Source organism: Podarcis erhardii, assembly GCF_964252035.2.
Source record: "Podarcis erhardii genome assembly, chromosome: 3".
NCBI classification, from domain to species: Eukaryota; Metazoa; Chordata; class Lepidosauria; order Squamata; family Lacertidae; genus Podarcis; species Podarcis erhardii.
In genome coordinates, this window is record NC_138507.1 from 63,888,092 (window position 1) to 64,176,449 (window position 288,358).

Genomic DNA, 288,358 nt, shown 5'->3' on the forward strand with positions numbered 1-288,358 from the left:
TCCACGCCAGGGAGGTCGAGTTCCTGGGGTACAGGTTGTCAGACAAAGGACTAGCTATGGACCCAGGCAAAGTGAAGGCAGTGCTGAAATGGAAAGCCCCCCAAAACAGAAAGGATGTGCAGAGGTTCCTAGGCTTCAGCAACTTCTACAGGAAGTTTATAAAGAACTTCGCTCACTTGACAGCGCCCATAACGGATTGTCTTAGTAGCAAAAAGAAGTTCGCGTGGACAGAGGGTGCGCAGCAATCCTTTGAAAGACTAAAGAAGGCGTTCGCCTCGGAAGAGCAGCTCCTGCATGTGGATCCGGAGAAGCCCATGAGACTGGAGACGGACGCGTCTGACCGCGCTATTGGAGTGGTCCTTTTGCAGCCTGGGGCCAAGCAGAACTGGAGGCCGTGTGCCATTTTCTCAAGGAAGCTGAGCAAGTCAGAGCAAAACTACACAGTGTATGACCGAGAACTGCTTGCTGACTGGGAAAGGTTGTGGACCACCGGTATGAAATTTACGGCATGTAATGCCTTAAGAGAGAATATTATGAAAATGATCTATAGGTGGTACATGACCCCAGTCAAGCTTGCAAAAATTTATCACTTGCCCGATAATAAATGTTGGAAATGTAAAGAAGTTGAAGGAACATTCTTTCACCTTTGGTGGACGTGCCCAAGGATTAAGGTTTTCTGGGAAATGATCTACAATGAATTGAAAAAGGTACTTAAGTACACTTTCCCTAAGAAACCAGAGGCCTTTCTTCTAGGCATAGTTGGCCAATTGGTGTCAAAGAAGGATAGAACTTTCTTTATGTATGCCACAACAGCAGCAAGAATACTCATCGCAAAGTACTGGAAGACGCAAGATCTACCCACCGTGGAAGAATGGCAGATGAAGGTGATCGACTATATGGGACTGGCGGAAATGACGTGCAGAATCCGGGACCAGAGAAGGGATACGGCGGAAGAGGATTGGGGAAAATTTAAAGAATACTTAAAGAAATACTGCAAAATTAATGAATGTTAGAGAGACGCTGGACTATAAATTAAGGGGTTAATTGCGGTAAGGGTAAATTTAAAGAAACTAAATAATACTAAAATTAAATCAAAAGTACGGGAAGAATTTGCTGACAATTTAATCAGAAACTAGAATACAGAAAGGGGAGGTATGAGGAAGTCGGGAAAATAAGTTACAAGAAAGAAAAATCAGAATTTATACGTGTTTTATGTTTTGTACTTTTTCTATATTGTCTTTTTATTGTGTTTTTTTTTCTTTTTTCTTTTCTTTTTTTATTTGTGTTGTGCATGAATTTGTGAAAATCTGAATAAAAATTATAAAAAAAAAGGAAGCTGAGCAAGTCAGAGCAAAACTACACAGTGTATGACCGAGAACTGCTTGCGATCTATGTGGCATTTCGGCAATGGAGACATCTATTGATAGGGGCACGGCACAAGATCCAGGTCCGAACTGACCACAAAAACTTGGAATACTGGAGGACCACGCGAGTGCTCAACCAGAGACAGATCAGATGGTCCCAGGAGTTCGCCAAGTTTTCCTTTGAGATCCGATACGTGCCGGGAGAGGAAAACGTAAGGGCAGATGCTCTCTCCCAGAAACCGGAGTACATGGAAGGAGAGGGACCGCCAGAGACCAGGCACGTGTTCCCCGAGGACCGGTGTGGGGGGGGGGGGAGCGTTGGTTGGGAAACTGTGCTGGTCCGGGGGGGGAGGTTACCGTGGGGCGAGGTCCAGGACCTGAGTTGAGGGTCGGCAGACAGTCCTCCTTGGGCGAAGCGGGGTCCACAGAGGGAAGCCGGGCAAGGACAGGAACTCTGGGGGAAACAGGACTGGATGCTGGCCAAAACAGCTCATCAACGACGTTGCTCCCACAACCTGGGTCCGGGCTGACTGGCCTTTATCTTCTCTGAGGCCAGGGGCGGTCCTGGCCCCCAGGAGTCCCGCCTCTCCTGGCCTTAAGTCGAGCACTCCTCCTGGGAGAAACCAGTTCCCTTCACCTCTCTGCCCTGAGCCTCTGCAGTTCAGGAGAGGCTGAAGGGTTACTGGGCCCAGGGGGAGACTCACCTGTAGGCACTGAGTCCTCAACCACCTCTGGAGCCAGAGTGGATTCACCTGGTTCCTGCTCCTGAGGATCTGGCACAGGTGCAGGCGCTTCAGAATCAAGGCCCTGCCCCAGTTCAGCCGGCCCTGGAGGTGGGGACTCCTGTGCAGGCTGGGATTCCTCCGGTTCAGCCTCTGAATTGGATTCCCAGGCCATCACAGAAACGAGAACTGGCAGGGCTCACCAGAGACGATGAGTTCACTCAGACAAAAATCAGGGAGCTCAGGGACGGTAAGGAAGACAATGGAGGGTTTGAGGAAAAGGAAGGGCTACTGTACTATAAGGGGGAGCTGTATGTACCGGGGGAGACTTTGAGGGGGAAGGTACTTAGACAACTCCACGACAACCCAACAGCTGGGCACTTTGGACAGCACAAGACCATGCTACTTGTCACCAGACAGTTCTGGTGGCCAAAGGTGAGGGAAGACGTACGAGAATATGTACGAGGGTGCGACCGATGCCAGAGGGCTAAGGGGGAAAGGGCTGCCCCCGCAGGGTTACTGGAACCCTTACCTACACCGGGAAAGCCCTGGGAGGTGGTGTCCATTGATTTTATGACAGATCTGCCCAAGTCAAGGGGAAAGACAGCGGTCATGGTAGTAGTCGATCTACTGACTAAAATGTGCCATTTCGTAGCTTGCTCACATGCAGCAACGGCAGAGGAGACAGCCAGGCTGTTTATGGATCACATTTTTAGACTGCATGGGGCTCCTTTGAGGGCAATCTCAGATCATAGAATCATAGAATCATAGAGTTGGAAGAGACCACAAGGGCCATCGAGTCCAACCCCCTGCCAAGCAGGAAACACCATCAGAGCACTCCTGACATATGGTTGTCAAGCCTCTGCTTAAAGACCTCCAAAGAAGGAGACTCCACCACACACCTTGGCAGCAAATTCCACTGTCGAACAGCTCTTACTGTCAGGAAGTTCTTCCTAATATTTAGGTGGAATCTTTTTTCTTGTAGTTTGGAACCATTGCTCCGTGTCCGCTTCTCTGGAGCAGCAGAAAACAACCTTTCTCCCTCCTCTATGTGACATCCTTTTATATATTTGAACATGGCTATCATATCACCCCTTAACCTCCTCTTCTCCAGGCTAAACATGCCCAGCTCCCTTAGCCGTTCCTCATAAGGCATCGTTTCCATCGCGGGAAACAATTTACTTCCCGGTTCTGGAGGAAGCTCATGGGCTTGCTACAGGTCGAGGTGAGCTTCTTGATGGCGAGGCACCCAGAAACCAACAGACAAGCCAAAAGAGTGAACAGTATACTCCAACAATACCTATGCTGCTATGTCAGCGAGAGACAGAACGACTGGGTAGAGAAATTAGCTTTGGCTGAATTTGCGTACAATAACGCTGAACACGTGTCCACGGGAATGAGCCCTTTCATGGCCAATTACGGGTGTAACCCCAGAACCTTCCCGGGGCGGGGGGAGGAAGGATGGAGTGTACCTGCGGCTGAGCAATTTGTGGAGGAAATGGAGGTCTTACACCAGTAACTCAGGTTGAACTTGGAGCGGGCCAAGGAAGTTTACAAGAGGCAGGCGGACAGGCACCGTCGGGAGGGGGAGGCCATACGGGTGGGAGACCGGGTGTGGTTGTCATCCCAAGGGTTGCCCCTAAAGGGAGGGTGCAAGAAGTTGCAGCCGAGGCGGCTGGGGCCTTTTGAGGTAATACAGCAGGTTAACTCAGTGGCATTTAAACTCAAGTTGCCTGACAGCATGAAGATACACCCGGTGTTCCATAGGTCCCTACTTTCACCTTACAGGGAGGGGCGGGAATTCCCGGGACGGGAGGGAGGGGTTACCACCCACCCGCGGGTAGAGGAGAGGGAACACTGTAACGAAGCCACGGAAATACTCGATTCAAAGTGGCGAGGTCGCCAGGCAGAGTACTTGGTAGCCTGGGAGGGGGAACCTAGGTCAGAAAACACATGGGTCCCTGCTGAATCAATCACTGACAGGTATCTGGTGGAAGAATTCCACAGTTTGTTCCCAGATAAGCCCAAACCATTAGCTAGATTCTGGGAGGAAGAATTTGGACCCACAGACGACGAAGGGAGAGGAGGTGTCCGAGGGAGAAGAATCAGGGAGGGAGAAGAAGATTGGGAGGTTCAACCAGAGGGAAGAGATCCGAGCGGATGGGAGGCTGGTTTTGAATCCTCAGAAGATGATGACAGCTCCTTCAGGGGATTCCCCGCATCGTCGGCCGAGGAGAGAGAGGAGGGTGTATCGGAAAATCGCGCCAGGGGTGGGGGTCCTGAGGAGGAGGTGGGAACTGCCATCAGTGCCGGAGGGAGAGAGCAAGCTCCAGAGGGATTCCAGAGAGCGTCCCGGGATGGGGAGAGGCAGCCCAGTTTCTGGGGAAGAGAATCAGCGTAAGCACCAGTGGGGAAGGGGGGCAGATGGGGGAATTGGCGAGGCGGTCCCATGACTCCTTGCCGGGGACCAGTGGGGAGAGCAAGGGTCCTCCGCTGCCTAAGCCCTCCTTGCGCAGAAGGCTTCCGTGCAGGGAGAGTAGGAGGAGACTAGGCATCAAAGAGCTTCTTTGCTGGAAGAAGTTTAAGAAACGCCCACTGACAGATTCTGCCAGCGATTGAGACAGAAAAGGTTCACTCAGGCAACCCAGCCAGGTGTTGGCACCGGCTTACGCACGAGCAACCCCTAGGGCTATAGTCTTTCCTTTATTGTGTTGAGTAGGCTCTCTCACACAGAAAAATCCTAGTTATTCCTATGAGAGAGTTGATAATAGTTGTGGCATGCAGAGGTTTTAACAAAGCCACATGGGGTAATTCTAAGCAAATCTGTTTCCATTTTTTATCCTCTTTTTGATGGTGTATGAATAGCCACCCTTTTCAAAAACCGTGTGTCTCAAGTACAGGACATGTAAACAGGACTGGTGAGGAATGGCCCATGTATTCACAAATGGCATTTCTTAATGGATATAAACTCAAGAGTAATTACTGAATTTCCAAAAAGAAAAAGAAGTGATGTCTGAATTGGAACTCAGCTTTGTTTTCTTGTACATGTTTATCGCTTGATCTCTGCAATATCAAAAGATTACTTACATGTGTGAAAGGGAAAATAAGTAAAAACAGATAGAACTATCGTATAGCCCAATGCTTTTCACAGGAGTCAGTTTTTATATTAAACTATTAGCCATCAAGTGTACACTGCCATAATTAAGCATAACGACTTCAAGTGTTATTTGTGTGTGTGTGGTTGGGAGAGAGAGAGAAACAGTCCCAAAAATGATTATGACAGATTAGTACATTTCTGTTGAACAGACACACAAGAAATAGAGCAATGTTTGGCTCAATATATCTACTGCAGAAATCTGAAATGTCATTATTTATCTTCTATTATTTTCCACTAATCTTATTCAAAACCAGCACTTCATTTTTTGTTTTGTTTTTTAAAAAAATCCTTAAGTGTACACCGTTTTACTCATAAGGGGAGGTTAAAAGATTTACAGTAAATAATCCTGTTTCTGCACCAAATCCAGTTTTGCTTAAGGGCCAGATTTCCATAACATCTGCTTTTATAATAGAATTCTCTTTCCCCACCCCCCCATCATAAAGTAAATGAACCAGCTGAAAAAAGTTCCTTTGTTGTCCTTCTGCTAGGAATCTGAGAACAGCCTCGGCAGCGCCTGCTGACATGTTCCATGTGCTAAAGCTTATAAGGGAAAGAGAATGCAAAGCAGCACCTATCCCAGCACTTGCATTTCACTGCTAATATTTCACTCTTCAAAGAGTTCATTGAGGAACCAGCTCCCGCTTTATACATATACAGTATATACAATTTCAGATCTTATCAGCTTGGGCTGTTCTGTAACATAAAAATAGTAGGTTGTGTTTGCGGTAGCCTTGCCTTCACACGTGTTTGGCCCTGAGGCCATATTAGGCACCCCAGTTTGGCCTATGAGACTGTTATTCCAGGATTTGGAAGGGGAATGCAGGAATAATAGAAGAATGCCTGTGCTAGGGACATGCGTAGGTGCCAGCTCTATAGGACTGAGGACAGCTCAGTGCCCGCCCCCCCCCACAAGTATATGGGGATGGGGCTGAGCCCCTCCCCCATTCTTCAGGTCCAGGGCCCCACCCGGCCTCCCCGCAGTGGCAGAGGGCCTCCCCGGGCTTCATGCCCTCCTCCTGTCACATATGTGTGTTGCACTTGTGACATCACACACATGCAACAAGCCCCACCCCACCCTGCAATGTCGTGTGGAACTTGGCGCCTCTGGTTACATGTGAACTGCACCAGTCAAATGAGAGGGAAACCAAGGAGTTTTCTGGCTGTGAATTTGTGGCCCCAGGTGAAAACTTGGTAGTGTGGCCTTGTCACAAGCACTAAAGTTTTTGACTTTCTAGTCCTTTTAACAAACCTATTTAAACCCTCGTGTTACTTGCATGTACATATAAAGCCAGTTCAGCTATTTCCCATTCCCCAAACAGGTCTTCCTTGGCTAAGGTTAAATCACAGTTTCTATTAAAAGGAGTATTTCTAGGGCTGAATCGGGGAGTCTTGCTCTGCCACTGTCCATGCTACACCTGTTTTGTGGATAAATGGGAGATTTGTTTCCAGTGTTGTCCCTTTGGCATTTCTCCCCACCAATAAACATGCCTTCTAATAAAATTTAAAAAGTCACTTCGTTGCAGGATTTCATCATTAATCTTGTTCCGCTAGACCATTAGGATGCCAAGATTAACACCAACCTCAGAAAAAGCAATTGAACTGTAAAGGTATGTTGGCATCCTGTCTGGCACACAACAGGCATTCATTCTGGCCAGCCCAGTGCTCCCCGAGCTTCTCATAAAGGGGGGCTTTAAGAAGGCTATGTACAAGATCCAGATATAGAAATGCGAGACCAGATGGCGAGGTAGTGCTTGCTGCATTGACATCAATGAAGCAGCGCCAGTTTGCACTAGCTCAAGCCAGAGCTAGCATGGCTTGCTAAGAGCAGTTTGTTGTATAGAAGCGACATGAGCTGAATGATCACATTATGCTCCCTTCCAGTTGACATAGGCAGCCATTGCCGTGTGATTGTTTACATGATCCAACTCCAGATGGCCTCATGGGCCGCAGTACGATCTTAAAAAGACCATAAATGTGCCTGAGATGTATATTTTTAGGACCAACCCTATTTTTTGTGTGACTACATACTTTGTAATTGCAAGTTTTTAATTTTTTTTGCTAATGTTGCATCTTAAATTGTTGTGATCTGTCTGGGGGGATCTTAAGGTGAATATCAGGAAATAAATTACAATATAGCAACAACAGTAACAGTAACAATAATAATAGTAATACAGCCATACCTTGGATCTCAAACACCTTGGCTCCTGAACAAATCGGCTCCCGAACGATTGAAACCCGGAACTGAGTGTTCCAGTTTTTGAATGTTCTTTGGGAAGCCAGATGCCCAACAGGGCTTCCGCAGCTTTTGATTGGCTGCAGGAGTGCTTTGGTTTACGAACATTTTGGAAGTCGAACAGACTTTCGGAACGGATTCATTCAACTTCCAAGGTATGACTGTAGAAGAAAACACCATTGCTATGTACCAAAAAGCAACTATGAATCAAATGTTCCTATCATTTTCAGCTGTAGGACTGCTAAAAGTGACTAAATTACTGGTATGGTGAGTCATGAGACTAAGCTGGATCAACCAGATCAAACTTCTTCATAAGTCGAGCTTCTCGGGTAGACTGGGGGCTTGACTACCTAGTTCCTTACAAAGTGAGGGGAAGTGGACATAGATAAGCCGGGCATGACAGCTTACTCTATGGTATTAACCCCTACATGTGTTAATTAGACTTGGTTATATGAGACTGGTTATCCCACAGCCTTGCCTTAGGATAACAGGCTGTTTTTGTGCTCTGCTTTCTCCGCAATTCCATGCACAGCCACTAGGATCTACCTCTCCTCCCTGACTCAGAGGTCTCTAGTCCCAAGATCCACATTAATGCTGCAGTGTTTAGCAGCCCTGTCATGTCCAGCTTTCCTGGGACCTAGAATCAGATTTGACCTAGAACTTGCTTCCACTGGGAATTCAGACTGTCTCTTTTCCCAAATGGATGTTCCTTTGTGCTATATCTCAATGGGACTATAATATCATCCCGATCATTTTCACTGTGAGAGTTAGTTCAGTGTTTTGCTCCACTTTGGGGGACACCTCTTAGGCTGTGTAAATAATGGCATGGGGTAAGGATACTCTTAAAATAAATTGAAACATTATGATAGTTGAACACTTAATCCTTAAAAAATGCCAAAAAAAAGGTCCTCTGTTGTTTCTTGGGATGCTGCTTAATGAGTTGACCAGAATCCAAGGAGACTGAAGTGCAGCAGATGTTTAGCACTTCCTTTTGTTGGATGCGAACGCAGTTCCCATTATTTCCCAATCATGAGGAGCCTCGCCTCTTTCTGGGAAAGGAACCCTTTGCTTTTGCTGTCTAGCAAGTTCCTTTGTTTATCAGTGACATACTCAGGCTTTGGCAACCAGCAGTGTAATAGAGACATGTCAATGGAAACTGAACAACAAAATGGGAATTCTGAGAGGAGTCCTGGCTGCATCATTTTGTCTCTAATTTGGGTGATTTACAGCTTTACTGGAAACAGTAGACATCTGGGATTATCACATTTCATTCCATGGATACACAGAAGGCTGATAATGCACCTAATAACAGGCCTTGGGAAACTTTGGGCTTGGTCTGATACAAACAGAAAAATGTTCAGTTATGACAGCAACTGACATCATTTGGTCGTGTCTCTGAGCAGAATATGCTGGGAGAATCTCAAGGTGGTGCAATTGGCTATGCCACTTTGGACTACAAGTCTATGATGCTGCTTTTGAAGCCACTAAGCACCTCCTTGCACCTAAAAAGCTAGTGTATCAGGGAAAAAGGAGTTGATTGTATCTGGGAACATTCCTAAGTGTGACCCCCCCTCCCCGCAGTGTCTATGAAAAGCAAAGTCATGTTTTCACCACATCAGAGCTCAACACCACATTCTACTGCATGTGCAGAACCAGGACTGAATCTACACTGACCTTTTTAACGTTATTAGAACAATAATAGCTACAGTGGTACCTCGGGTTACATTTGCTTCAGGTTACAGACTCCGCTAACCCAGAAATAGTGCTTCAGGTTAAGAACTTTGCTTCAGGATGAGAACAGAAATTGTGCTCCGGCGGCGCAGCAGCAGCAGGAGGCCCCATTAGCTAAAGTGGTGCTTTGACCTCCGGAACAAATTAAGTACTTAACCCGAGGTACCACTGTATATCGTTTTAAATCATCACGGGGAATACTGCTTTAAAAAGTTAATTACTTTAATGTTAGTTCTTAACATTATAAACCATGAATGCAGATCTGCCCCAGGTCCACTTTCTCTGCTGAATCACACGCATTGGCCCATTTTGCAATTGTATGCAAGAACAATAATGAACCTTGGGCTCACATGCTCTCCCACGCAGTCTCCGCTCCTACACAGCTGTGAGGAGACTGGAAACATCAGTTTCCACTTTTAAGCTAACAAGAGTTCCCCATTAGATCCAAACGTAGGTTAAACTATGGGTTTGCTAACAAGCAAGGAACATAACTGTGGTTGATCCTGGCTCGTCAAAGAAAGTAGAGTTTTAATAATAATAATAATAATAATAATAATAATAATAATAATAATAATAATAATAATAATAATAATTTATTATTATTTCTACCATATCCAATCCATCTGGCTGATTAAAAATACATTAAATCATCAGTCATTAAAAACTTCCCTAAACAGGGCTAAACTAACCAGAGTGACCTATTAGCAATTGGTGACCATGAAGAATGGCAATAGTTCTGCATTCACAAAGGTGTCAAGCAAATAAATTTTATAAATAATATTGTGTCATCTATGCAAGTGTTCCTAATATAATTTTCTATCTAGCTATTCCATTATTCGGGGGGGGGGGGGAGATCTTAGTTTTGTACCAGCCATTGCCAATTCACTCAAGAGAAGACCCACTGCTTGCTTTAGAGTAAGTAGGATGTCATTTGCATTAATAATTGGCAGGATAAAAGTGATGAACAAGGGGAAAGCATCTGGGCTTGCTGTTCGTCCAGATGGCCTCATCCAAGAATTAGTATACAAAGGGGTCTTCAACATTATTTATTCAAATTTTAGGGTTCCTTTGCAGTACAAGGACATGAAAGATAGCCATAGGATCAGCAAAAGAAGCTAGGAGTTCCAACTTAGCTTTCATAGTTTGTAGTTTGTATTGGATCCCATACCTGGAACTGAAGCAAAACAGGTAGAAGAAGCTTTTTGTGTTCTTACTGCTTTTAGAGAACATTCCCAAAACCTGGTGTTGATGGTGAGGGCCAGGATGACACAAAGTGCCTCCTCATCAGTACTCCCCGCTATTTAATTTTAAAATAAATAAACAAAGTATGGATTAATTTAAACTGATGGGATCAATCAACTAACAGTGAAATCCTATCTGTGACTACTCAGAAGTAATCCCCATTCAGTTCAGTGAGACTTAGTCAAAGGAAAGTGAGCATAGTATCACACCCTAAGGTTTCTTTCATTAGGGAACTGGCCTAACTTTGAAGGAAGAATATAGCTTTCAGACTATGGCTTTTCTTCTGTTGTGTTTTGTACTTTTCCATGCAGAAATTACAAGATGCACCATAAAATGGTGTATGAAGAATAGGGCAGGTGTGGTACCTATTGTCTCCTCTACTTTTTATTCATTCTGCATAGCTAATCTAGATTAAATTTGCTATTTTGATAGACTGATGAAGAGACCTATGAAATGTTGAATGAAAGGGAACTGAAAAGTTTTCACAAAACACTGAGTAGCATTTATAATCAGGCAAATTTGCTTATAACACACAATAACGTTGCACAGTACCAGAAGCATTTTATCTAAGGCATGCATAAAGCATTGTATTCAGCACATCACATCTGGGAAATCCAATGCGAAGGTGCCATTTTATAAACTATTTTCATTGCACGGTAAAGCAAGTTTTCTTTGTGAAACACAGAACATGTGGAGATGTATTTTTCCCTGGTGAGAGTTCAGCTAATCTCAATATCAGATGCCTGGTGTCAAGTGATTAGGACAACACATGAGGAATTTGTTATAGACAAATGTGGATGGCAGGAGGGAAGTGTGGAGGAGAAACCTGCACATTTTTTTCAGCCTTGGGCTCCTAACTACAAATGGAATTCATTATCTAAAGACGTGGAATAGCTCTGTGTAGAAAATTATCTGCAGTTGCTACCAGACAGCCAACGGTAGCAACAGAACTTCCCTATGATTGGTGGCGGGTGAGCAGAGCTAAGGGGTTGTCCAACAAAACACAACCACTAACTTCAGTAGAATTGTTCAGATGACTAATATTTATTCCTGACAACTTTATTCAGTGATTTTTATTTGCATGGGAAGTTCTATAGGCACAACCTGTTGATTAATCTTTGTTCTGAAGCCAGAACATTTTCCCATAGCATCTACGCAATGTCGCTGGCATCAAAATGGAAGCTTAGGATACTAAATCTAGAGGTCTAATTTCAAAACAAGATGCATTTCTCCTAGAAGATGAATTTAGCAATTTAAATGGTGCTAAGCTGATGTGGAAGAAAGACCTACATTGTTCCATCAATGAAGATGATTTGAATAGTCTGTGATGACAGCCACCATACAAATCCATCTCCATGAGAAAAAGAGAATTAACTCTGGAATTAATCCATAGGTGATATTTAATCCCTTGCAGACTAGCATATATAGCTCCTACATCCTTGCCAAGATGTTGAAAAGTAACATATACATATGTGATGGTCCTGTTCCAACATACAACCCTCCTGGAACTCAATTTTTCAAGAAATAGGTAAAATCATTAACCATATAATTGCTGTCTCCCACCAGATGACACTTATAAACTTATTTGAAACTGGACAGTTACTTACACACTGCAGAAAGGTGGTGTTCAATTTATTATTGGCCACCAGGGCTATTATTGTCAGACACTGGAAAGATTTACCGTAAATGGGAGTGCCTGGCGTGCTCTGGTCCATGGGGTCACGAAGGTCAGATACAACTAAAATGACCAACAACAACAACCGATTCACACAGTACAATAAAGTGTGGGAGATAGTCCTATTGGTTAAAAATCTACTTGCAAATTACAAGTAGCAAAAAGGATGACTCACACAGTTTAAACCCACATCCAACATTTGGAAGTCTATGGTTGCTTTAAGAAAATACAGATGACAATCTGTCCCCTCTCTACATGCACCAATGTATAAGTGCAAAACAGACTCTGTTTTTTGTTTACTGTTAAGAAATGTATAAATAAGCTTCTGATTGGTATCCTTCCCCGGCACCCTGACCTTTTCATTGTTTATTGCATAATTCTTCATTATTATTTTTAGTTGCCATTAAAAATTTGTAAACTTTATTCCACAATTATTTTGAATCTCTGTATTTTAAAAAAATAAATAAAGATTACTTTTAAAAAACACCAAAAAACCACGCCAAAATGGATGCTCATATTTTGTCCCCATTTAATCTGGAATTATCCTTTCTGGGGGAAATCTGCTAAATTAAAAAAGAGAACTTGGAGCCAACAACTCATTTGCAATGTCTCAACAACCCTTTTACAATATGCCTCTTGATTTGCAGCCAAACTCCTTATTACTAAGCTATTCCTCCTCACGTGTACATGAGATTATGGACTTCTCCAGGAAAACACCACAAACGTCCTGCCCTCAATAGTCTCTCCTCTTTGTCTAGGCAAATGTGCCAGTTTTAAGAACTGCAACTGAACCCTGAGAGGAATAAGGGCAGAAAGTTATAAGCTGCCTTCAGAGGCCAGGAGGTCTGTCTGTAATGCTTTTGAAAGAAGTTTACTAAACTAGAAGCTGTGAATTGCCACCCAAAATTTGGACTGTGTACCACTGGGACTCACCCTCCAAACCCTCTCCCACAAGCAAGGTCCTCCGCCTTGCTGTTGCTACAACTAGAACCTTCTTTCTGAGAAAAGAACACAAACATCTCATACACAGAGAGATCTCTGGTGCTATTCTTTGGGCCAACACTTCAGATTTCTAGGAGCACCAGGACTCCCGCCAGCAAGGCTGGAAGAAAGCTGCTTCTGTTCACCAGCACACACAGCATCTGTCTGCTTGAGGTTTGCCGGCAAGTGGAAAATGCAGGGCTGTCTTCAGTCATTTTTGTAAGAAACGTACTGAAGAGAAGGCATGGAAGGAGGAGACGCCCAGACTTAAAATGGTGGCTACTCTACCTTGTTTAGGGTGTTCAGTGCTGCACAAGATTACAACTGCATGAAGGGGAGAGTACTTGTTGGTCCCCCTACCCTGTCACACCTCAGACAGACCACCCCGACCACCATCTGTTCATTGGGACTTTTCTGGGTACATAGGTTTCCCTCACAAATGAGAACCCTGACTAGGCATGGGGTCAAATCATTTGGGGAGTCTAGGTATGTAGGGTGGACTCCCTCTTTCATACCTTCAGCCCCAACTCATGGCCATGGATGGAACCAAAGGATATGTCTAAACGCAAGGCCAAAAAGCACGACCCCATTCTCCTCCTTTACATTATGGTAATCACATGGCCCATAATGCCTGAATAAGTCTTCTAGCTCTGAGCCATGCCTTCATACACTTGGGACGCAAAGTCTCTCCGAAAAAAGGGAAGTAAGGGCAAGGCAGAATTTTTTGTTGCTGTTCCTTTGACAAACCTTTGGGGTTTCTATAAGATTCCCCAGGGACCCAAGAAAATACAGAGAAATGCTGTAAGCAGAATACAGTTTTTTTTTGGTTTTTTTATAATATTTTATTAAGTTTTCTCAAGAATAAAGACCACAAAGATAACAAAAAAGTAAACATCAAAGACAGAAAAAGAAAAATTACAACAATCAAAAATCAAAAATTCCACACAAAAAACAAAAAGATAAGAAAAATAAAAAATAAAAATCTCTCCTTTCAAATTCTCAGCATTCTTTAACTTATTTTCCTGACTGCCTCTCACCTCCCTCCTTGTATTCCATTTTAAATTTAATTCAGCAAATTCATAACCACTTGTCTTACCCTTAATTATATGTCCCCATGTAATATTTACCTCATATTTTCATTTATAATCAACCCATTCTTACAAATTCTTATTTCCCCAATTTTATCTTGTCCTCAAATCTTTAAAATTCTTAGATTTAAACCATTACTAAAGCCAATTACTTCCTTTCCAGCATCTCTTAGTATTTCATTAGAATTACACTAATTCCATAAATATGAATTTATTACAAAAGCATTTCTCAATTTAAGTTTCTCCAACGTCCCTTTTCCTGGTTCCAGATAATGTCAGTCCTTAAGTCTTTAACCCTTGTCAGTCCGGTGTTCTAATATCTGAGGCACTCAAGTCACCTCCAGGCCCCCTCTGCGAGTTTTCTTGTTTCTGTTTGTAGTTACATAGATCCTTGTTCCCTGTTGTATTCTTTCGCATTTTCTTCTCTTTCTCTTTGGGGAGCCAATCTCTGGAGGACTCTATGTAGTAAAATTTTTCATCTCCTTTTATCCAAATGTCCCATTCCCCAGTGTTGCGCTCCCCAATATCTAGTTTGTAATCCAAAGGGTAGTCATTCCAAAGATAATCTTCCCCTTGTTTCACAATCCCACCAAAGATAATGACTCTCTTAAGTCCACAATTTAACCTGTGTCCTGCGAATCCCATCTCCCAATGTTGCGGCTTCTGATCCTGTAAAACTTGAAGACTATGTGTCTTATGAGATACATTCATAACTTCATGCACTTGCCCTAAGTCAATATCCTGGGTAGATTGTTGTGCAGTTTCTGTAACTGTACGTTCCATTGGCACCTCCTTGTTAACTGCAGCTAAAATGTAGGCCGTCTCTTGATTCATAAGAGACACTTTCTCATCCATCTGTTGCAGCACATCATATATTTTGTCCAGGGCAGATAAAACTTCCTCTCTCATCATTCTGTCAAGATTAGAAAGCTGGTCCCACGGTCTGATTTTCCCAGCTGCTATGTTCTCTTTATAGAATAAAACAAAAGCACTGGCAGACCTCCTCTAGGGGGTGTAGTTACTTTTTAGCACCCATTTTTACAGTGTATCCAACAAGGGAAAATAAAAGTTACTTTCGATTTTCAGATATTTTGTTTCCTTTCAATATAAAACAATCAGGCAGAAGGCAGCATTGGACTTTTTTTTCCTTCCAACTCTATCTGTCAGATTTCTTATATTCCTGTTATAGGCACCACCGACAGTTTCTTTCCTTTCATTCCGTCCCCAGGTAAGGAACAGTGAAGACTTATTTTCTTAAATTACTCTCTGCAGGATTTGCAAAGTCACGATTTATTTTCCCCCTATCCTCCTGCTGTCAGGGGGATTTGGTAGTTAAAAGAGCAGGAAATTCCAGGCTGTCAATTTACGGCTTTTAGCTTGTAAAGTCTTCGCTTTGATCTTTCTACAAAGAGCAGGAGGCGGACTTCCTATTTACACTTCCCGTCTCGGCTCTAATTCAAAGGTATACTTTTGATCCACAAGTTTCAATTGTCCTACTCACGGGTTGTTGTTTGAAATCCGAATTGGCATAGGAAAAAGGACAGCGCTCTCCGACTTTGGCTGTGCAGCTTCACTCCACAGAAGTAGCGATTGACTCTCAGCACCACGCCAACCCCCGTCTCACTCCGGAGCCCTTTGTAGAGCTCCTTTGCCAAACAGAGGGGCGCAAACGGTGCCCGCCGAGTCCCACGGTCGCAGGCTTCTTCCGCTTGCGATTTTCGAAAGGGTCCCCGCTTCGCTGCAGCGGTAAGACCCGGTTTCTGTGGAGCTGTCTCCCTCTAAATCAGGGAGAATCCGCCATTGTCGGAGGCGCCGCCTCCGGAAGTCTGTAAGCAGAATACAGTTTTGTTACCACAGTTTTCATATCAAATATGTTCTTACATTAAGATCTACCAAGATCATTCATAGGTGTCTGCCTGATCGAGGGAGAGAGAGAGAGAGAGAGAGAGAGAGAATGAAAATTTGAGTCCTAAATAAAACCTGGGTCAGAACCACTCCAGATTTTTGTATGCCCGGACATACCGTCCAACTTTTTCAGACCCAAAACTGGGATGTGCTCCCAGGCGAGTCACATGACCTGTGCCTTGCTCTTGTCTGGAAAAGTGTTTTTTTGGGTTGAGAGTACAGCGTGAGAGTGAGAGACAGGCAGCCAAAATGGCCACCGCAATCTTGTGCAAAGAAACGGCATGTCTCTTTTTTCAGGGCACTTGGCAGGTATGCTTAGACTGCGAAGGTAACCTCCGGACTTGTCAGTATTTTGAGGGGAAAGATTAAAGTGCATACTGGAAATTTAGGTTTGCACAACTAACATGGGTAACACTCTGTTTGCACAACTAATGTGGGTATCCCTAGTGCAATAAATCCACTTTTTAAAAATCAGATTATTTATTTACTTATTGTGTTTAGGAAAGTGACTATGTACTGAAAAGTGTGAGAAGAATGATTAATGAGAAGATGTATAAGCACCGCAGAGAAATGCTTGTTGCTGTCTAACAAACCAGAACAAATGCTCAATAAAAACAGGGCATAGTCTGACTTCTGCATAAGCATTGTGCAAGCAAAGAAACAGATCATGGGGAGGAACTCAAGAAAACTTCTAACCATTCCTAGATCAGCCATACTCCTCTCATGAATGCTGGAATAAAGTTACTATTATGAGCCACACCCAGAGCCTCACTCACCAGGATACACTGGCAAGAGGTGTTAAGTTGTGGGTGAACATAGCAGACCACACAGCGATTCTTCAGACATCTCTTGTTTATTCACAGGCCAGAACAGAAGTGAGCTGAAGGGTTCAGCCAACCTGCTTATATAGAGCTCAACTACAAAGCAACAGTAACAACTTTCTGTAACTATCCAATCACTGAACGTCACTTTCAATTCCTTATTTGCATATGCGGACCTGAGTGAAAACTATCTACAGTATCCCCCTGCTGGCCCAGGGTGAGAACTTCAGTACATAACAAGAGGAAAGGAGTAGTCTATTGGTCCTCTTGGCTTGCTTCACCTGGAACTGCACGAGTCAGTTCTCACATGCTGTTCTTTTATTTTCAGTTCTGCATTACAAGCCACAGTCTGCCTGTAGGTGTGCTGGCAGGGGCAAAATATCGGGAGGGCTAGAGGTTCACGAAAGCTGCTTGGACTAATGGTCCAGTTTTCTAAGACTTTAAGAACTCCAGATCAGAACAGTGGGAAGAAACTAATTTTTAAAGCTCCATCTACCCAAGATACAAAAACAGATTTTACCTTATTTTGCTCTAGGGACCTGGGAATCAATCCACATGCCCTCTCTCTGTCCAAGATGTGCTCACAAGAGGAACAGAGAGCACTGTCTTTGCTGGTTTTGCAAGAGGTTTACTAAAGAGAAGGCACTTGAGAACTTGTGGCTGCTTGATCTAATACATTCCTTGGAATTGATATATCTTTGCTTTTCAGCTGTTGTTGAGAAACTGCAGAAACCCCATGTACCCAAGAGGCCACCAACTGCACTCATTTCTAGAAAAACATTTAAAGAAAAGAAGTCTTATGGTTACATTTCTAGTTTTCTAGTTCCACACTTTTCTGATAAATAGTCTCAAAAAGCTTATTTTCTAAGGTTTCATGCACACAGTATTGTATCATTGCAGCAGAGCAAGACCCAAAGTCACAGCAGGATCATTCATAGCTGACTAGCAGCCTTGAAAATGTTCCATGAATTAAGCTAAGTGTTGTAAGAAAATGAAGACTCCCTCATTTCTGCTACAGAAGGTTCCATATATTACAGAATATGGCTGTCACTTCCCTGTTCTAATCTAACTCATGTCACCTTTGGGACATTCATATTATTTCTTTCTCTCCCTCTCTCTTTAATCCAGAGTTTTTCCACACGTCTTTACTAGGCAGGTCTAACTAGCTCAACATCTTCTTCTAAGGGCCTATTCAAGTGGCTTGTCATTGTGGTTGTGGCAAGGTCTCACGGGATTACATATAAAGGTGATTTGTTGCTGTGGCCGCTGTTCCTGCTTGCCTGAGTACTTGTACAAAGTGCTGAATAGTCCATTCATAAAGGAGGCCTCCCTGCCACCAACACAGCAGCCGTTCGTACTCCTGACAATCTGCAAGAATCAGAAAGCTCTGCAGTGTGGCTGAGCTGGAGCTTGGTTCCTTCCCCTGTCCTTACATCTGGTTTCAATATTTCTTGCCTTAATCTTCAACACTGACTCTTCTTGTTTGGCCCTGGACCTGGGCTAATCATTGGAAATCATCATGAAGACATTTGGAAGAAGTGCTAGGGAAAATGCTTACTTTTTATGAAGGATGTGTCCCAAACTGGTTACATAATGTTTAATTTCAGCTTCAATATAGTGGGTTTTTCTTTTAATCTCATTATCCTACTGCATTCAAATCCTTTGCTTCTGTCTGATAAATGAACAAAACTCTGTACCCCAAATCCTCAGCCCCAACTCAAAGCCCTTAAACTTAATGGTAATGGTAAAAATTGAAAAAAACACACAATACAATTAAGTTGTTTGAGGGTCCCTTCAGACTGGTTTTTATTGTGGATGTATTCTGCATTGTGTTCTTAATGCAGTAATAATCCATTAGTGGCGGATTGATTCTGCTTTAGTTTGTTTTGCAATGTTTCCTGAGTTTTTGCTGTCTGGAGAGGCTGTAGCAGGACAAAAGCAGGACACAGTAACTTTTTTGGTATAAGAAGTTGTGGAATTGCAGTAGGAAGTTATGGGGCAAGCACTGGCTAGAAGTGAAGCAGTGTGACCACCCCAAAACTTTTGCAGTGACAAAGTGGAATTGTAGGGTTGCCATATTTTGAAGAGCAAAAAAGTGGGCACACTTGCCGACTTCTACTTTTAACTATGGATCGCTATAACGACTCATTTTACATGCCCATGAAACAGAGGATGTGTCCTGGAAAAGGAGGACATATGGCAACCCTGCACAACCCCTTCAATAGCATCAGGAACACAAAGCATCCTGAATGTGCAAGAACAAAGATGTCAGAGGGTTCCTTGATCTTTCCCACTGGAAATTACAATAACTAACAGAGCACTGGTTTTGCATGGTTTGTTCTTCAAGTTTAGTCAACTAGTTTTGTTTTGCTTGACCTTCCTGGTTTTTTTATTATTCTTAATTTCTTGAATAATTCTCTTAGCAACCCTTCTATTATATATAGGATTTATTTATAATATTTTGTTTCTACTAGAAATGTGGCCTTTGACCAAAAATTTAGGACATGATCCAGTCAAATTAAGCACTAATAAGTCCATTGGTTTCAACTGGAAAGAATTAACAGTGCAATCCTGTGCACATCTACTCAGAGGTAAGTCACATTGACTTCAATGGGGCTTATCCCCAAGTAAATGGTTATAGGGCTGCAGCTTTAAGAACATCCAAATGCTTCCACATAAATTAATGGGATAAAAAAGTCATTCTCTTTGGTTGGATTGTGGTTTTACTTGTGCATACTGCAGGCTTCTTGTTGTTTCATGTTTTTTTCAAGATTTGTACATTCTGTAGCTTATAGAATGGGGCACCTGGGGATTTCCAGTTCTATTCCACATTGCTACAAATGAACCCTTTGGGGCCTACGAACCATTTCTTGTGGGACAAGAGTCAGACCATTGGCCAACCTACTTCAGTCTTGTCTACACTGACTGGCAGTGGTTTCAAGCAGGGGGCATTCCCAGGCCTACCTAGAGATATTGCGGGTTGAACCTGAGGCCTTCTGTATCAAAGCAGATCTCACTGATACACCCTTGATCTGAGCTACGGCCTACCCATGTTGTTTTGTATGAATATATAGTAGTAGAAATATCATAGTTCAATAGTATAAATATGCTGAATTTCAAACACTTAACCTTAAACCTGTGTGATACATAAATCCCACTGGCATCTCTTACCATAACTTCTCACAGTAATGCATTCTTAAGGTACATTTTAAAATTATTATGAAAGAAAGGAAAGGAAAGGAAAGGAAAGGAAAGGAAAGGAAAGGAAAGGAAAGGAAAGGAAAGGAAAGGAAAGGAAAGGAAAGGAAAGGAAAGGAAAGGAAAGGAAAGAATTGAATTGAATTATTGGACATTTAATAAGGCACATTGGTTTTTTAAAAAACATTTTTATTAAAGATTTCTTGGTTTACAAAACTATGTGCAATGTCTCTTTTTTCAAGTTACATTTTCTACATATCAGTTTCATTTGTTGAGACATTAGTGTTACTTTAGGAAGAAAAGGGGGAAAGAGGTGGAGGGGGGGCATGGTGAGTGGGAGTGGGGAATTGTTTAAGTCACAATGGGCTTCCATTTTCTTGCCAAAGTAAAGGATAAGCAAAGAAGAAGTGAAAAGTCAATATAGTCTGTAGACGTTAGATTGGAACCAAGACAGACCTGGGTTCAAAGCCATAAGGCTCACTGCATTGTTGGGTGAGTCACTCTTTTTCCTTCTTACCTCCTTTCTCAAGGTTATTATGGAGATGAAAGAGGATAAAATACCCAGCCATGAGTGGGAGATGAAAATTCAAACGTGATGTGTCAACTTTCCTGAAACATGTGGGCTCCAGCCCAAGATATTTTGTTTCCTCTTCAGCTGCTGGGGAACCATGGAGCAAAATTCATTTAATACAAACCTGGTTATCCTTCCTGAAGTGAACTCTGTTATGCATCTGAAACTGATTTGCAATTCAAAGTCAAGATGCTTTATAGCATTCCCATTTCCTTGTGCATATAATGGGAGTGAGTGTTCTATTGGCTTCAATTCCAATAACTCTGGCAGGTCTGGCTTGGGAACAACTATATTCATGATGATATTCTAGTTAGGTGATTATGTCTTCTCCATTTGGATTATGACTTCTAAAAGTATCTGACAAAGATGGAGATAAAGATTCTTCTATTGTTGTGGAACAAGCTCCTCACATCAACGGATCCCACAGATCTGTGATTAGCATTTTTGTCCACACTTTTCACTTCTGTGACTCTTTCTGTTTAGTCACCTAAAATAGGCAAACATAATAAGATCTCTGCCCTGATCAAAATTTCCATAGGGAGGGAAAAAACAAAAGATGAAGATAAGGAAATGCATTTATATCTGCTTCAGGTTCATCTGAGTGGAGTGAGGAACAAGTATAATGGCCATTATTATGGGAGCACATGTTGCTTTCTTAAAACCTCTGCAAGCCACAGCTATTATCGTAGAACAGGTACTTCATGTACCACATCTATTTTCCATACCAGATGCAAGCAAAGGTTTTGCAGAGGTAGATTTAAAAATATATAAATAAATCCCAGTTTGCATGGAGGCAACAAAAATTTAATGTGTCCCAAACACAATAGACCTATTTCTTCTCACCCTCATAGTGGCAACTCAAGTAGCTATGCAGAATTTGTTGAGCCATTAATCCTGGGCTGAACTTAACATCTGATAGGTGCTTCCTTTCTCCAAGACAGTAGAGCCAAAAATGTCTTGCACTGCCTCTAAACCCCAGAAATGGTTTGTATAGGTGGATGTAGGGCCAGCGTGGCACAGAAAATCTGAAGGCGAATCTCTGCTTCATCTGATCAGCCTGTTGGGCTCACCTCTGTAAGACAGAACATTGTAAAGTGAAGAAGCTTGGGCTGGGCAGCAGAATGAGTCAAGGAGAAGATGGTGGTCCTTCTCTAGAGGGAAAACTTGGTATAGTCTGAATATATATTTTGCGGCCCCAAGAAGAACTCATTTGCCTGTATGTCGTACTCTGAGACAGGACACCAAAGTTGACTCATAGGATCAAGAATCTGCTGATTTGGCAGCAAGGCAACACTGGTAACCCTGGTCACCATACATCATGGAAAGCCATGCAGATGTCAATGATATTATTCTTCAAGTGAATTTACAGAAACTTTCTTTCCCAGATGTCATGCCTATGCTCCAGTGTTCATTTATGTATCCCCTATCCATTCCACAGAGAAATGAAATATCCTTTGGTGAGTGAATTTCAGTGGGAAATGCAACAATGAGGATTCCCTGAAGACAAAAGTGAAGGATGGCTTGTTTTGAAGTGGTTTTTGGTTCCAGGACTTTGGTTTCTTCTGTTCATTTTGGATTCGTTTAGGCTTCTTTGTGTCTCAAGGCTTATTTAATTTTCAATATTTAACATATATTCCCTACTTTTAATGAAATTTCCAAAACTGTTAGTTCCAACCTGGGGTCTTCTTCCATGGGAACTTTAAATTGCTTTCTCTCTCCTCCCTTAAAAAAAATCCTTAAACTTTAAATTGCTTCCTAGTTACTATTTTTTTGGTAGATACTAATTTTGTATCTAGATAATTTTCCCCCTAAATATCCCCAAAAAGGGCTAGGGAGAAAGTTTAAATATTCGAAAGAAGTTTCAATAATTCAAAAAGAACCTTTGTGAGCTGCCTATTTGTGGGATTATCATGTCATCGATAACAACAAAGGCTTGGGAAACCATTCCCCCACCCCACCCCACTTCCTCTAAAAGCGCCATCAATTACTGCTTTCTGATTAAATGAGATCATTTTAATAGTGAGAACTATTCGAAATAATGGTGTTAAAGTCTATTACACCCCACTGAAATGAAGGACTAAGTGCCTTCAACCAGCCATACAGTGTCAGGAGAATATTACTGCCCAATGGCAAAGATTGCTTTGAAAATGAACATCAAAGCGAAGATTGCTTTGAAAAATGAACATCATTCTAAATAAATGAATCCAGCCTGCCACTTGCTATCAAACTGATTCTTGTTCTAGGGTCAGGACAACTCTTCTGTTTTTTCCAGTTTGACTTTTGGTCGAAGCATGTAAATATTATGTTTCCTACAGTAGGTGGCAGAGAAGGGCTGGTTCACACCCCCCCCCTCCAATTTCTGAGTGACAGAAAGCTAGAGCATTCCACTCAGCCTGTCTACGGGCAGAATTCCCACTTGTTCATCTCATGTCCATCAGGAGAAAATCTGAAACCCTGCAGGGATTCCCCCATTGCTTTAACATTTTGTGCATTCTGCTCTCAGCTTTCCACTCTGGCTCTATGCCTGATTTGGGTCTCTTCAGTTGCCACCCACGCATTTCCATTATTGAAATGGATCCGGTAGCAGCACCACAACCCCCCACTCATTTCTTTTAGGTTTGCAGGGACCCATGCAGAAAACAAAGGGCATCTAGGGTCCATTCCTCACCAGATTTAGTACTGATGCATTTCTAATGCTGCTCATTTATGGTGCTTCTCATGTTGCCTCCTTAAATTATTTACACTATAAAATAATTACCTGCTATAAAATAATCATGAAAGGGAAATGAACTCCTAAAACCTGACAAGGCAATTTGCACACTGGGTGTGGTGTCACATTATTGTAACATTGATGTTATTGTAGCATCCTGTGATGGCCTGTTTGAAAAAGGAAGCGCTCTTGATTATTTGTCTCCTATCCTTCCTCCAAGGAGCTCAGGCTGGCGTCTATGGTCTATCTCAGGGGTTCCCAGACTGTAGTCCACAGACAACTAATGCTCCATGTCTCTTATACTGTGTTTTATATGGCATTCTACGTAATTAAAATAGTAATATATGGAATAAAAGGAGCAATGCAAATAAAGTTTAAAAATATACAGCATCTAGCACAGCAGATTCCAATGCTGGAACAGGCAGAAAAACCATTAAGTGGCCTGCCAAAACTCTCTGCAATTTTCAAGTGGTCCAGGTTGGGGGTGGGGGCATTTGGGAATGACTGGTCTAATTCAAAGGCTTATTCAAATGTTTATCCTAGGCACATGAATGACAACTCCCATCATGCCTGGCCATTGGCAATTTCTTCTGGGGAGAAGCAGGGTTGCAGCTCAATTCTCATGATCCCAAGTGGGCTTTTATTCGAGCACATCATGCCTTCTTTTTGTATTATCAACACACTGATCCTTGTTTCCCTTTTTTAGCATACATCATAATATTTTCAGGTTGGACCCTTTTACAGTATTACAAATTCAACTGTCTGCTTCTGGGGCAAAGATATTTGTCTCCTCCCAGTTTGTTTATTTTTCACATTTGTCCTGAAGATGCCTGTTGGCATGAAATGTTGGGCGAAGTCATGTTTTCTTTCTATTCAAGCAGCCCAGTACACTTGCCACTGAATCTGAGACCACTTCCATTCCAGATGCTTTGAAAATCAGTCACCAGATCGGTGTCCCTTTCCACACTCACCTGCTTCACTCATCTCACCACCTCATGGAGGCTCCACCAAGAGATCCATATGTTTACCAAAAGGAAAACGTTCTGAGTAGCTTCACAACCACATTGACAAGGTCAAGCATGGACTCTTAATTCATGAATGTATATATCTGGTTCTTGATCAGATCCAATGACCTCTAAAGCAGTAAAGTGCTTTTTTTCCATAGCTGTGATTTAAGGCAAGTCCTTAAGAAAACACCATCTGTAGTAGTGCTATGGAAAAATAAGTGTTTCACACTCCATTATATAACTTAGTTTCATATTGCATAAAGCTCAGTTCATAATAATGGTTGGAAAGACATACCCCGAAGGGCAGAAAGGCAAGGCACTTTAGAAAGGATTCTTACCAAATCAGATAAATATATCTAATAAAACTAAAAGTACAGAGCTCATTTTGTTCTCTGCAATACCAGCTGATGTTGGTCTAAATATAGCCCATCTGGCATAAATGGGTTACATGATGTTGTGTGGTGCTATAAAGTTTTAATAGATGCTTATTTGATTAGACCAGGATCATTCATTCGTAACTCAACTACTTGTGAGTCTTGAGCAATGTGGTTGGTTTGTATTTGGGGCCATTAAAAGTTTTTTATTACACCCCATGCTATTATATAGCCTTACTAATAGTTCCTCCTGCTGCCGCCCATTGGCCACCTGCACTCTCATAAGGATTAAATGAATGACACGTATAAAAACGGCAGCCTCCATTTTATATTATATTCAAGGCAACGCAGTAGACACTATCAAAAAGCTTAATATTTTCTCATATGCTCCAGAGAGCAAGATAAATGTAACGTCAACAAGACACGCCACCTGTGCCCCAGTTCACGCTTTAAAATGTGTGTGTGCAACTAAACTGACAAGTAAAATAAAACCACCCAGTATGTGGGACTTTCCAAACAACCCACAAGATAGTTCTGTTTTTGCAGGCTGTGGGTGATTCTGCCAGTCTGATATTTTGCATCAGGCTAATTGCATATAAAACAATGTCACATGCTATTGTTTTCCTTTGTTAACAGTGTTTTATAGATTGTAATTGTTGCACTGATGATTTGTTAATTATTCTGTATGATTTATGCTGCATTTGTGATGTTCTATTGTTTTATGGCCTGTTCTGGATGGGGTTGCATTCCCCTGAAAGAAGATATGTTGCTGGGGCTACTTCTGGATCCAGGAGTGCCTATCTCCACCTCTGACTGGTTTGATAGCTCCGGCCCCTTTTGGTGGGGCCAGATGGGCTATATTGTTTTTTATTGAAGACAGAAGTGCCTGGCGTGCTCTGGTCCATGGGGTCACGAAGAGTCGGACACGACTAAACGACTAAACAACAACAAATTGTTTTATCATGTTATTATTTATTGCTTGTAAGGTGCTTTGAGATTCATTTGAATGAGAAGTGGCATAGAAATATAACCAATCAATCAATCTCTCATACAAGCACACACACACCTCACATGATTCAGGTTTCATAAAAGACTAATTTCCTTCATGGATAATATGCCTGGGTAGAAGACTGCACATGTACATATAGTCATATGTGATGAGCACATGCATGCCTGCTTTGTCATGCCTACATGTATCATGAAGTCCCTAATGGCAGGCACTTCTCATGCTGTGTGCATGTAATCAATGAGAAACTCATGCTCTTAACACTCCTTATGCATTTTCTGCTTGAAAAGCAGTTTTCTGCTTTGAAGCAGAATCCATTTGGTACAGTCATATTGTAGGCTGTATTCCTAAGTCCTGGAATGGCTTCTGTCATCCCAACAGAATTTCCCCACCCACAAGGAGAAACCACAAGAGGAAGCTGGCACAGGCCAGCACTAAGTGCTGCCTGGAAGTTCAAGTGGCAACAGTTTACTGATTCATTTGACAATTACCAATAGGGGCCAGAGCTATCAAACCAGTCAGAGGTGGAGATAGGCACTCCTGGATCCAGAAGTAGCCCCAGCCTCAAATCTTCTTTCAGGGGAATGCAACCCCACCCAGAACAGGCCATCTTCCCACTCCCTGCTATCAAGAACTTGGAACAACTTAAACAGCTCTGTCCTTTCAGGATTCAGTTTTGATTTGTTGGCCCACATCCAGCCCATCACTGCCTCCAAACACCTGTCTTCCACCATAGCCATCCCTCCTGATTCAGATGGAACAGAGAAATAGATATGGATGTTTTCCACATATTGATGACACTTCACTTCAAAGATGACTATTTTTTCTAGTGTAAGTACTGTGTTCTGCTAAGGTAAGGAAATCTTTGAACACTCCTACCATATCCAGCAAACATAACAAGGATAGGATTGCTTTGCTCGTGCTCTGAAAAGTATCACATTTTAATGTGTGTTTAACTAAGTTGCTTTGGGCTGACAAGCAGCATACAAATACAGTGGTACCTCGGGTTACATACGCTTCAGGTTACATACGCTTCAGGTTACAGACTCCACTAACCCAGAAATATTACCTTGGGTTAAGAACTGCTTCAGGATGAGAACAGAAATCGTCCTCCGGCCGCGTGGCGGCAGCAGGAGGCCCCCATTAGCTAAAGTGGTGCTTCAGGTTAAGAACAGTTTCAGGTTAAGAACAGACCTCTGGAACAAATTAAGTACTTAACCTGAGGTACCACTGTAACATAAAGAAAGGTGTTCTCTGTCGACCATTCTGTGTATTGTTAATGGCACAAAAACCCAGCCATGCCAGTTTGCTGTGGTCAGCTGGTAACCATAGACCACATTCCGATATAATGCTGGGTTGAAAGCCTCACTTGTTTAAAATAAGATGCATAGTTGTGAGAAGAGTCATTGCTTTCATATATAACACTGACAGAGAGTTTTATCTTCTTTGTTCTCACTACAACAGCTCCTGGTCTATTAATATGCCACATGCGCAAAACATATAGTCTAGCACCATGAAGTGGGAAAAAGTGGTAATGAGCAGCATCTCAAACCTCAGGTTCTTCTGTAAGGCACCAAACTAACTCTGAATAATCAGTAGCGCAGTTGGGACTGCAAATTCTAAGAGGGTGGGTGGGGAAATCAGCCTAAATTAAGTAACACACACACACGGTGGCCCATAAGAAAACATGGCATGTCTGCTACCTTCTCCCACATTCCATCATTAGGACTGGGATTAGATGCAGACTCCAGGGCTCCAGCAACTCTCTCTCCCCACCCCACTATCTTGCCTGAAGTAGCATTCTAGAGAACTCAAAAGCTTGCACACTTGTTTGTAACATTTTGGTTGGCCTAATAAAGGTATTGCCCAAATATAGATTCTGAAAATTAAGGGATACCATGTTCTGAGTTAGTTCAAGCCAGCTAACTCAACTGAGAACAGTTTAGGGCCATTTCAGCATGTTGGTGTGACCATTTTTTTGCAATCATCCACACATGGCTTTCATGTTAGCCAGTTTTTTTTGTGTGTAGATCACTGCAAGTAACAATTACAAATGTCTGTATATAAATATGCACCTTGAGTAGCTACGTCTGGAGTGGGTGAAGGTTTTTGAGATTATACTGGACCTCAGCAGATCATACCAGCAAATTACACGTGTTCACTGGCACCATAGGTGCCAGCTCCTGGGGGGCTGAGGCACTTTCACCCCAATGTTGTTGTTTTTAGGGGGACGGGGCCCCTCAATATTCAGAAGGCATTTGGCTCTGCCCCCTGTCTCCTCACAACGTCATGTGTGTGACGTCAGTATATTACAACCCTGGTCCCCCTCAATCATCTTGAGAAGATGACGCCCCTGACTGACACAGCATAGCTTCCTGAGCCATCATAAGCTCTAAACCATAATATATGCATTTGTCATCTTACGTTATACTCACTTTCACCATGTCAGGAGAAGTATTGCAACAGTCACCCCTGGAACCCTGGAAATTAGCACCCTTCTTACTTGTGCATAAGCAGAATCAGACACAATCCGTGAATTCTGGTTTTGTATGCAAAGAGTGTAAGAAATATCTGAGCAGAAGAAAAAAGAGAGGCTGACTTGTTTCTCTTCTTCATCTCTCTTATCCCAGAGAGGTTTCACATTATATTAGTGTTACCGAGGGTCCCCTCTGTACTCTCCGCAGCCAGTGCCTAGAAGCAAACCTGATGATAGTCAGTCTCTAAAAATGAGAATGGGAATCTTGTCACAAAGTGACAGTGCTAAGAGCCTTGGGCAGAGAGTCTGAAGTCTGCCAGCTGACAGCAGCAGTGACACCGGACGGCAGCTCTTTTCAACAAGACCCACCATTTCCAGCTGCCCTGAGGTTGGTGCTTCTCAAGGCAGCTCTCTGATCTGACTTTGACAGCATGTCTGGCTCAGCGTCCTTCATTGTACATCTTTCCCCATATGCAGAAGACAGAGAGAGAAAAGGAGAGAAGGCTAGATGGTCATTCTCACATAAGCCGGAGAGCTTATCTTCTGACATTACTGAATCTGAACAAGATGATAATGTTTCTGCGTCAGGGCACCATTCCACCGTGCATTTCTCACTCCTTCCTTTAACCCTGGGCATGAACACAACATGGGCTTTGTTGAGAGCTGCAATCACGTAATCTTCCTTACTGGTGGGGGTTGGAACTAGTTCTGTTATGAACAGATGGTCTACACAAAGATCTATGCTTGTGCTATAAGGGACTGCCTTTCAAAAACAGACCCAAAACTTGCATGGGTTCAAAATGCAGAGGCTAAAGTTTGGTTCTCATTGCTCAGAACACATAACTGTCAATTTCACTGTCTATGGGTTTCTGAGCTCAGCAGAAAGTACTGGTCTTGGCCTTTAAAGCCCTAAATAGTCCAAGACCCAGTTACCTTGAGGACCATTTTCTCTTATATAGTCCTCCCATAGAGGCCTTGCTCTCCATGCCATTGTCTCAGGCCCTTTGATGAGTGAACATGAGTCATGAGTCCTTCCTATTAGCAGCTTTGTAGATGTAGAAAGAGTGAGGATTTATTTATTTATTTTGAACAGCAATTAAAAACTTCTTTAGCAACAGGAATTTGATGTTTAATTGTATTCCTTCTCAGCTCCTGCATTTTAGACTGCTGCTTTAGTTTAATATAATAGTTTGTTATTGCACTGGATTTGGCTTTTGGGGGGTACCGACAGATGGTCAGTATTTTGCACATACCAGAACTTTAGGTCTGCACAATTAAAAGTGGATTAAAGCACTCTGTCACATCGAAAAGTGTGGGATCAATAGACGGTTAATGGGAAGATGTATAAACACGAGCAAATCAGAATGAATGTAGACTAAATTCTCATTATCATATACTGGTCCAATAAACAAAACAGAACAAATAATCTGTAAAGCCCAGGCACAGTTTAACCACTGCATAAGTTTTGTGTGAGCAAATCAGGATGAGAGCTGAAGAAACAGGTCATCTGGGGGAGCCCTTGATATGTATCTCTGCTTTGTTTGAATTACTTATTTCATGTAGTTTCTCTGAGTACCATGTTATTGCAATCAGGTACATGTAGGGCTGCCTTCAATGGTCCAAACATTTGAGTTGGGCAGCATGGATGTTAACTAGGACCAGCCAATTACAATCATATTATGCCAGGCCTCCGTCATCTGCACTGGCTTCCTTTATTTATTTATTTATTTATTTGCTTGCTTGCTTGCTTGCTTGCCCCAGTCCATTAGGCTCCATCAACATCTGGAAAGCCACAGATGTTGGATCCCTGATATAAGCACATAGTACCCCACCTGGTTCAGAGGCATTTTTCTTTCTTGGAGTATACATGAAAAACAGGTAGCAGCATTTAGTCACAATTACATGCTTTAAGATTTTCCAAGTTAAATCAATGCAAGTTAATTGCATGCTTAATTATCCTGTGATAATCAACATAACTTACTTTTTATTGCATAGGATTGCAAACAGGATTTCTTTTCTCTGTTTTTGTTCGTTTGTTACAGCACTTTAATCCTACCTCTCCCACCATTTAAAAAAATAATAAAAACATAGCCCTGCCTAGCATGGCCAATCATTAAGGATGCTGAGAACTGTAGTCCAGCAACATTGCTGTTTTTGTAAGCTATTTTTAATCTGTATTTTATTAAAATATTCTTTTTATTATGTTCTATAAATGGCCTTAATAAAGTTTTTGTAGGGTAGGATGTAAGGGTAGGGTAGGATGTAAATCCTGAAATAAAGAAAAACTACAACAGCATAATCCCAAAAGTGCTTAGTAGTTTGAGCTGATGCTTCCTAACAATACTACTGAGTAGACCGGGATTCCTTCCTTTTCCCAAAATGACTGTACAATATCATTATCCTCTTCTTGTTTTCTTACAGAATGTAACTGTGTCTTACCAGTTCAATGAACATTAAGTGACTGGAAATTAGAATGTCACGTACATAATGGAATACATTAAAGAAAAACAGTGAAATGGGTTGAGAGATGTGAAAGCAGCAGGCCACACACTCTCAAACAAAATTGTCTAGCAACAGGGATATTAATAACTGCTCTCAGCCATTCTAGAATATTCTTCCATGGCTCTTGCTATCACCTACTCAGTTTCATTTTATAAGAGAGACACCATCCTTTTCTTGGGTCAGAATATTTTGGTCTCTTCTAATTCTTATTTAAAACCCCACCACCACCTTACAAACAACGAGGTCATGTCACAAAGTATCAGTCATGCCACAATGTCCAAACCAGAATGCCAGGTACCTCTTTACACACCCCATAAGAAATCAGTGACTTCCTTCCTGCTTTGCTACAGAAATGAAGATCCAAAACGTACACACAAAATAATAGCTTCAAACCAGCCTCCCACTATGTAATGCTTTCCATATGCTTTGGATCACAGTTCCCATCAGCTGTGCTAGTTGGAGCTGATGAGGAGTCACTCATGGGCACATGAAACAGCCTACCAGAAAATGAAATGTATATACACCATAGGCACATCAGTGCTTAGTCAATAAGTAGTGCAATGCAAGTGGTTCCGATCAGGGCAATGCCTGCAAATCTGGCAGCAAAGTGGTGAAACAAGCTAGAAAAGCAATAAAGGGCAAAGTAAGCATACTTTGCAGAAGGGGAGAGCACCTTTGGGTGTAGGACCACATTGTGTAAATCAGGATCAAAAACATGGAATTGACTGAGAGATCATGGGGAGATAAAACACAAAAAAAGTTTGGGGTGATTTTAGTACTCCTTGGTGCCAGAGAACTCAAATTCTCAACCCACATTCTTTGATCTAACAAAAAAAGACAATGGAATTTCTTAGGCAGTTTGTGGGCTATAAAAAGACCTCTGTGCATCGCAAGTTGCCAGGCATATGTTGCCCACCTGAGAGAGCGAGTGCTTAAGGTTACAGTGGGTTTATATACTTCAGAGTTAAGCTATGCAAGGAGATTCATAATACCTGGAAAAAGAAGTCCTTTGGCTGAATGCAGGACTGTAACAAAATGAAAATGGGTATTTCTATAGCTCCTTTTATCCACAGATATCCCTCTAGTGCTCTTGAAACCATTAAGATAAATGTAAAAAAGAGAAAGAAACCCTGAAGCACATGATGCTGACAAAATGGAAAGCTATGTAGTTTTCTATTTAGCCAGAAATAACCTCCTTTTTAAAATGACTCCTTTTCAAAACCAATGTCAGATTCTCTGTTGACGTGCGTACACAGGAATTGAGCCATTAAAATGCATGAGCCTGCCCCAGTTTCGAAGAGGAGAGATTTGGGATCTTGATGGCTGTGCAATACTAGATATAGGAATGAACCCACATGATGGAAAAGCTACCAATGAATTTCAAACAGATCTTAGAAAATATTAAATGCTCGACCCTGGCTGTCAAATCAAGCAGTAAAACTCAAATATGAGGAATTAGACATCAAATATTATTGCACATCAAATAACAAATATCAGGTGTGAAATAACAGATACTGACAGCATGGTCAAATGTTAAATTGTCACCACAGTCTATTCCTCCTGCTAGCATGTCACAGTATGGAAAATTGAAGAGAAGCAAAAGTGAGGAAATACTAGGCTGAGAAGAAGAGGCAGTAAGAGAAAAAATGAAGAATTGAATACTCGTCTGAAGGGGAAAGATGTTATGTATATATCATCCCTGCCCTGCAATGAGGCACATCCTTATTTCATGTGATCCCCATTTTTACTCCTTACTTGGTTTTGTCTTTCACAGGAACACAGAAACCAAGGAAGTTCCCTTCTATTGGTCCATCTAACTCAGTATTGTCTACACTGACTGGCAGCAGCTGTCAGGGGTTAAGGCAGGATTGTATCCCAGGCCTACTTAAAGATTGAGCCTGGGACCTTCCAAGTGCAAGGCAGATGCTATGGCCCTCTCCCCCCCAACACTTTACATCAGCCTTCCCCAACTTGGTGCCCTGCTGATGTCGCAGGACTAGAACTCCCATAATCGCCGACCGCAGGCTGTATACTATGGAATGGGGGTTGATGGGACGTGTAGTCCAAAGATGCCTAGGAAGGGCCGAGTTGTAGAAGGCTGCCTTAAGTGAATCCCATTCAGAGCACCCTAAGTAAGAGTGACTTTCTTCTGCCGTCTGTTATTTTCTGCTGTGTTTGTGACAGACAGTAAGTGAGGGAATAACAACAGACAGACAAAAACATAGATGGAATTCTCTAACCAAGGAAGAAAAGGGTTGGCCTTAGGTACATCTTGCAGCCGTTTCACTCTGTCCTTTCACATGAGGATTGAAGATTTCCTGGAAATCTGGCTGATATGGAAGGCTCAGGAAGCACATGGTTGCTTTTTCTTGTTGCCATGCCTCTTGGAACAGAGCATTTCGGAAATTGCTCTCAAGCTTAATTTTCATTTGTTAGTGTGCAGACCACCTTTCTGTATAGAAATATTCAAGGCAGTGGACAGAGCATAAAATCAAGCTGTTCTCTGTACAGCCCAGTGTTCCTTTGTAGGCTTTATTCTGCTGTGCTTGTCACAGTGTGTCCAGAAGGGATGACTCTGCCACAGTGAGATCGGGGAAAACTCTTGCTTTGTTTATGAAAGAAACTTTCTGACAATATTGCCAGCAAAGAAAGCACTACTGGGATGGGTAAAATGCAGAGACATCTGTGTTTTTCTGGCTTTAACATTGGAATATAATATTTTATTATATCTTCATCCCATCCTTAGGAAGTCCTGCTTAAATCTTCTCCAGTCTGACCTTGGCATAATTTGCTTCAGTTTATGAGTCTGGAAAGGTGGGAATGTTCTTGGGGTTTGCTCTCCTGTTCAGTGTCTGAAAGTCATGTGTATAGGGTTTATGAAAGGACCTTTGTCCTCCTAGGAATGCTTTCAGAAAGCCTCTTTCATAAGTTGCATGTACATTGCATTCTCTCAGTGGCTACAGTACCAGAAACATGTAGCTGGTGTTTACTTTGGGGGCAAATCCCCCCATTGACACCAGTGGGGTTTTTCCTCTCAATGCAAAACCACCTTCTAGATGAGGGATTTCCTTCAGCACTTCAGCAGGGGAAGAAAGGGTTAAATTTCCCTTACACAGCTGACAGTGCTCCTGCTACCCGTCAGCCACTGCCATCTTCAGCCGGTGCTAACTGCACCTTTCAAAACCTGCACCTTAACATGCAAGTAGCATCACATCAAATTTGACCTGAAGACTTTGCACATGTGGAAATGCAACCTGACCTTTACTTTTTAATTATAGTTTTGCTGTTTCTTTACAATGGACTAGTGGGCACATTTTGAATTCTGAGGGAATGCTAGGGGGTTCCAGTCACAAAATGGCTGCCATGGAGGGGGCGTGACACAACACAAAATGGCTGCCACAGGGCGCATAGCATAACACAAAATCACAGAGAGACAACAACAACTAAGAGCCCTAGGCTTTCCATAGGAAATCACCTATGTCCTGCTGGTCCTGACTATGGAGATCACTCTCTCTCACACACAAATATATCAATGTTTTTGCTATCTAATAACAACAGGGAGAATTCCTTGGTACCAGGAAAAATATGCAAGGTAGCTGCACCAATCTCATTTCACAGAGATCACTCAGAGTGTATCTGCATTTTTTTGCTCATAACTTTCTTTCTAGGAGGGCTGGAGACTTGCTTTTTAAGAAAATGAAAGCTTACAATTTGGGGCACCCACCCAGGGGCCTTCAGAGGTGCCATAGCACCTATGGACCCCAGGTTGGTGACTTCCATGTGATATCAGGAGGGAAAGGACTCTAAGTGCATGAAGAAATATTCATTTGAGGTCCAATTGATTTTAAGAATAATAGCAATTGTGAGGGGCACAATAGATATGAGAAATAAATGGGAAATGCACTAGTCATGTACAATGCATTATCAACGTCTTATAGTAAGTAAATATGAAAGTAATTATAAAATTGTTTATAAGAGCTCTTGTTAAACCAAACCTAAAAATATAAAACAATATACACTCAGGACAAAAGCAAATTAAAAACAGAACAAAGATCTAAAGATAAAACAACCCCTAGACTGAAACAAAGAAACCCCCTAATTAATAAGGATTGAGATGTAAGCTAGAAAACCTTTCTCAAAAAATCTAAATAATGATGTCCAGATTTTAATGATACAACCAAATATCTGTAAACCAGTGGTTATGAATAATGCTTACCAAGTGGAGAACTCCTGCAGGAAGCACCCAAAGGCCAGAACCAGTTGCCTCAGGAAGAAACCTTTAACAGGTGCAATGATTAAAGTTAATGTGGGGTAATGCTGAGAGTATTTTAACCCTTTAATGACTTAAAGGTACCTGAAGAGCTAAATGTATTTAAATGCCTGAACATAGGTGGCAAAAAAATGGGTTTTCTCTAATTTGACATTTGCTCTTAGTTACAGCTAAAGACCAGGTAAAAGAGCAGGCGCAGGTGATTGGGGGGGACAGGACGCAAAATTGGCTTTAAAAAAGTCCATAAATATAAATATTATTGCCTCATAAGAAATGGTTTCAAATAGAGGGTGAATTGAATGGGAGGAAGGGGGTGGGTCGGAGGACAGGCAGAAAGAAGAGCTAATTTGTCCGTGGCTAGGGGGCACAATCTGGGCTTTTTCTGCCAGAGGCACAAGATCACCTAGCTACTGCTCTGCCCCACAATAGTGGGCTTAGCATCAGAAGTAATAATACTTCTATTAGCTATTTAAGGACAGTTGCAGCCATCTATCTTTCTTTCATAACTTGCTTTATTTTTCTTTGCATCTGGTTCCATTTATGACTCATCCTTCCCAAACATCCATATGTTGCTGCAGAAGGACTTCAGCTTTACTTGCTTCATAGTGAGTTGTAGCATTGGCTGCCAGCCAACTAAATGTAATAAAACCACTCCCCCTCCCCCAATCCAAAATAAAAATGAAATCTCATTTGCAGTGAGAGTTAATTAGCAGTCTGTAAGCCATTTCAGCAACTTGTGTTGTGTTGTTGCCTGATATGCACCTTCCAACTCTTGTTGTGGCATTTCATTAGCTACAATATGGAAAAGGTTGGCTGCACATTCCAAACCTCGGCTGCTAGAGTAAATTTTGGACAGTCACCCTGTGGGTTCTCTGGGTGTCACTTTTTGCATCACCTGTTCAGAGCACAGTGACGCTGATGAATCTTAACACTTTCAATATGGAGCTGACAACAGTGATTTTGCGGAAATAGGCAGCTTGTCAAGAAGCTTGCGTACAAAGGACTTGGCATGACATTAAAAACAGTCAGAACACAAGTGACTAAAAACGTCATCACTACTGAAGTTTTAGAATCTGAAAGACCAGTGGCGGGGGGGAGTGGGGGAACATCATTTTCAAATTACTTTTTAAATGTGATGTTTTTCATTCCTATAATTTAGCAAGACCTTGCTAGATATTGTGCATGGTATGTCTATAGTCAAAATCACTCCTAGCATCATTTAAATAAAAAAATATATTATTTGGAGCATATATTTTTTAAATGAGCTTGGGTGCCTTAAGAGTTTTCCTTCCCCTAGGAAAATGTATGCAAATTTCACTTTCCATGAGGGAAGACTCTCAGGATCCCAAACTCTGCTACAAATTGATGTTCGAAGGGGAGAAGGGAAGATGGACTTCATCTCACCTCTGACACCCTACATGGTTTCAGATCAGGATACCGAAAGAATATCTTGTCTGGCATAATCCTGCCCATTCGTTATGATTTGCTGGGGAGTCACTATTTTGTATCTCATCCAGATCTGAGACTTGTTTGGTAGAGACAGGTGGCTGGTAGAGAGGAGGCTCCCTGGAGATCCCTCTCCTTGACATATTTCTATCACCTCCTTCAGAGGTGGTTTCATTTCTTATTTATTCGTTAAATTTGAATGCCGCCCTTCATCCGTAGATATCAGCAGGGTTTGCAACATAATACAGCATGAAAACACAAAATACATGATAAAAACAAGAACAAAAAACACAAACCAATAAACCTCCCTCCCCCTACCGTATCAAGATATCTTAAATGCATATCTTGATATGCATTTAATTTTTATCTCTTTTTTAGCAGGCACATCACATAGTGAAACTATGGAATTTGTAGCGATGGCCACCAACTTGGATGGCTTTAAAAGAGGGTTAGTCAAATTCACGGAGGAGTAGGCTACTGGTGGCTTCTAATCCTGATGCTTATGTTCTGCCTTCACTGCTGGAGCCAGTAATGCTTCTGAACACCAGTTGCTGAAAACCACAGGAGGGGAGAGCGCTCTTGTGCTCGAATCCTGACTGTGGGTTTCTCACAGGCATCTAGTCGGCCACTAGATGGACCGCTGAACTAGATGGACCGCTGGCCTTAACCAGCACACTCTTCTTAGGTTCTGAATTTTATTTTATCTCTTAGTCACTTGAATCCTATTTAACTATTACTTTTATTTTTAGCTGCTTGGGCCTTTTCCTGAATGAAAAGGTGTGTTGAGAATGTACTAAAATAAACAAGACTTCTGCTGATGGGTGTTTTCTGAGAGATGTTTTCCTAGTTTGAGCAAGAGCCATTGAAACATCTTCCACAGGAATGTGTGGGACACTTGTGGGTGGTGGAAAACGGAGGCATGGAAAATCTCCTTCTCCCACCTCTCTGTGAATTACTCAGGGTCATAAATTCTCGGCAATTATTGATCCAGTTGCTGGAATTTACCAGGTTACTCTTTCCAAGCTGAGATCACGACATGTCTTGTTAGTTGCATGTCCTGCTAGTTGTGACTAGAAATGAAGGGATCTGCACATACATACCTGCCCCATCACACCTGTTCCATGCCAGCCTCTGGGATTACAGGAAACCTCTCCAAACAGGCAGCAGCAGAGTCTGGAGTTAAGTGGGGGTGGCAGAAAGAGCTGTTCTAACCGTGAATGCAAAGTAAAGGGACCCTGGAGACTGAGTAAAGGATTGCAAACGGCAAGAGTCTGGAAGCTTGAACCAGAAGAGTTTGGTAGATACAGCAGGATTTATGGGAAATGGAAATTATGTTCAGCAGAAAAATGAGAAATTCCAGGACCTACAATACGATTTTCTGGACCTTTTTGTCGATTCCTGGCCAGAAGTCTGTTTCTGACCATCTGCAGTGCTCCCAGCTATCACCCACCATTTTATATGTACTTGTTAAAAATTTGGTGCATATAAATAAAAACAACAAAAAGAGACAGCAATGAGAGAAATGCACAGAGATATTTGTGCTGTGTTAGAATTTAGTATGCAAATCTTCAGTTTGGAAGAGATTTGGGACAATGTTTCTGCAACCCTCCACTTGTGAAAACTTAACTGAACCCTTCGGGACAGTACTAGAAAAGCAAGAGTGTGTTTAGAAGTGTAATCCACTTGCTTAGGGTAGGTATTCAGGGATATTTTATCTGGACACAGCATAACAGCTTATTCTACAGATATTTTCACTTAGTGAGATGCTGGATGGATGATATCATAAAGACTGCACCAGATGTTTCTCTGGGAATGCAGAAAAAATATCAGAAAGGGCTAGAAATGTGTAGGCCTATTTTTCCTTCATGAGCGTTTGGAAGCCTGAATAGGTATTTTATTTATGAACCACTTTGAGAAAACACAATAGCAGGAAATCAGGATTATACCTCCCCTATAGACATGATGCACTAAGGCAAGCAGGAAAACTTTTCACTGAAACTTTTTACACATATTTACTTTTTTTAAAGCATAAGGTCTTATTTTTTTGTGTTACAGAATTGGAACATCCTTTTTGTTCATGTTTTATTTCTAGTTCAATGATGGGTACTAAAGGCAAACACTTAAAAGTATCTGCATAGAGATGGATAGCTTGCTGGGATGTCTGAATTGGGCCCCTATTTCCTCTCTCCCACAGCTCCAGTTTACATTTTTATGCGCAGATCTCAAATCCCTTGGAAATGGATGGCCCTGTTCTAGGACTTGTCTGAAAGACAGGGAAGAATTCACTTTGACAGTACAATATGCAAACTAGCGTTTGCAAGATGCAAAGCTGCTGCTTACACAGAAGGCTGCCTTGCTGAGGCAGACCACTGGTCCATGTTTAGCCTTGTGTTCATCAACTGGTAGCAGCTCTGTAAAGTTCTGGATACTCTTACTTGAAAACAAGCTCTTCTGGAATATTCAACTCTACATAAATGAGTTCAAATTGCTACCATATAATAAAGCCTGGAGTGAGAGAGAAATACAAAGATTATGGCGCCTACCATTTCTAGGAATGATCCCAGATAACTATTGGGTCATGCCAAAGGGGTTGTCCCTGGAAAGTGATATGGATAAACCAATCCAAATTAGCCTTTTTGTGTATATGTCTGTCCAGAAATGTGTTCTATATATTACTGAGCAAAAATGACCGGGGAGCTGCAACTATGTTGGAATTATTATTATTATTTATTAAATTTGTATACAGTCCTTCACCCGTAGATCTCAGGGCAGTTCACAGCAATCAGCTCAAACACATAGCAAACACAATTAGGAAGAATACCACATTCCTGTGCCTTAATTTAACCAAAGATATCCACATTTCATTGACATTTTAGCAACAAATTAAAAGAAAATGAGCCTAGGGTAACAATGACACCCTGTGTCTCTTGTTAAAAGCTGATTTAGCCAAAGAGAGGTAGGTCGTCTTTTACCACCATAGAACACGGTATCTGCAGAGACTTAGCACTGCTAATTCCCACCCCCCCTACAATGGAATATAGAGGTAAGTGCATTGCTTATTTAACTCATTGCTGGGTTGTAACCCTGAAATATGTGCAGATTAATAATTACAGATTTGTCAGGTTGTTTACAGACAACAAGCTGTTGCAGACTCATCTCTTTGGAAGATACTCAGGTCAAGAGGTTTAAATGTTTGAGTATGGGCAGTGCTCAGATGATGATTTATGATGATTTTTTCCTTACTCAGAAGTGTGCAATGGATATAAAATATTTGGCAGAAACGTAGCAATAGGCAAGACAGCCAAAGCGCCAACGGCTTTTACTGTTATTTCATGCAAAACCAGGCCAGTTACATGCGTGCTCATGCCCAACAAAATGTCACATTATGCAACATGCCATCCAATCCTATAAGTCTTTATTTGGAAGTAGACTCATTTCTATGGGGCTTATTCATACATATAGAAGGCATAGGATTGCAGCCTAAAAGAGCGACATTGCTAGCCTGGAAAAAAAAAATTAAAACACATGAAAACTAGACGCTAGGTATGTAATGTAACTGTATATTTATTTCCTTTTTAAAGAACACTCCTTAAATGTATTGCAATTCAATATACAAACTTTTTTCACAGAATTATAATCCACTAAATAGCACAGAAAAGACCCCAGAATTTTCTTGACTTGGGTGTATGCATGGATATTGGGGAGGGGCAGGGTGAAGGGAGCGGCCTCCATCATGCCTTCCAAACAAATAAGCAATGGTTCTTTCCCGTCTCCTCCTGAAACCACTGCATGCTATAAATGCCCTAAATCTCGAAGGAGAGAATTCATTTTCTCCGCTGACCTTTTCCCTTAGATAAGACATATGGGGATGGTAATTTTTATCCTGGTGAGAAAATGCCTACCGGTTGTCTTGGTTGTCCAGAAATGGCTGTAAAGCCTTCGTCTAATATTCCCTCCCCTAACCCACCCTAAAGTCCCCACATACGAGTGAGATAACTTGGCAATATGACTAGGCTCCTTGGCTATCAACTAGTATGGAGGCTCCCCAGGTCATTTCCATGGCTCTACCCGCTGCATGCAGTGCCCAGCACTGACGACCACAACTACCGGCCCCGCCGATAACAGAGATCTATACAGTCAAACATGCTTTCTCACCTGAGCTGGAAGCCTGATTCCGCTATAGTCAAAGCCAAGGGAGCCAGAGTTCCATTCTTCTTCTTCTTTTCTTTTTTAAAGACACTTTAATAAAGATATGTGGTGCCCTATCACCTGATCCTGCGTCCGTTCAAGTCAAATTCACAACTTCCACTGACTTCACTTGGAGCAGGGTGAGGCCTCTAAGTGTCCAAACAATCTACATGAAATTGCACCGCTTTTTTCTTCTTTTGTTTTTTTTAATTCGCACATATTTACATGGGGTGGAATGTTTTCCCATTTTCTTTTAAAGGAGCATATAGAGCAACATGTTCACATAAGACCAAATACTTTTAATATATTTATAACTGTTTTATAAAGCTTTGAAAAAACTCACAATAGCACATGGTTTTACTTTAATGCTTTACGGTACTATCTTTTTAAAACCACAATCAGCACTTTTAAGTTATAGTCGATCCAGCAAACAAGAGACAAAAAATTACAAGAGTTAAGAATGGACTGATACATCCTTTTATCTTATTTTTGTTTTAAACTAATGCATAAGTGCAGAATAAGATACTCTAGTTTAAATATCTTGTTTACAATATACATTTTTTTTTGTTCTAATAATGCAACAGTAAATCCCATGCTTCACATAGAAAAGCAATCCGCAACATTAAGAAAAAATGTACAATTTATGAAACAAAGTAAATAAATATTAGTATTACAGAATCAGAGCTGTACATAAAAGCTGTTCAGTTTTAATCATATAAAAATATTTTAGTGCAACCTCACATATATATTGATGCTTTTTTTGTTTTTTGCTTTACATCGTTTAGGTCAAAGTGTCCAAAAAAGGAAAGAAATTACATTTATTACAAAGCAGATACACAAATTCTAAAATATGTACAAATTACTGCTAAAAAAATGCTTATAAGAATATAAGCAAAAGTAAAGAAAAGGCACAAACATCTGTACAGGTTAAAAGTACCAGACCCAATAAGAACTTTGAAATTTCATTTTGGTCAGGCTCATGATGACTCGTAGTTTTACTCAATTCTTTTGATATAACAAAAGTATATATAATAGCAAACTACTGTAACTTAGAACCAGCATGCTATAAAGATGAATACTTCCTTCTATCACTAGGGGCGGGGAGTCGGGGGTCGGAGTAAACACATGTATTAAAGTCTTCACACATTTTCGGATCGCTGTGGGTTGCTTTTTTCGGAGGGTGGTTCTCTTCTTTCTGGTGTGCTTGATGGGGAATCTTGCTTACTAAGATAGCCTAACTGTCTGACATCCGCACTGCTTTTGCTGTAAAAGGTGGAATGAGATAACGCAGTCTGTGATGTACCAAAAAGGTCCTTTTCGCCACTGTGCAAGTCAGGGGAGGTGGCTGAGGCACAGATCTGGCCTGGCTCGGAGCCACTAAAGTGTTTAATGCTAAAATGTGCACTTTCCGAGGGTTTCTGCGGAGGCTCAGAATCCCTCTGCGACTGCTCTGTCCCATGTAGGCCTTCCTCGGCTGCGATTCGGAGAGAAGCTATGGCTTTTGTACAAGTCTGTATGTTTTCCTCCTGCTCCCTCTCGACGACGCCATCTTCCGAAGTGCTTTGTTGCAGCAGCAGCAGCTGAGAAGGTGATGCAGCGCCTTGAGTGGCGGTGTGCAGAGCGTGAGGGCAGGTGCGCTTCTCATGGTGCTTCAAAACAATGCATGATTCTTGAGCGATGGTTTCCGAAGCTGCCCTCTTCTTTTCACCAGAGCCCTCTTTGGGGAGGGACAAGATGGACGGAGGGTGTAAACCTGAAAGGGCTGCCGGTACCGAGTGGACCATTTGGATGCCGCCAATGGGCATCATTGGGATGGGGGCGCGAAGCTGCTGCTGAGAGTGTAGTGGGAGGTGGCTGAAGACATAGTCAGTAGGACCCTCAGGGAACAGGCTAGATCCATGATGCTCCAGAAGTCCCTTTTCCCCAGAAATATTGAAATAAGGTCCCTGGAACAATCCTGGTCTTGAACTCTGCAAGCAGAGAAAGATATTCACAATTAGCAGCAGCTATCGCAAGACTAGCAAATCTATTCTACAATGCTACCTCTGGTTCAGCAAAATGTGTCATTCAAGAATAAGAGGTAACGTGGGACATTGTGGCTACAAAACCTTGCCACTCTGCCATCTAGAGCAAATTGCCACGAGTATAAGATGCTCTGCAGAGCAAATACTATCATTCATGCCCTCTTTATACATTTTCAATTCACCTTCCGAAATATCACACACAAAGGCTTGGCTTATAAGCAAATGTCAATAGCTCAGACACATGTGAAAGCAATGTTGATAGATCTGCAGGAACACAGACATCTCCCCTATTCTTTGTTTTCCTCTATTTGTCAGTTCTTGTAATGTAATATTGAGAAGGAGGAGGAAAACAGCTGAGGCCAAAATAGTCGACTGGTTAATTAGAGGCAATGCGCCCCTTTCCTTTATGTGACAGTAACAATGGTGATTGGTTTTCAGTGGTTGCCTTCTTCTTCCCCCCTAAGATAACTGAAGGCAATAATATTTAGGTCTGTGGGAGTGCTCAAATGCATCAGGAAGCCCATTCAACGGTTCAAAAATTGCTAGTCTTGTGCGTCCAAATTCAATTCTCTGCATCCACAGGGAATAATCCTAATTGTGGAGAACAAAACAGACAGATGATAGAAGGGCAGCTGTACTAGCTTGTTCTAGGAAGGATCTTGAGAGTTTATCTCCCGGTTTGCCCTTCCTGGGACCCTTTCCTGAGAAGCAGCGGGTGAGGAAGTTAATCTCAATCAGCCATTGCCAACCTGCTGTCCTCCAGGTTGCAGGTTTGATCTCCGTAAAGGAAAGCTACATATTCCTGCATTACAGGGGGTTGGAGATGATCCTAAGGGCCCCTTCCAACTCTATGACTCTAGAGTTCAGATCCAATTATGTTTTGGACTACAACTCATCTTCAATGTTCTTTCCAGACAAAAGCCAGCAAGTCAAGGCACACTGAACCTTCACTTGCCTATGTACATGGATGTTTTTTCTGGTATTTGCCAATGGAAAGAATGATAAGATCTAGAGTCATTTTAACACAGTACGATAACTGAAGGGACATGGGAGAAGGATTTTTTGGGGGGGAACTATTCAGCTCCCAACAATTGCAACAGGACTACCAGAATGCTGTTGAGGGGACCCCTGTTGATCCTTCCATTAGTTGTCTGTACCACATAGTTTTCGGCACTCACTGTGGCCTGCCAGTGACTCTTCCATAAGGTTCTGTTGTACAAATCACTGCCCCTTTCATCCATTGTACCTCTGACTAGAATAAATAACACAACTCTGCTTTATGCTTTGCTTATGCCAACCACTCATAGTTACAGAAGAACACTATCAGATAAATGAAGTTCACATTTTGGATTACCATGTTCTTTTCAACTCACCGACTGTCCCAATGGAACTGACTCCGACTGCAAATACTGGCCCATGGGCAACGTTGGGTTATGGTACAACCCTCTTCGGGGTGATGCTGCTCTAACTGAGGCCATATACCTTCTCTCTCTTCGTGGAGACAGATCTCTTCGGGAGGATACATCTTTCCCAGGTGACATGGGTCTCCTTGGTGATAGATGGCGTCTTGGTGACACATCTCTCCGTGGTGATAACTCTCTCCTCAGTACAGCTTCCTTCCTCGGTGATACGTGTCTGATGGGCGAAATCTCTCTCCTTGGTGATAAATGCCTTCTAGGTGACAAATCTCCTTTGGGCATCAAATACCTCTTTGGCGAATTATCTCTGTACGGTGAAGAATCATACCCAGGTGAGGACTGTCGGCTGGAAGATGAAAAGTCTCTAGGAGAGTTGGACTCCAAAGAAATAATGTAGTCTTCATCCATGCAACAAGGTATGTCAAGTCTATCCTTGTCTGGTTCTGAATCTGTACTTTTGTTCTGGAAAAACCTCTGATATTCTGTCATCTGTGAATCATCACAAGTGTCACTTTGTGTGAGGAGCTGAGTAACCTGAATGCTTGGTAAAGTGACCAGATAACTTATCAAGGATGAATGTCCCATTGAACTGTCAGGAGAACCCCCATAGGATGCTGTAGCAGCATTCACAGATGAGGAGAACCTTGGGGGTTGGGGGCTAGTGCTTCGGGATCTTGTTTTGGGTGTCAAATCTCCAAGGGTGTCATCAAAATCATCCTCATCTTCATCATCGTCATCATTGTCCTCTCCATCATCTCCATCCGATTCCTCAGCATCAGAGAACTGGTGCTCTGTTGACGAACCAGCCATGCTGCTCTTCTTGACTTCGTGTTGTGTGTCATCCATATTTTCTGAAACAATTGTGACAAGTCAAAAGAGCATAAGTCAGAGACATACTTCCAGACTTGACCATACAGCTTTCCCACACACAAAGCAGCTGTCACAATCAAGCACTAAAATACCATTGTTTTCTATGGCTCTCTAAAACTTCTGCAGGGTAGGATGAGAACCCAAGTCACATGGTGACTGGTTGGGGTTTGACAAAATAGCACTTACAGGGTCTTGAAAGGCTACAAACCTAGGAGTAGCTCTCAGTGAACTCAATGGGACTTACTTCCAAGTAGACATGTTTAGGATTACACAGTTAGACAATCTGAGCTTGGCATCTCAAGTCTTTACCTATTGAAGATTTACTCTGTAAGCATGAGGCCTAAATTAAGATTTTCCCTCCCAACAGAATTAGGAACTAGGATTCTCAAGTGCTCAAGGATGTATCAAACTGACAGGAGTATAATCTGGATTCCTCAATTTGCAGAAAAATTCTGCCCATTATCACCTTGTACATACAGCTTGGACAGGTCTCATACAGCTTGCGAGGTACAGAATGTTTTCACACTAATTGGGAATGTGTTTGCATGTCAACCTTTAAGAATAGTCTACGTGCTACGACCAACATTTATACTCCATTCGGGATGGGGAGGGGGCAGGGAAGCCATTTTCGGAATCAATGAAACCCTACACTCTGTAAGCCTCAGACAAAAATGTCAAAATTGTTTCAACGCTTTGTGTTGACATGAGAAAATCGGGGGGGGGGGGATTCTTAACACATCCTCTCTTGTCAGCAAGTGATAAAATGTGATGCGTCATTTGCATATTGCAAAGGCCACAGCAAGTCACTGAACTCATTGTGACATACCTGCTTCTTCTGTTTCAGCATCATCCACCGATGTCATAGATACCCCCAGCTCCAGGCATTTTTTCATGTGTGCTTTAGATTTCATATGTTTTGTCAGATTTCCTGTGGAAAAATGACACTAATTAGATGGCACTGGGGATGGGGAAACTTGTTGGCATTATGCAGTCTCTCCCCCCCCAACTAGATAGAGAACAAATAAACTGGACAGACAGATGGAACATATCCACTCAATTTGAACGCCATTGTAGCAAGAGTAATTGCATATACAGTATTTGCATGTATATTCTTACGTGCTGGTATTCTTAGTCCTGGTGCTCCGGAATGTTTAGCCTATCTTCTTTTTACTGTGCTGCTCAGACAACCCTATTATTATTATTATTATTATTATTATTATTATTAATATTAATATTAATATTTCGATCGTGTTTAGCATCATCCTTACAATCCGTTGGTGATTGGCCAATGCAAATATGCTGGGAAAGGTTTGCCACTCAGTTGTTTGCATCGGATACTAATACAAGGCCCCAAAACAGGGCCTTTAAAAGACAAAGCACCAAGGGACAATCTAGGAATGATTTAAGACCAGACTGGGGTGAATTCTGATGCTGCCTTTCCACGTGCAGAATGGCTTTTAATTCTGCAAAGGTAATATAAGAGAAGGGAAGGCGATTTTTGTCCCTCTTTCCCCTGCAGATCCCGCTCAACCTCTGAAAATTAGTTTCCAGATGGTTGTGTGACTTTCCAGAATAATGCGGCAGAAGGTGATACAGTGGGCTGCAGAAGTTTCTAAGATGGTTACTTCCCTTTCAGTTGTGTTAGGGGATACCTCTGCTGAATCAAAGCCACTCTGCAAGCAGAACAGCAGCACTGATTTTCAGCCCCTATCTTCTAGCTACGGTGGCTGAAATACAAAAGAAAAGACTTGGGGAGTCTCTTATGATCACACAAGCTTTTGTGGACAAAAGTGGGCTTCATCACACACTTCACTTCTACAGACTCACAAAACCTTACACAATAATGACTCAATACGCTTGGAGGTGCCACAAGAGCCTGTCGCCGTTTCTACCGCAACAGACTAGCTCAGCCACCTCTTTGCAATTTGTCACTGAAATATAATCCATAACCATATTTGCCTGAGAATTTGAGTGCACAAAGAATTATATTAGGTTTTTTTCAGCTTCCCCTTGGTTCTTCGTTGTCATGGGTAATGCCTCAAAAATGTACAGCCAGAATTTAGGTAGCATTTAGAGTTTTAGTGCGCTATTCATTTTTGTTTATTTATTTTGCAATCTACCCAGAGTAGATGCAAGATAGAGAGCATTTATTTATTTGGAGCTGTGAGGCCTATATTGGAAAGTTAGGGCATAAGTACAATTAATTTAATAAAATGAATGATGGAAGCCAGGTCTTGGTCAGCCCCCGCTGTGGCAGTGTTAAAGAAATTATTGGCTGCTGCAGATACTGCCTCCATCAAGAAACACAGCAGCCTCCCAAACACACGTGTACTTCTGAAAGGCAATGTTCCTGACTGTAAACCATCCACCATCTTTGAATTGCAAGGTGCTTATGAGAGCTGGAGCCCAGAGACATCTACCAGGGCCACCAAAGCAGCTTCTGTCATATTACAGCTGCAAAACCGGCAAGGACCTGCATCTTTCATGAAATACGTGCACACACACTAGAACATCGCCATGGCCAAGAGGTACATCAGAAGCAGGGTTTGGCCAAGATTTAGGGAATGTAAACAATAAAAGAAAATGCCAATGAAATATCCCTTTAGCATCTGGTTCCATGGGAAATTCTGCGCCTATGAGTGCTGCTATATGTAATACCTCAGGCTGACAAATGGAAGTTTCTCTACCACCACCCCCTCTCTTGAGCTGGTAAGTACATGTGAACACAAGCTATCAGATCTCAATCCATAATTAATACCACTGTGGATGGAGTGGCCCACCTGGAGTCTGTGGATTTCTGCATTATTTATCAATGTGAAACTGACCCACCATAAACGCAGATCAGGAATTCTCTGCCCTGCAGCTAATGTTCTGCTTCTGCAATGTGCCACTGCAAATGTACAATCCCCTAATGTAATTAATACTTGCACCATAACATTTGGAGCACAAAAGTAACCTTTGCCAAGGCAGTTTTTTTTAATTTTATGCCACTACATTTCCTTTGCAGACAGATGGGCTGGGCAGAAGCCCATATTTCTTAATTAAGTTATACAGAGTGGCTCTCCGTCTCACATAAATCCTTGAATCACTTAGATAAAGAGGGGAAAGTTGCATTTCAAGAGGTCTCGTTTTCATAAATAAAACCACCTTGCTTTAAGAAAACCACCTTTGCATTTGGAAAGATGGTTGGCAGAGAGCCAAGAACAGACCACCCCACCCCCACCGCCCCAGCATAAGAACGACTAAGTACCTTTTGTTTTGAAGGCAAAATTGCACAACTTGCATATATAAGGCCGTACATCTGTATGAGTTCGGATATGTTTTTTGAGCATGCTTGGCTTCTTGCAGCGAATCCCACATTCTTCACAAATGTACTTTCCACGCCCTCGTCCTCTGACATATACATAATCCTCGTTGGATTTATACCTGTTGGAAGAAAGGCAATATCAAAATGGTGCTTTTAAGCATCCAGGTACACAGCCAGTACCTTACAGCAGCATCTTTAGTTTTAGGTCACATTCTGTGGCTACTACACATGGCTCCACTAAGAAAATCAACAAGGTTTCTAAGCACTGAGCGTTTGCAAGATTGGGAACCAAACTTAGACTTGGAAAAAAATGCTACTCTCATGAAGCCTGGCACCCAAGCCCTCTGAAGAATGCACACTCTGTAGGGCTATCCTTCGGCTTGGCCTGGAAGCTCCAGCTAGTGTAGTACATGGTGGCTGGGCTGCTGATGGGAGCACGTGGCATATGACACCTCTGCTAAAACCTTTGCACAGGCTACCTATAACCTATGAGACCAGAGTCAAGGTTTTTGTGTTGCTATAAAAAGCCCTGAAAAACATGGGTCTAGGGTCCATTAAGGACACCTGAGCCCTTGTATCTCAGTTTGATCACTGAGATCATCAGGGTGAGTTCTGTTATGAAGGCCTGAGTGGCATTCACTAGAAGTGGGGCATTTAGCGCCCCCAGGCCCATGCAGTGGAACACTCTTCCAGCATCCTTACTTTTGACTTTTAGGCATCTCTTGAAGACCTTTTTATGCTGCTGGGCTGTGCAGTTGTATAAACTGATTTAGCCCATCACTTTTATTATCACGTGCATTTTTATGGTGTTTTACAGTTGTGCCTTACCCGGGTATTTTATGAGGGGGCAGTACAGAAATACTTAAATAAATAACCAAGAGCCTTTAGTTTCAAGACATTCACCAAAAGGGAGAATCTGATCTGACTCCTAAGTCAGGTGCTAGAATCTTAACTATTATTTTTTTTAATCTTCATGATACATATGTTATTTTTATTGTTGTACTAGCTAAGACCCCATCAGTATGATACTCTGAATTTTCCTTCTCCCATAAAATGTCACAGACTAACCTCCTTACTCTTAAAAAAACAACTCTACATCTCTCCTATTTGCCTGAGCTGATTCTTTTGGATGACACCGGATGATCTGCAGAATTCAGAACAGTGTCAAGGGGTAGCCTATGAGTCCAAGGTCACCTGCTGCTTGTTCTTAACATGCTAAGCCATGTGAATCCTTCCATTTTAGTAAACCACAGTTAAGACTAACTACAGTTTCCTGGGTTTGGATGGTACAGCAAGCTGTAGCTAGTTTTTTAAAAATAGGAGAGATATATGGATGCTTCAAAACTCCTCCTCATGGTTGTTTTGGATGGAAAGGACAGAGCTGAGAACTGTTCTCATACATCTGAACTAGTTCTATATGCTTAATTTTTTTAAAAAAAATTGAAGAACAAGGGGGGGGTTAGTATTAAAATTTACTTGGGCAATAATGGAGCAAAGACTTTTGTCTACAAGTTATCCTTTGAAATTGTATAAGGAAGTGTTTAAATAAGACACAGGAGGAGCTGGTGGGAAATGTGTTGACTGCAGTTAAAATAGTAGCAGCAGGAACTGGAGAAATAATAGGAAGTTGTCTGTTGAGGAATGTCTTGGAAAATACCAAATACCAAAAAGCAAGCTGACTGCTAGTGTACATATATGACTGGGAAGGGCAAATGTTGATGCTTAATTTAAAGCAAAGCATTGTTTAATGTTTACTGGAATCGGAGTCAATCTATAGAGGAAATACATTAATGGATCTTGTCAACAGTTTAATGAATAGTACATATCAAGGGAAATGATAGGATTTATTTGTTTATTAGCATGTGACCCTGCTCTTTTACCTAAAGGGCATTCAGAATGCATTTAGTTCCATCTTCTTTGTTATATTCTGTATGGTTGCTTTAACTCACTGGTAGCATGCATTTTTGCATTGTTTTGCCATACAAATGTTTTATTGTAAGACCACTGTCTACCTAAATCTTTATTTATAAAGGCAAAAAGTAACTTACAAATGGCATATTTCAAAATTACAAAAGAATAGCTGGGATACAAACAACCTCTAGATTTTTTCCCATAAGTCCAATCTAAAGAATTTTAGATTCCTTTTCATGACAGGGCAATTTCTCCCATCCTGTCAATGCCTGATAGTAGTTTCAAAAGTCAAAGGTGGTTGATGGATCAACTATTTAAAGAAGAAGAAGAAGGAAAAAACAAGAATTCCAGTGGATTTTTTAATTTCTCGCCTTTACTCCCTTAATTGATGGTGCAATATCCCAGATTTTCAGCAGTTGTCCATCCAGGTAATGATGAGATCCAGACCTGTTTCACCTCAGTTCACTTGCCCCATCACATGGACTCAAGACCATGATATTGGACCTAGCACAAGCTGCTTGCATGAACCCTAAAAATCTGTTCTAAAAAATGACAGAACACACATGATATTTCCAAATGTATGTTCTTACCCTCCTTCAAAAATCTTAATTCGCATTGGCTCAGTTTGTTTGGATACAATATCTTTATCACCATGGCTGTCTCCTTTAATTCTTTCCTTGATAACATTCCCCGCTACTTTCTTTTCAAACTTGCTGCCATATAGGAAGAATGGCTCCTGTTTCATCTGTGAAATGGAAAAACAACAACAACACAGAGTCACTAATTGTTGTTAATGCTTGAAACTCGGAATCAATGCCACAAACGTAAACAGAGTAACTGCATTGTGTCATATTACTGTAAATGCTTTAGGACATACTTAGACCTTACATCATGCTCAGACTCAGAAAAGCCAATTAATCTGGCCCTTTGACTTTGTCAAGGAATAAACAAGATAGGCAAGAGGCAGCAGAGGAAAGTTTTTGAAGTGCCCAGGGATGCTGTAAGCACAACACCGCATCATGCCGCCATATAAACACAAAAAAGGAAAGATAAAGAAGACTTACTAGGCGATCAAAATCTGTCCACTGCTAGCACTGGGATTTCAAGGCACAGTCTGCTCAAAGCCATCTGGCCCATCGGGGTTGGTGTGGTTAAGACACACTAGTTTCTCTGCCTACAGTTCAAAAGGCAGTGATGTGGCAACAACCCATGTCCAACTGCCTTTGATCTCCCCAACCCAAAGCATTAGGTACTCATTCATAGCTGAGACATCAATCCACAACTTCATGGGAACCAACCATGTGCTCTAACTAGGAGGAATAGTATAGTCATGTCAGGGCTGGAAATATCCTGGGCCATTCCACATTTGATGCTGTTGCCTCATTATCTAATTTATTTGGGCTTTTAAAGGATTGTCACCTACAATGTTTTGGTTTGTTTTTTTAAAAAGGCTGGTGCCTCGAGCTGGACATGTTTTTCCAGCCATAGTCGATAGCTTCAAAGTTTCTAAAGCCCATGACTAGGACATGCAGATTTATCTTTCATACAGCATTAACTTTTGGCAACAATCTAGAAGCTCCTGTCTAATTTTCATTTATTCATATTTTAACCAAGAGGTATTAAAAACACTGGAGAAATTGAACACGGAAACTTGGGCCTCCAAAGTTGTTGTCTAGATTTACCAGTTTTTCAAAGCCATGAATTTTATCCGAAGGCACCATGATATACAAAGAGACAACAGGGTTTTAAAAACAACAAGAGAGGCCACATCTATTTCTTAGAGTATGAGGCACTTATATAGGATCATTGCATTCTGGTTAGAAGATGATCTATAATAAGTACATCTTCTGACACATTCTGAAATACCAGATGTACTCATTTTTTTCTGGTTTTTATGCTTTATAACAAGCCAGTTTTAATGGCTCTTTCCCTCTCTCCAAGGGAGCGGCTTTGGAACAATTTCTGAATATACTTGGAAAGTGTTGAAATCATTCAGGGGTGAGATCCATGTCCAGGATGCCACATCCGTGTTTACTCCTGCTTCCTGAGAAATCCCCTCAGAATTTGCATTCCAAAGAAAGGTATTCATTACCTTAGAGGAACTATTCCAAAAGCATTACACTGAAAAGACTTGAAAGCATCTCGGTTTGCTGTGTACTGTTAGGTCAAAATAAAAACGGGCGAATCTTTAAGAATTGGTTAGTTACCTGAGCAAACTGTTTCCATGCACTTGATGATGTCAGTTTCCCTGTTCCGGGCCTATACATTGGAGCCAGTGTATAGATTTCTGTGCTGTTTTTCTGTTTGGACCGTAGGAGTGCAAGGGTAATCTTCGTACTCAATCCTGATGGGTTTGGGTTACAAGAACTAATGCACCATGAAGCATAAACAGACGATTTCAGGGTTGTTTGCTGAACAAAACTAGGCTTTGTGTAGTTTAAGAAGCACCAGCTCACAGTTGTGGTAGTGCGCAAACTAGGGAACTGTAGGATTTGCTGGAAGTCTGCGAGATCTGTCAGGAGAATTGCCGAAGTCACCGCTTTCCCACTTGGCTGCGATGCCATTTGTACCAACATACCAAACGGCAATTTCTGTTGCTTGGGTTCATCTTCTATCTGGCTTTCTGCTGATGGCAACCTGGTGGGGCTGAGACTCATGTCAGATGATGCTTCATCTACGTCCAGTTCTTCTGGAGATTCTCGGCCTTCCGGGGTACCACTAGACTTTTGCCCTGGAGAAGCAGAGTCAAAGCTAGGGAGCTTCTCCCTGCTTACTGGGGAAAGCTCAGTGGGAGGCATGTTGGTAGCTGGCGAATCTTGAGATGACGAGGACGGCAACGGAGAGGAGGACGGCACACTTTCTTTTGGCTCAGTAGTACAGCTCTGCCTAATCAGCTGAGGCTTTTGAGGTCTGGGGAAGCTTTTCTTTATGTCCGAACTGGTGAGTTCTACAGCACTTAGCTCCTCGACAATCTGCCCATACATCTTTTCATCTTTTACTCTCTTTTGTTGCTTGGTTTCCATGAAGAGCTCCAGGCTGCTTGCCGGTGAAAGCATTCGCTTGTTTCCACCTAGGGTAGAGGCACTATCTGAGCTGGAGGTTAAGCACAATGGGATGGAAGGATCTAAGTTCAGGGACAAGGTCTGTGGTACTTTCCACAACCCTCCATGCTGGCCTAACATCTGCGCTATGTTGAATCCTATGCCGTGCATGGTTGCACTGGTGGCTAATGTCCTTTGAGAAAGAGTCTCGTCGACTTTGCAAATGACAATGGCAGGGCTGCTGCTCTGAGAAAGAATCTGGGAAATGCTTGTGTACATAACACTACCATAGGATGGCACGTGGGTCTGGATCCTGACGGGAACAACTGTGCCCGGTAATGATTGGGCAGGCCCAATATTCTGGGTTTCAAAATCCACCTGTAGCTGTTGTTCAGAAGAGGTATCGGTTGATTTAATGCTACAATCGGGCTGGTATGTTGCAAGTGCATTTTTAGAATACTGTCCTGATGTTCCTGAGTAACGCTGGTAGGTTTGCTCTTTAGCATGCACATAATCAGCAGTTTTCTTTCTGATATGCTCCTGAGCATATTCCAGGTGGTAACCAGGGGTGCTTTCAGTTGAGAAAGGTTGCTTGGAGTAAGTTTTCTGAAGCTGCTGTACAAAATGATGCGGAAAGGGGGACTGAGAGAGTTCCGAAGGCCACAGGGGCTGAGAGGGCAAGTGAACCATGCAGACTGACGGATATGGAAACTGCAACAATGTGTTCTGGAAGGGGAGAAAGGGAACCTTTTCTTGCAGTGCAAATAGATGTTGCTGTTCTGTTGAGTATTTGCTTGGAATATAAGGTGCTTGCGGGATTGAGGAATGGGAAAGTGGAGATAAACTAGTGCTGCGTGGGGGACAAGAACCAGCAGACTGCTTCCCGGAGTCATCCGACTGGACAGAAGAGGGGGAAAGAGGCCAAGCCATGTGGGAAGACCGAAGGCCGGCATGCCCGTGCTCCATTTGCTCTTGCTTTATATTTTGTTCCATGCTTGGATCAGCTTGGGAAATCTCCGGAGAACCACTGAAAGAAGCCTGGCGAACCAAAAAGCATTTTTTCCTTTCTCTTGCTGGAGATAAAGAGGTAGGAGGCGGACCTGCTGCAGAAGCATGAGTCAGATTCCCGTAGTCAAAGGATTTGCTTCGGATCTCAGGGATTTCGGCAGGGTAGGGACAGGGCATCTGTTCGGATGAGCAGCGCCTCATTTCCTTCTGTTGGTGATGCCCAGGGACAGAGAGTGAGTAACCGCCAGCCGGGACGGTTAAAAACTCAGACTGTTTGCCAAACTCATCCTGCCTTGTTGACGTTACGAACTTTATACTGTCCTCCCTCTCGAAGGACATGGACAAACTGGAACTATGGGACAAATTGCTCTCTTGGCTAGGGCTCCGAGAAAGGCTCGTGCCCGTGGACTCAAAGCTGGACTCTCCAGAGGAGTGCTCCAAGTCAGCCAACCGCAAGCGTTTCTTCTTCGGAGGTAGCTTCTCGGCCGGCAGCTGAGAAAGGGTTTCGCTCCTCTGTGGCCACTGGAACTCTTCTGCAGGCTTCTCCGGCTCTTTGGCTGGGGCTTCCCTCTCTCTCTCGGGTTTATCAGGCTCCTCCGTCACGCGGATTTCAGGTACCTGTATATTATGCTGGCGAACAAGCCTGGGCTGCATGTGATATGACTGAGAATGTTGGGACGAAGAAGGCTGCTTGCAAACAATGCTGTCAGCGTTTTCCGTTTGCGGGACCCTATCCGGGCTCATTGGGGAATCTGCAATCTCACTTTCACAAGTCTCAGACGACGAATACATCTTATCTTGCTGGCAAACAGCAAGCTCTGTAGATTCAGACCTTTCAAACGAGTTGGGCCGGCTTAATGAATTTGTGTGTTGAATGACGGAGATTACGTTGCCTTTTCTGCTCAGGGACTCCGAAGCCTTTTCTTGATCGCTTGCCAAGGAGCATTCTTCTAAGCTTGTGGCTGGGCTTCCAGACGTCAGGTGGGGTCTGCAAATTTCAAAGCGGTCCGGGTGAGAGTGCACAGAACTGTCATGGCTTTGGACGGCATATCTGGTCCTTGGCCCTTCCTGGATTTGCAATTTAGGATCAAAATCGCCACTCATGGGGCTGCCAGAAGCACCGCTGCACAGGGATGGGGTGTCCTCCTCATCTCCAACACTCTTTTGTATTCTGCGCTTTCTAGTTTCAAAGGTAATGCTATATGTAGAAGACACTGCCTGCAACTGTGCAGATGATTCAGGATAAAATTCTCCCCCTTGCTTTGACCCGCTCAGAGATGGTGTGTCTCTATAGCTTTGCTTCAAAGGCCCATAATCTTCCCATTTCCTGTAGTGCTTCCCAGAGGCGTCCCCCTCGTAAAAGGGCCTCTCCCCTGTTAGCAACTTCTTCATGCCCGACCCTTTTTCTCCTACAGTTGACCTGCTGGAAGCAACCATAATGTTCTTTGCTATTCTCCCATGGTACTCTGAATCTGAGTGTCCTTCCTGCAGCGATGGCAGCTCAAAGGCCGCTTGTCGTATTAGCATGCGCTGGTGGGGTGTTCCTATTGTCCCAGGGTAAAACACATCATCGGAACCAGTCATCCTCTCGTCAAATGAATGGCTTCCTCTTAAAGCTGAAGGGACATTCAAGTTGGTTGCAGACGACGTCGGCATGGAGTTGCTTCTAATAAGCGGGTTTGTATCTGCTGGAGGCTCTAGGAGAGACGAATCACTTGGGTGGCTTCCTGGATAAAGGCTTGATTCACTTTTGATGGATGATGTGACATTCTGAGACTGTTTGGATTCCATACTGCTGTCGTTAAAGACTTGGCTACTTTTTATAGTGCTCATTTTGCTAGGATCAATTAGTGCTTCTTTATTTGGAGACATTTGCTCTTCAAGCATCTTCATTTCTAATCTAGGGTTTGTGAGAGGTAGGGGCTCTGCCTTGCCTTTTCTACCCATCGAGCTACGATCCTGATTGGCTGTCGCTAAAGGTTGTGCCATCCTTTGATTAATCCTATAGAATTTTCCAAAGATTATTTCTTCGTAAGACTTTGCATTTGTATTTGGTGGGCTTATTTGCTGCTCGGCACTCTCTGAGCGCGAAAAATAACCAGAGTCAGTACTTCCTTTGCTGTGGGGGCTCAAGAGATTTAATGACTGCTCAGAATCCTGCCCTTTTTTCTCAGATAGTCTTAGTGCAAGTCGCTGCTTAACTGTGTGAGAGTCATCAGACTTACTAATTAATGTGTTCTGCAGATTGTCAGATCCAATGTGTGGGGAGCTTTCACATGGTAACTGCACGCCACTTTTGGGAATAATCAAAATGGGGACTTTCATTGGGCCTCCCAGGGATTCTTCTAGGGATGAGTGAAAGCCACTTCTGCTACCGATGTCCAATGGAATCTGCGGAACGGGGCTCAGTTTGTCAGAACCTTCGACAAATAACGAAGTCTCTTCATCAGTATCTGTACTCTGCTCGCCATCTGAATGTATCTCTGCCTCCACGTCGATAAAACTGGCGTCTAGGTCCAATTTAGATACAGCCGACTCTGTGAAAGGTACTAATCCCGCTTTGATCGCATGGGCATGCGATTTCCTGTGCTTGTATAAATTGCTCTTTGTCTTAAAGGAGAAGCCGCAAGGGACACAAGGGTATGGACGTTCCCCAGTGTGAGACCGAATATGTTTCTTAAGTACACTAGGTTTGGCACAAGCCCGGCTACAGTACGGGCAAATGTATTTGCCAGGCTTTTTGGGTTTGTGTTCTTTCTTATGACCATCTTCCGACTGTTGCTCTATACACTTCGGAGAATACTGGCTATAAGCAGGGTTCAGACTCGAAATCTTCTTCCTGGAGAAGCTTCCGCTATGGCCATGCACGTGAAATGGAAACAAGTCCTCGGAGGCAACCGGCTGCAGGTGGCCAGGAAACTGCCATTTGTGGCCTTCTAGGCTCTGATGCGGCTTCAGGTTGTGCAGGAATCCTTGTGGCAATGAATGCTGGGGGAAAGAAAGCGAATGTTGACATGAGTAAGGACTCGGAAGGTGCTGCGGGTATTGCTTGTCTGTGGCTTGCAGGGCAACGTCGCTAGATGACACTCCTTTCCCAGAACTGAAAAGCTGTGCAGATGCCGGTTCCCCCATGTGTTCGGGGTCCCTTTGTGTCTGTCCTTCCAGGCTGCCAAGTGCGCTCATCTTAACATTAGCCGAATGTTCCTGCCTCCATCTACTTGGTACTTTAGCTGTTTCTCCAGACCTTGAGGTAGCATTTTGCCCTACAGCTGTATCTCCGGAGTCCATTTTGTCGCGCAAGGTCTTAAGTGCTAGTTCACTCGAAAGCTGTTCAGGCACATGAAGTTTCTCCAGTGCTGTGCTTTTTTAAAGTTAAGTTGCTCCCATTTCTCCAGAGCTGTTCCAAGTTCACAGACTTCTCTTTCTCTGTGGAACGGTCCACGCAGTAGTCTTATAGGCATTAGATCTTTCGTAGCTCTATGCTAAAAAAAGGTTAATTGTCACACAGTTCTGTTCATTGCAGGAAGTGTCTCTGAACAGTTTTATTATACATCCATCAAGACTTGCTGTGGCATTTGAACATTATCCATGGTTTTTAAGTGTTCAGAAGAAGAATGATCCAGGGGGATATATTTGCTCGTCAACTAAAGCAGTGTTCTAGACGTTCCTCCCAAAAAGATGCAGTGGTCTGTAAGAGAGAAAGTTAAAAGAGAGAGATCAATGCAACAAAATACTTAAGAAACATTCAATTGAGTGAATAAGGCTGGAACTAGATGTTCTCTGAGTCACTTGGTTGTTTCTGAAAGCAGCTGTCTCCCATCTCTTCCTCCTTTTTTCCTCATGATATTCAACAAACCAATGTGGTGTGCAGTGGTTAGAGTGCTGGACTAGGATCTGGGGGATCAGGGTTCAACTCCCCACTCAGCCATGAAGTCTCTTGGGTGTCCTTGGGCCAGTCACCAACTCTCAGCCTAACCTACCTCACAGGGATATTGTGAGGATAATATGGAGGGGGGGGGGACCATGAAAACAACCTTGAACTCTTTGGAAAAAAGGTGGGATATAAATATAATAAGGATTTTCTTTAAAATGAAAATAAAATGGAAAGTCTGTGATGTGGCGTTACTGAGCTCTGATTTTCCCAAACCTTGCTTCCACTTGATAACAGCTGCTTGGAGGTGCCAAAAAGCTCACAACATCATGCTGCTAGATATTACAGAGGAAGGAGAGACCAAGGACCACTGTTTACAGCAATAACAATGCAGCTTCCACAATGTCTAGTTCTGGCCTGATACCACCAAATATATCTATTAAGAAACAGTGCTTCCACTCAACCTATCTGTGCAGACAATATATGGAGAAAATCCTAAAAACAAACAAGCAGTGGCTCAAATGGAAGTTTGTGAAGTTGCACACAAAAAAATGTTTGTTTGGGTTTTTGTTTTAAAAATGAAATGACATGGATTTGAATAATTTATTATTATTATTATTATTATTATTATTATTATTATTATTATTATTATTTATACTCTCTGGGCAGCTTCCAACAAAAGATTAAAAATACATTAAAACATCAGTCATTAAAAACTTCCCTAAACAGGGCTGTCTTCAGATGTCTTCCAAATGTCAGATAGTTGTTTATTTCTTTGACATCTGATGGGAGGGTGTTCCACATGGAGGGCGCCACTACCGAGAAGGCCCTCTGCCTGGTTCCCTGTAACTTGGCTTCTCTCAGTGAGGGAACTGCCAGAAAGCCCTTGGCGCTGGACCTCAGTGTCTGGGTTGAACGTTGGGGGTGGAGACGCTCCTTCAGGTATACTGGGCCGAGGCCGTTTAGGGCTTTAAAGGTCAGCACCAACACTTTGAATTGTGCTCAAGAGCAGTATTATGTGGTCTTGGCGGCTGCTCCCAGTCACCAGTCTAGCTGCCACATTCTGGATTAGTTGTAGTTTCTGGGTCACCTTCAAAGGTAGCCCCAGGTAGAGTGTGTTTCAGTAGTCCAAGCAGGAGATAACCAGAGCATGCACCACTCTGGCGAGACAGTCCGAGGGCAGGTAGGGTCTCACCCTGCATGCCAGATGGAGCTGGTAGACAGCTGCCCTGGACACAGAATTGGAAACCACACCAGTAAGCATATATTATCTGTGGAACAATAGCAGTAATTGTAATGGGCAGCAGGACTACCTCATGTCAGAAGCAACTAAAAGATACTCTGAATAGACCTGCTGAAAGTAGTCAGCTTAAGTCCATTGATTCTAGAGGGTCTACCTACCTGGCTCACAAAGTAGGAAGGAGAAGCTTTGTGTCCTGCCAGACATTGGCTTTTAAGGGAAGGTGATTACAAGATATGCATATGCAAATCTTGTTCTTGTGGCTCCCTACTCATATCCACACAGATTAGGTCATGCTAGGTCCAACCTACACGTGACATACAGATCCATGCAGTGATCTTTTGATGTTTTGAAATTTTACTGAAAAGCAGCAGCAGGGGGCACCAAACTAGACCCTTTCCACTGTGGATTCTATTTCCAGTCTAAATCCCCTACAAACTGCAGTTCGCCCACAGCCACTCTGTTCCAATTCAGAGACCCTAATATATGATTTAACATGTAAAAAATTAATATACCAGGAATTCAGCCCATACATCAGCCTAGTTTGGTCCTTACAACTTATGCAGCAGCATCCAGGGCCAGCCTGTTTGTGGAAGATCTGCAGCTAGCAAGATTCTTTGCAAGTCTTTGAATGCAGAATATGCAAAACTATCAAACAAGTAAGGCAATTACTAGATCAGGCTATTGGCATCTAACCCCAAAAAGCTGCATATGTCTAAGTTTTACACAAACAGTTTCTGCCTGTTTTCCACATAAATAGAAGAGCCATGATACATCCTACCAAGGATAGGATATCTTCATTTTGTTTTGAAATATTTCCTGTTCTGGTGCCAGAGCACCAGATATCTTTAATTTGATATCTTTAATTTGAGTATTGTTGTTTTTAAAGTTACCTGCATCTTCTTGGCATCTACTGTACATGACTATCTTGAAGCTTCCTAGAGGGAAAGAAAGAAACAAAACAAAAATAATTAGGAAAATGTTAAAAATCTATATGGACCTTATACAAAGAGAGAGAGAGAGAGAGAGAGAGCGCACGTGCTATTTTAAAATTGTTCCAGAGCTTATCCAGCTTCAATGAACAGAAACTGTTTGGGGGGGGGGGTTGGGGGGGTAGGAAACGGACACATTACTTTCTGTTCTGAAGAATATGGTTTTTTTAAAAAAAGTCCTAGCCAATATAGCTTTTTATGTTACACCTTTGAGTATACGGTCAACAAACTCCAATATCTCTGCCACTGGCCTCCCCAGCAGTGCTAAATAAGGAAATGAAGCTGCTGTATAGTGAGTCCAGGATGGGGGATGAGAGACAAAAATGACAGAATAAACAAGGGATGGAGGAGGGGAAAGACCTCTGCAGGAGATCAGTTCTTACCTGTGTCGGTAAGCGGTGGGGAGAGAGAATTGGGGAAGGCTAAAGAGATTGAGAGATGGAAGGGGAGAAAGAGGAAGAGGGAGGGAGAGAGGGAACAGGTAGAAAGGAGAGCGCGATGCAATTCTGCAACATTGGGTCTTTGGCTCCACATACTTTTGGATCTAGATCAGCCCCCCCGAATTGGTTGAAACTCTGTTTTCCCAGTAGTCAAAATGTCCTCAATGGGAAAAAGGCCCCACACCCCTGTCATAAAAGGAATGTCTGTTCAAAAGGATGGGAGAAATCAATAAATTATTTTTGCACCATACTTATTATGTTTCTGAATACATGGCTTCATATAAAGAACAGATGTTGGCTTACAAATAATTTTCAAATTGCAATGTACAAAATACTGGCTTCATTAATAAGCTAATTAATTATCTCACTAGCCAAGCACCAAATAAATAAAAAGGCACAGTTGCTTGGGGGAGGGAACTGACTCTGAAGAAAGCCAGATGGTTACGAGCAAAATAACGATGCTATTACATAAATAAAGGAAATAACATCTTTCCTTCTTACAAAATATCTCTGTCAGCCACAGTGATGAAAATGTCAAAAGCAGCAAGAATCCTGCCAATTCTATAGCTGCCCTGGTAAACAAACTGACCGCAGTCTAACAAGAGGGACCCACATGAGGCAGGTCAAATACAAAAGGCAGGGTAGAGAATCGCCCCACGTGCAACAGTGTGCCTCGCTCAGGCAGTTCTCATTTCAAAGATCTGCAAATGCAGCAGCAGGATGGGTACCCGTCTTCCCTCTTCAGACGTCCCACTTTCTCCATCCCTCTAACCATTTATTCAGTACAGGGGGAGGAGAAACTTCTGAGATTCTTTCTGCACACTTTGCAGCAATGAAACCAGGTTACCCATCTGAAGCTGTGTACACACTCCCATTTACTCTGCAGCCACTGGTATGGGAAGTGGAGCATGCAAGATGTTAGTCACAATCCACATTCACCCTGTATCTGTCCTGCATTTGGGTGAGTTCCCCACCACCACCACCACCACCACCACCAAAACCAGCTTCAATCCCCACCTGGTTAAGAGAGCAACCTAGGTGTGTTTAAAATAGTAGTAGTAGTAGTAATCATCATCATCATCATCATCATCATCATCATCATCATCATACCCCGCCCATCTGTCTGGGTTTCCCCCTGCCACTCTGGGCGGCTTACAGCATATATAAAAACATAGTAAAACACCAAGCATTAAAAACTTCCCGATACAGGGCTGCCTTCAGATGTCTTCTAAAAGTTGTGTAGTTTTTTTATGTCCTTGACATCTGAAGGAAGGGCGTTCCACAGGGGGGGCACCACTACACAGCCTAAGTTCCAAGAAGGCCTCAGTCAAGCTGATTCATCCACAGCCATCATTGGTACCACTAATAAGCTTCATTTCACCCATTTTTATCATGGCTGGTTAACTCAACATTAACTCAGGTGGGGTCAAATGCACCCTGACAGCACTTGAAGAAATTCCGAAAACTTTTATGTCTGCCTTTCACAACCATTAGCACAGCTGGGTGGTTGTTTTTTTGGGGGGGGGGCTTATGGGACTGAGGTCTCTTTGCTTGTCTTGATGGATGGGTTTTACCCATAATTTTATTATCAGCTGAATTGCTTTAACAGAAAAAAGTGTCGCTTTAGTAGTGGTTCCTATACCTTTGAACAGCATGCTTATAGAGGTTCATCTGCCTCCATGCAGCAGGTCTCCATAAGTCAAGGGCTGCATGCTGTGCCTATAGCATCCACTAGAAGTTACCTGTGCACACTGTCACGATCTGATGGAGAGTCTCTCTGCTTCTGCCACTTGTGCCTGGCAGCAGTGTGTGTGTGACGGAGGGGGGGGGGCGGTTATCATAGCTCAGTGACAGGAAAGGTATCCAGTTCAAATAGTCTGACCTGGTATGAGGCATCTAACATTCTGACTAACTCACAAGGTTCTCCAAGTGACAGGCAACCCCAAGCAGTATAACATTTGGACTTCAAACTGCAAACCTGTAATAAGAGGAGGGTCTGGTATTCTACTCTTTTCATCAAGCATTATTAAGAAACAAAGTGAAAACTTTCTTTGGATCTCCCAGTGATGGAGTAGTATTTATTTTACCAGATCATATACATTTTATTTCAGATCTTCAATATTTGCTAATAAAGCAGGGTAGAGAGAGGTTATAAGTCTCTTGTGGTTGTGGCTTTGTAGCTGGCAGTCTACACTGTTTCCCAAGTTTTTCCGTGTAGGAATGTAATTTCCAGGACTTTTCACTGGCTCTTCATGAAAGATTGAATGGTTGTGTGTCACACACACACACACACACACACACACACACGGATAGTTATACCAGCTCATTAGCTCATATAGAATCCTTTTCCACATGCAGAATGAATTCAACCAGGAGAAACTTTTTAAATGTAGAAAAGGGTACATTCTACTTCCAAAACTTACTGAGTTTCCATTCCTTGAATATTTTTAAGTTCTTCCATGCTAGAAAAACCAAACACAATTCATTAAGCTTAGAGAAAGTGATTTCCCCAAAGATGCAAAGCATGTTCCAAGACCAAGTGGGGATTTGAACTTCAGCGTCCCAAAATGCCTGGCTATCATACTAGCAGCTGCACTACACTGGCTCTATCACAGGCTTGTCCGTAAATATTTACATACAGGCAGCAACCGTTTTGGGCGCGTCCAATATGTGAGCAACCACACGCATCACACTGAACCTGGAAGTGACCCCAAAATTTCACCAAAAGGGGGCGGAACGGGGTGGCCTTACACAGGCCTTGCTGATGCATTCAAAGGCCTGGAATGTAGCAAATCGGTCACTACCTGTATATGTTTGCTCATCTGTGTTATATATGCTGCTCCATCTAACTAGATGCTGGTTTTCTGAAGCCAATCGTATATTAAAAACTACACTAGATATATTTGATTTGGGACTCTTTTGCATGTTATTTGTTGACAAAGGCACATCTGCCAAAATGCGCACATGGGAAAGGGCAATCTGATGCAATTACACCCATGCTCCATGGCTATGTGACATGTTCACATGCAATGTGTGAAGCAGCCCTTGTGCCTTGCTGCTGAGCCGAGCTCTGCCACTCAGAAACATTTAAGAGAAATCAGCATGCATATGTCTATTCTCTTCTCCCTTCCACATTTTAGGGCGCCCTGAGATGGTGAATCACTACAAGCCAGTCTTCTTGCTTGTTTCCTCAAAAGACACACAATAGTTGCAAAAATAGTTCATGCAAATGAAGCTCCTACAGCGTCAGCAGCCAGATGAGCGTGGGTGATCAGAGAAGACTCTGCAGTTGCAAAGAGCAAACTGTTTAAGGAGAGCAGTTGTCTTTTTTGCCGGGTAGTGGTGGGGGGAGAGAGTTTGCCCTTGCTGTTCACTGTTATATTAAGCTTTGTTCTTCCTACTCCAAAAACCACCCATTTGCAATGCAATGATAAATGACACCTGACAAGATCTGATCCTCCTTTCCTACTAACACAGGAAACAGTGCTTTGCTGAGAACTGAAGGTACACTGGAGGTGTCATTAAAAAATAAAGGCAAGCATAAAATCTAAATATAACCAGGACTACCCACTGGGTATGACTGTATTCATATTTTTAGCAAGTCTAACACTTGATGTTTTAGGTGGGTTTTTTTTTAACCTCACCTAAATGCAAAGCAGCATCCTGGTTTTCAATGTACTTGTCTGCTTGCTCAGTTACATGGCAGTTTCTCTGTGGTACTGCTAAGTACAGTGACACTGGTGTATCTAACAAGCATCGTTGAGATCTATGCTAACTAAAGCTCCTGCAATTGTCACTTTTCACTCTCTCTCTCTCTCTTTTGCAGGAGAAAAAGATAAACATCCACGTTACTTCTAGATATCTCTAAAGAACCAGGGAACAGCTACTTATTACAAAATTCAGATAAGAAAGCTAACTGACCTAAGGGACAAAGGCTAACAAACATAAAAATCTAGTGCCTTTTCAAAAATGAACACCTAACAAGTCCAACTGCAAATCATAAAGGTATTATATACTAGACGACAGCAGGCTACAAACCAAGAGAAGTATCGAGAAAATTCTACCTGAGTGGGCTGAAGCAGTCTGATGTATTTCCAACTCTGAAGCTAATGTGGTCTAGGCCCCGGGCAGTAAAAGGGTGAGGAACCTCTTTGGGACACCCTCTCATCACCCCACCCTGGCCTCCTCATAGAGAAGACCGAGTTGCAAATGCATCAGTCAAATAAGGAACAAATGTTAAGTTCAGGTGGTTCAAGGCATGCCCCCACGCGACTGAGGGAGAGGAAGGAAGAATGTCACCAACCCATATGACTAGGTCTTTCCACTTCCACCTATGGCCTATAATTAGAACAGAGGTAGTCAACTTAGTTCAGTGAAGGGCCAGACTGCAGAGGAAGGAACTGTGAAGAGAGGCACAGATTTGTCATACGGCACATGTAGTAAGGTCACAGAAATTCACATAAAGACTTATTCTGAATGTGGGCACACTCATCTCCAAAGAAACTGTATTTAGTTTCCTTCTGCTGGCTCCAGCCATCCAGAAGCGATATTACTATATATGTCTCAAGAGAAGACCCCCTGGAAAATCCAGAGTGGTTCACAAATCTGAATCCCTTCCTCCCATGGCAGCAGGCAACTTTTTCCCAGTACCAAACATGTGGTTCTCCTTTTTCCCTGGATGTAACATTTTTAGCACATGGTCTGTTTTCTGGGAGTGGAAGCTGCTTACCAACAGGTTTCCAATTGCCCTCATTCATTTCCTTCTCCCACATCCACCAGCACCGTCTTCTTGGACTGTCCTCTTCCTGCATCCTCTCCCTCCTCTCCCAGACCAGATGATGCTACTTTCTACCTGCTGCTTCCTGTACCTGGCAAGCCTCATGCTCTCTCCTGTCCTCAAATCCATAACATGTAGAGCCAAACACTAATCCATTCATGGCATTGTTACCATCCTCCGGCTCTCTCTGTTCCTCTGACAGGTCAGGCAATGTTTAGAGAGGGTATCCAGACTGTCAGATAAGGGCCGCAACTACTTGCTCTGTAATAAGGTCTTATTGCTGAGGACTTGTTCAGATGGAACCCTGTACATGGCTGAAGACTATGTGAGATCTAGCTTTGCTCTGAGCAATGAGGGTGTCGTGGTGGTCATGAGAGAGAGCCTCTGTTGTGTGAGTAAGTGCTGATCCCAGCCCATGCCAATCAGAAGTAGCATTGTGTGTAAATGGTTCCCAGCCCCCAAGCACAATTTTCACCATAATTTCTCCATTTCCTTAGAATTCCCAAGTTTTTAGCAAAAGCAGGAGCACTAGTAGGGCAGAGCTGCCCCATGACTTGGCTTTCATCTTGTGGCACGACACTCAATCAACTTGACACAGGATGCCTCCAGAATTTCCTCCACTTAAGCTTAACTTGGCACATATCTTTCCGCAACCCTCCCCGTGACCCTAGTTACTTTGGGACTACTTAGGACTCTGCTATGGATCAATACCTCACCAGTGTTTTTGTAAAGGAATAATCTTTATATTTTAAAGCCATATTTTTGTGGGTTCATGAGGAACCCAGAGACCATCAGTGGTTGAAAGGGAGGAGTCACGCTGCAGTTGCACAACTAACCATATCAGGTAAACAATCATTTTACCAACGTTTTGACAGGTGGAAAGAATATTTTAACAAGCTCCCCCTCTCTCGCCTTCATCTGCCCCTGCTGCAACAAAACATGTCTCTCCTACATTGATCTCTACAGCCACAGCAGGTGCTGCAACTTTCCAACAGTCTGACTTCACCCCAAAAGGCGCACCCTTTTATTGTCTCTTGGGAAAGACAGATGCCAACAACTGCAATAATGGTGTGGTTCCTGCTAGCTCTCCAAAGTAAGCAACTGATGCTGGTTTCCTTATTGGCCAGTGCCAAGTTCTCCCAAAACAAGCAAGGTCTTAAAAGCCAATGCAATTCAGTCTAGGTGTACACAAATGTCTCTAGTCAAGATCAAAAGAAATGTACTGCTCATTGCTAATTCTGCAGTGAATACATGGCCAGAACAGTTGTTCACATTCATGTGTGTACAGGCACACTAGCAGATCTTGTAACACCTACTAAACTTCTATAATTGCCCACGAGTTTAAAAAGCAAGCAGGATGGGCATGTATATGCAAAAGGAAGATATACACCGCTACTAGATACATATGCATGTATGGCATTGCAGGCAGGCAAGATTATCGTGGTAGCAATTAATTATTTACAGCAGACGAAGCAGTTCCTGTTGAAGTGATGAGCTACGCACAGTGGGCTGAAGTTCTTTAAGTTCCTGATTGGTTAATATAATGCATAATGTATAACACAATGCAATGAAGTAATGTGGTATGTAATTAGAGATGCCATAAAACTCTTGTGTCTTGGCTGGCCATAACTGTTTGCATCCTGCAAGCCAGGCACATAAATATTTTGCCCAGACTAGGACAGATATTTCATGGGATATGGTTTTTTATTCAGGGGTGCTCTAACCCTTTCACTGATGTGTACTCAAAGTATCCTTCCAGTCTTCTTTCGGCATATCTCATGACTAGCTGTCAGGAAGTGCCACAGCAATTTCGGCAACATAAAAGTTGTATAATTCCTCCTCTGCTTTTTTATGCCCCCCCCCTACACACACCAAAAAAGAAAGTTTTATTGATAATGTACCCATTTACAAAGTGAGCACTTACAGTTTTCCAGATATCGCCTACACATTCCAGACACCACCAGAATCAAGGCCGGGTTTGAAAAAAAGCTGTAAGCCATGATACAGAACACTGGAGCCTGCGGAGATCTGCACTACCCCCCTCATTTGGCCTTCCTTAGAAGGAAAACCAAAAAGAAAAGACCAAATTTGCCAAAGACTGAAGAGTTATTTCCTCTTCCAGCCCTCCTCTCTTCCCATGTTGGGGCGGCAGCACTTACTTGACCACCTGTCACGTACTCACTGGGGAGTACCAGGAAGGAGAGGCGGCAGGAAGGTCATCATGGTGCAAACGCACTGGCAGAGCCAATCCAGGGCTCCTACTCGTGTTTGCACCACCAAGTCCTAGCCCCTCCCACTGTCACTCCCAGTGCACCACGGCATCATGGGTGGCTAAAGGTCAGGTAAACGCTGTCAACCACTGTTGCACCTATCTCTTCTCAATACCACAAAATGCCTCTTACGTTTCAACAGAGAAGACAGTGGCAAGATATTCCGACTAATTATTGGACAATGGTGAAAGGTTCCGAAGACCCATAAATGGAGGAAATTGCATCATCATCATAGTGATTGCTACTGGTTTTTCAGGGATTAAATTATAGCGGCTTGGCACCCATACAAAGCTGCTAGCTAGACGGTGGAGATCAGGTGCCTGTGATCCCACTTTTCCCAGTTTTTTTCCAGGGCCATCTCTAAAGACGCACATCCTCCTTGTGGTCAAATAGCAAGAATGTCACTCTTCTCCCCAGAACTTGCTGATCTCCTGATGATCCCTCACAATTTCAAGCTCGGGAAGTCACTAAGGGCTGATCCTTGTTTGCCCAGATAAGACACCAGCCAACACAGTGGCATCCAGGTCTCTAGCGCCATCATGTGGCAACTCCCCAAAGACCACACTACATTTATTTAAACGTAGAATTTCTTAACCTGCCCTTCACCACAAGGTACTGGGGCAGGTTACAATGCAATATGCAAGTTATAAAAACAAGGAAAAGAATTTTTAAAAAATACAACAGTAAAAGCAAACAAACCATAACAACATAGATTCAACAAAAGCAGTGGGTCCCACAAAGCAAAATAAAATAAGTGTCAATGGCCAGGCTAAAGTTATGGTGTGGAAGAGCCAAATTAGATTGAAGAAAAAGTTCAGTCCTTCAATTGGCATCAGTTCCCTAGTTAAAAACCAACCCCCTTCCAAAGCTTGCCAACCATTTCCAAAGTATCTGAAAGCACCAGATTTTATGGTTTGACAACTGGACCATATTTTACGTATTTATTCACATCTATAATTTTGTGGAATAAACCAGGTGTGGGTTTTTGCTTTGTTTTTTTGAAGTACAGTAGAAGGTTTAATTTAGCCTCCTAATGAACTGGTGCCCAGACCTGCCAGGCTTCAACCTATAACCTGCCAGACACGGCTATGTTCTCTACCTCCTGACCCACCCAGACCCACCTAGTGCCCACTCAAAACCCACCCCTGCATTTACCCACCGACCAGGTATTTTTAAAATCCCTGATCTGGCTAATTATCCAAGGTGAGTGCTGGTTGTTGTGTGGCGAGTTCCCGCCCCCCCCCCAAGTGGAAATAAAGACACATGACACAATTATTTAAGGTTAATGGGCTACATATGGTCACAACTTTATTGGTTACAGGTGTTGAGCGGTATTGCCTTAGGCATTGGTCCTAACAGACTATCTGGCTTCAGCCTGTCCGCTTGAAGTCCGGGAAGGGTTTACCACCAGTAGGGGGAGTCCTGCTGATGCACATCAACTAGGAACTCCCCCGGGGTCACCGCTCGGGGGGGGGTGTGCCTTAGGCCCTCACCTCCATAGGCTTCGGACAGGGCCATGCACCACGGAATCCTTTATCGGACTACCCTTCAATATCCGGGGGAGGTGATGGCGCTTCCTCCCTCCCTTCCATCTACATAACAATACGAATACCAATGCCTAACCGCCAATACCAAGGAAGTTGTGACAATTTGTTACGAGGTAGGCAAAAAACCAAGTGGCTGGTGCCAATCTGCCAAGTGGAAAGAATTCCTACCAGGCCCCTTAACGGCGACCAACCGAGGTCCATAGCAAGGTCAAAGACGAAAACCTTAAAAGGCGGGAGGGTGGGAAACCGGAGTAGCTGCAGGTGGCAAAAGAGGGAGATCCCCGGCCACACCTGCACTAACTAGGGCAGGCCCTGCCCCCTGAGCCAGCCGATTGGCTGTCCAGGGGATGACGCGGCCAGGGATTCCCTCAATCACGCGGAGGCTGAGAGCCAGCCACCACGCGCGTGGTGGGGGCATGCAGCCCGCAACACCACCTGCTCTTAAGGCGGAAGTGGCTCTATCGATATATCGTCCAAAACCAGTTTGAAGTCTATATTGTGATATCAGTTTCATAATTTTTGGCCTGGCAATATATCGTGAATTGTGGGGTGTGGGTGTGTTTGTTATGCAAAAAATCATGACACAGGGAAAACCATGAAGCCAGCCAGTGCCTCTACACAACTCCATCCTTATTACAGACATCATGATATATTGGTATATCACAATGTTTAGATGGTGATATATCGCAATGTTGAAAACCAGATATTGTTCAGCCCCAGACCTGAGACAGAGAAAGGACTGTCCCATTCCTTGGATGCCTGCCCTTTATAACTAGAAATGCCCAATGTTGAACCTGGGATCTTCATCATCCAAAGATTGTGCTCCATCGCACCTCCCTCCCCAAAAGAGAGGACAGCCCTGCTCTCCACCTAGGTAGCATTTAAATGTTTATGTGTTTGACTGACACATTGGATAAGAAGCTTTATCCGTAATGCACAGAAATATATGTGGATGATTTCACCCAGGAAAGCAGTTCAAACATGGGAAGCACGGTGCCACAGGCACTGTTTGTCCCGGAGAATGACGTACATCTCTATTGTTTGAGGAAAGGGCAGGGCCAATCAGGTGCCTTGTATTATTAAAATTGTGTTCCCTCATTTGCTCATTACGTAGGCTATTCTCTGCCTACGTATTTCACCAGGCTAAACAGATGCACTTACATTGCAAAGGCACGCTGACCTTGAAAAAGGCTCCCCAGTCACAAAAACAAAACAAAATAAAAAGGGGTATAGAAAAGAACCATATCAAACCAAGTCAGTTTAACTGGGATTCTCTGGCTAAAACAGAAGAAATATGAGATACGTGCCTGACAGAAGCAATAATTATAATGCATTATTAACAAAGCTCTGGTTTCATCATTAACAGTGCTCATGTTTCCACAAAAGATCACACTTTAACCATGCCCAAACCTGCACTGAAGGCAGTCCTCACTGAACATTCAAATTATATATATTTCAAGAGCTGGAAGCACCAAGCTGATGACTAGCAGGACAAAGGTTCTCAGTAAAACGGCCATTATTTATTTATTTGGGAAGCTTTCTGCACTCCACATCCAGTTTTTGTTTTTGTAGCAAATATTTATTCTTTTTTTTTATTAATATTTTTATTACATTTTCAATTTACAGAAAAAAGAAAAAAGAAAAAGAAAAAATGATCCAACTTTCAAAATGCATTTTTACATTGTTAACTGGATGTAGCAAATATTTATTCAAACATGGTTAAAATAATACATATATTATATATTAAAATTTTGTTTTCTATCCCACCTTCCCTCCAAGGAGTTGAGGGTGGCATACATGGTTTCCCTCCCCTCCCCATTTTATCCTCACAACAACCCTGTGAGGGAGGTCAGGGCTAAGAGACAGTGGCTGGCCCAAGGGCCCCCAGTGAGATTCATAGCAGAGCGGGGATAAGAACCCTGGTCTTCCAGGCCCTAGTCTGACACTCTAACCACTACACCACCACTGGATCTTAAATGAATAGAATAATAAATAAATGGTAGCACTTAACAGTACACACACTGAACTTAATGAAAATGACTAAGTTAGGCACCTTAATTCCCGTAGTTCTACTCTGAGTACAACATAGTTGAATACCACTCAGCTCTTTGGAGCAGAAACCTATATTCTCTCTCTCTCTCTCTCTCTCTCTCTCTCTCTGGATGGATGGATGGGTGGGTGGGTGGATGTAGTGTCACACATACCAAAGATACTGAATAAAGAACCTCCCCATTTAAACAAAAAACACAAATATTTAAGCTCTTCTTCTGCCCTCTGAAAAACCTATTTGCTCTCCCGCATTCAACATTTGTCGTCGCATACTCCTTTGCCCATTCCTGCATGCAATCAGTTAGCCCTTTGCCTATCGAACATGTGAAATAAGTGGCAAATGGGAGCAGCAGTGGTATTCTATAACCCTACTTGTGGCGTGTGTCAGAAACTTCAGTTAAGATGATCAACTCCAGCAGGGGAAATTTATAATCCCATTTAGAGATGAAAAACTAAGGCGGAGTGTCACCTGCTTCGGACTTTACAAAAGCTTGCCATTCAGCAGAGAACTGAATGCAGCCCCTTCACGTTTGATTTCTACACGCTCTTTAGCAGATTGCCCTGATTCAAATTGCACACTGATGAGGTCTCATTAATTTGGCTCTTTGTGAGCAACAAAAGGACGCATAAAGACTTCAAGACCATCTCAGACCACAGTCTAAATACAACACAAGGTGCAGCTGGCTCTCTGCGGAGCCGTTAGCAGACTTCTCCAAGCCACAGGCGAGAGCAATTTTTCATGCGTGTCTAGATGGGTGGGTGGAAATCATGACCTTAACCGCACATGAATTGCTCTGGTCACACAACGTGACCAGAGGTAAATTCTCAACATCCGTCTAGCTGTAGCCTGCCTCAGATTTGCATGTGATCAGGACTCATGCACATAAGTAGCATTGCTGACATCACATCACAGTGGAAAGGGGCGGGGGCTACTTCCTAGCACTGAGTTCATTTTATGCAATCCTCTGTTGGGTCTGGCAGGTGAGTGACTCAAACTATAACCCTCTTACTCAAATATCCCTCCAACTCATTCCACAGTTTCTCGTGGACAAAGCTCTGTGCCCTCCCTCATCTGCCAAGTGGCCTGGTTTGGGCATGAGGTGGGGACAAGGTTGGAAGGCAGGATAAATGTAAAAGGAAACAAGAGCTGAATTCAGAGAGTCTGAGAAACGCTATCTAGACAAGCACCTTATATCTTTTGGCTAAACAAGGACAAAGCTTTCTATTCCTTGATTTAAATATTGCTATTAGCTTTCTACAAATGATTTGCTATGGCCTATCTAAAATGAAACATAATATACATGCTGTTGCATCCATACATATGTCAGTGGAAACAGAAGGAACATCTGAAACCAGCAACAAAACAAAAAAAAAAGCCACTAAAACTTTCCATTTTGCAACCATATTATCAGCTATAGCAGAAGACTGACCCTTTATATAATGATTGTGCTTTCTCTCTTTTTGGGATGATGGAGGTGTGTGTGTGAAATTAGAATTCATCCATAGCTAACTCAATTGGCAGAATAAACAGATTATGTTGCAATCCATGCACAAGTGACTTACGCTTGACTGCTTTTGGGACCGCAACAGAAAATGCTTCAGAAACTACAACAGGTGCAAAATGTGACTGCCCACCTACTGGCTGGAGTGGGGCAGCCAAAACCGGTGAGTGGATACAGCTGGGGTGTGGTCCACAGCCTGCCTGAGTATATAAGAACAGGCACCAATGTGGATGGCAGGGTCAACCTGTGGCAGCGTTGTCCCCAAATGGAGAGACACCAAATGGGATTTCCCTCCCCCCTTTGGGTCTACACTTCAGTAAGTTTCCGGTGTGCCCACCCTGCCTGTCAGGATATGAAATTGTAGGCTTTGCACTGTGGGCAATAAGCCTGTGGACCTTTACCCAGGGTGAGAGCCTGAGAGATGGGACGTTTGGGTTGGTGATGTTCCTCCTGAGTGAGAGGCAGAGAGAAGTGTTGCAATGGCACTATTGTCTTCTGCCTGGCAATGTGAGGTACATAATACAGCTTATTATCTGTGACCCTATTTGCCCAGCTGCATATAGTCACGGTGGTGCTAGGATTTGTCTTGGTGGGCAGGTAGCAGGAAGCTGCAAAGGTGCTGCCCCCGTTTCAGTGGTGGTGGGCAAGAAAGGTAAAGTCTGAATGGAGGGGCTGACCACCATCTGAGGCCCGGGGCGGGAGGCTTGTTAGAATAAAGTTATAAGCTCCAACGACAGAGCCGCTGGTCCCTGGAAGGGCCCCTGGGGTGAATTAGCTCTCTGAGGTCCTGGGGAAGTGTACCCAACTGTGCCCATTGCACATGTCTGCCTAAATGTCCCTTCAACTCTCCCGTGTCCCCAGAAGTTGCAGGTAGTTTATCTATTGCGTGTGAATGTGCACAGATTATATAATTTCAAGTATGCCACGTATTTGGGTCTCCGTTCCATGAGAACTTTCTGCACTAGCTTAGATCAGCAACATTTTATACATCCTCATTTATATTTGGTCTTAACTTGAAAAAGCTAAAGCCATCAGTAAATATCAGGACAGGAAAGCTTTGAACTCTTCCCTCCTACATGCAGTCATCGCACAGCTGCTTGCAGGTTACCGTTGACAATTTCCTGTGTAGGGCAAACTGCATGCCACCTCCCCTGCAGAAATAAAAGACCCAACTTGTTCTTAACTGCTGATGGAAACACTGTCATATTTTCCACGAGTCGAGCTTGGAACCATTACTGAACTAACATTCTCACATTTTTCCATATTTTGCAAAAAAAAAAAAAAAAAACAAAACTTCAGTAAACAGCTGCAACCAGAAACAACCAAGGGTTCCTGTCACTGTTCTTTCACTGCACAATGTGGGTATTTTTTTTTCCATGTTGGAAGCCCAGTTCTGATGAATATATAAATCTGAACAGGACCCAACTGTCCAGGTTTAGCTATGCAGACACTTTTACGAGCTGCACAATAACTTGTACAGTTTGGAACGGCATACTTCTAGGAAAAGATTGCTTCCTGTAGATTGCTCAGCTGTGTCTTTTTTGGATGAAATTCAATGAAGTTCATGACTTGCAGTCAAGTTATGTTTGCCCATCAAACTGCTAAAACTGAATGCACACAGAAAAACAAACACACATACACACCAGTGTTTGCTGCCTTATTGCCTCCCTCGAAATACCCTCTCCCTCTCTCATTCAGCTATACCATGTGGCCAAGATGGCCACTCAGTGTATTGCATGGTTTTTTGGCAAAAACAAGTGGAATAGTATACCTCATCAGCCCATGTATGCTTGTTCCACTGATGCTTAGTTCAAAACAGCACACCACCATCTGGCGAAAGCTGCTAACATGGATCCGAGTTTGCTTGCCAGCTCAGAACATATTCAGCCTCTGAACTAGATGGCAAAGTACCAATGGATCAAAACGAAGACACGATACAGGACACAGGATTGTCACCGTGCAATGAACTCTGAGACTGCAAATGTTAGCGAGGCAAGCATGCACCTAAAAGTATAAAGTGAGTTAGCTCCCAGTAGAGAGCGTTCGGTAATTATATCATTTGAAATGTGACTTACAGGGTAGCAACAATCATCATATGCTGCTGCTGCACTCGTGATTCAGAGCAGGAGGACAGAAGGGCTCTCACTCTGGAATTTGTCCCAAGAACAGTCACTCCTGTTACGTGACTTAAATCTTGAGGTTTGTAATTCAAAGTATTGTATTGCCAAGACGTTTAGCAGTGGGAACGCTGCGGCAGCAGGGGTTCCACAGAACAATAATAATTCAGTCCCCACCCAGGGAGCTTGCAATCTACATTAGACAGATATGACTAGGGCAAAGGCCGGGGAATCAACAATGAGGAGTGAGAAAAGGAGTGTCAAATAGCAAGGGAAGGGCAGGTGAGGTGAGGCCATTACAGTTCAGGAAAGGCCTTTGGCATGCTTGGACCAGCTGTTCTCTCCCTGGGCTGCGTTCCAGGGACAGCCGCTGCAGTCAACACTGCATTCTAGAAGAAATTGCTGGTTGGGGCTCCACTTCTAGGTTCAGATGTTGACTCTGTAGCTCTGTTAAAGAGATACTGGATAAGCTGACAGAGTTGGCTCTCACAACATTGAACAGCAGGCTCAAGGTGCGCACGTTTAGCAAGATACCCTCTTCGGAAGTCTGTCACCCAAGCCTCCTGGTTCAAACAGCAAACTGAGCGATGCTCCCCTGCAAGTGAATCTGCTGGCTGGGGCAGAGTGGGTCTACTCTTACGTTGTAAAGATGAAACCCTTACTCACATCCCTGGCACCCTCATATGCAGGTCAGCCTCTGACTGGCTTCAAGGGCATTGCATCTCAAAATCTTGCCAAGAATAAGATTCAAACACTTATGGTTCTTACAGGAGAGAATGTTAGCTATTTCTAGAGATAGAAGTGCTTCTAGATATTGGGATCAGAAGCTCACTTAGTGATCACACTGTGCCTAGTGACCACAGTGACTTTTCTCAGTAGGTCTTGCCCCAATGAGGCAGTTGTCAGGACTGAAGTTCCCTGCTTTCCACCACTTTCTAAGGCTCCTACTCCCTCAGGTCCTTCCCAAGCAACCTGAGACTGCGTTGTCTAGTGTCTCTTTGCTCCACCCTCTTCATACCTCTTTGGGTTCTGGGAGACCAGGAAGGAGGAGAGCTAGTCATTGCAGGAGGTGGAGACTCCCTGGATTCTTCAGCAGCCTGCATCCACTCTGCTTCTGCCTCAGAGTCTGAATTGCTCTCTGCCACAGCCTCTTCCTGTTCATTATACCATTACCTCTTCAGCTTCTGACATCTCCTCCTACCAGTCGGTACCCTCTTCTCCCTCTGATCACTCATCACCGTCCCACTACCAACCCCCCAGCTCTGAGCTTTCTTCCGTTGGGGGTTTGCTTGGGGGTTCCCCAGCTGATGCCTCCCACCACTCCTCTGCATCCAGCCAGTCCATGACAAACAATCATTCAACATAAACCAAAGGAGCCAGGACCCTTCTGATACATCAGTGGTGGCCAAACTTGGCCCTCCAGCTATTTTTGGACTACAACTCCCATCATCCCTAGCTAACAGGGCTAGTCGTCAGGGATGATGGGAACTGTAGTCCCAAAACAGCTGGGGGGCCAAGTTTGGCCACCACTGCGATACATATTATTTAATACTTATTATTAAAGACTAAAAATAAAGCTGTGACGGGAACCATCACAACCAATCAAAACAAACAAGCCGGAACGAACACACACACACTTTCCACACATATTGTTTAATTGCAATTTAAGCCTGTCAAGAAAACTGGAAGTTCACTGCTTGAAGCTGGAGAGACAATTGGAAAAATTATCCTGCAGTGGTAGGCAGAGATATAATGAAAGGAGGTGGGAGTGGACCGCCCAAAACACAGCTTGAATAAACAAATACCGTTCAGGAGTGTTTTAAGACCAGTTCAGAAGAGAGACATATTTCTCTTCAGGTTTTCCATGGATTGACGTTTGTTCCAATTCAGCAGTAAAAGGTGGGTTTCCTCAAGGAAAACAGCAGGTCAAAAGAAAACACCTCTCAGCTGCATGATGAGAGATCAATACAAAATATTAGAACTCACAGGACAAATGAAACCGTGAATGGGCCCTAAATGGGAGAGTGGGGATCTTAAGCTCATTTACATGGAAATAAGTTCCGCTGAGATCAACAGGACATGCTTCCAAACTAATGTGGTTACAAACAGGGTGTCAGGCAATTTATACACACAGCAGAATCTTGGATTGCTCTATTTACTATTGTACGAGGAAAGAGGACTGAGTAAACATAGTACTCTTAATGGTTTAGTGTCAAGACAGAATTTCTCCTTCAGACTATCCTTGTCTGTCTGTATTTTACTTTCAAAACCAGAAGTCACAGTGCCAAAAGGATTTCAAGGACTGTCTCCAAATACAGAATATTAATGCCCTGCAAGCATTCAGAATGCTTCCACACATTGAAAGCTGAAATATATGCAACAGAAACACAGATGACTTATTATTTCCCCCTAAAATTTGTTTAAACATTTTTTTATCACGGCCTCATCCTAAGAAACCCTGGGAAAATAAACCATTTGCAGCACAAGTCCCCAGCACTTCAAAGCTGAATGGAGAAAGGCTGACATCGTCAGATGTCTAAGCAGCAAACAGTAGTGCTCATAGGTTTGGGAAAAGGTATGGTTACAGACATATTTGGAATGTATATCCCAGGTCTGGGAAACCTATGGCCATCCAGATGTTGCTGGGTTGGGTTAGTGGGAGTTGCAGCCACACAGCATCTGTAGGGCCACAGCTTCTCTACCCTCTTGCTCTCCATTCTGGAAAGCAGCAAATACTATAGACAGAAGACAAGCAAGATTTCTAGTCTATGAATCACTGGAGGATCACCAGAAAGATGCTTGTAAGCATTAGGCAAGGCTAGTCAAGCAAAGCAGAAATGTATCTGCAGAGTGAGCTCCAGAATGTTCTGGATCACAGGCTGTTCTGACCTACTGAGTTATGCAAACCAGAATGATCAGATACCAAGAACTACAGTGGTACCTCGGGTTAAGTATTTAATGCGTTCCGGAGGTCTGTTCTTAACCTGAAACTGTTCTTAACCTGAAGCACCACTTTAGCTAATGGGGCCTCCTGCTGCTGCCACGCCGCCGGAGCACAATTTCTGTTCTCAACCTGAAGCAAAGTTCTTAACCCGAGGTAATATTTCTGGGCTAGCGGAGTCTGTAACCTGAAGTGTATGTAACCTGAAGCATAAGTAACCCGAGGTACCACTGTAATACCAAGGCCTACATACTACCTTGATGGTGTCTGTGTGTCTATGGCTTCTTTGCACTGCAAGCTTCTTTGCACTGCAAGCAACATTGTTAAGGATTCTACCCACATGCCTGCATAGTCAACAGCTTCATCCCAAACAGATGTCAGGCACTTGTCTGCAAAGACACCACATTCAAAATGCAGGTCTCGTGAGAATCAAGTGACATTTCCCCCCTTCCCCCATAGACTGTGTATGAGTCAACGTTCTCTAATACAAGCCAATCCCTATATATACAAAAAATAACACAGCAGGGACAAGGGTTCTCCTCCAATCTGAAGTAGCATAAAAACTTTACCTCTGACAAATATATGAAATGACTTAGTTTACTTGCCTGAAATGAAAACTAGAATCTGTTTTAGGTTGGGGGGTTGGGAGGACAATCACTACCACTATCTCAATAATAGAAGATCTTTTGCTCACAGGTTCAAGGCAGCAGGAGGTTTGCCTGCACTTTCTGAACCTACTAAAGGAAATGAGCTTCTCTTCTTCACATACAGCACTGAAATTAGGCCAAGGCCTTTGAAGACACTCATTTTCCCCTCCCCGCCTGCCCACTGAAAAAAATGTTACATAGATCTATAAACTACCCTGCAAATTGCTCTATAGATCTATAAACTACCCCGCAAACATTAAACATTTGCTTTCCATAGCAGCAGCACCGGCGTAACCTAAGTTAAGACCACCAATAATGTGCACCTAAAAATCCAACCACATGCATGTCTCTTATATTGGGAATAGATAGATAGATAGATAGATAGATGATAGATAGATGATAGATAGATGATAGATAGATAGATAGATAGATAGATAGATAGATAGATAGATAGATAGATAGATATAGATAGACAGATAGATCAAGCACACTCATTATCACTGATAGTCTTCTAAAGATACAAAAGCTCTATCTACATGAGCCTCAATTCACAGAAGACCATAAACTCCAATGCTAATGAAAGCTAAAAGCCCTATTTTAAAACACCACTTAAAAGGAACCGCTGAAACTCTTTAACAGGCTGCATCATAGGAAAGGGCATGTTTTCCCTAAGGACCGCTTGTCCCAATGCTGAGAGGTAGCCATTCATTCTGATGGCTTCCTATTTAAGTCCCTGCTGACCCCTCTCTCTGCGCTGTTTCAGTAAGTTAGAATTGGCTGGGACTGGACTACATTCCTCAACAGACAAACGAAAAGCGCCCCATGCCGTTGTTTACATTTTTAAATGGCAAGTGCTCACTCAGTGATATTGTGTGCATATGGCATGTGCATTCTCTTAGAACACGGAGCACTCTCTGAAGTTCTGGGAGAAGGGGACTGATGCTGCCTCTTGTTATCTTTTTCAGACAATCGCTACAGAAGCACAGGACAGGATGTTATGCCTAGATAGGATGTTATCTTGCTTCCTCCCCAGGCACTCCATTCTTTCCCCTCAGCATGCTTGGTCCTGCCTCTTCCCCACTTGATGCCGAACAAAAACTATTTGGCCAGACTCCAAGATTTGCCGGTGGGGGGGAGCAGGCTGAGTATTGTATTAGACCATCTTAAGCAGTGAGAGTAAGAGAGGGAGAGAAAGTGCAAGCTTTGGGGCTTTACAAAGAACTTTGGCAAACATGTTTCTACTTAGGAGAAGAAAAACTTTCCATTGTGGTTGCTTTAGACTGTGGTCTACAGGTTTTATTCTCTAAGGTCTTGTAAGGTAACACACCCCACAAACTTTGGAAGCAATATTTTGATGTTTTTACTGGTTATCCACCAGAAGCGAACAGCACACTGGAGATAACTTTGGTCCCTTTCTGCAAAGAAGTGAGTGGAGTGAGATGCAAATGGGCGTGAATGCAGAGCCAGTTTCCCCCCAAATCACAGCAGTGTGTTAAAAATCAGTCTAGTGCATGCTGCATTTGTGCTGGAGAAATTCAGACACACACACAACATTCAGGGGGAAATAAAATATTTTCTTAAAGGCTTTAATGTTATTCTACATGATACAGTTCAAATAATTTTAAAGAAGTTTTTATATGTAGCTAACTTTTAAAAAATCATTTCTAGCAGCTGTAATTCTAATTCAAATGTTACACTCGCTACATTTTCTAAATGACCTTTGCTGGGAACTGGATGGAAGGAGTACATTCCTGCTGATTCGCTCAGCAGCATTCGATACCTTTGACCACAATATGCTTCTGGACTGACTGGTATGGGATTAGCAGGAATTGCTCTGCGATAGCTCCAGTCCTTCCTTGAGGGATGGTTCCAGGAAGTGATACTGGGAACTCCTGCTCAGTGCCTTAGCCATTGGCTGATGGTCACCTGCAAGGTTAATCATCCCTCGCCTTATTTAGCAGAGACTGTCCAAAGGTTTAGGGCATGGGTTGGCAAACTAAGGTCCGCAGGCTAGATCAGGCCCAATTGCCTTCTGGATCCGGCCTGCGGATGGTCTGGGAATCACCGTGTGGATCGCCAGCGTGTGTATTCTTTCCCTCTCCCTCCTAGCGCCACCTCCTCCCTCCCTCCTCCTGGCTTCTCCCCACCCTGCCTAGAGGAGGAAGGGGGCTGGGCTTTGTTGGTGCCCGCAGCAGCAGTGCTCGAGCGGTCGCCATTTTAAGCAGCCCTTCTCTGGACGTGCGCCACTCATCGTCCAGCCCCTGCCACTCTCAAGACACAGGTAAGCAGCCACCAGGGCTCGTGGTACTCTTGCATCATTCCCCCCCAAAATATAGTCCGGCCCCCCCACAAGGTCTGAGGGACAGTGGACTGGCCCCCTGCTGAAAAAGTTTGCTGACCCCGGGTTTAGGGTGTGTTATGCATAATCAATATGCAGATGACATGCAACTCTATTTCTTCATTTCACCTAATACCAAGCAGATGACATGCAACTCTATTTCTTCATTTCACCTAATACCAAGGAAGATGCTGACGTTCTGTATCAGTAGCTGGCTGGATGAGGGCTAACATATTAATGCTTAATCCACACATGACAGACACCCTCCAGATGTTACAGGCATACCAGATCATGCCGCACAACAACAAATACTATAATACAACAACAACAACAAATAAGAGCTGTCAATGTATACCTCACATTATATCATGTCAGTCCCCAGCAAAGGCTAAATGAATAGAAAAGTTTGCAAATAACTCAAAAACTAAGCAATGACAGCATCAATGGTACTTTAGATTTTAGATGAGGCTAGCTGCCTTGAGCAATGCCTTTGCACCAGAAGGGTGCAATGCAATGCTTTAATGTGTTTTATATATTTAAAAGTACTCTTTCATTTTCAGTACCTAATCTCTGAAGGTTTGACCTGAACGTTATCGTGTGTCTTTGGAAAGTTCTTCCTACAGAGGAGAATGAATGAATCAGATGAATCAGATATTACTAGCAGGATCAAGACACTTGCACTATAGTCTCTGCCTTGCCCCACCAAGTCTGGGTTAGATTCCACCAGTACTAAGCACCAGTACTAAGCTGCTTCTAAAGACCACGTTGCTATTCGGAGCAGAAGGTGCGGTGCTTGGACTGCTTTCCAGACACTCCCCCTTTAAGGGAACCCTAGCAATATATTCTAATAAATCCATGCATAATAGGTCATGTTGATCAACCTGTACACTTAAGTATAAAAGCAGTTAAGTAGGCAGTTGCTGTTACAACAACTTTCAGGGACCCTGCCTGCTCCCCGATAGCCAAACCATTCTAAGCATCATTCTCAACCTCATTCTCCTGGTGCCATGATATTCTACAAAGGTGTAACCTTTTGATTCGTCCCAATGATATACTGCTATTGGTGCCCCCTGAACCCAGCTCCAGCGTAAGGCCAAGATACTGCATTAACAGCATTCAGAAGTGATGTGTTCTAGACAATAAGTTGTCTTAGTGTGACATGTACAAACAAAAACAGCAATTAGTGTATATACAGTCTCAATCTTGCACATGAATGAGTGTACCAAAGAAATGCATAACTGAAACATTGACGCATAAAAGCAATGCCCTCTCATCATAGCTATGTTAGCATGCTGGAAATAACATACGGCAACTGTTAGTTTCTTACCTCTCTGTTGATGTCAGAGATGAAAGTGAATAATGGTTCGATGACTACTTGGTTCATTAATCCAGTTTAGAAATGGCTCTCCAGGATATTTTGCACCTATTTAAAACAACAATAATAAAAAAGGTTCAGAGGAGGTTGAGCAATATCATCCATTTTTTATCACAGTCTAATGTACACAATAGGGACGCGGGTGGCGCTGTGGGTTAAACCACAGAGCCTAGGACTTGCCGATCAGAAGGTTGGAGGTTCGAATCCCCACAACGGGGTGAGCTCCCGTTGCTCGGTCCCTGCTCCTGCCAACCTAGCAGTTTGAAAGCACGTCAAAGTGCAAGTAGATAAATAGGTACCGCTCTGGCGGGAAGGTAAACGGAGTTTCCATGTGCTGCTCTGGTTCACCAGAAGCGGCTTAGTCATGCTGGCCGCATGACCCGGAAGCTGTACGCCGGCTCCCTCGGCCAATAAAGCGAGATGAGCGCCGCAACCCCAGAGTCGGTCACGACTGGACCTAATGGTCAGGGGTCCCTTTACCTTTACCTTAATGTACACAATACTGTTGAGAACTGTACAGAGTTTGCTTTAGAGTTCCTGAGTAAATTGTTTTTAAGTTGATAAATAGAAACCACCACTTCTTAAGCAAATTCCACTTCTTAGCTTACTTTCTGTACTCATGTACACTTATCTGAATACAAAATATACACAAATCAGGTCTGTTTGAAGGAGCACATGTGTAGACACAGATACTTCTCCCTTTATGAGGCAGGAGTAGGGGGGAAATTCCTTTTTTGGTTTTTATTTTAAATAGGGTGGGGAGAGCAATTTATATGTGTGTGCAGGTCAAAGCTGGCAGGCTCTTTTGGCTACACAATGCAATAAGTGTCCCTAAGTTAACAATACATATCCAAAACATGCTGCAGGAAAGGTACCAAAATGTGGTGTTAGCACCAGTAAAGGATGCAATCTCAGTCACCAGCCATGGTACCATGAGCCGCCACAAGACTGTGGCCTTTCCAAAGCAGTAACTGCACAACCAGCTATTATCAGTTGTCCAAGGGCACTGGCTGTTTTAGAGTTATTTATAGAATGTTTTGGTAAAGGATTTTCTCTCCCCCCCCCCTTCTTTCCTTCCATTTAAAAAAGTGCAGTTGCTGAAAGAAACATACCCCTCACACACCCCTCAGAGACTAAGGGAGATGGCTACACATAAAGCTAAATAAATAATTAAGTGACACATATCAAATAAACTTGTTCATTCCCCCGCCACCCACAAAGCATATAATTTTAACAATGTGCATGTGCAGATTTCAAATTGTGATATAAACATTTTCCCTAGGCTTGGGCTCTTACACCATTCTAACTATTGTTTTAATAACAATTTCTTTTTTAAAAAAATAAAAATAAAAATTAACTGTTGCCAACTGGAAAATGTGCTTTCAAAAATCTGGGATCCCTCATTTTGTATGCGTATCTCACAGTCATTTGTTCTTAAAATGGCTCCTTTTGCACTGCATTAATTGCCTTCCAAGAAGTTGTGGCAGCATCTTGCAAATTTACATTCCTGGTGCTTTAAGCTCACAAAAAACTCCAAATGCACTTTCAGGGCGGTTATTCCAAATTGTTTTGCAACAAATGGCACCTTCATGTTTTATGGATGTACCAGATATGCACTGAGGTTTTAATATCTATGAAATACTTCTAACCTTCTTTTCCACTCATATTTCTCATGCATGTTGAATTCAGTAAGTAGGTAATAATCAACAAAACAACACCAGATGAGCAAACTTGAACCCAGGGTATGCTGCCCAGGAGCCTAAAAGCTGCTTGCAATTTACATACAGTACATCCAATTAATGTGCTTTTAAATTTCAGATAGAATTACCTTCTCTTTAGGAACAACACTTGCAAGAAATTTAGTGTCTTGGGTTAAAAATTTCATGTCAGCCCTCACCAAACTAATTGGCCACATCTCAGCTCAACTATGTGTCCTAGGAAATAGATTATGGGGAAGCGATGCAAGAGGGTAGAAAATATAGCATCTATTGCTGTTTCTAAATTAAGGCAATTTAATCTCCTCCCTCCATGCTTTCCATTAAATCTGAGAAAAAGAATGGTTTTTTAGGTATATTGCTAAGTTAGAATCCTCAAAGGTAGGCAGGAACAAGATATATTGAATTCTGCTGTGCAGATGCAATGGAACAGAAAGAATCCTGTATTATACACACAGACTTAAGAAACCCACATTATATTTTAAGGAAACAAAGCTTCTAGACCTCATAAAGCTTATGTGATACATCCTCTAATGGTCCCTTTGAGCATCTCATTGTATTATTTGTTTACACATTCAGAGGTAGAATTTGAAAGCAGGTTCAGGAAGGAAAACGGACCCCAAACACACATTGACTGTTGATACATTTCTGGTACAATGACAGCGAAATAATGGAACGGTCAGATGGGTTTCAGAATTTACAGTGAGTTTCTTGGAAATGGCCAGAGATATTGAACAAAGGCGTGTTACAAACTTTGGGATTCCTAGTACAAATATAGAATTGTTACTAAATCAGGATAATAATTTCAGGTGCTGAAGTAAAGAAACAGAAGGGAATTTGGAAATATGCCAGCTGTTCCTTTAGAACAGAGGTAAGTCAGGAGTCTTTATCCCTCCACATGTTGCTGGACCACAACTCCCATCATCCCGACTACTGGCTATGGTGCTAGGGCTGCTGGGAGGGTAACAACATTCAGAGACCACAGGTTTGGCTGAAGCTCAAATTTTCAAAAGGTCTGGGTCATGTTTCCAGGGGCAAGAGGGAATTTTCTATTCTCTGCCTCGGGTTTGCCAAAGCAGGGTACGGCTGTGCAAACTCTGAGCTTGAGTATGTATAAATAAATAAATAAATAAATAAATAAAAGGAACACTCTAACCCTTGCAGAATGAAAATTATGTGAGATGTGCAGGTGCTATTCAAAGCAATTGTTTTGCGAGATATGAGCCTGCTCCTGCCTTTCAGTGTTTTTAACCAATTCATAGCTATTGAAAAAAATTAAATGTGCATCAGGGAAGACCAACCAAGAGATAATGGAGAAGGAGCTTGTTGATTTTGAAGCTATTTTTTTGGGGGGGGGGGTCTTCCTGGATACATATACATTTTTTTCTGGAATCAATAAAGAAGAGGCTACATGTGCAATTTTAAAGGGACATCTTGCTTCATTCTGAAGCTGTTTTTTTCTTTTCATTGTCCCTGGTAGACAAGTGAGGATTATTATTATTTTTGTCAATTTGAAATCATTGTAGCTGTGACTGAACTGTGATGTGTCCTTCCAACGGCAAAACGTGGCAGAAAACTCATGTGCTTTCTATAACTCGGGTTTCATTTTATGCAAAAATGATACTGTTGTTTTCTTAGTATGTAAACATTTTTTAGAAATTACCCTGTTAATGTGAATGTAAATAAACTCCATACTTAGTTGATCCATATTGCTGGGGATGGACCCTTATGGTTCAGAGAGTGTGGCCTACATAAACCCCTGCATGAACTGATGGAAGACCTACACTGACGTAACAGGTTTACAGCTCATGAAACTTGAGGTCACTGCCTGGTTTAGGGTTGGCACTGAAGAAGAACAGGGCTCTTGTGAGAGGCAGAAATTAAACTAGTGAAGCCTTTTCTGACACAGAAATGTGATTCTGGAGAAAGTTTCAGCTGGTCACCTTGAGCTTAGGGCGAGCGTGTGGGCTCTTGGAGAGATCACAGCTGCTGTGCTCCTTCTTAAGTCCTCTTCCTGCTGCACTGCTGTGAGCTAAGTCATGACTGGACTTGCCATGTCATTCAAATCTAGGCTCACGGTTTGCCCCACCCCAGACAAAACCACGAGCTGTGACCAAGTTTTGTTCTTCGGTTTACGTTTTGTGGCTTGGCTGGAGCGAATCAAACCACAAGCCCCAGTTTGTACAGCAGGCTAAGCCAAACCATTGCTTAGCTCACAGCAGCACAGTCATAGGAGGAGCGGGGAAGAATTGCAACGATTGTGATCTCTTCTCCAGGAAGCCTTGCATTAAGGCTGAGCTGCGGTTTGGCTTAGTGTTAACATACTGTTATGGGCTACCCCAATCTCTGCTGAGAGTGCAGGATTCCAGGCCTCTTGGTACTTAACCAGGGTTTGTGTTTCCTTTGGATAAATGAGGCATAGCAGAGACTGTAGTGTCTTAAGCGATATGGTTTTATTTACACATATATGCACCTGAGCCTTGATGGAGGGAGTATGGAGCATTACACACCAAGACTGTCTCTTGTCACTTCTTCCATAGCTTCAGCAAGCTTGAGTCCAGAGTAGAAGCCAGCCATGCCCCCTGGTCTCTGGGCACAACCTCTCCCAGCCAGTCCGCATGGAGTCCTGTCCTCCCTCCCTTTCTTCTTGTTCTTTTCAAAAACCTCCTGCAAAAGGATACTTTCTTCCTGTGGGGACATCATGCCCACTGTAACCCTGGCAACCTCCCCTTCCCAATTTTCCTGTCTCTGTCCATTACTCAGAGCCAGGGGGAATGACAGTATTTGTATTTTCAATTGCTCTCAATGGCCCAGGTATCTGATCTGTTTCTTAATGGCACCTCTATTAGCTGATCTCCTGAAAAGGAATACAGGTATGGCCTTTATTTGTTTCTTACACTGTGCCTGGCATCTTCCCATAAAATATTAGCTAAATTATAACATTGACTAAATTAAGAATTTAGGGGGATCTGCCCCTCCAAACCCATAACAATGCAAACTGCGTCACCATGTATGACCCCCAAATTATTTTGGGGGCCCTCCACCACCTCTGCAAAAGCGGATACAAAGCTGCATATGCAATGTTGTGTAAGTCTGTGCACACTTCTGTCTCCCCATATAGTGTCCTGGAGCAGAAAATCCTGTTGTTGACATCCCTGCCTCCAGTTTCTTTGCCCCCACTCCCAGTGTTGATGAGATGGAAGTTAGGTGGACAGTCTGTCAGAAGACCTCTCATGTTTATGCAAACTGGCTGCCCGTACTGTACATGCATTTACATTTGCAGTAGTGCTGCTCCTTCCACATGAATACCTGCCACAAGCCACGGGAAAGACTGTGGGCCCATTGCTCTGCTTTCATCAAAAGAGTTAAATGCATAAAAGTATGTAGACAAGAGATCAGATTAGAAAAGGGATTCCCACCATCATGCAGAATGCAGATGTGGTTTTGAAGGAATACAGTGTCAAAATGTAAAGGATAAAACAGGTCTGGAACCCATTTGCAACTGGAGGATTCTGAGTATTATTCCCCCTCTCTCCCTTCAGTGTTTGCTATCTGCAGCAAGAACAAACCGACAAATGCGTTACTAATCAGTAATGTAAACAGTGGTCTCTACAAGCATTCGGGCATATAAGAAAACATATGTTTTGGCTTCAGAACCCTTGCATTTTATCACTTCATTATGTAATTTTCTAAGAACATGTATTTTGTAACGGAGGCAAAGAAACAACAACCAGCACATAACTGGATCCCCCAGACTATTATTGGCTAGACTTAGTGCATGCTAGTCCCACCTCAGGAAGTTGTGGTGCAGGCAAAGGGCGGCATTACTAAAAATACAGTGGTGCCCCGCAAGACGAATGCCTCGCAAGACGAAAAACTCGCTAGACGAAAGAGTTTTCTGTTTTTTGAGGTGCTTCGCAAGACGAATTTCCCTATGGGCTTGCTTCGCAAGACGAAACGTCTTGCGAATTCTTGCAAGTTTGTTTCCGTTTTCTTAAAGCCTCTAAGCCGCTAAGCCGTTAATAGCCGCTAAGCCACTAAGCCGCTAATAGCCATGCTTCGCAAGACGAAAAAACCGCAAGACGAAGAGACTCGTGGAGCGAATTAATTTTGTCTTGCGAGGCACCACTGTAAAAGGATAAAGGACTGGTAAGCACACGGTGGGTCTAAGGTCCCGAATTCTAATTGGGCCCACTGTGATGAATATTCATATAACATTCATTTTTTTATTCATATGTCTGGGAGGCTTTGGAATTAAGGTAAAGTACTAGTGCAAAGAGAAAATGCCATAAAAAATGACAGTGGGGGTTATTAAGACAGTCTCCTGTCTAGTTGTGTCACTAAATAATAATCTCCTATACAATTTCATTTTCTTTTTTATGTTAAATTTGAGGGATTGTCAAATACACCTCATTGTTTTGCTTTGTTTTAAATAAATGAGGCCTATTTTATCCCAGTCTCAGATAAGGCAAATGTTTTTTTAATTAAAAAAGGTTAATTTTTGCTTTCTTTTGAGTCTCTTTGCTCCTTTTTCTGTAAAGCTAGTGATAAAAATGTACGGTATATATTTTCTTTTTCTTTTATGTTTTTCTTGTTTGGAATAATAAATAAAAAAATTTAAAAAATAAAAAAAAAATTATATAAAACTACCTCAAGGCATTGAAATATGGCAAGCAATAAATTCTAAGTTCCATTATGTGAAAATTTAAAAAGTACTCCAAAACCTCCAATTACAATATAATCTTCGAATAGTTTTACAAGGTGGAACAAGTTGTGGGTGTGAACCACAGAAAGCCTGTATAAACATAAATCCAAACGATTGGGGTCCCATTGATTTTAGTGGCAGTTAAGTGTACAGTAGTGCCCCGCAAGACGAATGCCTCGCAAGACAAAAAACTCGCTAGACGAAAGGTTTTTTCGTCCGCGATTTGCCTCGCAAGACGAATTCCCCTATGGGCTTGCTTCGCAAAACGAAAACGTCTCGTGACTTTGTTTCCTTTGTGTAAAAACCGTTAAAACCAAGGGTGCTTAGCTTGAGCAGCTGCAGTTGCGACTTGACTTCGAGGAGCAACTGTTAGCGCGTGGTTTGGTAGCCTTTTCTCAGACTTTGCTCACTTTTGAAGATTTTCCAAAACTTTTCCAGAACTTTTCCAGAACTTCTCTTTCATCCATTTGGTAAGTTAAACTTTTAAAACTTTTTTGGGGGGTTTTGGATTTTGGGTTGGGGTGTTTGGGATTCAAGGACTTGGTGTTGGGAAGGGGTTTGCGATAATCTGGGGGCTTGTGGGCCTTTTTTGGGAATTTTTATGATTTTCTGTGACCACTGGGCCAGGTTGGGTTTTTTTTGAAAATTTTTCTGAGTTTGAATTTCTGAGTGCTGGCTGGCTAGGGGAACAGTTGGGGAGGTTTCTGCAGAAATCTGGGACCATGTGGGGTTTTTTGGGGAATTTTTATGATTTTCTGTGACCACTAGGCATGGTTGTTTATTTTCAATTTTTTTTTTTTCTGAGTTTGAATTTCTGAGTGCTGGCTGGCTAGGGGAACAGTTGGGGAGGTTTCTGCAGAAATCTGGGACCATGTGGGGTTTTTTGGGGAATTTTTATGATTTTCTGTGACCACTGGGCCAGGTTGTTTTTTTTTGAAAAATTTTCTGAGTTTGAATTTCTGAGTGCTGGCCATGTTGTTATTTTTTGAAATTTTTTTTTGTCTGGGTGGGGAAGCAGTTGGGGAGGGGTTTGCAGCAGTTGGGGAGGGGCTGGGGGAGCAGTTGGGGAGGGGTTTGCAATTTCTGTGTTGTGGGTGGGTTGGTGCGTGTCTGTGGGAGCAGTTGAGGTTTTTGAAGACATTGGTGATTTTTGAAGCTTTTCCTAAACTTATTTTGCAGCCATTTGAGGTTTCTGAGGACTTCGGTGGTTGATTGTTGAAGCTTTTCCAGAACTTCTCTTTCATCCATTTGGTAAGCTAAACTTTTAAAACTTTTTTGGGGATTTTTGGATTTTGGATTTGGGGTTGGGGTGCTTGGGATTCAAGGCCTTGGTTCTGGGTTTTAATTTCTGTGTGGTGGGTGGCTGGCTGCTTTTGTATTTTTTGGGTTTGAAGCACATCACTGATTTTTTTTTTTTCTGAGTTTACGAAGGTAGGAGCTGTGCTGCCATGGGACCCAAGAAGACTGCTGCTGCGGTGGCCGGCGAGAGGAAGAAGGAGAAGGTGACGCTGGAAATGAAGAAGGAGATCATCTGGAAGCACGACGGCGGAATGCGTGTGACGGACATCGCCAGGGAGTACGGCAGGAACCCATCGACCATCGGGACCATCCTGAAGATGAGGGAGAAGATCCTGGCGACTGATGCAGCCAAGGGAGTCACCAGGATCGTGAAGAACCGCCCAGCTGTCCTGGAGGAGGTCGAGAAGTTGCTGCTCATCTGGATAGAAGAGAAGCAGCGTGCAGGGGACACAGTGTCTGAGGCCGTCATTTGTGAGAAGGCCAAGGCCTTGCACGCTGACCTCATCCGGGAACAGCCAGGAACCTCAGCCGAGCCAGAAGTCTTCAAGGCTAGCAGAGGTTGGTTTGACCGGTTCAAGACAAGATCTGGCATCCACAGCGTGGTCAGGCATGGAGAGGCTGCCAGTTCTGATGTTCCTGCGGCTGAAGACTTTGCAGCGGAGTTCCTGGAGGTTGTGACGACGGAGGGCTACGTTCCGCAGCAGGTCTTCAACTGCGACGAGACCGGGCTGTTTTGGAAGAGGATGCCCAAAAGGACTTTCATCACTCAGGAGGAGTCCAGGCTGCCTGGCCACAAGCCCATGAAGGACCGCCTGACCCTGCTCTTCTGTGCCAACGCAAGCGGCGACCTGAAGATCAAGCCCCTGCTGGTGTACCACTCGGAGAACCCACGGGCCTTCAAGAGACACAAGATCGACAAGGAGCGGCTGAGTGTCATGTGGCGATCCAACAGCAAGGCTTGGGTCACACGTGTGCTGTTTGTGGACTGGGTCAATCTTGCTTTTGGCCCTGCTGTCAAGCAGTACCTGCTGGACAACGACCTGCCGCTGAAGGCTTTGCTTCTGATGGACAATGCTCCTGCCCATCCTAAAGGCCTTGAGGTGGACTTGTTGGAGGAGTTCAGCTTCATCAACATCATGTTCCTGCCGCCTAACACCACGCCACTGCTCCAGCCGATGGAGCAGCAGGTCATCGCCAATTTCAAAAAACTCTACACCAAGGAGCTTTTCAGGCGATGCTTCGAGGTGACTGACTGCACCACCATCACCCTGCGGGAATTCTGGAAGGACCACTTCGACATCGTCACCTGCTTGAAGATGGTCAACACGGCCTGGAAAGGGATTAGCCAGAGAAATTTGAATTGCGCTTGGCGCAGCCTGTGGCCGGACTGTGTGGCACCAAGTGACTCTGATGCACCAGAGTCAACAGTGGTGCAGGACATTGTTGCCTTGGGGAGGACCATGGGCCTGGAGGTCACGGAGGAGGACGTCTGCGAGCTGGTGGAGGGGCACGACGACGAGCTGACCACCGTGGAGCTGGTCGAACTGCAGGCAGAGGCTGCGCAGGAGCAGGCCTCACTGGAAGAGGAGGAAGCAACTGAGGAACGGCTGTCCTCTGAAAGACTGAGGGACATTTGCCAGAAGTGGAAGGAGGTGCAGACTTTTGCAGATCTACACCACCATGAGAAGCACGTGGCACATGACGCTGGGAACTTTTATGATACGAGGGTCATGTCGTCTTTCAGGGAGCTACTGAAAAGGCGGATAAAGCAGCAGACTATGGACAGGTTCTTGACCAAGAAGCAAAGAGTGGAAGAGGAGCCTTCTTCGAGTGGTCCCCCAGAGTCTTAGAAAATGTACTGTACACTTTGTTGATTTTTAAATGTTTTTCTGTCATGTTTATAAAGTTAATTTATTTTCCCTTCAATTTTTGAACTGCTCTTTACAGTATGTGTGACTTTAAAGAGCAGTTAATAAACTGTTGTTGTACCAAATTTGGCTTTGTTTGGACTTTTTTTGACCATAGGAACGCATTAATTGATTTTCAATGCATTCCTATGGGATTTCATGCTTCGCAAGACGAAAAATTCGCTAGACGACAAAAATTGCGGAACGAATTAATTTCGTCTTGCGGGGCACCACTGTACTACATATCCTTTGGGTTACCCTCCTGTGGGAAGCCAGGGCCTGAGGGAATAGCCCTGAACACAGAGGTGGAAACATTACCATGGTGACAGAGAAGCAAAATATTCCATGGCTCGAGAGAGGGGAGTCTCATGGGGATTTGTGGGAGAGAAAAGATGGTGCAGGTTAGCATTAGTGGAGGCAGGCCAAGGTGGAATCCCAGAAAGATACCCTCAGTCACCTTCTGCCTCAGTTCAAGCTCTTGGGCCTCACCTGTGAGGGTACCCACCCCCTGCTGTGTCATTACCTAGATGAGTAGATATCTGAGCATTCTCATCAATCAATTGCTTTTAAGAAATGAGTTTCAGTCCTGCAAACTAAGGATCAGAATGCTGCGAACACTCAAAAGTGGTGTCACAGTGCATAATGTGTCAGCTTTTGTTTTATACAATGGGAAGTTATTTCTCTCCCTAACACCCCTCCTTAAAAACAACAACAACAACAACACCACTTCAGATGGACCAAAATGAAGCAGCCAGGTTACTGACTTGGGCTCACTTTTAGAACTCAAACAGCCACTGTTTTAAAGCAGCTGAATTGTCAAGACAGTTTGTTCCCAGGCCTAACTCAAGACGCTCACATTAGTGTTTAAAGCCCTAAAAAAATAGGTCCCAAATACCTGGAAGACTGCTTGCTTCCCTACAAGACTTCTCAGATGCCAAGATCAGCAGAGGGGGCCCTCAGATGCTTGGTGTGGTTGGGTGGGTGGCCTGGGAATTCTTCAAGGTTGTGGAATTCACTACCCACAAGGTGCGCCTGACGTTGTCATTTTATAGTTTCCACTATATCATGGCACTTGAGAGATATGTTTCACTCTATTTCTGTGACTAATTTGCTTTAACTGTTTTTCATATTGAATGTTTAATTGTTGCAACCCACCCTGGGATCTGATGATGAAGGGTGAGAAATACATTAAAATAATAATAACAATAACATAATGGGAAGTTTATCACTTTACCAACCATGGAGATACTAATTAGGAGGGCCACAGAGATGCTTAAAAAAAATGTGGTACCACCATGCCATTGTTCTCTTCCTCTCTCATAACATATAGTAATTATTGATCTGTGCAATGAGCTCACTGTGTACATTGCCCCGCCCTCACCAATGGCAGCCACTGATGTGGAAAGGGAAAATGTGTAACACTGATATCATGTCACAACTAAGTATTCTTATATTTTAACAACTAAGTATTCTTATATTTTACAATGGCATCCCTGTGTCAACTGTAACATGCAATTCTAGAGATACACCTCTTTTGTGTGCTGGTTCCTTCAGCTACTTGCAAATAACAGGGATGTGACCCAGGAATGCCAGCAGTAAAGAAAGAACTAGATGTAATGCTTCTGAAAATGCCTTCTCAGGAGAAACTGGTCATTGTAGAAGAACCAGGTGATTCCTGTTAAACCATGTTTATAAAACTGATTGGCATGGTATATTACATGACTGGACACTGTCTATTTCACAGGAGGAGAACCTCAGGGCCTGTAGACTGGATGCGGCCCTTCAGACCTCACCACCTGGCCCTTGGACCACTCCCCTGGCCATGCCTCCTTTTCAGGACACATTCTTGCTTCCTATGCCACACCCACCAATACTCCTCAAGTGCTTTTGTCTAGCTAGAATGTGTTCTTGGACTTTGACATGCCTCTTGGTTGACTGGATGGAGAAAGATGTATGTTTAGAAACCATGATTTTTGCTGAAGCATAGACACCTTCCTTGCTCCACCTACTTTTTGCCTCTGGCCCTGCCTACCACTAGCATGCAGCCCTGGGAAGACCGTTCGGGAAGAAATGCAGCTTTTGGCCTGAAACAAGCTTCCCACCCCTGCGCTACTTCCACAAAGAATTTGCATTGCCATTTATAAAGTAACCCATCCGTCTGCAGAAAATAACAAATCAGTCATACTGCTTTCCATTCTATGTCAGAAAATCCATTACAGCTCAAAACAGGAATGCACTCTTTTCACTAAACAAGTTCGTTTAACCTAAGGTACCACCTTAACTATTCTGGATTTTATTTAGATCAACAGGCAGCACAATCATAGCACTACACTGTCGGGTTCAGCAATGCAAACAGCGCCAGTTGCTCCTGTAAGGATAAGGGTAAAGCACCAGCAAAGCAGCACCAATGGTGGTGCTGGGGCCAGTTTCAACCACCAGAGTGTCCCTGGGGCTAATACTTTGAACCATCCACTCCATCCTGTTTACTGCTTTGCTTCTGCAGTCTCTCCTGGCATCATACTGTGAGATCCTTGCTAATCACAGGGCTCAGTACAGAAGATGCTGCTTACATTCAATTGCCTGTACGTTCATCCATAATCTTTTATTGACGTATTTGTTTTGAAATAAAATAGCTCATTGAAAACAAACTTCCAAACAGCTGGTTCGAACTGCATTAAATGCAAATCTCCTACAAACTCCCTATAAATAAAACCATTTTTCTGTCTGTCCAGAAGACCATTTTTATGCTGCTCTTCCTAAAGCCAGTTCTTTTATTCTAGCCAGGGGCTAAATTAGAAAGTGCACATCCTCCTAACCACAAACTTCAGTGCAAATAGTAATTTAGACACCACCAGCTGGGATTCATGCCCTAGCTAGCCAGGCTTGATGTGCAAAAACAGCAGGATGGCTGGTGCTGTATCCACATGTAGAAAGGAAGGTGGAGCAACACCAAAGAGCAAAACACATAGGGGCAGAGGCAAAGCTTCAAACTGGTAGCCCCCAAATAATGATTTCCCCCCTACATGCAAATTGTTCATTCTGTTTGGATACAAAAAAAAGTATTCAGAAACACTGTAAATTGAAAACATACATAAAACAATCATTAAAGTGAATATAAAATGCTAAAGCAAATCAATGAATAATGTCTGGCCCCAGACAATGTTCCCCATGCAACTCAAAACGCCAATAAATAATCCTGTATCATCATATGTGGAACGGGAAAAACATGTAATATGGTGACATCATAGGATGGGCAAAGTATTTCTGTAACTTGCAGGAGGAGAAAGAAGAACAACACATAGCAGCAGCTGCCACAAGACCTGGGCTAGAGTAAGGAGCAGTTGCCATCTCAACCCTGCAGTTCTTTCTGCCACTATGACACGACAGGAGTCAAGTCACTATGACAAGTAAAAGATAACACTTTGATGCCACAGATGTGGGTTAACATGCCATCTCTGCCACAGTGACCTCAGGCTCAAACTCATTTTTCCACACTGCTGAACAGGAATAACAACCTACCAGGGCTATTAAAGAGTAAAAACAATGAAAGGTGAGCACAATAAAGACCATTAAGTACTTTGCAAATTCAAAGCACTGCAAGAACTTGCCACCGAAAAACTTCCAGCTTGCCTTCTGACGACAGGGAAGCTAGAAATGTGCCATACAACTGAGAGACAAAATTGGAAATAAATATAGAGAGGCCTTCGGAGCTGTCAACAGGAAAAGCTGTGGAGCACCAGGTGCCTTAGATGTTCCTAACAACCACTTAGAATGGCAAAAAGTATCTCCCAGGAAAGGCACTCTGTGGGAGCCTGAGCCCACTGCAAAATAGCTGGCAGAAGCACTAGATCTCCACAGTCAGAACAAATGCTAACCTGCCCTGAGAAGCTGGCAATTAGCCAGGGATGGAGAGCACCAGCCAGAAAGAGAGATGCCCAGGAACAAGAGAAATCTGTCACCATGGAAAACCTGCAAATTCCTCCAAGCTGGCCTTCTCTCCCTACCCCCCAGATGTTTGCATTGCTAGGTACAGAAATTGTTATCTGAAAATAAAATAGAGACTTTCTATCTTTGCATATCACTGCCTACCCTTTGTTCCCTATGCAGCTAAAATATGTTTGTATCAAACTTCTAAAAGCTGTCTTATGTGCAGAATTCAGCCTGGGCACAATCAAAACACACTTGGTGCCAAATCCATCAGACAAGGCTCCTGTGTACAGACACATTACTGCACTGAGGTTTCATTAACAGATGGGAAACGAACCCTGTGACCTGTATTTTTGCAGAAGGGTGAATAGGCATGCCTGCCACACCTGGCCATTTAAGCCCAGCTAAGTGGAGGAAGGATGACCATATTTTTTTTGGAAATTTTTTTGGAAACAACAGTATGCAAGTCATGAACAAATACATAAAAATCTAGAAGCAGCCTTCACTACTCTCTTTGCATAAAGATGCACTATTATTATTATCATTGTTGTTGTTTATTAAGTTTATATCCTGCCCTTTCTTCCTAAGGAGCCAAGGAGGTATGTATAAAGATTAGCTACCAGGTCACATTCTGGTTTTTCTGATTGACTTATAAACCCCCAGGTTTATATTGCGAACAGGTTACCGTACCTAAAAGTCTGCTTCCCCATTCACAGAGCTGTTCATCCACTTAGGTAATTGCGGCAATCCTTTTAGTGTTGCAGGAAAGTGACCCAGAAGCAAGCGTTTCCATGGTGGTCCCTGAAGTCTGAATCTACAGAGTTCCCTCTGTGATTCACAAGGCACCATCAATCATCTGTTACAGGCTGCTCCTGAAAACTCCCCTCCCCCCACCCTCAAACCTTTCCCGGCCTCTAATGTTGGACTTTTCAAATGTCTTTATCTTTGTACTTCTGCCAAAGGTGGCTCACAACACAAACCTGAAAAAAAACCCTCAAAGGATTTTGCAAAGTGGTATTGAAACATTTATCCCTATTTTCACATCTCAGGTGTAATTATCATGGAACCCAGCCACTCACTGCCTTTTGGCAATTTTTCACCTGCCATTTTTATCTTTCTCTGTACTTGTAGTCCTGAAATGAAAACCAAAGATGTGGATAATAGCTTTGCATTATATGAGACAGTCCAGCAGAGAAAGATAGGACAGACTCACAATATTGTTAGAAAAAATGTTTATAAAATAGGAATGGTGTGCTGTACAGTGGTACCTCGGGTTAAGTACTTAATTCCTTCCAGAGGTCCGTTCTTGACCTGAAACTGTTCTTAACCTGAGGTACCACTTTAGCTAATGGGGCCTCCGGGTGCTGCTGCTGCACCGCTGCCACACGATTTCTGTTCTCATCCTGAAGCAAAATTCTTAACTCGAGGTACTATCTCTGGGTTAGCGAAGTCTGTAACCTGAAGCGTCTGTAACCTGAAGCGTATGTAACCCGAGGTACCACTGTATCATTCACATTTCAGTTTTATTTTCATTTAACAAAAGAGGTGACATTAAGGCAAATGCCTCCATAGCTCTATATTCTTCAATAGCAGTGCCTTTATTCCAGTGTATTACCAAATATCATCACTGGTCCCTAGCTGTTTTTCTGCAGAGGCCACCTATAATTTATGAGGTTATTCCCTATTGCATCTAAGCAGACAAAACAGCTTTAAGTCCAAGCCACTCTCTCCTATGGAAGTCATAAATCTCTTCTGCACAGTGGATACAATCCAACAATATGTGCCTGCCATGTTGTCATATGTGCATTTTTGCTTGTCAAGTCAGAAGCACACCAGCTGCTTTTACATTCCTTTGAGTTTAAAAAAGCAACTTGTAGTTTAGCAGAGAGCTGCTGGAGAAAAGGAAAGATGAACTTGTCTATTACTTGTCTATGAGTACACCTCTGTTGATTGGGGGCAGAGTTTAAAACTGAGGTGTACAGCATTAATTTAAGGTATACAGGGTGAAGCACAAAGTGTTAATATGTGTTGTGCATGTGAACACACACACACATTCAAATATAATTTCTAATAAAATCATAAATTTTTATTTAAAATGTTCATCCCATATTTCTTCCAACAATGAATACCAAAGTGTCTAGCAGCATATTTTTAGCTGCACACATCATTAAAAGTAATAATGCAACAAGTAAAAGTAAGGGGTGAACAATATTAGGAAATATTGTCTTTTTGTTGTTATAAGCAACAATATGACGCTAAAATCTCAGCAACAGCTAAAAACCAAAGAACAATGAAACTAGTTCTTCATGCTTATAGGCACTTTGGGCTTATATGCTTCAAGCCTATAACTAGAGGGACTTTTAAAATAGGTTTCTGATATGGCTTTTAAATTGGCTGTTCTAAGGGGAGGAGTAAATAATTCCCACATGGTATGATTTAGGAGTTCTTTGGATTTTGGACAACATGGCTAGGCTGTGTTTTACAAAGAATGCCACTGGTCCAAGCGCCAAAAAGTTATTTGGCTACGGATTAAAGGACATTGTGGCATGTCTTGATTAATTATCCTTTTAGTTTATGCTCATTCTACTCACCAATTTAAACTTGTCATGTGTGGGTCTTTGTCCATACATGTCACCCTGGAGGAGGGAATGACTTCAGACTTTTGGTTTCTATCCAAGTTGGGATTGCCAAAACTTGGAACTTCTGAATCTTGGAAGTCCCAGTGCTTGAATTACAACATCTTGGCTAAGCAATCAGCTATAACGTCTGACTCTTAAAACTTTTGTGGCTAACGCTGAGGGTGGAAGGGAGTTTCAGGTAAAAAAATTAAAAGTTTTAAATGATCCTATTTTAAAGTATATCAGTATGATGGATATCTATGCAAGGTTGGAGCAAGCAGGGCAGGGGAGTAGCTTTCTTTTCGTCCAGTAACCCAGGGATTGCTGCTGCCGTGAGGGCTGGAAGAAAGAGCAGCTCCTTGCTGCAAGCCCCATTTCCACCTGGCCTAAAGGGTGGGGCCCAGACTCACCTTGAACAGCTAAAAGGTTCCTGGGAGGCCAGAGGGACATTGCTGGAACAACTCTAGGGTTGGGGCAACTAGCTAAAATGTTTTACAGTTCTAATTTTGGTTCCTCTGTTTTGGTTTCGTTGGGTTGGTGTTGGTTAAAAGTTTAGTTAGGTTAGACAGTTATTTAATTTGGGTATAACTGTAAGCTGTTTATTGTTGTTGTTGTTATTGTTGTTGTTGGTTTCTATTGATTTATTCATTGCTTGTATAGGATATTTTGTTTTTTAATGTTTGATGTTTTGTTGTGTTTTTATATACAGTGGTACCTCAGGTTAAGTAATTAATTCGTTCCGGAGGTCCATACTTAGCCTGAAACTGTTCTTAACCTGAAGCACCACTTTAGCTAATGGGGCCTCTTGCTGCTGCTGCGCCGCCGGAGCACAATTTCTGTTCTCATCCTGAAGCAAAGTTCTTAACCTGAAGCACTATTTCTGGGTTAGCGGAGTCTGTAACCTGAAGCGTATGTAACCCGAGGTACCACTATATGTTGTAAGCCGCCCAGAGTGGCTGGGAAAACCCAGCAAATGGGTGGGATATAAATTTTTAAAATATTGTTGTTGTTGTTATATAATTTTTAAAAATGTTGTTTATCCATTCAGATATGAAAAGGCAAATAAAAGTAGAATGCAGCTAAATTCTCCTCTATGTAGAATGAAATTTCTCCTGAGAAAGAGCACTTCCTTGAAATGCAGGAGGTCTTTTCTAAAGAAAAGAAATATACCTTGTGCCTTCAGTCTTGGGCTTTTGGGTCAGAAACATTTTCGTGGTGGCGCATGGTTTGAAGAGCTGCCAAACCACCCCTTCAACACAAGCATCACTGCTGCTTGCCTGCATGGGGTTGGGATGAGGCAGGTAGGGAGCGAGGTCGGGACTGATCAGGTACATTGCCTGTGAACCTACAAACCTCACCGACACCCAGCCCCAGCTCTTTCCAAGTTAGAAGCAGAAATACAGGCATTGGGAGGGGATCTCCACTCCACCATACATGGCAATGCAAAAAGCTAGTCTGAAACAAAGTAGCTGCCAGCTTGTAAGCTTTTGAAAGGCAAGCTCTGTGCTGCAGTGGCCAAACAAAACACCCATAGGGATTAGAAGACCCCTCTGCCACCTCATACATTCAGTAGGATAAATGCAAAGAACCCACTCCACTGAATATTCTCCAAAATTCTTCTGCACACTGCAAAAATGGCAGGAAAAAAATTTCACAGGAAGCAAAGACTTTTGCAAAAGTAGGTACAGCATTCAGCACAACAATAGCATTATGCACAATTTGTGGTTCAGAAAAAGTGGTGAACTGTTGTAACTAAAAGCGCAAAGTCCAGATCCACTCAGCTGTGTCAGGGGAGGAGAGGGGAGGAGCGTGCTGATTCAGGAGAAGGCTAGTCTCATCCAGGTAGAACTAAACCGTGGTCTAGTGTTATTCTAAACAAAGACTATGTCTTCATGGATTAGAAACCAGTAACATTTTTACACGTTCTATTACTATCATTTTTTTAAGGTTGAGCATGGGTGGATTCTATTTCTTTTTATATCATTTTCATCTTGTTTTTCTTTTATCTCCAGCACATAAACAGCACTGTGAAGAAACATGGTTTAAAAGTGACATTTTCTAAGCTGAACAAATCATTTGGTTCTTGGCCCATGGGATGACTCAACAATGTATATCTTAATATTCAAACCTCATATGTTCATCATTCTAAGCAGGATATTTATTAATTGAAGGTTTCAAATTGGAACATGCCATGACAAAGAGACACACATACCAATCAGTAAATTCAGATTGATAGTTTTAGCTCACTTCTCCAAACCATTAAGGTCATATTGAATCCTGATTCTATCTTCTGAGGTATTATTAGCTACCCATGAAACCATGTGATGGAAGCACAAACAAAAAAATGCATGCAGAAAACAAAACTGCCTACACAACTTTAGAGGGAAAGGTAAATTTAATGATAAGTCAAAAGGAATTGAATTAGAGAGCACCACAGGGAGAACGTGAGATGATCAACTGACATGATGACCCCTCTACATGCTGCTCCTGAGTACTTAATAGTGTAAAGTCATCCTTTCTTGAGAAGCCCTTGACTAAGCAATTGATTTCCCTTCTTGATTTGGGAGAGACCAAATTTATTTTCTGTGTAAATTGATTACAACACAGCCCTTTCATATGAACTACTTCATAAGAAAATAACTCTGACTCCTGCACGTCGTCACTGGCTGCGTTCTACCAATATGATTTTATAATTAGTCTGCTGCAAAAGCTCTGGACTATTGTTCTCTGAAATAATCAAAGGTGCTGCTGCGGCCTAAATTGACACACCACACCAAAGATGAGTATCTAAGGGGCGTGGCGGAAATCAGATGAGATGTGGACAAAGGAAGTCAAAGCTTGGACTAGAGGCAACTATTTCAGATTGACTTTAATCCTACAGAACTGTATGGAATGCAGGGCTATGTATTATGAGGGACACCTATGCAGACTCAAGTCCTGAGAATGTAGCTTCAGATAGCTGGAATGGGTTCATAACTGAAACAGAGCACTGTAGGAAGGACCTACCACACTGCTACCTTCAATATGTCGCTGAAGCTATGTCAATCCGTGTCTGTTACACCTTAATTTATCAGGGAAAAGAAACTAAAAAGCTCGCAGCAGAAAAGGCTCATTAGCATATGTGTGTGTGTGTGTGTGTGTGTGTGTGTGTGAAGTGTATTTATCTCTTAAATAAAACAACATTACATTTATATATTAAGTAACTGAGATCTGCTTATCTAGCAATTAAGCACGAAGCTTGCCAACTACTAACTAGGGAAGAATCAAAAAGTACAAAGTTACGAGCTATTGTTTAGGGATTGGTATGTTACAGATAATTATGTTTAATTAATACAGAATTCTGGGAAGATGACAAATATAGATTAACAAACCAATATTCATTTGATGGAGGAAGCCCTAATCCCACCCCACCTCCTACAGGAAGGAAGAACTTGACTGTGCCAAGATAAGGTTATTTGTTTTACGAGTCAATTATCCAACCTTTTTTGAACCCTACAGAAAGAGGAATGTACCCAGCCACTCTATAGCATATAGGAGGGGTGTGTGCCTGCACTGAGTTTACTCCAAACTATGAAGCAAATTAGGGTGATTTGAGAAATGTTTCTGAATTGGACTATGCAGTTACAAAAGTGTATTGAGGTGGATTAGGAACTCCCTAACCTTTCACCCAGCTCCGTGGCCTTGGTTGCCCAAAAAACCCACAACAGTTTCTTCTGTGTCTTCAGAGAAATGAAGCCAATCTGACTTGGGAAACACCCACATCTTGAGAGGGGAAGGGGAGGAGAGCTTTCCTTTTTAACAGACAGGTCTAGCTTTAAATCACAGTGAATTATTGAATTATTTTCTGAAATCACTCCATTCACATTGATTTGAGCTGTATCTTTTCACATGAATCTATGTGTTTCCCTATACAACCCAATGGAAAGATCACGACTGTATCCCTAAAAACCCATCAGGGCAGATGCCAGTTCCTATCAATAACCTTTGGGGGTAACAGAGTCTGAACTGGGAGGGTGATGTTTTCCCTTCCCCAGCCATTCTTGAAGTACAAGTCAATGGAGAAGTCTCTCACTGAGAAAATGGGATGTATTCCCCAAAATCGGGGGGGGGGGGGGTATGCGAGCGCACGCAGAAGCCTACCCCACAACTAAGGACCCTTGGAGCAACCAGATCCCCAAATCTTCCTGGGAATTGTGCTCTCCTCAGCTCCATGGTTATCTATTCTTCTCATGAAAGAAGAGCAACATTTGCCCTTGTGGAGAAACCACTGCAAATTTCATTCTGAAAATGGGCAAGCTTCATTTCCTCAGAAGGTGCATCCCACCTCCAAACTACCCAATCCAAATTCTGGCATTTTTTATTTTTTTTTAAATCCATGTTAAAAAACCAAACAAACTGGAAAGGTACCCTGCACAAAATTCACTGGGTAAATGTGCCTATGATTACAGGTGCCACTATTGAGGGACTGTGGCATCTGTAAATTCCATCTACTTCTGTGAAAAGGGGGGGGGAGTTATAGCTGTTGTAGGTTTCACATTATAATGAATAGGAAGAAAACAGTACTGCTTCATTTTTAACAAATCTAATGTGGTCCCAGATAACAAGTTGACATGAAAAGACACAGAATGGCTCAGAGCTGGCTGATTCCCCAAAACTACAGATATAAGTTGGATCTTGTGGCTGGTGTACACCCCTATTATATATCTATTTTCCCATCACTTCTTCCATCTTTAGATGGAATTTCTGAAGATGCTGAATGGAGGACCACTTCAAAGAGTCACCCTCCTCTCCGTCCTGCAGCACAGAATGTGCATCTGGCAAGAACTCCAAAGAGCCTTTTCATTGGTTGTGCCCAGACACTGGAACTCTACACTAAGGGAGGTTTTGGGTCAAGTGCACTATATCTCTGAATACCACTTGCTTAGAATCACAGGTGGGGAGGGTGCTGCTGCACTCATGTCCTGTTTGTGGGCTTCCCAGAAACATCTGGCTGGCCATTATGAGAACAGGATGCTAAGTTAGACCAGATGGGTGTTTGTTCTGATCCAGCAGGGCTCTTCTTAAGCTCTTACATCTTCCACCAATAGGTATAACTTTTTAGTTAAACAGATACAAGAACTAGTGTTTGCTGGTGCTCCTATGTTTTGATCTATTTTATTTCATTATGTTTTTAACTGACTGTCATTTAAAGCGAATCTTTTGGCAGAATTTTTTTAATGGAAAGGCATATGCATACAGGCATATAATCAGGGGTTGCAAACCTATGCCAACCAGACCAACTTTTGTGGCTGCCACATATTTGCACTGCATCCAAGCACCTAGCACACAAGCTATTATATTGGCTGGAATAGAATGCTTCTGTTAAGCCTGATTTCAGGGGGTGGGGTGGCTCTGAGGAGAGGATCCTTTGGTTGCCAAGTAAGGCCATGGGTGCATGTTAGATTAAACAGCAGGAGGCTTGGAAGAAAACAAAAAACCTGGAAAGAAACAACTGATGGGAGTGGCACAATTATAATTAACACAGTCTGCATAGCCTACACAACATCAATCTGTCACCCAGAGATTACTTCAAGTGGAGGATTAGATCTTCTGTTTAGATCTTGGAAAGGCACTGGCCAAAGATATTCACAATGCTTCCTACGTGCCACAAAATGCCAACTTTCTCCAAGAACTAGTAAATATTGCATGAACACCTAATCCCATTTACACTAATTTTTTACTGAAGGCATTGGAAGGATTTCTCACCTATATATGTTATTGCACACAATAGCATTCATTAGTATTGGTTGCCTTGATATGCCAAAGCCTCAGCTAATGTCCACGTTCCCTACTCAGAGCAAGCACTGCTGCATTTGAAAACAATTCTCCAGTTAGCTCTGCTTCTGTCATCATCCCTTCCTCTTCCTCTGTTTGTCTCCCCATCTGTCAAATTGCAAGTTCTGTGGGGCAGCAGTGTGTACACTGTTCTCATCCTGAGGTAAAGTTCTTAACCCGAGGTACTACTTCCAGGTTAGCGGAGTTTGTAACCCGAAGTGTTTGTAACCCAAGGTGTTTGTAACCCGAGGTACCACTGTACAGTGGTACCTCAGGTTACGAACTTAAGTCCGTTCTTAACCTGAAACCGTTCTTATCCTGAGGCGCGCTTTCACTAATGGGGCCTCCCACCGCTGCCGCGCAATTTCCGTTCTCATCCTGGGGCAAAGTTCTCAACCCGAGGTACTACTTCCGGGTTAGCGGAATTTGCAACCCAAAGTGTTTGTAACCCGAAGTCTTTGTAACCCGAGGTACCACTGTATTGGAATGTTGTGCTTTTTACATTTAAGATTTCCCTCCTCAGCTGGGCCAGTCCTAACACTAGGGAGAATGAGATAGGCACCTCAGGCAGCTGATTTCAGGTGTAATGAAGGTAGCAAATTGTTAAGTACTTAATTCATTATGTATTTTTACCACTGGGTAGGGAGAGAGGTTCATCTGTAAAAATGACTGCCTTTGGTACTCATCAGCTAGGACACAGTTTGCTTTAAAATGATTACTGGATTAAATTGCTTGCCATCCCTGAGCACTATGCACTTTGACGGGGGTGGGGGGTAGGCCTCGTTTCATGCTACACCTCATGCAGCAAAGTGTCTTGGGCTAGCACTATGTCCTGCCATATGTCAACAGCTCAGGGAAATCCATGATCTGTTCTCATTAACTATAATTTGGAATGCCACACATTTTAATTGGGGCATGTGGCACGTTCTAACACTTTGATTTGGTATCACAAAAGGGCATCAATAATTTCCACACAAAGAAAATGTGTCTGAATCTTACACCAGCTATTTTTGCAATGTGAGGGAGAGTCTTTTCCCATCTTACAGGTGAACATTTTCTCAAGGTAATTTATGCCATGTCCTTTAAAGAGGAACACTTTTAAAAGATGAAATTAGAAATTGTAGTATATGGCCTTGTTAAAAACAAAGAATATGGTACTAATTGGGCATCATGTCATTGGAAAGTATTTACCAACGATAGTAGGAATGATTTTAGAAAATTGACTTTTAAGTATTTATAAATGCAAAAGTCAATAGCTGCATTCTAGTTCTTCATGGGAAACAGCTATGTAGTTTTGAAGTTCTACAGAACCCCAATATTTGGAGTCAGAATGAGAGGGGTGGACTTGCATTTGGCCTTTCCTTTACCTGCATCCTATGAAAAGTAATTAATTATATTACATGGCACTTTTTACATCTACCCTTCTCTAAGAACAACCTGAAAATAGCTCTCTACATGAAGTTAAAATAGCTAAGGGGTACAAATATGAGAGATAGACAACAACTTGCTTGGTTTGAAGGATGAAACAGAGGAAATCTAAGTGTTCAACTCACTTATTAATAGGAATTTCCTGTGACTAAACACATAAGCGCTTGTTTTCAAAGTCCATAAAAATAAGTGAGACTTTATCTATATTTACTACCCCAAAACTAGTGTATATGCCTGAATAATCAATGTGAAAATAGAATATCTGTGTGATGCTAGCTCAAGAAGCTGAAAACATGCTTAGCGGTACCATGGCATGAACAATTTATTTGTGAAAGAGATAACTGCAGAGTATGACACAAACAGACAGGCGTTAAGCTGCCAAAATATAGCTTAGCCGAAAGGCTTATTGACCATTAAAATGCATTATATAACCCAACTTGCTTTATGTCATCTCTGAACTTCCACTAGTCTGATTGGCTTTACTCATCTTTTCCCCATGCTATTCTGAGTAAAAGGGGAAGTCGCCTTCCTTACACATCACATTGCTTTGGAGCATCTCTGAATGTAACAGAAATTTTATGTGCACAAGAGTGTGAAGATGTCAGGGAGAAAGAACAAAATTACCATAATTATAGAGCTCAACAGCTGGCAATAAGGCTATAAGCTGCACATATGCCATGAAGTCATGATTCCAGTGAAATTAGCAGGATGTCCAACATCTGTTTCGATGGAAACACAATTTTAGCACGTGCACACACAGAGATACACACACACACACACACACATACACCCACCCACCTACAGTCCTTATTTGTTTTAACAAAAAAAGTCCTTACTTATGGCTTGGAACTGCATGTGTACATATCTACTGCTGCTACATTGAAGTTGCTGCATGATTAACAAAAGTTTAAAGGGCTTTCATGAAATGTGTATTATTTCATTACCAGCAACGTGTATATCAGTTTAACTATGCAAAGTGCTTCACAGTCCCAAACTTGGGCTCAACTGAAATCAACATGACTTAGTGGCTGCGGGCTTCAAATTAACCATATGTGCAACGGCTTCAATTTGCCGTGGGATGTGTGTGTTGAATCATAAGTAATAAACACTGTATATGGAATAGTGACTCTTGCTTCCATGGTGCTGCATTAATTGTGAATCCAACTCAGGCTGTCTCTGCAAATCCGGGATAACTGATTAAGCTACTGTAAATGGTAAACCTAATGGGGGAAACTATGCCATGTCGTTTTGATGAGGACGATGTTGTGTGGAAGTTGCAAAAAATGTTCATGCATGAACAGAACCAAGTCCACAACAAACTGGCACAAGGAAGCACACAAACATATTCCATGCTGATTTGTGGAAAGGAAAAATGCAAATGTCAAATTCCATTCCATGGGTAACGTTTGTCACTCATAATATTGGGCTTCACACACACACACACACACACACACACACACACACTCTTCAATCCTTTCTTCCAGGAGGTCTCCCACCAGACACTGATCATCAGCCCAGGCCCACGTACCTTCAGCAAGGTTGCTTCTTCATGTGTGTTCAGACCATGCCCTGGGACTTTGAGTAACAATAACGTTTTGCTGTGGTTATACACTTTATGCATTTATCATGAGCAATACCAATAAATTTGTGCAGCTGTGATGGTCAAATAGAAGACAAAGCAGCTTTCCTCAGGCCCTTCAAAGAGATATTACACTGGAGTCTCAAGCTTCATGTTTTACTTGAATAAACAGCCACATCCGGCTTACAGTTCATGAAGCAATTCTCACCTTGTTATTTCAACTTTCAGTTTTATAGCATCATGCAATGGTGCTGCCGACACAACGGCAACATTCAAAAACCTGCTAAAGCTTGTACAGTCAGAAGGCATTGCCTTTCAGAATGATTGCTATCGTTGAAGAAAATGTTAACCTTAAGTCCTTCCTTCTTGAAACCATTAGCTAAGATTAAGTCAGAGACATACATTATGGTTCTCTGCAGAACAATACATCATAACAGTCATGACCCTAAAGGCCCTTTCAGGACCACACAGCACAACTGGTCTTGTTGCTGCTCTACTTCCAGGAGCAGAGGCTGCTTCACGGCATCTCAACTGGGAGACAGTTCCAGAAAAGAGAAGCTCAGAACAGAAATCATGATGCACACAAAGTTTAGCCAGAGGGTTGGGATTTGCAACTAATTCTATACCCATAGGAATCAGAAAAAAACCTTAACATTTTTATACTGCAGTTGTATTAAGATGCAATCCTAACATTAACCTATTGGTTATGGGAGTAAACCTCAATAAACTCAATAGGACTAACTTCTGAATAGACATGGGGTGGTATTCAGAGTACAGTGGTACCTCTGGTTACATACTTAATTCGTTCCAGAGGTCCGTTCTTAACCTGACACTGTTCTTAACCTGAAGTGCCACTTTAGCTAATGGGGCCTCCCGCTGTTGCCGTGCCACCACCGCACAATTTCTGTTCTCATCCTGAAGCAAAGTTCTTAACCCGAGGTACTATTTCTGGGTTAGCGGAGTCTGTAACCTGAAGCGTATGTAACCTGAAGCATATGTAACCCGAGGTACCACTGTAGTCCCATCAAAATTAATGGACCTAACTTAGTCATGTTCATTAATTTCAGCAGGTTTATTCTGAGTAAAACTTAGCGTAACACTATCCACTGTTAGGATGGTACTGTTAATCAAACATCATCCCAGTAAGAAATTCCATTCTGAGGAATTTCTAGCAAGCAGAATTGGAAGACAAAGCCCTACTCCTGATTTAACTTTAATGCTGTTGTGGGGAACTCCCTTTCACTAGAGTTTATGAGCTCACACTTAACAGTGTTTTTAAAATTATAAAGAAAGTTCCACTGAACTCGATGGCACGAATATCTGAGCATATAGTGCCGTTAGACTGTAACTTTCCCACAATTTTTGCTCCTTCTTGTCTTTTTATATGTATTCTGCATTTCATGCCAAACACACTACCATAATAATTTCTCACAAATTTCATTTCATTAATTGTATCAGTAATATATTTTTAAGTCATATTTTTAGGTATCTGAAGAAGTGTGCATGCACATGAAAGCTTATACCCAGAACAAACTTAGTTGGTCTCTAAGGTGCTACTGGACAATTTTTTTTTATTTTTTATTTTTAAGTCATGTTATTAAGAAGGAGGGCTCAGCTTATTAAACCAAGAAGGGCAGTGACAGAAAGACCTTTTGTAATGGCAGTATCATTCCCTTCCGATTTTACTTCATTTGAACGTTCTGCATAATTAATGTTGCGCTATTTAATAAATACTTATGAAACTACTACTTCTCTGCTCTTTCAGTTTAATTAGGTGATTGACTTCAGGAATGGCATAAATTAGAATGACAATTTAATTACCTTTTTAATGTGCTCAGTTAAAAGATTTATAAACACAAGCAACACTGAAAATTAAAAAGTATGGCAAAATTAACCAGAGTTAAAACTTATTTAATACAATGCATTTTAGAAACATCAATGACACCTATGTCAATTAAGGCATAGACCATTCATGATCAAAGTGTTAAAAAAGAATCCTGCATTATCTACCAGAATCTATATTGTACTTTTGAAATCATGCATTCACATGCGCAAGCTTATTGTGCTTTGACGGTCATTCGCCATCAAACTATCCCAAAGCTAGAGGAAGGCACTTCGCATCACTCAATGCCATCTCAAACACAATACCTTTCAGTAACTTGGATCCAGAGATGACTCACTTGTGCATGTATGGAAAGGAACTTCCACTTCTGCAATAGTGGCCTAGTCCCCCCCCCCATCCCATTGCAGACCCCTGTGCCCCTTCACACATCATTCCAGAGGGCCCCTTAACCTCAAGAGTAGGGTATGGGGAGCTGTAGTGCAGGGCAGGGGGAGACAGAAAAGAATTAAGTTTGCACGCTAGAGCCCAGCTCACATACACAAATATACTGTTCGCTTACACACATATGTGGAACCTGTGGCTCTATTATGCCCATTGCTCCCACTCCTATCCTCCATGAAATCAGCAGAACTGATGAGCCATCACACAGATATGCTTAATACCTTGGCCATATGATTCTGAGCGTGGCATCACTACGGCCAAGTTTGCATGTCATGGTAAGCCACAGTCTATACCAACCTTGTCGTACCAAACACTCAGGCTCTCCTCCTGGTTGGTTTGGGAAGAAAGCAACCGCGAGCTATGCTAGCATTCTCGTTTCTTTCTTCCTGGCTTGGAAACGGCAGGAGTGGGGTGGGTGCAATATGAGCAGAATGCAACAGCATGCTGCCTGTTCATGGTAAACCATCATTTGCTCAGACTAGGACTTACTCTAACATGTGAACCAGGTGGTCATGTAGTCAGTGTCCTGGTTCACTTTCTTCAAGCATCTGCTCTGCATGCAGGTTATTTCCTCCATTTGGATTGTGGCACAGTGGTAGTCTACGTTGCGTTGATCTGTTGGGGCTTGATATCATATGCGTATTCTATGGCTTGGTGAAGGATGACTTGCAAAGGCATCTGCAGCAAAGGGGCAGAGGGAGATGCCTCAAAGTGTGCATTAGCAAGTGAAAGCAGGCTTCGGCTCTACTGTTCATCAGCTGATTGGGAGGTAAAGCTTTGGCAGCCTACCTGTCAAATTTGCCTCACAGAACCAAAGTTTCCCCAGCCTTGCTGTACACCTTAGGCGGGTTTCAGTCTAAAGGGCATGGCAAGGTGGGTGGGTCCTATAACACCTCCACTATTTTGAAGCACACAACACTTTCCCGCCAATTCTCCCACACAGTCCACTGCATTCTCACATTGAGTGCTTTGACTTTTAAACACCCCACTGTAACTATTCAATAATGTGTATCTCCACTCATTGTTATGCAATTCATATATGCCCTAAGCCCAACAGCACAGAGGAAAAAAGTACAACAGAAGGAGCCCTGACTGGGATAGTGAACGGCTGCCACAAATATTTATAACCCATTTATAAATATGTGCTCTGCACAATGAGCTACTTCAATTTTAAACTTCGGTAGGGTAAATATACTGCAAAAAGTCTGTCCACACGACTGCAATACTTCTCAAGAGTCCTTTGTTTTGAGCAACACTCCTCACTTAACAAAGTTCAATTGGCTCTCTAAGTGCTCCAGAATGAGCAAGATGAGCTTTCAGATTTATGTATTTTTAAATTCTAAGAATATGGTACAGTATTCAACTGAAGAACCACTCTCCTTGTCAAAGACCCCTCACACATTCCAGAAATACCAGGGACATACCTTTAGTGGCAGTCGTTCCTGAAACACGAGAGATAGCCATATCACATGAAAATATGTTTGGCCTTAAGTTGCTTTGCTATTATATATGCTGAAAAAAATATGTTTGATATGTTAGAAGGAATACCACAGGCATCTGCAATGAAGTAGTCTCCTGAAACATGCAGTTGAGACTGAGGGTTGTATCAAACGCTGCTGTTCCACTCACACAACAGATTTCTGCCTCCACAACGTAACTTTCAAAGACACTTTCAAAATCTGCTTGAGGGAGCTGGGGACTCCACAAAGCAGATTTTAGGGATGTGCAGGGAGAAGAAGGGGGAGTCCCCTTGTTCAGCATTAGATACAACTCTGAAACTTTTACTGGATCTACTCTTATTTGTAAACTATTTCTGTCAAGCATCAGAAATGAAGAAATGGAGTTCTGTTTATTTTGCATTCGAAAATATATCTAGAATTCTCCTCCTGTACACAGATAACTGGGAGTAAGACCCACTGAACGCAACAAATCTGATTTATAGAAGATTATATTCATTCTTTTCTTTATTAAAAAAATGTGCAAGTTTTTAAAACAAAAGAAATAAACTCATGGAAGTTTGCAACAATAAAATATCTATTTATAAAGAAGAAACAGGGTATAAAAGCAACAAGAAGACAGCATTTTACATAATCAAACCAACAATTCCAATAAATAGTCAGAACAAGAATTCATACAACTGTAATCAAGGACTGCACTATGGAAAAAGAAGCCTTTTTAATAGAAACTCTGTATGATAGCATAGGCGATTTATTGAAGGCCCATTCATTTTCTTGAATTTACATTCATTTGGTATGGTAACTGCAGAATACTTCTTGGTATCTTCTTTTTATTACTGTTGTTTTAAGAATTCAAGTAAAGGTCTCTTCCCATACACAATTTACATAGCAGAACAAATTTCAGCCTCCCAGTTACTAACTTGTTTGCCTCTCTGCAATGCAATAGATCAGCGTTAGGTTAACACAGGGCAAAACTGAGTGATCTAGGGTGCTTTGTCTGGAGTTTCCGTTTCCAGAAAAGTTGTGCAATGCTAAAACAATGGCTCTCCTATTGGGCTACTGTTTCATGTAACCTCACTGTACAGCTGATGATTGATGATGGGTCAAGAGGGCAGTAGACTTTGGGTGCATGACGCTTAAATGCTTTATCAAAAATGGCAAGGGGCCATGTGCTACAATAACACAGCAAATACTTCCTTTTACTGTACAGCAGACAAATTCCTTCCTCTCAGTCGGCTAAATCTACAGCTGTAATTCATGACTTGCAGTTCAGAGAAGGCAAGAATTAACAAGCCACACACTGTCCGCAGGTAAAAAATGATAACACAAACCCCCAGAAAACCTGAGACTGAGCGCCTATGAGAACTCTTACTGCCCTGATACCTCCAGCAAAGAGAAAACTCAAGCTCATCACCAACATCCGCTTAGAGCATATCACTATTTTCTCATAAAGCCAAGTCTCTTGGGAGATGCTGGATCATCAGATGTGCACAAGGAAATACAACATAAAATAAATACACCAATATATATGCACTTACTCCATCGGAAACACCCTTTGTATATAAGACAACCAAGACTAAACAAACCTATTTAGACTAGGTTACTCAAGAACAAACAGATAAAAGGAAGTTAATATCAAGACGTGGGGGGGGGGGGGACGACACTTTCTAAAAAGGCTAATATTTAAAGCATAAAATCTTAGAGAAGCAAGCAGCTCTGCAGCCTTGTGGTAGCCTCCAACTCAACCTAGAAAACCCCAGGAAGTGGTTTGAATGAGAAGCTGGACCAGGTTTCTGTACATAATCAGCTGGTGTCATAATACACACATAGGTATGTGGGAGAAATTCAGGTCCATTCGCATGAACCTACCTCATCTGTTCTTCCCAAATGTAAACAAGTACTCAGACATGCTTTGAAATGCACACGTCTCTGAATTTTTCAGTGCAGTTATCCATCAAAAAGCGTACAAAAATGCACGGACTGGAATAGGACACCAAAATGCACTGAGGTGGTACCTCAGGTTAAGTACTTAATTCATTCCGGAGGTCCGTTCTTAAGCTGAAACTGTTCTTAACCTGAAGCACCACTTTAGCTAATGGGGCCTCCTGCTGCTGCCGGGCCGCCGGAGCACAATTTCTGTACTCATCCTGAAGCAAAGTTCTTAACCTGAGGTACTATTTCTGAGTTAGCAGAGTATGTGACCTGAAGCATATGTAACCTGAAGCATATGTAACCCGAGATACCACTGTATTTGAGGAAACTGCATGTAAACTGTGTGCATTGGGCAAAATGGCATACAAAACTGAATATATTAGAAAGAAGAATGCACTAAAACGTTGAAGAATTTATGTGGGGACTTAAAAAAAAATCACAGAGTAACGCTAAAATGTGGCTAACTGATCTTAAGATTAAATTAAAACACACAATGCACACACATTAACACGTGTCTTAAATATTCAGTTCTTCCTTTAAAGCAATTTTAACACACACCCCAAAAGAAAAATTATGCTCAGAAATTATTTTGTTAATATCTTGCAGGAAGAGGGTAAAAATAGTTTTCAGGATTTGGAAGGGGTTGGGTTTTTTGTGTTTTTTAAAGTCCAGAGGAACATTTCTCTAACTTTCAAAACAGTTCTGTTGCTTGATGTCTGCAGCCAGAGGTCCATTCTTTGCCTCAATACTTTAGTTCAAAATTTCACTCTCAGTAGCTTTTACACATTAAATGACAACCTCTCCTTAGTTCCTTGCATGTCCATTCACATTGTGCAGCACTCACAGTATGCAGGCACACATTCAAGTAGCAGGACCCCAAATTGTTAAAAATACAGTTTTCATTTTTATTCTACAGTGCAGCCAGTTCCGGGATGGGAAACAAGCTTCTGCTACTCAAAACAAAAGAACTTTCCCAGAGGAAAAACAGCTGTTTGCTTCTGCTGGCTGTGAAAGCCAAGAAAGCAAGGTTAAATCTAGTATGGGGCCAATGCAATTTTGAAATTGATCAAGTTCACCATGAGTGGTAATACATTCCTATCACATTATTATACTCCCACTTTAATAGATCATACATACAGAAAATTGTAAACAGTTTTTGAATTGTAGGGTACTACCTTGGGGGCGGGGAGCCTATGATCCTCCACGTTGCTGAACTGCAACTCTCATAATCCCAGACCACTTGCCATACTGGCTGGGGCAGATGGGAATTGTAGTTCACCAACATCTGGAGGTTCATAAGCTGCCCACCCATGCATTACCAGGTCATTTCTTAGAACGGCTGGATCCCTGCTGCTACCGCCTCCCAACACCAATGGGAACTACCTGGGAGGCAGAGATGATCCAAAGTTTTCTCAGCAACTTCACTTGTGAACCATTATTCACACGTATTCTAATAATTGCTTCCTTCCCACAAAGGAACATAGGAGATGCCTTGTGTCCAGTACTGTCTTCTATGACCCAGCAATAGCTCTCCCAGATTTCTAGCCTTTCCCATCACCAGCTACCTGATCCTTTTTGAACTGAAGATGCTTAAGCCTGAACCTGGGACAATCTTCATCCAATGCATGTACACTGTTTGTGTGTGGCAGCCTTTCCTTCTCACCTTATTCATGCACCTGAACAGGTGTGGCACAGCATTGGCTTAGTGTCCAGCAAAAGCATCTTAACCCAGCTTGTGTTCCTTGAGTTAATTAAATGAGGGAAGGAGGTAATGAATGATTGGGAGCACAAGTGTAACGTAACAGGACATTGCAGGTGGCCTGTCAATGACAGGCCCTTCGAACGGTCATGAGCTGAATGGGGAGGTTAGAATAGAGAGCTGAGGCACAAAATTTCTGTCAGTCATTTTAAGTTGTAAGGGGGGAGAGGTCCTTGCAATCTCCTCCTAATAAATCATTATCATAATTTATTATTTATACCCCGCCCATCTGGCTGGGCTTCCCCAGCCACTCTGGGCAGCTTCCAAAAAAATATTAAAATACTGTAATACATCAAACATTAAAAGCTTCCCTAAACAGGGCTGCCTTCAGATGTCTTCTAAAAGTCTGGTAGTTGTTGTTCTCTTTGACATCTGGTGGGAGGGTGTTCCACAGGGTGGGTGCCACTATCAACAAGGCCCTCTGCCTGGTTCCCTGTAACTTGGCTTCTCGCAGTGAGGGAACCGCCAGAAGGCCCTCAGTGCTGGACCTCAGTGTCCGGGTAGAACAATGGGGGTGGAGACACTCCCCCAAAACGTTCTCTCAGTAAGCAAGCACAGATGAAAAGAAGGAGGAGGAATACCGGTACTTTGCAAGGGCTCAACACTTAACACAGTGTTGACCCTCAAACTGGTAACTCTCAGAAGATGTACTGAACATAACATTTAAATTATATTCACACAGTGTGATCCTAAGCACACTTATTCGGAAGTTAATTCCAGGGGATTCAATGGGATTTATTCCCCGAGACACGTTTAGGACTTTAGTTTGTTTTGATTTATAAAATGAATTACCTTCAAGTGAAACTTCCAGTAGATGGGGAAGGGAATATACAAAATAAGCAAGGGGGGAAAGCTCTGAAAATCTAAAATAGAAGTTTAAGCATAGTATGCTTCCTTTCCGTAATTTTCTATTCATGCTCTAAAACATTCTCTACCTAGAGCAAGTAAAGCACATACAATTCAGCCCAAATTCAGTATGTCTCACGGCTCTTCAACATTTGTGCTTGCCCTGTGCCTAGAAATCATGGGTCAGATCGGTTTTACTTTGCCCCACTGCTTTCCCCCAGAAAACTTACTCTTTAGTGCTAAATCAGAGTAAGCATCAACGCGGAGTAAAACTCAAGTGACATTTTCTCCGATTCAACAGTAAACAGCAGGTTTCCCCAGGGGGAAACAACAGGGCAAGCAGAAGTGTGGATGGTCCCTCAGTTCTGTCAATTTCCTTAGAACAGCTATAAACATGTGGATTATTCATGCATTTTAACTGAGAGGGCAAAAAACAAGTGTTTAGCTCTGGATTCCTTGGGGCACTGAGAGTATTGTATGCTTAAAATCCTCTCTCTGAAACTGACTGAGCTAAAATAAAGTGTCTAATTTCACTTGGATCCTGCCCATAATGTAATGTCCCTACGTTCCTATTTATCCAAACAAAGGAAATTCAGTTTGATTGTGACCTTAATTGTTAATATATTGTCTACCACTTACTTGATTTATGCAAACAAAATAACTTCCCTTTCTTATCAAGACCAGGAAACATTAGCAAATATCATTTTGAATTCCTATTGAGTTAGTTGTTAATATTTCAGTGTGGTTCTTAAAATATTACCATTCCTTATTTGATATTCAGATCTTTGATTTTTTAAAAAATAAATCATTTGAAAATTTGCATGACAATACTTAATCTAAATTCATAGAAGTATGGGATGGGGAGGCTGAAATAAATAAAAATAAAAATATCCTCTGGTTTAGGGCCAGATTCTGCCTGTGTTATAGTCAATGGCATCTTTCCAGCTGGGCCTGGAATGAATTCAAGAGTGTCAAAGCATGCCAAATTTCACACTTCAAAAGAGAGGTTATGTTTAAATCAGAAATACAGCAGCTGCACTACTCAACCATAACCATGTTATGGCAGGGTGGCTACAAGGTCATGATTTGGGTTGAGAATATGACAGAACATCCAATTAAAACATTGAGGGCAGCTTTGATAAACTGACTTATCAATGTTTTGCAGTATTTACACTGAAGGACTTCTAAAATTTCAGAAGCAGGCTGTGCTTCTGAAACCCTTTGGGGATGATTTTGCTTTCATTTTAAAGGTGATGTCCCTGATCCCATGCATGCCTACCTGGATGCTGAGTTCATACACTACATTCCCAAGTAGGTGTGCATAGGATTGCAACCTAAGTGAAACTACTGCTCAAAGATCTTTGATTACAGCAGGCAAACTCGGCCCTCCAGATGTTTTTGGGACTACAACTCCCATTATCCCTGACCACTGGTCCTGTTATAGTTACAGATAGGTAGCCGTGTTGGTCTGCCATAGTCAAAACAAAACAAATTCCTTCCAGTAGCACCTAAAAGACCAACTAAGTCAGTTCTTGGTATGAGCTTTCGTGTGCATGCACACTTCTTCAGATACACACTGGTCCTGTTAGCTAGGGATGATGGGAATTGTAGTTCCAAAACATATGGAGGGCCGAGTTTGCCTATTACAGTGATTTTAAGAATTCATGCCCAAAGCGCTTGGTGAAATATGAACACATCTTCCAATTATTGGACAATATGCTATCTACTTGGTGGGATCAAATGTCGCTGAGAGGTCCAGCAAAATCAGGGTCACCTCTTACAATGTGCACTAAGGCAGTGGTTTCCAAACTATTTCCCCCAACAGTTCTCTTAAAAATTGCTGAGGGCCTTGGTAGATCACTTAATGGTTTTTCTGCCTGTTGTAGCAACTGTAATGTGCTGTGCTAGAATCTGCATGATTTTTAATTGCAATTTTACAGAAATACTGCAGGCCGCCTGAATGAAGCTTCTGGATGCTACCCTAAAGCAACCCAACTTTAAGAAATCTAGATAATTAACATCATCAAGGAAAACGTGGAGCTCAGCCTCACACCTCCACAAATATTTTGTCCAGTAATGGAATGCTGTATACTGGACAATCGTGATTTCTATCAGAGGGTTCAAATGATGGATTCTTCAGTAAGGACCATCTCTTTTAATGCAGAAATGGAACAAGCATTTGTTACTTCTGTTGTCTAGCCCCAGCATAGTTATCCTTATTAGGCAAGGCAAAGACCAATCATGCATATGATGAGCCATATTTCTCCTGGGGTTACTCCCACCATCCCCAATGTCATGCACCCCACAAAGATGCCTTGGGGAGGGTGGTCAGAGGAATGGGAGATCGGGGAACTGGAGCTGAATGGCCCCAAGGTAGATCCTGGTGAGATGGGGGAAGAAAGATCAGGTCCTCAAGAGAAGAGGAGGGGCCCAGTGAGCTGGGAGGTAAAGGTTCGGGTCCCAGGGAGGGGCCAAGCAGGCAGCCAGAAAAGTGTTCCACCCCAAGACACTGGGTATCCCTAGCCTAAAATCAGCTGCATGCAGTGGAGCTGCCACTAGCAATGAAGCAAAATGTGCCAGAAATGGAAATAGTAAAAAAATAAAAAACTTTTAAGTCATCTTTTTTTTAAAGCATGAGTCTAACCCAAAGGATCATTCTAACTTGTTTACTGATTCATTTGCTTCCAGGATAGCTCTGACTTCAAATTATCTTGTCACTCCCAGTGCCGTTCTGATGGATGCTGCCAATGCAGCTGGTACTGCGGACAGCCTAAACGAAAGCTTTGAGAACAAAAAAGGGACACAGAACAACCATCTGACATTGCATTGTTTATATCTATATCTATATCTATCTACCTATCTATCATCTATCTATCTATCTATCTATCTATCTATCTATCTATCGAGAAGCTGAGGCTCCAATACTTTGGCCACCTCATGGGAAGAGAAGACTCCCTGGAAAAGACCCTAATGTTGGGAAAGATTGAGGACACAAGGAGAAGGGGACAACAGAGGACGAGATGGTTGGATAGTGTTCTCGAAGCTACCAGCATGAGTTTGACCAAACTGAGGGAGACAGTGGAAGACAAGAGTGCCTGGCATGCTCTGATCCATGGGGTCACAAAGAGTCGGACACGACTAAACGACTAAACAACAACATCTATCTATCTGCTGAACCCTGACAATTTTTGTAATTATTGGGCATAGTCACTTGAAACACTGCATAAACAGCACGTGTTATGGGGGAATTAAGCGATATAATGGTAAAATAAAAGGCAACTCACTCTCATTCTGGAAAATGGATCCCCTTAACTAGACAGCCTGCTGACTAGTTGAGAAAATAAACATTTGGAGTGTTGAAGAATCTGCTCAGTACAGACTGGACTTCATAATTAATTGCATCATTTGCCAATATGGAACAGTACTCACTTTCTCAGTTTTCTCCAACCATGTACATACATTTCATACATATTTGGCAAGCCAAGAATTCACATCCGAAGCCAAGAAGCAGTTCCATTTGGGTACCATGTATGACAGTATAGGTGGCGTTAAACTGTTCACTTTCGGCGTGATTCATGACGATGCCTCATTAAGAGTTTCCCCGAAAGTGGACAGCATGATACCATACAACATAGGATTTGTGTTAATCCAAGTTCAGAACTGATATATAGAAACTGAAAGGGTGGCTAAAGGGGAAAAGAGTGCAGGGTCCTGCACCTTTGATAGTTATCTACAGAAGGGTTATTGTCACAAAAGGGTTATACTGATACTTTGATTTAGGACTTGGTTGAATTGTGGATTGCTTTAGATTTTATAACTTCTGTTTTGGACAGTTAGCTGCCTTGAATTTCTTCTGACAAACAGGTGTAATATATAGTTTAAAATAAATAAACATACATATTTATGAAAGGGGCAGAAGCCCAGTTCTCTTTTGCATCAGGCCACTGATGGGACATACAAACATGATATATTATTTTATTTGTATGCTGACTTTCCATAGTTCAAACCATGCTCAAGGCAGCTTACAACACGAAAAAAATACACAATTACAAACATAACCCAAAGTAGTCATAAACAATAAATAAAATATCAAAAGGTACACCATCCAATTTAAAAATGTGCATCTAAATGATAACAACGAAAATAAAGATACAAAAGATTGATATCAATAACAACAACAACAACAAAAACACACTAAATAATACCCCAGCCCAACAGTTTGTACAGCAGCCTCGGCTGCTGTAGCTGGAGTCAGTCAGGGCCCTACCCTCCCAGGCCAGGTGGAAAAGGCAAGCAAGGCAGGGAGCATGTCTTCCAGGACTCACAGCCAAGGGGGTCTGAAAAGGTTCTGAAAACATTTACCTTTGAAGTACAGCAGCCAGGAATGGAATTAAGCCCCACAGCAACTCCTATTGTCTGATTTTTACCAGATATTAATTATGAAACAAGTCCAGGGATTCTTGGAATGCTGCAGCCAGTATAGTGGAAGGAACCAGTTCTGTCCACCCACTAGCAATGCTTTCCTTACCAAATCATCTCCTTGCAAAGTCATTCCACTCACCCACTTAGTACTGCTCTCAAATCGATCTACAGTATAAGAGGTCTGCACAACATGTGCCCCACCTAGCCAAATTCAGCCCACAAATCACTTGAGGCAGCCCATCGTGGGCTTCACACACACACACACACACACACACACTTTGCTTACCTGGGTCTCCCAAAACGAGGTAATTATTGACTGTTTTGCATTTGGTTTTCAGGTCAAAACAACACATATAGAAGGAAAAGAAGAACACAGACCAGGAACACTAATCAATCCGGTCCCAGGACAATTCTGTTAAATCCTAAATGCAGCTGACTATGAACAAGCCTGTCCACTGAATTCTCCACATAAACTCTGATAGAAAATCAACAGTAATACCCACATCCTATTTCTAGATGAGCCTTTGACACCACCTGCTAAGGGACCCATAATACACAGAAGCGCACACATAAACATTACATTTCCTAAACACAGAATCCCAGAAGAGTTCAGTGATTGGTTTTCCCAGCAAATGACTCACAGTCCCATCAAGATTTTGAGTTTAACCTTTTACTGTGAATTATATAACCAGCTTGGCATTAGTCATCAAAGGTTCTTGAGATAAAAAAGCAATACATAAATATATACCTGGCACAGTCAAACCATGGTACTTATTTGCATTTTCTAAGGCTTCAGCTTGTTTGCTCTTACCTGGGGTCACTACTCCTAAGTAGACATGTTATAGGACTGCATTATCAAATTGTTTTAACTTAAGCTCAAAAGTTTGCTAATGATAAATGAATGGGGAAAGTGAATCTGGAGTTGTACCATTTCAGAATTATACTTGGGGTGTTATTTGGGTCACTCAAAACCAAGCGTTATAAATTACAGCCTTATACTTTGGGTATAACTTGGGATATTTAAATCCAGCATGAGCTTTGCATGCTAGTCTCAGAGTGAAGCTATCTAAGTGTCAACACTGTATCTGTATTCTGTCTTTGTCTAATAGCAGATACTGTATATGAATGAATGACAAGAAGGGAGTTGTTGGTATAATAGCTACAGGGTAAAATAACATCTATTGGCTTGAGAAGGAATTTCTTCGTATGATTAAAGAACCTCTAACACCTCTGATCTTATTGCAGGCATAATAGATGGAAGGGTTGCATCCTTAATACCACAGAAATAATAAAAAGAAAAGAAGTATAAGACTGGTTTGTTGTTGTTGCCTGTTTTGCAACGACCCCTGCAAGATACAATGCAGGGCTATGAGGAATCCCACTCTTAATGAGAGAGGCATCAAGGAACAAGGAAAAGCCCATTACTGTGACCCTCCAATTATACAGCTTCACAAACAAATGAATAATATTCTCCTCCATGCAGAGGCAGAGTTAGCTGCTTAATTGTTTTCAGATCCACACAGAGCACCTCATCCACTCAGTATTTCGTGCACCTTATTGCCATTTTCTTGACAGTCTGAATGCCAGCGAAAGAGCTTGACAGTCCTGAGGTCAGAGGTCACCGAGAGTTGAACGTGGCATCCGCTGCCATCATGTTTGTGTCAAACGGAGTAAACATGAGGGAGAAGGGAAGGCGAAAGTGCCTCAAGCTGGCTCCAGCACTCAGCTGTCCTCACAGAGTGTGCTTCAACAGAGATGGAGAAGAAGAAGAAAATTTCACAAGCCTACCGCAGTCTCATTTACACATGTCATAGAGGGAAGGAGGCGAGGTGGCAAGGGGGGAGGAAAAGGAACAGAAGGGGTCATTTACTAATATGCCTTTTATAATCGCTATTCATTTCCCTACCAGAAATAACTTAAAAGAGAGCAGGAAATTAATTGCTACCAAAAGCTCAGCAGGTCACGGAGGCAGGTGTAACCTATCAATTTAAGAACAGCCTTGCTTGCTGCATGTTATGATTTCACCTGGAGAACATCTGGACTGAACGTCCTGCATCAAATGCTCACCATTCCGTATTCCTATATTTTAAAAAAAAACAGACGCAGAAACACAACAACAAGCTGAAAGAGCACACAAACATTCCACAGCATCACTCTCAGCAGAGCTGCAGGGAAAAAGCAAGCATTCCTCGGATAAAAGATCAGCTAACTGAACCATACACATTGCTCCTGCTACACTCCAGTACACAGATCACTAGGAAACAATGCAGCCAACACATCACGTCCTGAAATCCAACTGCAGTTTCTTCCGTAGCTTCGGGAAACATACCTTTCCCAGGGAAAACTGAACAACAGAGATAGGATTTACTGCCGTTCAGACAAGGAACACCTCCCTTTCTCCCCCTTCCCGATTTCCCAGTGAATGCCATCCCCGGCACTACCTGCATTTATCAGCAATGCAATCGCCTCATCTCTCCAGTCACTCCAAAGAACCGAACAGCCTGGAAATTCCGGTTGTCCATTATTCGAGGTCACAGATAAAAGCTAAACAGCAGCAGTGACTCCCATCAATCATAAGTCTCTCAGTTATAGAATGTATGGTAGGAGACCTACTGATGTAAGCTAGTCACCAGAGAAAATACCCACTGATGACGCATATCCAGGCATAAAAATAGTTACAGGGCCCCCAAAGGGATTATTCAACAGCCTACATTTAGATATTCTTACAAGAGACCCAAAGTCAATTTGCTGCTCCTAGGTGGCTGTGAAAGGCTGGAGTTTAAGCATCTTCAGTGGACAGAACCACAAGTGGCTGGTTTAAATAAACAACTGCAATTACAAGCTGTTTCTGCATTTTTTGACACTGCAGTATAAGGACAAAGTATAAAGGGAGAGATGCAGACTACAAAATTCTACCTATAAGAGGTATCTTTACAATGCTGGTTTTCGTTTACTAAAAAAAAAATTATGCCATGCACAGCTTAACATTTGTCTATACATTTCTAAACGTGCTTTCTATCCTCCTCCCCTTGGCCCCTGCAGAGTCGCCTGGCTTAACACTTGTATAAAAGCAACATCACAAAAAACGGGTTTCGGTTCCCTAAATCGCTTTACAACAAAAGTGGCTTCCTTTAAAGAAATTTGACAGCAAAAACGTAGTCCCAGATTGAAGGATCTGCAATGGTGTTGGGTGAAATGAAGGTTCTGAATCACAAGTCTTCCCAGAGACTCTTGGGGATGAATTGCAGCTGTGCGTGTTTTGTGCACAAACATATACACTGCACCTCAGAGAAACCTGGACAGTTCAGGATTGCAGCTCATAACATGCCAGTCCTCCAAACCCGCTGCAGTGCTATACTTCCCCCATAGGACTAAACTTAACCAGTCCCACATTTATACCAAAGAAAGTAAAGGAAACAATTTAGGGTTGCTACTAGGGTTTGGAGCTAAACCTATTCCCTGACACTGGTGACCCTAGTCATGAAGAACCCAGCTTGCTCTGTCATCTACCTAACTCCACCTTGGCTTATGACTCTTAGTTGCACTCGACTGAAGACCAGAACACTGGGGACTGGCTTTCTGACGTAGCAGGTGAGATCCAATGGTGGCTTGCACAACAGAAATCCACTTACACATGGATTTTTTCTTTTCCCCCCTCTGCCCCCCTCCAGTATGCATTCAAAATTTGTTCCAGAGGGTCCCCAGTCCTCTGGAGCAGATTTTAAGGGTGCAGGGAGCCTGCAGGGAGAGGAAATGAAGGAGAAGGCCTTTTACAACAACAGAGACCTGCTCAAGCTTTGTTGGAGTTCACCCAGTGATAGCTTTTCAGTAGTACTGAATCTTATGATACAAAAAACCACCTTAAAAGGAAAATGACATTTTTTTCAACTAGGGCTCATAGGACAATGGGAGGCAGGATCCATTCCTGATTCAATTATTATAAACAAGCAGGACATTGGACCGCGCCCTGAACTTTGTCATAGGATAAGACCCATGGGAGCAATGAACATGTTGCCCAAAAGTGGCATGTTAAAAGGAATGGGCTCGGATACTGGATCCTATTAGAAAACTGTTAGGCTGTTCTCTCCGTTGAAAACCAGCCTAACAGTTTTATAAATTGCCTTAATAAAGTAGAAGAAATTCTGTAAATCATATCAGATGGTATGAAATTATTAGTCACCCTAACGGAACTTCGGATTTCTCAGTAGTGAAAAAACATTTTTCACTTCAAGGTTAGTATATTTAAACAGGGGTACATCCCAATAATGGACAAGATTTTCCTTCAACTAAAAATACATTAATTCCTAGGCACCCTGATAGTTTTATGTTTTCTTTTCTTGTATACATGCGCAAAGTTGATGGAACTTTTTCCTTTTTCCAAAAGGCCACCAAGGCTGTAATCATATACCCACTTACCTGGGACTAAGTCTCAATGAACTCAAACAGAACCTATTTCCAAGTAGACATGTAGAGAATTGTGTGGTAAAATACTGTATCATTAATAATGAAGAAGCAAACTTGCTCTTGGACTCTACCCCCAGGTAAGCGTTACAATATTGTAGCCATAGAAAATTAAGTAGGGAATATCAAACTCTTGACTGAAACTTATGGAGATAACTAGTGTTGCCATATATTTAAACTTACTTTTTTTGTATATGGTAAACCAACAAAAATTATAAACTAAAAAGTGTTTCAAAATGTGAGTTACAGCAGCTGGAACATTATACCCACAAACCCATGTTTTTTGTTAGAGCATGAAGCTGATAGTGCCAAGGTATTTGAACCCCATATAGGACAGCTGCATATTCCTCCATTTCAGGGGGTTGGACTAGATGATCCTCAGGGCCCCAACTCAACAATTCTATCATTCTATTGTTTAAAGATGGCTACAATCATTCATGTTCTGCTTCTCAATATGAAGCTATATTCAATACGAAGCCATGTTGTTTTTTTAAATGCAAGACTTAAAAGAATTTTGGAGTGTACTTGGCACCAAATTCCATAGGAATAGTCATATAGCCAATTCTTAATCAGAGTAGCCTTATTTGAATTCTTCTATGTAATGAAAATTATATGGCTTTATGAAGCAGCCAACAGCAACTACTGACCCTCACTTATAGCAGAATGGAAGTCACTGTTATTTAGAACAGTGAAAAGATGTGTGTCTCTATCCCTGCACTGCAATAATCAGTGGGGAGAGTCTTCTTTGCCCTGCCATGCACAATTCTGCCTAACTTTCCTCGACGATGATAACATTGTTATAAATAAAAGTGCAAATTATTTTTAGCACCGAGATTTCGCTAAGCACTCACGTTTCTCTCCTGTGTGTAAACGCCGGCAGTTCTGCTTGCCCTAGTTTAACAGCCCTCTTTAGAAATATTCATTGGTGGCTTCTAGCTGATTTATCCAAAGCAAGTTCCCGGGAGAAGTCTGATGCTTAGTCTCTCCTCCAGTCTCCTATCAACATCTCGCCTCTGTTGCCCCCTGTAATTGTCACCAGCATCCAAGAAAGCAGCAATTCATTTCCTACAGAACATGGGAGATAAAAACAATCAAATTTTAGAGCAGGGCAGGGCAGGGGGGAGGCCCACCAAAACAAAGTTTAACATAAAAATATTAGAGGGGTTCAAAACGTACACAATACGTCATCAAGAAACTGGGAAGCTTTATGTGTTCTTTCAACAGAGTGAAGTCAACCCTACAACATTATCACAAAAAAATCTCTCGCCAGCAAGGAGATTGAACATTTTCCTCCTCCCACCTATGAGGATCTTGAAATACATGAGAGGAGCTAATGAACTCTAATCAGATGTCTTTAAAAGAGAATAATATTCAGTTCTGAAATATATATTTTTAATGAAATAATCCATAACATTTAGATTTGGTTATCTTTTTCTACAGCTTTATATTTTTCCTATTCTAACTCCCCCGCCCCCCAGTCTCTTATGTAACTTGTATCATACAAGCAAGGATGTCCAAGGTTGGAAAATTCCCAGCTGACCAAAAACAGGATTGAACTTGATGCATAAAGACCATGGAAGGAAGATGATCCATGCTGTAATCTGCTCTTCGGCAAGGCTCCTTATACCATTTTTTGTCAAGCTTCCCTAGATAGAAATCCTGCTACCCAACAGACAGTGGTGGGGAAAGCCACCACAACTTGCAATGCACTCTGCCAATGCAACAACAGCCCTGGGTCACCTAGCTCCAGTCTCTGCTATTAGCTTCTTCTGCATTTTCGAGCCAAGATTCCTAATGTAGAAAGTAACTAGAGGCAGCAGCAACAGCAGTTTTTGCCAACCTTTTCTCTCATCTGCCTGAAAATTGGACACACCGCAGCAGAATAGTCTGAGCAGGATATAGTTGGGTTGCGATTCCCATTGAGAATTACTAATTTGTTCTCTTTTGTAAAATAGAAGCCCCGCTCAGGAAGGAAATTCCGTAACTCAGTGGAATTGTTTTCCTTTATATTCACCAGGTTATAAAGCACAAAACAGAGTCAAAATTGGCTAAGCCAGCTGGCAGGGGATTCCCTATGCCCAGGGAAAGCCATAGCTCAACCAGCATAGGCATGACATCAGCAGCTCCCTCAGTCATCTGCCAGTCAAGCTCAGTTCAACCATCACTCGAATGGTGGGGTTGCTACATACCTACGGTTGTTCCTACAGAATAGTTTGAAGCATGCCTGTCACCTGCCTAAAGCAATCTTAGCGACTTTGTCACATAAATCTGCATAATTCTACATAGGAACAAAACAGCAGTTTTGAAGAGTATAGCAATGCTTCAGACTGCAAAAGAGATAAAAGTGGAAATGGACACTATGTCCAAAACACTGCCATACTAGTGGCATCTAAGAAGGCGTAGTATTTTGGAGCTGCAAAAGTCACCCTGTCTGGGACCCTTCATAGAGCTCACCATGCTCCTAAAATAAAGCTAGGAACCTTCTCTCAAGGACATCCCCAATGAGCTTTTCACAGTCCCCTGTCCCCTAGCTCCTTTCTTGCCCTTCTAATACCTTCACCTGAATTAAGAGCTTTGCACCTAGAAAGAGACTAGCCCCAACTGCAGGAATGGAAAAACATTACTAGGACCCCATAGTCAAGCCCAAGTTCATTTTCTCTATCACGTCATTGGTTTCCCTTTCATTAATATAACTATGAAAACAATTTGACTGATTAGTCGCCCAAGCCTAAATTCAATTCCTATGTGAGGGTTTTTTTTAAAAAAGGGTAGAAAATAATCACAGCTATGTTGTACAGAGTGACTGAGTTCTCAGTGTTCAACCTTGAAAGTTAGCTCTTAGACTGAGCTGAACTTTGAACCTCCCATTTTCACTTAATTCTGAAATAGCACCCCTACAGAGAAAATGAATCTGGAATGCCATAAGCCAGAGAAGAGAGATGCAGAAGCAGCTAAATATTTATTAAGTATCAACATTGGTCAATTCTGCTTTTCCACTCTTCCTCAGAAACAGAAAAGCTAATACTTTTGAGTTCCAGAGTTCCAAAGACATGCCACTCCCAGATAGAGGAAAAACTGGTAGAAATAAAAGCTACATTAGAAGACTAACTTGCTTCCTTGAGATATGATGGGCACAACATGTCCACAAAGGAAGGGATACAGAGTACTCTCTCTCTCTCTCTCTCTCTCTCTCTCTGTGCGTGTGTGTGTGTCTTGGTGCCATCCTCAGTCTCTAACATTGACTGTGATGGAATAGGACTTGAGGCCATTTTGTACTCAAGTTTTGGCAGAGAGTATACAAGACCTTGGACAGCACCAAGGGGTCCTGCTATGGCAATTAACAAGCAACGTTGTCTCTGCTGGGAGCAAGAGCCAGCTGAAGCCTTATCTAGGCTGCATAGGCTGCACAGGCTTGAAGCCACAGGAGCTGGCTAACTGACTAAACAGCCCTCACCTTATTTTGTAACCTTTGGGGCTTCTGTGAGGCTGCGAGCTCTGGCCAGCAAGGCCCTGAATAAGTTGTAGGAGGTTCTGCCCCTGGGGAAGTATCCAAACATCTGAGTTCTCTACAGTGCCATGAAAAGCCCCCAGCTTGCAGATCACGATCCAGTCCTCTTTGGGATCAATAAGGAGCTGGCCCTTGCTCTGTTTATCCTAGGGCCATCTATTCATACTAGTGCCATCTCTCCAAAGGTCTTGCCTATTCCTGTTACTGGAGATCCTGGAGACGACAATGAACCAGGGACATCCAGCATGCTGCACATGTTTTGCACTGAGCTATGACCCACCACATAAGAAGCAGAGAATTCTAAAATTAAAAGTAGTAAACTCCACATAGGAGCAGGAGAGGCGGGAAGCATTTCGTGCTTTCCTGAAGAATGACACCCAGGGGAACAAAGGGAGCAGAGAGTAAGAAAAGCCAGAGGGGGACATTTATTTTTGGAAGAGGAGCGGGACCGTATTTGATGTCACTGTTTCACAACTGCTCTGCGCTCTGCTTACAAGCAGGAAGCTTTCAACAACAGGAAGCCTGAGGACTTGGAGCCCCATGAGTGGGCGTATCAGCAGGCAAGTAATAATATGCAGAGAGCAGCACTGGCAGCGACTTCATCCCATCTCCTTCCAGCCACTACAAAGGCTCATGCTGGCAGGGCAAAGCTTGCCAGGCATCTCTCAACTCCCACAGGTTGAGACTTTAGCGTTTGCTGCTCCGCAGGCAGTCACACGTTTCATGTTTCCAGTACCAGAAGGTGCTTGACATTTCCACTTTAAAAGCCAAGGTGCCCTAAGCCCCAAAGTGAAAAAGTTTGCCGTAATGATAGAGACACAAACCGAAAGAGGAGGCACTTGAGAGCCCAGAGAAATGGCTTCACCGCCACATTACAGGAACCTCTTGAAAACTGATACTTAGGGAAGTAAGTGAGTAATACAAATTAACATGTGCTGTGTTGGGGGGCTTGGCGGGGGGAGGGGGGAGGCGTTACACAGCAACCTGCCCCATAACAATAGTGGAAAATACTTCCTTCATTGTAAAAAATAGAAAAGAAAAAAGAATCTGATCTGAATTATAGGAATAGTTCTCATAGATCCTGATGTGTCTAGTGGGTAACTAATTCTTTGTTTTTCCTTGGAAGTCTATGACTATATATACAGAAAGCATCTCACCACCCTCCAAGTCAAGCACAACCCCCTGATCCTTTATTCTGGCCTTCCAGGTGTTTTGACACACACACACAAACAAACACCTATTCCTCTCATGGGTTGCTAGCGCACTGCCACACATGGCTGTGGTCTACCTTCAACTTCAGTGGAGTGGGATGGCATAGGTACGTAAGCCTGGTGCGTTGAGACATCATATTTACTAGTTTCCAACCCCAAGGTATACCATGTCAGCCAGGTAAAACATAAGAAGTACAAGGCGCAAACTGAGTATTAGCATGCAAATGCATGTGTAACTTTCAGAGAAAGAAGTTTCAGGGTCCTAGCCCCTTCCTTTCATATGTATTATTACCTACAGATTCAATGTAATTGGGAAGGGGTGGTGCAAAATGGAGGCGCACCAAGAGGGAGGGCACATTTATCTCTTCTTCCATCTGCCATTTATCTAAACCCTTCCCCAGGTTACTCCTTCACTATCAACTCCAGTGGGGCTCCAAATGTGAGGATAAACCTTATTGAGAATCTTGTAAGAGGAGAGAAAGCAGTTTGGATCTATTTCAAAAAGAGAAGCAGGAAGTGAGGAAGGGATTAAGCATTCTTCCCTCTCTACTGTTCATGCTGCCTCTTCCCAAAGCTCCTTTTGGGGTTGCCCATCATGTATCTGGCACATGCAACAGCACATGATCTGATCCAGCAGGCTCTTCTTATGTTCTCATATAAGAGACACACGACACACGCTATACCTAGTCTAAGAAAAAAGACAGCCCATATGAAAGACACATTCCAGCTAAATATATTACCATAACAGAAGTGCATCAAAATATGCTATATATTTTTTCTGAAAACTATCTTGTATAATTTATTCAACCTAACACATTAAAATTCCAAAATGCAGAACCCCAGGCATTCTGACCCACTACATCCGAGTACTGTATTGCTACATCCGAGTATATATAGCTATTTATTTGGTACATGTAGAGTGTTTTCACAAAGCTCAAGAATTATGCATAGATACATTTTGAACACTCAGCTGAAACCACAAAACTGATTTTTCCTGCTTGAGGTGGCTTGATCTCAGCTGATCCAATGTAATAATTTTACTCTATTACAATTCACCTGATCTACATGGAGCTTTGATTTCAGTTCTCCTCGTGGGATAGAAGGAATAATATATTTGCCATCAGATAACGTAATATATGGGGATTCCCTCCTGCCACTCAGCCTACACAGAATTCTAAGTGTTCTCCTTTAATCCCATTTCCCAATACAAAGCCATTTGGCTGGCTCTCTTGAGACGCCCTGCCTTGCTAACATCACCTCACTGACCTTGAACCCATAGTTGAATGTCCCTTTATTCTGGGTCCCCACCATTCCTCGATGTTCAGCTTTAAAAATGATATATTAGCATTTCTACATCCTGTTTGCTTCTCAACTCATAACTCCTTTCCCTCATCTTTTCCTTCATTCGGTCTTGCTGTAGCTTAAAGCCAGACATACCTCTCGCCCACAACCCCAGCATTTTTCAGCTTGCTTTCTCCAAGTTCATGGTAGATGGGAAGCTAAAACAAAAATAAACAAATCACAAGCTACAACAGCATCCCACTTTTGTTTTGCATTCTCTCCATTTCTTCGTATTTTATCATTGCTGGTCATCTCCATATTTGCATCAGTTACATATGTTTAGCTGTCATGGTGTCCCCCACCCTGCAAGCATTCTGTGGGCTGCAGGTTGCTGCAGTTCCGATTATTACCTGCTAGAAATCATTAGCTTCTTCCCATCATACAAACTCAGATCTATAGCTCCAAAGATACCCAGGGAAGAGGAATGTAGAAAGAAACTAGAGTGGTACCTCGGGTTAAGTACTTAATTTGTTCTGGAGGTCCGTTCTTAACCTGAAACGGTTCTTAACCTGAAGCACCACTTTAGCTACTGGGGCCTCCTGCTGCCGCCACGCGGCTGGAGCACGATTTCTGTTCTCATCCTGAAGCAAAGTTCTTAACCTGAGGTACTACTTCTGGGTTAGCAGAGTCTGTAACCTGAAGCGTATGTAACCCGAGGTACCACTGTAGTTTTAAGTCTAATGTAGGCACGCCATGTATTTTCCATTCTTTTTCCCCACTCGTGTCTCTTAGTTTCCCCCCCTTTCCTTCTAAAGCAATTCTCATTGGTTCATCATCTTCATTTAACCCTGAGAAATGGATCTGTGAGCAGGTTCAGAAAACCTGCTCTACTCAGATTACAATCGCAGCTCCCCTGAAGGAAATGCTGAACCTGATTTTACAATGTACAACTCACAAGGCCCCACAACCAATTCATATCGGATGTATGTTCACTATAAGCAAAGAAGTGAGGAGGAAGATGCCAAAGGAGCCACACTGTTAATTTTACGACAAATATTTTTAATCACACTATTTGTCAATTCGTTTATTCTGAACAGAAACCACAAAGTGCAGTATACAGAAATTATTATTAATGGGGGGGGGGGTTCAGTTCTAAAGGTACTCAGTTCTTCAAAATGACTAAAATCCCATATTATTATTGTTATTTTTGTTAAATCTCCCTTGGGACTTCTTAAATGCTGTGTTCCTGCATGTGCACAGACTGCTTAAATCCAACAGACTTTGATGACATCTGGTCCACCAAACTATGCCCAGGTCCACAGCTTTGACATGACAAATATATTATTATTATTATTATTATTATTATTATTATTATTATCATTATCATTATTATTATTATTATCATTAAGATCTATATACCGCCCTTCATAAAAAGATCCCAGAGCTGTTCACAAGATAAAATAGTCATGATGATGGTCTTCCACATGCAGCTATGGATTTTCCATCATTATGTTATATTTTATTTATTTATTTATTTATACATACATACATACATACCTAGGCCATTTGGGTGGCTTTCAACAAAATATTAAAATACAATAGTCCGCCAAACATTAAAAACTTCTCTAAACAAGGCTGCCTTCAGATGTCTTCTAAAAGTTCTTCAAGAGAAGCTAGGCCAAGTCAAACATGACATATTTGCACCCACACTGTTGCTTTTTCCAAAATGATCTTGCAGTCCCATACACAGTTACAAACAATTCCACAAAAGCTACTAGACCACAAAATATTTTATATGCTTGGCTGCGTGCGTACACTTAAGTTAGCAATTTGTGGTCTTTAAAAAAGCAATGTACTGTAGTAAGCTTTGCCTGTTGCCTAGCAGCAATTCTTACTCGCCACAGGTGACCAGGCAAGTGGTTTTTACAAGCCTGCACATGTTACGCAGGAATCAGAACACTTGCTGGAGTGGGATATGCAAGCAGAATCTGTAATCTCTACAGAGTGGCAGTTGCACATTCATTCCACTGCAGAAATCTTACGTTGCTGTATGCCTATGTAACATCTTCATACTCCCTTAAAAAGCACACAAAACATTATGTCAGAATGAATCCATTATAGCTCCTGATATTATTCTTCCTACCAAAGAGTGAACACAAATAGAAAGTTTAGTGACTGATTTTAGCGTTTGGGACGTATATAGCAACAGATTCTTTTCAAAGAACACAAAAGAACAGAGATTCCTATTCATCTCGCAGTTAACACTTGTGTTACCCTAATGAAAACAAAATGACATATTCTACTTTATTGCACATTCTGGTGCAAAAAACAGCTGCAAATACATCTTCATTTACTCAACAAAGCCAGATTTATGTCTGCCTGGTTAACTTACTAGCACTGGCACTCCATATGCTGCTACTGCAAAAAGCAGAGATTCTCCATCTGGCTGCTTTGAAACCCTGACATTCTCAACGAGTCCCACCTCTGCACTGCACACAATAGACCAGTGTCAGAATCAGAAACAGAAATACTGTAGAGTGTCAGGGCACTATTTACTTGCTTATAGCTTCTGTAACAAAAAGAAAGAAACAGACCACTGGGAAGATCTCCGCTTCTCAGTCAGGGATGGCAAGAGGAAGCCTGCAGGAGGCAGAGGGAAAACAGCAAGGAGGATACGATCAGCAGGAAAGCATTGTGTCTCCGGGAAAAATACATTCCTCTTCTTCTGTGTACCCTTGCCTAAACCTGCATATCTTGGGCAACACCCCATAATCTCAGGGGCTATTTTTATTATCTTGGGCTCATATTTCAGTGCTACAGCCAAATAAAATGTGCAACGTTGTTGGTTTTTAAATCCCTTTATCGTGTCAGTATCTGCAGTTTGTTCTAAATGATGCGGGGAGGGAATATGTCTACAGTACTATGAAGACCAAGGGGAATGTGTAGGTCGCATCACATTTTGCCAAAGTACACAAACTTTTATTCTAGATTAAAAGGATTAAATAGAAGTAAAGATTCTGAATGCTTACTTCCTGTTCTTCCCCCTCCCCTCCAATACACACACACACACACACACAACCCTAACCTCTCCTTTGGAATGTATTAATAATACCTACACCTTGAACACAATTGGTCCTTCCGTGTTGCCATGGAACTGAAACCTTTGCAGCTTAGATGGCGATGTATTCCAGGGAGCAGGCTGTTCCTACACTTCCTATCACAGAGGTAAAATCACTGCATACCATTAACTCCTTTCGTATCACAAGCTTCTTGTCTGCACATCGCTTCGCATGCTCCCTGCCCCTCCCTTCTCTTCCACCTCAATAAGCAACATATATCATGCTTAGCTTGTCTTATCTCATCAAACGTTTTGGAAATACAGTGCAGATAGCATCATGCTGAAGAGCACAATTCTCTCTCTCCCGGTTCAGGTAATCACTTCAAGTTCGACTGCAGTTTAATTAGTCACTTGTGTCAGTCATCTATTAGATGGCTAGAGAATCGCTCGTGTGCTGCTGAGGAGACTGTGACCTGTCTGGTCCTGCTCTACTGGAGGAATGGCAGTTATTGAGGTCCAAGTATATGGGCTGGGTTCTTGCACATGTGTGACCTACCGACTGTAGCGTTGGCCCTTTTGGATCATAACACTGGACAGGCAGGGATAGGTTGGTTTGGTCAGAGGCTGCGTAGATGCCTCCTTGAGAAAAGGTCCATTCCAGCCACTCTGAAAGAGAGGGTTGTGCAGCCTCTCTTGAAACTCCGTCCATAGATGCTGACTGAAATAACTATTTGGATGCTTGAAAACAATGCCTTTCTTGACAAAGTGCTCAAGTGGGTGGTTGCTCTACAACTTCAGGATATCCTTGTTAAAACAGGTCGATCTAGATCCATTTCCACTGGGTTTCAGCCGTTTTGGCAACACCGCTGTTGGGGGGCTATTGCTATGGCTCTGCCCCCTTGAGCAAGCCTCTGCAATTCAGCGGTCTTATTGAAAAAAGGAGTTTTATGGATCCTAGTCTCACAGTCAGAATGTTAGATTTTCCTATGTACAGATGTTCTGAGCAAGTCGTAATTTTACAATTAAAACCAAATGTTGGAGATTCCTTCTTTCATTTTCCAAGAAGTCTGTGACGCAAGTGTTGCGGGTTTGAAGGCAGTAATCCTCCAAATCTTGTTTTATATTATGTGTTATGAAGAACATACTGTATTAACAGTCCTGCCCAGGTTTTCGGCTTCACTGTTTGCCCAGCATTCTCACTTTGGTTATTGTCCAAAACCGATTAACAAAACACTTCATGCTATGAAGGCATGCAGAATATTTGCCATGCAAATGTGGGCTTCTGTCTTTCTTATAGTTCTCAACGATGGATTCTGTCTTTCAGAAGTTTGAAATTTACTGAACAGAGTTGCCTTTACATGAACCAAGTATCTGTCTTCCCATAACTGCTGATTTGGGTCACTTCCAGAAGGTGGACAAAAGCACAAAAGATTCACAAAATGTTTACGGGTATGCGTACCCCTGCATACCCCCAGGAAAAAAAGCACTGCTTTAGGTATTAAGATTTCATTACACAATATTTAAAGACTCTAATTTCTGTCTTGAAAGCAGGGAAGGGGGAGTAATTTGCTTTTATTTGAATTTTAATGAGACTAGCCAATGTGCACTTATCAAACCAATGTGTAAACCAAAGCATAACTCTCCTTCAGTATTCACACATCTCCGGATTTTGCAATGCAGTTCTCTAATCAACCAATGTGTACAAAAATGTGTATATCAGGGTCAAGCATATATAAACACTTGTGTGTGTGTATTTCTGAAAATAGCATACAAAAATGGGGGAAATTGCTTACAAAAATGTGTCTGTTACCTGAAACGGCATACACAACATTTTCATGATTTGTTGTTGTTGTTGTTGTTGTTGTTGTTGTTGTTGTTGTTGTTGTTGTTATTAACTGCTGTGGAAATACGGAGAACAAAATTTAAGACTGGATAAATGAGCAACTGAAAGAAATCAAGATTGGCGGTGCTGTCTATCTCTACTTGTACGCCTATGAAGGGGAGGGGTTAGAACTGTTCTTTCACACATGGCATAATTTGTAATTTACTAAAGAGACTTTCTCGAAGTGAAACTATTCCAAACACCTTTTGGTAACAGGAGGAGACAAGTTCTTCTGAGGGCATGATTTTTTTAACAACTGCACTTGTGCAGATTGGTTTCCTGTAATCTTGTGCAATGCAATATAGATAGGCTGCCAAAAGAAAACCCATTCCTGCCTTTCCCTTCTGCAGGCTTTAGCAGGCAAAGAAGAATTCAGGAGTATGAGCTTCGTAGAGAGTGCCAAATATGCAAGAATACAAAGCTTTTGTCTTTTATATAACTTCTTATCTCTGAGACCTCAAACAAACCCTAACCAAAAGTAAAACTGCAGCAGGTACGATATTCTGTATACCATCTGCTTAACAACACAGATGGCTTAGAAGCAAATAACACAGAATTATGCTCTCTGCAGCTGGCTGCCTCTTAAATACAAATTTCTGTTCAAGACTTCTTTCCTGCTACATTGTGAACTCTTGCGTGCAACATACAACAGTCAAGACATATTTCAGTACTTCCATTTCATACTACTTTTTAATTTTTTTCAAGTCATAAAACAGAGGGTGACATCCATTGTTAATCATTCTCAGAGCAGACTCAGATTCCATCCATTTCAATGGGTCTACTCCAAGTATGACAGACATGGACTATTTAATCTCAGAGGCATATTTCCACAATGAAATAAAGTGTGACTGCTGAACCCAAGCTCAGAAAAGACAGGAATGGCTACAGATCCGACTCATCTCTTTCAACACATATAAAAAGTATTTATTCGAATATCCGCATACCTAGTCTAAATAAGTACATTTTTAGCCAGGCAGGCATACACATGTTCAGGATTGCTGATATGGGGAGGAAGTCTGAGTTGTTACAGAGACATAATGTTTAATCACAATTAGTCCTAGCAACAGTTCATTACCTTAACTTTGGTTAAGATCCCAAAACATACAGTGAAATTCTGATATATATATGTTTTATGGATTGCTAAATTAAGCCCTGACCTAGAAAAATATAAGGAGGCATGAGAGGTCCTTGCAGCTAGAGAAGCTGAAGAGGTGAAACAATGGGTTCACCGACTGCCATTGTGTCGAAACTCAGCAAAGTACAATTTGCCAAAAGAACACTTTGTCTTCAAACCAGGATCCCAAACCATATCTTGATATTGGTTTATATTGCCCATAACTGCCAACTATGGTCTTCTGATAACTTGAAAACACATGCAGGGGGGGGGGGGAGATGGCGAGATCAAGTGGAAGTATGCTAATCCAAGGTTTGCTGCATACTCCATGCTGTAAGCTCATGCCGTCCAACTGAATGAACTCTTTGTCTTAACAACTTCAAGCTATGGTTTTACATTATTCTTTTCTTAACTAATCTTTACATACCATTTAGATATTCAGATGGCATTATTAATAAAATTTTAAGTAGTACAAACCAAGGTTAAGAATTATATCTGCATCCTAAACTAATATTACAGACTCTTAGGCTGGGGTATTGTTTAGGGGATTTTGTTGGAGGGGGGTTGCCGCTGTTATCAATTTTAATTTTTGTATCTTTATTTTAGATCTTATTATGGGGAAATTGCTTTATTTGGTTGTGAGCTTTTGATGTTTTATTTATTGTTTGTGACTACTTTTGTTACATTTGTAATTATGCAATTTTTTCACGATGTAAGTCACCTTGAGCGTGGTTTGAACTATGGAAAAGTGGCATACAAATAAAATTATGTAAGTAGGGAGGTAGGCATGAAACTATATCAGCCATATGAATTACAATAGCTGAGGAGAGTTAAAAACAGTGCCAAAATGTTTGCCTGCAAGGCGACTCTACATAGGAAATTTAGTGTGCATGTGTGGCACAGTTCACATCCAGGATAGAAATGAACTTTCTTCACTATTTAAGACAATATACCAGTCCAGTGGTGCTGAAAGTTTAAAAATGGTGGGGACAGAAAATGACTGCCTCCTTCCCTCACCCAAAAAGGAAACTGCTACAGGTGAGGGATTCTGAGGCCTCCTGGCTCTGCTCTCAAAAAGCCCCTTGGTACTACCTTACCTACAGTGCATACATAATCAAATTACTTTACTGTGGCTGTGTTGTCCTTGGGTAACCCCTACCTTGCTGAGAATTCTACAGTGGGTAACTCTCATTCTGGAGGATATATTTCAAATACATAGGAAAGAACTGATATAATATCCCAAAAAATGCAAACAATTTCTTTGAGGGGGCGGAGCCGAATCAACTAAATTAGAGAAGATTTATCCTTTAAATTGCTTGTTTCAGTTTGTTTGCTTTTATACTTTTCCCAGAGTTTAAGATGAAGAGGACAGAAATATAGTCAAACTCTCAACGAAGAGTCTGCTTTAATTATAAATTCAGAACTTTCTAGAGTTTAATTCTGCTTTTCAACTAAGCATTCCTTGTTCTCTTCTTCCTTTTTTGTTTTTAATTAGAAAAATGTGTTCACTAATGTGTCCCACTCTGCTTGTTTTAGAGCTCCATTCCTTTAACTGTTAGCTTCTTACTGCAATTTTTCAAGAAACATGATCACAAACTGGCCAAACACGAGAACAGTCTCAGTCCTCAGATAGCCTCAAATTCAGAGATAAAACCAATATTAAACTGCACAGGCATCTGTGACAAGAAACCCAAAGAAGAATCAACATCTCTGAGAACAGCAGAGATCCACCAATTTGTCCCCTATCTTCACCAGAGCAACTGCCAATTTTTATTAAGGAGAGTGACAATTCATTTATTTATTTTTATTCTGACGTCACTAAGATACAAGACTGCTATTTAAAGATCCAAAGAAAGGGGCATGTGAAACATCACAGCATGACCTGAAAGAAAAAGATGCTACCAAAGTGACGTAATATTTTTGTTTTTGAGGTTATGCCATTTGATAGTATAGCAACTAGAACAGCAACAGAATCACAACAGTAACATATAGAAATGTAAGTGCCTGTCTCATTGTTCCGTCTGCAGACTGTTCACAATATTGTCCTCAAATGCTGATTAAACTTCTAATTACTGCAAATGCTCAGAAAAAGCATAGTGACTACCACTGATCTTAACTGGGGGCATGAAAACTAACCATAGGGCAATTCCATCTCATGCTGCAACTTAAACTTATCAATATGGCTACATTTGCATAGCAGAATGCAGCATACATACAGTGGTACCTCTGGTTACATACTAAATTCGTTCCGGGGGTCCGTTCCTAACCTGAAACTGTTCTTAACCTGAGGTACCACTTTAGCTAATGGGGCTTTCTGCTGCTGCTGCGCTGCTGGCATGCAATTTCTGTTCTCATCCTGAGATAAAGTTCTTAACCTGAGGTACTACTTCCGGCTTAGCAGAGTCTGTAACCCGAGGCATTTGTAACCTGTACCAGTTTTCACTCTGTCAGCCTTGAGCTGCTTCTGAATTCATTGTTGCATGTAGATGTGGTAGGGTGATTAGCAGTCCACTTCGCAAACTTCTTCAAAGAAGAAATGCTGTCTTTGCATCAATATATTCAACCATCCATGCCAATATTTATTTATTTATTTATTTATTTATTTGTTTGTTTGTTTGTTTGTTTGTTTATTTATTATTATTATTATTATTATTATTATTATTATTATTTTGCAACACATCACACACACGTCTGCATTTGTCAGCTATGTGCAAGCCCTTCTGTCAGGGGTATGTTAGGTTTCTGTGTCGACGGAAAACTTTCCTTTTAAAAAGTCAACAACTAAAGCAGAGAATGATTTAGCCCTCCAACGGTCACTGTAGTACATCTTTGCAAAGCAAGATTTCCTTTTAATTTGTAAAAAAAAAACCTCACTCTCATCCATTAAGTACAGTATATCACAGGAAACATATGGAGCTATCGCATATGGTAACATTGCTTGAAATGTCTGCTAAATTAATTAAAAGTATACTTTAAAAACTAGTTCACACACACATAAATTCGACATTGCAGATTTTCACATACACAGAAAGTCATGTTTCTGTTCTCCCCTGAAGCCCCTCAACACACACCAAATCTGTTCCATATGGTTCCCCCAAACCAGGTTTGGGGGTGCATGTGTGAGCTGCAGAGGAAGAATTCTGTTGAGGGACTGTAAGTCTGCTCTCTTCACCTACAAACACTGTGGGGTGCAACAACCTTGTGTGTGTGTGTGTGTGTGTGTGTGTGTGTGTGTGTACACACACACACACACACACACCACTTTCCTTCACCCTTTATTAAAATACTACAAAGATGTATTTCAGGTATTAATTTGAGAGTCAACACCTCTTTTACAACTCTTGTGGGCTTTCAAATTATGTACACAACTGCATCTTAAAGCAGCACATACAGATCACAAGCTTGTGTTTTACAAACAAATAGCATAATCCACTTTTATCATTCGCCGTGTTCTACAAATGTTAACGTAATGTTGAAGTAAAATTGAACACCATTAAGTAGCCAGCTGGGGTAGTAAGACTCACTCGTTCCGCACAGGAAACATAAATGGGGCGAGTTTTGTTTGTGTATATGGTTGCATTAAAAAAAATAATATTCTTTTCTGTCAGATATTTAAATGACGTTTTCTGGTGATTGCTCCTCCCAAAGCGATTCCTTTCTTTCCACCCCTTGACATCCCTTCCTTCAGATTTTTGTTTGTTTGGTCAGCTGAGTTCTGCAGAATTTTATTCCAGACATGTTTCAAGGTAAACTTTTCCTCAAGAAACTATTAAGCAAGTCTATTGAATCTGCTCAGCCTCTCAATAATGCTGCTTAGACCAAAATAGTCCTTTTCTCTCAGTCAGCATTTCTGGCTGAGTAGGTCTACTGCCTCAGTTTCAGAGACTGAAATAAATGAAGGCTTTTTGGCACTAAAGTTGAGAGGGTGAGAATATTATTGTGCCTTAATTCACTGTGTTACTTTGCGACATGTCGGGAGTAAAAGACCTCCTTCCCGACCCCGGAATATATTTTAACTTACTTGATGAACTTATATCACATTTTCCAATCAGAGCAGCTGACGGGGGGAGGGGGATGTACAACATACAAAATTGAAAACATAGGGTTTTTTATTATATACATGCTTATAAAGCATTTTTTAACAGACAAAAATACAAAGAACAAACCAAACATAAAATACAGAGGAAACAACATTGACAAAACAATAACACAGTACACCAATACCCGACAAATCCAAAGAGCAAAGAAATACACATAAAGAAGTTGGTAAATATGACAGAATGACATTATTGGAAAATACCTTACTATTATCTTGTTCCCTAGCTAGAGTGATTGCAAAACTATTTTTGTGAAAGCAGCAAATCACCATCATTGAGCCCGTAGATAATAAAACACATAGATTAAAACATCAGACTATTAAAAAATTAGAACAAAATTCAAAGGCCTCCTGTAATAAAACCAATTTAACCTGGCATCTGAAACTGAACAGGGACAATGCTCGCCTGATTTTTAATGGGAGGGAGTTGATTAATCGCTCTTGTTGTTTCAATATACCATAAATTTCCCTTTTTAATTTATAATAATGTAAATTATAAACATAGTGTACAATCAAGGTTAAAAACAGATTTTCAGAAATAAAAAGGGAAAGGGAAAAATGCAAAATAATTGAGGTCTTATGTAGCACATAGCAGTATTCAAACTTCTGCACAAGCATTGTTTCAAACTCCTTTTTTTAAGGAATTGTTGTCAGACCTTGGAACTCAAGCTTACAGCCCAGTGCCTTGGATGCCTACTCAGAAATAAGTTCTATTTGTGTGTGTGTGTGTGTGTGTGTGTGTGTGTGTGTTCAATTCGTTAATTTTATAATGCTATAGAGTTTCAACCTTAACTTTTAACTTTTGAATAATCTGGCAAAACCATAAAACTATTCAGCAGAGGAAGGAGTGTTGATAATTACCCCAACAACCCCATGAAACATCTGATGACAGCATACATTTTACCACATAATTATATACTATTGCACAACATATGCCCATCTGTACTCATTAGTTTCATTTCTCCAACAAATTTCTGTAGAAAGACAGTTGCCAGTGCCAGTTCATACATATGTAAACTCTTTGACTTGTATCCTCAATTTTCTTCTGTGAACTGGTGCATCCGTTCACAAAGCAAAAAGTTAGGATCCACACCTTTCTCTAAAAGTTAAAGAAGGGAAGCCCTTTTTCATAGCACATACAACTTTGAACATAACACAGCTATCTCTTGGGCGTGGGAAATATGGCACCCATTGCTAAAAAAAAAAAGTACTCATCATTTATACCATATACTTTCCTAAATCCGTATTAGGGCAATACCTCTATTAGGACAACCAACGTATCACAAAATAAATGTACAAACATTTGGGTCCTCCCATTTTGATTGTGCTAATAAAGGCACTGCCCTGGTATTACTTTATTTCCTTTGGGGCCAACAACTTTAAAAATTTCCTAGCAAGCAGTGCATATCTTCAACATTATTCTTTGTATCCTTGGGGGTTTTCTTAAGCAGCTTCCAACCTTTTTTCCTTCATACACCCTTTGGTGCCAGAGATCACAGAAGAGAATGTGATAAAGAACAAACTGGAAGCTTTGTGTGTATTGTAGAAGACCACTCAGATTCTGCCATGCTAGTTCAGTGACACAAGGTCACTCAAAGACTGGGATCACCATTGCAGTGGAAGTGAAAACTGTCCATGACATAAAATGTAAAGGTAAGCAGTTTTCATAAGATTTCTGCTCCCGGCTCCAATTTGTCAGAAATAGTAATCAAATCTGAGTTTCCAGAAGCACACAGCTTTAAGTGGAGCATCTCATGAAATGTAACTAAATGCACTGGGGCTATGAGATTGCAGGAAAAATAATTCTTAAGATTGCAAGAGTAGGTGTGAGACATGGAATAAGGGTGGGCTGGGGAAGAGAGAAGAGAAAAACGGAACCTGTCTGAAGCATAAGGAAGCTATGGGATCATTACTAAGAGCCAAACCGTAGGGATGGATAGGACTGGCTCAGCAGAGACAAAAATCAAATTAGTTTAGTACTATATTAAAAAAGAAATACAATTTGCCAAGACAATGCAAGACCAATTGTGTTACTATTTTTACCCACCAGATGCCTCTATAAAGACGCATGATAGCTGAATTCCTATTTTTCAGTGTTCAGATTATAGGACTTTTTACTGCATAGAATCCCACAGCCTTCACTAGCAATCCAGAAATTCAACTTGCAACATATAATGTATGGTACACAACCCATTAGACTTGATGGCCTGGCATTACTGCTCTCAATTTTTTCTTTAAATCGCATGGCAGTTCTCATTCCTTTGTGACACTGGAAAATGAAAGCCAGTTTGAACTCAGTTTAAATTTCAAAGCAATGTGGCATAAAAGGAGAAGGAAACCCAAATGCAGTCAGGTCCAAAGACTGCATGTGAAAAGAAATTCCTGCCGATAAGATCCTGAATATGGAAACTGCCAATGATACTTTTCAGCAATTCATACTAAGTACAGAGATGTGAGCCTGCGTGTGGTTGCATCACACTCCTCAGCCTGCTGCCCTTCAGATGTTTTAGAATACCGCTGGCTGGCACATTGCTGGGGCTGATGAAAGTTGCATTATAAAACACCAGGAGGGCGCCAAGTTGGAGAACACTGCTTTACGGCAATGCTGAATTACACTCAGAAATCACCTGTCCTTGCTTAAATACATGCATTGATCACGCTTTTGCCAATATACATATTGGTTAAAGAATGGCAACAGAATGATTCTACAGCCATCTTCTGAAAATTAAGTCTGATTGCCTGTAATATAAGCTAGTTGTATGATGAACAATTTCTGTCCCATTCCTAGATCCACCTTACGTTACCCATTAAAAAGATGTGTGAAATCATGTTGTTTTCTCAACAAGCACAGCAATAAACTTTCTATCCCATACAACCACTCCCATTTCCATGTTCAGCATGCAAAATGTCATAAATGAAATTATGGTGTTTTCTCCTGTAGCTTGTAAACATAATTACCTTTCACTGCATCCATGTCTGTAGGTACAACACTAGACAGTCTTCAACTACAAAAGAGAGACTCTACCTAATGTCACAAAGAATACTGCAGAGTTCAGTAGCTTATATGATGCTTCAACCAAAAAGTTGATAAAGTAATGCTTTTTAAAAGGTTTACAGTGCTTTTCTTCTCTTCATTTCTAACAAAGATAGAAGGCAGATATTGAGTTCAATTGGAATATAAACTATCTGGTATATGGATTTTGGTTTCACTAACATGGAATTATTACCTCCACAGAATGCTTCACCTGCCATGTATAACACTGCCAAGGTGGATAATGGGTGGGTTTTTTCCTCTCTCTGGCCTCCTCTATGTAAGGCAGTGTGTGGCACAGTATTCTCCATCTTTGCTCTCCAGGCCAAGCACTCATGCATAGGAATGTAAGGGGGGGCACCTAGCTTGCCAGTAGTACATGTGAAAAGGATCTAGGGGTCTTAGTAGACCACAAGCTTAACACGAGTCAATAGTGTGATACAGCAGCAAAAAAAAAAAAAAAAAAAAAAAGCTAGTGTCCACATCAAGGGAAGCCATAGTACTGCTCTAATCTGTCTTGGTCAGACTACACCTGGAATACTGTGTCCAATTCTGAGCACCACAGTTTAAGAAGGATGTTGACAAGCTGAAACCTGTGCAAAGGAGGGCAACCAAGATGATCAAGGGTCTGGAAACCAAGCCTTATGAGGAATGGCTGAAGAAAGTGGATATGTATAGCCTGGAAAAGAGGAGACTGAGAGAAAATGTGATAGCCATCTTCAAATATCTGAAGGGCTGTCACATGGAAGATGGAGCATGCTTGTTTTCTCCAGGGTAGGACTTGAACCAATGGTTTGAAGTTACAAGAAAGGAGATTCCGACTAAACATCAAGAAGGATTTTCTGACATTAAGGGCTGTTTGACATTGGAACAGTCTCCCTCGGGAGGCTGTCGATTCTCCTTCATTGGGGGGTTTTTAAGCAGGTGTTGAATGGGCCATCTGTCGTGGATGCTTTAGCTGAGATTCCTGCATTACAGGGGGTTGGACTAGATGATCCTTCGGGTCCCTTCCAACTCTATAATTCTATGATTCTATGCAACAACAGCTGCCACTATTAAATATTTTTGCCCTCTGTCAAATACGCCAAACCTATGGATGAAAAGAAGAAAAGATGCAAAGAATTGGAAGGTTAAAGGTGCAAGTGGAGGGAGTGACATGACTTAAATGCAGCACAAGATGCTGTGTCTAAACAAAGAGCTTTGCTGAATTCAAAACTTCCTTAAATACAGACAGATACTAAGTAGAATCAACAACCCTACAATATTATCATAAAATACATGTTACAAGCAGAGTTTCAAGGGCTTTGAACAAAAGATTTAAACCAGAACCTAATTGAAACCAATCTTTAACATATCCTAACAAATAAATCAGAACCAAAACTAAAAAGTAATTCACCTGTTTTAAAATCAAACCTAGCTGATGACTTGATTAGAAAAAAGCACGTCTGTCTATGTGTTCATACAGCCCTCTTAGCTGTCTCCCATTTTGTCGTTTACATGCAAAACTATGCTTCCTATCTTTAACGCTATATGCAAACATCATAGTCCGTTGGAGTGCATTTAGCTCTCTCTCAAAGCCTTTGTGAGTACAGGCAATGGCAGATATAAACAGTCCTTGCTATATGGATTTATACAGGGCCTAACCAACCATAAATTTTAGATAATTAATATTTATAATATTTATATTATAAATGAACTAATAAAGCTTAGATTTTCTATAGCATTTGGGGCTGCAAGCTTGAGAGTAAGTGAACTCAATGAGACTTGTGTCTGTGTTTATATCCATATATTACTACATTTATATCCTGCTTTTCCCTACCAGGGTCTCAAGGTGACACACATGGCTCGCCTCCTCCCCATTTTATCATGACAACAACCTTGTAAGGTAGACTAAGCTGAGAGAAGATGGCTGGCCTAAGGTCACCCAATGAGTTTCATGGCCGAGTGGGGATTTGAATAGTCCAACGCCCTAACCACTATACTACACATCATCTACACATGTAGGACTGTGCTGTTAGTGTTGCCAATGCACTTCACATTATCTCTGTAGTTATTAAGCAACCCTATAAAGATAACACGATCACAAGTTGCGTGGGCTGTGGTCGAGAGAACAGTGGTGTGCGTTCATCTTTCATTCATCTTCACCCTCCTCCATAAACAAGTTTTTATTTTTATTTTTTAAAAAAAACCCTCTGAAAAGCATCTCCAGTACGGATCCTCCCATAATCTAATTGCCCCTCTCTATTTTTGCTGCTAAATTCATGCAGAATTTAAATGGCAAGCACACATGGGACTTTTTGCAGATGCAGAACACGAATTGTTGACTGTCAGCCATGTCCCACTGTGCCTGCATCCTGCTGTTGTTCACAGCTCTCGCTCATCAGCTCTTTAAAATGTAACTGCACTAACACAGCTCAGGCTAAACCACATGCTATCTCAGAAGGGCCTGACAGGGCCACCCCATATACATATTATGCTGCCACAGTGCCAGCAGTACAACTGCCGTATCAAATGCATGCTCAGACAGGGATGGGAAGAGGAGGGGAAGTATGTGCACACACAAAGGTAGAAAATATTTTTAAAATGGGGAAATGAATACACTGCTGCAGTCCAGCTGTCAGGGACTACACCAGTCACAATGCCCACATGCCAACGGACCTGAAGTCAGGTTGAACAGGCCAATTCCCAGACATCACCATGCCCCACCCCAAGATGCAAAATAAAACAGGGCTTATTTTTATGTTTTTCAGGTTGAAGCTGCAACAGCAGGACTGTCTGGCCTAAAATACAAAACAAAAACCAATAACTTTTGCCTGTTCCTCAGCTCCTCCTTGTGTTTCCTGTCCTTGCTATGGTTGCCAGTAGTTGCCGTATTCTATGCCAGGAATGAATTTGCCTGTAGACAATTTGCTCCATCTAGAGAATTTGCCTTCCCTGCAACAAAACTTCACAACTTTGGGCATTTAAGGTATCGGGTGGAATCCTAGGCATCAAGCTTTCGGGTGAAGTGGTGCATCACCCTATCCAGAACCAGCAGCGTATTCAGGGTACCCCATTAGAGGGGTCTCAGTGGAAATCTCTGTCCAAAAGCCAAGCATGTTGCAGACGGGCTGTAGAGCTTCCAGCAGCAGCTTTTGGATGGCCACTTCAGTAGATGGGCAACTTGGGGAGGTCATAACCCTTGGCATGACGCTGAAAAAGTTTCAGCCCTTTGGCAGGAGGCTCAAACAGATATACACCCAACGCCTGAGCCAAAATTCCACCTGCAATCAATAAAGCCACGGCCGTTTTTAATCCAGACTGTTGTCTGCTTCACTGCCTCAGAGGAGGGTGGCACTGCGACTGGGACCACAATGACCGATTTATGCACATCCAATTTATACACAGCCGCTCATGCATGCACCGCAGCGACCTGCAAGTGGCTGGAAAAGGGGGTGGATCAGGGTCCAGACAGGGTGGGGTGGGGGCGTAACAGGGCGGAGCAGGTTTATGTGTGCTCCGCCCTTGCACACAATGACCTGGTACGCAGCCACCACACAAATAAGGGGTTGCCTTTATTTTACACTAGTGCAATGTATCTTTCAGTAGAATGAGGGACATCCATTACCAACAAGTACACTGACATTTATCAACAGAAGGGTACACACCAAAATTAATTGTGGCCATACATTTTCTTAAAAAGGAACATCAGAGAAAAACGGGTACGATTTCTTTTACTGAACTTATTTATTTACAGACTATATTTTTTCTCACCATTTCACAGAATTATCTATTGGACAGAATGGGAAGAGGATTAATTTCCACCTATTATCCTTGTCATTCCGAATTATTTAGTCCTCAGGCATGCCGCAAATTGGCTACCACTCCATTCTGCTCAGCTTAATTCAAAAGCTCACAACCTCTTTTGTCACTATTAAGGCAGATAACATGCTTTGAGAGGAGGACTGCTAAAAGCGACCCTCCCACTGGGCATTTTCCTATAGCCCCGTGTTCCAAGATTTATAGTTTCAGGACACTGGGTACAATACTGTCTTGCTCTTTTGACCAGAAGCAGCACACAACCCTTTGCAAAGCATTCAAGGGTCCAAGCAAACTGACTGGAAACAGTTCCTTAGACAGACTGGTTTCACCAAGCTTTCATTGAGGATACTTTGAGGACCTATGCATGATCCAGCTCTCTGGGAATGTCTCCTACCATTCATACAGACAAGTGGTTGCCACATCGTAGCATTGTTGTATAATGCAAACATATGTTTGTCAATATTGTCATATTTAAAGATAAACAACTATCTTCTCTTTGGGTAACCTTCCTATGCATGCAGAAGATGAGGAATTTGCGGGGAGGTGGGTGATAAAAGTAGTGACGGTCTCTAGTCAGGTCAGAGAGCCCGCATAACTGTAAAAACCAATGCCCAAGAGGAAATTCCTAGTAGCAGGGAGGGTCAAGTAGATGCAACCCTTGCCTGGTCAGGATTCATTGGCAGATTTGGGTCTGGAGTGCTCAAGGGATGAAATATGTTCCCTGTGTTTAAGAATGTGAGAAGAGCTGTGCTAGGTAAGACCAGTGGCCCATCTAAGACAGCATCCTGTTCTCACAGTGGCCAGCCAGGTAAGTGTCTAGAGGAAGCCTTGAGCTCAGCAGCACTCTCCTCTCCTGCAGTTTCCAGAAAATGGTACTCAGAAGCAAAATGCTCTGACTGTAGAGGTTGAACACAGCCATGTTGGTTCTTTAAAGCAAACCCCTGCAGCAGAACAAGGGAATAGGGGAAGGGAGTACAAGCTCAGCCCTGAACTCAGATGGGGGGCACTGAGAACCAGCATTACATCTCTCAAGAATACTGGGAATGTGGCACCAACCTCTCAAGGCTCATCTCACCCACCAAATAAGGAACTCATGGCAGAAGAGAGAAGGAAGGAAATCTTGCCAACACCTTGGCTAACCTTCCCACCCCACAAGTTGCTTGAAGGTTCTTAATTATGCTATCATGAAGCTTATCTGCCTTAATTTGCAACACACACAAAAATCTGTACTCCAGTTGCTTGACTAACCAAAAGTTGGGTTAGCTTTCACTTTCCTAAACCCCTTCTCTAGAGAACAGCTAATAAATGCATTCACAAGCAAAAACTTAGCAATATCTTCTTTTCTGCAAAATATGACTTTCCACTCCTCCTCCCCTCGTTAATTTGAACTTCATTTGCACCTGCTAATTTCCATGCAGCACATCCTGTGCAACTAAGTAGTTAGTGAAAATTATATTTTTACAGTTTTTAAGCTAGCAAATGATAAGGTATAATTGAGAGGAATTATTTCAGCTTCCACAGTGGAAAATTCCTAGCATTAGATGCCAAATGAGGATTTAAAAAATAAAAAGAGGTTTCAATACAGAACCAAGGTAGCTTGCAATACGAGCCACAAACTGTCAAAAGCACCTTGAAAATACTATTCAGCCCCTTGGCAATACCTTTACAGGCAACAACCAATTTTAAAAGGTAAAGTGACCCCTGACCATTAGGTCCAGTTGTGACTGACTCTGGGGTTGCGGCGCTCATCTCGCTTTATTGGCCGAGGGAGCCAGCGTACAGCTTCCGGGTCATGTGGCCAGCATGACTAAGCGAACCAGAGCAGCGCACGGAAACGCCGTTTACCTTTCCGCCGGAGCGGTACCTATTTATCTACTTGCACTTTGACGTGCTTTCGAACTGCTAGGTTGGCAGGAGCTGGGACCGACCAACAGGAGCTCACCCTGTCACGGGGATTTGAACCGCCAACCTTCTGATCGGCAAGCCCTAGGCTCTGTGGTTTAACCCACAGTGCCACCCAAGTTATACGCATCCAATTAATGCACAACCATTCACATGTGCATCGCAGCAACCTGGAAGTGGCCAGAAAAGGGAGCAGAACAGGGCAAAGCGGGCTTAAGCATGCTGCACCATCGCCCGTGATGACATGGAACACAACCCCCATGAAAATCGGGGGTCACTTGTATCCAGCAGGAGAGAGGTGAGGTTATTCTCAGAAGAACCTGCAATAGGGGCCAAGGGTTATCCATTCCCTTGGTGTTTTTCTTTCCTCCTCCACTCAAAGGCCTTTGTGCAGCAGTTCTGCAATGCACTGAGAGTTTCCCTGGCAAAGAAGTATAAATGGCTACTACAGCCATCCTGTAAAGTGTGAAACCATCTCCCAACACTAGAATTAGGGGCACAAACCATTCTGGAATACCAGCACAATGTATGGCAATACTGTGATGAAATGCATACTGAATTATTTGTCAGATCTCAGGATAAGCATGGGGGATCTGTACCTTGCTTTCATAATCCAATTAAAGTTATATTAAGAGATTCTTGCTGCTGCTCCGGCAAAGAACTTGAGCACTTAATTTTTTTTATTAATGCTACTAAGTTGATAATTGGCTTTTGAGTTAATAGACTTGGCGTCACAGGTAACCAGCTGTAATATATAGCAGGGCCAAACAGTGGGGCAAAAGTTTAAAATATTGTCTCCTAGGTCCAAAGCAGGGTTTTCATCCAATGTGGACAACTGCTTCACAAGGTGGAAAAGAAAAATGCAAGAAACATACTCTGGAAAGTTTGATAATTTGGATAAATGTGAGAGGAAGCCTGCCTCTCTGGGTTGTTTTTTAACCGTTCATGCAAATTGTAAAAAGGAAATGTCACTCGCACAAATAGTGCAGTAAAACAGAACAGAACAGAACAAAGCCACAAAACAAAAAGGCACAGCGGCCAGGGTGTCACCCACAATGAACGACTGTTATGCTGCTTCTGCTCATTTCCATTTTTGTGCTGCTTATACAACAGCGGTGCTTGGGAGATGCATCTCTACAAGACAGCCTCAAATGTCCTGAAGAAGGGGTAGCCAATGTGATGATCTCCACTTGTTGTTGGGTGGACTACAATTTCCATCTGCCCTAGTCATCACTGCCAATGATCAGGGATGATGGGAGTTGGGCTCCAAAACATCTGAAGAGCACCATGTTGGCTAACCCTGACCTAAAGATTACTTTCAAGCCTTACATGGAATAAAGCCCAAGTATCGTTCCGTGTGCTGCGCTGGCTCGCCAGATGCAGCTTGTCACGCTGGCCACGTGACCCGGAAGTGTCTGCGGACAGCGCTGGCTCCCGGCCTATAGAGTAAGATGAGCGCACAACCCTAGAGTCTGTCAAGACTGGCCTGTACGGGCAGGGGTACCTCTACCTTTACCTTTATCTCAGTCCATGTGAGTTCAGCTCTAGGTCTCAATGCTAAATTCTTCATGCTACCAAGTGATTTTAAAAAAAGGCCAAATTTTACATTGTAGCCACCATGTTAAAGCCACAAACAAATGCTTCCACAGTGCACTGGCTCTGCAGCTGTAACAAGAAAGACGTCCTCCTGAAAATACTATCTCCCTGTGATCCGCCATCACATAGGTGGCTTCCATAGAACCACCAAGTATCAACACGTACAAGTAGGCACTGGTATGAAAACTGCATGCAGCGGTGGGTGCAAGGAGACAATAACACCTGAAATGCTCAATTCCAGCCGTGTGCAGTTGTTGTAGGGTGAAAGTGACCTCCACCTATTGAGGTAAATTTGCAGGTTAGTGAAGAAGTACAGTAAAAACGGATCAGAACAGCCAAGTGCTCAGTTGCCGGGGAACTGCCAAATTATGAAATGGAGCAACCTTTGGGTTTGCTGTTTTCATTTCTTGAACCCCCAGGAGACTTTACAATAAAAAATATTAGTTCGCTTATGAAAGAACGCTATGGCAACCTCTTTCCCCTCACGTTAAAATATTATACACACCCATGTATCCCCCAGTGACCAAAGTGTCTTTGGAATGGAACTCAAAACTGCACTCATAGATGCCTTATACAATTTCTGTGTGACAAAATGAGGGAGAAGCATCTCTAGGAAGAAATTGGGGTGGAGAAAGGAGGAACAGGGTCTTCTTGTAGTTCAGGTCACACAGTGAGGGACTTGGTTGTTTGGCTACATACATTATCAGTTGCCACAGAGCTTAACTAGACTGTGTACACACCACACATTTAAAGCACAAATACCCCTCCCCCAAAAAATGATCATGGGAACTGCAGCTTACAGAGCTACAATTCCCAGCACACTTAACAAACTATAGTTCCCAAGATTCTTGGAGGTGATGTGTGTGCTTTAAATATATGGTGTGCACACAACCTTAGTGTCTATCCATGTTCTGTGCTTAAAATCATCTATTGCCTGGCTCCATAGTTGTAAATAATTTTAGCATGTTGTTATTAATAATTATTATAAATATTATTATAAATAGGGTTGTAATTGGGATAATGGGAGAGTGATACTCTAAAATAAGCTCTGTGTGTGTGTGTGTGTGTGTGTGAGAGAGAGAGAGAGAGAGAGAGAGAGAGAGAATACCATACTGAAGAAAGACTGATTCCGAAAGCAATTATTCTTATTGAGAGTGCACTCACATAACCCTCCCTTTCCCTCTTACATAAACCAGCTATAAACTCTCCCAAGGGGTATGTTTGTCGTAATACGTTCATGTCTAATGACCCTACAGGGAGTTCTGTTTTAAAAATTATAGAGCAAGTGTTAAGAGCAACAAATGACTTTATTTCTTCTCTTTAGCCATAACTAAAGAGACTTTAGACACATTATCCTGTGATGGGTTTTTTTGTCTGGAAATAAAAACAGCCCTCCCCCCTCAAACCCCATTTGTCTCTTGAATCTCAACACAAGCAATCAAATGTTCATCCATTCAAATCATTCCTGCTTCCAATCTCAAAAGTAGTTATAATATTCAGCCGTAAAACCTAATGATATAGTTCTATGAAAGAACAGCTGTACCATTTCCTTTTCGCTCTGCTCATACATAGCCAGTGAAACTAGTACAAAATTCTGAAGTGTAAGAGCTCCAGTTGTACATCCCCCTACTTTAGGGATGGCACAAAACTCCCATGGAACTTCCCAAGAGAAGCACCAGAGACCCGTTCCTGCCATACTACACTTCTGCCCACAACCACCTTGTTATAGAAGAATGTGAATATGTAACTCTAGGCCAGTGGTGGGGAACCTGTGGCTCTCATACACAAACCACAGCTATCCCCCTACCATTATCCAACGTGCCAGAACAAAATGAACAAGCAAATAAGGGTTTAGCAGAACTTCAAGGGCGGCCACTCAAGGCTTCCTGTAAACTTCACAGCGCGGAAGGTTAGTGGGTTGTGGGTCCCTTGGCAAAGAACACACCTCATAATTCTGACGTCTTCACAGACTGGTATCAAATGCAGCTTCTTCTTTTTATTCAACAACGTGTTTGTTGAACTTAGTATCCAGAAAATACAATCGATGCAGAAACTAATTAACCCCATGCAATGGTAATAACTCTACCATCTAACCAATATTTATGCAAACATACAGCTATTCAAACCAAATTGTCTGCCGATGGAAAGAGCAAGAATGTTAATAACAATAGGAGCACAGATAAATGCAATTATAGTAATACATCCTTAATTTTGCTTTCATTAAGTTAAGAGCTAACATAGCATTCCTTTAACTACCGTAATTACACCTGCTATCTTCAAGCAGTTAGAGCTGGCATTATCCATATATACTGGACATGTCCTAAAATAAAGGAATTTTAGATAATTTTAGAATTTTAGATACAAGAACAAGATTGTATGAGCAGTCACAAACTCCCATCAGACATGTTGGGCATTCTTTTTTTGTTATATAAACATTGGCAATCCCTAAAGAAGACTGGGAAATGATCATTTGTCTCTTCACAGCCACTGGACAAGTTGACAAGGCTATCAACAATCCAGCATATCTTCTGCATAAGAACTTATGAAGAGCACTATATATCACTAAAATTCATTTTTCAAACTGGCTGAAATGTATTTTCACCACTGCTGACCCAATGCATCCTCTAGGAACACAAGTAGGACCTGCTGGATCAGGCCAGTGGCCCACCTAGTTCAGCATCCTCTTCGCACAGTGGTTAACCAGATGCCTAAAGGAAGACCACAAGCAGGATTTGAACACAACAGCACTCTCTGCACTTGTGGTTTCCAGCAACTGCTATTCAGAAGCATGTTTAACCAATATTGCTAGACTAAGGTAAGGAAGAAAAGGGTCGATGGGCATTCTACAGCAACACACCATGCTCAGCTCAGCTTCCAGACCTAGTCCCCCAAACCAGATCTACTTGAAAAGAAGCCACACAAGCTCATCAAAAGTACAGTGTGTGCACAATGCTATTGTTTGCATATGTCCAGCCTACAAACCATTTTGCAGAACTTCACAGATCCCCAATGGTCACTATTAATATCAGTCGTTTTTCTAGGGGAAATGCTGAATACACTCATTGGCACCAAGCGTTGACAGTCAAACTTAGTTAAATTAAGACATTCAAACTTGGGAGTTAAATAATGTAACAAATAGTTATCACATCACAACAGAAAAATTCATTACAGCTGCAGTCTTTAAAGGGAACAGGGAGGAAGGTTAAACTGGTTCTCACATACAAAAACTCTGCTCAGATTTAATACTTTTAGAGAACATATTAAAACAGGGTTCTTTTTCAACCATTAGCTTAGAATGTACCTATTATCCTTTTATTTTTTAAGTGCTGTTTCTGCTACATTGCATCACCAGCAAAGAGCTAATCGGGAGATTTCCAGTTGCTGGATTTCTTTTACAGTATTTTATTAAATATTTCATGGGGAATTCTATCAAAGAAAACAGTAGTTTTCTCCCCTGACACTTTCTCAAAGAAATGGGGTAGGGCTGGTGGGTTATCTTATTTCTGACCCTCACTAAAGCACAGTAGCCGCAAGCTGACTGGTTTGTTGTGCTGGATGGAGACATCAATCACAGCAGTGTGCTAGGACTAGCTCAATGCAGAGTGCAGACCTGAAACTAGGTCTCAGCCAGCTCTAAGGCAAGGGAGGGAGGGGACACACTACTTTCTCACAGCAGGAAGAAGGGGAGGCCACTAGCGTTTCCTGTTGTGCAGATGAAACAAGTAAAGACGTCATTGCCTTTACACTCCCTTAGGGTGTCAGCAAATTAAGGGCCAAAGTTCAACCATTTCCAATGTATTGGGAAAGGAGAGGGTGTTCTCTCATGTCTTTGTTATATAGAAGCATCTGCCAAAAGAGACAGAGAGACTTTCTGTGCTCGCATGCCAAACAAAGAAGATGCATTTTGCCAGGCTCAATGGCAAAACCCTGTCTCTCTTGATAGAAACTATTTTTGCTCAGAATAGAGCAGGGCGTTTGTGTGGTGTGTTCATGACTTCCAGAGAAACCCAAAGCCAAGTTGCAGCTTGCCGTACCTGTGCTGAAGAACAGAAAATCCTATTTTTGGATGCTCAGGGCAATCCAAGTTCCATGCTCATGTAAGTCTTATCTAGACATTTAAAGGGGAAAGGAAGGGAGAAAAAGAGACATTATGAGGCAATGTTATGATCAAAAGTGATGCCAATTTTTAATATCATCTCCTGTGTTTTTGAGGTATGAAGCAGGAAATGGAGGAACACACTTCTGTGTTTTCTGATGTAGAGAGACCTCCTCACAAGCATTCAGACAATCACTGCCAACTGCTGCGAGTAGGAGCCAAAAAAATACTCTCCTGCCTTTGTATATAGCACTACCTTCTGTTGTACCCAAGAACATTTAGAAGATGGCAAGAGGCAAGAATAGAGACAATTCTGAGTACTAACAAATTCCAACCTTATTAAATGCCTCAAATCGAGTCATAGAATCATAGAGGTGGAAGGGACCCTGAGGATCATCTAACCCAACCCCTGCAATGCAGGAATACGCAACTGTCCCTTACGGGGATTGAGCCTGCAACCTTAGCATTATCAGCATCACACTCTAGCCAGCTATATGAGACAATTGGTTCATTTAGTCCAGCCTATTTTAACCTGGTGCCCTGCACATGATTTTAACTACAACTCCCATCAGTCTCAATCAACATGGCCAATAGTTCGACAATCAAGGATAACATTGTCAACACTGATGGGCATCAGTTCTCCAGAGTTTCAGCTATGGGACTGTCCCAGTCGCACCTGGAAATGCCAGAGAGTGAAGCTTGAAAGAGAGTTATTGGTTTGCTTTTGTTTTATTGTGTATTTTGTGTTATTAGTTTGTATTTTTATGTTGTGAACTGCCCCGTGATCTTTGGATGAAGGGCAGTACAGCTGTACCTCAGATCCCAAACGCCTTGCGAGTCGAATGTTTTTGTTCCTGAACGCCACAAACTTGAAAGGGAGTGTTTCGGTTTGCGAACGTTCTTTGGAACCCAAACATCCGACATGGCTTCTGTGGCTTCCAGTTGGTTGCAGGAGTTTCCCTCAGCCAACTGGAAGCCACACCTTGGTTTCTGAATGCTTTGGAAGTCAAACAGACTTACGGAAAGGATTCCGTTCGACTTCTGAGGTACGAATGTATACAAATCTAAGAAATAACATACTAAATAAATTTCGGGTGCAAAACATGTACTCTGACACTGAGCTATGGTCCTTCCTCATGAATTTTGAACCTGAAACATTTGCTTGCTTTCTCCATACTCAGCATGAAAACAACTAGTAGCTTAGATTTTCAAAAATGTGATAAGGGAATTTACTATAAAGCCGAAGGTAAAATGAAATTCCCAGCACAGCAATTAAGAAAAAAAAAACATGGGAGCCATTCACACACATGACAGATAGTGAAAAAGTTCATTTAAGGACACTGATGGATTGAGGTCAACATAAAGGGTGTCCTTCACAGACCCAAGGGCAGATATATCTTAAACCAGGACAGCTGAAATACAAGTAATCTCACAGAGCAAAGACAAAAAATCATGCAACGGCAAGGAAGGAAGAAAAACAGGAAAGAATATTATGTCTTTGCTGTTTTAAGGTCAACAGCAATGGAAGCACTAGGGATGGGCATGTTAAAACCCATTGCTGAAATGCTACACGTGTTAACAGAAAACGTAATAAGAAGCTGTAGTACAAGTATCCACGTGCTGAAAGTTAATCTTTTGGTTAATTATCTCATGTTGATCTATGTCACTGGGAGAACTGTATTAAACCATCCCTGGCAAAGATCTGGTGTAGGAAAACACCATCTGCTTGTCACAGTAAAATACAAATCTTGAACCTTATAAAATAGTATTCAAACAACCAATACTAATATCATGGTGGTTTATGACCCACTGAAACCACAGTTCATACAATCCAGACTGAACAAATTAATTACCTTGGCTTATCCAGTGTTATATTTGAAGTCTAGGTTTGGAAGGGGACTCATCTAATCTAACCCACTTACCTGAAGCAGAAGACTCTATCTAAAGATAGGTACAAAGAGCAGTAATTGACTCTTTGCAGAGGGGAGAAGTGCTTTTAAATAAATATGCCCTGCCTGGATCCAGAAGAGTGTGACATCTAGCACTCAGTCACTAATATCCCCTTATTTAGCAGTTCAAGGATGTTGGGACGAAATATATTTTCTTTACACATTTCAATCTGGCATCAAGCCCAGACTCAGCACTGATCTGAGACCTGATGGAGCATCTTTGTTGGGAAAACCCCCCGAAAGAATGACCCTGTTGCTTCTCTTTGACCTCTCAGTAACTTTTGATACTGTTGACCACGGCATGCACCTAAAGCATCAGGCACAGTGAATCTGCTCCAGCACTTTCAGTAGTAATAACATAAAAGTCATAAGACCGCTCAACCCTGTACAAATTATCCAGTGGGATTCTGCAGGGTTCAACCTGGTCGCCCATGGTTTTCAACATCTATACAAAGATCTCTCCACTGGGAGAGATCCCTGGGGGTTTGGAACTAGGTGTCACAAATACAAAAATACACTCAGCTCTATTTCTCTGTATCCCATGAAACAGGTGAGGGAGAACAGGATCCGTACCACTGCCTGAAAGCAGTTATGTAGGCCAACAAACTGAAAATAGAGAGAGAAGCTGTCAGGTCCAGGAACTAGAGAGAAAGCCTATTCTATATGGAATTGCATGCCTCTTGAAGAAACAGGTATGTAACTTGGTAGTACAGCTCAGTCTTGCCTTGTCGTGTAAAGCCCAGATGTCAAGTGGCAAGGAACACCTATTTCAAGCAACAGCCATGGCTGCTCCAGCCTAGCCATAGCAGCCTCCACAATGGATTGCTTTAATGTGTTCTACATAAAGCTGCTCTTGAAGATGGGATTTTAACTGGTAGAGCTAGCCAGAAACACATAACACCCATCCTGAAGGAGCCACACTGGTTGATGATACGTTTCTGAGCCTAATGAAGTTGATATATGAAGCCCTAAGTGACTTGGCACCTAAATATCTGAAGGAATGCTTCCTCCCATATCAACCTGCCTGTATGTTACAATCAGCAGGGAAGGCTCTTCTCGTGATTCTACCACAAGGGAATGTTAGGACATTGTTGGTGTTAGCCCCTTTTCTTCCATGGTGCATCTGGCACAGAGACTGTTGACTTTTCATTGGTGGCTAAAGATGTGCCTTGGTGCCCAGGCCTTTGGGGGGAGATAATAATATACCAGCCAGTTAGAGTTACTTTTCATTGCCTGCTTTTAACTATATTGTTATGGGGTTTTGCTGATGACTATTTGTAATGCTGAGTGTTTATGTTGTTGATGTCTTTCTGTTGATATTTTATTCTATTTCAATGCTATATGTACCCCACCCTGGGGACACCTACTGAAGGACAGGTATAATAAAATGAAATGAAATGAAATGAAATGAAATGAAATGATGAAATAAAATAAAATAAAATAAAATAAAATAAAATAAAATAAAATAAAATAAAATAAAATAAGTAAGTTTGTATCAGTTCTCCTCAGTGTAGTGGAAGGTGATTCCATAACCTCTGCAGGACACTGTTTTCCACTGTAGAACTGATCCTGCAGTTAGGAACACATTCCTAATATTTATAATCTATGCTAGCTAATTAGTTATGCCTCAGTTCTTCATGGATAGGATTAAACCATCTGTTCTGACATCCATTTTAAACTATTTTCCTTACTGTTTTTTTCTGCCTGCAGGCTAAGTGCACCCACTTATAGGGAAATGATGACATCTATGATGGGCAGACGCCCATGCCTGCCTAAAAGTGAGCTTGGGATTGGAGAAAAACACCCTGCAGAAAGGGAAGGGATGGGGCAGGCTTTGCTCTGCATACTTATTTCTATGTTGACCCCCCTGCCCCACCCTGGGTCCTCAGCCCCTTCACTTCATATGTGGAAATGACAGACACTGATATAGCTGACCCATCACATAAAGTTTGGCCCTAGGACAAGATGACTATACCTGCTGCATATACAACAAATGGCTTGTTTCACATATCCCACAAGCTTAACTCTGCTCTGTAATAATTAAGCGAAATATAAATAGAAGGCTATGGAATGAATTCCAAGAGACAATGCTTGGAGTGAGTGGGGAGAGGAAGTTTAAAGCGCATGCGAGACTGCAACGAAGCCTGAACCCAGGAGGCAACATAATTGCTATCACAATTACACACAACCCACTTGTTCAATCTACCACATCAGTAGGAGGAAGCGAAACACTGGTCTTCAAAGCAGATCTCTTCAGGCCTCTTAATCTCTGCCCTGAGCACCAAGGAGATGTGGTCCACTTGTTTTGGGGGTTGAAACTCTAGTTTCTCATGGGCATACATTGCAAACGGGTTTTGAGCGATGAGGGCACACGCAGCTGCTTTTGAAAGATCTCTGCTCAAACTCCTACAGAAGTCAAAACAAGTCCTTCTGTAAACTTCAACAGGGTTGAGATAGAGCTCTAAGGAACCAGCAGAATGTGGCTCACCACAGAAGCTTCTTTCCTCACCACACCCAGTCACCCTGAGCAAGGGTGCCTTGAGCCAGCAAGAAGGCTGTGGTGGTATTGTTATTCTCCTTCCTTCACTCTGCCTCTCTCAAATAAAAGCTCATGCAAGTGTTTACCTTCAGATGCAACTGAAGAACTTTGCATGAGCAGGGAGGACTGCAGCAATTGTACAGAGATGGTTCAACTGAATAAGGGGAGGGAAGACCTGATATCCTTCACTGTTGAAATGGCATGTATTTTACTCTCACACATGGAAACAGATTAACAATGTACACACACAAGCTTTACATAAGCCTATATTCTGATGTAAGAGAAAAACAGGGTAGAACGTACTTCAGAAGAGCTATGAACACTCCCAGGGAAAGTTTTAGAATAAAATCTCCAACTATAGCAGAGCAGATTTCAAAACAAAATCAAGAACTGTGGGCTCCAAAAAAAAAACCCACCCTGCAACCACAGACGTTCAAGCTTACAATATTTCCTGAACATTTCATTCATGGAAACAATGAGAAAATCTCTGCAGGAAAAAAAATAAGGGGGAGGGGGAGAGTCAACTTCATAGCTGCTGTCTCATAAATTCAACTATAACCTAGGCAACAATAATATTTACAATAAAATATATTTCACAAGGGAGCAAGCAGTTTCACTGAAAATGACCAGATGATATCAATTAAAAGTAATAGAATGGTTACAGCAGGCCAAGCTACTGAGTATGTTTGGGTTGATTTCTTTCCACTTGATTATTGCCCATAAAGAAACATTTTGAGTCTCTCTCACTATTTATTTATTTTTATAATTTCTGTCCTAACCATTTTTCTAAATAGACAGAGGACAGCTAAAAAACAGTAATAACAACAGAACAAACATGATCAGTTAAAGACACAATATATACTCAAAAGATCGAATGAACAATATCTAATACATTAAACAAATTCCAGTAGCGCAAAAATAACACAGAACTAAGCCAGCAAAAATGACATAACCAATTGTTGGGGGGGGGGGGGTTAAGCCTGAAGAAGGATAGTGATGAAGCCTGAAGGATTTCAGTCAGCATATTGCTCTACAGAAGAGGTGCCACAACTGAAAAGGCCCATTCCTAGTTGACACCAGCCTTGGCTCCTGAGGTCAAGGAATTTGGAGTAGGGCCCCAGATGATTACTGAAACACGTGAGGAGGAACATAAGGGGTGGGAGAGTTCTTAAGATATCCAGTTCCCATGCTGCAACCCATATTTGGTTTAATTAATCATCTCCTTGGTCTCCCGATCTTTAGTTCGGGATTGGTTGACTGGGAGGTACTGTGCCTAAGCAACATAGTTCATGTGCTACTTCTTTCCACAAGGAGGAGGCAGGGAAAGGAAGGCACACATACCAAGACCTATACCAGATTAAGAGTTTGTCCACAAAACTTAATGAGATAACAGACCCTAGAGCAGTGGTTCCCAACCTTTTTTTGGCCATGCCCCACCTAAGCATCTCTAAAATCCTGGTGCCTCCCCACCCTGTGACATATTTGTTGTTGTTGTTTAGTCGTTTAGTCGTGTCCGACTCTTCGTGACCCCATGGACCAGAGCACACCAGGCACTCCTGTCTTCCACTGCCTCCCGCAGTTTGGTCAAACCTGTGACATATAATTCTTATTATTCAAAAAGTGAACTACTTTTATGTGGAGGAAACCTAAAAGGCCATGAACTGTTAATAACTCATTCTCCAATTGCCCCCCTGTGGGGCGTGTTCCCCACATTGGGAACCACGGCCCTAGAGTCTGATGGATTTGTGCTTAGAAGAATTCAGACCGATTTTCAGAGAACTGAAGAAAACAGAACCAAATCCAGTTAATGCATATTCTGGCCTGCAATAGTTTTCTGAACTTCTTCTGTATACCAAGATAGAAATACTGTTTTGCATTGTTTTACAGGCCTCAGAAGAATTTACATCTCCTTTCCATTAATTGGGAGAGAAAAACAGAGGCATCCAAGCCTTTGATGCTCAGTATGAAAAAGAAAGGTGGGGAGAGAACCCAAAAGTGGATCAGCAAGTGCATAAACATGGAAAATTCTGGAAAATGCCAGCTACAGCCCTTAGAAAGGGCTTGCACAGTCAGTTGTACATTCCACCCCCCCACGCTGCCAAAAAAAGTAAATTAGATGGAATCAGGCATAAGGATGGCTTGAGATAGTTGTACCCAAATAAACAATATCTACATGGAAATCAAAACTTGTAGATTATTGTTGCATTCTTAATGGAAAATCAAAAGGAATATATATATATATATATATATGAGAAAACTTTCAACATAATATGCCATCTGCTCCATGTAAAAACACCATTAGAGAAACCACAGAGGATACAGCTAAGAAACGTCACTACAAAAAAGCCAAAATTGGGTACAGTACAGCCCTGGAAGCTAGCACAATTATATACCTGCAATTATAGAATGTGGCCAGAATCAACATAGAGCTCTAGTAAGAATCCACAGCTTTCTCAGCACACAGAAATGAAACAGATACTGCCACTTCATTGTATACACATTCTTGAAACCAATTTGTTAAAGGTTAATATGGTACTACCAGGATAAATGCCACAGTACAGTTTCAATAACTTATGATGACTTTTCTGTATCAAGCTACACATTACTTCTAGAATTTCATATAACCTTTACTTATAAATTTGGTTGGAAGCTTGTGGTGGCTGGAGGAGGATATAATTTTTTTTTCTTTAAAAAAAAACTGCTCCAAATAAGCGACTTTTATACTCTTTGTATATATATATTTTTTTAAAATCCTACACAGTATGTTGTTTTATATAGTTACTGATGTACAGATATATCACACAACATTATATAAGTTTCTGAAATTGTTTTCCTAATATATAGGCCATTCCTGAACTAAGTGGAAATATCATAATTGTATAAATATTATATAACATGCAAGTCTTTACTAGCAAGCTAGTAAACTCTAGAGTGCGCAATTATTGCAATTCTACTGACATACCTCCGGGTGTGCAATAAGGAAAGCAGTCAAAACAGAGTGCTTCCAACTCTGAGTAACTAGTTCTACAGGTTCAGATCTTTAGTTTATCAGATTATCTGGTTACTCAGTAATATGCTTATTAACTGACCTCTTTTGCCCAAGGTTATATTTTCGTGCATTCCAGCATATTTTTCCCCAGTGTTATTTGGTTACAACTGAATTATTGCCCTTTCTTTCGTTCAACCAAGCCTCTCACATTATCCAAGGCATACAGTTAAAAATTGGAAAGCACACGTGGATATTCAACAATGCCCAATTGTTGTGGGCATTTTTTCTGTTTCAAATTACTTCTTATTATGCTTAATTGGTCAGGGTTGGACTAGATTACCCTCACAGTCCCTTCCAACTCTACAATTCTATGATAGGGCGCAACACTTTGCAATATTCTGTCACAACCTGAGTTTCTGCAGCAGTCATTACTTTAACTCTTGCCTGTTAGTAGCAATACAGCATTGCTTTGTCAATAAATCACTCAACCAGTGCAGACTTCAAATTGTTGTACTTCTACAAAGTATAACAATGTGGGAACAAAATTAAGGAAACTGGGTTAAGAGATGCAGGTCTGTTCACATTCTTTAGTCAATTTCAACTTTCCCAGCTACTCTTTAAAATGTCTTTATCCTTCCACCATATATGGTGGATTGTGTTTTTAATATTTGGTTGGGAGCCGCCCAGTGTGGCTGGGGAAACCCAGCCAGATGGATGGGATATAAATAAAATTATTACTATTATTATTACTATTATTATTATTTAGAGCTATGGATAAAGTATCATCTGAAAAGCATATTGCCCTTTCCACACTAATGTTAATGAAGGTATTTCAGCTCTCTTTGTTTTAACTCAATAAACATTTAATAATAATAATGACTGTTTTATGTTTTGTATACGTTATCTCAGAAATCATTGCAAATCCTTGTAAAAGAGCCCAATATCATGATCATACCCATATTGGGGGACAGGGGAAGATTTCAGAAAATAACACATTGACTAAAGCCACTTCCCTAGTGTAATGGTTCTAGGGGTTGCTCGTGCGTAAGCCGGTGCTTATCTCCCCGGCTGGGTGCAAACACCTGGCTGGGTTGCCAAAGTGAACCTTTTCTGTCTGGACAGCCACTCACCCGTGGCTGACTCAATCGCTGGCAGAATCCGTCAGTGGGCGTTTCTTAAACTTCTTCCAGCAAAGAAGCTCTTTGACGCCTAGTCTCCTCCTACTCTCCCTGCGCGGAAGCCTTCTGCGCAAGAAGGGCGTAGGCAGCGGAGGACCCTTACTCTCCCCGCTGGTCCCCGGCAAGGAGTCATGGGACCGCCTCGCCGCTTCCCCCATCTGCCCTTCTCCACTGGTGCTACGCTGATTCTCGTCCCCAGGAGATGGGCTGCTTCTCCCGATCCCTGGACGCTCTCTGGAATCCCTCTGGCTTTTGCTCTCTCCCTCCCGCACTGATGGCAGTTCCCTGACACCTAGTATTGTCCATGTAAGATTTGAATGGAGGATTTCCCAGTTCATGCAAACAAAACATTAAGACTGCAGTCCTAAACCCACTTACCTGGACATAAGGCCTACTGAATTCAATAGGACTTACTTCTGAGGAAAACATGGTTAGGATGATGCTATAAGCCCATAAATCTTGCTTTCAGAACTTTTCTCTCGGAACTTTTCTAACAAATTCTAACATAGGTCTCAAATAATCTGGAATAGTGCTGGGAGCTGCTATGAAGCATATGCAACAGCTCCCATGTATAAAAAGAATTGCCAGTCTTTGGAAAAACCACTGATTATCATGGGTGTTCTGCTGCAATCACTATTTCATACTCACACTGGACAGCACAGCCTGCTTTTATGTAGATCTCATTCATCCTGTACCACTTAACACAGAAAAGCTCTCTCAAAAGCTCTCTCAATGGTACCCAAAGGACTACATTTACAAATAGCTGGCACATCTGATATTATTATACACTTCATTTATTGACAGTATACAGAAATAAAGCATAGATGCCACTCCATGCCAGAGAAAAGCACTGCTGAAAGGAAGGTGCTAATTAAGTGTTTGCTCTACATTAATGCATTGCAGCTGCTAACATCTGGCCTTCTCAAATGTTGAATTTTTATTTTTATTTTACAAAAATTCACTGCAAAAATATTGATTCCTACTATACTATCTAGAGAGACAAAAGTTGTATTTTTCCAGTGAGGAGCTGGGCCAGATTTCTTCCTTGTCATCCAAATAGAAACAGCTTAACACCTTTTAAAGTCTGTTGGACTGTTTCTGCCTAGGTAGCAGAACTGCAATTAAAATTATCACCATATCACCAAGGTGCAAACATCAGCATCTACAACACACACACACCAACGACCTCATAAAGACACAGAGGACAGCCTATACTCTGTGAAAATATGGAATAAACATCTGTATTGACTCCCAGAGACATTTCCTTTTTATCACATTACAAGATGCTATGGTTATTTCTATTTCAGACCTGCCTTTCTTGTAAATTACAAATTGCTCTAAAGAAACATTTTTGAAGTACAACAGCAAGCCAAGTCTTACTAAATATAGTTTTAGGAAAGACACTTAGCTAAGTATGCATTATCAATTTGGTTTCCAAAAAACTCCAGTTACCAGAGGTTGATTTCCCAAGTCTTATGCAATCCTAAACCTATCTGCATCTGTGTAAGTAAATCTTTCTGTCTGCAGCATCATCTAAAGTGGCCGTGATCAGGCAGACAATCTCTTGCAGCCTATGATCCTAATTTTGCTTACACTTACATTCCCAATAATTATTGGCCCAAATTGGGGTTGTTCCAGATATGCTCAGCAATTTGACTAACAGCCCAATCTATTTATGCATATTCAAAAATATATCCCATTCATTTCCAAGTAAATTCGTATGGGACTTCATCCCAGCGCAGACCCTGACCAAACACAAACCGAAGGCTGCTAATAATAAAAGTTAGGTGTTGCGCAATCATGCAGGCTTCAGAGAGCTAGCTTATCTTAACTCTAGTCATTCATCCGCAGCAATGGAAAAATAATACTCCCTTGCTTTACATGAATGTTGTAATGGTAAATAAAGTAGAATATGCAGTCTTGAAGAGGGGAGGACTTTATTTTTTAAAAAATGCTGTGAGCTGGATAGATCCAAAGATGTGTTGCCTAAGCACAAAAGCACTTGCACTCACCCAAGGTGGTCCCCCAAATTTTGCTACTTGCACCCCGCTTTACCCCATTTCAGGGGGTTCCTTGACACAGGAGGCTGTGGAAGGAAAGCAGCACAAAGAAAACCCCAGTGAATTAGCAGATTTCTGCTTCCACTTCCCTAGATCCGACCCTGCATGTATGGGAAACAACTCCTACCCCCATTGCCATACACTCATCACTCATGTCCAGGAACCTGGTGTTTGCAAGGGATACAGGTCTGAAGTGGAAAGAAACACAATGTTTTGTCAAGTGAACAGCAAGCTGTATAGAAACGAAGACCAGATTACAGAGGTCCAGATGAAAGGGGTTTCACTACATATAATTTCCAATATAGCAGTTTTAGGAGAAGACACTATTTAAACCTGTAAACACACATTCAAAAGGAATAAAAAAACAACTATTTGCAATCCTTCCTCCCAGACCATGACACTAAATGGCTTTTCCATATCATCAACCTGAAACATATGGGGACCTTCTGTGCTCCAAGACACACAGGCCATAAATAATCACAGTGTCTATTTATTCCTTCCTTTGGATTGCCAACCACAATCCACTTGGTTGACAAAGTGTCATGTGATCCAAATTGTCCTCCACTATTATAGCCTGTCTTGTGGACTTGAACTATTGACCAGGATCAAGTGACACGCTGCAGATATATTAAAGCAAAACTGCGCTGAAGTAAATGTAAACAGAAATAGGCTTTAAACACGCTTCATGAGGCACAGAGGCCTGGCTTAACATTCTTCAGCAAAAGTGAACTAGTTTCTATATAGTACGAAACACAAAGTATCAATACAGAAGAAATGTAAAACATAATCATAATAGTAATAATTTGTATACTGCCTTCCATCCATAGATCTCAGGGAGGTTCACAACACAGAAATTCAAGATAAAAAAGCATAAAATACATAATAAAAACAAGAACAAAGGCAAACTCTAAAAAGATCCACTGAATAAACATCAACCACAGCGAAAAATGCAAGCCATATAAGATTTTGAATCTTCACATTCTACTAAAAACAAACCTGGGATGGACTTGTTGTAAAGAAGTCTTTTTGCAGGGAAAAGAACTTGTCTCCAGATTCAATCTAGAAATAAGTACGGTAGTTGGAAGCATTGGCACTTTGCCATATATGTAGGATCCCAATTCGAGTACCAATTTCAGAACAGGGTCAACAGCAAATGGCTTACTCCTAGTCCCTGGGGCAGAGACATAGCTATGGTGGGGTTAGCCACTTTTTTGGCCAAAGTAAAGCCACACAGGCGCCACTGAGACTCTCAGCGTGTGTGTGTGTGTGTGTGTGTGTGTGTGTGTGTGTACACAAATGCACATGGGTGTGTGTGCCAAACTGGGTCTTCGACCCAGGTGAAATAAAGCCTAGTTTCGCCCCTGCCCTGAGGGTGGGAAAAGAGGCCTGGTATCTGGGCCAGTTACAATCACCATGTGTTCATAATGGTCAAGGCCTGTCTGCCAGACTCCATGCAATTCCTGTTTTGTGGCCACCATGCAGAAACTGCCACAAAACTGTTATGGAGGCAACTCCACACTGTACTCACAACATGCAAGAGCTACTGCTACAGCTGCAAGTCTCCATATAATTGCAGCAAGTAGCATGTCTCCACACATCAACAGCGCACAATAGTAGTCTCAGCTAAGGATAGAATGCAGGCTGTCTAGACAACATGAACAGGGAATTAATGTGTTGAGCCAATCTCATACATCATTACTGCCATGTGGAGCCACTGCCACACAGCAGCACTTCTAGGAGATCCCATGTGGCAGCCACATCCTAAGCACATATCTTTGTGGTCTCTGGTTCGTATAGACATTCAGGCAACATCCACTTTCTTAAATTCATAGCAGAGCTATACAAACTATTAAAGAAAAGAGAGATAGAGAGAAACCCTAGCATATCTGCTCAGCCCTGCTTCAGTCCAAGGTCTTGGTTGTTTTCTACCAAGAGATTGATGCCTACATACCCTCAACCCTGCAAAGGTCTTCATTTCCTGTTGTATTTGTTACTTCCATCTGACTCAACTTTTCCTCTGTTTGCCTGGTAAGTTCAAAGTTGCCACATATTTGGGGATGACTTGGCCATTACTTACCGGGGAGGGCAGACAGGAGCTGTTACACTTGTCTGGAACAATTACGTCCTTGGATATGAATGCTAGAATGGGTTTTCTATTTTAAAAAACAGCACCCACCCTACAAGATTAATGGGCCAGAACACATCAGTTGGGAGACTTTCCAATTTTACTGGGAAATAGCAAAGAAAAATGAAGGACTCATCACGACTTTGCAAGCAATTTCGTCATGTACCCACAGCAGTGACTAGAGGAGGAATGTACTCTAGGAGGGGAGCAGAGAAAATAAACACCATGATGCGTCTGCAACAGCACAACCTTAGTTCTGCACTGGGATGGGAAACGGTTCTAAAGCAAAGATGCCCACCACAGGAAATGGATGCAAAGGGTAACAAGAGACCACCCATTGCTCAGACTTTAGGAAACCAGGAACAAAGGAAGGATACAAATGGTTTTTGTTCGCTCAAGTCAACTAGATTAAATGCCTGTCAAGGGTCGGTGGCAAGAGAGTCCAGGTCTCAAACAAGGTATACAGTGGTGCCTCGGGTTACATATGCTTCAGGTTACAGACTCCGCCAACCCTGAAACAGTACCTCAGGTTAAGAACTTTGCTTCAGGATGAGAACAGAAATTGTGCTCCAGCAGCGCGGTGGCAGCGGGAGGCCCCATTAGCTAAAGTGGTGCTTCAGGTTAAGAACAGTTTGAGGTTAAGAACAGACCTCCAGAATGAATTAAGTACTTAACCCGAGGTACCACTGTACTACAATAGATCAATAGATGTTTGGCCAAGGAGGAAACTGTCACAATCCCTCCCCCCCCCCAAAAAAAACCCAACTCAGTCAGATACTGAATGTATAGCGCCTGCATTAATTCATGCATAACCAACTAGTCAGTATGTGGACTAAGTTAAAAAGGCTATAGCATATTAGTGCAAACAACTTGTAGTCCTGGATGCTGATGTTCCTTCTTAACTCTTCCTGACATTATCAGCTCTCTGGCAGTGTGGTTTTTATAAGAAAGTAGAAAGTACAGGAAAAGATAGTTCTCAGACAACTCCCATCGTCCCTGATCAATGGCCATGCATATGTAACCCGAGGTACCACTGTAGTAACAACATTGAGGAGAATGTGGCAAGATTTTTGAGTGCCGCCATGAAATTATGTCACCATAGGTCCCAGGAGCCATTATCGTAACTCACAATGTCTGGACAGTTCTATCCTAAAGTATCTCCTACTATGTTTTGTTAACTGTGTTGTGTTCTGAGATCCATGTATATGATGCAGTTTTTCTATGCCAATGAAGGAGATTGATTAATTGATTGAACATCCGAAGGTATCACATTGGTTAGAGGAAGATTAATCAAGAATTGTGTTTGGTTTTCTCTATACGTATGCAAAGCCACGAATCAAGATTACTTACTATAAGACTTAGACTGTAATCCTCAACACACTTACTCTCAAGCTAGTTCCACTGATCTCAATGGTACTTACTTTTAAACAGACATACATACCACTGCATTATAAGTGGACAGAATTTTAGAAGAGAAGGGCTAGTAAGTTATTGGGCAGAACAGTGTTACTCCATAACATGGAAGTTAAATGTTCATGCTGTTCACAATTATGTATTATTTTGATTGGGCATACATGCTAAATCATGATTCATTGTGATGGGAATGAGCCACAGAATCCTCAAGCTTCCTCCTTCAGTACAACCACAAGGAGGGGATCAGAAGCTTTTGCTTCCTTTATGATTAAATATAGTTTAGTGTTACATCCAAATCCCATGGTGGTTAATCTTAACTATGGTTTATTGAAACAATTCAACTTCATATCCCATGGCTTAGAGTTTCCTTGTTGGAAACATTGTGATCAGCCACAATTTATTGTGTTACAAACTGCAGCTGATCAAAACCACAAGTGAAGGCTTCTGAATTCCTTGTGGTCTCACCATAAGAGAAGATTGCAGAAGCCTAAGGGACTCACTGCTGCTGCACATTACTGTCACAATAAACCATGGTTGATCTTAAACTTCATCGTACCATCCATATGTAGCATTTATGTCATATTTACATTCCTTGACCTCTCAAGTCAAATATTTCATCCCTGACTTCTTCTTTTACATAGAAAGCCTTTAACACAATGTTTTTGACAGCCATGAATTCAGTTTTAAGATATCATTAATATAGATTTTAATGCATTTGCACTATATCCAGATATGAGTTTGAATCAAGTTATTTTTAAAGGGCATATTATATAACTGGCTTTTAAATAATAAAATCCAAATTATACAAAATTTTTAATAAAAGCTGCATCTTTTATTTTAAAAAACATTAACTTGACATTTTCCCCACTAATGGGGAAACAGAAGCAAAATGGTACTTGCCTTTTTTACGGCATAAATTGCATAAATTACATTTTTCATTAATTCTCAATATAAATAAAATATATACATCTGGTCAAGTGCATAGTGTAGTGATAGCTTTTTTCCTTACATCAGAGGATATCTCCAAGGTTTTAAGGCCAAAGTTTATTTTGATTACTAGTCTGTCCCCATGTCCCCTGAACTGATTGAAAACTCTTAAAATTCAACTCCTCATAATACAGTGGTACCTCAGGTTAAGTACTTAATTCGTTCTGGAGGTCCGTACTTAACCTGAAACTGTTCTTAACCTGAAGCACCACTTTAGCTAATGGGGCCTCCTGCTGCTGCCGCGCCACTGGAGCACGATTTCTGTTCTCATCCTGAAGCAAAGTTCTTAATCTGAAGCACTATTTCTGGGTTAGCGGAGTCTTTAACCTGAAGCGTATGTAACCTGAGGTACCACTGTATTGTGGTGTGTGTGTTTTTTTCTTGATGGAAGGCCACATTAGTCTACCAGTAGATAATATAAGTAATGATCCAGTATAAGATATTAAGACAGACAGACGCACGATTACTCAGCAAAGCCAACATGCATGCATATGTTTCTGTGTTTTGTCCTCATGGTAACAAGGACTATAAACAGATCTCACACATGAGAAAATATACAGTAATCAAAATCCTTTTGGGTCATTTCTACATTGGTGCCACAGAGTTCGGATTAATTATATGAATATTAGGGAAGCATATATTCCAAATTTGCTTTCTTTGGCCAAGTTACATTTGGTCATTTACGCCAACTGAGGAAATTGGAACGTTTTGTGTCACAGTCTTTCATAAGTGAGATTTCCGGCCAGTGGTTTAGCTGCTAACATCCAATCAGTATTCACCTTATCCCATACTTGGCCACCCTGCCCCTTCAACTTAATCTATGGCCCCTTACATGCCCCCCCCCAAAAAATATATCCTGAGTCTCTTAAGGTTTACAGAAGACATCCTACCCCAACTTTCACACTGCCCAGCTCTGTTCCTACTTCACAACTCTCAGCCTACTTGCTTCCCCCACATCCATGCTTCACTTGTTATAGACTGTCAACAGCATATTCAGCCCCACCTGGCCCTAGGCCACACAAGGTCTACCTTAAATTAACCGGTGGTTTGCTTCTTCAACGTAGCCACACTGTTTTATCAACAGTCTACCAAAAACCTTTCCCGCCCAATGGAAGCAAGAGTGTGCAAAAATACATATATTAAACACACAGACGGAGCCAGTGTGATGTGGCTTGAGTGTGCAGCTTGGATGTGGGAAACCCAGATTTGAATCCCCATTTAGCACCAAAGTTGACAGGGCACCCTTATGCAGGCCACTGTATTTCAGCTTAAGCTATTTTACAGGGCTACTATGAAGCTCAAATGTAACAATAATATGCAGAGTCATATTTGCATATGCCGCAATAACTCCTGTGTCTCATATATTTGGATACTTGTAAAGATACCATTCACAAGGCTGGCCTTACAAAATTTATGGCAGAACCTTTTAGACGTCTACAATGGTAGGACAGGAGGCAGCAGCTGTGCTAGCACAGTGGTCAGGTTCAAGCAGCATGGGATAATTTGTCCTCTCATGCCAGTATTAAAATATGTCAGTCCAATGAATGGCTTGCAGAACAGTCTACACAGGCATGGACTGTGGGATCCTGAGAAGGTTTGAAGTATTTTTACTAGAATTTGGTTCTCAGTCGTGTGTGTACATGTATGCACATGCGCATGTACACAAACTGTGTAGGAAAGCCAAGTAAGACAAAATTTAAAACCTCTATCCTAGCAAAAACATTCTGTTGTACGATGCATATAATCCCTTATTTCCATGCCAAAACATTTTTGTTTCATCCAATTTGTCAAGATCAATTTGTGATCTTTTTTGTCTTATGAACATTGTATCAGTAAGGAAAAACCAAATCAACTCATGCTTTCTGGAATTAAAACACTATCTCTAACTACATTAAATTTCTGAACGTTAAGGATGGAATCTTATACCCCTTTAGCAGGAATTACTTCTGAGTAGACCTGCACAGGTTTGCTCTGTAAATATTCCTGCCATCTTTCAGACCTTAACCACAATATTGTCACTGAAACCCTACCCCTATACAACTTCCTGTTTCTTAACTTTCATGCACAAATTCCTATCATCTCTAATAAAAGCACATCTAAAATTAAGAATAACAGAGCTCAAAAACCATATTGGAGGCAATGCTAGAGTCAGAGATTAGGAAATGGAAGTATTAAATAACCCTAAGTACTAAGCAAATATAACTTTTATAATGAACATATAAATGTTTCCAATAATACATTTTTATTAATGAAAAACTGACAAAATACAGGAGCCCAAGCAAAATTTCAGAATGTTTATATGAGAAAAAAAGTGAACTAAAAAAAATTGATTTTATGAACTGGTATCAAATGCCAACTGTGATCAGTGTTTTACCAATGACAATGCCAAGATTCCCATGGATCTTTTGCCCACAGATATTCTTTGGACCAATAACTTTATTTAAATAGCACAATAAAGGTAACACTGTACCACACCCTGCAAACCTATGCACAGACATTAATTTAGTTATCTTGAAAGTATGGATATAAATCATGTTTCCTCTTAGAAAGCTACAGAATATACTATACTAAATTAAAGCTCTACCATGCTAAAGCTCCTAAACTCATTTACTTGCAATTCCACTGAAACCACTGTCATATAGTAAGACCACATCATTCATTATTAACATTCATTATTAACATTTGTATAGCACACAATAGCTAATATTCTCTAAAACACATCTATTAATTCTGTACAGAAAAAAACACACCAACTGATCACTTTCTGTCAATATAATATACCGTATTTTTTGCACCATAACACTCACTTTTTTCCTCCTAAAAAGTAAGGGGAAATGTCTGTGCGTGTTATGGAGGGAATGCCTACGGGTGGCATGCCTATGGATTTTCCTCCTCTAAAAACTACGTGCGTGTTATGGTCAAGTGCGTGTTATAGAGCGAAAAATACGGTATATTCGCACATGTGCCAACTCAAACTCCAATAGCAATATTTCAATTTAATTCATATGTCTGATAATGAAGGCCTAATAATGAGTTCAGGAGAAAAAAATATCAGTCAGTAACTGCATCCCAACAAATAGAAGTGTGTGTGTACACATATACACACACAATGACGTACGTGCTTCATGTTTTTAATAAGTACAACATACACAATCTAAAAGGAAAAGCAACAAAATTATTGTGGCAAACAGCAAACAGGGCCTTACTAATTCATAACAAATAAACAGTTTCTTACATTAGGCCTCTGTTACTGGATAGGTAGGAAATATTTTTGCGTATTTTTCTTAAGAGCTACAATAAACATGGGTGGAGGGGAGCTGCCATCCTTTTTCACAGCACTCTGTATAGTGTATCACTGCATGGGGTATAATAATATTTATTGTAGCTCAGGGACATTGCAGGTTGAGAATCATGTTTAGGGACCCCTTTCAAAGCCTGAAAATGACATACATGTTTCTCTGAAAAATAAACGTGGAGAATTGTCGTCCAGACTAAACCAGGGATTTCCCCTTGAAATGCCAGCTTCCCATCATTACAGGGGTAATAAATTCTAAAGGGAAACTGCCAGGGAAACCGGCAATATCCCTCCCTGCCTGCCTCCTTCAGTTCCCCCAAAGGACGCTCTCAGGCAAGTAGATGCTTAAGGGGGGGGGGGAGTAAGCACAAGCATGGATGTGCGCGTTACATAATCATACCCAAACATCCATACGCACACGCATTATATAAGAAATGCATTTCTCTGCAATCAAATAGGAGAAGGTGGAAGGGGAGGAGGACGGAGGTGGTGGTGGTGGTGGGCGAAAGCGCCTTCGTTCCAAACCCCTCAGGGGAGCCCATGTGCAGAAGAGGGGGGAGAGAGGGAGATCACATCTGCTTTCGCAGCAGCAGCAGCAGCAGCAGCAGCAGCAGCAGCAGGCGGCAGAGCCCCTTGTTAACCCCCTTCCTGTGGCTTTTACACGTCATGGAACATTCCCGGAACGGGCCAACGTTCCACCCACTTCAGGGAACAGACATAAAGGCGCAACACACCAGATAGCCTTCTCCCTTTACCCCTGTCCGCCCTGCGCACATTCGTCGCAAACCGAACCCCCCCCCCACGGCGCGCGCAGCAGCTCCGCGCGCGCTCCTCCTCTTCCCCCGCGCGCACAGCTGCTGCCGCCGCCACGAGCTGCTGCTGCTGCTGCTGCTGCTGCTTCCTCCTCCTCCTCGGCCCCCCTCCAGGGGCTCCCACATGCCACCTCCGCCCCACGGCCGCAAGGCGAAGACGACGTCGAACCGAAGGCAAATCAGGCGGTGGCGGCGGCGGCTACTGCCAAGTCACCCTGAGCCCTTGGAGGCGGTGACTGAAATTCCTTCCGACAGCAACCGTCCCCCCCCCCCCACGGACACCGCGCGCCACCCTTCAAGGCCCCCTCGGCCCCCTTAGCGAAGCAAGCGCGCGCGCGCACACGGAGGGGGGGGCTTGCCCTCCCCTTCACCTCGCCGCCAGCTACCTTGACATGGGCAGAGCGGTGCCTCAGCCCAGCAGCGGCAGCCGTGTCGCGTCGCCTCCTCTGGGGCTCGCTCGCTCGCTCGCTCGCTCGCTCGCTCTCTGCTCTTCCTCCGCCTCCTCATCTGCTCATTAGTAACCATGCCCATACTTCTTCCCCACAGGAGGAGATTACGCAAGGCAGCCTGCGCCTCATCTGCATACACTTACATGCTGGGTATTCCCCACATTCCCTAGCAGTAAGGCCACTAGCGAAGACCTTCCCCTTTGCGCACACAGAGAGAGAGAGAGGAAGAAGGGGGAAGCAGCGGCGACTTGTGAGGGAGAGACGGAGGGTTTTCTGGAGGGGGGGAGGGAGGGGAGGGGAGGGGAGGCGGTTCCTAGCGAAGGTTGCCAGATATGAACTTCTTATAAACACGAAGCAAAAGCCACCCTGGATAGACCCGAGCCTTTCCCGTGAACGTGGTGGTGACAGAGCCTAGGGCTGCCTCTGCCCTCAAGGCTTCCATTAGTGGCTCTATCGACTGCATCGGAAATGCTTGAGCATCCCAGCGCAGCAGCGAAAGGAGACCAGCACATATTCCTAGCTCCCCCGGCCCCTCCTTCCTCGGCACCATCTCCCCAAAGGAAACTGAGCAGTTCAGGGAAATGCGGGGGGGGGGGGAATAAGTGATGCTACCCATCCGAACACACTAAGTCCCCCCTTTTCACCCCACTGGCAAAACCTTGAGCTCTCACCCCTGTTATTGTATATTATTTCAAAGTCTTCTTTCAGTACATGCACGCAAGCCAGCAAAAGCACTTGCTCTCCGACTGCCAAAGGGGGTGGGCAAAAACAAGCAGCGACATGACACTGCCTCTCTCCCCCCTCCACAGTGACAGTAAAACCCCTGACCCCGTGGCGATCAAGACCACCGCAGAGGGCTGTCAGTTGCTTCGAGCCCCACAGGAAAAAGAAGGGGGTGAGTATTTGCAGCAGGAGCTCACCTGGGAGTCACCGAGAAGGAGGAAAGCCCTCTAACTGCCGCCCTTCTTGCTGCTGCTGCTGCTGCCGCTGGTGGTGTTGTTGTTGTTGTTGACGACCGGCCCGTGTGTGATTTCTTGTTGCTCTCTTGCTAAGCCTGTGTCTGCCTTTAAATGCCTCGCTGCATTGCTTTATATAGAGAGGCAGAAAGAGATATTCCGACAGCCAAAGGGCGTCTGATTCGTGTGTTTCTATTCAAACCGATCATTCATCTTGCTTGGCTCTTTTCCGCCTTCTCTTTTCCCTTTCTCTCTCCGCGTCAGCTCGACTTTATTACAAAAAAGCACACCTATACACGCGCGCATATATATACATATGTATGTATAGATATATATATACACACACATACATCCACACGTATCAAGGGCAGGCCCGAGAAGCCGCAGTTGTTGTGTGTGTGTGTGTGTGTGTGTGTGTGTGTGTGTGTGTGGTGTGGCGTGCGTGCGTGTGTCTCCCCCCCCCCTTTCTCCTCCCTTCGGGATGATAGGAGCCTCTGATCTGCAGACAGACTGGGTTATTCCTGGCACCACTTCCCAGAACAGAAGTTACAAGGGGAGAGCGAGCGAGCGAGCGAGCGAGGGGAGAGCTCAGCCAGTGATGTCATCGGATCCCCCAGCGCGTCCCGGGGAGGGAGGGAGGGAGGGAGGCAGGCGAGGAGGCTGAACCAGAAGGCCAGCAGCGCGAGAGAGCCGCCGCGGGCTCCGCTGCGCGCCTTTGACAGGCGGAGTGCGTAGGAGAGGGGCACCGAGGCGGGGCGGAGAGACAGAGAGAGGGAGGGAGAGGAGGCGAGAGAGGGGCGGGGCCTCCTTGAGAGCGGAGAGCTACGCGCCTCCCTCGCCGCTCAGGGGAGATCTCGCTTCCTCTTCCCTCCCCCCGCGGAGGGAACTCCCAGGAGAGCCGGTCTCAACTTGCCGGGCAAAAAAAAAAAAAAAAGTTGTGCGACTTCCTCGCCTGAGAATTTCCTTTAAGGATGTGGGTGGGATCTTCTTTCCCGCGGCCAGGCTCCCCTTCCTCCGCCTCCTCCGCCCTTTTTGGTTGCTTTCCGTCCCCGGTCTCCGCCTCCTTCGCCTGGCCAAGGTCATTCCTGCGGCATTTCTTCCTTGCTTTCTTTTTTAAAGTTCGCCTTTTGCGGCTTCTTCCGGCCTTCTGGCGAATCGCCTGCCCCGCTGCCCTTTTCCCTCGATGCGCCCGGGAGAAGTTCGTCGGGTGCTGGCGGGACCTCGCTGTTGCTCCTGCGGCCTCGCGGCTTCTGCCTTGGCCTCGGCGGCATGCGATTTTCGAAAACAAAATGTCTCACTTAGCGGCGATGCTTCAGCAGCAGCCGGTGTGGATTTCCAGGCGGGAAGCGAATAGTTTAGGGAATGTTCTGGCTTTGATTTTGGTGATTAGCCGCAATATTTACTTGCGTTGTGGTGGGGGTCTTTTTTTCTCCCCATGGCAGATAAATAAATTCATTTTAAAGAGGTGCGGGGGCGGGTCCTAATAAAAAATATTTTTGGTTGATTTGCAGATTTATAGAAATTGTCCAGATCAGATGACGTTCTTTCCTGAATGTTATGGGAACGCCAGCAACTCTTTTTTCAAAGGACTGTCAGTCTGAATAGTAGGAACTTCGGAGTTCGTCTGCGCTCTCTGGGCCAATCAAAATTTGCATCTCTTTACCTCCGCTGGGTTTGCGCCATTCTCAAGCAGATATGGAATGGAATGGAATTTGGAAAATGGGATCTAGTAGAATCTAAATTCACATGACTTAAGTTCGGATCACACAAAACCATCAGCAAACGGTGCCATAAAACTTGTGGAACCAAATCTTGTATGTTGCTGCAGCGGTATATAAAAAAAATACAGGCTCAAAGAGACATCCTTGTGGTTTTCACATGGAGCCCATCCCCCAAGCCATCTTCAAGGGCACATCCTTTTCTATGGACTTAACATAACTTAATTAAAAAAACCCTAATAATATAAACCCTAAATATAACCATGGACTTATAGCTTTGGGGTCTAGCATCTGCTTTGCATGCAGAATGTCCCAGGTTCAATCCTGCTGCTGCCAGTCAGTGTAGGCAATACTCAGATCAGGGGTTGCTATTCAGGTGGTCCACAGTCCATCTGTGCATTTGTGGCTGAAAATGGGAGTCATCACATCCACCACATTATATTTGGTATTGTTTTTACTTGTAGTTTTATTGTTGCTTTTATTTCTTGTATTTTATTTATTGGAATTTGACTTCTGCGGAATTCAAAATGTAATATTGCAATTGTAATACTACAAAATACAATTGATAAGAAATAAAAGCAGCAGTAAAAGTACAGCCCCTAGCACATCACATTACAATTGCTACAACAGGCAGAAAAATCATTAAGAAGACTGTCAAGACCAGCAATTTTCAAATAGTCTTTTTTTCTTTTTTTTTCTTTTTTCTTTTTGCAGGGGGAGGGTAGTTTGGGAACCACGGAGCTAGATGGGCAGTGGTCTGACTGTATAATACATCTCCCCATGTTCCTTTCTACCAAGTGGTATCTAGCATTATGTGTCTTCTCTGAATATGACTAAAGTTGCATATCCCACACAAAACCAAAAATCTGAAGCATGACACAGTCTATAGACAAAGTTGTGATTTGATGGTGGATTTGGAGAGACTCCATACAAAAAGCTACACCTCCAGTTTGTGTTTTTGTGCCACTGTGGCACTACAAAACATTGCATTGGTTATTTTTACAGTGTGGTCTGTGGGCATGGATTTGAGCTGTTGATCCATCTTTTTCAAAATAGTGTACAATTCCTGTAAGAAACTAAAAGGAAGCACACATTATTATATTTGAAATGGAAGCTCTTGTAGTTCTCTGATTTCTGGGTAATTTGCAGCCACTTTCGATTTTCACACATCCTGCCAAGGTTTGGCGTTTACTTCTATAGCGTAGAGTTGTAATTTAACTCCACCACCTCAAATTAGAGTTTAGCCACACTGCCACAACCTTGGACTGGTAGATCGGAAGAACTGCAATCTGTTTGTTCATACCAAAAGCCCTTTCCTGGCTATGTGAAATGCAGTACCCTCTGGGATTGGTCCTGAGTGTCTGTAATAATAGTAGGAATTAAAATGTTATGTGAATAGGGGCATGGAAAGAAGCAGCTCTAGGGAACTCCAACCGAGAAATGTGACCTAGGACAGTAATCGTTCTGAGATCAAGTTGTTAAGAATCACACAGTGTTAAGTAAAGTTTGTACCATGCTTGGATCCCCTGTGGCATCATTTTATACTGTTTGCAGCAGCAAATATTACAGGGTTTCAAGAGGAATTTTAAAAACAAAGTGAAATGGTCTAGTTAAAGGTCATTGTTTAAAAGAAACACATAAAAACTGGAAAAGAGGGAGGGGGGCATTTATTTACATAGAGTTGCAAATGGAGAAGATAAAGACGACAAATTTCAGTCAGCAAAAAGAAACAGAAGAATTAAGAGGTATCTTATAATTTTCCATTTGGTGAGAGAGGGAATACAAGTTTTGACATACCTGAAGCATTCTGTGTACCCAGAAGAAACACTACATATACAAGTTGCAAATTGTTCACAGGAATTCATAGTAAAGGAAACCATAGAGACTCATTTCTGACTCATTCAAAGCTGTTTGCACATATTTATTAATTTGGGGAGGTGTGTGAATCACTTCCAATAAGTGACTTATTAAAAACTGCATAGTGTGTGTGGTATAAGAACATACACATGGTGTCTAGAATACTAGAAATTGTTTAATCTTGGAGTACACTGGATACTAGTGCATCCATTAAGTACATGCCCAAGTCATTCAACTTTCAGGCTGATGGTAGAATCAGCCTGAATCTCACCCTTTTAGGATGAGGTAGAATCTCACCCTAGGTAGAAGATTAGGTGAGATTAGGTAGAATCTCACCCTTTTAGGGCTGCTTGGGTAGTTGTTCCATGTATGTTCTGTTACGTATAAATGCAGTTGTTTCAACCATTTTGCGTATCACCAAACCTAAGAATCACATTCAACATGAGTCTGCACAGAAGCCCCCCTGGCTGGGCCAATGGAATGCCAGCTCTGCATGTGGGATAGTAAGTACTTACAGAGTATGTGTGCAATACTGGCAAGCATTTTACCAGACCCAACATGGTGTAGTGTTTAAGAGTGGTGGACTCGTAATCTGGTGAACCAGGTTCGCTTCCCCGCTCCTCCATATGCAGCTGCTGGGTGACCTTGGGCTAGTCACACTTCTCTGAAGTCTCTCAGCCTCACTCACCTCACAGAGTGTCTGTTGTGGGGGAGGAAGGGAAAATAGATTGTTAGCCACTTTGAGACTCCTTAAGGGGAGTGAAAGGTGGGATATCAAATACAAACTCTTCCTCTTCTTCAGAGGTCAGCAAACTTTTTCAGCAGGGTGCTGGTCCACTGTCCCTCAGATCTGGTAGGGGGCCAGACTATATTTTTGGGGGGGAAGGGGATGAACGAATTCCTATGCCCCACGAATAACCCAGAGATGCATTTTAAATAAAAGCACACATTCTACTCGTGTAAAAACACCAGGCAGGCCCCACAAATAACCCAGAGATGCATTTTAAATAAAAGGACACATTCATGTAAAAACACACTGATTCCCGGACTGTCCATGGGCTGGATTTAGAAGGCAATTGGGCCAGATCCGGTCCCTGGGCCTTAGTTTGTCTACCCATTTAGCTGAGGAACATGTGTCCCTGCTCTGGAGCGTTGCATTCTAAAAGCAAGTTTTATTGCTATATATATACATAAAATCTATACCTACATATTAAGTTATGAGCCGAACTAACCTATGGTGCATTAATATGTGTTATTATTTGACATAAATGATAATGACATCTAACAGAATACAGAACGGGTAGGATTATTAGACAACTGTAATTATGGATATTGAGCCCTTAATGGGGGGAATCATTTTTAAGTTCCCCAGACCCTGAAAAAGTTGAATTTAAATAATGCAGTTTTTACTTGTCAGATCCCCCTTTCAGCTAAGTAGCACGTTGAACGGGAGCTGCTTGAAAAATCTGCCAAACCATTATGAGCACTCCAAATTGAAGATAAATGAATCTCTTGAGTGCCACCCCCAGCTTGTCTTGAATATTCATTTTTACATTTATTTTTACAGTATTTGATGAGTGTAAAAGTATTATTTGACCATTTGCAAATGTGCTGGTATAAAAAATGCAAGAAGATGTCTCCAAGAAATAAGATGTACATGAGAACAAAGGGACAAGTTATGAAATATTAGCAGAAAAATGGGTTGTAGACAATGTTACTTCAGTTGTTACACTTCTATAGGTTTCACAGAATAAAGGAACAAATAAAATTCTTTTTCTTATTGGGCCAAGTATTTGTAGAAATGGTGCCCCTAATTTAAAGCTGCGTCCCTAAGCAAACTTTCTCACAAGAAAGCATCATTGGAACTTACTTCCGAGAAAACATTCATATTAATGTGCTACAAAAGGTGTAATGTTTGTCAAGTGCAGGAGCTGATCTAATGTAAGATATTATTTCACCTGTTCTTTGTCTCTCTTGATTTTTGTCATTTAATCTTCACCGAGACAGAATGTGGCCAACTCCCTTGAATGTAGTGTTTGTTTCCCAATATTCTGATGGGCATCAGTAGAAACTATAAGCTTCAAACATTTATTCTATTTTGCCCTCATCTTTTTTGTGTTCCAGTTTCTATCTGGGTGTACTGCAGAGCTCAACAATTTTCCTTAAAGATTTTCAGAATTGCAAAAGCAGAAAAGGGGCTGAGTCAACTACAGCACTATGGTGATCTGCAATGTAGCTTTATTAGACATTGTTTTGTTTTGTTTTTTGTTTTTTGTCTAGGAATGAAATTAATTAACAGCAATTACAGTGTGTGAAGCAGACACTCTTAACACCTTTATATTGTGGCTGCTTCAGACAAAAGCTGTCAATGCAAATGGAGTTTGAATACCAGTGCGAACATTTGGTTTACGGTAAGATTCAACTAGAACACTTTGTATATTGTTTTAATTCTTTATATCTTATCTTCAAACTAGCCTGCTTGTGTAGTAAGATCTTCTGTAGAAGCCTTTCCCCAAACACTGCTTTAACAAAGGTCTATTGTGTAGGGACGCAGGTGGCGCTGTGGGTTAAACCACAGAGCCTAGGGCTTGCTCATCAGAAGGTCGGCAGTTTGAATCCCCGCAACGGGGTGAGCTCCCATTGCTCAGTCCCTGCTCCTGCCAACCTAGCAATTTGAAAACACGTCGAAGTGCAAGTAGATAAATAGATACCGCTCCGGCGGGAAGGTAAACGGCGTTTCCGTGCGCTGCTCTGGTTCGCCAGAAACGGCTTAGTCATGCTGGCCACAGGACCTGGAAGCTGTACGCCGGCTCCCTCGGTCAATAAACGAGATGAGCACCACAACCCCGGAGTCGGTCACGACTGGACCTAATGGTCAGGGTCCTTTACCTTTACCTATTGTGTAGTCATAAAGCAGAGAGCCCGTTCTGTAGTGGCTCTCCAACTTTAGAATGTCCTTGCAAAGGAGTTGTGTGTGGTGCTGACTTCACAATTTGTTGGCCTCAAGTTAGGATGTTCTTATTTTTCCAGGTATTTTAGAAAGAATTGCAATTGGAACTGCTTTTCAGGATTTATATCCAGCCCACCAGCCAAAAAAAAGCTCTCAGAACAGCTTACAAAATTCAGTTCAAAGGTGGTCCTTTCCCAACAGCCTACCAGCTAAGAAGATATGGCACACAAGGAAAAAAGAATGGGATAGAGGAGGAGAAAGCAAGCTTAAGCACAAGTTCTTATAGTTGCAGTTTTGGTAAAGAGCAGTCCCTTCCCTGAAGCACTCTTCTCTCTGATGAGATCCAGGAATGGAACTGGTGACAACATCCAGAAGATCTGGTCAGCTCCTGCCACACAGTTCATCCTTGATGGCTATTGAAGATTCAAAGGAGAGGACATGATGAAGTTATCCTCATCCACCCCCAAAGTCAGTGGCAGTTCAGAAAACTCTTCCCTGCGTTTATAACCAATACCTCAGCTGTACTGCAGAGGTGGCAACAAAGCCATGTGCCAGAATTTCCAGAAGACCTCAGTGCTTTAGCATGTATGCTGGGTGTTGATCACTTTGGAAAAATCTGGCCCTCATTTCTCTGCTGAGCATTTGACAATCTGGCCTCAGCTCCTTGATGTGAAAATCTGGCTCTGTACGTGGCAGAAATTAGTCAGAGTAGCATTTAGCACTGCAGTTATGCAACAGACAAACTGAGAAGCATTTGACAAAGCTGCTGAGTTTGTTCTCTTGCTGCGTGTCAGTTCTGTCCTTGATTCCTCCTCAGCTGCCTGCTTCAAAATGTACTATTATAGGACAGGGAGAATTGAATATTTCTACTGGATATATTTGCTTTGGGGGTGGGGTGACGGCAATGAAAACTCTTGCCTTTTGTTTTTAAAAATAAAATTGTTTTTGCTTATTAACCATACCTTTTTCTTTTTTCTTTTCTTTTCTTTTTTTGAAGAGGCATACTAACATTTCCCTATTTGAAATATGGAGAAAGACAGTAGCTCAGTGGTGGAGCATCGATATTGCACATGGAAGGTCCCAGCCCAGGTTCAATTCCTGCCATCTCTAGATAAGGCTGGGAGCATCCTTTGTCTGCAATCCTGGAAAGCCACTGCCAGTCAAAATAGACAATACTGAGCTAGGTGGACCCATGTTCTGACTTGTTAAAAGGCAGCTTCTTCTCCACTTGTGATTAGACATATTAGCACAGTACTGTAGTGGAAATGGCTCCTTTTTATTATGAATACATGCAACCTCCAGAGGCAATGTTCAGAGGGGGAGTACCTCAAAGTACCCATTGCTGGGGAGCAACTGTGTGAGATGGATGTTGCCTTCAGTCCTCCTGGAGGATTCTGAATGGTCGTTGTGGGAGGCAGGGTGCTAGACCAGATGCACCCTTGATCTCATTCAGAAGGGTCCTTCTTAGATTCTTAAGGAGGGATATTAGGGAAAAGATTCAGTGCTGCTTTGCCAATCTTTCAGCAAACTGATTCTCCCATGACCACTGCCTGCCACGTGGGTGCCAACCATGGCAGGTCCCTGTAGGTGCCCTGTGGCTGACGTCCTGCATGAAGTACTTGGTCTCAAATTTTGTTTTCTGCCACAAACTTTAATGTTCAAATCAGTATATAACAAATCAGCTATAACAAAGGCGGCATTCTTTCATCTCCGCCAAGCTAAGCAGTTGGCTCCTTACCTCTCACGCCCCGACCTAGCCACTGTGATCCACGCGACGGTCACCTCCAGACTGGATTATTGTAACTCGCTCTACGTGGGGCTGCCCTTGAGACTGACCCAGAAACTCCAGCGGGTGCAAAATGCTGCAGCGAGACTCCTTACGGGGTCTTCGCTTAGAGATCACATTCATCCGGTGCTATACCAGCTGCACTGGCTCCCGGTGGAGTACAGGATCAGGTTTAAGGTGCTGGTTTTAACCTTCAAAGCCCTATACGGCCTAGGGCCCTCGTACCTACGGGACCGCCTCTCCTGGTATGCCCCACAGAGGAACTTACGATCTTCAAATAAAAACATCTTGAAGGTCCCAAGCCACAGAGAGGTTAGGCTGGCCTCAACTAGAGCCAGGGCTTTTTCGGCTGCGGCTCCAACCTGGTGGAACGCTCTCTCACAAGAGACAAGGGCCCTGCAGGACTTGACATCTTTCCGCAGGGCCTGCAAGACAGAGCTGTTCCACCTGGCCTTTGGTCAGGGCGCAGCCTGACTCCCTCCTCTGGCAATCTTTACAAAACTTTAGTTTATGGTTGCCATCAATTTTGATTTTAATTCATTTTAATCCATTTTTATAATGTTTTATAATGTTGTACTGTTTTAGTGTTGTTAGCCGCCCTGAGCCCGGCTTCGGCTGGGGAGGGCGGGATATAAATAAAATTTATTATTATTATTATTATTAGTATAGAACATGGGTAAGCCAATGATCACTGGTGGAACAAGTACCAGTATATGGCAGGGCTAAGCAAACAAAATACATTCATTCAACAGCTGACACACACAGCTTCTATCATAAAAGAAGTGGGCAGGCATGACTCTAGAGTGGCAAACAGGATGTGGCTCGGTTCTTGCAGGCAAACAGGAACTCCACCTTGCAGGTAGGGCCCGAACACTCGGTTCACACCAGTCCTGGCATCTCCAAGGGGACAGACAGGTGAGGTAATTGCCTCCTTCCCCTTCAGCCCGATTAGACCTGAAGGTCGCTCAAGACAGCGAAGCTAATTATATGCACGGCATCGCCAGGTCTGAAAGCTCTTACTAGTGAATAAATACAGTAACACATAAAGATGTCATGCTTGTGTTAGAATTGTATATTATTGCAACTGAACTGCACTATATGGACATTTTTTTCCCCTTTTATTGTTTGACTTGCTTTTCTGCTGCTGCAGTGAAAATGTTCAGTTGTAGAGTCTGTTCTGCAGTTGTCCTGGTTGTTTAAAAATACAGTATAATGCAACTATGAGGAGAATTGCGGTAGTGCCATAGCTGAGAGACTGTGCTCTGAATCAAGAATCATGTTTGTTGCACAAGAGCACCAAATCAGTTTTAAACTAAACTTGGAAATTTCTACATCCAAATCATGTGCTCTACCAATGAATTATAGCACCTCCTCCTCCAAGAATGAAAAAATTCATTCTTGATTTTTGCTCAGTATACTCAGATGTTCATAATCAACCCATCCTCAATTGGCTGAACTGCACCATCCACTCACCACCACCAGCATCTTAAAAATATCCTGTTCTCCTTTAGACAGTACATATGGGATTCCTAATAGTATCCAATGCAGGCACTTCCCAACAACGGCTGGAGGGCCATAGGTTTCCTATCCCTGTATTATAAGAATTTTACAGTCCTTAATCTCTGGTAATGTGCTTTAAGTAGATAGATATAAAACACACGCACAACTAGTATCTTCTGAGTTGCTCCCTAATCATGATGAATAAGCCACATAAATCACAATGCCAGAGCAATAAAGGTATGCTAACATGGAGCACTTTCCCTCCAATTTATATCTTCTTCTGTGTCACTGTAGAAAGGCTCTATTTTGGCTGGCGTGCATTGGTAAAAATGAAGTAAACAAAGAATGATAAGGGAATCTCATTCACTCTCACTAAAGCCCAATATGATAAGTGCAAAAGGCAGGTGGCATAAGCACTAAAGTAAGGATGGAGACGGCACGCTCCAGAGAATCAATCTGCTACATTAATGGCTAATGGCACTCTCTGTATTTATTCATTATTTATCACCCAAAGAAGTACATCCCGTCTAGACTGCAGGGGTCCTTTCATAGGGGAAAGGCAAAGATGAACTTAATGAATTAACTGAAATTAGTGAGTTGTAGCTAACTCAGTCTGGCATATAAATTCAAAACAACACTCCACTCATAGTCCCTAATTTAAATGTCAATAAATACTTCCTCACGAAAATTAAATCATTATCCACAACTATCAAGGTTCCAGAGCTCCTGACATAATGCAATAATACTTCTAGTTCAAGTTTTGAATTAAAAAATGCAAAGCAATTCAGCTTGTCAGGTGGAATGATCCCACTGCCGCTATGAGCTCTTATTGGAGGTTCCCCTGAGCCCCACCCTAGCTGGTTTCTTGAGCACAGTACGTGGGGGGTGGGAAGCCCTGTTGTGCGAGAAAAAGTCATTACGCAGGCCTTCCATTGATGTGGTTTGTTAGGTGAATCCTGCCCTATGATTGCATCAGATGCCTTAAGCCAGATGTTCCCAAACTTTCTACTCCCAGGGCCCACTTGCAACTACAAATGACTAATACCCACCAATCACAAAATATTGGCAGATGGAGACAGCTTTGCATAATCAGTGAGTAATTATCAAAATAATTTTCTACTGCTACCTAATCCATTTTTGGAAATGGATAAATTCTTTGCCAAGATGCTTTCCTTGTGGCAAGGAGTTCCAGAGTTCAACTTTCCTCAGGCTAAGTATCGACATTTTTGCTCTGGAGATATTGTGACTTAGCCTCCCCGTTTTAGGCAGGCGTCGTCTTATACATTGAAAAATATGGCAAGCAGAGGACAATTGTTTCACTAATTTCTAATATAATCTATTATATGAGCATCTTGCAGGAAATCTGGCAAGAGCTGCATCCTGAGTAGTTCTTAAGAGACTGAAGGTTTTGTGACAGATTTATGGAGTTTTAATCAAAAATAAAGTGACCAATATTCCACTCTGAGGCAACTCATGGAATTTGATAAATAGCTCTCAGTTGTTATTCATAGTTTATACAGGGCAATATAAGAAGAACAACAGAAACAACCCCAATATATTATTGTATGAATGGTTTAGAATTGTTAGCATTTCCAGAATCAAATCTCTGTAGCATTGCAATAAAAAAACCCCTACTTTTCCTATTTCAGTGTACACAGTGAAAATGCTACATTGAGAATCTACATATTAGATCAAGCTCTTGTCTGGATCCAGCGATTCCTTTGGCATGGGGATGGGAGTTCATCTCTGATGCTGGCAAGATCTGCATTAATTTAAATGGAGAGGAGATGTGTGAGAGATTGCATTGCTCCACTGAAATGCCTGAGAATCCATATGTATTTTTTGCATGTGTATCTGAATAGTAAATGCACTGGATGGAAGGCGATTCAAGTGAATTGAGCAATTAGACGTTTTCCAGTATCACAAATAATGAAACTTATGAAGTTCTTCTCTGTATGTATTCACAATATTGGCAATACTCATCAGAAAAGTAAATAAAATGCAATACGTTCTAAAATACCTAGGTTTGGCTCATTCTGCAACTTGCTGCTATGATAGCAAGGATAAGGAATCAAGATGAGAGAAGGGACACATGAAGAGTAGGAATATTTGGGGGAGCATTTAAAGAGATATAATAGTCAAAGAAACTTCCAAGTAGGGTTAGAAATATGAGCAGCAGTTAAAAACAACTAGGTTAGTGTACAGAAGGACTTGGGTGGTATTAGGATATGTAACAAAATAACGAACAAACGGAACCATGGAGGGGTGGACATGGAAGTCTTCTGATACAAGATTAATGAAAGTATCAGTAAATGTAAGTTGTACATATCAAGTTTTGGAAAATGCATTAATCATAATCAAATACCATGGTTTGGCTTCATAATTCTGGGTGCTCTGTGACAGAGACTTCAGGGCTAGAACCAGGCTTGAACCTCACTTGGTGAGTTGCCTCTAATTTCATGTACAGGTATATGTAACTTCAGGTACAGAAAGAATATACAACACTGGACCCTGTGATAGGTGGTATAAATTGGCATCAAGGAACTGCCAGCCTACGGAACTCATTCAGTCCACCAAGCCTCCCCCTCAACCCAGTTTACTGGCATCAGCAGCTATAAAGGTTCTAGTCAAAATATCAGGAGAGAGCTGGACCATAAAGAAGGCTGATCGCCGAAGAATTTATGCTTTTGAATTATGGAGCTGGAGGAGACTCGAGAGTCCCATGGACTGCAAGAAGATCAAACCTATCCATTCTGAAGGAAACCAGCCCTGAGTGCTCAGTGGAAGGACAGATCGTGAAGCTGAGACTCCAATACTTTGGCCACCTCATGAAAAGACTCCCTAGAAAAGACCCTGATGTTGGGAAAGATGGAGGGCACAAGGAGAAGGGGACGACAGAGGATGAGGTGGTTGGATAGTGTTCTCGAAGCTACCAGCATGAGTTTGACCAAACTGCGGGAGGCAGTGGAAGACAGGAGTGCCTGGCGTGCTCTGGTCCATGGGGTCACAAAGAGTCAGACACAACTAAACAACTAAACAACAACAACAACAAACCCACTCTGCCTGGTTATGGAAGTAGCGCAAGTATTTCTTAAAGGAATTGGGAGCACAAGCTCTGGCCTCCATAACCTTTTGGTACCAGTTTCTACACACCCTTCAGGTCTAGACTTTTGTACAGCTGTCCACGATCTGACGGGGTCTTGATACTTTCATATTATCTCATTGTTCTCAAAGCAGCCCTAGTGGTCAGTGATCAACAGCCTGTTACTGCATTGTGAAATTCATTATGTTCCTTAATTACTATTCACAGCTTCTTCCTTTTTCTAAGTACTTGTTAAGGCTTCTGTATTTAGCTTCCTCCCAGCACTCTTCCCACACTTTACCTCCAAGTCCCACATTTCTCGTCACCAGACATTAGTCATCCTAACACAGAAAGGGCCGAGTCTTGCTTAAACAATAGTTCGACCAAAGGTCTTAGATGACTCAGAATGTCAGGATTTTCTTCTAAAGCAGCACTTAATATATAGTCCCTAAAGATTAATTCTCAAGCTTGGCAGTTCACACATCCTATGAACAGATGATAGGTTGTCATCAACATTCTGTGAAGAGTCAAGAGTGAGGCTGAAATATGGGCAATGCAACTTTATGGCAATCATTAAAGAAACAGGATTCTGATGCCTTTAAGACTTATATAGAAGACCTCCCACTGCTAAATAACTTATTGAGTTTTTCTATATAAACATAATATAAACTATCATTAAAAACAATCATAAATATGCATTAATAGAAACACAGTAAAACTTCCTGTTAGCATATTTTATTTTGTAGTCCGAGTCTGTGTGCGCTTACATGAAAGTTACCCCCACTGAGGTAAATGGGATTCACTTCCAGATAAGTGTGCACAGGATTGCAGACTTGGGGATTTTAGAAAATGTAGCTTGCCAAGCAAGCACAAGAAAAGTCCTGTTTCAATTTCCTTTTCTAACCGTTATCTATCTGGACATAAATAATAATTATTCCAGAAAGTTGAAGGGATCAGGGAGAAATTTGGCTCAGATGTTAATGTGAGCCTACACAACATGCACTTTCCAAAACAACCAAATCAAAACATAGCTACTGTTATGTAGTGAAGTTTCACCCTGGGCCAGCAGGGGGATACTGTATATAGTTTTCCCTCAGGTCCGCGTCAGTTATTTTAGGCGGGAACTCTGGGCTGTTGTTGTTACAATGTTGACAGCCGGCTGCCTATAAAAGCAGGCCGGCTGAGCTGTTTGCAGTCAGTTCTATTCCAGCTTACGAAATAAAGAGCTACTTGGAGAAATCGCTGTGTTGTCTGCTATGTCAACCCACAACTTAACACTGGCGACGAGGATGGGATGGATGGACATCAGAGCACAGCCAGATGCGGCCAGCCTCTGAACTGAGCTGAATCACTGAGCTGAATCACAGAGCGAGATCACTGAGCGAAATCACTGGACAGAACCAATTCAGAGCTGACTGTTCTGGCTAAGAGCACTGTGTTCCATCCATCGCCCTTCACGCCGGCATCGGAATCATGGCTTCACTTGTGCCTCTACCGCCGTTTGCGCCAGCCTCTGAATCATGGGACTCCTACCTCGCTCGGTTCGACTGCTACCTCCAAGCCAACGAGCTGACAGCAGTATCAAAGGATCGTAAGCGGGGCCTATTCCTCAGCCTCTGTGGGCCTGAGGTGTTTGAGACGGCCCGAGCATTGGTTGCGCCCGAAGCAGTCCAGGCAACACCATGGGACACGATCCAAGAGAAGCTCCGCAACCACTACGCACCAAAGCCGTCCAAGATTGCTGCCCGCCATGCGTTCTACCACCGGAACCAGGCAGAGGGGGAGTCAATCAACAACTACACCACAGCCCTGCGACAGGCTGCAATGCACTGTGAGTTCCGAGACTTAGACGATGCCCTGATGGATCGAATCGTCTGCGGGGTCCGGGACATCCATCTGCAACGGCGTCTCCTTGCCAAGCCAGACCTCACGCTGCAGAAAGCCATTGAGGAGGCTGTGGCCTCAGAAGCTGCTGAACGCTCCGCCCAGGAGATCCGCAAGTCCAGCAGCCCGCGTCTTGCTAGGGAGCCAGTTCCGGTGCATCATGAAGAGGCCAGCAGTGATGAGGCATCCTCCAGTGAAGGCGATGACGTGCACCAGACAAAGCGGGAGCACAGGAAGTTCCAACAGAAGTCCAAGGGCCAACCGGAATGTGCCGGCTGCGGAGGCAACCATTCCCGTGCCAAGTGTCGATTCAGAGACGCCATCTGTAGGAAGTGTTCCAGAAGGGGCCACATCGCTAAGGTCTGCCGATCGGCTCCATCTGACACCCCCCCTTCATCGACTCGCAAGTCCAAGCCTTCACTCCAGTCTGCCAAGGAAAGTTGTTTCGCTCTCACCAACTGCCGCTGCCCGTCTGGAACCACGATTGGCCAAACCGACTCGCCTACGCGACGCAAGCTGAATGTCACGGTGCTCATTGAAGGAGCTCCATGTGACATGGAGATCGACACCGGGTCTGCCCTGTCCATCGTGTCGTGGAGCACCATCAAAAGACTGGTACCCAGAGTGTCCAAAAGGCAACTCGACTCTCACCGCGTACACCTGAGAGACTACCAGGGAAACGACATTCCCGTGGTAGGCGTTGGCCGGTTCCGGATCGCCTTCAAGGATTTTTCGGGCCTGCTCCGGTTGGTGGTGGTCGAAGGTCAGCGGCCAAGCCTCCTAGGGCTAGACTGGTTTGATGCCCTCGGCCTGGAAGTCACCGGCATCAACTGCATCTCTAACGCAGAGACTGAGGGTCTGGTCAAAGACTTTGCCGAGGTTTTTGACGGTACCTTGGGGCAATATACAGGTACGCCCATCTCCTTTAGCCTTGATCCACAAGTCGCCCCCATCAAGCTAAAGCCACGCCGGGTTCCCTTTGCTCTCAAGGCTAAGGTGGACGAACAACTGGACAAATTGATCGTCCAAGGAGTTTTGGAGCCGGTTGACCACGCCAAGTGGGAAACCCCCATCGTCACGCCTGTCAAGCCAGATGGGTCGGTGAGAATCTGCGCTGACTACAAGTGCACGATCAACAAGGCACTTCAGCAGCACGCTTATCCGGTTCCTGTTGTCCAACACCTGCTGCATTCCCTGGGTGAGGGTAAGGTCTTCGCTAAGCTGGACCTTGCCCAAGCCTATCAACAACTGCCAGTCGATGATGCAACTGCTGAAGCCCAGACGATCGTCACCCACCGGGGGGCATTCCGTTGCCGCCGGTTGCAGTTCGGGGTGAGTGTGGCTCCTGGCATCTTCCAAAGCCTTATGGAGCGTCTCCTGCAAGGGCTTCCGGGCGTGGTACCATATTTTGATGACGTCTTGGTGTCTGCAGACTCACACCAGCAGCTGTTCGAGCGCCTCCGTGCCGTGCTGACCAGGTTCCAAGAGGCCGGGCTCAAGGTAAAGAGGGAGAAGTGCCAGATCGCCGTTCCACAGGTAGAGTTCCTGGGCTATCTTATCGATGCCTCCGGCCTTCACCCGACCACATCCAAGATCCGCGCTATCCAGCAGGCCCCCACCCCAAAGAACAAGACGGAGTTGCAGGCATTCCTGGGGCTGCTGAACTTTTATAACATGTTCCTGCCCCACAAAGCCACAGTGGCTGAGCCTCTTCACCGACTCCTTAGTACAAAGACGCCTTGGGCCTGGGGTCATCGGGAGACGGCGGCCTTCAACGCGGTTAAGGCTCTCCTTTCATCAGACAGTGTGCTGGTACAGTACAGTGAATCCAGGCCGCTGGTCCTTGCCTGCGACGCCTCACCTTTTGGCATCGGTGCTGTCCTTAGTCACCGTTTTCCAGATGGAAGAGAAGCACCACTCGCCTACTTTTCCAGGACACTATCTCTGACGGAACGGAATTACAGCCAGCTCGACAAGGAGGCATTGGCACTTGTGGCTGGAGTGAAGAGGTTCCATGAATACCTCTATGGCAGGACTTTTGACCTCATCACTGACCACAAGCCACTCCTGGGCCTCCTCGCCGGTGATCGTCCAACTCCACCGGTCCTCTCGCCACGCATGCTGCGATGGACTGTTTTCCTGGCTGCCTACCACTACCGGCTCATCCATCGCCCGGGGAAATCGATGGGCCATGCCGACGCCCTCAGCCGTTGCCCTCTTCCAGCATTTGTGGAAGACCCGGCTCCAGCTTCATCGCTCCTTCTGATTGAGGATCTTCCGGCAGCGCCTGTATCAGCTGCCACTGTGGCCTCCGCGTCTGCCCAGGATCGCACCATCAGCCGGGTGCTCAACTGGGTGTGGAGGGGGTGGCCACAAGGGCCTTTTGCATCGGAGTTCCAGCCCTTCGCAACCAGACAACATGAACTCTCAGCTCATCGCGGCTGTCTGCTGTGGGGAGACCGCGTCGTGATTCCCCAGGGACTCCGTCAGCGTGTCCTGGAGGCTCTGCACGTTGGCCACCCGGGAATTGTCAAAATGAAGGCGTTGGCTCGGTGTTACGTCTGGTGGCCTAATATGGACGATGCCATCACTGCCTGGGTGTCCGCCTGTCAAGCGTGCCAAGAGTCGAGGCCTGCACCACCGGCAGCTAAGGGACACACCTGGGAGACGCCAAAGACACCCTGGTCGAGGGTGCACATTGATCTGGCTGGCCCCTTTCACGGCCGGACCTTTATGGTAGTGGTGGACGCCTATTCCAAATGGCTGGAGGTCGCCCTGATGCCCTCCACCACTACCGAAGCTGTCATCCGGGTGCTGCGAGGCCTGTTTGCAACGCATGGGTGTCCTGATGTCCTTGTCTCTGACAACGGACCACAGTTCACGTCAGGCACGTTTGAGCGGTATCTTTTGGGACTGGGCATCCGCCATGCCCTAACGGCACCCTTTCATCCATCCAGCAACGGGCAAGCGGAAAGAATGGTGCGCTCGGCAAAAGAGGCACTGGCGCGCCTGGACCGGGGAGACTGGCATGAGCGGGTCGCCGAATACTTGTTCGTGCAACACATCACCCCTCATGCGGCCACAGGGAGGAGTCCTGCTGAACTGCTTATGGGCCGCCGCCTCAGGTCACCGCTCGACCGGCTACACCCGGACTTTGCCGTGGCTGAACCCCCAGGCTGTGCCAACGCGCCACGGTCATTTGTCCCAGGAAACCAGGTCTTTGCCCGGAACTATGTGGGGGACATTCCTTGGGTGCCAGCCACAGTAGTGGGAGTCACTGGACCTCGCTCGTACCAGGTGGCACTTGAAGACGGACGCTTGTGGCGACGGCACATAGACCAGCTTAGGCGCAGGGTTGGGGACTTGGACACTACCGAGGTGCCCCCAACTGCGCTTGCGGCTCCAGAAGAGACACGTACAGATGGCGAGGCCCCACCTACACCTCCCTCGCAAACTGCCAGCGTGGAGCCGAACCAAGCCGCTTCAGAGGGTCTGCCAGACTTACCACAGACTCAGACCACTCCACTTGCGGAGGCTCCACCCACAGCAGCGGATCCAGGGGATTTGGTTCCAACACCACCTAGGGTCGCACCACAGCCTCAGCAAGAACTGTGTGGCCCCCCGGACTTGGCTACCAGTCCCCGGCGGTCTGGCAGAGTTCCCAAGCGCCCAACTTATTTAAAGGACTATGTTGTTGGACATGTATCACTGTTGGTCTAAGTATGGGAAATGTAACCAATATGCTTTTGTGCCTAATTGAACCATTACGCGTAGTGCTGTACATAAGGAAACCATTACGATTGTAACTAACGCCTTATCTCGGTGGGGAGGGGTGTTATGTAGTGAAGTTTCACCCTGGGCCAGCAGGGGGATACTGTATATAGTTTTCCCTCAGGTCCGCGTCAGTTATTTTAGGCGGGAACTCTGGGCTGTTGTTGTTACAATGTTGACAGCCGGCTGCCTATAAAAGCAGGCCGGCTGAGCTGTTTGCAGTCAGTTCTATTCCAGCTTACGAAATAAAGAGCTACTTGGAGAAATCGCTGTGTTGTCTGCTATGTCAACCCACAACTTAACAGCTACCCTTTGAAATTTGAAATTCTCCAAATTTTGTGATGTGAAAATGTTGGTGAATTTTAATTAGGAGATTAAAAAAAGTAAACTGCTGAAGAAATGTGAAGACCTGAATAATTTAAGACAGGAAAGATAAAAACCTGAATGAAACCCAAATTGGCAGATCCATGCCTAGGTAATTCAAGAGACTTTGTAGTTTATGGTGTATATATTCATGTTGCAGACATCTCTGATAAACAGATTTTGCAGTGTTTCATTGTGCTTTAAAAATCTGCACAACCTGCTTTAACAGAGTTCATAGTAGAACAAAATAAATGAGGATTTACACTAGAGTAACCATACCTTGTCTGTCAGACTGCTTTCATGCCTCTAAACACTACTGTCTGTTCTCCTCAACCTTTTGACACCTACTCTGTTCCTCCTTCCTTTTCAAGTGGATTCCAAGCGAAAATAATTATAATGCATTTAATACATATACAATATTTTACAAGTTTTGAAACCACTTTACTGCAGCACAGCTGGAACACTATTTTAGTTCAAAATATTGAAGTGAACTCATAAACCCTTTTATAGAAAGTTTATATTTTTAGCAGATGGTTAATACCCTATCAGACCATGGAACTAGCATCCTGCACAATTAGATTACAGATTTGTAAAAGCTATTTACTTGCACTTTCCCTTGGACTCTAGGCTTTTACTAAGCAAGAGACCATCTGACTCACAGACTATTTGTAGACACCTGTTTTAAATGAGCCAACAGGATATGGCTATGTTGTCTTTTTGTAATTTGATCCCACACTTAGTTGGATGCAGTATTGTCACCTGATCTATCTAAAAACAATATTTTAAAAGTCCTACATTACTCCACAGAATCTGATGCAATGCTGTCTGAAAACATATACTGGAGGTCATAGAAACACTGTAGCACATGCAATCTATATTTTTATTTTCATAAGGAAGTATATTGTGTAAGGTATTAAACAGCGATTGGTGATATACAGCAAAAATGCATTCAACATTAGTTTAGTTTGAAGAAAGAATTTATTTTCACCAAATATTATGATTAAAATTAAAAAAAATTCACAATAATATTTATTCAAGTTTTAAAAGGTTACAAAAAAGAACACAATATATAAAAACAAAACATATCCAAGAGAAAAATAAAAATAGGAAAATAGAAAAAGCAAAAACAGCTAAAAAGGAAAAAAAGATACAATCCAAAAAACAAGAAAAAAGCAAAAGAACAAGTTAAACCTTAATATAACTCCCTTTCTTAACTTATCTCCTTGACCTCCTCACACCTCCCCTCTTTGTATTCTAATTCATATAGATATTTCAGCAAATCCTTCACCTATTATGATTAAAATTAAATTAAAACAAGCACCACAGCCTCAATTGACCTTTAAAAAACCCTCAAAACGTAATGATTCTCTACTGCTTTGTAGATATGACCCTTTGCCAACTGAGTGAATGGCTCAAAAGAAAAAGAAATTAATCCAAACATGAAGTGGGATCATCATCCGTTAGAATATGTTGTTGTTTTTATTTCTTAAATTTGTATACCGCTTTATATCCGCAGGTCTCAGGGCGGTTCACAAGATAAAAACACAATGTAAAAACACAAAATACTTAATTAAAAACAAAAACAAGAACAACTCAATAATCCCACCCCACCAACACATTTTAAAAGGGCGTAGGATATCAATCAGCCAAAGGCCTGGTTGAAGAGGAATGTTTTTTGTTCATTTTTGCCTGGCACCTGTAGTTGTATAATGAAAGCTGAACCTCCCTGGGCGAGAGCATTCCACAAATGAGGAGCCACAGCAGAAAAGGCTCGTTCTTGTGTTGCCACCCTCCAGACCTCTCATGGAGGAGGCACACAAAGAAGGGCCTCAGAAGATGATCTCAAGGTCCAGGTAGGTTCATATGGAGAGAAGCGGTCCTTGATATATTGCAGTCCTGAGCAGTTTAAGGCTTCATAGGTCAAAACCAACACTTTGAATTGGGCCAGGAAACTAATTGGTAGCCAGTGCAGTTAGATCAGGATCAGTGTAATATGCTCAAACCGCCTTGCCCCAGTGAGCAACCTGGCTGTTGAATTCTGCACTAGCTGAAGTTTCTGAACCATCTTTAGAGGCAGAGAGATTAATGCATTGCAGTAATCTAACCTCGAGGTTACCAGAGCATAGACAACAGCAGTTAGGCTATCCCTGTCTAGATAAAAGGTGCAGCTGGGCTACCAGCTGAAGCTGATGGAAGGCACTCTGCACCACTGAGGCCCCCTGAGCCGCACGTGACAGCAAAGGATCCAGGAATACCCCAACTATGTGCCCACTCCTTCACAGGAAGTGTAACCCCATCAAGAGCAGGCAACCTCTCAGCCATCCAGTCTAGAGGACAATCCACTAAGAGTGCCTCAGTCTTATCTGGACTGAGTTTCGGTTTGTTGGCTCTCATCCAGTCCATTATCGAGGCAAGGCACTGGTCCAGCACTTTCACTGCCTCACCTCCAGATGAAAAGGAGTTGAATGTAATCAACATATTGCTGACAAACGTGAGAATTATGTGCAATACCAGATTTTATAAAGAAAGGTGAGATTTATATATGGAAGATTGTCAGTGTGAAGACTCCTTTGGATAGAAGGTCCGTCCTTACCCAGTTAGCTGCTAGAGGAGGTTCCTTCTGGGACAGTCTTACATTTGGCGACAAGATGGAATGCTCGTCCCTTTCTAGTCTCACTCCACCTTGCGAAACAGCAGGCCTGGTCTCTATTTCCTTCTAAGGGTCAAGAGCCTTTGAGGTGAGGAGAAGCTGAGTATTTCAAAGCAAGTTCATTTGTGATAGTAAACATTTTCAATAGGAATTTTTGTATTTTGATATACTTAAAAGAACCTTTAAAATGGCATTTTACCACACTTTAGAGAGCTTCTATTGTATACATACTTGACTTGCTCACTACCATGTCATTAGCTCTTTTAATGTAGAGCAATTAGCTTCCTCTGCCAAATGTAGGCATGTAGTGATCATATGTAGCTCCCTATCTTTAATGAAGTACAACCAAGTACTGTGTATCTTTCTATTTGGTTGGTTTATAACATAATTAATTCCAGTGAACACTGATTTGTTACACAACTCTACCTTTCAAGTTCATATACCAGCTCAATATCCATTTTCCAAAGGAAGGGGAAATGCAAAATTCAGCAGAGTACGATATCCCCCTTTAAACATATCCCCCTTTAAACATTTCCATATGGAAATTAGAAAGTGCTTCCAGAGATACTTTAAAAAATTATACACTCAAGGGCCGCAAGATGAGGTTGAGATTAAACAATTTCTGGAAAGAAATGGATTAACAAAGTTGTCACAAAAAAACAGATTAATCCTGAACAACAAAATAACACAACAAGAGATTGAACAAGCTATTCAGAACATGCAACTGGGCAAATCTCCAGGGCCAGACGGTTTGACCTCCAAGTATTACAAGACATTAAAAGACTATCTGACCCAACCAATGATGGAGGTCTGTAATGAAATTATGGAAGGGAAGAAGGCGCCGGAATCGTGGAAGGAAGCCTTTATCACATTGATACCAAAATCTGAAGCTGAAAAGACACAACTCAAAAACTATCGTCCCATCTCCCTTTTGAATGTGGATTACAAAATATTTGCAGACATTTTGGCAAGTAGATTCAAAAGAGTGCTTAATGAAGTAATTCATAAAGACCAGGCAGGCTTTCTCCCAGGTAGACATATGTTTGCAAATACTAGGAACATTATTGACGTTTTGGAACTTTTGCAAACAGACATAAATACAAAAGCAGTGTTAATTTTCATAGATGCGGAGAAGGCCTTTGACAATATTTCTTGGAAATTTATGAAGGGAAATTTGAATGAAATGGGAGTGGGACGGGGGTTTGAGAATGGGATTGACGCAATATATTCAGAACAAAAGGCCAAACTGATAGTTAACAATGTGGTTACAGAAGAGTTCAAAATTGAAAAAGGAACACGACAAGGCTGCCCGATTTCCCCTTTGTTATTCATTTCGGTTCTGGAGGTGCTCTTGAACTTGATCAGAGGGGACCGGTTGGTGGAAGGGATTCAGGTCGGAGCGAAACAATACAAATTGAAAGCTTTTGCAGATGACCTAGTTTTGACTCTGCAGGAGCCAGAATCTAGTACGAAAAGAGTATTACAACTGATACAGGATTTTGGTCGGGTGGCAGGATTTAAATTAAATAAACAGAAAACTAAAGTGTTGGGAAAAAATTTGACAGATACAGAGTCGGAAAGGTTTCAGAGAGAAACAGAACTAACTATGGTTAAAAAAGTAAAATACCTAGGGGTAAACATAACAGCAAAAAACCTGAGTCTATTTAAGGACAATTATGAAAAATGTTGGTCTGAAATTAAGAGAGACTTGGATAGTTGGACAAAATTGAAGCTTTCTTTGTTAGGCCGAATTGCTGCTATTAAGATGAATGTATTGCCAAAAATGTTGTTTTTGTTTCAAACATTACAGATTGTGGACAAAACGGAGTGCTTCCGGAAGTGGCAGAAAGATATATCTAAATTTGTCTGGCAGGGCAAAAAGCCCAGAATTAAGTTTAAGATATTAACAGATGCGAAAGAAAGAGGTGGCTTTGCCCTGCCAGACTTAAAGTTGTACTATGAAGCCGCAGCTTTCTGCTGGCTAAAAGATTGGCTACTTCTCGAAGACACTGACGTGCTGGATTTGGAAGGTTTTAACAATGCTTTTGGTTGGCATGCATACTTATGGTATGACAAAGTTAAGATCAATAAGGCCTTTAAGAACCATATTGTCAGGAAAGCACTGTTCAATGTCTGGACGAAATATAAAGACTTATTGGAAAACAAAACTCCAAGGTGGCTCTCACCTCTGGAGGCTAAGGCCCGAAAAAGACCCAATATGGAGGCCAAATGGCCAAAATATTGGGAATTATTAGAAAAAGATGGAGACAATTGGAAATTGCAGAGTTTGGAGAAAATGAAGGATAAGGTGCGAGACTGGTTACATTATGCTCAGATTAAAGAAGTTTTTAAAAATGACAAAAAGTTAGGGTTCCAGGTGGAGAAATCGAAGTTAGAAACAGAATTGTTAGAACCCAAAACCAAGGTACTATCTAGAATGTATAACCTGCTGCTAAAATGGAACACACAAGACGAAATGGTTAAATCGGCTATGATAAAATGGGCACAGGATATTGGGCATAACATTATGTTCGAGGACTGGGAAAGGTTGTGGACCACTGGGTTGAACTTCACTGCATGTAATGCTCTGAAGGAAAATGTTATGAAAATGATATATAGATGGTACATGACCCCAGTTAAACTTGCCAAAATATACCATTCGTCTGACAATAAATGTTGGAAATGTAAAGAAAATGAAGGAACATTCTTCCACCTCTGGTGGACATGCCCTAAGGTGAAGGCCTTCTGGGAAATGATATACAATGAGCTGAAAAAGGTATTTAAGTATACCTTCACTAAGAAACCAGAGGCCTTCCTTCTGGGTATTGTCGGCCAGAAGGTGTTAAAGAAGGATCGAACATTTTTCATGTATGCAACAACGGCAGCAAGGATTCTCATCGCAAAAAATTGGAAAACTCAAGATTTACCCACACTGGAAGAGTGGCAGATGCAGCTGATGGACTATATGCAACTGGCCGAGATGACTGGCAGAATCCGAGACCTGGGAGAAGAAAAGATGGAGGAAGACTGGGAGAAATTCAAGATGTATCTACAAAAACATTGTAATTTGTTTGAATGTTAAGAAGGATGCTAGATTATAAAAAACTGGCCACCACTAAACTAGATTTAAATTTGATGATAAGTGAGACTAAAGAAAATATAAAAATTTTATTGGAAAAAGTGTTAAATCATATTGGAATGTGTGGACATGAGATTGTAAACAAGTTGATAATTTGTTTGGAAAAAATTTTTTTTTAATGATGTAAATGGGAGAGGGGGACGTGAGGGAGTCCAAAGAAGTGAAGAATTTGTTGTTATAAAAGTAAGATTGTTTTATGTGTGCATTTATATTTTAAAAAAAAAAACCTTAATAAATATTTATAAAAAAAAAAAAATAAACATGTCCATATTCTCTATTGAAGCATCTACCCAGCAGCAACCTCATCTTCAATGAGGCCAGGAAATATTATTAAGCACAACATGATGCAATATCTTCTTTGAAGACAGAGATGGAAATGAAACTTTGTGTGCATATTCAAGATAATATTTTAAATTTCATGTTAAAACCACAAGCACCACTCATGACTGGATTTCAAAAGGGCCAGAACAAGCAAACCCTATTGAAGTTGCTAATTTGCAGGGAAGGAAAATTAAAAATGTGACGAGAACCTCCCACAAAAATGAATGTATTTTATTGTGTTTTTTTCTTCCCCAGAAAGCATTTGAAGGGCAATTTTTTAAAAACCTCAAAATCCTGACATTTTATTTGCCACAAGAAAATCTAGATGGGGTGGGGGTCGGCAAGACATGAGGGTTGTCAAACCACCGCACATCTAACATTGCCTCCCACGTCTAGAAGCACTGCAGGCTTGAAAAAGAACCCGGAAGTCCTGGTTGGAAACCAATGGAATAGTGCTCTCTTGGTTACAGAACAAGGAAAAATGTAGAGTGACAAGCCAGCGGCCTGGAGACGAAGCTTCCTGGTTCCTTGGGATGCTGTTTCCCCCCCTCTCACGAGAGGAACCGAAAGCTATCCATCGGAACACTATGGAGGAACGTAGCTTTTAGCGGAAAAACACTTAAGACGGAAAAGCAAAGACAAGAGCTCACACTTTTTATCACGCACTTATTATTTCGTGCGCAAAACGTGTGTGTTTGTGTAAGTGTGGGAGATATATAGTGCAAGGTAGGCAGTAGCTTAGCCTGACCATACAGACCACCGCTCATATCTGAAAGCAGGCTTTGGGACTGAGGCAGAACCGAAAACCTCAACAGAGAAGCCCCTTCAGGTTGCAGGAAAGGTCGAACAAGCGCCAATGTCCCCCCTCAAACCGCCCCCCTGGCAAGTAAAAAGCAGGTAGAAAAACAACCCTCTTGCACTTGTGCGAAGACAGTTTTTCAAAGCACAAAACAAAATGCACAGAGTTCTATTCGCGCGGCCTGGGGATTTCGCTTCTACGTCGCCCAATCGCGGAACCTGAGCCCCGTGCGCGGGATGGCAGCCCTTAGCAGCCTCCTCAGAGCCTCCCAGGTTCTCCCTTTCTTTCTATGGGAAGTGGCCAGCTGGGCCGGCGGCGCGCGCTCCTCCTGCCTCCCGCCTCGGCGCGCGCGCCGCCCACCCGAAGGCTCCCCGCTCCCCGAGCGCGTCTCCGTTTGCCTCTTTGCTCTCTGTCTCTGCCGGGCGGGTTCCCTCGGGAGCTCCGGCCTCGCCTGTGCAAGAAAGGGGCGGGGGGCCGCGGCAACATGGCGCTCGTGCCGTGCCAGGTGCTGCGCGGCGCCATCCTCCTCTCCTACTTCTCCATCCTGTGCAACTACAAGGCCATCGACATGCCCGCGCACCAGACCTACGGAGGCAGCTGGAAATTCCTGACGTTCATTAATTTGGTAAGTCGGCCGCCCGCCCGCCCCGCCTTCCCCCTGCGCGGGCGGGCGCACCTGGGAAGGGCGGCCGGACGCGCTCCTCCTCCTCCGCCGAGCGACGAAGGGGGCGAGGCCCGCGCGGGGAGGAGAAGCCGCGCTGGGCTCCTCGAGTGCCTCGCGCTCCTTTTGGCTTCCTCCCTGAGAGGAGACCTTGACTGGGGCGGGGCGAATGCCCTTTCGGTTCCCGGGGTTGCCGAACGGAGCCGGGGAAGGGGAGGAGCCCGCGAGGGAAGCTACACTCATCCAAGCGGCGAGAAAGAAGAGATGCCCCCCCTCCCTTCTCTTTTATCTTTTGTCTTCTGTTGTCAGTTCACTAATCCCCGCAAACGGAACAGATCGCCCAAAAAGGAGGGAGATTCTTCTTCATGTCATGGTCTGGTTTTCTGGGCATGTCAACATTGATCCAAGACATGCTTCCCCAGACAGCTCCCACTTCAGGAAGAAAGGATCAATTGCATCAATGGAGGATGTTGTAGTTATAGTGGCAGGTCATGACGGTATAAAGCACCAGCATGTGACCCATTACAGAATTTATTCCCCTCCCCCCAAAATAATAATAATAATCAGGAGGGAATAGTTCACAATATTTCTTTCAAAATGGCCACACTCTTCGTGTATGAAACTAGGACACTGGTCTTCAACTGGTGGGTCTGATCCAAGGTGGGTTGCAGCAGGAGCGCTTCCACAGTGCAGGGTAGAAGATTTAAAAAGGGGCCCCCAAATGTGTGTTCGGGTTAACAGTGGTTCCTGGGTCTGAAAAAGGTGAAGATCATGCACTACGAGAAGGCTTGGGAACCACCTAATCTCCATTTGTCCTTGGGCTACAACCCTCATCAGCCTAGCATGGTTGGCAGTTGGAGATGATGGGAGTTGCTGGATCATAGAGTGCATCTGGAGGGCCAGAGTCCCCCATCCGTGCACTAGAACAAGACATTTGATCACCACCCCTACACTAAACACACAATTGTAACTGCTTCTTCCCAATATTACCACATATGCCATCGCCATCACATACAGTAGCAGCAAGTGCCATTTTGTCTGCTGTTAGTGAAAGGCCCAGAAATTCCACACTCAGTCTGTGCGAAAGCGGTGTCTTAGGAACATAGCAAGTTGCAGTGGTCCACCTAGCTCAGTTCTGTTGTTGATACTGACTGGCAGCCGTGTTCTAGGTTTTCAGGCTGGAGCCCTTTCCGGCTCCACCTAAAGTGGCCCAGGATTGAACCTTGCACCTTTTGCATACCTTAGGTACAGCCCTTTCCCCAGATAATCTGTTTTGCCTACACAATGCTTAATGGTGTTTATAAGTTACTCATGGACCACAGAGTTCAAATTCTTAGGTCACCCAGTGATGCTACAGTGTGCCTGGTTGCAGGCTGTCTAGCCACCTTGTGACATGACAGCAAAGTCAGTAGCATCAAGAGGGACCTTTACCATTTTGTACTGCGACATCAAATATGAAGAAAGGGAGTTCAGGAGATGGCTTCAGCATGTTTTGCACAATTTGTCACTCTAACATACTATAATACATGTGCATCTCTGACATCATATGAAATGGATGCAGATAACAGGCTGTGGATATATTAGTCATCATCATCATCCTATGGCCCTAGTAAAATTATCACCCATGTTGGCCATTGGCAATGAGTAACTTTCATAACAAAATCCCACCTTTAATTTTGTGGGTTTTTAAAAAGCCCAAAATATGTACTGTCCAGTTTGGGGCTATAGGTTACACATCTTTTACCCAAAGATCCATACTGTGTTGAAATTTGGTGTAGAGTGGGGGAAATTGCTTTAAAGGTGCAGAATGGTAATGAGTAGCTTTCAATGAAAAGATTTGTGGTATTCTTTACTCCCATTTGATTATTACATACTTCTGACAATTTTTTTTACACAAGATATTATTTCAGTGAAAGCTACTGATTACTGACAGCCATCATGACCAATAATTTTTACTACAATCATAGGCTATAAAAAAAGTAGCTTGTCCAATCCTTCAAGATGGTACCAACTTCCTATTTTAAGGCCTACTTAATTGGAAGGAACAAATCTGAGAAAATTATATTTTCCCCTGCATGATTTCTGTATCTTTTTTTACCATGGCCCACCCAAATATTTCAGTCTTTCCATTCTCTGAAAGATTCATCTCAACTTCAAAGTTAATCTGATACAGTACTAATAACTTTGATTGCTTTAAAGGTAGAAAGTGATTATTGTATGACTGAGTAATGCTGTACTCTTTTGTATCATGTCAATTGAACAATTAATCTTTTTAACACTGAATTGTCAATTCTGTCAATTCTTCATGAATTGATTTGAGTTGATGCTGCTGATGAATATTTGCACTGTGTTTTTCCTTTTATATATAGCCAACCTGTTGTCTTTTTTATTGGACATGATTGGTTTAATTGCAACCATTTCCCTATGTTAGCTTCTGTTCACTGACAATGAAATTATAAGGCCTCTTTATTATAAGGCATATTTCCATTGTTTGCAGGAATTTAATCAGACATTAAGATAGGACTGGTTTTCTTATTGATGGATTGTCTACCTTTTCTTAGTTTGTTTATTTTACTATTTTCCAAGTATTAAAGTATGCCAAATTGCATGATGGGGGGGGGGATTACTGCAGCTGAGAGACACTTTTTTCACTGAATTGTGCAGTGTTATTTTTGCAACACTGATGGGGCTGTTTAAAATAAGGACATATTTTAAGAAGTTTCTCCCGCCATATTATATGTAAAAAGTTGCCAAATTAACTGATTGAAACTGCATTAGTTTTCACAGTTTTCAAGGCTAGCACTGTTGCATTTTGTCACATTCCATTTATCTTCATGGCATCACAGAAAGTGCTTTATTTCTTAGGCTGCATTCATATGAACAAAAACAACAACAATTGGGAGTAGTTAGGTCTGTCAGAATTGCATGACTTTTTCTAACTGTATACTTTTGCTTTATGTACAGTGATGCACAGCTCACATTCCACTCAAAAGTAGGCTTACGTGCACTGAAGCTAGGTGCAGATAGCTGGAGTTTCCTCTACTAGCTTTCTAGAAAGGAAGTGATCGTAGAACTCATATTAATGATTAATCTATCCTGAGAGCTTTCTTACCCGGGGGTAACTTGGTCATTAATAGCATCCTGCAAACTGGTAATGCAAAGCTATTACACATTGGGAGCAGATGTATGTGGGGGTGTGTGTATGGAATAGCTATCTTTATGGACTCATTTTCTCTGCAGTAGATTATTTGAATCCTGCGATGGGTGGAGCAAGGCATATTGATTGTATATGGGCCCCGTTTGAAAGAGAAGAGTGATAAAGATCGCAGATATTGAGCAAATGAAGCCTTTCCAGCCATTCCTATTTACTGCTACTTAAATTTTTGAATTTTTGCTTGACATGCAGCTTCTAAAGTCATAGAAGCTATATTAGAAAAAAAGAATTGGGAACCAAAGTGAACCTAACTAGTTTGGAAAGTATTCTAGTTTGCTTGACTGTGTTTTGAATTCCTGACTACTAGGCATAAAACAGTTTGGGTGTTTTTTTAAACAGTACTTAGTGATAGCCAGATGGCAATTCTATTTAAGAAACAAATGTCTCCCATCCTATTAGTACCACTTCGCAAGAGTATAACGTTGGATAAACGAAGAATATTTATTATTTATTTTGGACACAACTTCGGTCTTTGGCACCACAGTACACAACCTCAATCTTTGGCACCACACAGGCAGAATTTAGGTTCTTGATACATTTGAAGGCTACAGGAAATTTGTGAGGAGCATGTCATTTAAAATAAAGGCTGACTTGCAGGCTGTCATGGGGCAGTAATCTCTCTCAGCATTAGACTTTGAGAAACTGCTTGTAATTGTGGTAATGTTATATACCCTTCATGTCAGTTGTTTGTATCTTAGTTTCCTATTGAGAAAAACATGATAAAATGTGTCTGGGTTTGGGGGGAAATGTGAAAAATAACTATATTTAGTCAAAAATACTTTCTTGCTTTGTCTTTATTGTGCTTTGACTGATACTACTGAAGTGCATTGACAACCTTTTTCTATTATTCATTTATTCTGTTAGTTGTATGCCTCTTTTCCACAAAAGAACCATGCTCAAAGTGACTAGCCACAAAGAAAGAGGAATGCAACAGTACAAAAAAATTCATAGTAACATATAAAGTCAATAACAAAGCAACAATTTCATAACATAGCAAAATAATAACAATAGCAATTGCATAACATAGCAAAACAATAGCAAATATAATAACTTATTAACAAACCACATTCCAATACTATAAATATTACAAGATTACACTTAAACAACATGCAGCATCTAATAGCAAAAATAACAAGGGAGCTTCACCTTCGTCTTAGAAAGACCCCTCCTATGATGCCACTCAAAGTCCCTCTCTTGCAGCAGTTACCTATAAGACTTCCGGGGGCAATGGGTGGTGTAGCTGGGAACACTTCTCCCATGGTGTTTATAATTGTTTGTGTAAGCCCATGACTTTTTCTGTATGGTTGCATGTCTACTAATTTTTTTCTCTAAGGTAAAATAATAGAGTCTCAGCAAGTTCAATTAATTAGCATTAATGGCACAAACTATGACCAATAGTGCTATAACTAATCAGATTAGAACTGTGCCCTATCTATTTGGCCACAGACTTTCTCCTTTCATTGCAGACTAATCCTTACGTTATCTCATTTAATTATTAAACTTTTCTCCCACCTTTCCTGCATCCTGCATCCTGCATCCACGGAAGGTTGCAAAGTTGATGAAACGTCATTGGCTAAAACACCGAAACCTAAAGAGTAAAGCTGTTATAACTGGCAAATCTGCTGTACATTTAGACTAATGCAGGCTTGGGTTGTTTCTGTCGGATCTCAGAGGCCCACAGGATGTAATGCAAAAGGACTCACAAACCCTCCTTCCTAACTACTACCAGGGTTGCTAAAGTGCCTTGTGACACTTTCCACACACTGGGAGGAAACAAGCTTCTGTGCAAGTAAATCAGTTGTGCCTAAGACTGGTTGCTGAGACTCCATCGTCTGTGCTTTTTTGAAGCATGAATCCAGTTCAGTTCCCTTGGTTTTAGAAAACTGTAGATCTGAATGATTCATATTTTGATTCTAAACTCATCTCACACATCGGGTTTGCATTGCTCATCAAAAACCAGTCCTACATTATTTGGCTTTATACTTCCATCCACAGCAGCACAGTTTAAAAATTTTTGACCATGGTATTTTGATTTCATCTGCAAAAGGGATTTACTAATTTTAACAACTCTTCTGGAAATTGTCTTTGAAAAGGAGTTGGTTGGTTTTGGCCAATTGCCTTGTCCAGCGTGGCAGGGGCATACTGTGTGTCTGCATGACTTGAGCAAACCTGGAAACATTTTGTTCCTCAGCATTATTTCCATCAAATTGCAAGTGGTATCTGCTTCCTAAAATGAATTAGACCGCCCAGATGCTGCTTGAAAATATGCTGCTGTTGAAGTGTCTGGAAATTGGCTTTCTCTGAGTTTTCCTAGTCTCAGTTTTAAACAAATCACCAGAATGCAGAATTTTGTTCAAGAGTTCTCAATGAACACTTTTAGATTGAAGGATTGTTTACGGGGTGAATATAATGTAGTACTTGAATTAATTTTGTTTCCAGATAACTTATTGATCGTTTACCTTTGCACTGAAGCAAGACACAGAATATCTAGTTTGGTAACTCCCAAAATCATTGGTTGAATTGCTGCGCTATCACAGAGTGCCTTAATATTCCAAGTGCTGTAGGATGCTGGTATTAACAACAGAATGTAAAATTTAAAAATCCTGTACAATGAATAACTTTCGCTCAGAATATGGAAGGCTGTATCTTGGTTTCCCGGAGACCTGCGTTGTTACTCATTATATACTGTCTAGACGGTATCTGTCTAGTGGTAGCTCACCTCTGTATGCTTATATTTATTCCTGTCCCGTTGTCTACAGGTCTGTTAAGCATAGCAGTCTTTGTCCCTTTCCGTGGTATGTGAGATGGTCTGGTTGCTTGGCATGCAAATGTATCTGAGATAAGACTGGAGAGTGATGTCATCCAGAACATAATGCCTCTCATCAGCAGTGGGAAGCAGTGCTGCTTCATTTCCTATGGAGAAATGGTGTTTAGGGATGGGATGGCTCTTTTTCAGATGAAAGGTGTCAGATTACCCAACACTGACCATTAACTTCTGCTGCTTTTCAGCTTTGAGATCATACTTCTAGCTTCATTGGCAAATTGTTGTCTGGTAGAGAAAGCCTATCTGACTTAAAGAACATGGGATTTAATTATAGAAAATACTCCACTTTCATGATTTTCATGTTAACGAACACTTTCTATCACTATTATATTAGTGAAATTGTTCATTTGGTAAAATACTCAGCCAAACATTACTATTACAGTATAACCATTCTATGGATTACAGTGGTACCCCGGGTTAAGTACTTAATTCGTTCTGGAGGTCCGTTCTTAACCTGAAGCACCACTTTAACTAGTGGGGCCTCCTGCGTCGCCACCACACGATTTCTCTTCTCCTCCTGAAGCAAAGTTCTTAACCCGAGGTACTATTTCTGGGTTAGCTGATTCTGTAACCTGAAGCGTATGTAACCCGAGGTACCACTGTATTGGCAGGCTAACCCATTTTCATGACAATCCTATTCATGAACTTCTTCAGACAAGTGCCCCCTCATCTCACGAAAGAAATTTCTGAAAGCTCTTGTTGTTAATTACAATAATACTTTTCTCTTAGGGTTGCAGATAACAAACATTCTGTTTGTTTATTTACTGCTTAAAATGTAGCTGCAGTCTTGGTTGATACCATATCCTGGCTTGCAGAAAATAGAATAGTGGGATATTAAATACAGTACATTCTTTTCATCTTCTTCTTTTTCCCTAATAGATTATATTAAAGCTTTAAAAAAGGTATACAAAATACCAAATACCCAGTATCTTTTTATAATTCCAAGGATAAAGTATTAATCTAAATAAAAACCTAAACCAAAAAAATGGAAAAGGAAAAGAGAGAGGGGAAGGTGGAGGAAGGGAAAAGAAAAAAAGAACGACCAGGCATATTTGAGTAGGCTGTGTCTTTCTGTTGGCTGCAAGGGAGTCAGGTAGTTGATGCACCCAGATGGAACCTTTGAAATATGTATGATAGTGGCAGCTGTGGGGGGGAAGGGTGGCTTGAAGTGTCCTGAAGAGGAGGGTCATTTATTGTGTAAGTGTCCTTTTACATAGTTATAAAGCTGAACAGGGAGAATTAGGGAGCACTCAGTTTCTAGCCTTTACTGTACTTACTTGATAAGATCCTTGAATGGGTGCCGCTCCCACCTACTCACTTTTTTTGGCAGTGCTATGCAAATTTGTCAGGAGACCTCATTGTGTGGTAGAGAACCCCTTTCAGTTCCATCCTGCCTTGCTGTGACAGTTAGGGCTTTAAAAGAGTGCTGCCAAAATCTGGGACTAGAAGCAGACAAGTCCACTTCTTCCTGATTTCTCCATCTATCCTCCCTTCTTGTTCTTTGGGTTGTCTGTTGCAGCAGAAGGTGAGGAGAGAGGAACAGGGCTGAGAGGCAACCCCCCCCAAAAAAAAACAGTTTAACATTGGGGTTGCAGTATTCCCTGCCAATTCAGAGGCATTGAGCCTAGCCCTCTTGAATGATTCCTCATGACCAAGTCAGAGACTTGCTGAAGCAGCTGCAGGTGGAGAGGATACTCACGGACGCTTTTGGAGTAAAAAACCCACCACTGACTCCCCCTATGGCCTGCACTCCCCCTGACGCTTAGAGATTAGACCAGGGCCAGAGACCCTAATTCCAGAGCAGCAATAGTGAGGCAGGCCCATTCAACCAGACTGGACTGATAAGCCAAGTTCATCTCTGCTGGGGGTAAGCATGGTTGCTCTGGAAAGAAGAGGGCAGAGTAAGTAGAAAACCGTCCATAGTTTTGTGGTGCTTAGGAGCCTGTGTCTGTTGTCTGAAGGTTTAGAATCTAGCAGAGGGTCTAGATGGCTTAGCCTTTAGTATAGGAGATCCTGTATACATTTCATTGCTTGTTTTGTAATTCACTTCTCCCCATAGTCGGTGGAGTAACGGAGGCTGTGCACAGGCCTCGGGACAATCCTAAAGTCAGGTGTGTGGAATGTTGACTTTTCTTTCCAGAGTCCCCAAGTGCCCTTAGAACAGTTTGTACGTGGCAGGCTGGGGTGTAAATGTAGAGAAAGCAATAACCCTAATGGTAAACATTGTTTTCATAGGCTGTTCGAAGTCATCTGCTTCATTCTTTCTTTAGGAACAAACACAAGGGAGAGCAATAGTGATGTTTGCAGTTAGCCTGCTTCTGGTAAAAACCAATGTTTTAAATTGTCTTTATAGCATCTTCTCCATAGGACACTATGTCAAGAGGGCCCAAGCTACTTGTTGCCATCTATTTCTTGAACTCTACCTAATTAAATAAATATATCAAAGTTTTACTTCCCGGAGGCATGTAAAGAATTGATCAAAGACTGTGAGCTATCAAGAGCAAATTTTAAAAGCGTTTGTTTCTTTGCTGTGCAAGAACAACATCTCTAGAGCACTTCAAAGAGAATCTGTTGCTGGAAATGGTGTTCGAAAAAATTACTGTCTTAATTAGTGGTAAACAGTCAGAGCAAAACGATACTTTTTAGAGGTATAATAGTGTTTATTCATCATGGCCCAAAGTACTTTGAGGATTTTCAGATAATTTATTGTTCTCCAAGTTCTTCAGAGTAATAAGAGTTTGAAAATTTGGCTTCCTTTTGGTTTCTGAAGTTGCTTTGATCCTGTATCTCAGACATCAAAGTGCTCTCTCTCCAGCTCTGTTGCTAGTTGATTTCTTCGTTTTTCCACTTGGGGTTTGCTTAAGTTATGTTATGTTATTTATTTACTTTGGGTAGTACAAACGTGGCTGCATTGTTTTAGTAATATCTTATATGTGTATTTAGAGCTGGAAGCGGATGATCTAATGTTTGGGTCACGTAGTGAGGGAGAAGTACAGAAAGAAATGGAGCCTGCAAGCTGGGGTGAGGGGATGGGACATGAACAAATGGAATACCTGGGGGGGGGGGGAGAGAGATTATTAAAGGAAGCATTCCAGAAAGGCCAATGAAGTGAGGAAGAGAACACGGAGCAGTTGCTGGCACTGATGGTGACTGAGAGGGAGGGGAATCCCATGCCTTCACCTACTAGCCAGCTTTTGCTAGAATGCAGCTGTATCATGATCCATACCAGCCACATGTTTGAACGTAGTTTGTGTACTAGAATGCAGATAGGTGCTCTTTAGCAGTCACTGAACAGTTTTATGTTTCATTACGAAAATGAGGGAAATTCTAGAAAGCCATCTAAATTTTTAAGGGCACAATTACATCTTGATCCTGTGCAGAGTTAGGCACACCTAAGCCCTTTTGTTTCAGTGTGTTTTGGTGCACTTAACATTGTGTAGGACTAGGCTGTAAGAATAGCATGCTACTAAAAGGAGCCATGGGGCACACACCATGCACACTCATTTTTATTTTGTCAGAAGTATGTAAATGCCCTTGCCCTCAGTTTTTCTTCTAGCAGGAAAGTAGGCTATGTGTGTGCATTCTCACTCACTTTCTCTTCCCGTTCTTTAAAAAGCCTGGCTTAGATGTTCCATTGTTTAATTCTCTAGAAATCTGAACTCATAGTATGACCCATGGATGGTGTTGTCAATCTATCCTATCTTTTTCTTTCCAGGATATCCTGGAAAGTGTGTTTTGCCCCCCACCCATCTCATGCCAGTACCCCTTCTGTAATGGTGTTTGTATCTTCATCTAGTTATCTGAAACTATTTGCAGGCACCTGAGTGGGGAACATCTGCATTCTGCTCTTGGTATGCTATGTTCTGTGTGTTGGTCTTAAGGGCAGGGGGTAGGCTTTTGGTAGTGCTTCAAAGCAGGGAGATGAACTAGCTTGCTTTCATTACTTTCCAATTCTGTACCAGCATTCATCTGTTCAAACCCCAAGAACTCTTCATAGCATGGAGAAACTGTTTGGAATGCAATGACAATATTCCCTTGTTTGCTACTCCTACCTATAAAGTGCAGCCACATTATGCTATCTCACACTCATGAGCATCTTTACTAGCCTTAATCCATGGCATTTTAAAGCACTCTTAAAATGTCATCAGAAATAGTTTATAGTCTTTATTTTAAAATCATTTACAAATACAGTGGTACCTCGGGTTAAGAACTTAATTCATTCTGGAGGTCCGTTCTTAACCTGAAACTGTTCTTAACCTGAGGTACCACTTTAGCTAATGGGGCCTCCCGCTGCCGCCACACCACCAGAGCACGATTTCTGTTCTCATCCTGAGGTAAAGTTCTCAACCCAAGGTACTACTTCCAGGTTAGCGGAGTCTGTAACCTGAAGTGTCTGTAACCCGAGGTGTCTGTAACCCGAGGTACCACTGTACAACATATTGATGCTGCGCAACAGTCCTACCAGGAAATGTTTTAATTTCACCTTATTTAAATAAGTATTATAAGAAGCCATTTTGTTTTGGATTAAGTGTGCAATCTACTCTGCATGTTAGAGGAAGTTCACATATACAATTTTTCTGCTATGTATTAGGGGAAAGATTTCACTAAGCTAATCTTAAATCAATCTTACCCCCTCCCTCCAACTGAGCAAGCAATTTATTCATAAAAATTTTGGGGCTTTCCTCCCACTGGAAACCGTATCCTTAAGCCCAGTTTAGTACAGACAGCTGCAATGCATGTCTCTTCCCCCCTACTTAACTAGCAGTCCCAAATGTTACCTAGTCTGTTACATGGCCTTTCCCACTGTTTGTTGATTCTTGGCATGCTTCCCAGGATATATCACTGATCACATTTGTAGCATTGCGTGTAATATTAATATTTAAGTAAAAATAATGGCATAGCCTCCAATGCTGAGTAGGAGCCAAACAAAACTGAGCTTTAGAAAAGAAAATGTAAAAGATGTAATCTAATAAAAAAAGTATTCCATATAAACATATTTGCTGAATGGATGATATAGATTTAATGAAATTATCCTGCCTTGTAAACAGGATATGGAAAGCAATAAAGACAGATTTTGTATGTACAGCTAAACTGAAGGGAGGAAGGAGGGGAATAGCAATTATTAGAAAATGACTTTGGCTAGAGGTTTTCTGTTTTTAAAAATATATATATTTAAAATGCAGTTCCTTTAAACATGTACCAATGAAGGCCATGTTCACATGTGACAATAAGCCAAGAATGTTGGTTTAATAAACTATACTGTGAACATAGTCTGATCACTTCCATTTCACTCCTTCCTTGACATGAGCGGATGAACAAACCAGGAAGTGTCATATCCAGACCTGAGAAATTGCTGGTCCTCCCTTGTGCAAACAGAAGTGCAGTCCATAGGGACCCCTTGGTGCATCCATCCTGCTACAAGCAAGTTTAAGGCAATTGTAAATAGTTAAATAACTCGTGGAATAAATCACCAGTGATATCTTTGTTCAGAGTGATGACCTGATGAGACAGCCTGAGTTCTTCTGTTTGCAAAGGCTTTGGCGTCGTGGAGGCATTCCCGTAATACCAAAGCCCTAAGTGCTTTCTGAAGCATCATATTAAGTAAAGTATTGTGAGTTGTATTCAGCTAGCCTTTATTCAGAATATACCCATTGAAATTTATGACCATGACTAACTTAGGCCCATTAATTCCAGTGTCTCTACTCTGTGTAAAAGTTAGTTGACTACAAACTTATGTCAATATGAATTCACCATAACCTTCCCTTAAGACGCCAGTTTCAGTGCCCAACTGGCCTGGCCAGAAGTACAACTGCTGCCGCTTTGCCGTGCGTGTGGGGAGGGCTTCCCCCTGCTAGCCCATTCTCCATCTTGGGCTTGGGGACGGGCCCCAGACTCCATCTCAGCATATAAGGCTTCAAGGAGGCCTCGGAACACCACTGCTGCCGCTTCGCCGTGCGTGTGGGGAGGGCTTCCCCCTGCTAGCCCATTCTCCATCTTGGGCTTGGGGACGGGCCCCAGACTCCACCTCAGCATATAAGGCTTCAAGGAGGCCTCGGAACACCACTGCTGCCGCTTCGCCGTGCGTGTGGGGAGGGCTTCCCCCTGCTAGCCCATTCTCCATCTTGGGCTTGGGGACGGGCCCCAGACTCCACCTCAGCATATAAGGCTTCAAGGAGGCCTCGGAACACCACTGCTGCCGCTTCGCCGTGCGTGTGGGGAGGGCTTCCCCCTGCTAGCCCATTCTCCATCTTGGGCTTGGGGACGGGCCCCAGACTCCATCTCAGCATATAAGGCTTCAAGGAGGCCTCGGAACACCACTGCTGCCGCTTCGCCGTGCGTGTGGGGAGGGCTTCCCCCTGCAGGCCCACTCTCCATCAGGCCTTGGGGCGGGGCCTACGCTCATCACTGCCGCACCTTTGGGGACATTGGTGCTGCGGCAGCGGTTGTTTGAAGTGTTTTTATATGTTTTAAACTGTGTGGGTTTTTTGTTTTGTTTTGCTTTGTTGTACCACCATAAGCGGTGATTTTTATCCATGTATTTTTATTTTGTTTTGGTCTATTTTGGGTTGGGGTGGGGTGGTTGTGGAGTGGGGTGGGGATCGGCTTTATTTTCGTATAATTGTTTTTGTTTGTTTGCTTTTATATTCTGTAAATGGAGGTGAGCCTGAGGCTTGGGATTCCTACTGTGGAGGGGCAAGGGAGGTATGGCGGTGGGGGCAGATGTCATAGGCGAAGGGGATCGAGATACGGATATGCTCGTACCCCTTCCAATCTGCGCCCCATCCCGAGAGACGAGGGTAGGGTGAGCAAGGATTACTCACCTCCGTCACTGGTGTTGTGCAATGCCAGGTCTATAGGCAACAAAACCGCCACCCTGCGAGATTTCTTTACCTCGCAGGGGGTCGACCTGGCTTGTGTGACGGAGACCTGGGTGCGCGAAGGGGTAACTGTTACCTTACGAGAGATGGCGCCCCCGGGTTTCTCCGTCCTCCACCAGTCGCGGACTGTGGGCCGGGGGGGAGGGGTGGCGTTATTAATCCGGGAAGATTGTCCTTTCAGGGCTCTACCATCGCCATCGATCCCCGGCATTGAATGTGTTGGCCTAGTGTGGGGCTCCGAGGTGAGCTTGGCTGTCTGGCTGGTGTACCGGCCACCCAGCGCACCAGCAGCCACCCTGTCAGGCCTGCTGGAGGCGGTGGCCGGCTGGGCCTTGGAGTTCCCTAACCTATTGGTATTGGGGGACTTCAACATCCATGCTGATGCCACTCCCTCCTCGCAGGCTCTGGACCTGGTGTCTTCCATGGCGACACTAGGGCTCTCCCAGTTTGTTTCGGGCCCCACACATCAAGCAGGCCACACGCTGGATCTGATCTTTGGCATCGGTATAGATGTGATCATGTTTCCTTCGATGAAGGTGCCATGGTCTGATCACTATGCCCTGAAAGCCAGGATTGACGTTCCACCCCCACCCTGCTTGGGTGGCGAGCCAATTTGGGCTCGCCCGCAAAGGCTGATGGACCCTGATAGATTCCGTCAAGCCTTGCGGGACCTTTCTCCCCCTGGCGACTCATTGACTGAGCTTGTTGAGGCCTGGAATACCCAGCTCCTGGCAGCCATCAATGAGATCGCACCTAAGCGCCCTCTGCGACCCCGCAGAAACCGGGCTCCCTGGTTTACCGAGGAGCTCCGGAAAATGAAGCGGGACCTCAGACGGCTAGAGCGAGTATGGCGGGGTGCCCGTGACGGAGCCTCAAGAACATCTTATAGGGTTTTTATGAAAACCTATGAGATGGCAGTGAAGGCCGCTAAGAAGTCTTACTTCTCGGCCTCCATTGCATCCGCTAGCTCTCGCCCGGCGCAATTATTTAGTATAATTCGGTCTTTAACGTCCCTCGAAGGACAGCCAAATTTAAATAACAATTTGACACACAGCTGTGAGGCATTTGCGAGCTTTTTTGCGGAGAAGGTCTTGTTGCTCCGCCATGACCTCCCTGCCAATTTGGATACAATAAAGGAACTGGAGGCCCCTCGACTGTCCTCGGGTCCAGTATTGGACCACTTTGACCGCATATCCCCAGCCGATGTGGACAGACTCCTCCGAGCTGGAAAGCCCACCACATGTCCTCTCGACCCGTGCCCGTCCTGGCTGATTAGAGCGTGTCCAGACGAGGTGCGGGCCCCCCTGGGGGATATCATCAATCTGTCCCTTGGCACCGGGACATTCCCAGGGGAACTGAAGGAGGCAGTGGTGCGCCCGCTCTTAAAGAAAACATCATTAGATCCCTTAGATCTATCCAATTACCGCCCGGTTTCGAATCTTCCATTCCTGGGTAAGGTGATTGAGAGAGCGGTTGCTGAACAGCTTGGTAGGTTTCTGGATGAAACATCGGCTCTGGATCCATTCCAGTCCGGCTTCCGCGCTGGTCATGGGACTGAGACGGCTCTGGTCGCCCTAACAGATGACCTCCGCAGGCAGCTGGATCGAGGCGGGTCGGGGCTGCTGATTCTTCTAGACCTGTCAGCAGCCTTCGACATGGTCGATCACGAACTCCTGGACCACCGCCTTGCCGACGTGGGGATCCAGGGCACAGTCCTTCAATGGCTGCGCTCGTTTCTCTCCGGTCGGGGACAGAGGGTGGCGCTTGGGGGGGAATTGTCATCCCGCCACTCCTTGGTGTGTGGCGTGCCCCAGGGTGCAATACTCTCCCCAATGCTTTTTAACATCTTTATGCGCCCCCTCGCCCAGCTTGTCCGGAGTTTTGGGCTGGGCTGCCATCAGTATGCTGATGACACCCAACTCTATCTGTTGATGGACGGCCACCCGGACTCTGCCCCAGACACACTGATCAGATGCTTGGAGGCTGTGGCTGGATGGTTACGTGGGAGCCGGCTGAAGTTAAATCCTTCGAAGACAGAGGTCCTCTGGCTGGGACGGGACGACGGGGGGCTGAGGGGGCAACTCCCATCTCTTGCGGGGGTGCAATTAGTGCCAGCACCGTCCGTTAAGAGTTTGGGTGTAATCTTCGATACCTCCCTCTCTATGGAGGCGCAGATTGCAGCTATAACAAAGGCGGCATTCTTTCATCTCCGCCAAGCTAAGCAGTTGGCTCCTTACCTCTCACGCCCCGACCTAGCCACTGTGATCCACGCGACGGTCACCTCCAGACTGGATTATTGTAACTCGCTCTACGTGGGGCTGCCCTTGAGACTGACCCAGAAACTCCAGCGGGTGCAAAATGCTGCAGCGAGACTCCTTACGGGGTCTTCGCTTAGAGATCACATTCATCCGGTGCTATACCAGCTGCACTGGCTCCCGGTGGAGTACAGGATCAGGTTTAAGGTGCTGGTTTTAACCTTCAAAGCCCTATACGGCCTAGGGCCCTCGTACCTACGGGACCGCCTCTCCTGGTATGCCCCACAGAGGAACTTACGATCTTCAAATAAAAACATCTTGAAGGTCCCAAGCCACAGAGAGGTTAGGCTGGCCTCAACTAGAGCCAGGGCTTTTTCGGCTGCGGCTCCAACCTGGTGGAACGCTCTCTCACAAGAGACAAGGGCCCTGCAGGACTTGACATCTTTCCGCAGGGCCTGCAAGACAGAGCTGTTCCACCTGGCCTTTGGTCAGGGCGCAGCCTGACTCCCTCCTCTGGCAATCTTTACAAAACTTTAGTTTATGGTTGCCATCAATTTTGATTTTAATTCATTTTAATCCATTTTTATAATGTTTTATAATGTTGTACTGTTTTAGTGTTGTTAGCCGCCCTGAGCCCGGCTTCGGCTGGGGAGGGCGGGATATAAATAAAATTTATTATTATTATTATTATTACTTCAAGTTATGTGAAGTGCTGCTAGGATGGCTGTCATCACACAGTTCCCCCTGGGTTCAGTTGCAGTGTCTCTCTTCCAGCCAGGCCAATACATGGGCCTGGCAATTGAAAGCTTGGTGGATAAGGCCCTCAACTCCCTCTTACCGCATTCTCAAGTTTTTGACTGTCTGTGGTGACAAAACAGCAGCCTGGCTGGAAATGCTAGGCGTAGACACTCAAGGCTATGTTGGGTTTGAAACAAAAAGTTACCAAAAACACACGTTGAAGGCCTGTCTTCCTCAGTTGCTGAAAGGCAAAGCAACACAGTCTTTCCCCTTTGTTCCAAATTTCAATAAATGTTACCTTTGGTTTTGTAGGTTCCTCCCTACTTCTTGAATTATGCTCATAGTTAATGTCAGTGATAGATGATGGGGTGGGGCAGCTGTGCTCATCTAACCTCCAGTCACCCATGTTTGCTGCTGTATACTGAGATGGGGAGAAGCCAGAGGACAGCAAGGCTGGCACAGTGCAAACACATTGGCGGAGCCAGTCTAGCGCATTGCTCTGCCAGCATCAACACCAGTTCACTCCTCACCCTCTCTGTCCTGGGATGTAGCAGGGATGTGGACAGCTGGAGGTCAGGTGAGCACCTCCACCCCACTCTTCACTGCTGTTTAATGTGCATGGTGGGAAACATTGCTTGCTGGGGACTAGAACAACCCATTGGTGACCTGAAGCAAATGAGAAGGGAAAGAAGCTTTCACCTGGCATAGATATATAAACATTGAACAGCTTAGTGTCAGAACCATGTCGTAGTCCCTCGTGATTTATCTGAACACTGGATTCTATAGGATTAGGTGACTGTTGCCCATTTAATGCCAGTCTAAACTTTATAAGCAGCGAGATGGAAATAAACCTGCTGAGGAACTAACTGGTTTGATCTCAAGGACAGTGGCCCAGTCAATCACACTTCCAGTAGTAAAAGAGATAAGTCGTCTGACTTAATGTTTCCTTATTTGATAGTATCTTCAACCACATTTTCTGCTTAAGCTTAATGTGTGTTCACCTCACTACACCATGCCAAAGGATTGACAAATGACTACAAGAAGTACACAGAGGTGACAGGAAAAGTCATAACAGATAATCTGGGGAAATAAATCATATTCCGCTTGCTTCAAAGGAAAACACACTTGTGGATCTGGCAGACTTGCAAGGTGAAGGTTATGTGACCTGGCAGGTTTTCAAGCAATTTGTTTTGCGTGCTGAAAGATCTAAATGCTTTTGCTACCATTTCCAGCTGCTGCCTTTTTGAGTTGATAGTATATCCTTCCATTCAAATCATCCTTCTGGGAGAAATGTTTCTGGGTATTAATGATCTCCAGAATGCCTAAAGATCTGGATCAGGTAGCTATGTACCATCATGGTTGTTTAATTATAGTCATCCATCTATATCTATTAATTAAAAGGGTCTGCTCTGACTATAACGTTGAGGAATTCACCTGAATCTTTGTTTTACACATATTCAAACCCATTTTATGATTATATTACGAGGAATATAAATTGTGCGGTTAATGTGTGTAACCACCAGCCATTGTGCACATTCACCAGGCCTTGTAGAGAATGTGCACATAATCCTTCTATGAAGAGGGAATTGTGCACATTTCCCTGTCTTGTCTACCTCAGAGCCATATTTCTGCAAACCTAAGAGGAAGACACCTGATTGTTCAAGGGTCAGTTTTCCCTAACCTGGTACCCTCCAGAAGTAGTTGGGCTCCCATCAGTACCAGCCAGAATGGACAGTGATCAATAATGACAGAAGTTGTAGTCCAAACTATCTGGAGGGCACCAGATTGGGGGAAGCTTGATAGTCATTTCAAACAAACTTTAGCAAGTAAAAGGTGTGATAGAAAAATTATGTTGTTGCTATTGTTGCTGTTATCCATAGCAACATCAGTATTTAATTTTATTACATATCCACCACATTACTGTACCTTATTCACCGTAAGGTTCCAGGGTGTGTTGCAACAATTTAGAAGACGGTATTAAAAACAGTTTGAGACAAGCACAAGAATAGGGTGGGTCCTATAGATGTCAAAGGCCAGGGCAAAGAGATGCGTCTTCAGCATACTACGGGAACAGCATGATGAAGATGCCAGTCATGGTTCCGAGGGGAGGGAATTCCATAACCTAGGAACTCCACAAAGAATGCCCTCTTCCAGGTCACACACACACCCTATGAGCCTATAGGGTGGAGAAACTACCAAGAGGGACCCCCTTTGCAGATCTTTACACTTCAACAGGCTCTATAGGGAAGGAGTCTGTCTTTCAGGCTTCACATTTGTAATTATGCCTATGCTACTTCATGCAGCTTTCTATAGGACTGAAGTATTCATCCACTGACACCCTAGAGGTGTCTTCCGTGTTGTTCTTATGGCTTTCTTAACCCACATGTGAGGAAGTGGTTTAGAAATGGCTGGTGATTCGTAGTCTTAAGGACATGTGATTGTAAAGACACATTTATCACAAGACACTGTGACGTTTGGCAAAGATTCCCCCCAAATGGCTCATCAGATGTGTTTCTTATACTTGTCTCTCATTATTGAAATGCTACAGGGATACATATCTCCATCCATGTCCTGTCCACTTTGCTGCATGCATTTGGGGACATAAGTAGTGAAGTGGCCAACATACTCAGCTTAGCTGAATGGAGGCATGGGTGGCTGGCTCCCCTCTGTGACCTTGTTATAACACCACTGCTGATGGAGACAGGCTTAGTTTATGATTGATTAGGAAATGTACAACTTATATCCCCTTAGAGAATGGGTGTGTGATTTTCTTTGAAGCTGTTATTTGAAACAGTTCTTTTCTTATAGCTTGAAAAAAAAATCTCAGTTACGAAAATAAAAAGCCCATTAGGTCATATCTCAAAATGTTGCCAATGCAGTATTGTCCCCCAACACACATTATGGAATGTCTCACTTAACATTAAAAGGGATGTCAAGATGCTTTCCACCATTGCCTTCGGGAGACGGTTCTATGTTGTCATTGATTTCATAGCTAATAAGTATTTCCTTGGGATATGCCTACATTTTCCTATTCCCATATCCATGAGATTGTGTTTAGCAGTAATTCAAATTAGAAACAAATTTGTGTTCTAAAGTATCTTACCCATTCGTATTCATGAGGGTTTCTGTGGTCTGTTCTATGCAGAAGAGTGATTGTTAGCTTTCGGAAGTGCACAAGATTTTACATCTTAGTAGACTTGCTTCTGAGAAGACATAGTTAGGATTGTGCCATAAGTCCTATTTAGTTTCGTGGAATCTACTCCTAGGTAAGGAGGCCTAGGACTGGCGCCTTTGATTCCTATTCACAGGTGGACAGAATGAAGGCAGCCATTTAGTGCGAGGCTTAATCAATTAACAGGTTTTAGTAATGTAGCTGTCCTTGATTATTCCTAGAAAGTATTGGTCTCTTAATGTGGTCACATCTTTGAGATGGTCTTCATCATCATTGCAGCAAGGTGTTGTTTATTTTAGGGTCTTCCTTCAAATTGTGTTGTTGTCCTTCACATTGCTCTGCTTCTGAAGGCCAGTTGGTCAGGCACAGGAATATAATTCTAAGCAGGTAATACTGGAAAGAATCAGTTTGAAAGCCGGCTTGCATGCAGAAGAAATGCTGCATTACAGCTTGCTGTAATACATTTAATAATAGCAGTAATATTTTTGAAATATATAAAAAAAATAAAAAATTGGCCAGTAGCACCTTAGAAACCAACTAAGTTTGTTCTTGGTATAAGCTTTCATGTGCATGCACACTTCTTCAGATACACAGATAATATTTTTATTATTTATACCCCATCCATTTGCCTGGGTTTCCCCAGCCACTCTAGGCAGTTTACAGTACTTATAAAAACATAGTAAAATGTCAGACATTTAAAAATTCCCGATACAGGGCTGCTTTCAACCATTTTTAGACAAGAACACATGTTTATATGATTGGGGACCTGCTAGCTCAATTACTGGGTTAGATTACAGGAAGCATAGGATTTCATTTCTGCAGATAAAAATGAGCAACCTGTTGGAAGCTGGATCCATGTCCATCCTATATTGGAAAGCCAGTCAAGAAAAGCTGGCAATACAATTGTTAGCATTATTATTACCTCACATCAGTTGGCTAGTTATCAGATGGCTGTAAATCTCTAATATTCCAGACCCTCACCAGGATGAGATTACTGTCCTGTCTTCAGCCCACACATTTTGGGAAAAGCAGCCAAAAAACTTTTATGTCCTAAGCATGTTAGCAGATTCTTTGAATTCTTGCTGAATTCTGATCAGGTTATCAAAGGCTCAACTTCATAATATAATCTAGGGTAGAGTATTAATCATAACAAATTATGTGGGCCAGACTTGAGCAGCGCCATTTCTTAAGTGTTTCAGGTGTTGACAGGGAAGGTTGAAGATAACTGCCACCCATTCTCTTTTATTCAAATTTCATCTTGCTATGAATAGAGTTGAGGAGCTGGGAAACTGCTGTACTTTAGCACCACCTCTGCAGATGGCCAGATGGTGGCATTGCAGGGATCAGATGACCCAATTCAGCAGAGGTTTGGTGACATGAGACCAACAGAGTCCTACCAGGTCTTATAAAGCTGTTAACTCTGGCTCATTCTGAAGAATTTAGCACTGGTGGCACTCTAGACCACAAGCCCTGACAACCCTGAGACCTTTTGCAAACAGGATAGTCATGTTCATCCACCAGCCCTGATTCTGTCTTGAATTCTCTCTCACACACCCCTTTTAACTGTCTGCATCGCGTTCTAAAATTCCTTTGTGATGGCCTCTTTTCTGTTTCCTCATTTCCATGTTAGTGGTTTTTTTTTTTTTTGATGTGCCTGATTACTGCCACACACCCTTTCCTTGTGGCTTTCTTTCTGCTTGGCTTCCTATGTGAGAAGATTCCTCACACAAGGGTAACCTCTGGTATTTTCGATGTATATCTTAGAAAATGGCTTAACAAAATCACTACTGTAAAAACAACTGCATTGGTCTTATTTACAGCAGAGATGGTGTATATTGGCACTCTAATATTTTAATCCACAGCCAGAATGGAAACTTTGGATGTCCTGGCCTGGCTGCCATAACATCATAATGAAACTATTGGAACTGTACAGCCTTCAAGATATACAGAATATATATCTTTAATTTTTTAATGCAGGTTATTCAAGCGGTCTTTTTCGGGATCTGCGTATTGACAGACCTTTCCAGCCTCCTTACTAAAGGAAATGACAGCCAAGAACAAGAAAGACAACTAAGAAAACTCATTTCCCTCCGTGATTGGATGATGGCTGTCTTAGCCTTCCCTATTGGAGTTGTAAGTACCATGAAAAATAATTAACTTCTAGTTTGAGACATGTAGCCCCCGCATAGCTCATAGTATACAGTCGACTAGCAACTTGCACACATTTAACTTGTACAAAGTCTCACATGGACTCTGGGAGGCTCCTGCGAGATCTTGTGGGAGCCTCCCAGAGCTCAGTAAACAATGCAGAGAGCTGAAAGGTTGCTCCACCTTGCATGGGGGACAAGGCCCACTTGGTGCACTGGCTTCAGAAAGGTAGGGGTGCTGCTGCTGGGGGGATTCCTGGGTTGTTCTGACTATACACAGTTTCATCTTTCTCTGTGTGATGTTTATTCTTTATAGCCTATTAAACATGCCTCCAAGGACCACTTTGTGTAGCTCTTAACACAGTATTTAAAATAACAGTTAAAAACAATAAAATCAACCACAGGTTTGAACACATGTGCATCACAGAAAGTACAGTGTTTTCAAAGGTAGCCACACATAAAGCAATTTGTCATGTTTTAGATCAAGAAATTTATCAAGAAATGCCTCATAGAGGTCAGTAACCTCATAGAGGTCAGTAGGAGCAGGCAAAGATAGAGATGTTGGCAGAGTTCTCCCCAACCAGTTTTGGAGAAAAACTTCACGAGTTTATAAAACCTGCCTCAAAAGGTGAGCCTTTAAAGCCCCAAACTCCCAGATTAATCAAACCTCCCACCACCCATATCTCTGTCCTGAGTTTTGAGTTTTGGTACATTCACTCTCATCTAGTTAATCACCCATGCTAAACATTAATTCAAAGTTTTCTCTACTTCTCACTGTGGTGAAAAGAAGAAATAGAGCCAAGAGCTATTTGCACACTGGTGGCATTAATCTTAAGTCTTTGGACAGCTTCTTCCAGCAGTTCCATGAGGGTGTTTAACAGTGACGCTGGATGGAGAACATAGAATCTTAGAGCACTCTCTAGGACTTACCCCATTCCAACAATTCCTCATCTTCTTAAGCAAGGACAGAACCTATACATTTCTCTGTTATTTCTATTCTTAATTCATACAGCAGTAATGTGTAAAGCAGAAAATTCCACAATTTATTAAATTCAAATACTGTGCGCAATAGTGGCTTCCGTATTATTGTTATTTTTAGAAGCCCTAAGTGTGCCAGTGTGTAGTAAAGAATAGAAAGCATCATTTAGTTGTGTCTGATACGTTTTTTGTCCTTTAACCTTATTTTCAGTTCCTACTATTATATTTCAGTTAGTTTTTCTTTTACTCATAGCAATACAGCATCATAACAGATGATGTGAAAAATGAGATAAAACAGAAATGTAAGGAGGAAGACAACCCAATGCATTGGTCAATCAAACTTGCACTCTTATACATGATCACTGAAACTATAGCAGTCTAAATAAGAGAGAGGCTCTCCAAAAGAGTAGGAAAAGGTCCAGAAAATGGCAACTAGAATGATCAGTGGAATGGAGCAACTCCCCTATGAGGAAAGGTCGCAGCATTTGAGGCTAGAGTAAGAGGTGATACGATAGAAGTTTGTAAAATTATACATGGCATGGGAAAAGTGGATAGAGAAAAGTTTTTCTCCCTCGTTAACTCTAGAGCTCAAGCTGAATGCTGAAATATTCAGGACAGATAAAAGAAAGTACTTGAAGCAACACATGGGTATGGTTCTTACTCCCACAGGAGGCAATGATGGCCACTAACTTGGATGGCTTTCAAAGAGGATTACAGAGATTTGCGGAGTCATGGTGGTGTGGCTATGCTCTGGCTCCATGGAGGCAGGAGTGCTTCTGAATACCAGTGGCTGGAGACTGCAGGAGGGCAGAGTGCTCTTGTGCTTAGGTCCTTGCTTGCAGGTTTAGCCACTGTGAGAACAGGATGGGCCATTCCACATGAATGTTACTATGTTCTTTAAAACAACAACTCTGAATTCTGTTCTTTCTAATTAAGCTTTTTTAAAAAGATCAACATTTATAGAATGACAAATTGCAGCTACATCTTGTTCAACCACCTTTGCACTAATGTGTGTTGTTATTAAGAAGAACCCTTCCCTCTTTTTGAATCACTAGTTTGTTTCCTGATTTCAAATTCTTAGTCAGATGACACCTTGTCATGTTGCTTTTAAAGTAGAATAGGGAAATGGAAATATTTCTTCACCATGGAAGAGGGACATTGTTTTCTTCGTATTATTCATCACGTTGCCCATGCTGCTGGGAAGCGAGACTGGATATTACAAGCTAGCTGGTTCTAGCTATACAAATCATTCACAAGTTTTGTTTGGAAGCTGAAGGAACTGAAGGCTCTGGTTGTAGAACTATTTAACTTTATTGCAACTTTGCCTGATTGCTGGATGTATTTGCAGGAGATGCAGAAACTCACAGGAGATGTAGAAAATCACATTTTAATTTTGCATGACTTCACAGTAATGTCACAACCTCATACATTATGCACGTTCACAAGGCAGCATTTCCACGCATCGGGCATGATTATGTAAGCCTTTGTCTCACAATGAAGAGCTTTGCTACATCCTGCAAATAAAGCCATGGAATCTAATTGGTGCCACTGATGAAAAACAGTATTCTGCATTCATTTTATTTCTAATAAAGACATGTTCTTACAATGCAGTTTACAATATAAATGTTTAAACTAAAGAACTGAACAAATATAATAAAAGCAGCACCAGATAAAATCATATATAGAGGGCCAGCACTGAAATCAATAGAAAACTTGGTGGGATTAAGAAAAAACGTTTTCGGGACTGCTTAAAGGCTGCACAACAGGGAGCCAAGCAGGGTTCTCATGAAACACATATTCTCTGTGTTCAACAGTTGATTGGATACATGTGTCAGGCACTGTTTTATTATTCTGATTAGCTTCAGAGTTACTGCACTAATTAGTTCTCAAAGCATTATCAGCTATTTTCTGGGCTGGTTTCACAGGATTTTTAGAGGAGCATGATGGTTTGTAGGGTTTGTAGGGGTGTTCTAATTTTGTAAGAGATTTGAATTGTAAAATCCAATCGGATCTCTCTGAAATATGGAGTAGAGGATCCAAAGGCTCAAACAAACAAACAAACAAACAAACAAATAAATGCCCTTCATCCAAAGGTCAGAGGCTGGTTCACAACATAAAAATCCAAAATGAGAGCACAAAATGCATAATAAAACAAAAACTCATTTAAAAGGCTACAAAATGTTAATTAGCCAAAGGCCTGGTTAGAGAGAAACCTACCCATTGTATGTGCATTTGTAAAGAAAATAAAATTGATTTGTGTGATAGCTACATGCCTGTATTTTCTGAAGTGGAAACTGACTAAAATTAGAATTGTTCTTTTATGCATCCTTTTCGTACCCCAGGCATACCTGTGTTTTGGGCTTTCGTTAAACAAATCTGGCCACCTGGAACACCAGATGGTTGCAGCCAGTTTTGCTGAACCACTTCCATCCATAGGCTGATTTTGGTTAGGAGACAGATGGAACTTCCTATCTTCTGCTCTCTTTTTTCACTTTTACCTCACTGGCAAAGTATAAGTTTTCGTTGCTTCACAAGATACTTCATGTGCTCGCCAGCTCTGTTGGACTCACTCCATTATGATTCAGCTCAACTCACTTTAATTCATTAATATCAGGCCTGTTTTTGTTTCTTTAATATAGCCCTGAAAGTTCATTTCATGATGCATGTTTCATATGCCAGTTGTGTTTCACAAGGTCACCCTAACCCCTTGCAGTACAATATGTCGTCTTAGAAAAACGGGGGATTTGTATCATTTTCTCCGTTGTCCTGCCTTTCAGTCAGTTGCATGTCAACTGCACAAAAGGGGGGGGGGATGTGTGCCAACCCCAGTATTGGCACAAGAAGGGGAGCTACTTCTTGCAGAGCATTTTTACTTGCAGTGCCTTGCATGTGGTCCATCATAACTTATTTTTCCTGGCACAAATCTTAAGTTAGCTTGAGCAGGCATCAGTACTCATCCTAACAGATGGACAAATATATTTGAAGCTAGGGCTCTATGCATTGAGAGAGAAGCTTTCTAGTATAGCATTGAGAGAACAGCTCCCAAATTCTTCTTGAATGGCTAAGAGAAGATCTGTTTTCCTAAGCAAAAGTTCCGCTTTCGGGTGATTGAAAAGGTCACAATAGATGTTCCCATCAAAAACTCAGGCAAATGAACCTCCATTGTAGGCTATTTAGTTCATATTCACAACACTTGCAACACTTATTCCTTCCAAACTATGACAGCAATCCTCTGTGCATTTGAAATATGGGAGCACAATAAACTTATTTATTTATTTATTTATTTATTTATTTATGGCTCTATCAGGAAAATGTATCAAAGCGGTTTACAGCAGTAAAAATAAGATAAAGCCATACAATAAAAGCATAACACAGAGTTTTCCAAACTTTCATGTTGGTGACTCCCTTTCTAGACATGCATCATTTCATGACACAGTAATTCAGTTTTACTAGCAAACCGGAGGTTAAACTAGCCCCTTTCCAGCCTTAGGAAGAGTGTGGAGAGCATTTGCATGACACACCTATACACTGCAGCCAACACACTAACATGTCGTGACACACAGTTTGGAAAGCTCGGGCATAACAAGTTAAAAACAACAAAGTTTATTAAATTTATATATTGCCCTTCATTCAAAGATCACAGGCCAGTTCACGAGAACAGGGATAATCTGAATGTACAAGAGAAATTATGTGGATTGCTGACAGGAGCTTCAGGTCGAGAACATGTGACACCGTTGTGAAAACATCTGCACTGGCTGCCCATCTACTCTGAGCCAAGGTTCAAGGTTCTTGTATTAATCTACAAAGCCCTGAACAACTTAGGTCCAGGGTACCTCAGGGATCGCCTGTACCCTTATATCCCAGCTTGATCACTGAGATCATCTGCAGCAGTGTCTCTGATCGTTTCCCCAAGTTGGTGAGGCTCATTTGACAACAATAAGAAACTGAGCCTTTAGTGTCATTGGCTCACTCCTGCAGAATACAACGCGGGTGCTGCTGCAGTCTAAACCACTGAGCCTCTTGGGCTTGCTGATCAGAAGGTTGGTGGTTCGAATCCCTGCAATGGGGTGAGCTTCCATTTCTCTGTCCCAGCTCCTGCCAACCTAGCAGTTCGATAGCATGGCAGTGCAAGTAAATAAATAGGTACCGCTCCGGCGGGAAGGTAAATGGCATTTCCATGCACTGCTCTGGTTCGCCAGAAGCGGCTTAGTCATGCTGGCCACATGACTCAGAAAACTGTCTGTGAACAAACATTGGCTCCCTTGACCTGAAAGTGAGATGAGCACCGCAACCCCATAGTTGCCTTTGACTGGACTTAACCATCCAGGGGTCCTTTACCTTTACACATCTGATTACTGATCTTTGTTTTTAACTTTGTTGTTTTTAACTTGTTATGCCCGAGCTTTCCAAACTGTGTGCCACGACATGTTAGTGTGTTGGCTGCAGTGTATAGGTGTGTCGTGCAAATGCTCTCCACACTCTTCCTAAGGCTGGAAAGGGGCTAGTTTAACCTCCGGTTTGCTAGTAAAACTGAATTACTGTGTCATGAAATGATGCATGTCTAGAAAGGGAGTCACCAACATGAAAGTAATAATTCATTGTTTCTTGCTCAATAAAGCCAGCTGGCATGCATTTGACTTTAGCAAAACGGAGCATATTTCCATTGGCATGACTTGATTACAGTTCTTGCTGTGTCCGTAAATGATGGGCAGGGTATTCGAGTTGTTCTTGTTTTGAATTAGGACAATACTTACTAGCTCCCTCTACTTCGAAATGAACTCCTTCGCATTTGTCACCATTATTGACTTCACAAAAATTGTGTGTGATTGTTACTAGCTCAGAGGCTTGTATATCAAAATATGTGTTTTAAAACCTAAATATAAAAAGTACGACAGAAGATATACATGCTTTTGGAATATGAAATTACCAAATTGTTGGATGACAAATCAAGAACTTAATGTTTTTATAAATAAAGAGTAGTTTAAAAAGAAATCTTGCCTAAAGTTTCACTTATTTAAAAAATGTGGAAATTTTGAAAGGGAAGATAACAATTTCCCATGTTTTAATATTATGCCTATTTCCAGATTTTCTATGTCTCAGGATAGCATGTGTGGGTAGACGGCTTTATGTGGCAAAATTCACTTCTGACCACAAGACCGCTATCTGGAGAATAGGCAGAGAGATTATCCCCAGTGACACAGCATTGGGCTATGCCAGATATATACTGTGCATTTAAATCAATTAAAAGGAAATTTCTCTTAGAACAACAGCAGTATTTATTTTTACACCATTAAAAGGAAGTGTTAAATGTTAACACAGTACTTTGCCGTTCTTTAACAAAGAACAAACATTTTCTTTCTTTCTTTCTGTTTCCCTCCTTGCTCCAGTTTGTCGTAACAATGTTTTGGAGCATCTACATCTATGACAGAGAACTAGTTTACCCAAAGCTCCTTGATAATTTTATACCACCTTGGCTGAATCATGGAATGGTGAGTACGCTTTCCTTGCTTTTAAAGAACATTGTTAATTGGTTTATTTCATTGTTAAGATCATATATGCTGAAATGTGCACAATGAAAAATATTCAAAGATGTTTACAGAGAGGATTTTTTAAAAAAGAAAAAGAAAAGGTTTTCTGTAACAGCTGGAGGATCAACCCTCATCTAATTTAAACTTAACTGTACAAGTTCTTGTGCTGTGTATATGACACAATATTAATAAGGTATCTTTTTTACCAAAGATTTGAGCGGTGTTCATGTAGAAGATAATATGTTGAGAGGTGGCTCTGAGCTGCATGTTTACCCTGCCCCTTGACTAATGAGTTCTATAAAATGCACAGGAAGCTTGCACACACGGAGAAGACTCCCATTTTGCTGAAATTAATAACTGCAATTGTGGGGACAGGAGAAGAAGTGTGAGTTTGTGTACAGGGCTAAGTGTGTGACCCAGAGTATTTTTCAACACTATTGCGCTATTTTCTGAGGAACAGGTGCTATCTTCTGGTCGTCTGTAGTCAAAGAATATTAGAACACATGGTAGATAAAATTTAAAATACGGCTTTTGCTGTGTTATCTTTTCATATAAACAAATACTTCTGTACAGAGAAGTGCCAACCCCTGACAGTCTCTCCCTGGTGGCCCCCTGAGTCACCCAAAAAGCGCTCCTAGTTTTCAGTGATTATCTCTTTCCCCACAGCCCATCTCATGCAGGAAGATGTCCCAACCAACAGAAGTGGTGTTTTGGAGCGATTTGGGGCTGCCAGTGGCAGAAGGGGATGGGAAAATCACCTTCTACTGACCCCCCCCTATCAGAAATGCTCTAGATTGGGGTCCCCAACCCTTTGGACCTTGGGAACACAACTGGAAATCACAGACACCACAAAATACCCAGTTTGCTTTAAAAAAAAAAACCTGGTGATGCTCATAAGCTCCACCTTAACCTCCCCAAACTGGAAAAACATATCTGCATACCTTCTCCAAATAAAACACAGGCAAACAAAGCAGTATACCCTCCACAAAAAAAGCAGCCAAAGGGAAAGGAGGAAAAAACTGTCTCAATTAAAAAAGAATTGGGGAGGGGCACTAATGTGCCTGGCACACTTGATGTCACGTCACATCACATCGTTCGTACACACTTCTTGAAGTGTAGGTTGGCATGTTGTTTTATTTCTAACTTCTAACATTGCAGCAGGCCTCATTAAAAGCCCTTTTAAAAAACAAATGGTTAAGTCCTGTCAGTTTCTGTTTATCCAAATGTTCCTATGACTATAGAAACATTTGGCTTTTGGGGGTTTTCACCACTTCACTGCCTAATGGCTTCTGATGCGTTAGCTATCTCATTATCTTCATTGATAATTCTAATTCTAATTCAGTCTGATGCTTTGTCTATCATAGCATCACATCTGGGATGAGATGATGAAGTCCCCCCCCCTTTCCTTTTCTTTGTAATAGAGAGAAATCTCTTATTTTTAGCATGGGGCCATATTAACACTTTACAGAGGAACAGAGCCATCATTTTGGCATCAGCTTTTGAGGTAAAAACACAGATGAAAAATAAGGCAATAATGTTACCTGTAAATTAGCTGACTTGTTGTGTTCAATAACAGCTAGGGTGATTGTTCTGAGCACTAAGGCAGCGTTTCCCAACCTTGGGCCGCCAGCTGTTTTTGGACTACAATTCCCATCATCCCTTGCCACTGGTCTTGCTAGTCAGGGATGATGGGAGTTGTAGTTCAAAAACAGCTGGAGGCCCAAGGTTGGGAAACACTGCACTAAGGGACTGACCTTAATAGGTTCAGGTAGTTCACAATAAACCATTTTAGGAATCATCCAAAAATGAATACGGTAGTTTGAGGATTTAATTTCTACTATCACTAGTGACAGGATTTAATTTCTACTATCACTAGTGACAGATTTATTTTAACCTTACAACAACTCTGTAAAGAAGAACAGCATTAATTACATTACAGATAGGCAACCAAAGCTAAGAGATAGTATTTTCCCTACGACTACTTATAGTACAAGCCCTAACCAAGTCTTTTCAGAAGTAAGTCCGGTCAAATTCAATGGGTCTTACTGCCAGTAAGTGGAGTTAGCAGTAGCGGTTGGTGGCATGGGGTAGGCAGATTGGCTTTGCCACTGCATCCCCACCACACTGAACTCCCTCTTCCTCTCGGTAACTGGCAGTCATGGGAAACTAGGGGGTTAGCATCGAGGGCTTCCTAACTTGCAACCAAGTGCCTTGGCTACTATGTTACAGTAATTCTACCAATTGAATAGGATTTATGCCATGGATGCCACTGAAAATTTCCCTCTCTTTGCCTTCAATGCAACTTTCTGGCCTGAGGGGCATGAACCCAACAGTCATCTTTACTGTTTATACTCATGTGGCTCAAGTGTTGACATACCATCCCCCCATCCATTAACCTTGAAACTCAAGTCCTTGGTTTGTATAATTCTGCCATCTTCATGCTTATTTGCAATTCATCAGTTATTTGTTATCCTTGCTTTAATTACAAGATCAAAAACAGAGGAATGTTTTCAAGGAAAGAGCTAAGGAGGGTGATAGTATTAAAGAACAAAATGGCTGGGAGGAACAGGCCGAGCTTCCTTAATGGTTTTCTGAATATTTGTCCTTTTAAAATACGTGAATTTCTTGGTTAATTTAAAACAAATGCAGGTTTAGAGTGCTGTGTTGGCTCAGCTCCAAGAAGCATTCAAGCTTATGTGCTGGTCCTAAACAGTTTACTTAGAAACAAATCCAGCCGATTTCAACATAACCCATTTTCGGGATGTAACCTTACAACCAAACCCCATCCACACCTGCAGTTCCACAAGTTTTTTCTAAAATCCCGTAATGATATGAGCTAAGTAAGAATCTGCCACAGTTGTACTAAAATTTCTGCTTTAATTTTCTGATACTGCACATTAAGGGGAAATAGTAACAGTGATATAGAAAAGGTAGATAAATAACACTCTGTACACACAGAGAGATAGATATACATATATATAAAGACACACAGTATATAGGGGTTAAATGATAATGTGCTTTTATCTTGTATTTTTATGTTGTGAACTGCCTGAGATCTACAGATGAAGGACAGTATACAACTTTAATAAATAAATAAAAATAGCAATGTGGCCATTTCTGATTAAATTAACCTCTTTACATTCTGGCTTATCTATTTAATCGTTGCTGAGATGATGATAACTATGTTGAATAAGATTTGTATGGGTCTATATTGTAGTGGAATAAGCAGGCAAGAATAACAAAACAGCAGGGAGAGGGAAGAAATGGGAAATGCTACAGGTGGTAACTTCTGAACTTGAATTCCTAATGAATGCTCAATCTCTTAGAATCATAGAATTGCAGAACTCCAAAGATCATCTAGTCTTAAACACATATTTTTCATAGCTTATATACAGCAGTGCACTTTTGAAGGTCCGTATTGAAGTGGTCAAGAAGAGATGAGTGTATATTACTTCACACTTACTTACACTGAGTTGTATTTCCCATTTACCCAGTTTGCATAGATACCTGTTGATACCTCTAAGAGGTTAGATAGATCATACGTACGTCTGCAGAACCCATGCTGCCTCTACTTCACCAAGACTTTTTTTTCTATATGCTTTTAAATTCTATCTTTACTAATGCTTTCCACCAGTTTTCCCAGAACAGATGTTAAGCTAACCTACCTATAATTTCCTGGATCCCTTTTATTTAAAAACAAACAAACTGGTGTTACATTGGCCACTTTCCAGTCCTTTGATGGCTACTGATCTTAGGGACAAGTTACATATTTTGGGTAGAAGATCAACAATTTCAAATTTGAGTTCTTTGATGAATCTTAGATGGATGACATTTGAACCTGGTGGTTTGCCCATTTGTCAGTAAGGCAAAAGAGTTAGACTCTTTTTACCACTATTTTCTTTAGTTCCTCAGACTCCTTTCCTGAAATAGTTAAGGCACAGGGATGAACCCTACATCCTCCACTGTGAAGGCAGATGCAAATAAATCATTAGGTTTCTATGCAGTTTCCTTATCCTCCTTTAGCACACTAGTTCATTGTCAACTATCCTTTGCACATGTAGCAAATAGCATAGCGTTACCTTCAGATTCCTTCCTTGGTAAGCATTCAGATCAATTTACAAAGGTATTTTTTTTACTAAAAAAGTAATGTTCTCCATTGCACATTGAATCCTGCTTAGTAAGCTAAAACCTGCCTATTTACAATTAAGAAATGTGGCAAATATGACTTAATCAGACCACAATATGTATTTATATATTAGCATTTCATGGTAGCTCATTTATTTGTTTAATTTGCTTCCATAGCAACTGGATTCCTTCACTTGCTTTTAGAATATTCTTGGTGGTAGTGTTAAGGTTGGGTTTTTTTTTAAAAAAACACACACCAAATAAACCTATGATCAACTTGGTTTAAGTTTGGCAGGCAACATTTCCTTCAATTGAAGACATATGCAAGAGCTTTGTGGACTTACTGTCCAGTGTCCGCCCCCCCCCCCCCCCCCGCAAAAAACGCCTTCTGTCTATAACAGAGTACAAAAAGAAAGAAAATCATGTAGGGGGTAATAATGAAATCAACTTACGTTTTTGTAGGTTAGCAGCAAATCTTTCTTTTTACTTAAGGAAACGAGCATCATTTCTGCAAAAAGCATTGCATTTAAATAATAAAGACTGTTGAGGTATTGCTATAGTGCTGATGTGGTTGTTGGCATCCATCTGTCTCAATAGAAGAGTGTGTCTTCAGGGGTGAACTCAAACTGTTGGAGAGTTGCAGTGCCTGCTGTGGCTGTAGAGACTGATATAGGAGCTACATATTTTGTTGCAACTGGGGCAGATGTATCTGTCTGGTTGTGCTGGTGTAGGTGCACCATGGCGTTTCTCCTTTCTGCGCTCCTCCCAGCAGTCATTCCTCCTTTGCTCACTGCTGTGGATAGATGACCTGACTGATTGTCTCCAGGCGTTTGCAGACATCTTTGTCACACAGAGCTTGCCTGCCAGCTGGCCTGATGCATGATGCCAGCTTCCCATAGAGCATGTCCTTGGGGATCATGCCATCTTCCATTCTGTGGACATGACCAAGCCAGCATAGACCTCACTGAGACAGGAATGTGAACATGCTGGAAATGTGGGCTTGGGAGAGTACATCTTTGTTGAGACTCTGTCCTGCCATGTGCTCATGGTAGATGTCTGAAAGTGACAGTGGGCTGTCTTCAGAGGTCAGGCAGAATGAAATTGTGGACATGATCTCTTACCTTCTATACCGCCTGACTTACTGAGTAGATCCATGCACATGGCAAGTCATTCTTTGGTAAATTGTTGCCTATATTTATATGAGAGAGATGAATATGTGTAGCTATAATACTTTTGAGAAAAAGTATATAATGTAGGATTCATTATTGAAATTTATGCCAGGAAGAAAACTGGACTTCCTCAATCACAATGTTGTTGTTTTTTTCTTGGTGATACTCAGAAATACGAATCAGGTTAGACAATAACTTTCACTAGAGGAGGGAAGAAAGCACTCATGGCAGGAGAGCAGACTGATAAAGCCTCAGCTATGTGGGATAAGTGGCTTCATTGTAAATTGAGCTATTCAAAAGTGTGTCTCAACATGGTAAAAATTAGCAGGCATTTTGGACACAAGCTTGTGCTGCTTTGGTACTTGTTTTTATAGAGTGCTGGAGTTCTGGGGAAGTTCTGGCACCAAAGATCTACAACCTATGTGGCAGTTATGGCATCTTGATAGAAGGGAAAGCGTTTAAAACTAAGAAATGTATCTTTGTATAGCAGAAGCAAGGCAGCAAACAACTGTGCTAAATTCATTAAGTGTCTTTTGTAATATATGAAATCTAGTCATTTCAGGAAAATACAAAACAAGAGGAAACAACATACTGAAAGGAGGAGGTGACAATAGCAGTAGACTGGCAAGCTTTAATTTTATTTATTAAATTTATATCCTGCCCTTCCTCCCAAAGGAGCCCAGGTTGGCAAGTATATGTGCTTTATGTTACTGGGTAGAAAGCTTACAAAGGAAAGAGAAATATTTCAGATTATATAATGAAGGTCTGACATTTCACTTAGCCCAACAAGGCATACATTCTTGCAGTTTCACTAAGTTTCCTATTAAAATTGTCACAGAGAGTAACTGATTTTTCAAAGAAATTTATCTCATTTTCCTGCATATTCTGAACTTAAAGGGTGTATGAATGTTTCACCCTCCGAACTATAAAGCCATTAAAAAACAAAACTATTATGATAATATGTTTAGTACATACTATATCTGAGGCTTTGACTGAATCTAATTTGTTCTCGGTTATCTGATTGCTAGATAGTTGCATTAGTATATGCCTGAAATACTTGTTCGTGCATTCATGCTATCAGAGAGAAATGCAATGGCTTAAGTTTTAAATGGCAAGGATCCAAACAACTCGCAACTAATTCCATTTCTTGAACAGCGACTGTCCTCTCACCCCAGTACCACATGGCAACACACTTTTGAAAATGGGCAGACTTCCAAAATGGATTCTTAATATGGCATATGAGCATTTGCTGTTAAAAGAAAACAAGTCAGAAACCACAGTGCATATGCCCAAGTCCTTAAGCACACCTAAAGTAATTATTTGGATCCCAACTGCCTAGAAGCAGTAATCAGTATTATTTATTGATAGCATGATGATGATATACTTCAGCATATGAGACCAAGACTTGGTAAACAATGGCAGATTAACATGGGAGAAGATATGCATTAATCACAGTATAGATCTATAGTCTCCAGCCTTCTGCCTCAAAATAACCCTCTCCTTAGCTCCCTCCTCCAAACCATGGTTTGCAAATTGGGAATGAGCCTCAGGAAGACATGCTCTGTCTTCTGGTTTCCCAGTGTAGTTTCGTCATCTTCTGTTGTTGGCAAATGCTCTATTGTGGTTAAGTCAATGTTCCACTTCACTTGGATTTCAGAATTACTGAGCAAGAATTTAGAAATGTTGATATAAATAACATAAATCTTGAAGAAATCACACACATTAGACTGTTCTTTTGATCTATGTTTTGGGACTACAACTCCCATCATCCCTAGCTAATAGGAACAGCGATCAGGGATGTTGGGAATTGTAGTCCCAAAACATCTGGAGGGCCGAGTTTGGGGATGCCTGATCTATACAATCTGTCATTACTGGACACATCTCTGTCAGTCATTTGTATCTGGTTGCCTTGAAAGAAAAAACTGCAAATGCTTCTCAGTGGTCATCTGCCGGGAGGAAAAAAAAATAAGTGAAATTGCAAAGGTCACAAAGTCAGCAATAAAAGTTTGCTTCTACTTTGGAAAATACCCCCTTCCAAATAAGGCACCAGTGTTTGCTAGTCATTTCCCTAGTGCTGTGGCTGTGCCGTAATTGGCAATATAACAAATATTCACAGCTGTACAAATGATGTTGCTGGGATCACAACAGTAGCCATGGATACTTGCATATTTTCATTTCTATATTAATGGGCAATTCATTTCCCCCCCTGGAAATAACATTACTGTATAAGAAAATACAATGACGCTCCAATAGAAGGCATTGTGAGTGTGAAAGTTGTTCATATGGAACTGTATTTTATGCAATTTGTGAGTTTTCACCTGTGGGCAAGAACAGCAGTGTGCCCAGTAAAATGGGGGCAAAGGAAAACCTTGAACATTTCAGACTGTTTGATTTGATAACTGTTACTAATACAGAAAAGGCTATTTTAATTTTTTTGGCACCAAAGCAACCTATGATTGACATGTTTGGCTCCCTTTGTCCTTGAATGCCCTTATTTTTTATTTTATTTTTGCTAGATTGTCATTTCCCTATGTTTCCTTAGCATGCTCTCTTCTGGTTTTCTCCCTCGCTTTCAGGTGCTGCTTTGAAAGAGTATCCTGGCAATTTAAAAAAATAACATGTGTGTGTGTGTGTGTGCGTGTGTGTGTGTGTGTGTGTGATCTAGGTCTGCAGTATCGGGTTCTTGCAGAAAACGGAAGGAAAAGTAGCCGAGATCTCCCATAATAGAAGACAAGCATGATCTAGTCAATCCCAGGAGAGAGAGAGAAATATTGTGGTTTTGTTGGATATGCTTAGTTCATATTTCTGGATAGAGAGGTGGCCATGAGGCAAATAATAACTGTAACCATAGTTGTTATATTCACCCATCCCCAGAGGATCCTCAGAGCACCAAAGTACTGTTACTTCAGGTATACCAAGTGGGGCCATTGCTGTAGGAACCCAGGCTCCATTTTTGTCACTGGACTCCTCTGCTGTTTCCTCAAATATCCTGCTATAGGCTCACCACTTGAACTTGTTATATTTGTTCCTTTCTTATTTGCTCAAAATATGAGCCCCCCCTCCAAAATCCATTTCTCTTCTCACCTTTCATTGTATGCTGCTTCACAGGGCTCTATCCTCTTATCTCCGTTCCCCCAAGCTACCCACCCCGCAAGTGGAGTGGAATGCATCCTGACAATTCTCCTCCTCCTCCTCTCCAGTCTCTTGCTTCTCTCATCTTTCCTCTGTCGAGTTCTTCATGAAGCCCACGCCTTCCACTTCTGCTTTATCTCTGCATGCTGAGAGGAGAGTGACCTCCAGCCTGACCTGATTTATTGCTCTGTCCTTCTGCAAAGACTTACACAGACACGGCAGCATTGCTGCTTCCTCCTCACAACAGCATGTAGGAATAATGTCATGTAGGAATATTGTTACTTGTCCTGAAAGACGAACCATCCAGGATCAAGGAGATGAAAAGTAATAACTGAATATTTCCTCATAAATCTTCCCACATAAATTATCCCACACCTAAAGGGTTAGATTCTGTGTTTTCAGCAGGCACACATAAAATAAAAAGCGGGAACTCGGTGTTGCACTTGCCAAACGGAACAAACTTGTGCTGTTGTGGGGGTTCTCCTGACCCTCCAAAGTGGATATGGGGGAGGTGTAAGGGGGCATGGGAGCAGGAAAAAGGGACAAACCCCTTTACACTGGCCGGAGTCCTTGCACTGCTAGGGCACTGGATTAGTAGAATCTGGCCCTTATTTTCAATAGTTGCCTCATTTTTAACCATATGTTATCTATATAGCACAATTGTATACAAAATATCATGTAATTCACAAGCCCTCAGATATCTCAGGATGCAATTTGGTACACGCTTACTTATGAGTAAGCCTTTTTGAACACCAGGGATTTCCTTTTGAGTAAGCATGCATTAAATTGTGCTGTCAGTGACCCACTCTAATACAATATGGGTGACATCCAGTGATGTCCACCCACTTGCCTAAAGAAATTTGCTTGTGTAACAGGATGTCCAGCACCTTTTCTCCCCGTTCTGGCTCCTGATGTGCCCCTCATATCTGTTACGAAGGGTCCCTGAACCCTCCATTGCAAATTTTAAGGGTGCACAAGGGGCTGCACAACTAGAAGGCTGTTGTCACTACATCGGATCCCACCCTGTAATTTTTCTTTATTATCCCATGATTAATGTTTATCTTACTGCTGTGTTGATTTTTCATATACTTATACGGTCTGAATGTGGACAGTGATATTGTTCTGGGATTGGGGTTGGTCTGAATGAACTCCTGTTGTTCCATGTTTCTTGGTTTTGGCAGAGCAATCCTAAGTGTATTTAAACTATAGTCATGCTCCCATCATCTCTTGACCACTGGCCATGTTGGCTGGGGCTGATGGGAGTTGGAGTCCAATGGCTTCTGGAGAGAGACAGGTTCACCAATCCTAACCTGAAGCCAGCCATATTCTTTTGGTACCTGAAACTCTCCCACAATTTTCTGCCTTTTCATGCCTAATGTCTTCTCCATCCCATCCACCTGCAGAAGCATCCAGTTAGTGATTTTCTGGTCTCAACAATCCTGGATCCAGCCTCTTATGTTCACCTCAGATTGTTATTCATGTAGTTAATAGTCAATGATAATTAAAATGGTTTAACTAAAGTTTTATTACTCCGTAGTGTTGGAATAACTTACATTTTTTTGCGATTATATATCCTGAGTTGATGCTTTTGAACTCACTGTGAATAATCACAGACAAATGTGAATTGCTGTACAGTGGTATCTCGGGTTAAGTATTTAATTCGTTCTGGAGGTCCGTTCTTAACCTGAAACTGTTCTTAACCTGAAACACCACTTTAGCTAATGGGGCCTCCCGCTGCCGCCGCGCCACCGGAGCATGATTTCTGTTCTCATCCTGAAGCAAAGTTCTTAACTTGAGGTAATATTTCTGGGTTGGCAGAGTCTGTAACTTGAAGCATATGTAACCCGAAGCGTATGTAACCCGAGGTACCACTGTAGTTAGAAGAAGATGCAGTATGCTAAAAAACAGTTTATTAACATTTATGAAGAAAATCTCTTATCAGCTTAACCAACCACTTAACCAGATGAGAGTGTCTTAAGTCTCCCCTCCATCACCTCCAACCTGTTATCTTGAAAATAAGACTAGTGACTAATAATTAAGCATGCCACTTAAGAATAGGATTCCCAGTAGTGAGGCTGTTCGAAGCTTGCTCAAACAGGAAATTGTGTGTTCTTTTTTTTAAAAAAATCCTAATATCAAATGTGCGAACAAACCAAATAAGTTTGACTATTGGTGGGGAAAGAGGAATGTTGCTGCGTTTGACTATTCTATCAGACATTTTGTGTATGTTTGCTGCTGTTGTCTTTTTAAGACGGCTTCAATGACAATATGATTATGAAGCTCCTGTTCCAAAGCCTTGCAGCAAGACCGGTCTGTTTGCTTTTCACATACAACCCCAAAAGTCACTTGCCTGCCAGTGATTGTGGCAATTGTTTGCTTTTAATAGTGAAAGACTGTCAAAACCTATGATGTGATGTAATGTGCAAAGGAGTTATTCACCCTCCAGTCAGAGAAAGCGGTGTTATCAGTGTCTGCTTTCACACTTCAAAATTAGACCTTTGCAATGTAATATGAAATATGTGACCACCTGTCCATACTTCCCAGACATCTTTTGCAGCTGCTGGTAGTCGGAAGAGCAGGGGGAGGAAGAGAATTTCCTCTGAGATAGTTGCTACTGAGAGTGGGTGGGTGGTTTTCATGCTTTCAGACTCCCTTTTGCTACTCTTTCCAAAGTTCCAATAACACACTGCCTGTCTCATCGATTGTACTGACATTAACTCTTCCCAGAAACCTTTTATATTTGTTTGTTTTTTTAAAAAAGTGATCATTTATGTTTTTACCTTTTTTTCCTTAAAATCATTTACTGTACTTAAATTTTGTTGTCAATGTAAATGCATTAATTGCTTTGATTTGCCAATTTGCATGCCCCACCTTTATAGCACCCACCTTTATTTCTCTCTAACACAACTGTTATGAGTTTGGGGGTGAGGGGAGGCTGTATGTCAGACTCTTCTAAACCCTGGATCCAGCAAGTGTTAAAATATAAGCCAGGCTCGCCTCCTGATGAAGTGATTGCCTGGGTCATGGGCCATCAAGGGGCACAAAGCAAAGGGTTTTGTGTGAAACAGCAGATGGGTACTCAATACACTTGTAGTTAGAAAGCCAGAGTTAAAATTTAATGTGAGCTAGAAGAAATGCAGCAAACTGGGAGAGGGGGGGAGAGCGCACAATGTTTGATTTCTGTTTGAATTGAAGGTTGCAGTTATGGGAGAAGCAATGCCTTTTTGGGGCGCTGATGCTGTAAGCCCATCTATCGCAGGCCCAGGTTGTATAAATGTGTAAATAAACCATATATCATAATGACACCACAGTCTCTACTGTGTGTCATTCCAGAAGGAAACATGAACCCTGGGTCAGCACCTGGACCCCCTGGAATCTCATGCCACTTAGAGATTGGGGTGACATGCAAAAATACATTGATAGTTCTTTATGGAAGTGAAAAGCAGTATGTAAGTTTCCTAAATGTACTACAGGAACCTCTCTTTCTTTGGCAGAAACTAGAATAAGACCCAGGACGCGGGTGGCGCTGTGGGTAAAACCTCAGCGCCTAGGACTTGCCAATCGCATGGTCGGCGGTTCGAATCCCTGCGGCGGGGTACGCTCCCGTCGTTCGGTCCCAGCGCCTGCCAACCTAGCAGTTCGAAAGCACCCCCAAGTGCAAGTAGATAAATAGGGACCGATTACCAGCGGGAAGGTAAACGGCGTTCTGTGTGCTGCGCTGGCTCGCCAGATGCAGCTTGTCACGCTGGCCACGTGACCCGGAAGTGTCTGCGGACAGCGCTGGCCCCCGGCCTCTTTAGCGAGATGGGCGCGCAACCCCAGAGTCTGTCAAGACTGGCCCGTACGGGCAGGGGTACCTTTACCTTTTACTAGAATAAGGCCCAGCTTGTATCTTTTCATGTACTGGATCATTAAGGTCCAGTCAAACCACACTGTCATCAAACTCATATTGCAGAGGTGTATCGAGCATAACCAAAGCAAGCTCCCCCCCAACTGCTCTGAAAAAATGTGCAATTTGTCTAATAAACTTTGTTTCAAAGGATACGAATTTTTGTCAGAAGCTGGGTGCAAACATTGATGGAATGACTGAGACAGCAGGAGGATCAGAGGCAAGAGAGCAGCTGTGGCCTTGAAATGAAGATTCAGTATTATCTAGTCTTAGATCTGAATCAAAGAGAAGACATTGGATAACAGAAATGATTGAATGTAATGTCAGGAAGCAGGAGTTGGAATTGTTCCGAGGCCTCCACCGATCAGGGTTTTGTTTTGTTTTGTTCCCAGGCTGTTCCAAGGAGGGTTTCAGAACTGAGGAGTTGTTTTAATTTTTTCCATCTTTCCCATCTTTGATGGAGCTCAGAACAATGTTTTTACCTCACAGCGAGTTTGTGTGCCATATCGGTTTACCCAAGGCCTCCCAGCTTTACTTGCTATCGTCCTCTTAGCCAAGAGTATTCAGTTGCCATGTCAATGGACCACCAAGCTAATGCTAAATGCCAGGTTGCTGAATGGGAAGACATCTGCAGAACTCCCTCCTGAATCACACTGCTAATAGTCTGTGTTATTAAACTTTGTTGCCTGAGACAGCTGGCATTAGTCTACTTCCAGTTCTGTCTTAGATTCTTTGCACAACCGAAGCAGTGTGGTTCAGTGGTTCAGGCAGTGGTGTGGCTGTGTCTTGTAAGAGTTCAATTTTCCTTTTCAGAGAGTGGGATGAGCGAAATGCAACCTTGTTCCTGCTTCTTGATCTCTCTGTGGCTTTCAATATCACTGATGATGGTAGCCTCCTGGACCAGCTGATTTTAAAGCCTACTCCATGGGCTAATCTTCTGCCACAATTGTGCTTGCAAATAGAGATTTTGAGTGTGGTGGGGCGCTTATTACACTGTGTTGTTACCCACAATTATATGTTTTGTGAAGCACTTTAATGATGAAATGACTAAAATCCACTCCAGCTTTGATTCTGCTTAGGGTGCAATTCATTCCTTATTTTGCCACCTATGGCTATGGGCAAAGTGCTTGGGTTTTTCCGTCTGTCCTTGTTTGACATTAAGCTTTCATGTAAAATATTTATTCGTTTATTTTTTTGCTTTGTACATTTTAAAAATTTGATATTTCGGCTAGTGTGCCAGCTGCACCCTCTTCTGAGGAAAGAAAATCTGGCCACAGTTAATCATGTCTTGGCAATGAGCTTTCCATGAGGCTGCCTTTAATAAGTATTTGGAAAGTACAAATGATCCAGGACATGGCGACCAGGTTTTCCAATCTGAATTTACATGGGAATTTCCATACTGAGCGCATTAAACCTGTGCTTAAAGAATTTTATTGGCTTCCAGCTGGTTTTTAAGCACCAGTTCTGGTGTTGACTTCAAAGCTCTAAGTATCCCTGATACCAGGATAAGTAAAGGTTTCGGCTCCACTCATATGGTCCTCCTTATGTGCTGAAATCACTCTTGAAGGCTATGCTCCTGCTATCAAAAGTAAAGCCAGTTGCAATCAAGGACAGGGACTTTTCTGTAATGGCTCCCAGCCATTGGAATATCCTTCCTAGAGAAGTCGGCTACCCCCACTTTTCTTTTAGATGGCAAGTAAAAACAATTTTGTTTTGATGTAATTATGGAGATGATGATAAAAAGCTTTAAGAAGTTTGTGTGCTGCTTTGTAGTCTTGATAGTGATTGATCTTTTTATTATTATTATTTTTTAGAGGGAGAGTTCTTCCCACAGCAGCACCTTTTTTATATACATATGGGGAATTCCCAGGTACCTCCCCTCTAAATATGCTGAGAGCATCTGTTGGAACCTTAGTTCAACAAATGCCCTACACAGCTGCGGGAAAGTCAGTGTCTCAAGGTAATGGGACCTTGAGTGGTTGATCTTGATTTGAGAGTACCAAATAGAATAATGGGTATATATGTGTGTTCATTGTCAGGATAACCTTCTAAACAGTACTCCAATTTACTTGAATTTCAGGTTAGCCAACATGTTGGGTCATTAACATGACAAAAATTACAGCATATTCATTTAGGATATCCGCTTGTCTATGGCCAAATGGCCACACCTTTTGAAACAGCTACCTAATTTTGCTACCAATCTTTGCAACATGTGGGTTTCTGTTTCAGTTTATTTGTTGATTTGATGCAGCCACAATTTTACAGTGCCAAACAGCCATAGTTCCTTATCGAGTCGGAATGTTTTCTGTTTTCCTCCATTCATATCATAGTTCTGCTCATCAGTAGCAATATGCATACTTCCCATTAATAAACCATCACCAATTGGCTAAACAATTATTGGAGGAACTTATTTTTCCTGTTACAGAAATTTACTTTGATTTTAAAACCTGTGTTGCAAGGGGGAAGGGTGGACTGATATGAAAAGATTCACTCATCTTTTCCTGAACTGGTTGAATGGCTGGTATTTCTGCTGGCCTCTGAAGTATTTTACCAATCAGAATCTGGAACAAAGTTCTAAAGTAGTTTCCAAGTCTCCCTGCTGAATTTGGATACATTGCTGGGCCTTGCTCTGTAGCTCATCCTTAACAACTGACAAAATATTTACTCTGCTCAGTACAGAAAAGGGTAACTTTTTCCAAAATATTATACAAGGTTGGAGTCAGAAAACAGACAATGAAGTTTAAAAAGAGAGAGAGAGAGTTTGGATTTATGCACCAAGCAATTTTGTTGAATGGTTTTCCAGAGAGCAGTAAGACTAGGGAACCGGCAAATAATTTTGCCCTGTATTAACAATTCCATACAATATTACAGGGAGATGGAGAAAGAATACCATAGTGAAGTGAAAAAATATATGCCAGATACTATTTGATATAAGCAGCTGAGTTTTGAAACTCTATGTGTGTTCTATGAATGCATAGCTACACAATGCAACTCAAACAAGAGCAGTGGTTGACTCATTACTCTGCTTTTAAAATCTTAACAAATACTATGCTTTTAAAATCTTAACAAATACTTTGCACTAACTCACTTTGGGGGTATGAGCACAAGAAAAGAGGTTCTATTCTAACTACGCAAATAGCTAGTAGTTCAGCTTCACACTTGTACTGAAAAAGATCCAATTGAATTACCGTATTTTTCACCCTATAGGACACACTGTCCCATAAGGCACACCTAGTTAGAATCATAGAATCATAGAGTTGGAAGAGACCACAAGGGCCATCGAGTCCAACCCCCTGCCAAGCAGGAAACACCATCAGAGCACTCCTGACATATGGTTGTCAAGCCTCTGCTTAAAGACCTCCAAAGAAGGAGACTCTACCCCACTCCTTGGCAGCAAATTCCACTGTCGAACAGCTCTTACTGTCAGGAAGTTCTTCCTAATGTTTAGTGGAATCTTTTTTCTTGTAGTTTGGAACCATTGCTCCGTGTCCACTTCTCTGGAGCAGCAGAAAACAACCTTTCTCCCTCCTCTATGTGACATCCTTTTATATATTTGAACATGGCTATCATATCACCCCTTAACCTCCTCTTCTCCAAGCTAAACATGCCCAGCTCCCTTAGCCGTTCCTCATAAGGCATTGTTTCCAGGCCTTTGACCATTTTGGTTGCCCTCCTCTGGACACGTTCCAGTTTGTCAGTGTCCTTCTTGAACTGTGGTGCCCAGAACTGGACACAGTACTCCAGGTGAGGTCTGACCAGAGCAGAATACAGTGGCACTATTACTTCCCTTGATCTAGATGCTATACTCCTATTGAGCTTCCTATTGAGCCCGAGCTTCCCCCGACCCCAGCCCCCAGAACAGGCAACTCTCCACAAGCCGTGGGAGCCTGCTGCCAGGCTCCCGTGCCTTGCGGAGAGCTGCGCGGAGCCTGGGCGCGCTGAGCTCAGCACGCCCAGCCTTTGGCATGCAGGCAACTCTCCGCAAGCCAGAGAGTTCTTTTAATTTAAAAGCTCCACACACATACAAGTTTTTTATTAGCACGGAGGTGTTCCAACTCCCCAACGATTTTGGTTTCTGCACCTTCTACAAATCGACAATATCATATTTGGGGTGGGGGCTTCCAGAACTGTACACGGCATTTCAAATGTGGCTGTATCATAGATTTGTTTAAGGGTATTGCCAACCTGGCAGTTTTTATTTTAAGTCCCTTTTGCCTAGTGTGTAATCTGCCCTTTTCACAGTGCTGCTCATTGAGTTGAAGTTGTCATTGAGCTAGTCACCATGAACCCCAGATCAGACCCCTGGTTAGCCACTTCTACTTCAAATCACATAAAGGTATGCATGTGGTTATAATTTATTTATTTTTGGTCAGTGTGTGCATTACTTTAACACATACTTACATTGAACCTCATTTACTACTCTGATATCCAGTCACCCAGTCTTGAGAATCTTTTTGGAGTTCTTCACCACAATGCAAAATCTGATATCATCTGCAGCCTTGGTTACTTCACTTGTGACCTCTAACTCTAGATTATTTATGAAGAAGTTAAATGCCGCTGGTCCCAATACAGTATTTTAGGGGCTCCCTCTTCTTACTTCTCTCCATTGCACACTATCCATTTTCTCCTAGACTTTGCTTCTGGTTGTTTTACTAAACCCATAAGAGAATGCATCCTCTTACCCAATATCTTTGATGAGACATTTCCCCAAATGATTTCTGGAAGTCAGCTGTACAAACTGCTTTCACTAGATCATTATGCAGTAGTTGAACACCTGGGCACACTCTTCAAATGCCAAGCACTGTTTTAGGTAAAAGCAAAAAATACCCTTAACAAGTTCTTCTTCAAACTCATGTGCATTTAGTTGTTACTCTTTTAAACATGGCTTCCTTGTCTTCTGTTGTTGTTCTATGGGGGGGGGGAGCAAAGGAGAATCTCTATAGAAATAATAAGACTATATTTCATTATATTATTCAAAATTATTCACTATTTGTTAGCTATATATAGTTTTCATAGAAGTAAGGTAAAGTAAAGGGACCCCTGACCATTAGGTCCAGTCGTGACCAACTCTGGGGTTGCGGCGCTCATCTCGTTTTATTGGTCGAGGGAGCTGGTGTACAGCTTCCGGGTCATGTGGCCAGCATGACTAAGCCGCTTCTGGGAAACCAGAGCAGCATATGGAAACGCTGTTTTACCTTCCTGCCAAAGCAGTACCTATTTATCTACTTGCACTTTGACATGCTTTCGAACTGCTAGGTTGGCAGGAGCAGGGACCGAGCAATGGGAGCTCACCCCATCATGGGGATTCGAACCGCCGACCTTCTGATCGGCAAGTCCTAGGCTCTGTGGTTTAACCCACAGCGCCACCCGCGTGTCCCCCCCAAAAGAACCAGCCCCATAAAAGTCCTGAAATAACAAGCAGTTATTCAAGTCATATGAATCACAGCCAAATGTTGCTGGGTTTTGGGTGTTGTGTGCTAAGTGCGGTTTGTTTGCTTTTTAGTTAATGGTTTTTTGGCAAAAGGTACTCATAGTTATCATTGCATTTCTATGCATTGATGTCATGTAATACTGTCTTTCTCCTTGATTCATTAAAAAATAAACGTCTTCCTTGTTGCGCTAAAAGACTAAATAAATGTCTGGTGAGGTTTGTGTAGAGATTGAGGATGCTTCTTAAAAATAAAATGCTAATGCAAGTGATGTAATTTGTGGCTTTGAATGACTGCACACTGTCTGTAAAGCAGTGCAGCATGCCTTCAGCATCTTGCCTCAGCCGATAAAAAAAAGAAGCTGCTGCTTGCTAAGGATCCAGATCAAAGGTACTGATAATGGCAGGCCTAAACAATAAAACAGTGTTTATGCAGTGGTACCTCGGGCTAAGAACTTAATTCGTTCTGGAGGTCTGTTCTTAACCTGAAACTGTTCTTAACCTGAGGTATCACTTTAGCTAATGGTGCCTCCTGCTGCCACCGTACCACCGCAGCGCGATTTCCGTTCTCATCCTGAAGCAAAGTTCTTAACCCGAGGTACTATTTCTGGGTTAGCAGAGTCTGTAACCTGAAGTGTTTGTAACCTGAAGCGTCTGTAACCTGAGGTACCACTGTATGGATGATGCAGACAGTGGCTGAAACCAAAAGATTAAGAGATATGAAAAGCAGATAAATTTCTGCCATATTTCTCGCACCAATGCCTGCCTCTTCCTCCCATTTTAAAGTGACAGAAAGGGAATATGAGCAAGTGGATTCTTCACCAACACAGGTCAGGTTATTAGTATTATTACTTTTTTACTGAACTTACCAGTTGTTTTTACAAAAGTAACTCAAAGTGACTTACAAAATAATATAGAGAATAAAAGCAGCATAAAGCTAAAATGGAATACAAACCTTAAAGGCAGGTGTAACATATCTAACCCACTGAAAAGGCCAGATATACCTAAAACACTCCAAATTAAGGGCCAAAAACCTGGCTAAAAAGAAAGGTTTTTGCATAGTGCCTAAAGATGGCTAGTAATTGTGCCAGGCATACATCCCTAGGGAGAGCATTCATAAGCAGCAAGCCAGTTCTGAAACGCCTCTTCTTGAGTCACAACCCTCTTCCTCTCCTAGATGGAGCACATGGAGAAAAGCCTTAGATGCTAACCACAGAATTGGTTCATGTGCGGAGAAGTGGTCCTTGAGGTATTGGGGTTCTGAGCCACATAAAGCTTTATATGCCAGAAGCAGCATTGAATTGAGCCCAGAAACTAATTGGTAGCCACGACAGTCATGACAGAATTTGATTTATATATTTGGGCCATCTTGCCCTAGTCAGTAATCTGGCCGCTGAATACTGCAACAAGCCTTGTGTATTGTAAACCACTAATGTTTTAATATTCAGTAAAGCAGAATGTTTGTATTTGTGGGATTTAACAACTGAGGAATATTTTCCTCACTGAGTATATTTGTTTTATTTATTTTTGAATAAAATGAGATGTTTTCTCCCATAGCATAAATATTCTTTCATTTCTTGTGGAATACAGTCTTCATTTACTTAGGCAGAATCTGCTGGATAGTTCTAACGTCATGAAGCATTCTGAGTAGCTCAAAAGGATGCATGGTCCTGATCTTGCATTTTTTATTTTTAAGTAAATTATTTTTTGCTGATCTAATAGCATATACAAAATACTCCAAAACAGCATGATGGCATCTATAAATCCAACCTAACTCAACAGCTTGCCTTTTAGAGATAAGGGGGGGGGGAGCCCCAAATAAAAATAAAATGATGAGATTAAAAGAAAACGGGAACAAATGAGTAACATACTAAGTTGGTTCAAGTTCAAATTTCAAATCATCATAAAATAAATGTCTGTCTGCACCAATTTCCCATATTGCTCATGGTATTTTATAAATAATAATAGGACATAAAGGCCATATAGTTCGATAATAATAAATGCTTGTATTTGTGTTCATTAAGGTGGGCTACTTGTTAAAGAACTAAGCAACTAGTCTGAAGTTTGTTAGCTTTGAAAACTGATAAAATTATCCCATGTATAGTGCAGTTTGCACCACCACCCTGCTTTTTTAGATATCTTCGCCTAATTTGTTATTTAACCTATCCCGGGTTCTTTCCGCTTGCTGAGAACCTTCCTGGAATCTCTACTCTTGGACCATATGTTATCTATCTATGCCAGCCATAACTGAACAATTGCTGGTGCTGAGGCTCTGGCAACTTGTTGCTGATTTGTATGAACCAAACTGTGGTTTCAAAACGTCTATTGTCATGTGGTGAGCTGCCAAGTTGTGCATCCCTGACAATTTTTCTAGTATGGCCACCAGCCAGTTTGGGTTGTATCATGCACATGCTGATATGTTAGTGCTTGTTGTCTCTTCCTTATCAGTATTCACGCAAAATTAAGATTCATGATGAACAGGAATAGGAGGATATCTGTAATGTGGAACATTGTTCCACATGCTCTGTCTATTCAAGATCACTTCATACAGCAACAATAATACAGCAATTTTCAATTTAACATACCAGATAAAGTAACCAATGAGCAATTCTTTCCTGCCATGTGCAGTCTCTGTACATGTCCCCTGAGAACTCCTAGGTACAGTACTTGTATGTAGATGCATCATTTTTTTTCTTTCTGTGAAATGTTGGAGGGCATGAGGGTATCTTTTTGCTTATGTTTTCCAGCATAAATATCAATGAATAGTAATTTTAAAAGGGAGTGGTCCTGTTTCCCCCCCCCCAATAGCTACATGCATTTATTACTAGCATCTTTTTTCATACCTTCATAAAAATATTCTTCATTAAAGGAAATGTAGTCATTCCACTGTGCTAATTGAAATCAAATTTCCCCCTGTATACTGCCTTACCTATGCCTGGTATAGCAAGGTCCACTGTCAGCATAAAAGCTTGTCCTAGACTGGTTCCAGAAGTCCTAGTCTCCTGACACTAATTCACCTTCATCCTTCTGTCACCCACTCAGAAAAGAAGAGTGGAATACAGGTTTTGGAACAACTTGAAACTTTTTGCGGTGGCTCTGTTCTGGTGCCTTGCAGCGTGAGTGCTGTTATAAATAATGAATTGTGAATCTTCAGCTTAATCCCACCGAGAAGACCACAGGGCTGCCAAATGTTCCACTTACTGTACAAGCAGAGCAAAGCAGTTCTATATTTGGATATTTATAAATATAGACCCAAATTAAAATCAAATCATTTCCACCTTTCCTGCTGTCGTCAACAGTATAACCTGTGTGACTAGTTGTTGTGTTTTGTTTTCAAGGAAAGTTGCTCCAAGGATCACTGGACATTCTCATTACTATCTTCCTCTCTTCTACAGGACCATCTCCCGAAAGCAGCCATCGTGGGAGTAGGCAGAGATTGTTCAGTTAATGTGGGGACAGTTGATTGTGTATTAATCAAATAGTACATTTTATATCATCTGGTCACTTAAGGCAGTTCTGTAATACAGACCAACACCATTATTCCCATAGTGCAGATGAGGGCCTAAGGCAACAGTAGCTTGCCTAAGTCCACCTGAGGTATTTTTGACTAAAGTCATATTTTTATTGGGCATCACGGTTCACCTTTTTAGCCAATATGCCCACTGAAGATGAAAAACCACTTCACAGCTTGTCCCACCAGTGGTACAGTTATCAGCAGTTTAGCTTCTGTGAAAAACTGTGGTCTGGTAGCAAGACCTAAGCAGACAAAAAGAATGTAAGTTTAAGAAACTGCATTTTACATACATGAATTGCTTTGTGTCTGACTTAGGGACATTTGCAACAAGAACAGTCCGTGAAAATACAACCATATCTAAATAATGTGTGTATGCATATGTGTGTAGATTGGTCTGTATCTCCAAATGCCAGTGTTATACTCTCTTTCAATTATACTATTTTATAATACAGTGGTACCTCGGGTTACATGCACTTCAGGTTACATACGCTTCAGGTTACAGACTCCGCTAACCTAGAAATAGTACCTCGGGTCAAGAACTTTGCTTCAGGATGAGAACAGAAATCATGCTCCGGCGGCAAGGCAGCAGCAGGAGGTCCCATTAGCTAAAGTGGTGCTTCAGGTTAAGAACAGTTTCAGGTTAAGAACGGACGTCTGGAACAAATTAAATACTTAACCTGAGGTACCACTGTACTTAGCTCATTGTTAAATGGTTAAGGCTTTCCACAAAGAGTTTTTGACTGGGATGGAGCAATGATTGGAAACTAGCTGTAACTGTCCATGCACACAAGGGGCTTAAATTGATCTGCAAGGTGAATATGAATAATGCAATTGACTAGAATTTCCCAATTGTTTGGCACCCCAAGCAGAAGCCTCCTCTGGTAGGTCTATTCCAGATTTGCCCTATTTGGCCATTCTTTTCTTGAAAGCCAAAGCATTCAGGGTTTCGTACTTAAGCCCTTCAGACAGCAAGCAGATTATAATAGTTAGAAAATGAGGATTGGCTGCTGCTTCCCCCTCTTGCGAATGAGAAATACCACCCCTGAAGTACGCTCTACTTTCTGCATTTTAATATGCTACTTTTTCTCACTCTTGCTCTTAAATGCCAGTTCTTGACTTTTGCCTCCATAAAGATGTCTGTTCTCTGCTGAGGGCTTCCATCGTTCTTGCCCTTGTTATGTGCATATATGAGAGAGGCCAGCAGAAAAGGCTGTCACTGTGTTGTGTTACTAACTTACCAGTGATTTATGCACTTCTCTACCATCTTGCCCTTCCTGAGTCTGCTGCACGGTCTGTAGGACATATCTCAAGCCAAGCCAAATTGGCAGCCATAAATTTCCATCTCTGCTGTGCCCAGCAGCAGTAGGCATCCGTTCGCTGTGGCATCCTTGGGCCATCTGCTCCAGGTTGTATCCCTTCCACATACCGCTTTTTAAGGCACTATGGATGCAGAGGGTGGGGAAAATAGATGAGATTGATTAGTGCCAAATAATGCAATTCATTTTGCATAAGCACCTCAACTTTTGGCATGACATTTTTGGTAACAATATCAGAAAAGATTATATAATGCTTTCTATTATAATTATTTTACATTCTACTATTGCTCAACATTTATCTGATTACAAGTGTAGGGTTAATAGACATAAATAGACATTACTTCACTGATCTATTATTGGCTAAGGAAGGAGAAGGTGTCCAGTTCATATGTATAAGCTGTTGATTATCTCAAGGGTCAAAAACAGTTCTCAAAATGGAGTTTGCTGTGGCAGCTAATGCTTTGTCAAAACAGTTCTCTTAATTTGGAGCTGGAATGGAAGAGTGAAAGAGAAATACTGCTTTTATTTTATTTCTCTGTGCAATTGTCAAGCTTTTGTGGATATTGTTGTTGTTATTTTATTTATACCCCACCCATCTGGCTGGGTTTTCCCAGCCACACTGGGCAGCTTATAGCATATCTAAAAACATAAAACATCGTTAAAAATCTCCCAATACAGGGCTGCCTTCAGATGTCTTCTAAAAGTTGTGTAATTCTTTGTCTCCTTGACATCTGAAGGGAAGGTGTTCCACAGAGAGGTCCTGCAGTCATGCCCTTCTATTCCTGGCATCGTGTGCTGTCAGGTGTGGGGCAGTTAAAGCTCCAGCTGTAAAAGTAAAATCAGAAACCTTCAGTTGTACTTCCAGTGATGTTTGGCAAGCTGAGCTCGTAGCCATTACCTTTTAAATTTGGCACCAAACACAAGGCCAACTGGGGTTGGTTCCATTCAGGAGCTCCTAGTAGGAGTGATACATAACTTCAAGGAAGCTCTTCAACCCTGCTTTTAGAGTCTGACTTACAATCTGAAAAGGTGTACTAAACTATCTAGCGTTCTATGCCTATGAGTAAGGCAATAATACCTAGCTTAATAGAACACGTTGACATGTCTAGAATCCGAGGAGAACACAATAAAGCATCAACAGTGAATTGAAGCTGTGTCTGGAATAAGAAAGGCTATGCAGTTAGTAGGTTTCTACAGTTCCACTATTGCATGGCATCTCATTTGTTCACCGGTTAGAGTGCTCTCTTGTTTGTTTTGCGATGTCAGTACCCACTATTAGAATAATGACTGTGGTGAAGAACTTCCCTCCACCCCTGGATTCCCTCCACCAGTGATGGCAGATCAAGCTCTGACAGCATAGGGCATTCTTTCCCCCCATAGTTGGTCATGGGGAAGCTCTGCTGGGTTGTAGCCAAGATATGTTCAACATACCACTGTTTTCCTACCACTTTAATTGGGCATTCGCCCATGAAAACCCCTATGAATCATTGTCACATTCTTTTCTACCTTGATTTGCTTGTGCCTCTGAAGAGGTCCTTTGCCATATTTCCTATTTTCAGTCCTTCAAAAGATCATGGGCAAGTAGGGGCTGTCTTGCCAAAATGTTTCTTTAGTCCCAGGAGCCTATTTGGGGATCTCATCCGGGAAAGCATGCGAGGGCGTCATAGCCCTAGTGGCAGGGAGCCGTTCCCAGGCATTTAAGAGGAGCAACTGCTTGGCCCAACAGACTGATCATCGTAAGGGCATAAAAGATGAGGTCATGTGAGAAAGTGGTGTAGCTGAGCTGAAAGGAATGTACGATCAAGAAGAAGCCAAGCCAAGATTATTGCTGTGTACAGTCATCTGCACCTGTGACTGTGGAGGTGGGGGGTTGTGACGCTGCTGAACAGACTCGGCAGTTCAAACACAAAAGATTACAGGAATCCTCTTTTGCTTTATTTCCCTTCTTCCCCATCTCTACCAGCAGCCAGTCATCCTAGCCCGTGTGTAGTTAATCTTTGAGAAACCTGAAAAACGTCTTGTACAAGGAAGTAATTTGCGGTTTGCTGTGGATGACCAACTGCTGATAAATACAGGTTCCAAGGGGGTGGGGAGGAAAACAGAAGTTTTCTTTCTCCTATTGCTCATTACCACAGGCTGTTAATTCCTTTGCTGTATGTTCTCTAGGAACATAGGAGGTGCCTTATACTGAGAGGAACCATCTGTACATCTTCTGAGTGCAGCCAGAGCGGTGCCCTCCAAATATTTTGGACTACAACTCCCACCATCCCTAGCCGTTGACGAAACCTGGCTGGGGCTGATGAACGTTGAAATCCAAAACAAAGCACCATGGTGGCTATACCTGGTCTGCACTGATTGGCAGCCACTCTCCAGGGCTTCAGGCAGAGGATATTCCTACAAGACCATGGGGCCTTCTGCCGATGCTCTGCCACCGATGCATGAACACAAATGTGCTGTCCTCACTCCACCTCATGGTGATTTTTGGTTGCTCTGCTTTATGCGGTGTGACCACATTACCATAAAATCAACTTCAAGTAGCTGTTTCTGGCCTGAGCTCTAGGAAGTTCTAGGAAGAGGAAACCCAATGTTTATGGTTCTAAATTGTCAATCTAATCATTATGTTAATAGTGTTGGAAGGCCCAGGCACTGTCTCAAATCATAAACCAGAGGCACCAGCTCCTTATTTTGTATCCTCTGTGGTTCAGAGAAGAAAACTCCAGGCCCCAGTGGGAGAGGGGGAGGAGAGAGATTTGTTTAATGCTGAGGACTACGTGGACTGCAGTCCAGCCATGCAAAAGTCAGAGATTTCCACACTCAGACACCACACTACAGAAGCAAGCAGCATTAAATTGCTTAGACATTGCCTCAAGTCCTTTTGCAAGGAAGGTGTGGAGTAGAGCTGATGAGGGAGGCAGCCTTGGGGCAAATAGAGATTCATGGAGGGCCAAGTTTGGGTCCCTGGCCTGAAGTTCCTGCTGTAAGTACTTCCTGAAAATAGGTGCAGCAATATGCTGCAGCTGGGTGCTGAGAAGTGGATTTGCTGAGTCCGTAAGTCAAGATTCCCCCTCTCCTTCTTCTGATAGTGAACTTAAAGCAGTAACAATAAAATAATAGGGAATGGACCATCAGTGGATATCAGTCTAATTTTATCTGGGGGCTGAGAAGAAAAAAAGGTGGGGACAGAAAGCAAGAGAGAACCAAAGTATCCCATCTTCTTTGGGCTCTGGTCCTGCCCACTGCTGGTTCCAGCGCCATCCAGTGCTGGCATGTAGTACAGACTCATTACTCCCAAAGAAATGTAGCGGTTACAGGAAATTGTTCACCACCCCTGTTCTAATAATATAGACTCTATATCATAGAGAACCATTATAGACTAATATGATCTAGGGCAGTGTTTCCCAACCTTGGGCCTCCAGCTGTTTTTGGACTACAACTCCCATCATCCCTAGCTAGCAAGACCAGTGGTCAGGGATGATGGCAATTGTAGTTCAAAAACAGCTGGAGGCCCAAGGTTGGGAAACACTGATCTAGGGGACAGAAAGTCAGGTTTAGGTCTAGGAAACCCAGCCTTGACTGTAGTGTTCATTAGGCGGCCTTGGACAAGTCATTCTCTTGTAATGTGCCCCAATGAAATTGGTGGTGCTTGCATATTTGGGACTAGGGGTTTAACTGAGAGGCAAATGAAAGTTCAACTGTGTGTATCTTTTTGTTTTTTAGTTTTCTAGAAAATGAGACATGATTAGGAGAGCTTAAATGTAGAACTAGGGCTCCCTAAATGACAGGGAGCAAGTGCAGGGGCTTGTGACAAGGTTAATATAGTCAGGCAGTAAAATTATTTTAGTAGCAGTATTCTGAATTTATCGAAGAGGGGGAATATGTCAGCAGGAAAGGTCAACAAGGCAGAAGAGGCCTGGCAAAGTTGTAGGTACAGAGGGGAGCGCTCCAATTGGAGAACCACCTTTACCAAAGGTGTCGTGGATTTTTTTTTTTTTAATAATATTTTATTAGATTTTCACAATAAAAAATTATAAACAATAAATAAGAGAAACACAAGAAAGATAAAAAACCACAAGAATGCAAAAATACAAAAGTACAAACACTTAACATAAAAAAGAAAAAAGAAAAGAAAAAAGAAAAGACTCTTTTCAAATTCATATCCTTCATAACCTTATTTTCTTGACTTCCACCCGCCCTCCTTTCTTGTATTCCACTTCAAATTTAATTCAGCAAATTCATTTATGCTAGTTTTATCCTTTAAAAATTCCTTCAAATATTATATTATTCAAATTTTCATCCAATATCTATCCCTTCTTTCATATTTTAATTATCTTAATCACTTGAACCTCTTCTTCTCATTTCAGTGTCCTCAACATTCAAAGATTTTGCAATGTTTTTGTAGATAATTTTTAAACTTCTTCCAATCTTCTTCCACCTGCTCTTCTCCTCGATCTCGTATTCTGCTAGTCATTTCTGCCATTTCCATATAGTCCATTACTTGCATCTGCTATTCTTCCAAGGTGGGTAGATCTTGTGTCTTCCAGTGCTTTGCAACCAGAATTCTTGCTGCTGCTGTGGCATACAAAAAGAAAGTTCTATCCTTCTTTGGCACCAGTTGGCCGACCATGCCCAGGAGAAAGGCCTCTGGTTTCTTAGGGAAGGTGTACTTAAGTACCTTTTTTAGTTCGTTATATATCATCTCCCAGAAAGCCTTGATCCTTGGGCATGTCCACCAAAGGTGAAAGAATGTACCTTCAGTTTCTTTACATTTCCAGCATTTATTATCGGGCAAATGGTCGATTTTAGCAACCTTTTTTTTTTTATTTTATTAATTTTTTAGAAAAGTTTTTCTTTTACAAATTTAAATAACACATACTTTCCAATATAATACATAAATTCTTTTAGACTTCCCCCAGCTCCCTCCACAATCCTCATGATTTTAAAATTTAATTCACATTTCCTTTATAATTGTATTGCTAGTTAGTGAATCTTTACAGCTCTTTCCCCTCTTACAACACCCTTTCTCCTCACAAAGCCTCTTTAAAACCGACTAGCGTTGTCTGTTCATCACATATATTTTCCAGATGAATCGTAAACTTTCTCCAGTCCTGTATGAACTTGTGATCCTTTTGGTATCTGATTTTTCCTGTCAGTTTATCTAATTCAGCAAAGTCCATCAATTTCCGTCTCCATTCTTCCAATGTTGGTAAATCTTCTTGTTTCCATTTTTGAGCCATTAAAATTCTTGCCGCAGTCACTGCATATTGAAAAAGTTTATAATCACTTCTATTGATCTCGCTTCCTGTAATTCCTAACAAAAAGGCTTCTGGTTTCTTCACAAACGTATATTTAAACATCTTTTTCAACTCATTATATATCATCTCCCAGAAAGCCTTGATCCTTGGGCATGTCCACCAAAGGTGAAAGAATGTACCTTCAGTTTCTTTACATTTCCAGCATTTATTATCGGGCAAATGGTCGATTTTAGCAAGCTTGACTGGGGTCATGTACCACCTATACATCATTTTCATAATATTCTCCCTTAAGGCATTACATGCCGTAAATTTAATTCCGGTGGTCCATAACTGTTCCCAGTCAGCAAACATAATGTTATGTCCAACATCTTGTGCCCATTTAATCATAGTAGATTTCACTGTCTCATCCACAGTATTCCATTTCAACAGCAGATTATACATTCTTGATAATATCTTAGCATTGGGTTCTAACAATTCAATTTCTAACTTTGATTTTTCCACCTGGAAGCCAATCTTTTTATCTAAATTATAGGCCTCTCTTACTTGAAAATAATGTAGCCAATCCCGCACCTTGTCTTTGAGTTTTTCATAACTCTGCAATTTCAATTTATCACCCTCCTGCTCCAAAATTTCCCAGTACCTTGGAAACGTCCATGCTCATCTTTAAAAAGAAATTTTGGTGATAATTTTTCTTTTGCATAAATCACAACTCCTCTTTTTTTAACTTTGTCCGATGAAATAAATTCTTGGCCTAACCTTTTGTTTATCAATAGTTTCCTGTGGAGCCTTGTTACGTGGGTTTCTTGTAAACAAATCAGATCCAATTGTTCCTTTTTCAACATATGAAAGATTCTTTTCCTCTTGTCCGGGGAGTTCATACCCCTAATATTCCAAGTTAGAACCTGCAGAGACATGTTGTAGTTATTTTGCTATTCCTCCAACTGCTCCTTGAAGCTGCTCTTGTTCCGATGGCGGTGTCTCTTTCTCTGCTTTGTCCAATCCCAAGGGGTGTCTTCCTAGATCAGGTGGTCCCAATCCTGGTATTCCCGGCTCTTTTGTTTCCGCCTCTTTTTGTAGTTCTTCACCGTGGTCTCTCAGGAATCTCACTTTATCTTCCTCTGATCTTATCTTAATTTTCTTTTTTTTCTTTTTTTTTTAAATAATTTTTATTGATTTTACAACATAAACAAAAAACAAATAAACATAACACGACTTCCCCAAACCTCCCCTTCCCTGCATCCAAATTTTAAAAATTTTTAGCAATTCTTCATCCCATTTTTATATTAAATTCTCTTTAAAAAAAATTCTATTTTATAAATTTCAATTTATAGCTGTAATTCTTTGTATCCAATCCCTTGACATCTTAACATTCCGAAATTTTACAACAATTTTTAAGATAGATTTTAAATTTTTTCCAGTCCTCCTCCACTGTCTCTTTCTTCTGGTCACGAATTCTGCCGGTCATCTCTGCCAATCCCATAAATTCAGTCACCTTGGTCTGCCATTCTTCCAGAGTAGGTAATTCTTTAGTCTTCCAATACTTCGCCAAAAGGATTCTTGCTGCTGTTGTTGCATACATAAAAAAGGTCCTATCTTTCTTTGGTACCAATTGGCCGACCATGCCCAGGAGAAAAGCCTCCGGTTTCTTTACAAATGTCCACTTAAGGATTTTCTTAATTTCATTATAGATCATTTCCCAGTAGGCCTTAATCTTTGGGCAGGTCCACCAAAGGTGATAAAAAGTTCCTTCACATTCATTGCACTTCCAACAATTGTTATTGGGCAAATGATATATCTTTGCAAGCTTGACTGGAGTCATGTACCACCTATAGATCATTTTCATTATGTTCTCTTTCAGGGCACTGCATGCCGTAAATTTAATACCTGTGGTCCATAACTGCTCCCAGTCAGCAAACATAATATCATGACCAATATCCTGTGCCCACTTAATCATGGCTGATTTAACCGTTTCATCCTGTGTATTCCATTTTAGCAGCAGATTATACATTCTAGACAAATTCTTGGTATTGGGTTCTAGCAATTCTGTTTCTAACTTTGACCTCTCCTTCTGAAATCCTAGTTTTCTGTCCTGCTTAAAAGTTTCATTGATCTGGAAATAATGTAACCAATCTCGAACTTTAGGTTTCAATTTCTCAAAACTCTGTAGTTTCAACTTTTCACCATCATATTCTATAATTTCACAATATTTTGGCCACTCTGTATCCATGTTCAGTCTCTTATCTTAATTTTCTTTCCTCTAAATGTAAAGAGAGGCCCTGAGGAAATTCCCACCTGAATAAGATAGTATTTTTCTTTAGCAGGCCTACCAGATCTCCGTAGTTGGCCCTGAGGTCAAGTAAATATTTTGGGATGTCTTTAAAAATTTCAGTTCTCACACCTTGTATCTCGAGTGCTTTCTGGTAGTGGAGACTCAATATTCTATTTCTCTCTTCTTTTGATCTCAAAGTAATCAAGCAGTCTCTCGCTCTATTTTTCCTTTTAACTCTTCCAAGTCGAAAAGCACTCACTATTTTAAATTCTTGTTTTCCTGGGTCTAGGTCCCAGAAGTCCTCAAATTCCAATGTAAGAAGTTCAATTAAATCTCCTTCTTCCACTTCTGGGACCGCTCTGACTCTCAAATTTGCCTGTTTATCCTTGAGTTCGATCAAAGAGAATTGTGCCCTATAATCTTCCAGCTGTTTATTAATTGGTGATATCCTTTCTTCTACCGCCAAAACCCTCTCTTTCGCTTCCTCTGCTATCCGTTTCGTCTCTTTCGATTCCTGCAGTAACCTGTCAATAGCCTGAGTATTGGAATTTACTTTCTCCCCCAGGTCATTAACAGTTGTGGTGTTTAAATCAATTTTAGTTGTCAAATTTTGTAGGGCTGTAAGTATTTTGTCTAATGTTGCAGAATCCGATCCTGCTCCTTTTACTTCTTCTTTTTCTATAGCTAATGGAGCAGCAAGGCCTGATACTGACGGTCTTCGATGCAGCTGCTGTTGCTGTTGCTGCAGCTGCTGCTGTTGTCTGGTTTTAGCTCTTGTGGATTTTTCCTGGGACTTATCTTGTAGTTTGTCTTGATCCATAACTGTACCTCTGAGAGCCAAGGTTACTCACTAAGTTTCCAGGCTAGTCTTGTCAGTAGAAAGTAACAGCTGCAGTGGAAAATCCCCAACTATAACACAAAGTTCCTCTAGGGGCGCAGAGTAGCAAAATGATTCATCAAAGATTATTGTTAAAACGTAACTTCATTGACTTCCCTATTTATTTCAAAGCAACGGAAAACAGTTACAAATTCTAGAGTTCAAGAGTTCCCTTAAAAGATAGCCATTCTCTTGCAGAGATCAATAATAAAGAAAGATTACAGTGTCTGTAACAGGGTGCTTTATATTATTCAAAGCAGTCCGACATCAAGGATTGAGTGGTGGGTTTTCTTTCCTCCCCTCCACAACTTGGGGGGGCGGGGATTTTCTGTCCAACAGTGAAATTTAGCTCCTTTAAAAGTCAATTTAACAGTTCAAAGTTTCTTTAGTCTTTGCTTCCTTACTATTTACAAGACCGGAAAGACGGACTTCCTGTTTACGTCTTACCGATTTCAGGTCCAAATTCAAGTTCAAAGTCCCGATCAAGGTATCAAATTTAAATTCGAAGTCAGATCAGAATTTCAACTCCTTGATCTTTCTCAATCTCTTCTCAATTCTTACTCACGGATAGATGTTTCAGATCGAGGTTTCACAGGAAAAAGGTCAGCGCTCTCCGGTAACTGCTGTGCAGCTTCGCTCCGCAGAAGTAGCGATCGACTCTCAGCACAGCGCTCCCCCGTCCCGCTCCGAAGCCCTTTACGGAGCCTCTTTGACAGTCCGGGGGGCGCAAAAACGTGCCCGCCGAGTCCCACGGCCACAGGCTTCTTCTGTCTGTGGTTTTTTAACGGGTCCGCCGCTTCGCTGCAGCGGTGGACCCAGTTTCTGCGGGGCTTCTCCCTCTTATTCAGAGGGAATCCGCCATTACCGATGGCGCCGCCTCCGGAAGTTCCCAAGGTGTCGTGGATTTTGAAGACACACGAACTCAGGACAAAAGGAAGAAACGAGGAAGGCACATTTGGCAAATCCTCATTGTGATCAACTCCTAGCCTATGTCCCCACTGTGGAAGGACGTGTGGATCCAGAATTGGTCTCCACAGTCACTTACAGACGCACTGTTAACACCATGTTCATGAAATCACAATTGAAGTATTTAATAACTTTCTGAATGACAATTTACAAATTTGGCTGGATTATCTGCTACTATCCTTTTGCATTCTGGCAACTTGGGAACTTGTTTGAGTGGTGAGGTAACAAATGGTAGGAATAAATGTTTTAGTTGCCTTTAAAGTCAACTTTTATAGAATGATATGCCTGTGTATGCGTGAAGTGTTCTGTATATGTAGGGGGGACTATGTATATGTCACCACACATGAGGACGAATTCTAATTAGAAGAAAAGATACAGGAGTTTAGTATGGATGAGGTGTGTTTATGCAATCCTACAAAACAAAGCCAATTGCAGGATTTATAGTGTCACCACATTTTCTTCCTGTGCAGAAGTGGCATCCATATTAGTAATAAAGAGTGACATATTTTCAAGAGAAAGAAGGGCATCCATTCTCTTGGTTTTGTGAGCCTTTCAGCAGTTTTAACTGTGTTTGAGACCAGATTAAATACTGTGTGACTGGAGACAACTGGATAGTATTGCTATTACAGAGTAGTATACACCAGATATGTCAATTCTTATAATGAATGTAGAGCAATGTTATCATGTTAGAGCAATGTAAATAAGGTAGAAACATATGGGAAGTGTTGGTCAAAAGACCATTTTGAGACTCAGTTGTGTGGTTGCTGCAATACCATTTCGCTCTCAAGCCCTATTAAGTGATAAGGGAGGAAATGGAGCTCGTGTACCACCTCAGCCAAGAGCTCTGCTTTGTACTGTGTTCTGCTTGATCAAATTCAGTAATAATGTCTTCTAATCCTAAAACATTTCCTCTGCTTGGTGACTGCTGCTGTCCTTAGACAAACACCTTGGGGACTGGAGAGAATAGCTAATTCCAGAGGTGGTGATATGCCTGGAGTTTTCCTCTTTTGATGTCCTCAGGTGTTCCCAAGGTCTTCTGGGGCTCTTTGAGCTCATTCTCAGGTTGCCTTCCTGCTCTGTTGGGTGCCACCTACCTCTTCAAAGAGCTACTGCTGCTTAGTTATATATGATGATCAAAACCCTTTAAAATAGTTGCTGCATTGCTGCACTGTCCTTATTCAGCATTGAAGACGAGGGGAGTCACCACTGAAAACGCACAAGCTCCATCAAAGGTTCAGAATCCAATAGTCAGATGGAAACCTTCTGAGTTTGTTTTTTAATTGATTGCTGCCCTGTGACGCTGTGTTTGTTCCCTGGATGGAACTAAAAGGTTGTGGCCTCAGTCATATCATTTTAAAAAAATGGAAAACAGGTGTCTGTTGTGGGAATATAGGCAAAGCTACTGAATCTCTTTAGGAGTAACAGATAAGTTTCTTTGTTAGTAGTCTGAAAAAGTGACATAGTAACTCACTTTTACTAACCAGTCCAGAATGAGGGCAGCATCTCATGCTGACTTGCTCTTTTAAAAAACAAAAAACCCCCAAACATTTCTGTCCCACCTTTGACCACCAGGCAGTTCACGTAATAAATAATAATTAAAATACTACTGGAAAGGATTCTAAAACCAAAAATCAATGTTAGCAATAAATCCACAGTGAAATTAAAACTTAAATCAGAGACTCAGAACATAGCTGAAAGCTGCCAAAAAAACATGTAATGGACAGAAATTAACTAGACATTGAGAGGTCAGCAACGACTTACCAGAGCTGCCCTATATGCGAGGTTGACTTACAAACCTTCCACACAGAGAGGCACATGTCCACGTAGATTGTTAACTATAACAAACCTCTAGTAATACAAAATATAATAAAACAGCTGGATTTTATTAATATGCTACTAGAGGCATGTTGCCTCCATCAATGATACATGCAGATTTGCACCTCTTTGTACAATAGCCCCGGAATCTGAACCCCACACGTAAAAACCTCCTAAAAATTATAATAGTAATACTTCTGGAGATTTGGGGATTGAATATTTGGATCTACTCACAAATCCGAGGGCTATTCTAACACATTGTGGTAGTTAAGAATTTGAGCCATCTTTGGATTACATTCTTCTCTTAAATGGACTGTGCCAAGGTGATCGTCATTGTTGATGGTGTCTTAGGAAGGCATTTGACTTAAGCCTTTGCAAATGTCTCCCAAGCGTCTCATATTATGAGGAATGTTAAACCTTTGGCAAAGTCCTCGGCTTTCTAAATTCTGAAGGGTCTGAAAGACAGAAACGAACAAAATCATTCTCAGCGGGCCTTAAAGCTAGTGGAAACCCAGCAAAGCACAGATTAATGTATACCAAGAACACCAGCGAACAGGGCCAACCCGTGGAGGAGATTAGATCAGATGGCTCAGGGAACAAAATCACACAGTGTGGTTCGTCTGCTGAATCTAAAGGGGTCTGGGCTGAGAAGTAATGGGATAAACCACCATCTGGTAATCATATATAAGTTTTAAGGTGGTTTGCCAGACCTAACACAGGCCAGTTTAGGTTCAGCAATATGGCTTCAGTCCATGCCCTGGGACTGCTGAGCTCAGGAGTCACTGAGAAATGGAACTCATAGTATGACTCTAACCCTATGCTGGGTCACATGGGGCAGGAGTCCATATATTTTAGTGTAGCTTACTTAGCCAAGTAAGCTCCTTTCTCTGAGCCCTGTCTTATATGCACAAAACTCAGGAAGTGGGGGTGGGCGTGTCTTTACCCTTGAGTTGGGCTCTGGCAGAAGTAGCAATGTGAAGAAAGAGAATGATTGTCCCTCCGTCCATTCTATGGAGAATGTAAGGTGGGGCAGGGGGAGAGAGACGGTTGCTTCTTTCCTGCCAACTGAGCTTTTGCATCTACCAGAGGTTGTTTCAATTCGCAAGCTCCCTATGTAACATCACCCACCATCGCTACTTAGAAAGAAAAAAGGGCAGGATGTTGCAGATTGTGTAAAGAGAATGGATTATTACCACGATTCTCATCCATACTTGGCCTTTTAAAAACACCTGTGCAAGCAGACTCATCTAATGCAACTTTACCTATCAAAAAGACCTGAAAGACCTATAAAGTCAAAACCAGAAGTAGCATTTTTTCTCCTATCACAGACCTCCCCCCCCCCTAATGACTTTAATAAATAGGAAGAACTATCTCATTTTCTGAAGAGGTCATTTCCTGTTTTACAACACGACACTATTTCTAATTGTCCCCAAGGATGGGAGAGAGAGCGAGAGCTGCCCATAGATGTCAGTTGAGAAATTAAACAAATCAATGCAGTTGAGAATGGGCACAAGTTTATCTTTCCCCTTGCCCAAACTCAGAGGGGGAGATACCCCAAAACAGCCCAGTGAGGGCTGAGCATGGGTCAAAGGGCAGGGAGTTCTGATAGATTGAGAGAGGAGGAGAAGGTGGCTGGAATGCAGTGAAAAGATTCCTGAAGAGAAGCACTCCACACTGAAGTATTTTGTTTGAGGGCCCCAGTTGGTGGGTGGTTTGTGTTGTTGCTTTTAAAAGCCATGTGCAGCCTTCTATATAGAATTAAGGCTTTTAAAAGCAACAACAGTAAAACCAGCTAAAATAAGACAATAATAAACTTTTGTCAGCATTCAAAGGTTAGCTGCATTTAAAAGCAAACCCTGTCTAACTTATTATCCAAGGATTACAGAGCTGGTTACTTTAAAACCAAATGTTCTTGTTCACTTTTTAGTGTGTGGAATGTGGGTGGGTGGGATCTACCACATTGTCAGGAGGTGAGTCGGCCTATGCGTGGTCAGAAATAGGCCCTACTGAATGAAATGGAATGAATGTGCATATAATGGCAGCCTGAGAGTGCAAGTGTATGCATGTCTACATAGAAGTAAGTCCAACTGAGGCTGCAGTCCTATACCCAGTTACCTAAGAGTAAGCTCCAAACAACTCAATAGGACTTATGCTTTGAGTAGACATGTATAGGACTGTGTTGTAAGTGTAGTTTATTCTGAACATTAATTTGTAAGTATAAGAATGAATAGAAATGAGCAACAACCTTTTGTTTTTCCTTTAAAGACATGCAACATTCACAGACATTGAGGTGATGCAGCATACCTGGTCTGATTCTAAATTAGGGAAGTGTTTGGCCATATATTTAGGAAATACTAATTGTAAGCTACCAGTTCCACACCCAGGGTTAATTAAAACGTGTGTGTGTGATGTACATCATACATCACAAAACATGCTTACAAACAGTGTTTTGTACTACCCAGGAAAAAAGAGAATGTAGAAAAAGGAATTGCTGGCACTGCCAGTGATCTGCATAGCTGTGTTGCCATTGGCTGCAATAAACAGCCCAGAGGTGGCAGACTAGAAGTGTTGAGGGTTGGATTCCATTCTTGATTTACCGTAGATATCCAGTGTTGGAATGATCTTGAATAAGTTGAAGGTATTTATAAATAACTGTGGGATTGTGGCTGGGCTGTCATATTGTCAAAGCATGTTTCTGAAGCAAAGTGTAGAAAGCATTCCATTGAAGTGAATGGTTGTCATGCCAGCTGTGGCCTTGCAAGATGGTGCTGGCTGTCCATCTGTTGTTGTCTGAAATCTTCATCTGACAAATGAAGGGATAGTTTTGTTTCCTTACTTCATAGAGGGGCAGGCGGGGGAGGGGGGCAATGGAGCAACAAGCACCAGACAGCAGGTCGAAGATATTTGTGCATGTTGTGCAAAGATCAGCTTCACAGAAATACTAGGTGCTTGTATTTTCAGTGTGTGTTCAGTTGTCACTGTGCAATAGGTGCAAAAGTATTCATAAAACAGCCTGACAATATGGAAGCACAGATGAATGACGTAGAGGAGAAATATGCGCCCAGAAAATGTGTTTATCATGTTCTGCTTGACACACAACAAATTACATGATGTCTCAAGAGTATTGTTAATTCTAGGCATTTAATTCCTTCATCTAACATATTACTAAACGCTAAAATCTTCGTCAAGTGTGTGTGTGTGTGTGGCTATATATACATAGATAAAGATGTATAATTTTACTTGATGTCATTTGTAATGTCACCCTCTCAAAACCTGCCCTTGTACATATCTGCTTTCAATTTATGTTCAAAGTATACAGAAAGTCTCCTGTACTAATCTTGTCCAACTTTGAAGCCACATAGCTCATGCATGAGGCTGTCAGACATGAGTAGTTGCAGATGTCAGTGCACCAGTGGCAGGAGGCCAAGAAGATGGATTAAGGCTTAGTCAGTAAAAAAAATACATGCCAGCACATCTGAGACACGAGCATTGCAGCACCTCATAAGGAAAATGTGTCGTGACAAGAAATCGATAACCTCTTGGAGGCAATTGGTTTATGAAATATTTTTGATTAATTATGCTGAAGCATGTTTGGCAATGTAGCTTGATCCAGCATTAGCTTAATGCTTTTTACATGAAGCAGTGTTGTAACTGGTCTTGTAAGTCAAACAAGATGGTTTAAGTCAACCTTTAAAGTTTCACGGCATAGATTTTAAAATGTCCCTACAGCAGGCTTAATTGCATATATTGGTGGTTGTAGATTTTCACTGATCAATCGAAACAACATTCATTTTAGCAGAAACAAGAGCAAAATAAAATTAGAACAAGCTTGTTTCTTTCTGGAGTGAAGATGCTGTAATGTATCACGCAGGATCTGTAACAGGTCAGGCAGGATTAACAATATGTTAATTCATAAGACTTTACATAATTATCCTTTTAAATGGAGGGGATGCTATTTAAATAACATTTTAGACATCATTCAAAATAAATTTAGAATCAGGATTGCTGATTTTACTGATAATGTGTGACATTCACCTATTTGTGAGGGTTTCTTGTGATTTAAGAAACAAAATCTTGGAGCTATATAGCAGTTTCAAAAAACTGCTGCTGAAAAATACATATATATATATGTAGACATACATATATAGTATCATATACCATGGCTCTGATCCAGAAAGCTTTGTGTGCAGCACCAGACTGTGTACGTGCTGTGGCACATAGATGTCTCCTTGCAGAAAAGGTGAAGTTTCTAAAATTCAAGATCAAGATACCTCCCTGCCATGGCTTCCCTAGCAACAGCACTCAGTGACACCAGTTTTCTTCCTTCTAATAAGCACTACCCATAGCAACTGCATTGGGAAAGTGCCAATGATTAAACTGGAGCAAAACACAACGTAGTACATGAAATGCAGCAACAGCTTTTTCTCTCCTCCCCCTTCTCCATCTTGCCAGAAGAGGTACCATTATCTCTGAAACAGTGGTCTTTAGTCCTTGCCTTCGCAACTACCATCTCCAGAGACATTAGGAAGCTGCCATAACTGAAGAACTAATTAGGAGAAGCTGGAACTACAAACTGGCACCCTTTCATAACCTTAAGCATAACTTATCTCTAAGCACATCTACTGCGATTGACAGCTGTTCTTAGGATGCCATTTTTATTTAGACATGCCAATCCAGATGCTCAGAAAGTTGGAGTAATTTCAATCTGTTTTAGTATTTTAACCTTTGTATGTTTTAAAGTATGGCTGTGAATTTTTATTGATTTTATTGTTTTATATTTTTGTAAACTGCTTTGCGATTTTTTTACAATCAAGCAGCATATAAATTTTATGAAATAAATAAATAAAACAAATAATATTGTCATAGGTCATGAAGAGCTATTTCCATCTTGACAGAAGCGATCTGATTTCTGTCAGCAACTTGGTTTTATAAACTAATTCTGATACATGAAAGACTCTTGAAATAGCAAGATAAAGTCAAGTTTTTCTTTTAAAACTTCAGTTGCAAAAATTCTGCTCTGTCCACTACACTTAACAATATTTTTGATCTCATTCTACTGGCATTTTGTTTGGATATATAATGTAAGTCAAAAGCACAAATCCATAAAAATTGGACACAGCTTTAACTGTGTTGATACAATTTTTCTTCTGTATGTCTCCTAGTATGCATAAAGTGTTTTTCACAAGCGATGGAGATACACCTTTAACATCTCATGGTGTAGTGGTCTATACTTGTGAACAATTGAAGTTGTAGTTCAGGAGTGGAGACTCTCAGGCTCAGAACCCAAATACAGCCCTCCAGCCTCTCATTTTTGTCCTTGCTCACACCCCAACGGTGCAAAACATCTGGCCTACAGCTGTAATTAGCCCTACCAGACATACTGATTTGGGCTGCCCACCATTTTGGCCAAGCCACACCCACTGTCCTTACACCTGATGTCATAGAATGTCATATTGGGGCTTGGGCAAAAGGGGCTTTGTAGGCACTGTCAATGAGCTGTTGGGAAATACTTGAGAAGCATTCACACCCTTTTTTGTTTTGATTTCAAACCTCATGGGTAAAAATGAGTCATCTGACGTAAGTGTGATATCAAGTAGTAATAATAATAATAATAATAATAATAATAATAATAATAATAAATTATTATTTATACCCCGCCCATCTGGCTGGGCCTCCCCAGCCAATCTGGGCGGCTTCCATAGAAACCAAAAATACAGTAAAATATCACACGTTAAAAACTTCCCTGAACAGGGCTGCCTTAAGATGTCTTCTGAATGTCAGGTAGTTGTTTATCGCTTTGACATCTGCTGGAAGGGCATTCCACAGGGCGGGCGCCACTACCGAGAAGGCCCTCTGCCTGGTTCCCTGTAGCTTTGCTTCTCGCAATGAGGGAACCGCCAGAAGGCCCTCGGCGCTGGACCTCAGCGTCTGGGCAGAACGATGGGGGTGGAGACACTCCTTCAGGTATACTGGACCGAGGCCGTTTAGGGCTTTAAAGGTCAGACCAACACTTTGAATTGTGCTCGGAAACGCACTGGGAGCCAATGTAGGTCTTTCAAGATCGGTGTTATATGGTCTCGGCGGCCGCCCCCAGTCACCAGTCTAGCTGCTGCATTCTGGATTAGTTGTAGTTTCCGAGTCACCTTCAAAGGTAGCCCCACATAGAGTGCATTGCAGTAGTCCAAGCGGGAGATAACCAGAGCATGCACCACTCTGGCGAGACAGTCCACAGGCAGATAGGGTCACAGCCTACGTACCAGATGGAGCTGGTAAACAGCTGCCCTGGGCACAGATTGACATGTAGGAGCCCCTGTCCACCTGCCAAACTTGGCGACCCGGGGGTGTGGAGATAAAGATTTGGCCGACCAGCCAGATGCATATCCCTACCTCTGTCTTATATCTGGAATGCCTCCTTTATCTCTAATGATGATTCTTACTTGCCTGCATGCAGGATAGAGAGGGGTGTGTGAGTGTGTGTAGAAACTAGCATTTTACATTGACTGCTTTGCCAGCTTTTGCCTTTGGCACCACCAGCCAGTAGCACATGGCTCCTGGAAAAGGTTCCCCTGCCCTGGTGTAGATTAACATATTCAAAATATTCATTCTTAAATTGATTGACCGAACGGGAAAGTGGTTATTGTGGTTGCACTAAGCATTAGTACAGTCTTTATATCCCCAATGAACAGAGTCAGTACTCAATAGGGACCTTAAACATTTAAATATAAGCATAGTGCTCAGCTTGCTGTTTGTGATGGATGGCCTCTCCTGGGGCCTAACTAAATGTTATGTTAAATGTATCGCTTGCAGGGATGCCAGTGGAGTTATATATATATATAATATAATATATATATTGCCTCTAATCCTGGGTGCAGAAGGATTTCTGTTAGTTTAACCCTTCCCTCTCGTGTTGCAATCACATCAAAAACCACACCCCTGCTTCCCCCATGGTAGTTAGCCATGGGGGCGGGGGGATAGTTGCCAGTGGGAGCATCATTTTTATTGTTCACTTTGGCATGAGGGTGATTTTGCCACAGACACTGCAAAACCGCCCCTCCCTGCATGCTGATGGAAATTGAGGGAGCCCATAGTGACATTCCCAATGTCAACAGTGAACTTTACGGCAGAGTTGGGATTTGAACCTGGGCCTCTCCTATCCTAGCCTGACAACCTAACCACTACAACCAGGACAGACCTTGTCTTGTTCCTGTATCACAGTGGTGCTCACAGGGCAAGGCAGGTGAGTTACAGCAGCACCAAGGATAGCTCCTAGTGAGCAACTTGCTCTGACAAAGGTTAGAAGTGTACTGAGACCTTTAGAGCTGCCTCCGGTCCACCTCTCCTAACTTCACCTTATTTTGTGTAACTAAAGGGCCTCTTAAAGGGCCATTCTCTGGCTTGAAGATAAGCACTTTTCATATGTGCTCCATGGCCTACTGCCTGGTGTGCAGTCTGTAGGGAAGAAGCGCATGGGTGCTAGTAAAGTGCATGGCCTGATTAATATGTTAGTGGAGTGCAGCACTGATGTGGGATCTTCTGTATGATCCAACCATCCTACATGATTTCATTCATTAGTGGAACAGCATACATTGTAGATATTTGGAGAAGCGACAGCCATTGATGTTATGCATGAACTGGGGCTAAGGTTCACTTATGTATACCATCAACATTTGATGGTTGCAATTTGAACTTTTTGTATTGCCTTGTCACCTCATGCTTAATGTTTTTTTCAATGGAGACACTTTACACATTCAGCTGCAAGAGTCTCTGGATTAAGTAGGTTTGTGATCTAATTATCTGGGTTGTCTTTACTACAAGAAATAAGAAAAAATTACCTATTCTGTATCAGTTATTCTATTCTATACAGAAACTGTAGCAACAGTATTTAGGAAAGGTTTCCCCACCGCCAACTCAATCTCTTATTTTCAGATTTCAATTTTGGCCCCTTAGCAAAGATAGTAGATGTATTCTAGCATACATTGCTTTTGGGCAACCACCTCCCCTTTCAGTGAGATTTGTGCAAGTCCCTTTGAAGTGGCCAGCAGTTGCAGTGCAGTACTGGTTCTGACTTGTGCCCATTGCCACAGCTGCAGTTGCACTGTATGCAGTTGCACTTTATATATTGTTTTGATAAAGCAACAGTGAAGAGCAAAGAGTGATCTACTATGCCACTCTGTTTATTTCAGATTTAGTGTATCCTCCGTAGCTATAATGCTGCGGAAGAAAGGAGGTTGCATTAAAAAAGGAAGTGTTGCTAAATACCCACAAAGCATTAACCTCCTACATCGATTTAATTTGTTATCTCTGATTCCTGTGTTTTCCAAGTCATCATCACAACACTGGCCTTTACTTAGATAATATACTGCTAACACCCATGAACTATGCAATAATAATTAATGAAGTGCTTGCGGCTACTGCAGAGAGTGCATCCTGTGTCTCAGTTAACGGTAATAATCCTCCATAAAAGGATGAGTGCTACTACCAGGACTCTTATCCTCAGTGGGGTTCAGACTTACTCATGGATTCCCATTAACTAGACACCCACTTTGAATATCCTGCTTTTCCATTATAGATATAACAAGGTATCATCCGTCTCATGAAACATGTTCTTCTCAATAGCAGTTTCAGATGGTGAAAGTTTTACCAGTGGTACTTCTGGAGTAGTATCACTTTTTTAAAAACCCAGAGATGGCTAGATTGACACTGTTATGTGTAACATATCACCGATTCTCACTGCACCTGTTTCCTAAAACTTGCAAAAATTATTATATTTTGGGTGGAACAGACTGTTGCAAGAAACCCTTAACTGTTCCTATGCAATGTTTCTTTTTGTCTTCTTCCCAGCCAAGTGTGTTATAATGGCATAGGTGTTTCGTGCGTCTTTTAAAGCTCTTCTGTTGAAAAATCATCAGCATAAGGTATAAGACAGCATGTGACGTGATGCCCACGTGCTGTGCATTTTGCCTTTCCCATGGCATGAGAGATGAGAGCAGAGAAATGCACAGTCTAATGGCATACCATCTGGGGTTGTCCTTTGCAAATGGCTATGTTCACACATAACTTTGGCCTTGGTAACCCATATGAATAGGGGTTGTGTGCTAGTGCATGTAGCCTGATAACTCCAACCTTGCTCTTCCATTTTCATGATCATGTCAGCAAACTACTAGGTGGAGAGCTTGGCATGGTGTCTGGTCGTAGGCTCACGCTTCGTTTCACCCTAATAAGCACATGGTTGTTAAAGCAAGAACAATCATGATTTAAGGTGGTTAGGGATTGTGTATGTGCTGGGGTAAAACAAATCACAATCCCAGTTTAGGCTGTTGTGCTAAGCTGTCCACTTTGTGGTTTGTTTATCTACTCACACGAAGGGAGGAGCAAAGTAGGACCATTCAGTCTGCTTGCACTAGCGTGCAATTCGTGCACACTGTAGCTTATTAAACCATAGTTTTATGGTCTAGAGTTATGTGCAAATGGGGCCATTGGTGGGAAGAAGAAAGAATTGAATGGTAGCAGTAACTGCTAAGCAGTTCCATGTTTCTTCTAATAGCTAGCTCCACCCTTTGCATATAATGTTCTTTTCCCAATAAGTCCACTATTATTAGTTTACTATTCAGTTAACCTCCTGATCACAGCTTGCAGCATCTAAATGCTTAGATTTATGCTGATTCTGCCCTATTAGCTGTGAACCTGAAACCACAAAATACAGCTCAGCAGGAATCAAGTTTCTCCTCTGCCAGAGGACAGACTGACTGTTCCTGTTTTATTGAAAATGTTGATCGAAGCAGCCTTTTTCTAGGTAAGCTTAAAAAAGAAAGATGTCTTTGAAAATCTTCTGCCATATCCTAAAACGATGTTGGACATTATCCAGTTAAAGTTAAGCACTTCTAGGGCTGGAATCCTAAACGCTAAGGAGTAAACCCTATTGACCACAGTGAAACTTACTTCGGATGAAATGCAACAGAATTGTGCTGTATCCCATTAATTTCAGTGGAAGAGTTAAGCCTTACTGTTCAGCTAGAATTAAAGAATGGAAATGGTTAAGTTTAGTTGTAAAGTGCTCATTACTTATAGGTTATCCTAGAAATATTTGATAATATTTTTATTATGGACATTTGGAAAGTTCTTGCATGAACTGTTTTCTACCATTTTGTTTTCATCCTAGCATACAACCGTTTTGCCTTTTATATTAATTGAGATGAGAACAACACATCATGAATATCCCAGCAGGACCTGTGGCTTGGTTGCTGTGTGCACCTTTTCGGTTGGCTACATATTGTGGTAAGAGATACCTTTTCACGTTGTGAAATCTGATTATCTATTTCATTGTGGACATAACCACAGATATACATGCAGGTCCCGCTTTCCAAACACAGTATTCCCAGGAAATTGTTCGTTAGGTGAGTGTTCACATAACAAGCTGATGATTTCCATTCTTTCCTATGAGGCCATTTCTTAGCCATGATCTCTCTCCCCCTTCCCGTTATGGTTTTTCCTTAAAATGGCTGCAGCCGACCATCAAAAGAAACAAAGGAAAAACTGTTTTGTATCTATCCTGCTCTCTGATTCTCTCTGATCTCCCCTACACTCCCCGCCCCCATAGTATCTGCCTGAAAATGGCTGCTGCCAAACCGCCAAACACAAGCAAGTAAGGAAGCAGGCAAACTTTGACTGTTTGGATATCTGAACTCATGGAGTATATAGCAAAGCTTGGCATAATTTTTGTGTTTGGATAAGTGAATTTTCACATAACAAGTGGGTGGATAACGGAACCTGCGTGTACTGCTTGCTTTGTCTTGTGTCTATGCTGAGGGCTTTCTGATACTATATAGATCTCTCATACACATACCCTTAGTCAAGCATCTGTTTCCACCAAGCATGAGCTTTTCCCCTTGCACTTTTAATGTATCCATTCATTTATCTTAGCTTCTTCCTGGCTTTCAGATCAGCTAGGCCATATCGCAGATTGGAAATGTAAAACCATCCCATGAGTTTGAAGCATGTATATTTAGAAGTACCCTTAATCTGTAAGTAAGCATGATAGGAAAAGCTGTTGATAGATCTGGAGAAATTTATTTATGTATTCTGTTCCTTCTACCAATGCTTACTCATCGATCATGCAGTAAGACGTTTCAGGACTGAAGTCTGTATTTCCAGAATTTGAAACTTGCCATAATAATTCAAGATGCCTGAACTAAAGCTCTAGTTACCTAAAGCAGTTGTTCCCAATTGGTGGTCTGAGGATATCAACCTTTCAAAAGTAGGGAGTCCATGACTTGGCTTTTGAAAAACAGGGATTCTAGAGTACTTAGCTAATTGGGAACCATTGACCTAAAGGATTTCCTTTCCCTTATGTCCTACTGTAGTTTTGAAGACTGACCAAAACTACAATCTACTGGGGCCCACAGTCTACTGGGGAGTTAGATTTCTTGCATGTTTGAGGACAGCTATGGGCACTTGGCCTTTGCCTGTAAAGGTAGAAAGCTAAAGTCTGAGACATGAGCATAATCCGTAAAACAAAAAACCATTTACGTTTTCTACGTATCCTTATGGTAATGTGAAATATTACAGCCATGTGTATTTAAATTAAAATATCCTTTCACCTCACCTTTGATGAGATTTACGATTAGTATACTTTCCCTGAAGTTCTAGTTTTTGTTCTTTCCTCCTAAGGAATACTTAGCACTAAATGGTCTGCTTTTTTCTAAACCTTGCAAATGGTAGAGATTCAACAAAATGGCTCTGGCCTTGCACTCTAAAGTGTGCCTTAATGCATGTTCCCTTGTGCTAATCTAATAATGAGATTGGACAGGAATTGCAATGTTAAAGACATTCATTAGAATTAATAACAACTAATCTTGTGCAGAAGCTTTATGCCTAAGGTTGATCAGCCCATTATTGTGCAGTATTGAGTTAGCATGTTTTCAAGGACAATGAACTCCTTAACAAAGGCCATTGGGTAATGTTTCCATGGTTGCACTGCTACTTTTCCTTCTCACATTTGTAATATAGACAATGCAGGACTACTCATAATGCTGCCAGTCCAGAGAAGGGCAGGATGGAAGGATTCTAGTGTAATATGCAGGGGTGGGTTCTGTGTTTAAATGATGTCAGCCTGGGTAGTCATAGGTGGTTCTGAAGCCTGTTCTTGAAGTGGCACATAAATTGACTTTCTCTTTCCCATTTAACTTTAGTAATAATTACTTTCCATTTGCTTGTTCAGTCGCTCTGGGGTCAAGCATGCAAAACCTAAATGGAAAACTTGCTTTGCAATTACCATGCTGCCGGAATCCCAATGGTGTAGTGTAGGGATTAGTCACGGAAGGTCCTTGGACCAGTCATGGTCTTGTGGGACAAGCTCTTGTTCTTAATCCTGGGCAGATCTACACTCATGGTTTTTAATGCTAAAAAAGAGTTATGGAGTGGTTCCGATATAGCCACATGACGTTCATTTTTAGCGTTAATAATGCGTTATTAAAGTGTGACACCAGAGGGCGCTACAGAGCAACCCCCTTCCAAATACAGGTAGACCTTGTGGAATGGGACTTTCAGCCTTGATGGTATTTTTAAATATTGTTCTAATAACATTTAAAAGGTGAGTGTAGATCCAGCCCCTGTCTTTGCTCCTGTACTGATACATGTAAAGCCTGTGAATCAAATCCTGATTCATGCTTCCTGCTCCCTCCTCTCTTTCCGCCCCCAAAGTGTCATGGTTTCCCAAGCTTGTTTATTCCTTCTTCTTTTTTACTTTCCCACACTGGCAATGGAATCTCCTACTAATCATCAATAAACTGAAAGAGAGATTGAAAAGAATCTACATCTGCATATGTGCATGTTTTGCCTGGTTCCAGCTTGCTTCTATAAAGGTTTCCAGGATATACACCCATAATAGATACTTATGGTACATTTTAGGGAGTAACTTCTTCCCCATAAGTCTCCTCATCTGTTCATGTAATCAGGTGAGATCCTGCTTCCAATGCCTCTGCCTCCTTAAGTTAAGCTTGCTGCTACAAGGAACAGAGCTTTCTCTGTAGTGGCACCTTCATTGCATCCTCTTCCCAAGGAGCCCTACCTGGTTTACTGTCATAAACCTTCCCCCCCCCCCCCCACTTTATAAGCCTTTCGGGACTGAAATGACATGGGGAATTTATTAGTCCGCTACAATTTCTCACACTATGCCCTGAAATCAGAGAGCGGTACTCTTTCCCCCCTACTTTTTAATATTGGCTTTTATTATAATTAGGGTAGAGCTGCATGCAATATGGGAGACATGAACTGATGGTGCCATGTTTTTGTTTCTATTCTAAGGCATGAACAGAGGCCTGCAGCTTAGATTTGTTTTTTTCAGGGGCTTTCAGTATATCTTTAAGAAAAACCATACAAAGGTTTTATGCAAGACTTCCTTCACATATGTGCTACAATTTCAGTCTTCAGAGATCTTTGGGGCATGTCCTAAGCATTCAGCAGTCAACAGAAATAGGCACACTTACATCACTTGGGCTGCTGGAAACAAAACAACTAGATTACGTCCAGGTAAGCAGCAAACAGAATTAGGGGTTGTGACGACAGAGGCAGCCCATTCGAACATCAGACCAATGCACCGAGGAGCTTCCACACTAGCAGTGAATGCCAATATCATTCTTATCTGCAGAATGGGAAAATTCTGGCTAAAAGGTGAGAGAGAATTGTGATTTGAGCATTGTGGAAAACTTGCCTATATGACCAACAGCAAATCCACAGTAGACAAGCCCAGCATATAAATAGACAGATACGTTGCAACTCTGAATACACCTAGGTTTATGGCTATCTGTATTTAACAATTAATCATAAATAACAATTAGGAATCAAAAAGTGTTACAATAGTTGCAATTGCTGGGATGAGACCAAAGGTTTCCTTCTTCTTTTGGGGGGTGGGAATCCATCCATTGCTGCAAGAATCCCTCAGTCAGAAGAAAGGAACCTTTGGAGCCAACCCATTGTTAGTGTTATTAACACTACAGCCCAGTTGCCATTTGCATAATGGTAAGCCACATTTATATCTTTTTTTCAAAACCATTCAAAAAGGGTGGGTGGATGTTTCGTAGATGTATACCAAAATCTCACTAAACATAATCAATAGAGTTTACTTCTAAATAGACATAGGATTCTGCTCATAGAAAAAAAGTTCTTGCTATTGTATAATTTTATTTATTTAAAGAAAACTTCTGATTTCTCTCTGTATTTATATTAGGGTCTGTTGGATTTATCATGTAACAGGGGTTTGGGTGTACCCTCTCTTGGAGTACCTTGGCTCAGGTGCTAAAATTATCTTCTTTGCTACTGTAACTGCAATAATTAACATCTTCTACTTGCTGGGTGAGATCCTAAACAACTGCATCTGGGATACACAAAAATGTGAGTATTATTTGAGAAGCACTGATGTAACTATGAAACAAGGACTGATTCACATATTGCCATGGACATTGTAAAGTTCTCTGAGAGTGACTCCACCATGTCCTTTTCATGTGGAGAGGTGTTTAAATTCTGTCACATGGTGGTTATTCCATACAATGTTACTTTGTCAGAAAAAACCCCCATAAATTTTCTATCATTTCAATCCAATCTGGTAGCATTCAGTTATTTTCCATTGCTGCAGTTTCATGCAAACTCCTTTCCACACAAAATGATTGCATTGAAATCAGTACATGAAGTTGCTTGCACACTCATGCATTGATGTATTTTGGGCTTAATTTGAGACTGGGTGTGTGGGTGTGGGTGATTATCATTGCCTGGTTTTGGACATTTAGCTGAGAGCATCAGATGACAACAAATAAATACATAAATCCAGAAATTTCTAGGGAGTTAAAGGGGTAATTAGCAAAAATCACCTTCCGCCACCACTTCTATTCATGGAAGCCTCTGCTGGATCAAAGATCATTCCATGAATGAAACAACACCATTGGGTGATACTCCGAGTCCCAATAAGTTCTGCAAAGGTGATTGAGGATGTGCCTGTTGTGATCCAGATAAGATCTAAATTGGATGTTCTTAAAAAGGTTTGACAAGTACACCACATATCACAAAATTATACAATGAGCTTATGCCATCCTATAATAAAGGTTGGGGTGGAAAGAAAAAAGCATTTACAAGTCTGAAAGGTTTCCCCCTCTCTTCCTTTAAGAGTTACATTTTTTAAAAAACACACCACTACTGACAAAATAATTTGCAGTTACTTTTTCCAAACTAAACCACAAACATGGTAGGCAAAGAAAAATCTTCCCATTCTATGGGCCAGAGTCAGCCCACAGGTCTGAAGATAACATAATTTCTGCCAGCGTATTTGATCCATCAGCAGTAAAATGCTTCTCAAGAAAGGATAGAGCCTCTTTTATGAAGAAAAATGAAACGCTACAGCTTGAAACCACTGGAAAAGTTTCCTCCAGCAGCAGAGAGGACACAGGAGACCAGAATTGGCATCAGCACAGGATCCAAAGCCAATATGCGTTTCTGGAGCTGAGCCATTGTTTTGTTTTCTTAAACCTTTGACTGACTATCAAATTATTTTTGGTTTGTCAGCAACACCCAGCCCATTGTATGTAGACTATTGGCGATGTCCAAACCAAATTGTTTCATTACTCTGTCTTTCAACAAAATCGCCACTACCAGACGCTTTTGCCCTTCTGCTGTAATTTGGGCAGATATGGGTGTGTTTTTCAAAGAAGCCCATGATAAGAAATCTGAGCCAAGCAGATTTTCCATTTGAAAAGTACTGTGATTTATGGTCAGGTTTCCTTTTGAGAGGTTCCTTCTCATCTCTGCCCACCCTCTAGACCCCTGTCCTATTGAAAAGAAAGATAAGAAATTTCTTTTTTGGGATATGCAGCAGCACTGGAAACTTCCAAAAGAAACACTTTCAGAATAGATTGGAGGTGTTTGGCAGGGTGGTTTGGTCCAAATTAGCTAAACAGACAAAAGAACAAAACTTTTGCCAGAAGCTAAGAATAGAACTTTGCCCAGGAACAAGCGTTTGAAAGAGACGAATGTTTCCATTGCCAGAAAAACACAATCAATGGCCATGAATGAGTTACACTATGAGTGCAATGCCTGCACATGGAGAATCCCAAGGGGGTTCAACAGAACCTGCACCCCCCCCTACACACCTGAACAAGTGCATGGACACACAAGCAGGCAGCACCTCTCACAGCCCCATCCAAGCCCCCTTCTCTGTGCCTTGCAAGTTACTTATGCTGGGCTTTCACTGCCTGGATTGCTCAAAAAGAACGAGAAACACAGTAAAGGATGCTGTTGACAATACCTGGATCTTTTTCATAGATGAGGTAAGTGTTGCTGCCTGTAGATTTTTCTTAAGGAAAATAAGACGGGGAAATTTTGCAATTTTTTTTAACCCATTATCATCTGCTGTTTCTGGTTCCTGTGGTGACTTCAGCGACATGTTTGCTGCTTGCCACATTTCCCTCTATCGCACCTACAGTTTACAATATGTTGAATCTGTGGTGGGGTTTTGTTCTGTTCTGGTTGTTTCTAGGAATTGATTTTGGTTTTTGGAGGCTGGAGCCAGGCAATAGTTATAAAGAATCCTTTTTAAAGAACCATTTTAAAGAAAGTGGTTTTGAGTGAGGTTTTGCTTCCCATGATTTTCACACTCTTTATTTTGCCTGACGGTTAAATAGGTTTTGCAGGTTTTGGAGCAGTAAGAACTGTTGTTTTTATCTCCAGCAAAAATGAGTAGTACACTCCAGAAGCAGTGATCCTTCTTTCAAAGTGTCTTCAGCTCTCTGAAGAAACAACAACCTGGTGACTATTTCCAGGCTATGTTTTGTCCTTGCTGTGCTTCAATGTTCCTCTATGGATTGTGGGTTTTCTTTGGCCACATTACTTTAAAATAAAATTAATATTAAAGGCCAAATGCACCCAGAGACACCTGTGCACCTACCATACTAATAACATTTGGGGGGGAGGTCATTTAAAGAATGGTTGTGTAGGAAAGTTAACTTCTGGTGTCTCTGAGATTGAGCAGAAGTTGTGCAAGATCAGAAGCACCCATTCCCCCTCACAGAGTCGAGGCATTTGCGTGGGTATTGCTGAACTTAGAGAAGATTGTGCCATCAGATCTGAAAGGGGAAGGAGGGCTGTGTCTCTAGTAGTAGAGAATGGGCAGGAGATGGGCACCTCAGAACTGCACCTCTAGAAGCAAAATTATTTGTATAATTTTGGTAAGGAAGGAGAGACTGGGGCAATGATCCTTTATCACTTTGGGATGTTTTATTGAAATCAATAAACCTTGCAAAATGTTGGCAATCTAAAAGCTAAGACTGCCACAGTCAAGTTAGTACATACCAACTGCAGGTCTGCTCTGAAATAAGTCCCATTGAATCTAAAGGATGGAAGTCTTAGCGGAGTTAAGTCTCTATACTATGGCCACATAGCGGGGTGTGACCTTACTGAGAATAAGCCCCTTGAAATCGTTGGGATTTACTTCTGAGTAACCATTGCTAGGATTAACTGCAAGAAATCGACCAATGGAATACTACTCTGGCAACGGCTGAACTTTCCAAGCTGCTTGCAGCACTTTAATTCATGGGTCTCATTATAATGAGCTAATACAGATATATTGTTACAATTACAGATCCAAGTTATTGGTGTGTTTGAGGTCTTTGAAATCAAGGATGACTGTGGACTGGTGTCACAGACAGCTGGTATAAGAATTTGGACATTTTTGTGTGGGCATAAATGCATATTACACTTAATGGCTTTAAAAGGATGCCCCCAAACCTACCCATCAGCAGTTAATAATATGACTTGGAGAACCTGAAATATTTTGTTGCCTATCCCAGCATAGACATTGTTTTGTAACCATGAATATAATACATGCTCATAAGTAAATAGACATCATGAAGAATGATCTTCACCATTATTCAACAAGGAATGAGGCGGAGAAGCTTCAAATGTGGAAGAAATAGGACTTCCGGGTTGGCGCCATCGCCGAATGGCGGACTCCCTCCGAGCTCCGGAGGGAGCCTGCTCGGTAGGGGCTGGGTCCTGCCGCGCCGGCGACGCGGGGACCCTTAAAAACCATGGGCGCTAGAACCCATGGACACGGTGACTCGGCTGGCACCTTTTGAGCCCCCCCCCCGACCCGCGAAGGAGCCTTTTTAAAGGCTGCGGAATGGGTGACAGGGGGGGGGTGGTGCTCTGAGTCCTCCGCTTCCCCTGCCGAGCGAAGCCGCATGCCATTCGACGGAGAGCGCGGACTTCTTCCATTGGAAATTCGGACTTAAAAGTACAACCCGTGAGTAATCGGAACTTGGACTAAAAAAGGCGAAATTTTTTTTAAATAATTCGGAACGAGCGGGGGAGGTATAAAAAGGAAGTCAGCCCCCCACCCCCGTTGTAGAGGAGCTAAAGTAAAGGACTTAACATCTAAGATTGAGTGCAACCTTATTTTGATAAAGTTATGAAATTTCGCAATGGAAAATTATAAGATTGAGCTGGAGGAGAAAAGTGGAATTTATTTAAAAAGCAACCCCCCCCCCGGAACCTGGGAGCGTCTTAGCGAGAGCGCCGGGAGAAGACAAGGAGAGGTTTTGACAGCTGTCAAAGAGCTGTCAAAGCAGAAGAACAATAATGAGAACTATGTTACGAGGACTTTGCCGGTTATATTTGTTACAATTTGGATACAAAATGTTTAAAACAAGGAATAATAAAGTTACTTTGACTGGTGGACGTGATCTGGAAGGGAACTGAGTTATTATAATCCACCTAGAGGAGCCGAGGGATATTACAAGTTGTTGACATCGAATTTGACAGAACCTTTTATCTCCTGGGAAACTGCAGAAATGGAACATTATTTTGACTACAGAGGTTTACACACTAAAGTAGACAATAGACTTATCTATTGAAAATGGAAGGGACTTGGCATCATGTTTCGTTCCTGAATAACAGAGCCTCTGCAGCGGAATTTAGAAGCTTTTGGAATTAGAACATTTGTGCAGGAAAACAGGAAAAGAAAGAGGAGAGAGACCAACAAGAACATCAAAAATAATAAGAATTGGACAAAGTTGGAAGTGGGAACATTTGGGAAATCCAGATTTGAAAGGTTTAAGAAATAAAATTGGAGTTTTACTCCCAAGTATATAAAAATCTGGATGGAAAAAATGGGCCTTTTTGAGATAGACTCCTTCCAAGATTGGACATTTAAAATTAAAGAAGACTGGTAAAGGACTATGGCTTAAATAAATGTGGGAACTCCAGGAAGACATTAGATGTTGATTAATACGGGAAACGCAACCAGGAAAAGGGGGAGGGATTTGGAATCCAAAGGCTGTAAAATCAAAATCATATTTTATTTTATTATATTTAATCTATTATGTATATTAAAGAGGGGAACGCGCGGAAGGGAATAGGTCGATCTTAGGAGATGGGAAAATATTTTTAAATAGGGCTAATGATAACAAGGTTAAAATTTGGGATAATAAATTGCTGAATTTATTTGTAAGAATTGGAATACAAGAGGGGGAGGGGAGGGGAAGTCCTGGAAAGATGTTATGGAAAATAAGATCTTAAATTTGGATGTTTTGTTTTTTTTATATTATTGGAAATTCTTAATAAATATTATTTTAAAAAAAAAAAAAACAAATGTGGAAGAAATATATCAGACAAGCTATTATTTAACAGTAAAAAGCCAGTATGGTTGCAGATTATTTGGTTAGTCTGGTCCCATTTTGTCAGCATTCTGCCGCCTATTATCATGCATTGGGAAGGCACCAAAGGAGAAACAAAGGGCAGGGTTTGGCAAATGAGTCTCAGCAGCAGCAGATCTGCACAATGGGGCTCTTTCCCTCCCCACTCCCTTGCACACAGTCCAAAATTGGCCTGGGGGAGGGTGAGGAGAAGCCTTGGAACAGGGCATGGAGGGAGGGGGAATCATTCTGCTTGGCAAACCCAAATGCTTATACCCTGATAGAATGATCACCTTAGGATGTACAACGTTAAATTCCTCCCAAAATTTTGCAGAAGAAGCATAAGGATGCAGTGCCTTCCGATTTCCTCAGGTGTTTCAAAAATTGTTTTCTGTTTGTGCTCAGGTATGGAAGAAGGAAAAGAAAAGCCTAAATTGGACTGAACGTGAAAGAGGAAAACAAGATTTGCTGCTATACGGAAGACATCTCGGTGTCAAGAGATTGGCCATTTACATGAACAGTGCATCCAGGATACTTTTATTTTCTCTTTAAAAAGAAAAGGGATATTGATTTATTGTCCCACTCCTTCCTGATACCTGCCTCTGCCCATAACACTATATATGATACATTTCTCCACGACTCTTCTACACATGTAATTATGTATGTTACTATGTTAAGTGTCTTTCCTGTGGCAGCATTATTGAAGTCTGCTCTGTCTCTGATTTGGAAATCAGTGGGGAAATTGTTTGCATATCTAGCTGTATAAAGCCACGTCTTCAAAAGAGTGGAAAACTTAACACACACATGCAAATATTTTGAATCAGAGAGTTCTGTGGAATTAACAAATCAGAGAGTTCTGTGGAATTTTAATCATCACATTACGGACAAGAAGTGTCTGGGACAATGGCGGTCAACTAGGGCTATAAAAATTGTTAAAACAAACTGATTTAACTCAGTGCTGCTAAAGTACAAAACCACATCAGTAAAAAACAAAAATAGTCCCCCTTCGTTCAAAAAAGTTCTTGCTGCTCAGGTGTTTGCAGGTACATCTTAATAGCACCACCTGGTTTTCTTCACATCAAGAAGAAATGGCAGAACTTCATCATACTCCTTCCAGGAGCAATGACAAGATGGACTCCTTTTATTTAATATTTATTTGGCACTGGGCTTAAATTTTACAGTAAATGAGGAAGACAGGGATTGGTGAATGGTAGGATTGGAATAGGAGAGCATCAGGTAAGAGGAGTGGCTGAGTCAGAGCCAGTCCAACTGCACAAACAACTCAGGATCACTTGGGGGAGCAAACCGGAGCCAGTGAAGTAGCATGCAATCTGCAAAGCATGCCCAAGGCCCCTTGCGTCACAGAAGCAGGATGTCCAACCACCGTAGTCTCAGGGATCACCAGTCTCTAGTCAGTGGTCTAGGGTCTGGGAGTGGTCTACATCTATTGAGCAGGAAAGGCTTCACAGCTTGGAGAGAATATTGTCAGGCTTAGTTTTTCATATAGCCAAATAGTAGATGTCACAATAAATTGTGGAATATCCATTTTTAGTAACACCATTGGGGAGCAGAAAATTGCTAATCTGGCCTCCTGCACTTTGCAAACCACCAAACTGGCCACCTCTGTTCTAAATAGAGATCTGGGAGGCAGAAGTGGACTCCTCAAGTGGTCAGGTTCTGCAATAAAGTTATTCTAAAGTAACAGTAAGGACTTTTTACAACTCTGGGTCGTGGACACAGGGCATTCATGCAAACCCTGGAGAGCAACAGTGTGAAGTGCATATCTCACATCATTTTTGAAAACAAATTTATTTTCCTTACAACTGTAAGGAAAATCTTTGCCACATTTTCATTACAGCTTGGCAGAGTGCAGCGTATGCTCACTAACCAAACTGTTCCATGAGCTGCATCTGCCCCTAAAACCTTCCACTGGTCAACGCTTTTCACAGAGCATACTAGGAAGAAAGACTCCAGCTAAACATCAGGCAGAGTTTTCTGACAGCAAGAGGTGTTTGTCAGTGGGGTGGACTCCCTTGGGAGGTGGTGGACTCTCCTTCCTTGGAGGTTTTTATACAGAGGCTGGGTGGCCATCTCATATATGCTTTAGTTAAGATTCCTGCATTGCAGGGGATTGGACTTGGGGTCCCCCTTCCAGCTCTACAATTCTATGATTCTATATTCGTCTCCTGACAGAAGAGGAATTTAGAGCATAATCCTATACATGTGCAGACAGAAGTCAACACTTTGGGATATAGAATTGCAGCTTCAAATGTAGTTGGTAAGAGAGGCTCTCCTGAGCAGAAATAAATAAAGATCCTCTCTACCTCTGGAAGGCAACACTTTTTAAAAATGTAGTTGCCAGAAGCAAATGCACCAAAAAGGCTGAAAGGCCTCACTTTGGCCACATATCTCTTTGAGGAAATATTTATAGACAATGCTTGAAAGTTTAGTACAAGATTTTTCAACACGAGTGGTGCAATGTAAATTGAGGCTTCATTGTCAACAATGTGAAGTTCAGGTTGGTAAAAAAAAAAAGGTCTGTGCCGTTTTGTTAATAGTATTTGAGTGCTTTCGTGTGGCAAGGCTCGCATAACTCATTCTTTGCTGTTGGGACTTGCATGTCTGCAGTCTAAGTCTGTGTTTCTCATTGACCTTTTATTCGTTAAACACTGGATGCTGGCCTTTGTACTTTACTCGCTGCACAAATGGCAAATAATAATAAAAGAACTTATAATACTGAAGCATTGCAGAGCAGTTTACATTCTTTCTGCCTGTGGTGGCTAGCGTAGTCTTCTACTTTTGGCATTAGGCATGCTTCCTTGAGTCTCATTCGCCGGTTACCTTTTGTGGCCAGGGAGTTGCTGCAGTGTGGTTCCTTCCTCTGCCACAAAGTTAATGTCAGAGGCCCGACGCCTTATGGGAGGTGGTCCCAGCTGCAGCTGTTTCCTACACCAGTGTCACCCCAGTTTCCAAGAGGGTGGGTCAAACCACATGAATTTCTCCCCTGTGTTCTGGGGATGTTGATGCTACCTTTGTAATATGAAAACTCGTTAGATGGTCACATACTGAACCTGAACTCAAAGCACCAGACTGACATCATAGTGATGATGTGTTCCAAACATGCAGTGTGTTTACAATGACAATCGGCTGGTAAAACCCACACAGTAAAGTCTCAACCTTGTACCAACACAACACCCAACATAATAAATTTACCTTTTTTCAAAAGCTAGTGAGAAATATTTATGGTTAAGGCACCTCTCTGTAATATGCTATGCTAATATGTAGGATGAATAGTATGCATTTTCCTATTGGTAGAATGAAACCATAGAGCTGGAAGTTCCTTTAAGGCCACCTACACAAACTCCCGGCACCAAAATCAAAGCTGATATATCTAAAGATTTGCATCTAAATCTAGATCAGCTCACAGCATCCTCCAGGTTATATATAAATCTTGTTACAGGCAGAAAGCATATGCTTTCTCTAAGGCTTGGTAGAAGAAAAAATATTCGCCGCATGCATAACGTCTTAAAATCCACATAAGAGAAGTGAATCAGCTAGCCCTAAATGTGCTTTGCAAATGCCAATTTCTCCTGTAATTCCGGTTTTATCAATTTATGGCTACCCAGAAAGCCTTTTGCACTATATATCGCCATATCATCAGCTACCTTGTTGTCAAGTAGTTCCTCAGTTACATGCTGCCCATTTATCTTCCCTTCACAATAATTCATTGCTCATCTTTCTTAGCGCAACACTGATTTCTTGGGCTGTGTCATGTTGATGTGTCATCCTAGTGAGAAACCACCATCCTAGATAAGAGTTGCAGTGATGACATTGTTTCAAGCAGATGCCAGAGCTTTGTGGAACACTCTTGGCAGCAGAGATCATGACTGCTGAAGATCAGCAATGCAGTCGCCTTGGTGAGTTTCCACTCAAATTTATTTAGTGTTTAACTGCCGCTAAACTGTTCTTAAAGCAAGCATTTGTCTTCAGTTCAGATCATCTGAGATGGCAGGAAGATTGGAAACCTTCTCAGTTGTGGTGTGTTTTAAATATGACAGTCGTGCCCTCAGGGGTGCTTTCTGTCTGTGCTTCCCACAACCGTCCTTTAACAACTTAAAGATCTTGCTGCCACGCATGCAGTACTCTTCCCATGTGTTTGTGGGTCTTTGAACTAGAGGCATCAGAGGAACCCATGGGAAAGCACCTCCTTCAAAACTAGCTTAACATTTCAAGGGCGTCTTGACAGTGGCACAAAGTTAAAACTAGAGGTGTAAGAAGACATCATGTTTTGTTCTGTATTCATCTCATGCAGCCCTGTTTCTGTTCCACTACAATTCATATTCTGCCCAAAACTGCTTTTTGTGTTTCTGTCCTCTGTGGCAAAATTATATAACGTCCATAATTTATGTAATTGATTACATAAATTGTGTAAGTTATGTTGCCATTACATTATTCTGCCCCAATCATTTCACTGCAAAGGAAATGCAATGCAAATAGAGGATGGGAAGAAAAGCAATCAGTTACATATCATTTGTGGACTGAAAGCTACAGCAACAAAAAACACCAATAGTATTTGCTGGGTTGATATCTGTTCTGGACATGGGACAAATAAGCGAACAACAGCAATTTCCATCCCTGCTTCTGTTTTCAGTTGAATTCTCTGACATCTTCAGTTGAAACAGCTTGTTTCCATTGGAGAAATATGGTTTTGAGGTTCATTTTCCTTCCTTGAAATGAGAAGTGGCAGAGTGGATAGAATATGTTAGCGAAGTCTCTTAAATAACACAGAGAGGAAAAGGGTCCTGATAACACTTTACTGAGGAAACTGAACAAAAACAAGTATAATTTGAGGAGAAAGAAAAGGAGAGTTCTTGTCCTCTTTCAG

The 288,358-nt window shown here is 42.1% G+C and overlaps 2 protein-coding genes and 1 long non-coding RNA gene across 5 annotated transcripts; 2 read left to right on the forward strand and 1 right to left on the reverse strand.

Moving 5' to 3' along the window:
- Positions 1-40,025: 40,025 nt before the first annotated feature.
- HIVEP2 (HIVEP zinc finger 2) lies at positions 40,026-176,267 on the reverse strand. Of its 3 annotated transcripts, none has more exons than XM_081855225.1 (10): positions 175,798-176,267; positions 125,357-125,570; positions 82,305-82,400; positions 60,251-60,295; positions 52,405-57,934; positions 50,788-50,942; positions 48,230-48,405; positions 45,806-45,907; positions 44,065-44,960; positions 40,026-42,637 (listed from the first exon to the last, which is right to left on the reverse strand). In XM_081855225.1, the coding sequence occupies exons 5-10, from the start codon at positions 57,532-57,534 to the stop codon at positions 41,807-41,809; spliced, it is 7,290 nt and encodes a 2,429-aa protein (XP_081711351.1). In that variant the 5' UTR covers positions 57,535-57,934; positions 60,251-60,295; positions 82,305-82,400; positions 125,357-125,570; positions 175,798-176,267; the 3' UTR covers positions 40,026-41,806. The 3 variants fall into 3 exon arrangements, with proteins under 3 accessions (XP_081711351.1, XP_081711350.1, XP_081711352.1); XM_081855224.1 differs by lacking the exon at positions 175,798-176,267 and adding an exon at positions 174,815-175,000; XM_081855226.1 differs by lacking the exons at positions 125,357-125,570; positions 175,798-176,267 and adding an exon at positions 174,815-175,000.
- LOC309338292 lies at positions 175,501-183,261 on the forward strand. Its single transcript, XR_014154845.1, has 3 exons — positions 175,501-175,772; positions 181,689-181,819; positions 182,439-183,261. It is a non-coding gene; the product is annotated as an uncharacterized lncRNA (long non-coding RNA).
- An 18,569-nt stretch (positions 183,262-201,830) lies between these two features.
- On the forward strand, positions 201,831-284,474 carry AIG1 (androgen induced 1). The gene is made up of 6 exons (XM_081855374.1): positions 201,831-202,278; positions 223,373-223,528; positions 229,908-230,009; positions 273,960-274,075; positions 278,025-278,188; positions 283,879-284,474. Exons 1-6 carry the CDS (start codon positions 201,943-201,945, stop codon positions 283,914-283,916), a joined length of 912 nt encoding a protein of 303 aa, XP_081711500.1. The 5' UTR covers positions 201,831-201,942; the 3' UTR covers positions 283,917-284,474.
- Positions 284,475-288,358: the final 3,884 nt, after the last annotated feature.

What these genes read in the sequence shown, in the direction of transcription:
- AIG1 (XM_081855374.1), top strand. Translation starts at nt 201,943, where the DNA reads ATGGGAAGTGGCCAGCTGGGCCGGCGGCGCGCGCTCCTCCTGCCTCCC. An exon ending in TCCTGACGTTCATTAATTTG is followed by an intron (nt 202,279 to 223,372) that starts GTAAGTCGGCCG and finishes TTTTTAATGCAG; the next exon opens with GTTATTCAAGCGGTCTTTTT. An exon ending in TAGCCTTCCCTATTGGAGTT is followed by an intron (nt 223,529 to 229,907) that starts GTAAGTACCATG and finishes TCCTTGCTCCAG; the next exon opens with TTTGTCGTAACAATGTTTTG.
- HIVEP2 (XM_081855225.1), bottom strand. Translation starts at nt 57,534, where the DNA reads ATGGACTCCGGAGATACAGCTGTAGGGCAAAATGCTACCTCAAGGTCT. An exon ending in CATGGAAACAGTTTGCTCAG is followed by an intron (nt 50,943 to 52,404) that starts GTAACTAACCAA and finishes TCCATTTCACAG; the next exon opens with ATGAAACAGGAGCCATTCTT. An exon ending in CAGTTCCATTGGGACAGTCG is followed by an intron (nt 42,638 to 44,064) that starts GTGAGTTGAAAA and finishes CTCTGCTTGCAG; the next exon opens with AGTTCAAGACCAGGATTGTT.